This window comes from Rousettus aegyptiacus, unplaced genomic scaffold (assembly GCF_014176215.1).
Source record: "Rousettus aegyptiacus isolate mRouAeg1 unplaced genomic scaffold, mRouAeg1.p scaffold_m13_p_13, whole genome shotgun sequence".
Taxonomy (NCBI): Eukaryota; Metazoa; Chordata; class Mammalia; order Chiroptera; family Pteropodidae; genus Rousettus; species Rousettus aegyptiacus.
The window spans coordinates 70,449,125-70,737,482 of record NW_023416288.1 but is presented as its reverse complement, the minus strand read 5'-3'; the positions used below and the strand labels follow the sequence as shown (position 1 = coordinate 70,737,482).

At 35.5% G+C, this 288,358-nt stretch overlaps 2 protein-coding genes, 1 long non-coding RNA gene and 4 pseudogenes across 3 annotated transcripts; 5 read left to right on the top strand and 2 right to left on the bottom strand.

Annotated features, from left to right (window-relative positions):
- Window positions 1-129,764: 129,764 nt before the first annotated feature.
- Window positions 129,765-197,224, bottom strand: LOC107519979. Its single transcript, XR_001599206.2, has 3 exons — window positions 196,996-197,224; window positions 187,732-187,791; window positions 129,765-130,053 (listed from the first exon to the last, which is right to left on the bottom strand). It is a non-coding gene; the product is annotated as an uncharacterized LOC107519979 (long non-coding RNA).
- LOC107519978 lies at window positions 133,835-134,580 on the top strand (annotated as a pseudogene).
- On the top strand, window positions 192,123-192,241 carry LOC118610815 (annotated as a pseudogene).
- Window positions 197,225-197,231: 7 nt separating the features above from the next.
- On the top strand, window positions 197,232-204,411 carry LSM8 (LSM8 homolog, U6 small nuclear RNA associated). Its single transcript, XM_016163267.2, has 4 exons — window positions 197,232-197,344; window positions 198,405-198,445; window positions 201,309-201,436; window positions 203,664-204,411. The coding sequence occupies exons 1-4, from the start codon at window positions 197,314-197,316 to the stop codon at window positions 203,752-203,754; spliced, it is 291 nt and encodes a 96-aa protein (XP_016018753.1). The 5' UTR covers window positions 197,232-197,313; the 3' UTR covers window positions 203,755-204,411.
- Window positions 204,412-207,470: 3,059 nt separating this feature from the next.
- Window positions 207,471-207,589, top strand: LOC118610967 (annotated as a pseudogene).
- Window positions 207,590-216,572: 8,983 nt separating this feature from the next.
- On the top strand, window positions 216,573-226,454 carry ANKRD7 (ankyrin repeat domain 7). Its single transcript, XM_016163265.2, has 7 exons — window positions 216,573-216,802; window positions 222,226-222,340; window positions 222,501-222,674; window positions 223,324-223,430; window positions 224,015-224,152; window positions 225,720-225,826; window positions 226,431-226,454. Exons 1-6 carry the CDS (start codon window positions 216,573-216,575, stop codon window positions 225,790-225,792), a joined length of 837 nt encoding a protein of 278 aa, XP_016018751.1. The 3' UTR covers window positions 225,793-225,826; window positions 226,431-226,454.
- On the bottom strand, window positions 218,527-218,645 carry LOC118611046 (annotated as a pseudogene).
- Window positions 226,455-288,358: the final 61,904 nt, after the last annotated feature.

Below are 288,358 nucleotides of genomic sequence, written 5' to 3'. Positions count from 1 at the left end.
GAAAGTCCAACAACCCTCTTTCACTTAGCCTTCTCTCCATTGCTTTCCATCCAAGCTGGCAGTGGTTCTGCTTATACAATGATTTCAAAAACTTTGTGGATTTTTGTAGATGTAATTAACATGTACAAAACATCAGTTGACTTTAAGACAAGGAGTTTATCCTCAGCAACCTAGGTGGGTTCAATCCCATCAGTTGCCTTAGGAGCAGAGCTGCGGCTTCCCTGAAGAAGAAATCCTGCCGCTAGAAGCAGCATCAGCCCCTGATTAACAATTTCTCATCTGCCCTCCTGATAGCCTGCCGGATGGACTTGACTTTGTTTCTTGCTCACCAACATAGTAGCTGCCACCATTTGCTCTCTCTTTCAGGCTTTTCTATAGCCTTCTACCTTCTTTTATGCCTCCTACCTAGTTTTAAGAGTTTTACTACAATTCACAATAAAAAACAGGAGCTAACAAATGTAATCAACATAGAGATTTTATAAACCCTCTCAAAGGGCTGCAAAACCTTAACAGTCATGGTTCAGTTCCTAGTTCTTTCTGAAACAAGAAATAGGATTCTTTGGGGCTTTTATTTCTTTGACAGAGGGGCTCACTAACCACCCCATCTATTAATCTTTCCTTTCTCTAAGGCCTTGTATTCTATTTTGAAGGTTGACCAGAGGTAAAGCAGTGGATCCCCCTTTGTCCTGTGTGGCCAGTCTTCTTCCCTGCTAAGAGATGGCTAAATCTCTGACTATCATCTTTCATGTCTTTAGCTTACAGGCAAAATTACATAGATTTTAAATCATAACCGGTTTAATAGTGCTAATAAGCAACATTTTTCTAGTCCAATAATAGAATGTTTTTTAAACCATCAAGATACAAAGTATGACTCTTTATAATACCCAAGCTCATCGTTACTGATTGAATTTCTAATGATTTATTTATTTAGAGTGACTGATAGGAACTTTTCAAAATGAAAGCTATTAGTATCATGAATGCTAAGTCAGTAGGTTGATTAAAATGACCCTAGAGAGAATAGTCAAAATCCGCTTTATTTCTTATCTGTGTATCAGAAAGATAATTTTATTGCAAAGAAATGGATACCAAGAAGACATTGTTAAACAGATATGTACAGTGTTCTACCTTTTCATGATATCTTCATTAATGAAACTCAAAATTTTACTGATACTTTTAGTATCAAAGTGTTTCAGACCAACAGGAATTACTATTTTCAGATTTGTCTTTCCTCATTCAAGCTCAACGAGCAAGAGCACATAAGAAGCTGGTGAATCCTGAGATTTTGTAACACAGACAAGTTGATAAGTCACCCAAATATGAATATTTTTGTCCTAGCTTTTCTGTTAACTATGAAAATAAGCTACTGTGTTATGGTGATTTTCGAAGATTCAATGAGTGTCAGCTGTGTGGTCAAAGACATTATATATACTATGCCATGGAAGGAAAAGAGACACTGTATGATGAAAAAAATGCAATTTTCTATTTTTAAGTCTCATGACTGCCCCTAAAGCCCTTGCCTCATTTCCTTTTAACAGCTGCCTTTGAAATTGGAGAAAATATATGTCCAAAAGAAAATAAAGGTCAAGGCTTTCAAAGGTTCCTCTGGGAATGGTCTACATCAGAGTTCCTTTGTGTAGATAATTTATTCTTTAGTTTAAAATCACTTACCTTGTTCAAGTTCACAAAATTTGATATGCAGCTGAATTTTTCTGCTACGATGATGATAGTAATCACTATCTCTCAAGTTTTTAAAAAAGTTTCAAGCAGATGCTTATGCCTTTTGAATATCTGAATTTTAAGGATGACTCCACGTGCACAGAGTTCTTTGTCATAATAAAATAAAAATAAATGTATGTATTCATCATGATATCCTTTTCTAGTCATTTGACTTTGGGTAAATCATGTAACTGCTTTGGGTCTCTCAGTTTTCTCATTTAGAAAATGGAGATAATAATAAAATATATACCTCAAAAGATTGTTTGAAATTCATTCACTTAGCAGAGTACCTGGCACATGGTTGGAACTTTTAGCTTGTGTCATTGTTAACATTGTGGTTGAAAACGTTGTTATAGTTCATCTACATGTGTGGGTGACCTCCTAGGCACTGGGCATGGAAAGAAGAAATAAGGCATGGTCTCTTCTTTTGAGTAACTCTTTGTCTAATGGGAGAAAAGGCAAATAAACATTTAATTGCATTTCAGTGTTACATCTGCAGAAATTGAGGCCTAGTGTATAAAAATTCAGAGGAGAGAACATCAACATTTTCTGGAATTTGCAGGAGAGATTTGGAAGGAGAGCTGACTTTTGAGTTGAGCCTTGAAAGATGGGAAGGAACCTTCCAAATCAGACCAGAAAGTTGAAGAAATTTTTGTAAGTAAGGAAATACCGTCTGAGAGATATGAATAAAAATGTATAGACTAATTGATAGTTCAGGAGGAATACAACATGAAGAATATATTAGGGTTGGTTAGGAAATAAGGTATGTAATAACATTCCCTTATTTAGTTATTACCTATTTCTCCAACTAAAATTTAAATTTCATCAGGGCAAGGACTTACCTTGTTTTATCTTCTTCTGTATCTCCAGCAACTACCAAAGTTTCAGAAACATGGGAGAAATTTATATTTGTCGAACAAAGAAATTAATCATTTATCTATTATTTACACAATTTATTTGTCTCTAACGTCTTTTTTGTCCATTTCTTTTGTGCTGTGTGCTACTATGTTAGCAGCTTAGAAACTCTACTTTTCTGTGTTGGTCTCCTATTTCTCTTACAGATTGGAAGCTCTTAATAAAATGTGGTCAGCGTTATGGCTGCTGGCACATAGTACATATGCATAAATGTTTGCTAAATTTAAAAACTAAGGTATAAAATACGCATATCAGATTATTTCCTATATTATTTTAGGACATGAAAGTGGAAGATGCTAGAAATAGGACAGATGAAAAAAGATGCAGAAGGCAAGCTAGCCCTCCCTAATAATAGTGCACCAGGAGGGTGTTTGCTGTCTGTTTGGAGAGAAACAAAAGCTGCACTCCACACGCAGCTATTTTATAACAGGTATAGCCACAGTGCAGCACATGGGTATCTTTGGGTATTAGCTGCCAGATAGCTATGACTTTCCCTACATAGAATGAGTAACTCACATGTTTTGTTCAAGCAGTTTTGAAGGACCCAAACACATTTTGGATGCTCAACTCCCCAACATTTCTGTGCATGGACCTTTTTACATAAAGAAAACATATGACTCCAGTGGGGCCTGGTGGAGTGATTTAGGGAGGTTAAAACTAACAGAACAGCCAATGGCCATCAACTCCCTTCACAAAGAGCTGTCCCTGAAATATTTCACACGTTGTCTTTCCTCCCCTTCCTTTGAGTTGTAACACGGTGGTTATAAAAATGTGCAATCTTTGCCCTCTAAGATTTGTAGCCAGCTAAGGAAGAAAATTTTAATAAAAACAATTACAGCATAAAGCAATCATAAGCAACCATGTGCCTAAACATTAGCTGCTAAAATGATCAAATGTTCTTATTTTCTTAATGGTTAGATTAGCTTCAGGAGGGCCAGCCCCCTATCAAGCCCATGTGCTGTTGTACCCCACCCCAGCCCAGTGCCGAGCATATAGTAAGTAGGTCTTCAGTACACATTTGTGAGATGAAAGGTGAAATCCTTCCCTACCTAGTGAAAAAGTTCTGTTGTCTTAGCAACCCATTATGATGCTTTTGCAGCTCCTTATAAATGTATTCCTTGTACAAGGGTTAGTTCAGTGTTCATCAACCTCTTGTGTGTTTGTGTGTATATGTTTGTGTGTATGCACATGTATGTATGCATGTTTCCCATGGCAGATTCATGATGAGAGTGGGACGTGGTAGAAAGAGTGCTAAATCTATAATAATTTTGAGTCCCTTCTCTAGCATTCCTGGTTGTGTCACCTAAGTAATTCCCTTAACTCTGAGACCCATCTACCAAGTAGAAACAACATCTCTTCTGCTGCTCTTCTAAAGCTTCCTTATATTAAAGTTTTTGCAAATTATCAGGCAATAAACAAATGTAAATAACCATTATTCCCAACCTAGAGTTACAATGGATGAAGTGGCTATGCTTTGGAAACTGTTTGGTGAGCCTACTAGACCACTTAACTTAATGTTCCATGGACTTTATCAATGACAGCTATCGAATTACTCAGGAAGGCAAATACTCCTTGCAGCAGGTTCAGTTGCTACAGGGGGCAGATAATATCACAATGATAGTGCATCCTGTTTGTGTACAAGAACAGCATGGCATGTAGACATTATAACAATTTCTCAGACTTGATATCATACTTTTATTTTTTAAGTCCTTGGTACTTCTTGCACATCTTGCTTAGCAAGAAGGCCTCAGAAACTGACTTTCAGCTCTTCTGTGCTGAAGAATGCCTGTAAATGTACACCTGGCTCTAAGGTAAATACAGGCAGGGCCAATCTGGCTGGGAGTGGTATCAGCAGTTTCACAAGGGATATAAATCTAGAGATGACAAGAAAGCCAGAGGCAGACTCTCATATCAATCCATCCTTAGACTTGAGTTGAAATGCAAATACCCGATCAGAGAGTTAGTGGTTAAACATTATCAATCACTTGTATGCATGAATACATCTACTCTTCTTCTGATGTAGGACTAATGTAGTGAAGGATAAAACATTCATTGAGTGCTGGAAAGTGGGACAGGATGAGTAGAGCAAGGAAGTCCCTGGAGGGGAGAAGAAACACAGAAAGACCACCATGGAGGCAATAGGAGATAAAATCTCTGAAAAGCTGAGGTCACGTTAATTCCAATTATTATGCTAACTAATTTAGTTACTAATTTAGTTTAAATATTCTGAGAAAAACCTGCATGTTCAAGACATCTTCTTCTATTTCTAAACATAATGCTATCACACACTTAAATAGCTAATTACTTTTAACAGTTTCTTTGTTGGTCAACATTTCTTCTGCTTCATGAAGTGAGGACTCTAGGTTAATTTCTTTATAAATTATTCTCCTCTTTTTTGTTAAATGTACATTGTAGAAATTACAATGATGAAAACTGCCAAATGATGGAAACATTCAATATTCTTCCAAGTACCTTTGGCAGAATCTTCATGTTGGATCATGGGTGTTTTGACTAGGCGTCCTGAATGCACAAGAGAATGGTATAATTCTTACCAGAGTTCCTCTTTCCATTAAAGAGAGGAAACAGAAGTACTTTATCCTTAAGGATATACTTTTGATTTATATTCCTCTGGTGCCCCTTGAAAAATATTCAATCTTTGCCAAATTGAGGTCTTGTGGGATTCACAAGGCTCTTTAGAACTGTGTCAGGAATAAACTAGGAAAAGCATTTTATCTATCAGTTGATTGAATATAAGCATGCAAAATCAGAATTCTGAAAATTTAGCACTTTGGAAAATGAGCGAGTTCTGGAATGTTTGGGAAGGTACATTTGGGATTTTTACTACAAAAATCAGGATACAATAGAAAATATATCACCTGGGGTTCTTAGGTGAAAACAACAGAACTTTATCATGCTAGTGTACACAGGACAAAAAATATTGAAGGATATTAGGCAGGTTACAAACTCTCTGGGAGATCAGAGGATGGAACTTGGAAGGTATGGAACTGAAAACAAGGCCTAAAACATACACTAAGTTTAATCCAAAGGAGACCTTACTGCCACTGCTACTCAGCATAGATACACAACTTGCCTCAGTGCTGCTTGACCCTTGATTCTGTCATTGCTCTCTGTAGGTCAGATGTCTCTGTGGTTATTCTTTCGAGGTAATGAATTCCCTTTGGTACCTGTTTCCTCATATTGACTTATTTCTATATAGTAATCTCATGTAGTATATCTGACTTTTTACATTAGCTTTAAGAAAGACCGAGAAAAAATTTCTGACTTCTACCTTAGTGACATGGAACACAATAAGGGAAATATTCCAAACAATAGAATGAGAATTAAAAAGATACTGATAATAACCATGACAAAAGTCCATAACAAATAAAATATTTTGACTTAGTCTTTCCCCTCAGCTAACGCAGGATTTCATGCCCCAGCAAAGACACTTTTAATGTTATGTGAGACTTCCAGATGAGTCTCATCCATGCTCATAAACAAATATAAATCATTATCGGATGGGGGCAAATTTGAATATAATTTCACTCAACATTTCTGGTGTTATATGCGTTAAAAGAGTGTCAACGTGGTCTTGATTACTCCCCCAAATCTCATAAAATTTTTAGAAAAACATACCTTTCAGTTTTTAAGTCTGTGTTTTTATCACTGGCCTCAGATACAAATTCTATGGACACTAGGTCCTGTATAAAATCTAAATGATGGCATGCTACACTTGACATCAGTGCTGTTCCCACACTCATTAACACTGAACTTTACTGCCAGGTCAATCTATTTCCCCTTTTTAAAAAGATGCCTTTTTCTATCAAAAGATGCCTCAGTCCTTTCTGCAAATAGGCTTCTGAATGACTTGCCCCTAAATTTGCTAAACTCATTAGGACATTTATGAATCTTCCCTAGACACTAGGATCCTTTTTCAGTCTTTATTTTACTTCATTTTTTGAAAGAAATTTTGACTGGGTATAGAAATCTAGATTAATAGTTTATTTCTTTTGGTAATTTAAAGATGTCACCCTATTTTCTTACGGCTTGCAACATTTCTGATGAGAAGTCTACTCTCATTTTTACATTTGTCCTCTGTGCACAATACATCTTTTTTCTTTGGGAGCATTTAAGATTTTCTTTGATCATTAGTTTTTAGTAACCTGAATATGAGGTACAGCGATATTATTTTATTTATATTTATCCTTTTAGGGGTCATAAGCTTTTTTAAAAAAGTTAAGATGAATTAAAGACTTTTTCGGACATGTAAAAGCTGAGTTTATTGCCAATCAGGCTAACGGTAAGTTGTTATGGCAAGTGTTTACAAGTAGCTTTCCAGGAAAACAAGTCTAGATTAGTTACATTTTTTTGATTTTCATGGTAAGTAATCCTCGTATGCCCAATTTCAAAGTATTGACCAGTCATCTCTGAATACAGAGTAGGGAAGAGATGCACATAATTAACTCTTGCAGTGTGAGTGAGTTCCAGCACACCATTGCCTGCACTATAACAAATGTTAAAGGAAATCCTTCAGGTAGAAGAAAAATGATACCAGATGGAAATTTGGATCTACATAAAGAAAAAAAAAAGCCCTAGAAATTAAAAATATATAGGTAAATATGATTTTTTTTTTCTAATTGACTGCCTTTTTAAAAAGATAATTAACTGCCTAAAGCAAAAATAATAAGAACATGTACCAGAAACCCTAGAGAAACCACTGGAAAACCACAACAGCAACAACAACAAAGAGACACAGCTAATCAAATAATAATGGAGAAAAATAGAATTATATATAAATGAATTAATCTTCTTGATCTCTCCCACAAAAGGCAGGAAGAAGAAAAAAACAAATAATGCAAATAGAACATCTAAGCCCAACCACATGATTATTACATAAAATTTAAATAATCTAATCACTCCAATTTTAAAGATATCAGATTGCGACAAAAGGAAGACTGAACTGTATACTGTTTTTAAGAAACACATACATATGTAACCCTCTCATAGTAGGTCAAAAGAGATACCTGTACAAATCCCACTGAGGAAAACCACTGATGATTCTGTTTTCAAACTAACAGTCAATTAATTCCACCTGAAAGGAATCCAGCTAGGCACTGAGGTGAAGGAATACACAGGATTATAGCATATGATGGCTAAATTTAACAATGGATTGGTCATATTCTAAAAAATATGAAGTAAATTTATAATGTTCTGAATTTGGAATTGGAACATCTGGGTAGGTAGTGCCTGTCCTATTTTTTATTAGCTCTGTGGCTTTTGCTAAATTATGTTTAAATTTACCTCTCTGAGACTCAATTTCTTTTTCTGCAAAACAGTGTGTTCCCTAGGGAGGTGTGAGTCATTTATAAGAAAATAAAAATGTTTGTGAAACCACCTCACAATCCTCCCAGTTTCCAATACATTCTCAGGCTAAGTTGGGAGGTTAGCCCAAATATAACCTGTGTATATATTTTGAAAAAGTTCCCCAATACTTCCAATGAGCAGCCCCTCTCCCAACCTTATAGCCTACCCACCAGCTGCAGATCATTGAACTAGATTGTTCCTATGGCCTCTTCCATCTATGACATTATGTGATTCTCTATTTGGTGCAGAATTAATATTTTGGTGTTCTTCAAATTACCCCAAATTTGCAGTCAATTATTAGGCCAGCACTGACAAGCTTCAAGCTAGGCTCCTTGGCATCTTGCCATGTCCCTTCAACTGAGGGATTGGAAATGTCACTCTAATTTTGCTGATTTACCTATAGATATTTTATTTCAGAGTGAATACATAGATCCAGTAAAGAATATATATACACATATTTAGTTGTCTATACAACTCAGTTCACCATAGCAGAACTGCTCAGGGACTGTTCAACATTGCCTTGGTCTAGGGTGGATGGAATTGATCTGTTGAAAAATCAATGAAGTCTGTGCTTTGGAAGAGAGAGCACTAAATTAGTTTTACTGGTTCACAAAACTGGAAAGTAGGTCATTGCCCGACATTCCAGTAATTGCTGCTGGCTCTGCAGCAGGCTCAGCGGCAGATATTGAGGTGCAGGACAGCCACCCAGAGCCCTGAAATCAGAAGAAATGAGGCCCTGTGGTTCCAAGAGGGGCTAGCCAAAGCACATTCTTCAAAAAGGAGAGGAGGACAATGCAGGGTGACAGGAAATAATTTTCTGCTACAGCATATGGTTTGTTTTAGTTTTAATATGTCAGAGATGTTTCCTTTAATTATTTTCTCAATACTTTTTGCCTTTTTAAAAATGACTTTTACCCATCCCTCCCCTGAGAGTGTTTCAGGATTCTGTATTATTTAATTTTTAACATGTTACATTTCAAAAGACTTCCAGAATAATTTTTGGCAGAAAAAGTGGGGGCTGCTTAAGTAAGAGTGGGTCATGTTCTAATTTCCCATTCTTAGTCAAAATTAAAATTGTTTTAATTGTAAGGCTTACGCTAAAGACTGAATATTTTATTCTAATAATTATGAATGTTACCCTCTCATATATAGGTCAAAAGAGAAACTTGTACAAATCCCACTAAGGGAAGCCATTGATGATTTCAGAAGGAAGGAGTTGGAAGGAAAAGTAGAATAGCAAGAGGACATAGACAGGCATAGTAGAGCTCTGGCTAGCTACCCGATGACATGCAGTATTACTCTTGTGGCCCTTGGCGGAAACTTAGACTATATACTTAACCAGGGCTAGACCTTATCGAGATCAAGAAGTAGGACAAATTTTTCCCCCCCTGACTCCACATTTCAGTTCCTCTTTTCATTGTCCTGAAATGTCCCAATGTCTCCCCTCCCATTTGTCTCTTCTCCCTAAAGAGAAGTGCCTATTTTGCTTGCAGGTACCTGTCGATGGGTACCTGACATAGCATAACCCTAGGAGACCCCATTTAGAGATTTAACTGGCCATGATGCCTGGAGTTGGGCAATACCTTGGCCCTGTTGCTTTTACTGAAAGATTAAAAGGGGTTTAAGGCAGAAGAACCTCACTCTTCAGTGGTGGGGCACCAGAAAACTTGGCAGGAATGAGAGAGGCATTTGAACTGGTAGCTTCCTGGTGTTCTAGCATCACTGTATTTGTAAGGAATTGTGCACCATATGGCCCTGGCATAGACTCTTGAAGGATGGTATCACTAATTTATTGTTCGATACATTTTCTAGGGAATATGATGGTGAAGGATAAGAATTTGTTACTGGAGATCTTGTGATATTTGAAAAGGTCTCTGACATACATTACATTCTTTCAGACTCTCAATATCATTAGGGAGCTGAAAATCAAACATTATGTCCACTATATCAAATTGGAAACTAAATCTGAGAAATCAAGTTACATTCTTAATATTCACAAGTGAATAGTTGAGCTCCTCTAGAAGTCAAGTGTCCTGCCCCTTCTCCATCTTGTTCTAAGCCTTTTAATTATTTTTTTAATATTAATTCTATACATTTGTTTTTATAGTAGAGAGTCCCATTTTGGAGCAGGTTCACTTAGGGCTATGAAATAGAAGCTAAAACAAACATTATAGATTTGGGGAGTTTAATCCAGATTCTCTAGAAAAGAGATGCTGAGGCAAAGTTTACATGCAAATACTTTACCATGGGTGCATCCCAGGAAATTAAGAGTAAGAGACAAAGGCAATGAGGCAGGGGAGGAAGAAAAGTTTAGTGGATGTTGTGATACACCACCGAGATCTCACTTCAATGATAATGAGATTATTCTTTCTCCTCCCTTCCCCCCCCCCCCAACCAGAACTGATGCTGGGGACAGTCTTTAGCTGTCATTCCTCTTCAAGAATTGCCTTGGCTGAAGAGAGATGCCTCATTCTAGCAAAGCCCTCTTCCCAGAGTAGATCAGAGCCAGTGACTGGTCAATGCAGCAGCATAAAGGCCTGGCCCTCTTGCCTCAATTTGAGATAACTTTGAAGGGCCATCTCAGCTCCAGAATTCACCGTGGAGTCAGATGTGGCCTTTGTTGTGGCTCTTCGTAGCCCAACTTTTTCATTTGCTCATCTCTGTTTCCATCCTTTCCCAAGATCACTCCCTAATAAATTTCTTACATGTCAATCCCTATCTTAGTCTGCTTCCCAGGGAATAGAACTTGCAAAAATACACATTATGTTTTGCACTAAGGCTCTGTTAATTCTCATGCCCTCTGTCTGAGACCTCCTTGTCTACTTCCAATTTTTCTCCTTCAGAAGGCGTGTGGATGAATATGTGGGAGTGGGCACAATGTATGAAGAATTTTGTATCATATTCAATATCACAGAAGTGGTAATAAATGACACTGCACACAAAACAACTCAGACAGTTGACATCAACTGCACTCTGTCCTTGGCCACTTAAAACTGACATATTGTATTGGATCAAGGGACCTACTATACACACAAATGCATGCACACACACACACACAACCAAAACAATCCCACAAGAATGGGCACATGACCTTATGTACTTCACCACTCAGAAGGTATTGACCTGACAGAGCAATGGATTGGCCTGATGAAGGTACGGTGGAAGTACCAGCTCAGAGGTGATACTGTGCTGGGATGGGATCTACCGTAAATCAACCATTGTTTATGATATTGTGTCCCCAATAAGTAGAATACATGGGTTGAGGACCCAAGGAGTGGAAGCAGGAGTAGCCTGCTCACTGTCACTCCCAAAGACCCAAGGGAGGAATGTTGTTTCCCAGCCTCGCAACTTTGAACCCTGTGTCTAGAGTTCAAAGAAACACTTCCACCAGAGGACACATCAAGAGTCATATTGAATTGTAAGCTATGACTACTGCTTGGGCACTTCTGAGTCACCACCTTATCAGGATTAATTGAAACTGAGGTTGGGCTAATGTTATACAGGAAGTACAGGAAGAAATAAGTTTGTCTTCCAGATGATCTACTTTGCCTGTCTCTTTAAACAGTAATCAGAGTCTGCAAAGGGCATGGTGCTAAAAGGGCTCAGATTCCTCAGGGATGAGGATTATGCCTTTGAGAGCAGCAAAGATGTGAGCTGAGTGTGAGGGAACCTAGAATGGACACTAGAAGAGGAAGATGAATAATATCAATTGAGGCTCTGATAGCAGCTGCAGTAGTGATGGCTATAATTAACCCCATTAACCTTCCTCTTATAAGTTTCTCCCAGACAGGGGCCCACCAGAGTTCTAAAGGAGCTGCCCCCGGTACTTACATAAAGAAGTGGATCTTTGTAGTATAGGAGTACATTGCAGCAGATGCTGTGATACATCCCCCAGAGCCCTCTTCAAGAAAGGTGAACTTATTCCCTTAATTGCTGAGACTCCTATCAGAAGAGACCCCTCAACTGTCAACTCCCTTCAGCATTTGCCTTCCTGAAGGTCATGCTGCCTTCCCAGGACAGCTCACATTCCCTTGCCCCAATTTGGGATAATTCTGGAGGGCCATCAAAGCTTCAAAGTATAGCTGATGTCTTCATTGGGACTATATCATAACTCAACTTCTTTCTATGCTCACATTGCTTTTTCCTTCCCTTCTACTGGCATTGATCTTGAGAGAATCCCCTAATACAGCATGTCAAACTGTCTGAGAGTCTGCTTCCTAGAAAACCTGTGTCAGAGAGTAAATACAAGTGTGTGCATCACCAAGGTGATTTTTATCAATCACCAAAAATGTCTGGTTGCTCAATTTTGTATGAAGAGACTGCATCTCAGGACTGTCCATGGGGGAGGGAGAGAGGCGAGGAAGACAGAACACTTTTTCTGCTTACTCCCTCTCTCTTCCATAGGTCAAAGTCTGCCACATCAGGTGACAACATCTCCCTGTCTCTAAGTTGGGTCACTCAGCTACTTATGGTAAGTACTGGAGAAGCTAAATCCTTCTCTTGTCCTGTGCCTAGGTACAGAGAGTTCTCCTGGTCAGTCAAGAGTTCATAGGAGCTCACAGTCCATAGTGGTGGCAGCAACAGCAGTCTGAATTTTTGACCACAGGCATGGCATGTGCCATCAATAGTGCCCCTTCAGTCAGAAGGGAGAGTGAGTGACTAAGTAGACAGGACCAAATGGAGTTGCAATGGAACATGAACTATGATCAATACAAGTAGTAGGATGTACATACACATATATCTTTTATTCTGATGGACCTACCTAAGAATTTAAACTATTATGATATATTTACTTTTCTCATATAATTTTGGGAGGGGGAAGAAAGAAAATAGTGAGAGTAATATTAATAGTAATATTAATAATAAATTATATGCTTACATAGTTCTCTACAGCTAACAAAAATGGGAAAATACGCTTTTATAGAGGAGAAATTGTGAGACCTTTTTTTCTAGTCACCTACAAGATTTTTGAACTTTCTCTTTCAGCAAAGGGGAGAATTGGATGGCTGAGATAAACTGGGTTTTCCTAGGCCAAAGGAAAGTGAGGAAGAAGCCATAGAAACACAGATATTAAAGGACATTGGAGGTGAAACAATCTAACCAACTCACTTTACAAATGAAGAATCAGATCTAGAGAGGGGAAATGAGCTCATGTCAGCTTTTGATTTAGGAGGAAATGATTAGGAAAAAAGTGATTGTATTCACGTTAAAATTAAATGGTGTCCTCATTAAACTCTGTCTCCTAGGAGAGAACAGACATGGGCAGAGATGTGCGTTTACTAAATCCCTATTATCTTCCATGGGTTTCCCATTTATTACTTCTCATTAACTGACTAATCTTCACAAAATCCTAGGAGGTAGATATCATTATACCTATTAATTAAGAAGTTTAGTAGCCTGTACGAGGCCAGATTAAAAATAACTAGCTCCTGGATTCAAACCTTGATTTCTGACCCTAAATATGTTCATACAACACCACCACACTGACTCTGGAAATAAAATAGTTAAAGATTATTGAAGCCAGGGACAATGAAGTCATATTATCATTTTAATATGCTATTTCTACTTCCTTTTCATTTTGAGTTAAAACATCAAAGATTATAAAACAATGGCCTGCCCCAAGTTAATAAAAGCTAGACTTTCTGTTTGAATCAATAAGACACTAACATAAATATACACAAAAGCATTGAGGAAAGACACATGTCCAAATCTCTTCACCACTGCCTACAATGTATTAGGCAGACCAAAGCTCTCGATCTGTGTGAAATGAGGGCATTCTGGTCCTAGGTCTTCAATGTGCCTTCTAGCTCTAAAACAAACAAAACAAAACACGACCATTACAGGGCTGCATAGTTCTTTTGCTTTGTTTTAATATGTCTTTAAAACTACTATGAATAAGAACTCCAATGGGAAGGGGGCAGACTCACTGAGATACTAACCTAGTACAGACCCAGTGCAGACATAGGAAGTGTAGTTGCTTCAGGAGATTGGAGCAAGTCACAGTGAGCATTCTGACCTCTGACTGTGGTAGGTTAGATTAGTTGGTTTATGCTGCCTGGTTGCACAGTTCATGGGGAACCTGGATGCTCTTATTCTAGTATAGTCATAACTCAGGTGTTACTTGGCAAAAGAATGAAGCGAGCCCTTTAGACCCAACTGTCTGATCGCTCACAGGGGATATTTAATTTTCTCTTAACTAAATCATTGGCTTTTCCCTACATCTCCCCCCCGCCCCCCCCCCATGCATACCAGGCACAGATCTAACTACTTTACATGTATTAACTTATTTAATCCTTATAACAAGCCTAAGAAAGGTATATTTGCTATTCTCATTTTATAGATGAACAGACCGATTCGCAAAAAAGTTAAGGAAATAGTTTGGGTCACACAGCAAGTACATTTGCGGGCCGTGGCTTATACCCAGGTAGCTGGACTCAGGAGTCCACGCCCAGAGCCACAACGCTATTCAGGTATCAGTTGAAGTCACAAACAACACGTGCTTCTTACTTTCCAGTCTTGGTTAACCACTCGTATATTTGTTTACAAAGATCACTGAAAGTCCTTGGCTCAACCCAAAGCACCTTAATCAGCTTTTAGCTTATTTATAAGTCTGAAGACAGTTGCAGTGAAATTGTTAGTTCCTAAAGGCGCCTTATTTGGGACAGCTCGGGGTTGTACTTGTTACCTATTTTATCGACTCATTTATTTTTCATCTCCAGCTTCAAGGCCATCTGCAGCCTCCCAACACTTCATGTTCCAGCCACGCGCGATGTCCTACTGTACTTTCCTGCCTCCGTGCTTTGCCATGCTCTTCTTCCCACCCTCCTGCCCTTCCTTCCCTTCCGTGCCTGGGAAACTTATTCCATCCCGGTAGCCCTACCATTCTAGTTTGAAAGTGGAGACATCATAATGACTTATTTACATGTCCTTTGTTTCTTCTTGATGAACTTCCCCTGAGGGATATAACAATGTTTTATTCTTCTATGTGCCATTTTTCGTAAGACTTAATACAATAAAGACACCGTTAATTTATAAATATTTTACCAAGAAAAATTTAAATATGAAGAAAACTCTTAAATGTATCTGGTTCTTAAAACATTAATAATTCTTTTTAGGGAAGAGTTGTCCTGAGCTGAGTTCACAATGCTCTTACTTTTTCTCTAGGACCTTCAACCAGCAAGGCAAAAAATATAGAGAAAGGTAATATAATGAAAAAAAAAAATGCACAATAAAAATAATCTTCTGCTATTGTGTACAACGCAGTACGATTTGTCACAAACTGCTAAGTGCCTAAGGGTCTTTCCCCTCTGTTAGTATGATGCCTGGCTGGACAAGATGCACATTTCCTGCTATAAGAGTTCTGAAATTTAAGGGTGCTCATTATACAAGGTCGTATGCATTTATCTAGGACCTGAGTGCCACAGAGAGATTACTCAACACTTATACCCAGAAAGAAGGACTCACTTGACGTTATGCTCTTCTTGGAAAGAAAAGATTGGGCTGTGGGAGATCCTTCCATGACAGGTAGCACTGGACTAAGGATGGTCTGGCTGGCTAGGGTACTTGCACTATCTTGTGACCTAGGAGCAGAGACCTGCACATGTATGTGCTGTAGCCATGCTTGTCTGATGCTTGGTTGTGCCCAGAGGAACATGTGCTGAGGATCCAGTGGAATCTGTCTACAGTGGGCGTCTCCTTGATGTCCTCCCCCTCGGGTAGGAGAGGGAAACCAACACAGGGAGCAGGCTGGAAGAGCACACGTCAAATAACGTGGACAACTGAATCTATCACTTAGTGGAAGAGGCAGGTCGATTCCAACATTTATTTTGTTGTATTTTATTTATTAAAATCGGTGAGAATAAAACTAACGTGATTTGTAGCTAATAATCATAATAGACAAAAATCAGCATCATTAAACTATTGATTGACATTTAGACTTCCATTAAGACACCCCTCAGAATACATTTAGAGCCTATTTTAGGAAAAGAAGTGAATTAATATGTTATGCTGGGAAATTCAATGACTAATTTTGCTCAAAATGAAGAATGTAGGAACTCTATTCAGCCTCCTATTTCCATGAAGGTAGTATAGGTTCATGATTCTTTATTCATTGTTGAAAACAAAAGTTTTTCATAACTTATTTGGTGGCAATATCTGATCTGAACTAGGCAGCAAAACCAGATCTGAACGGATGTAAAACTTTTGAGTCCTTACTTATCCCACTCAGGTGAATTATTTATATATTCCTTGGCAGAAATAGGAATGTGTTTAATTTGGGGGTGCTGCCCTGGATTTGGAAGAGGGTTTGTATTATCCCATTTTGCCTTTCTAATATTGACAAACTTTGGAATCCAAAACACTTCAGGTTCCAAGGGCTTCAGGTAATAGAATGTGAACTTGTAAATGGATAACAATCCCTCCTGGGATGCCAGTCTTTTTATCACCCCACAGAGACCAAAATGCATTTTAAGTGGCAACCAACCATCAGCTTAATGCTTTATCTCCTACTGTCTGCACATAGGGAAAAAAAACACACACACGCACTATTAAATTTCTTGTTGGATTCCAAAATGAATCAGGGGAGATTATCATTGTTCCCCCCCCACATAGATAAAGATTTGATTTTCATTTTTTAATTGCTAAAGTCATCTTGCTTTATAAAAAAAAAAAATTCTCTTTTATACTGGGGATGATGCCCATTCTGTCCAATGAAGATTAAAAGAGAGCAATGTATATTTTGCATTTTTCCACTCCAACTAATCAATTCTAGGGATGGGGAATGTGGTTCTTAAAGATAGGAAATTCTAGGCTCTGGTCAGACTTAGTTCTCTTTGATAGACAATCCAAGACAAAGGATAGATTTTCCTTCCTAGAAGTTAATGGTGATCAAGTTACACTGCAGAGGATCACAGTTGTATTTCTTTTTATTTTTTCTATTACTTCCTCCTACTCGGTTATTTAGTCCAGTTCTCTGCATATAGTAGGTAAGCTGTAGAATATCAGTTATAAATCACAAGTTGGTTAAAGAAATTGCTTTAGGTAGGGGTGAAGGTAGGTGAGCAGCGAGCCATTTGGAACAAAGTAAGGTTAAAAGGAAAAGGGCAGTTATAATTTCTTGGGATGCAAACGAGTTTCTGAAAAGGTCAGTTTCCCTTCTGTTAGGAGTGACATGATGATAGAAGACAATCGCTCTGCCTCTTCAGCAATGTCCTGGGGACTTCCACATACGCCTATTTTGATAGGCTTTTTCTTTTTCCTAGAACAACTTTCTCTGCCCAAGTCTAGCTTCTGCTTTTCTATATGGTTCAATAGTAGGTTCAAATGTCAACAACTAGGAAGCTTTCCTAGAGTTTTTGTCATCATAACATTCTTTATATTCTTAGCAACATTGAGCATTATAATAATTTACAAGGCAAAACTTTCATAAAGCATATTTGTTTTTTTTTTCAAATTTGTGTAAATAAATCATTGTTAACTCATTTTTACATTTAGAAATATTTTTCAATAGCAGTTTGGTGATTAATCCATATATATCCTGATTGGATAATTTCTGTTTAATATTTGGAGACAGATCATTTAATAAACACTAAAAGCATGACACCATTCGGTGAACCTGGAAAATTTAGAAAAAAATCGAACAATGACGTATTCAGTGTGCATGCCTCAACAGATACCTTATTTTTCGTAGATTAACTGTTTCTTCACTTGGAAAAAGATTACTATATTCTACAGGAAGAAATAAAGACACTTTTAGAAATGAGTGTACAAAAAATTCCTTCTTTAAATCAAGTATTTACAAGTTATGTGAGTGTAATGCAAGATACTACCTTTTTTTTTTATAAAATAGCCTAAAGTTAGAAACAATTTCTGTCACCAAGGACTTCTAGTGTCCTTCAAAACTATCATTTAACAACCTCCGTGAGGGTAACCTAGAATTTTAATTCAGGCCTATTTTCACCCCTCAGAAATGATTACTGTCAGTAATTTTTTTTTCCAGGTAATACTTTTCTGAATTTACATCTTTAAACAATTTCTTTCTACATAGTTGCTTTTTGCATTTCTTTTTAAATTCATTTTGTTGTTCTGTTACTTTTGTTACTACTTCTTTCATTGAGAGGTCTTAATCTTTCTATGCCTGAAAATGTATTTATTTCACTCTCTGTCTTGACTAATAGTCTCCTTTAACGCTTTTAATATATTTTTTCATTATCTGTAGGTTTTTATTTATTTCTGCTAATCAGCAGCCTGTGTTCAATCTAGTGTCACTGCATTGTAGATAATCTATAATTTCTCTCCAGTAGCTTTTCATATTTATATTTTATCCTTGATAGTTTGAAATTTCACTATGGTGTATCTAGCAGTATGTTTTAAAACTTTTATTTACCCTGTTCAATATTTGGCAAGCTTTTTTCAATTCGAGGATTCATACCTTTCTTAAATTCTTGAAAAAATTTCAGATATTATTTTTGCAAATATTTTCTCACTCCATTAATTCTACTCTTCTATTCTCACTTACATTTTGGAACTTGTGAATCTTCCATTTTCCTTAATGTTTCTTTCACAGTTTGCATATCCTTCTCTTCCTACATTGTATTGTGTTTTTTTTTCTGTTGTAACTTTCTATAACTTTTAATCGTCTATGTCTAGTTTACTCTTTATTTCATCTAAGATCCTTTTTACTTTTAGCAACTGTTTTTTTCATTTTTATGATTTACAGTTAATCTTTAAAAAAATATATTCCCGCTCTCGTTTGCTAACTTTATGTTCTTGTTTCTAGGATGCTATGCACTCCTAAATCTCTGAGAAATTTAAACATGTATATTTTAAATGAGGAATGCTATCTTGTTTATATTTCATCATTCGTGAATTTTTCCTACATATGATTATTTTGACTGTGTCAAATGAGAGGGATTTCCTTGTGTGTTCTATGATTTTCCTTTATGAATTTATCTTCCAAGGGACCTTATTTTTACTGACACCTTTCCCAATAGAGTGTGTTTTTGGTTGTCTCATTCAGCTCCTTGTGTTGTTTGGCCTCATTAGGTTATTAGTTAGAGTGGGTTCTCAATCTTTTTTGTTTGTGCTGCTGTTTTTGTTAAATGACTTCATTGAAAACTTGATGATATTTTTGTTTCCTTTCTCCAAGAAATACATAAATAGGCATCTATATACTATTTTATTTATAACTCAGGAAGTCTGTAGGAAACTCAAAGCCTAGTCATTGATTCTAAATTGAGTATTTAGAGTTCTGGTTAAGAACTATGGGTTAGAGGTTTGAAACTTTTGTCTCGTGTGGGTAGAAAACTCTAAATATTTAGTCTTTTTATGGTGTACCACCAATGACAATTATCTTGAAAGGTTTTGCTTGGGCCACAGATAAATGTTACATTTTAATTTTAGCCTTCCTAACAGGTATGTAGTAGTAACTTATTGTGTTTTTAATTTGTATTTACTATGACTGATGATGTTGAACATCTTTTCATGGGCTCATTTGCATTCTGTACCCTTTTTTTTTTTTTTTGATAAAGTGTCTGCTCAATTCTTTTGCCATTATTTATAAATTGTTTTTTGTTGTTGCTATTGAGATTGTAGAGTTCTTTATATATTCTAGATGCTAGTCTATTATCAACTATTTGATGTGTAAATATTTTCTCCTGATCTATGGCTTGTTTTTCATTCTTGTAATAATGTCTTTCAAAAACCAAAATTTAAAAATTCTGACAAAGTCCAATTTTTAAATTTTTTCTTTTATAGATTTGGTTTTTGATGTATCCACGAAATCTTTGACTAACCCATAGTCGCTAAGATTTTTTTTCTCATGTTTTTAAATAAAGTTTTGTAGTTTAGGCCTACAATATATTTTAATTTTTAGATGTGGTGTAGGTTACTATGTATCTTAAATTATATTTAAAAAAATATTTTATCTCTTCTTTTTATTTAGAGCTAGAGTGGGGTTGGTTATGAGCTTATTTACTCCAGCAGATTGACCCTTAATTGATACTACATTATATAGTGTTTTCATTCAGTAGCTCATTTGCTTGATATGCAACCTAATTATATATAGGCTAATTGGCTAGTTTCCAATTAAGAGAAGGAAATGACTGGTCATGCACGAAGTACTGGTTAGTGCAGAACAGTATGTAAATCATTCTTTGTAACTCTCCACAGATTGCCTGACTCTCTGAAATTACCACAGGGGAATTATTTGCATAATGAGATCAAGCCCATACATTAGCAAATGCATATTTGTAATTAAGTAGTATGTATCAATATAATCTAAATAAATCAGTGCAAAGGTCATCAGTAAATTGAAAATATACTGTTAGCTCATGAAAGCACTTCGATATATAGTATATATGAAAAATATTTAATAAATATACATGTTATGATGGAAACTGATGGGTTAAAGTTTTTTTATATTGTTTTGAACTTTAATATCTTTTTTCACCAAGCTTCTAATATTGAAAATTGCAGAAATTCATTTATACTTTTCTTAAGAAAAAATAAAATAAGTTTCTCTGAGACCAAGAAAAAAGTTTTTCTCATAATTAACAAATATTTTTAGAGGGGAAAGAAAAAAATGAAAAACAAAAAATTTTAGAATAAGCCAGTAATATCTGGAATACATAGTCATGCCCAGTTTGAAAAATATAGGTCATTTTGAATCTACTTTATCTTTTGTATAAAAATTCCAAATATTGTAAAATGTGAATCATAAGAAAGAGTGTCTGCATTTTCACCTTTCTTGGAAAACTACTGCTAACAATTTAAACTGTTATTATAAAATATTTTAAGCAACATTTCTCTTAGGATGAGGAGGACTATGTTTGACTGGGAAAGTGCTTCAGGTGGAATGTAAGACCTTAACAGAGTAGTGACACTGATAAAACTTTTTATATAAAACAAGAGCAAAGATTTACTGGTTACTTTAGAGAAAGAAGAGGAATGACCGAAATCAGCTAGATTGTAGACAACTGTCCAGCCCTGTCAAGAATTTCTCCCCTCTTCCCTAATCCCCTCAAATCTTCAATAAAATGCACATACAAACTACAGAATGAATATTACTGGATATCTTGTGAAAGTGATGAAGAAACCAGACTCTCATTCTGGACAAATATAGCACAAAGGCATCACATGCAGATGAGTCCTAAAGAAGCATGTATGGGAACTAGCAGAAATCATGGGGTTTCTCTCACAGGACTGTGGAATTGGAGTTTGAACCAAGTTTAACAAGATCTGTAGGAGGTAGGGAGCCCTCAGCTGGAATATCATCTGGGCTACATGTAAATTTTAGTGGTATAATAAAGAACAGGGCAGATGTATTTACTGATATAAAAACTCGTCCTTGAAATATTATTAAGTAGAAAAAGCAATTGTAGAACAGTGTTCCATTTTTCCACAGGAGTCTACTGAAAATTTAATTCCAGAGGCAGAACTTGTTATGCAAATCTGATCTGCATTCAGGATGAGTTTAAACACAAAAACCAGGTCCTGGCAGTGGAACTCATGTGGAAAGAGAGCAGGAGAGTGTGAGGAAAGTCAGAACTGTGAAGGAGCGAGGCAGAACAGAACCTTCAACGAGAAGTAGGAGCAGGAAAGGCTACGTAGCTTGCTGGGTCAAGTGAAAAATGGAACTCTGGGACCTCCTAATGACAAATTATTAAGAATTCCAAGATGGCCACTGCAGAGCATTAACTCACGTGCTTCTAAATGCTGGGTCCTGTGCAACTGCATAGGTCAGATGTCCATGAAGCTGATCCTGGCTAGGAGGGCACAATCTACAATTCCTGTGCCTCATTGTACATTTTTCTTTTTATTTTAATTGCCAACTTTTTAAGAAAAAAAATTTCTTTTCCCCAAAGAAAACAAGGAGTGAGACAGTAAAGGTTTACTCACCCCAGATCTTGCTTACCATCTATCTTGCCTCGTTTCATCCAGGACCCTTGAAAGGCAGCTCCTGAGAATCCTTTCCTATCAATCACCATTAATGAGTCTCCAACACTGAAAAAGACCTGAAATCTCTCATACGCTGGGTTCATATTACACCTTTTGCTTATTATTTCACATTTCCAATAAAACTATAGTTCTCTAATTGCTGTAGGAGCAGTGTGGTGAAAAGAGCAAAAAATTCTGGCATGAAATATGTTTCTAATACCTCTTTATGAATCAATGAACTAATAAAAATTTCATTCTAGTTCCAGTTCTGAATGTTCCTGGAGAAGTCATTTAACACTGAGGAGCCTCAGCTTCTCTTCTAAAAAATAATGGGTCGAGATAATTATGAACTCTAAAAATGTCTGTGTGGTTCTATGTGTAGAAAGATATATTTAAAAAGAGAAACTGTTGAGAGGATAATAAAAGCTTTTAGCAGGTGTTCTCTCTGCTTTGGAAAAGCAACGTGCAAGCTATTGGAATAGGAAAAATTTCATGAATGCAATTTTTTAATTTCCAACACATAGTCAATTCATATGTATATTTATAAATTCCACATTATACATTCACGACTGCATCATTTATTTATTCTTCATGTCCAAATTTTCCACTGTGCTATTTCCTATGTGGGAGATAATGCTAAGGAGGTTAGGGTGTGACATTACCTAGTTTCAAACCCAGACTATTAATTGGATAATAATTGAAGTCAAGGTTTATAACTCTGTATATTGGTCTTTGGGCACACCAAAATTAGTGGTCCTCATGGGCCATCTCTTTATTTACAATGTGTACCTCCAAGTATACAAGGTGCTGTTATTTCTAAGAGAAATAGTAATGGAAATAGTCAAATGACCAAGAAAGCAAATGGCATTGCATGGAATTCAATATAGAGCTTAAACACAAAGTTCCCTTTGAAATGAGGCTTTACGTATCAACAGAAAAGAATCAAGATGTTAATCACCATTGCTCATATCAGCTGATGCAAAGTCTCTTGGAAACTTTAAAATTCATTATTGGGCCAGAGCCGAGGAGGGGAAATAGTGAACCCTTATTCAAAGTTAAATGTCTACTTTACCCCTCTCTCTTCAGAAGTAGAGGTTTAACCAATAAAACTTATTTCCAGTAAAGTCTCAAACACCTAAAGTAGCCTAACAGCAAATTTAGAATGCTAATTTGTGGTGAGTCAAATTAAATCTAATTAAAAGACTTTTTTTGCCTTTTCTCGTCTAAATTATTAATGAATGGATGATTTGAAGATAAATTTGTCTGGGAAAATCAATAGTAGTGAAAAAACTTGCAAAATTCAGTGATGTAAAAAAAGTTTACTTTAGCAATAAAGTAAAATAGATACAGAGCCCATTATGAGCTAGAAAGACAACTGGACTTGAAGTTTTAAAGACTTGTGACTTTGCTACTTACTATCTTTGGGGCTTTAGACAAGTTTGAAAACTGCTACAAGACTTATTTTCCTCCATATAGGCATATAATAATCTGTAGCTTGCAAAGGAAATTCATACGGGGAGCAGCATTATGTTTGTATTTATATTATACAAAGAACATGCATTCTCCCACAAAATTAAACTGTATAATGATGTACCCTATTTTATACAATTAATACTTTCAGAAAAAAATTTTGTATATTATTCTTTATTGTATACTTTATGCTATAAATACTATCTTCATACATATGTGTAAACCCATGCATACTATTCCTATAGGCTGAGGGATTTTTATGGGTAATTTTATCCATATGTGATTTTCACCTTAGGAAATGACTTCAAAACATAATCCCCACATAACATGTAACTCCACTGCTTGTGGAAGTACTTTGCAAATCATAAAGACCATGCAAGTATTAGATGTTATTAATATTTTTGTTTTCATTGAAGACAACAAAAATACAACAACAACCCAAAAAAAGGAAAACAAACCAACACTTTACATAAAGGTTTTCTCATTTTATTTTTCATAACTACCTTAATTTTATATTTATATATTGCAGGGAAGATTGTGCTGTCTTTAATACTTATAAAGTAAATTTGCATTCGGGTAAATATCTATGGGTTTAACAATAGTAGTTTAATTTTAACATAATATTATGTTATTATGTGAGTTTTTAAATAATAAATCAAGTTCTTGATACTAGATGAATAAGCCATTCGAGAGTCTTCATTGTTGTTCCATGGTTGCAGGAATTTCACTAATAATTTTCAAAATAACTGGTTATTCAAACAAAATAATACACAAATATTCATTTTTTAAAAATAAAGAGTACTTTAAGTTATAGTTTACCAAAAGTTAGAGGTGCAGATATTTTAAAGATGATTTCCATTCTCTTTTCTAATTTAGAAACAAATTGTAAAAGGTTAAGTAATTTGTGTAAAGTCAAGCACTTATCCTGGAGAAAATGGAACCTAAGGCAGAAAAATTAAAAGCAAACAAGAACGAGTCAGCACAGCAAGGACAGCTGAAATGCAACCTGCTCCTGACCTCTAGCCTCGTAAACTCCTCAGAAATATCAGAGCTTTTTGTCTGGTCCCGAATGGGCTCCAGAATAAATACATGAGGCCACAGGAAAACATAGGAGGATGTGAACTCTATACTTCAACCTTTTCAGCAGTGTTTAGGAAAATGCTATAAAATATATTTTAAAATTACTATCAAAGTAAAATTGTATGCTAGCAAGTCATTCTCTTTGTTTTATTTCCCTTTTTGGTAGAGTGGAATACTTTGCCTTGATCCTTTAATTTATGTTTCTCTATTATCACATCTCACTTCCAAGTATTTAGGTCTGGCCATTATCCTGAAGGGTTTCTGTGGTGTTATGGCCTACAAGAATATGTGCAAGTTTCAACTGAAACAGTCTTGAATGTGAATCCTTTCTCTAGCATTTATTAGTCAATTACCCTGAATCAAGACACTTATCCTCTGAGCCTCTATTTCCTTTCCTTCCCCATAAGTGGGACAATACTGTACAGTAGATGGAAGGGCTAAATAAAGTATATTACATGCTCAGTATAAAGCAGGCATTCCTTACACAATAAATAGTCCTTTACCTTCAAGACTTCAAAATTTTCTCATTTTCCTCAAAGAGAAGGAAAACCAGCTTCAGAAAGAAGAGAAATGGCTCTTCCATAGAAACAAATTTCTTTTTAAATAGTTACAGTGATTAGCCTTGTTCTATAATTTTCTCTGACTTTCTGGCATTTTTGCAGTACCTTTCAGATCAAATTGTATATATATTTTTTCCAGCTTTATTGAGGTATGATTTGTAAATAAAATTTTTATATGTTTAGGTTGTACAATGTCTTTTTAAAGGCGTACAACATGAGATGATTACCACAATTAATTAGCACATCTATGACCTTATATAGTTACCATTTTGTGTGTGTGTGTGTGTGTGTGTGTGGTGAGAACACAAACTTTAGTCTCACGAAATTTCAAGTATAAAATACAGTATTATTAACTATAACTACCTTGCTGTACATTAGATTCTCAAAACTTATTTATCTTATAACTGAAAGTTTGTACCTTTTAACCAACATCTCTTCACTTCCGTTTCGTGCCTCCCCCACCCCCGACCCTCACCATCCCCAGCCCTTGGTAATCACTATTCTACTCTCTGGTTCTACAAGTTCGACTTTTTTAGATTCCACATACAAGTGAGATCATACAGTACTTATCTTTTTGTGTCTGGCTTATTTCACTTAGCATAATGTCCTCTGAGTTCATCTATGTTGTTATAAATGGCAGGGTTTACTTTCTTTCTATGGTTGAATTATATTCTAGTATATATAAGTATGTATATATTTCATTTTCTTTATCCATTCATCTGTCAGTGGACACTTAGGTTATTTCCATGTCTTGGCTACTGTGAACAATGCTGCAGTCAATATAGAACTGCAGATATCTCTTCAACATAGTAATTTCATTTCCCTCTTATATATACTAGAAGTGGGATTGCTGGATAATATAGTTGATCTATTTTGAATTTTTTGAGGAATCTCTATAATGTTTAATGTTAGCCATCTTAATAGGTATTAAGTGATATCGAATTGAAGTTTAGATTTTCATTTTCCCAATGATTAATGATGTTGAGCACATTTTCATATGTCTATTTATCTTTTTTGGAAAAATGTCCATTTAGGTATTTTGTCCATTTTTCCATTTTTAAATTGGATTATTTGTTTTTCTGCTACTGAGTTGAGTTCCTTTTGTATTTTAGATTAGATATTAATTCCTTATCAGATATATGATTTGCAAATATTTTCTTCCATTGCATAGGTTGCCTTTTTAATTTTTTTTGATTGTTCCTTTTGGTGTGCAGAAGCTTTTTAGTTTGATATAGTCCTACTTGTTAATTTTTATTTTTTGTTAACTGCACTTTTGGTGTCATATCTAAACAATTCATTGCCAAGACCAATATCAAGAAAGTTTTTCTCTATGTTTTCTTCTAGGATCTTCACCATTTCAGGTTTACCCTTATGGTTTAATCTTTTTCAAGTTAATATTTGTGTATTGTGTAAGATAAGGGGCCAATTTCATTCTTTTGCATGTAGATATCCAGTTTTTCCAACACCATTTATTGAAGAAATTATTCTTTTCCCATTGCGTATTCTTGGCACCCCTGTCAAAATTAGTTGGCTGTGTATGTGTGGGCTTATTTGGGGGCAAATTGTATAATTTTGGGGGAGGAAGACTTTGTCTTTCCGTTTACTGATGTGAGCATTCATTGAGAACAAGGACATGGTCCAAAGATACCATATCCTGTTTTTTGGAAAAATCATTGTGTTGAATTATTTCTCTTGACATTTTTTTCCAGTTAAAAGGAGTAAGAAAGACCTTTCATTAAAGGAAAAAAAATTGCAATCACTAGATGCTTGATGTGCAGTCTGAGTCACCATCTTTTGGAGGTCTTTGTTTTTTTAAATCTTACCCTCATCCAGGTTCTTGGTGGCTAAATAATTTCATTAGTTCCTGACATGATTACAGGTAAAATTTAACTTGGTCATTTAGGCTTCCAGTACAACCCTGAGTAATGATAAACGCAGATGGCAAGCAACATTAACCTTCTACATTAGTTTCCAAATAAGTAGGGAGCAAGAAGTCATTAAAATATCCAGATCTAAAAGAGTAGAAACCTAATCCAGTGTGCCAGAAGTGACAGTTGTTTACTAAAGACATGTCTAAGGGAGCTGAAGAGTGACTTCACAAAACACAGACTAGCCAAGAGGACAGAATGTTTTTGCTGCTTGGAAGAAGTAGAGATAATCTGAGAGTTGGTGTTGTCATGCCAATTTATCTTAATTTCAGCATTACTCAATTTATCTGTAGAAGAAGTAATGAGTTTTTCAGTAGTGATGGGAAATAGCATGAGTCAGATGGAAGCAGCTCTCTTCAAAAGGCTTCTCTGATTACACTAGCTGGAAATGGACCGTTTTCCTTTACTTTCTCTTGTATTAGTTTTAATCATACCTCCTTAAACAGAAGTGATTTGTGTCTATGTCTTATCTTTCCTATTGAAACATGTATTCTTTGAGAACAGGTGACTATGTCATGTGTATTTTTCTCTCACTCACACATCTAGTTTTTTTATATACAGGAGATAATAAAAATGTATGAAACGAGTGCGTAAATGGATAAGAGGAAACAGTGGTTTGGGCCTATTCAAAAGAGTGAACATGAGATGAAAGTTACCAACAGAAAACTAGCCCAGAATTGTTTAACTTTTCCCCAAAGCATGGAATCATTATAAGCCTGCAAACCATTATTACTAGTAAGGTCTCAATTCTCCACTTTTCCTGTCAAATATTTTATTCTTTAACTTTTTCTCATGCATACATTTTTTACTCCTTTAACATCTTTACATTCCATTTTTGATTGCTGTATAATTTAGCTCTTTGAAGTTAAAAATTTCAGTGAAATTGAGCAATTGTTACTTTCTTTAAATTAGATCATGAGATTATTACAGAAAATGAATGTTTTTTTCTGAATTCTGTGTAGACATCTGGCTCTCTGTCAACCCTCAGCCATCATTAACATCGACAATGCTAATTGCACTTCCTTGTGGAATCCTGGTTGACAATACAGATACAATTAATCAAAAGCAAATTGTGGACAGGCTAATTCTTTTTCATAATGTAATATACAGTGATAGATGATTTTTGTTAATAAGAAGTCCAATTACTTTATAAATCTGATCTTCCCTTCCTTGTAAGCAGCTGGTAAGGATTAGTTTCCCTATCTTTGGAGAATTTGAGGCTCAAAATTACACAGGGGTAGTCAGGACAGGGCCAAGCTTGCAGACTCCTAAATTAATATCATCTATTTCCCTGGTCATTTGCCATCCTATAGAAACCTGTTAAGTGCCTCTGGTATGAAGAAAGACATACATCAACCACATTACAAATGTGATAACAAGCTTACAGTGTAGTTATGGAAAAATAGAGGAACTAAATGAAACCATAGCTTTGACTCTCTAACTGTAAGGTCGACTCATGTGTCCTTCAGAAAGACCCAGAGGCTACTTCTTATTCCCCATCCCCTTATATTTTTCCAGGACTGTAAAGCTTACAAAAAGGACAACTATCAAAAGGATTCCATCTGGCTTCAAGTACCACTTGAGACTTAAATTCATTGGGGACTACAAAGACCATTGACTCCTTTTTAATAATTTTCTGCTCAAAATATAAAAAAGAGAGTATGATATTTATTGTTAAGAGCATAACAGGGAATTAGGAAGATTTTATCATTTAAAAAGTGGTATTATAACTTCTCTTTTGTGCTTTAGGCAGTAATCTGAACAATGTCACAAGGGAGTTATAAACAAGATGAATGATAGCTAAACAATGAAATTTCAAAACAGAGCATTGTTTCTGATAAATATTCCAGAAGTATCTGAAACAAAATTATGTCTTTGGACAAGAGCCTTCATGGTTTTCATTTGGTTGTTAGGATTTTCATTATTTGTTTGTTTTAAAAATCGAGACCTTTTTCAACAAAAATTAGAAATTGCACTGTTTCCTGTTCGAGAAGAATGTCCACTGCTTATTTGTTCCAGACATGTATTTGTAAAATGGTTGATTCTGCAAGTGGCTACCTAATAATTTTTGTTTTTCTAGGAAACAATTTAATCTGAAACCATGTTTATCTAGCTTCCCTCGGGACTGACATGTGTTATTACCCTTCTCAGTCTTTGTGGAACCTACAAAGATCCTGAAAGAAAATTTATAGTGTCTGAAAACTACCACTATCTGACGAAAGAATTGTCATTTATTTGGCAAGCTGACTACAGTGCAATCTCTATTGATTTCTGAAGTCATATTCAGGTTTTAACATTGAGTTTTTTTTTTTTCTTAAGTCAATAAATGAAAAATGAAGTAACCCACAACCAATTTTGTGTTCCTGTAATAACAGGATTGCTGCTTTCTGTTGGCATTGCATAGGCGTTTGCTAAGAAGGCTAACTCCCTAAGTTCTGCTGTCAGAAGAGGAGGTTATACAAGCACAGAAACAAATCTGTTCTGTCAGCCAAAATACCAGTTAAGCTATGTTTGCTATGGCATAAATAAATGTTCCCTTCAGACGCAGTCAACGTGAGAAAAACAAGGAAATTACAAAGGGTGGTTTCAATGTTAAGAAGACAGGAGGTTAGGCACATGAAGAAAGTTTTAATTGTTTTACAAACATTTCTAGCAAATGATTCAAAACAACTGGGCCTACATTATCACCACCAGGATGTTTCAGAGGACAGTATCTTAGACTTAGAACAAGAGAAACAGGCTGCACGGTCCTCCAAGAATGCATTTAGAGAAATTGTCAAAATAATGCAGACTCTAACAAAGCATACAAACTCTCCTTTTTTCCAGCAGCTGAATTTATACAAACAAGGTATTATTCTTAAAATGAACATTTCTTGGTAAAATGGAATTTTGACTAAACACAGAATTATAAGTAAGTCTTCAATGCAAAGGGTGACATAATCCTCCTATGAATCTAGAAACAATACTTGTAGAAACAGAAAATCCATAAATCCTATAAATTTTTAACCTTGCTCTAAAAACTATAGTTGTATTAGTATATCACTGAATAAGGGACACTTTTTAAAATCTTTTTGAATAATATTGAATAATATAAATATTTATGTAATAGCTTATGGTTTGTCTTTTTCAGGAGAGAGTATTTCATACTGGCACAAAGGCCTCGGGTTCAGGCATCTCCATTTGGTCTATAAGTTAAATTTCTACATTTATAGACAGCTATGCATCTGTCTTTATATTATGTATATTTATCATTTTTGTATCTACGTATGTGCTTATATTTCTGCTTATTCCATGAAGACTTTGGGTGCTAATAGTAAATACATGCAATACATTTGCAAAGCAAAAATTTAAAGATAAAACAGGAACATCTAAAAATATAAGAAATGTAAATGCACTTGGGGAAAGTGTTAGGGATAATAGTATGCCTAAGAGACTACAGATCTATTTAGTTGCTAAAGCTGAGCCATGAATAGTTCTGAGCTTTAAGACTGACAGCATAATAATGTAAACAGAGACAGTTAAATTGTCTATGTTATATACAAAGATCAAAAAAAGACATAGAAGGTCCTCAGGAAGATCACAGCTTCTGCTTAACGGTTACCTCCTAAAGTGTTCTCTCATATATCTTTGTGTTGGGGACACCGGTGGAAGTTGCGGAGAATGTCCTCAAAAACAAACACAACAAAGCCATGCCAAGTAGTGCTTCCGAGGAAAGCCGACAGTATAAACTTTCATTTCGATTTAGAGAAAACAGTTCTCCCTGACAGGTAAAACAGTCCATGCACATAGAGTTCTGATGGGTAGTTTGAACCAAGGATAAAATATACTGAGCCTGCGGCCGAATAGAAGGCCTGCATGAACATACCTTAGATAATTCTAGTGTTAAAAGTGACCTTATAGCAAGTAATAGCTATGGTCTATTGAGCAGTTACTATATACCAGGTAATTTCTTTATATGTATTTTTCATTTATTTGTCCTAAGATTTTTAAAAAAATCTTTCCTATTTCAGATTCTGAGTTTTACAAAATGAAGACATAGACATTGAAGAGAATTTAATGTACTTACCAAAGGGTCATTGTGTGTGTGTAGCATAATTTATTTAAAATTGACAAAATTAAAAAAAAATGAAAAATCCACCATTGTCCTGGAATATTTAAACACAACTCTCTCAATGAGGGATAGAGCAAATGGACATAAATCGGTATAAATAGGGAAGATTCAAATGGAACAAAAAATTGTTTTGTTTATAGCAAGATATCCCAAACCTTCCTGACACCCTAGTACCAGGTTTATAAAGGAGAATCTCCAGGAGATAGACTCAGAAAGCTAAATTTTTAAAAACTGCCTCAGATGGTTCTGATCATATAGGATAGGATACTTGATTAACACTGATCTAATGAATACATGGAAACTCCTGGACCCAGTTCTGTTTAAATTACAAGAAACTTTACCAAAAATTTGAAACATTTACTAAACGTGATAATACATTGACAGAGTATATTCCAAATAATTGATTTTACATGGAATTCCATTTCTAACCAAAATTGAACTAAATTGAAATAGAAATACAAAATTAAATTTAAATTTCACACTCATGCACAAACATGCAGAGCAAAACAAAAATTTTTAGAAACTTACAAATACATTTTAAATAACTTATAGTTTAAAGACAAATAAATTGGAAACTCAAAAATACTTAGAATTGCACAATAAATATTATAATTCAAAATTTTGGGAATGTTGGAGAATGATATATAGTGGGAAATTTTTAGATTGAAATGCTTTATAAGAAAAGAAGAAGGTCTGAAATTTAACTATTAATTGAAATAGAAATAACTAGGCATCTGTCTTAAAAAGCTGGTAAAAAATAATGGAATTAACTCAAAGAAAGTAGAAGATGAGAAAAAATAAAGGCAGAAAATAATGAACTAGAAAACAAAGACATGAGAGGATCATCAAAGCTAAAAACTAGTTTCTGAAGAGACTAAAAAAGTTGACAACTCTCTGGAAAGTTTGATCAAGAAAACAAGAGATAAGTTTCAAAGATATAGTTTAAATAATGAAAAATTACAGATACTTTAAAGATAAAGAAAAAACCACACTCTGCTAACAGAAATGTTGAAAACTTTGAAAAAATAGGTAATTTCATAAAGTAATATGATTCATCAAAATTTACTCAACAAAAAGAAAAAATACCAGTAGCTCTTAAAGACATTAAACATGTATTTTAAAAAATCTTCTGCAAAGGAAGACGTAATGCACAGATGGTTTTAGATATGAATTCTACTAAATATTTGAGGGCGATAATTCTAATTGTAACATAGAAAAAGGGAGAACACTCCACAACTCATCTTATGAGGCTAAATAACTTTGAGGATAAGGGCAATGTAGGAAAAGGCATCTGAGTGCCAATCTCAGTTATGAATATTGATCCATTGATATTTTTGAGTAATAACTTTTATGTAATTTTATACCCTTAGTGATATGATAAATTATTTCATTAATAGCATAATACAATTCAAGTTCCATTATTGGTGCCTAAAATCTTAGCACTGTTACATCTTTCTGATGGGTTGGAAGTTTATTATGTAGCGAAGTTCTTTATCTCTTGTAATGCTTTTTGCCTTAAATTATATTTGCATATTCTAATTTAATTCATCAACTTTCTTTTAATTAGTACTTTCAGTTATATCTTTTTCCCATCATGTCCAATTTTTCCGTGACTTTAAGTTTGAGGTATGGCTCTTCTACACAGCATCTAGGGATTTTTTGTTTGTTTGTTTGTTTGTTTTTTAATCCAGTCTGAGAATCTATGAATTTTAACAGGAGAGAAATTGGTCCACTTACATATATTTTGGTTAATCAGTACCAACAGCTTGGGCTTTCTGTCTTGCTTTTTTTTCTTCTTTCTTGTCTTCTTGAAATTTTACCATTCTTGTATATATAATACCTAAGTTAATACATGTATTTACCTTCCTCCCCAATAGCTCCAGGACCTTTGAATATTTAACTCCATCAACCATATATACTGCCTTTTAGGTTTCATGCTATTTTGTTGATTACTTCATAGTTCTTTGCAACTTTCAATTATTTTTATTCTTCAAATTGAACATAGTTATTATTGCTTTGTTCAATATTTGTTTAGATTTCTTCTCATCTTTAACATTTCTTTAATTCACTGGTTCTTGCATCTGAAATGTTTTTTCTGGAAATTTTTTTTTTTATCTTTCTCAAATCTATCTTCAGATTTTTTTTACTGAGAATCTATCGATAGTAAACTGTAGTTTTTGTTTTTCTAAAAATGTCTTCTACTCTCTTTTTTGTGCTTGATTATACAACTCTAAATTGAGAGTTATTTTATCAGCAGATTGATGCTACCAAGTCCCTTGTCTTCTGCATTTCATTTTTGCTATTGAGAAAGCAAGCCATTAGATTAATTTTTTTTTTTTGTTTCAGCTAACATTTTCTCTCTGGTTGCTTTTAAGATCTTTTGTTTTCTCCTTGGATTTTACTGCAATATGTATTTTAATGTGGGATTTCTTTTTATTTGTCCTGTTTCAAATTCAGTTGGTATACTCAATCTGAAGACAGATGCATTTTTAATTCTGGAAAGTGCTCAACCATACTCCTAAAATATTTTCTCTTCCTCCTCTTTTTTTATTCTCTTTCCAGAGCTCCAGTGGGATATATTTCAAGCATGTATCATCCATGTCTCAACTTCTTCATAGTTTCTATCCTTTTTCTCTCTGTGCTGCATTTTAGAAAAAATTTTAGGCTCTATTTTCTAGTTTATTTTCCTTTTCGTCTGTCTAATTTGCTGTAATTGTCCATCAAGTTTTATAATTACCATTATTTTACAATTCATTTGAAAAGTTCTATTTGATTTTTTCCAAATATGATTGTTTAAAAAAATAATCTGTTGCTTCTTACTCATGGTCTCAATTCTCTATTAAATGTCTTAAGCATATTAAATATGCTTTATGTGTTTTGTCCAATAATTTCAATATCTGGTGTCTAAAAATGTCTAGTTCTATGTTCTTTTACTGCTGATTTTAAAGCATGGTGCTGTTACCTGACATGCTTTAGAATTTTGTTTTTTTACTAAGCTATATTCATACAGCATACATGGAAATAATTTGAGGTCTAGATTGAGGGGTAATTCTTACAGAAAGGATTTGCTTTGCTTATACCAAGCACATAGAGATGTTGCAAACTCTTGTATACTTTGTTATAATTATTAAATTCAGGTTGGAGAAGACAAGTAGTGTATTTTCGGGCCCAAACCTGCAAGTGCTGGCCCTTGGCTATGAATCCTCAGAGGAGATATGTTTCCCTTTTCTCTAAAGCCAATACTAGTAAGTCCCCATGGGCAGATTTTTTTTTGTGGTATTTCATTCTTGCCTCACTCTTTTGTGGAGAACATAGCCTTTCTTGAGTCTCTGCTCTATATCATGGGCTTCCAATGTGACAGGTCTTGCCCCTGGTCCCCATGCATGACCATTAGTCTGGAGGTCCAGCTGTTCTCCTCCTCCTCCTCAGGGCTGCCTGGCCTCAGGGCTCCTTACCTCTTTTGTCTTATGCTCCTACTTCACAATCCTGTCTCAGAGGAATGTTTTCACTTGCTTGCAAATTCATATATGATTTTTAAAAGATGTTTACAAAATAGTTTAGGCAGCATATCAGTGCTTGGCAGGTTTTCAAGATCTTTAGTTCATCCTAACATTGAAAATAAACACTCAGGTACATTTTCTTAATGGTACCTAATGGGGGAGTCTTTCGACTCAGAATTTCATAAATATAAAAGATTGGTTAAGAAAGATAAAGAATTTTCTAAACGTTTAGATTAAATATAAACAAATATACTACAATGTTTAAGGGCAGATAAAGCCAAAGAGTAATCTCACAGTGCCATAATAGGTTGAACTCTTACCCAGGATAGGCTCACGGATTCTTCAGATGTCATGATGATTCTATAGTACCCACTGATTTTTCCCTTTTTATAATGCGGTCTACACTAGTGGATATTCTAGTTGATGAGGACTTGTAGTTCTATGTCTGTAATGGATCTAATTTTAGTCTCCATTGATTACAGGGCAAAGCTGTTCTGTTGCTTTGGTTACTTCACATATTGTGCATGGGCTTGAGGTATACTAACTTGCTTCTGCCTCACACTCATGAATCGCTTTACTATCACTTGATTTGAAATACTTTCTATGAATTGTTTTAGTGCAAAGAATTCTAATGGCTTCTTTTGTTTTGATGGGAAAGAATCAAGGCAGTGATCTGATTCCAGGGCAATGTAATAAAGATGTTGTAGATAAATTTTAGATTAAAAGCCCAGGGCTTTTTCCTCTATCTTCTCTCTGTCTTAGAAATATGACATCTGTATTAGTGAAGATACAGGTTTAATTGCTATAATTGGAAGAATGTTGGGAGGTGCCAGCTAGAACTCAAGTTTCTATTTCTAATGGAGAAAAGGAGGATGAACATGGAGAATGACTAACAATCTCTGTAGAGGGAAATGGCATGAGTCCCTGCTAGATATGAAGTTGAGGACAGACTGTGAAGAAACTAAAGTTAAATATTTTAGCCTTTGTCTGATAGGTAAGAGGAAACCATGGAGGCATTTATGCAATGAAGTAGAATGTTGATTTCATATGAAAAAACAAGTTTTCAGAGAAGCCAAACATGGAAGCAATACCAAAAAACATTTTAATTTGTCAGAATTAAAGACTTCTTTCAGGGATCATTTCTATAGTTTGAAATTGTCAGAATTACATTTAAGCCAATGTTTCATACTCATATATATTCACAGTCTTTATATAATATATAATGTATATATATAATTTCTGAATCAAAATAGGTCTGTTTTAATTAAACATATTAATCACTAAAACTTTCAGTCTGGAAAATATTTTTAAAGCATTTAGTGAGTGGGGCAAAAAGGCCTTTGGTGACATAATGGCTTTCATTATTTGTCTGTTGACATTCTATAAAAGGGAATACCTGACATTTATCACAAAATGATAGCTTAAATTTAATTGAATACTCATTTTTATTCTTACTATTCCCATGAGTCATTTCTCAAACAATAGATTTAGTTTTTCGGGTTAACACAAGAAGTTAGGAGTAATTTTATATGCATATTTCTTTTTATGAAATGAACAAATTGTTATTCCTTAGCTCCTCAATTCCCTAGAAGAAAATTTTGACCTAAGCACAAAGTGTTACTATTGAAGACTTTGAAAAAGAATCAAAATTTTGTTTCTCCTAAATATTTTCAGTTTTTTTACATAGGCTTTTTACAAAATGACTTTAAAGGAATTTACTGATGTTTTGACAAAGTGTCAGTTCACTTATTTAATGACAAGGAAATTAAGATGTAGGTTGAATGTATATAACATTCAACATGACTGAGTTAGCTATTTTCCTGTCTGCTTTGGTTTTGTTTTTAATAAATATTAGCCAATTAGTGACATGGCAGTCACTAGTTTTTGTCATCAATTAGCTAAAATAATAAGATTAAATTACATTGCTTTATTTCCATGAAGACTAAGCTGGCTGGGCACAGTTCCATTATTTGCTGGAAAGGAAATGATCATCCAGTCATGTCCTATTGTAATAATTGGCACAACTTTGTGAAGAATTCATACCCAACCAATTTATTTCTTGCTACAATTGAGTGATGAGCTATTGAGCCTGCAAATAATTTAATTCCATTCCTGTGACATTCAAATCAATCAGTTAGAAGACATGATTTAGCCAAGTGTTTCTCAAACTGTGAGGCTGTGAGTACTCGTCATGCATCTCTTATTTCACATCTGATTTCTTTTTCACTGATTTGTTTCCACTCTATTACCATGTTGGCACATTATTCTTTATCCTTTGTTTTTAGGCATCACGCTATTGCCCTCTCCTAAATGAAATTTGGTTTTTTGAAAAAAAGACAAACATATTTTAGGTTGAGTACCTGCATAATAACTAATAATATAAAAATATGTTTCACTTGTTTACAAAATGAAAATCAAAATTGTTTGGGTTTTGTAGTTCAGTGATATGAAACATTGTACCAAGAATTTTAGAAGAACCATTTAAGGATTGAAATACTTAAAAAAATTGAATCAAAATAGATGCAAAGCTAACTGAAGGACTTAAACTAAAGCTGATAAATTCCCTAAAAAGATTACGAGTGGAGGCTTTATAAGGATAAAATAACTTATGTTATTCTATGAAAAGATGATAAATTTGATCCACCACAAATCCATGCATCTTATGTCAATGGTCAGGTTTTTGCCAACTGTCATGTCTTTGCTTTTCTGACCAGAGGAAAGTCATCAAGTCTAAATTATTTTACTCCTGCTCTGATTTCATCAATCTTCCCCTCTTTGCTTCTGAAGGGTCACATAATCTCAGCTTAGCCCTACCTGAGGCTCTGGAATAGATCCCACTTCAAGTCAGAGGCTTGAGGCAACAGTGCACCAAGGCAAATGTGCTGCTAATCCCACTCTGACTTTATGTCCGGCTTTACTAATTGAGCTTCTGCTTTGTTCTTTCAGTTTATGGTAGACATTGTCCTACTCAGCAATCTCTTCTCCTCTCTACTAGAATCAATTATTAAAGTTCTGTCTAAACCACCATTTCATTGTTAAAACCTTGTGCTTTCCTTCTAGATGCCCCAATACTGGTAAGTACATTTTCATTCAGCACCTGCCTCCAGACTGTCCACTAGTGTTCTCTTTATAGCTGAACTCCAATATTCTCTCCGTTGCTACATCCCTGATAGTGGCCATATGCTAGGTGCCATGCTCTACTGTTCTGTGAAGACTCCCTCCCTCTACTTGTACCTGGTTCTGACCCACAATCTTGCCATACCCTGATCATTATGTCCAGTCTCCAATCTCTTAATAAGGCCAAGTCTCACCAAAGTGATGAGCTCTCTTCTGAAGCATTATATGCTATAAGCTTATTTTTTTTTTCCTTTTCATCATGTATCAGAAGAAAAAGTGGTTTTATACCTTTCCAAGGCCAACTCTTAGAAGCCTTGAAATCCGCACTTTTAACCTTCTTCAATTCTACCTCTTTTAGCTTATTCAAGGCTTCGATTTCTCAATTATTTACTCATTATTTACTCTCTTTCTTATTTTGTCTGTGGGATCTTTCAACTCTGCCTTCAAATATTAACTGGTTTTCCAGTCTTGAGAGAAAATAATAAGGTCTCTTAATCTTGCTGCTAGCACTTGAGTACTGTTCTGCATTCTCCTTCCTTACTCAAAGAAATTTTTAGAACAAATGGCCTACAGCAGCTGTCTATCATTTCTTACCATCTATTTCCTCCTTTCAGTCTTAGATCGTGGCCTAGTCCTCTTCCCTGTACAGGCTGCTAAAGTGTTTGGCGTCATCAATAAAATTGGTGTTATATTATCAACTCTCATTATTTTTTATCTCACTAAAATATATTAATGACCATCATTTATTGAGTAGCTATTGTGTGCTAAACAATGCCCTGGTTTAATGAACATTTGCAGAATAGTTTTTCCTAATTGTGTAAACTTTCACCATCTCAGGGACAAGTGAATACTTTTAGTGTGGAATTTCTCATGGAAAAGTGTCCAAAAAGAGATTAAAATTTGGCTTTAGCTTCTGCTCTGTTCTTTTTTCTCCCAACTGTATGCTATTTTGTATATTGGGAATCGACTTCTGTGGCACTTGGGCCTTCCTGCTCAACATCACATCCTCATTTGGACTTTTTCTGATAATCTGTGCAGAAGAGTTAAAGGCATGAACAGACCTTTGTACGCTTGAATTACAGAGGCCCCCTTTCTTATGTGAAGTCTCAAATCTCATACATACTAGGCTCTCTTCTCTCCACTATAAAATGGAAAAGTACTTAGCAAGATTTTCTTTTCAGGATTTCATGTATTATTGATGATTAATGAAAACAGGATTAAAAATAATTTTATCAAAAAACCACACATATCAAATTCTTCATATTTCCCTAGACTTTCACATTTGCCTTGTTTTTGAAAGCCAGTTGTATTACAACCCCCAACACCCCACCCTTGGCACACATGGACATACACAAACTCAGAGGAAAAAAACATTCTAAACCTCCTATGTAGAAGTGGCCAGAGGATAAAAGATCAAGAGATATATTTTTAAATGAAAGTAATGGCCTATACTAAACCAAACACATGCCAAACATTCCTCTATGCAAAGATGTATTACTTCCAAGGTCATTGTACTTTACCTAAAAATGACTGTATTTCTGTTTGTTTTTTTTTTTCCCCTTATAATTTTAAGATATGTCTTTGTGATGCCATATAAAAATAGGGGGAAACTATTGGTTGATGGTTCTGCCTTTGATCCTCTGAGAAATAAGAAATAAAGTAAATTAATAAATAATTAAATAAGTAGTTAAGAATTCAGAGAGATTTTCTGCCTGAAAAAACTGATATGTCGGTTCAAGGCCTATTTTTGCCCCACCATTTCTTGCTCAGTTCTGTGTCACAGTTACGGAAACGGTAGCAAGGTTCCTGTGTCTGCTGGCTTGCAGATGGGTTTGGGCAATGGGAAACATTAGCAAGCAGTTGGTGGGCAAGAGAAAGGAAGAAGCTGTCCTATCCACTCTGCTTTGAGCACAGGTTGGACAGATGCCACTTTCATTTCATGGCTCCAGTTCTCACTGACAGGCCCCCATGGTCTCAGCAGCCCCTGGAAGGCCCCAGCCCCTGGGCTCTGCTACCACTGTGGCTCCCCGTGTCCCTTTAGCCTAGAGGCGAGAGATGTTGTTAATTCTCACTGGTCTCTTTTGGTCTTATCCTCTGTGTAACCAATTTCCTATATTAAATTTCATCTGTTCTAAATATTCAAAGTGGCTTCTGTTTTCCCAGTTGGATCCCTGCAGACACATCCTGGATATTCAGAAAAACTCATATTGTGCAACAACTTTTTCTATTTCTTACAGATATACTTTTTATGGACAGAGGAAAAAGTATAAGTATAGCACTTAAAAAATATGCCGAAACCACTCATTTGCTTAATCTCTTGAATTTGAAATTAAAATCACCTCAAAACATTTCCATATTTTTATCTATAGTTTAATGTTTCTGATATCGCTCTCTCTCTCAACAGCACGTCCACAACATTGACATTTTATACCAGCCTTTTTATTATGCTTTAGGAGGTACAAAAGTTGACATTGCATTTTTCCAATGTTTCAACAAAGCGTCATGCTTTTACTCATGGCCATCTCATCTTTGATCTAAACATCTCTTTCACATTTGGCAATATGGCCTCTTTTTCTATGTCAGCCACAGATGTTTAAATCATTCAAGACAGGGCATACTTTTGATTCAATAAACGAGTCATTACTCTTAGGAGCTCAGCAATATTTATTTGGTACCTACAATCTACAGCTCTACAGTAGATGTTAGGGGAAGATAAACACGAAGGAGCACAAACATCCCCTCCCTGGTGGTTGGGGAGAGGTGTACTATTTGGCTTTCAAGGGGCAAAGAAACAGAAAGACAGGAGTAATAACTGTAAGAGAAAATGCAGTCACATAGAGGGCTTTACACTTAAATGCTGTGCTGGGACATTACATTCAGAGATGAGTATGTAAACAGACCAATCTCATAACCAAGCGAGAATGGTTAAGAAACATTTCATGCAAAAAGTGAACTTTAAGTAGAAGAAAAAGACCATGCAGCTTTAGTGAAGGAGGAGGGGAAAAAGGTATTTCAACATAGGGAAAAGCATGTACAGAGTCTTAAAGTTCCAGGAAGGAAAGGGCAAATGGACTTCCTGGACAGGAGCAATGAGGAGAGAATCAATTCTGAAGCAGAGGAGGAAGACAGGTAGAAACAGGCACTTGGTGTAGAGTCCCACAAAGGCCAGGAAGAGATTTGGAAAACAAAGAGGATTCTGAGTGTGAAGATAAACAACTTTCTTCTAGCTTACTCTCATTTGTGCATTTAGACCAGGAAACGATGTGTTAGGAGCTTTGGGAAACTCCTAACATTTGAGCATAGAATAGAAACCTGCGTAGAAGCCTGTGTATACTGAGGCTGCTCAGACGCCGGGAGGTTAAATGGCTGGTGAGAGTTCAAACAGCCTCCGTAAAGGCTGAAAGCTACGTCTTCAGATTTAAGACCAATGTTTTTCTTACCGTGTCATTTTTTTTTTTTTTTATTAAAGCATCGTTTTTATTAAAGCATTGTCTCTCTACTGGTGGAGAGAGCATGAACCGAATAGATGACTGGTCTGATACGGGATCTCTTTTGGTTTATATCTTCATGTCCTTACTCCCTTTACCCTACCCCTGCCCCTCTCCTTTAGTATGGGTTTCATACTTCTCTGATCCACTTCCATCCTGGTGACAGATTTGATCCAAATATACCCACGTTTAAAATGCAGTGATGTTTCTCCACAACCTGAAGGATGGTTTTATTCCCTTAACATGGCATATGGATAGGGCTGCTAGATTTAGCAAATAAAAACACAGGACTCCTGATTAGATTTGAATTATAAACAATGAACTTTTCAAAAATATAAATATGTTCTGTCTGATATAATTATACTTAAATTATTCATTGTTTCTCTAAAATCAAACTTAATTGTATGTCTGTCAACCCTCCACATGGACCTGACCCCTGTAGTCCTCTCTAGGCTCTTCTTGTACCGTGACTCCCTGGTGCCCAATATTCTAGAATCTACAGGACCCCCGGTGTTACCTGCCACTAAGATTTTACTCTCATTCTGCTTTCTGCCTGAACTAGAGCTCCTGTATTTAAACCCAGACCTTGAAGATTGTGGAACTCCAGGTGGGGGAAATCTAATAGAGTATAACTTGCCATTGCTCTTGGAAGCCCTCACCCCTGCCAGTGGGGCAAAGTGTCCTAGGTAGAGGTTGAAGCTATGTTGTCGGGGACAACAGTTGACATCGCAAACCTGCTGTTTCAGTCTGAGGAGGCCCTGCCTGTTTCCAAATAACCAAGTTATGCTTGCTCCTAAAATAACCTCCCTGACAGCTTTATGAGCCCAAATTTGACTCGGGTTCCCTCGCAAAGCCCAGTCCTTCTTGAGGCTGTTCATCCCTTTTTCCAGACTGGCTGTTCCCAGTGTCATCTCTGCTTGATTCATGTGGATCCTCCATAGAAACTTCTATCCACGTGTTTATAGGGGTTCAGCTTCTATCCACACCAGACGCAGATCCCCAGCAAAGCCTCTTTCTTAAATTATGCCCCAAATGATGTTAAACTGGTTTCCTTCACTTCTTAATAGTGTCTATGTTTTAACCTCAGGAAACTTGACTCTTAAATAAACTACTCTTGAACTAAAAATCTACAGATAGCACTAAAATTTTTTGAACTTACACATGTAAACTCTAAATCAAGAATTAGGTATATTTTCTATCATGTTCTGAAGGATAAAAATAAAGAGTTTAATCAAGTTACAATTTGTGAGAATATTCTGACCTTGAATCTAAGATACTCCCCTTAGCTGGAGAAAAGCTCATTCTTGCCATCAAAGGGAATGTTTCTCTACAATTTGAGATGACTTACAAATGATGATGAGAGTGTGAGTTTCTAGTAGTTTTCTTCTGGATAAATAAGTGTTACAAAGTTTTTACCAGTATACTACTAGAAGCATCAAAAATTATAAAAAACAAATGTGCATGTTTGCTTAGATCCTGCTTAGCAGTACATTTCATAATGAAATATAGATGCGTATTCATTCACATCTTTGAAACTGAAACTTTTCTTTTTGGTTTATAAGTTAAGTAATAATAATCTAGAACAAATATGTATAAGGACAGCGACAGCAGACTAATTGGCACTGGTGTTATGTAAAACTCCTTAGAGAAATCTAAATTTGACATTAAAATAAAAGGAAAAAAGGAAAGCCTCATTTTTGAAAAAGGAGGACAACTGACTATAGAAAATGCTCCTCATCCCCTTTTAGCACTTCATGCCTCATTCTTGCATGAAATAGCTGAATATATTTCCTATGAGCTATCTAACTACTTTCCACAGCTTGTAAAAATTAAATGATATTATTGGACTAAAAACAAGCAAACAGTGTACTGATTCTGTCAAACAGCCATGATGTACCATACTCATAAAATAGGCTGTGCTTGTTTTTATTGATTTATTTAGAAAATTCTCTCAAAGGGTCCTTGGAGGTTTAATAACTTTCTGCTATAGAATGTAGCACATATATTAGTCAGGATTGCTGAACTATAGCCATTAACATATCAATCTGATGCCTGATCAAGAATATATCTTGAAGTTGATGAAAGGACCTAAAACGCATTTAATACTATTACTTTCGGCAGCTTTTTCATTTGACATGGGTGCTTTAGTGATTTAGTGCCATGACTGTAAAGTGTCAGAAGGACTTATTGGCGTGAAGCAGATCAATTCATATTAGAAAATAGAAACAGGAACTAAAACATTCCTTTTCTGACCTCAATATTCTCCTGTTCTAAGTGGGAATTGAAGCAACATCTAATTAGCACCCTCAATGTTAACATTAGGATTACTTTTTCTTAACTTACATTCTAAAAAATAGCAATTTTGTCTAGAGTCATGGCAGAAAATGAAGCAATTCTATCCATGGATAGCAATAGTTTCCAGTTCCATCAAGAGCAAGGAACAATTCTATTAATTATCATGTAAGGAGTAGATTTCTAAGTGAATCCTTCATCTTTTCAGAGAAAGAAATAAGAAAGAAATACTAATTTATTAAACTATATCAAATACAGTCATGAGAATCCCTCCTGCTATGTTAATGGTCATTTCCATGGTAACAAGGCTTCCAAAAATAGTTAATACTCTGTTTGGCTTAAAAAGTCAAGTTTACATGTTTCCTCCAGCATAATAACTGTAATTGGTTATGAGATTTATCACTGGAGTTAATAGTGCTCCTAAGCAAGTATGATAAGTACTGTGGTAGAGGTATATACTCTCAGTGGACGGAGACCACAGAGGAGGGTCATCTAGCTCACACTGTCCACGAAGGTTTCCTGGGACAGGTGCCTGAGCTGTCCTGAAGGCAAGTAGGAGTTAATCACAGAATAAGGGAAAGTTCGTCCAAGCAGAGAAAACAAAAGAGGAATAAGAAAATAGTAGAGAAAAAAGTAAGAACCAGATTTTAGGTATCATTATTGTTCCACTGAAAATCTTTACCTGGAAGACAATGAGGATTTTAGAGGACGTTGTTACCTTTACGTACCAGGTATCTGTTATCTAAGAAAGTAATCATCTCAAACTTTCCTCAGAGAACCATACCAATTACTACTATCTGGGCATTTAATTCTATACTAAGAACATATTGAAAAAGTTTGCCACCAATGATGAACCTACTGTAAAAGTTTATGTAGAATAATTTAACCATACACAAATTAACTTTTATTATGTGCTATCCTGGCTTGCTTATTTATTTACTTATTGTTATATTTGCATATATAGTATATACCAGGTTGTAAATATGTAAAAGTGAATAATCTATAGTACCTGCCCTCAAAGAGTATATAGTCTAGGAGCAGATAAGAAAAATAATATCATTACAGTGAAATGATATTACAGAGAAATAAATGTGATCATAGACATAGGTATGAGATATTATAGAAATACAACAGAGAATCTGAGAAGTAAACCATCTAACTGGAAGGGGTATATGAGAACGAGTAAGAATCTGAGCCATGAATCATGTTTAAAGGACAAATAAGAGTGATCAAGGAAGGCGGTAGCAGAGGGCAGGGTAGGGAGCTAGGGAGGTATCTCTTTCATGTCCTTCTCTCTTTACTGTTTAGAAAATAGCCACTGTTTTAGTACGGCTGGAATATGGGGTTTATGTGAGAATGTGGATAAAGACATGTGAGTATTGGAGTCATTTGTGGAGCTTTATTCCTTGGAGGTCAAGCGACTGATTACAACTAACAGCTGGAATCAAATTTAGGATTTAACTCCAAATCTGAAAAGGATATTCATCATACCAGTAGAGTAGAGTAGCACAAGGCTCAGATGGGAAAAAAATTGGAGATTTTCCAGCAGTAGAAAATTTTAGATACTGCATTGCCAGCAAAGGGAAAGCAATTATTGAGTTTCCCTTTTCCCTTCCCTACTCTCTGTATCCCTGAAATGATCTGTTGTTTGAAGAGACTGAACAGGCAAGTACTCAGGTATTAAATAATTTGTTTGCCTGTTTCACTTAGTATATTTATGATTGGCTTTGCTTGGATGACCAAGAGAGAATATGGATTAGACCCATTTATATCATTGATTTGAGTGTGACTTCTTAGTGATTAACATTCTGAGCTCCTTTGCTTTTCTCCTTGTAAGTCTCCTATTCTAATGACTATCATTTCTATTCTCTGAGGCTTCTGCAATAAGCCTAATATGAGAGGTTAGAAATCCCACAAAACAAAATGCAGTTTTTTGGGTAATAGTGCTTCTTTCAGGACTTGGGAGAAATTTCACTGGCTTTAAAGATGTAGGTAGAAGAGGTGCTCCACTTTGGATTTCAGAGATCAGAGGTAAGAAAGAAGATTGAAAGCACACACTCTCAAATTTTCTCCAGTCTGAGGGCCTTTGAAAATGCTGGTTCCTCCACCTGAAACATTCATTCTATGGTTCATTGCATTTTTGCTTTCTTCAGGTCATCAGAATGGTCTTAGGCTCCCATTCTCATTCTCTACCACTGCTTTCTCTTTGATTCTTCTATAACTTCTAGTTAATTACCTGGTTTGTTTGTCTTTACCATGAGAATATTGGATTGTAGAGCCTTTATAATTGAACAGCTAGGTATTTTGATTTGTGGAGTTGGGAGTAAAGACTGGGTATCAAGATTTTTAATAGGCCCCTGGCTGATTTTAATGGGCAGCCAAGCCTGAGAACCACTGCTGTGGACCAGTGCTTCTCAAAGTGTGGTCTGCAATCAGTAGTATCAGCATCATCTACAAACCTGTTAGAATTGCAGATTCTCAGGCCCCACCAGAGGCTACTGAACTAGAATCTCTTTATGTGATGCTAATGGGTGCTAAAGTTTAAGAATTGCTAGTCTAGAATAAATTCCATAAGTGTTATTCCTTGTATCCAAATATTGTGTAGTATCTTTGGCTTAGTAGGCATAAAAGATATTTGAATCAAAAAATGAATAATCAACGATAAACATAATCAATAAATTTTAAAAATTACATAATAAATAATATGTATGACTGGTTTGCTCCTGAAGAATTAAATGCAGGTGATCTGATACAAACATATTTTCTTCTACTAAGATAAGGATACATTTATTCTGCTAGCCCTTACAAAGAAAATGTGTTGTCAGAGACAGAGAGCAGCAAATAGTGTGATTTTCTGAACTGCTGCCCCAGAAACTTCTTCTCTCAGCCTCATTTATATTGTTCCAAACATGATAAGCACTAAGTGTTTTGACAAGTGTGCTATTTTTACTTCTGTGACTTCCACCCCTAATTCAAAGGTGGTAAAGTAAAGAGGCTATTTATTAGATCTCATTGGTAACAGATTAGTACACGCACTCATTTTCCTTTAATTTCCCACTGAGTGGGTCACTAATGGCCCGCCCAATCAAATTGGGGGGTGCCTGCCTCTTCCTGGATGAGCTTCCATGTATTGCATGTGAACAGTCTTCTGTTAGAAGCCGGATGTTGCTATTATCTGCACCTCCTCCCTGGCACCATCTGGAATCCTCACCATTCTCAGAATGCAAGATGCATCCACTCCACTCTTAGACATTTTATCATGCTGAAAATGTTCAGGCACTGGGAAGATTGTTGTGATTGGTTTGCTAGAGAAAAAAAAAGAAAAGAAAAGATTATCTACTCTAATTCTAGTGTGAAGTTGATATATAAGCTAGAGAGAAACAATAATATTAGTTCAAGCTGCTCAGAACTGAATTATACCTCCCCTTGGATAGCATCTCTAACAAATAAACCTAAAGCTGCTACAGAAGGTGGATTCTAATTCTGTAGCTCAGACTTGTTTCTAGCATTATTCTCTGATGCATCCACCTCCCAGACCCCAGGGAAAAATGATGCTACAGCTATGTACTGGCTAAAAGGGCTGCACCTGCAATCTCCTCCCCTGCTAAGGTGCCCTGGAGAGCTTTCCTCCAAGACCACAGGGGGCTAATTGGAACACAGTTAAGTGGATTCCCTGAGGGGCAGCAAAAGCCTTGAAGGGCGCTGCAAGGACTTGCTTAACAGATGCCCTCCCTTCTCCCACCTGGTCATTGGTGGCTGAAATTCTCAGTCTTCATTACTCCTTTAAAAGACAGAGGTATGGTGCTGCTGGAATATATTTTTTCCTGACCATTTCCTTCTCTGATTCCTTAGTTTTGTTTTTTGTTTTTGTTTTTTTCATCTTTCTCAGGTTACTGAGGATTAGACTAACTAATATAAATAAATCATTACAAAATCTTCAAGAAAAAAAAAAAGACTGAGAAAACAAGACCACAAATAAAATCATGGGCTCTGCTCACCTCATTTTGGGAAACAGATACCCTTATGCTGTATGACAAATGGAATTTGTAGTTGCTCTGAAAGGTACCACATGCCTTGGATGTGGTAAAAAGAGTGGGTAGCCAGCTGCGTAATGAGAATCCACTGTGGAAACTGATCCTGCTACTACTAGAACCTTCCCGAAATGGTAAACAGAGAAACATATCCCAGAACCATAGTATGCAGTTTAATGATTCATTTGTTTATTTTGATAGACTATATGGCATGATGAACATTCTGACCACTGTATTCAAAATATCTTTTCATCTAGAATGACCTAGATGACTAAAGCTTCTGATTTCTTCATTCCTTTGAGACAAGAAAGTTAGTATTGTATTTGAGGCAGAGGAGAGGGAGAGGGAGTAGTGGCAACACCTTAATCTACTTTCTGCCATTAGAGACTTAGCTTAAACCTGTTTATTACTTTAGGTCACTTCACCTGGACAAGCTCTGATGCAGAAGAATCAGATGTCTGGAAGGGCGAGTCTGGTAGGTGGGCTGGGGCAGCATGAAGGTAATGGGTACCTAGTTTTGGGTGTGGTAGAAGGTGACGATGAAAATGCAATGTCCAGAAAAAATGAAAATTCACCTCCTAGTTTTTTGCTCTGCAGTCAGAGTATACTTTTAAAAGTCCAACTCTAATCATGCCATTCTTCTGGTTACTTCATTGGCTTCTCATTACGTGAGGGTAAAGACAAGCACGCTCAAACCGATTCCTGCCCACCCCTCAGCTCTTATTTCACAGTCTCGTTACGTGCTCTTGTAACACCTTATACTTCATAGAGGCCATTACGATTTTATTTTATAAGTGTAATTAGTTGCTTAATGTCTATTTGCATTAAATTGCAAGCACCGCAATGGAAGAGATTTAATCTTGCATCAATGCTTTACTTTTCAGGTTGTTCTACAGAGCCTGACGCATAGTAGATGCTTAAAAATTGCTTGTGGAATGAAGGGTAAAAGGACCAGTTTGGTTGGAAAATATAGGGTGTCTATAGACAAAATGTAAGAAAAGATATAAACAGATAAATATTTTTAGTTAAAAACACTATATTTTACTCTCCTTTGGCGGGTGGGGGAGGGGTGGTAGTGGCGGTACTGCCTTCTTAAAAGCCTGACTGGGAAAAAGTTCCCATGTTAGCTAAATTCAAATCTGACACCTTCTGTTTTCCTAGTGCATGAACATTATAAAATTTAGGTAAAGTAATGGATAGTTATTGGTTATTGGGATAAGGGCAATGGTAATCAACTTTCATATATGTACATACATGTATGTGTCTGTATATATATTATTCTTTCATATACATACATGTATGTGTGTATATATATTATATATTTTATATATATATGTATATATTATTCTTGACAAATTTTGAACTTGGACCAACTTTTGTTCATATTAAATAAAATACAAGTTGATATTCAACTGATTTCCTCCAGGCATGGGTATGGTTAGAGAACACAAACACAATGAGAAAATTTCAAATTCAAATGTAGAATTTTTTTGGCTGCTTTGGACAATATACACTACTCTTTGATGTATATAAGCAAGTCTATTGGCACCATTTTTCCAATAACATTTGCTCACTTCATATCTCTGTGTCACATTTTGATAATTATCACAATATTTCAAACTTTTCCACTCTTATTGTATTTGTGCTAAGTAATCTTTGATGTTTCTATTGTAATTGTCTTGGAGCACCATGAACAGTGTCCATATAACTTAATAAGTGCTGCGTGTGTTCTGACTGCTCCACTGACTAGCTGTTTCCCCATCTCTCTCTCTATCTTTGGGCTTCTCTATCCCGAGACACAACATTATAAAAATTAGACCAATTAATAACATTAAAATAGAAACTGAGTGTTCAAGTGAAAGGAAGAGTCACATATCTCTCACTTTAAGTCGGAAGCTAGAAATGATTAAGCTTAGTGAGGAAGGCATATTGAAAGACAAGATAGCCCAAAAGCTAGGCCTCTTCCAAACAGTTAGCCAAGTTGTGAATGAGAAGAAAAAATTCTTGAAGGTAATTAGAAGTGCTACTCCAGTGAACGCACGAATGATAAAGATAAACAAGAGAAACAGCCTTATTGTTAATATGGGGAAAGTTTTAGAGGTCTCAATAGATGATCAAATCAACCATAACATTCCCTTAAGTCTAATATGGACCAACGTCCTAACTTTCTTCAATTCTATGAAGATTGAGAGAGGTGAGGAAACTATAGAAGAAAAATTGGAAGCTCGCAGAAGTTAGTTTATGAAGTTTAAGAAAAGAAGCCATCACCATAACATCAAGGTGCAAGGTGAAGCAGCAAGTTTTGATGTACAAGCTGCAGCAAGTTATCCAGGAGATCTAGCTAATATAGTTAATAAAGGTGGTTGCTTTACAAAACAGATTTTCAATGTAGATGAAAGAGCTATCTAGGACTTCCATAGCTAGAGAGGAGTCAATGCTTGGCTTCAAAGGGCAAGTTGACTTTTTCTTGAGGCACTAATGCAGCTGATGACTTTAAGTTGAAGCTAATGCTCACTTACCATTCCAAAAATCCTAGGAAGTATGCTAATGTACTTTGCCTGTTCTCTAAAATGGAACAACGAACCCTTAATGACAACACATCTGTTTATAACATGGTCTACTGAATATTTTAAGTTCACTGTTTACACCCACCACTCAGAAAAAAAGAAAAAAGATTCCTTTAAATATATCACTACTTTTGACAATGCGCCTGGTCACCCAAGAGGTTTGATGGAGTTGTATAATTAAATTAATGTTGTTTTCATGTTTGCCAACACAGCATCCATTCTGCGACCCATGGATCAAGGAGTAATTTGAACTTCAAGTCTTATTATTTAAGAAATACATTTTATAAAGCTGTAGCTGCCATAGATGGTGACTGCTCTGATGGATCTGGGCAAAGTCAATTGAAAACTTTTTGGAAAGGTTCACCATTCTAGCTGCTATTAAGAATATTTGTGATTTATGGGAAGAGGTCACAATATCAATATTAACAGGAATTTGAAAGAAGTTTATTACAGCTCTTGTGGATAATTTTGAGGGGTTCTAGACTTCAGTGGAGGAAGTAACTACAGATATGGTAAAAAATAGCAAGAGAACTAAAATTAGAAATGGAATGTGAAGATGTGATTAAATTGCTGCAATCTCATGACAAAACTTGAACTGATAAGGAGTTGCTTCTCATGAATGAGCAAAGGAAGCAGTTCTGTGAGGTTGAACATACTCCTGGCGAAGACTGACTCCAATTTAGAGAAAAGTTCTACTGTGGGTCAAATGCTATCAAACAGTATTACATGCTATAGAGAAATGAAACATGCATGAAAGAGTCAACAGCGAACTTCATTTTTGACTTATTTTTAAAAATTGCCACAGCCACCTCAACCTTCAGCAACAACCACACTGATCAGTCAGCAGCCATCAATGTCAAGGCAAGACCTTGCACCAGCAAAAAGATTATAACTCGCCGAATTCTCAGATGATAATATTAACATTTTTTAGCAATAAAGTATTTTTTAATTAAGGTATGTACAATGTTTTTTTTAAACATAATGTTGTTGCACACTCAGTTGACTACAATATAGTGTAAACACAAGTTTTATGTGCGCTGGAACACCAATAATATTCTGTGACTAGCTTTATTGTGATACTTTTTGATTGCAATGGTCTGGAACTAAACCAAAACATCTCCACATATCCCTGTGTAACAAACCTGATGTGTGCTAATCAACATGTCTACCTTTGAGTCCAATGGTGAAATACAAAGCTCTATAGGGGTAGGGATTTTGTCTTATTTATATTTGTGTTCTGGGCATCCAGCTCAGTGCTGGAACCAACTTACCTTGAAGTATTTTCATGATTTCGAAGAAGCGTTAACTTTTCAAGCCTGTTTCTTCACCAGTATGATGGCAATAATATCTAACTCCCTTAAGTGTGTTCTATAACCAACATAATAGACCAAAAATACTTTTGAAGTAGTTAAAGCTCCTATCTAATCCAAATGAAAGATAATTTAATTATTTTCAGTAGATGGTTTTATGTTTCAGTTCTTCCTTTTTTTCCATAAACTGATGTAGATAAGATAATGACTCCAGAACTCTAATCCACCAATAATTATGTAGTCAAGCTTTCAAGACTTAGCTCAAGGAATAATCATCCATAGAGACTTTGTAGCACTACACCACCCCCAACACATGCACATACACACACACACTGAAGTAAAATTGGCCACACATTCTTTGGCGCCATAAGGACAAGGATTTGTTTTATTAATCTTTGTATCTCCAGTATTGAGAGAAGTAGTCCTCGCATGATAGCTAATAATTTTTAAGTAACTGAATAGGCTTCAATTTAATAAAATAGTCCAGCAATAGAGTGATTTGATTTTCCAGGGAGCATAGAATGTGTGCTACATATGAGTAAGTTTTATTTATAAACTCTATATGGAGAAGAAAATTGAGCCTCATAGAGATTAAGTACTTGTTCAAGGTCATTCAGCTAGAAGGTAGCTGGTGTGGGATTTAATTTTACATTCATCTCCTCCTGATGGTTATGAGCATTATGTCACACTGCAGTATTACTGGGTCACTTTTCTAACATGCATTAGATTTTAGATCTAACCTAATTAAAGCCTAGCTGATATAAAATTATTTTCCTAAAGATGGGAAGATTCTTCCCTTAATGATTAAACTTTCTTTTCTGGCTGGAGGACCAGGATAGAAATAAAAAAGTTTTACGTTATAAGATCAGATAAGGCTCTTTTGAACTTTGTGAGCTGAGGAAACCCATTGGAGATTTCTGAGCCTTCATTTTCTTATCTTTAATAGAGAAAATACTGTCTACCTTATTTTACCTCACAGGATAGAAAGGATTATATAAAACTATGTGAAAGCATTCTATAAAGTGCCATAAAAATATTTTTTAAAAAGAGATATTTCAAGAATCATTGCACTATGAGAGATTGGGTTAAAGTTGAACAGACAAGTGTTTGAATTGCTCTTCTGAATTTTCAAGTGTATACATATATACGTGCTCTTTTCTTAAGAATCTCCTTAAAATGAAGATGACTTTTGGGTAATTTATGAGGTCTTTTTAGTTGAGGCTTTTCTATTAATTACAACCAAGAAGACCCAATGGATTGGTTTGCAAGCCTGAAATGAGAAGGTTTGTGACCATGTGGCCTACTCTTTTAAGCAGATGGAATAACACATTCAGTGCTAATTAAAATCTTCAAAGGGTCTTCAAAGGGTAGCAGTAAATACTACGTATTTCCCTTATTTAAAACACTAACAGATGAAGGGTTCTTTTTTTCTGCTTAATGAATATAGGATTCCCATCTGTTATCTTAACAAAAATGCACCATGTAATGCAGAAGAAAAAATAGAATTGAAAAAAGTGAGTTATTCTCTTTATTTCACAGTAAGACATTTTTCTAAAACCAGACGATACTGTTTTTTCTTTCAATCAAATCTCCCTTCAAAGCCATAGGAAAATATTGGTCCGTCAGTGACCAGATTACCCCATCTCTCCCCTGTTTCAAAAACAGAGATATATATCAGAGGCTGTCTCACTTTACATCCATCCCAACCCCTTGCTGGTTTGTCTTCCTCTGCTAGAGAGGCTCAATAGCTTGGTCTGACATTTCCTGGATGCTCAGCAATGGGACACAGTGGTGTAACCACACAGATCTCCCCACAGTCCTATGTATGAGAAGCTTGGCTGTGCATGCGAGCAACGTGAGGAGAGAGCGTCTCTTTAACCAGGCAGGTACGAGTGTCTCTGGTTCTTTTGTGGCAGCCATGGGAGAATTTCTGATGCATGATCCTAGCCTGTTAGGTGGCAAGGAGTGGACAGAGGGGACAGAAGTGGCCTTTTAGCCATAAAAATCCTGTGAGGCAATTGGGCATTTTTCATACTTATATACAATCTTGTTTTTCTGGCCCTCCCAGAGAAGTTTGTGAGCTACTTAACATCCTTTCAAACTCCCTTTTAGTTCAGACTAGCCAGGACTAATTCTGTTGCCTGTAAGCGTCCTCACGTTTATAATTAACATACATGGGGTTTTAACCAAGGAGAACATTGATCTGTTGAAACACTTTGGCAAACACTGCTAGTTGCTTAGCCAATTGCCTTTCCCCTTCTTTCTTATTAACAGAATTTTATTTTGTAGGGGGTAACAATGTTCCAGCTAAAAAATGATATTTCCTAGCTTCTCCTGAAATTAAGCATGGCTATGGACATAATTCTGGCCAAAAGAATGTCACCAAGGACATCCGAGTAAGCTGTGCTCCCGTAATATAAGCACCGGTCCCCTCCTGCTTCTCTTCTGCCTGAAATATAGAAGGAGCAGTTATAGCTCCAGCATCCATCTTGGGAAAGGCCAAGAGAGTGGCAGAGATCCTGCCCTGAAGTCTGTGAGCCTCAGTACCAGCAACAAACACCACATTAACTCCAGACTTCTTGGTTAATGAGTGAAACCCATCACCATTATCATTCCGTTTGGGTCAGAGTTCCGACATATGAATTTGGGAGGACACAAACATCCATAGCAGCAGCAGTTTTAATAACACGAGCCAATGGTAATAGGTAGCCCACACCTGTCCTATATTAGCCTGGGCTAGGTTACAAAGAACTCCTCAGTTCCTTTCCTAACAAGTTGGTCCTTATTTATTTTTTCCAAAAAAAGGCTCTGATTCTTATGCCCTTTTAGGAAGTAAAGGGAGCTTGTCTCTTCCTAGGATCCTACATGCGACTCTCGAAGGCAAAAAAAAATAGAAGCCACAGGAGACAAATTTCATCTCTCTCTATAAAAGACAGTTCAGCCAGAGATCTCAAATATCACATATGCTTAATTAAAGGTAACAAGTTCTCAGTCACTTAGGTTGTTTAAACACAAGATAAATGATCTTTGGGAGGGAATGTTCAAAGATTAGTATTCAAATATTAGGCTGTGGTCAGAAAAAATTTTGAGTTTCTTCAATTTTACAGTTCTTAGGTTCTGAGAATTCTCACACATACTACCAAGAGCTCATTTGTTCCACTCCCCGCTGCCACCTTTGCAATAAACATCCCAGCCCTCAAATACTGTGTGTGCTATGGGCGCCCTGTTTATTATCAGTCGCAAAGAACTAGGAAGGAACTGAAACCATGAGGCCAAAGATGAAACGGATTAAAAGAAAGAGTGAATAATGAAAGACTAGTGAGGGCAAAAGGAAGGGTATTGTGATAATTAAAGCAGAAGTTAGGAGTAGATTAAAAAGTTGAATTAGATTCACTTCCTAGAAAAGAAACTGTATCTACAGACTTGAAAGCATGAGGACCACATGAGCATCCAGCTTAGGTGCTGGAGAAGGACCCGGAGAATAATTTCAGCCAGCAGCAGCTGGGAAGAATATGCTAGGCAGAAAGTCTGCTTTCCTCACACTCTCCAACTAAAAATGATTACTTAAGGACACAGAAGCACAATGGGATAAAAATAGACAACACTTAACGTCTAACAGTGCCAAACATGAACCTGTGATATGCTGACCTGTTTGCACTCTGATTCCTTGGGGTTTCTCACCTGTACAAAATCACTTTTTTATACTCTAAATAGTTCGGCTGAGTGTGACATTTACTGACTCATTACAAAGACAGGGTCCTGAGGGATCGGGGGCAGTGCTGTGCTCCTGTGCCATCTGGTCAGACAAGTGAGGTCAGTGACTACCATAGAGATCCTCCCTGGTGAAAAGACCCTTGCTGTCTGCCACCTGTTCTTCTTTACCTGATAAGTTCTGTGTCTCCAGCAACAGCCCCGTTAGCCCGGAGAGCCGCACCATGTTTGCTCAGTCCAGGTATTGTTCAAGGTGAAAGCTGCCTTGATTTCATCTCATGCTCCTTAGCCCCTGATCCTGAAGCTCTTGGCATTTGCTGACTAATATTTCCGGTGGTTGCAAGAGGCATCATTCCTCAGCAATGCACATGATACTTCCCTACTAACAAAATCGCAAATCTTCCAAATGGGGTCTGCAGCCAGGCTTGCCTTCAACAAAGAAGGTGATGACAAGGAAACAGAAAAACATACCCTGCTTTTCTTAGCTTCCTCTTGGCTGGCTTTGAGCCTTCACAAGCTCTGCTTCCTGCCCCCACAAAGTTCCCTATCACGGCTCAAGCTGCTGAGGAAGTCACTGGCAGAGGCTCAGCCTGGAGCACCCCTTAGTCTGCATTCTGTCTCCACCAAGAGACGTCCTTCCTTCTGTGGCAGATGTTGCAGGGAAATGCTCTCCAAAACATTTGCATAAGGCATTCTCAGATACAAAATGCCTCTTCACTTCTTCAGTCCTGTTCTTAAGTCCCAGCTCTTCAAGCATCTAATGCCAAGCAGCCCCACGACCCAGAGGAAAGTGTGTAGCTACACATCAAACTGGCTGTCAGAAAGGTCAGATTGCACTTCCCAAGATCTTTAGGAATATTCAGCTGTTTTCTACTGGTGGCTAAATTCTTGTGAAAATTATCCTGGTCTTCACCTTCTAAATAACATGTAGATGTTTTCTTCAGATAAAATTGTTATATTAGGTAGCTAGGCATATGGGGGGAACGAAGGAATAGGGGCCCAGCCTAGACATCACCCAAAGAACACCGTATTAGTAGTTAGAGAATTCCTCCTGCATCCCCAGATACAAAGGGCAGGAGGATCATAGTCTTAGCTGGTTTAATCCAGCACAGAGACCTGCTCAGAAGGTACTACCTTAATTTGCCCACAAGTTAAGCCTCGGTATGATGAGAGCCGTCACTTGCAAAATTCTTGATCTTTTTAAAAAACCTAGTTAAGTCTTTCCTTTTTCCTTTCTTTGGAGAAAGACCTTCTCCCTCAAATTTAGATAACTATTTTGAAACTGGTGACTCAGGTCCTTTGGCTACTGATAAAGATCATTGAAACTCAGCATTCTCCTTGGCCTATTATGAGGCAGGAATGGCTTTAGGCCAAAAAAAAAGCCTTTGGAATCTGAGAAGGGAGGGGACCTTCTACCCAAAGTTTTTTTTTCCTTTCTTTTATGAAATATATTAAATCAGCCTGCTTTTTCTTTACTTGCTTGATAGGCAAATCAATAATAGAAATATAACTAGATATGATTCAAGTAACAAGTTTGTATCTTTTCCCTTGTCTAGGGACTGAGGTGGCACTTTGGCAGGAAACCCAAGATCCTGTGCTGACTAAGTCAGAAAGGGAAGGAGCTCCCTGAAACCCCAGTAGGGAGAGACTAGGACCCTCCTCAGCTAAAAGCAGATACAGAAAAAGACCTCCTGTCCCTCAACATCCATACTAATAATAAGGGGGTTCATGGCTCTCAGAAGAAAGGGTTAGGCAGGAAAGTTACATAGGAGGTTTAGGGTCTGCCTGAAAAAACACTGAGTTCATCGTTTTCTAGAAAGAGTCTGCCCTAGTCCATCTACAATTGAGCAAGACAGAAAGGCATTTTGGGGCTAAAAGTAAATCAATCAAGGAAACGAGTGAGCAGAAAAATGGGTACTAGTTTCAGTCAGTCACTCAAAATGACCTCACTTGCCAATCACCTAGGAAAGCCTTTGGAACCATTCATCATGGCCCCAAATATAATGCAGACATTCCCACTTCTGGGATCCTTTTGGGGTTTTCGTTGTTGTGGTGGTTGTTGTTGTTACAGCTCTCATTGCTAAAACCATGTGACTCCTTGGGGCATGCTTTGTCTTTCTAAAATATACCTTTAGTGAATCTTATCTAAATCTTACTGACCTGTGCTTTCTTCACCGTATCCTTGAGGAAGAATAGGAAAAATGCTAATTATACTTCTGTACGGAGTTGCCCCAGAGGCGACAGTTATTTGTAGTGAGAAGAATAAAAAAGGCATAGATTTTTTATTTGTATTGACAACCCAACTTTTTTTTTAAACTGAAAATGGGCTAAACATCCCAAAGTTGAGAATGGATCAGTCTGATCCTTCTATTCCACTCCGTTGTCACCTCCCCCAAACTTTCCTATCGTGAATGTTCCTTTTTCCTTCAGGTATAGCTTTAAGTTCCATTTCATCTTGGTCCCTCATTGATTATAAAAAAGGGAAGTGATATTACTGAATGCTTAAATAAGACAAACTTCACGAATCTTTATGATTCAGGGCTATGGAAACACACTCAGTGTTAAATTCATACATAATGTAGCTGTTGCTATTATTTAGAATTTCCTCAATTTATACTAGGCCTCTAGAAGGCACAGATGAATAGGGCAAGGTAACAAGATTTAATTCAATTAAATCTTAAGATTTAATTCAAGGTAACAAGATTTAATAAATATTTATCAAGGGCTATATGTATGATAATATCTCATAGAATCATGCAAAAATAATAGGCAATAAGTGTTTTTTTGATAAGAACTATATTTTATATTATGCTGGGGAGACCTTTAATTTTTGCTATGAGGTTTTTTGAAAGGAGAAAAAATTATGAACTACTTTTTTCATAAAAATTCAGAATTCTATTGAAATTTCAAATTCATATTTCAAAGAACTTCTAGACACCCTTATATAAAGTTTTTTCTTTTTGAATTGGAAAAGAAATCATGGAAGAAAGCAGTACTTGTGGAATGCCGTATTTCATGCTAACATTGCTTTTTAAAATTTTAAGAAATTAAACAGAATGACCAAATAGCATCCAGGCAAATGATTATTTCAAATCCTATCTGTACTGTAAACAGTTTGTTCTAAACGCCTGCAATGACTGGAAATGTGCTCAGTTTGTTCTTAATCTGTCATTCTCAGTCATGACTGTGATCATTTAGCACATCATGCAGGGTGGGTGATTTTCTAGTAAAATAGGCCAACATGAAGAACATACTGCCTATAATTATGTATCTTTATGTTCCAAAGTAGTACAAAAAAGCTTTCGAATTGTACCTAAGGGAGAAAAAGCTGTGTCTATGGAGGCTTTAGCGCTTCTTGTGCTTCTTTAAAACAAAGCTTGACCTTGAGGCAGACGTCAAAAATAGCATGAATACAGTGTGTGCAACCCTCTCTTAATATGTCACAACTCAGCGACCTTGTGAGTCTTGGGGAGGCAATGATAAGAGTAACCCTGTCCTCATCTTGCTCAGAGGCAGAGCAGATTATTGCCTCCATGTGTAATATGAGCCATGCTGAGAAAAGCCACACGCTACAGAGAAATTCTCCTTCCTGGTGTCAGAGTTCTTGCTGAGGAATGGACTTTAGATTTTGGTTACGCTTCTTAGTAACTACATGATTTTGGTAACAACAATGATGACAATTATCACCAAATTTTACTGTGTACCAGGCACTTTAGTTATAAATGCGTTTCCTTTATTCACCTGTTTAATTCTCACTTCTCACTTTAATAATTCTCGCTTTAATAATCAACTTCTGAGAGTTGCATGGTGGTACTGTCCCCATTTTAGAGGTGAAGGATACAGGGGACAAGGAGATCAGGAAACTTGTCTAACATCACAAAAGCAGTAAGTTGTGTAGTTCTGAGTATCAGTTTCTTTTTCCATAAAATGGGGATCATTTAACATAAATTGCAGGACTATTGTGAGGACTAAAGAAATAATAAAAGTAAAGAATCTGGCACATAACCATTGCTCATTCAGTAGAGGTATTATTACTATTCCTTTACATTAAAAATTCTTCTCTTAACATCCTCTGGATAGGAACCCATAATGACTTCTTTTATTTACAGGTTGCTTATCTATCAAACTCAGAAACCACTAACTCAGAATAAGAAAAGAAGCACAAAGCAATCAAAATAGTCTAATCAAAATAAGCAATCAAACAACCCTCTTGCCCATTATCGTAGCAGAGCCCTGGGAGCCTTGCTAAGAGCCTATTTACTCCAAGGGAGTCCTGATTCTAAGGAACTTGGTTATAAGGCTTTCCAACTCACAGATGATTAGAAATGCAAATTACAAGGGGAAGAAATCCACTTGGAGAGACAGGACAGCTGACAGTCTGGCTGAGGTAGGGAACCTGAAGCTCTTAACAGCCAGACAGAACTCAAAATGCAGACCAGTTTGGACTCTCTGAAGAGTGCAGGGTCTGTAATAATAGATTACAAGCGCTCTGAAAAGCCTATTCGGGCACCTTGCCACCCATTTTGGTAGAGTCGCTGCTCCTCCTATGTGTCCCCTCCATATCCCAGCCATGTCCTGTCCACAGCCCTAACACAATCTCTATTGCCCAGGACTGTAATAATTTGTCTTCCATATCCTCATGCTAATTTGACTTTAAGCCTTTAAATGGCAAGGACATTATCGCATTCATCTTTGTATCTCTGAATCTCTCACATAATGGAAATTCGATATGTGCTTGTTGAATGAGTGGTTATTGATTCAAAAAATTACAAAAGAGACAAGAATTTGAATTTATGTTTTTAAAGATAGGAAACAATGTAAGCAATGTTGAGAAACTTTCTATTCAAAGCTATGACAGCTTTTAAAAGTTTTCACTTAAACAGGCAAACTTCAATAGGAAAATTAATGTCAGTGTGGAGCACATACTACCTGAGAGTTCTGGTTCAAGTAGGCATTGCCCTGTCCACTAACACACTGGTCAGAAAAGGAGAGGAACCACTAGAGCACTTTGAATGGTCTTAATGGGCACTTGGGAAATGTAGTGGAGAGAGGAGAGGGGACAGGGGACAGATTATGAATATGAGATGAATGGGATCGATATCACAATTATACTGAAGCCCAGCCCTGTTCTGCCCTTTACCCAGAAAATGGAGTGGCATTTGGAGGAAACTTGGAAATTTTATTTGAGTTATTTTGGGAGGTGGCATTAACTTTATCCATGTGAAAGAATGAACATAAGGCAGGATAATAAAGTGAGACAATAATTCATCAGCTAAACTCTGAGGTGTCTGTGCTTTAGAAAAGGATGCGCTTACGATATAAAAGAAAAACCATTAAATGACAAAGAGAACTGGAACCTGAAGAGACTAAGGGAATGGAGAACACATCAGTATCAAGACTACTTGTTTTCCAGAGCCAAGGGGAAGGAGGATAGTCAGAGAGGAAGCAGATAATGAGTGTGTATGGGAGTTGGTGGGACTGAGAGTTAGGGGTGAGGTAATGAGTTGCAGGCCCGGAGATGGGGCAGAGGAAGAAGACCTATCAGGCATCTGGATTCAGAGGGGCCCCAGGCCCATTTGCCAGATCAGAGAAGCAGCAAGACATCCCAGTAGAAAATCCCTGATGATGTGCCTTGCCACACAGTCCTGAGTAGCCCCATGAGCACCATCCCCAACCCAGGAGCAGGGCGATGATTCTTCTGTGCCTAGGCATGACAGGGAAGGGATGAAGGGCTATAAGGAGCCACCACATTTTGCAGGGCCCATGCATTACAGACATCGCAACAGGATCCTGAGAGGGTCATTATAGCTCAGGGAAATCGAGATCCCAAACAGCCTCCAAATGGGTTCCTGAGTGGACCTTACTGAAAATCAGATGGGAAAGAGAAACCTGAACACTATAAAGACAGAAAACCAGTATCAGATAGAAGCCACTCAGATTATGCTTTTGATGAAGGACGAGACAAATCCTTCTGAGTACCATCCCAAAAGAGGGAGGTTGAGGGTCCTTGATTGTGTGCAGGAAAGAATTTAAGTTCACGCCAGAATCAGAGACAAGTGAAAAGTTTATTAGAGTAAGAAATAATGCTCCATAGACAGAGCGTGGTCTCCTCTCAGAGAAAGAGAATGAGAGATACAGAGAGGGACTACGAGGGACCATGAGGGAGGCCGAGAGAAAGACTGAGAGGGACCCCAAGTATTTGAGGAATTCAGTTCATACAACATTCTTGGTGTCTATGCATTACAGTTTAAAGACTTTTTTAACCTATTTTTCTTGGCGGTGTGGGTATGCAGCACGACAGGCGTGGTAGCGGCTCCACCTTTGTTCTGTAGGTTCCCTATGGCATGGCTGCAGGAAATGCATAGTTGGGTTTATCTGTGTAGGGTGTGACTTAAAGACTGTTTCCTCTTCACGTATGGGTAAATGGTTGTTAGTAATCCCAGCAGGCGTCTTCCTTTGTCCTGTAGGTTTCTGGAAGCACATCGCAGGCTCTGAATACAATGTGGTTTAAATCCAGTTCTCATACCTCCCTCCTCTCTACATCACTTTAGCACTAAATAAGGTCCCCACATTAGAGTAGAACCTCGTAGTACAATGGACACTTAACTGATAGACTGTTTCATACCTATAAGGGCACCCACATTTTGCCATATCCTGATCGACTCTAGCCTAAAACTCACCATCAGGAGCACCGGACTGGGAGCCAAAGACCTCTCGCCTTGCTTTGCTTTAAGAGGATATAAATAGCATGCCATCGGCCTGTTATAAAGTTCAGAAACAATCTGAATCCAAATTTGAAAAATTACCCTGTATAAATTGCATTGTGTGCAATGAAGTGAATTGATATGTGTTAGAGGTGAGAGTGGACATAGCATCTGGTCTGTGCAGCATCAGAGCTGTGTGCCTTCTCTCCTCCACAAGGTCCCTGTGGTTTCTCAACTGAAGTCACCTCCTCTGATAGCTCTCTGATAGCTCTGTGACAGTCTACGGCAGGAGAAAAGGTCAGTGCAACCTGTGACAACTACTCGCTGAAAGCACACAGAAAAGCTTGTCCCACACTTGCATTCTTCCCATTTCCATAACCATGAATTTCATTCTATTTTTCAGCAGATGCCTGAGAATGTAATAAGGAGAGTTTAAATGAGCCAAAGGCTCTGGTTTAGCTCTGGTTTAGTTCTTTTATTTTATAAAGATGGTTTCTGCTGCTGTTCATTCACATTTCATATCATTGAGAGACTATATTTAGTCTCTGTATTTTATAGTTTTTAGAGGCATGAATTAAGTTTCACATGCAAAATAAAACCTGTGAAATTTCCCTTCTCTCTGGGTGAAAGAACTCTCCTGACACCTGGGGCAATCTTGCAAATTTTGCCAGAAACAAGAATCAGATTTCACCAGTGAATATAGGATTATGCAGCCTAGAAACTGTACTGCAGATAACATTGTAGAGGTCAATTGAAATGGAGCTTGTTGCCTTCATAAAACAATTTGAAGTAAAACTAAACCAGACAAAATTGTCATACCATCATCCATGTTCTCAACTGAGAGTTCTTGTTACTATACAAAAGTGTGTATGTGTCAAAGAAAATGAAAATAAGTAATTTTGTTTAACGTTGGATTAGTCAGCTTGGACTGCCACACAAAATATCGCAGCCTTGGTGGCTTAAACAACAGACACTTATTTCTCACAGTTCTGGAGGCTAGAAGTCCAAGATCGGAGTGCCGGCATAATTGGGTCCCAGCGAAGGCTCACTTCCTGGCTTGCAGATGGCCACCTTCTTGTAGTGTTTTCCCATGCTGGGGGAGAGGTAGAGAGAGATCATTCTTTTCTCATAAAGCCACCAATCCTATCAGTTTAGAGCCCTGACCTCATGATCTTCTTTTTCCCTAAATATCTCCTAAAGACTCTATCTCCAGATACAGTCACATTGGGGGTTCAACATAGGAATCGGGGGTGTTTTATTGGTTTTTAAACTTTCAGCATATGTTAGAAAAGTGGGAAATCAGTATAGTGAAGGGCCACTGGGACCTACAATCTGAAAGCATTCTCTCATTTGGTCAATAGCAAGGACATTTAAAGCTAGTGAGTCTAATAAACACTAAATCTTTCTCATCACAACAGAAATATTCCCTTTAACAGAGGGTTTTCTCTAAAATGAGCTGTTTATGAACCAGCCAGAGCCATTGCCTAAAAGTACCACAGGTGAGAAAATCTAAATCTTTTATACACTTTACTAAGATATCTTTCAATAAATCTAATTCTTCCCCAACACCACATTGCTCCGTATTCACTTTCTTTACTCTCTCATATAAATTCTGCATGCTCTTTACAAAATGCACAGATGAAGGATTAAGAGCTTTCTTTAGGTAAGACCCCATCTTTATCATCTACTTACCTGCCTCCAAGACCATGACTAAATGTATCTTATACAATAATAATAAATAGATTCCAAGATCCTGTCTCTTCCATAGACTCTACCTCATTCATCATCTGAACACAAAATGACCTATCCTCTGAGTTCCTGTACCACTTACATTTCCTGTTTGTAAAGTTGATTTGGCAAATAACTGTTTACTGTAGTCTTTCTCAACCTCGGACCTATTCTCAAGTACCCGATTTCTCTATGAGAACTTATGTGTGACTATGTATGTGTGTGTGTGTGTATTTCAACGCAATGATAATCTAAAAAATATAGGCGTGCTCTGGATCATCTGAAGAACACCTTATAACAGAACTGCCTTGTATCTTCAGTGCCCACTTGAGTTTGTGACTGTTTTGGCCCCAAGAAGTACCACTTTAATCATAGCAAACTAATAAGACAAGGACATAGGCATACAATATGCAAATGATTCTTTTGCATTAAGTGAAAGCTAAATGAAAACAACGTGTTCTACCTGCAGAAAAAATCACTGTTAGTTAAAAAAAAGTGCTTGGAGAATTATGTCATCACTCAGCACACAGTCTTAGAATCATGTCACACTCAAAAGAATCTGTGCCAATTTAGTAAGTAAAATATTACTTACCACATAAAAATAATGATTGTTAATTAGAGTATGACGCTTTGGTTATTTTTTCCTATTCAATGTATAAATTTGTTTTTATTTTATAGTTATCTAATAGCTATAAGCATATGGAGTATATCTGGTTTATGTTTGTACATATTTAAGTTAAATTACAATATAAATAATTTAACTCAGTACTCATATTCCACAGAATTTATTAAAGTTACAACTTTTATAATATTTTATATACTAATACATTTTAATTATTTATTTTAATATAATACTATATTGTGACATTTCTTTTATTGTGGCCTTAAATGGTTGTTTCAGTCTTTTACTATTTAATTATTTTCATCTATTATTACCTTGTTGCACACAAAATGTAAATTTCTGTAGGAAGGAAATGAGTTTTTAGGCCATCCGCATCCTCCTTAGTGTCTAGCACAGTGTCGAGGGCATAATGGATGCCTGGTAATATTTGTGGATTTTAACTCTTTGATCAAACATCCTGGAATTGACTTCCCATTCTCAAATATTGTCTATTTGTTTGTTTTGTTAAATCTACTTCAAAGAAAGGTATTTTTAAAAGTCTATTTAGTCTTACGTTTCTGGTATCTCCTGTGATTACTGGTAAATAATAATTTGCTTATACTGAATATTCCCTAGATGCCAAGAACTGCTCTGAGCATTTTACATAGATCATCTCACTTCATCATAATAATGATAGGAAGGCAGGCGGGATAATAAACAGATGATTTCTGCTTATTAATGAGGAAACTAAGTCATAGAAAGCTTAAGTACATTGCCCAAAGTTTATAAAACTAGTTATTAGTGGAACTAGGGTTCTAAGCAAGGCATATGGAGCCTTTGGTCCACCCTCGGCCCGCCTGAAACTTCAGTTTGCACTGGGAATGTGGAGGTCACTGTTTAATTGCTGCACTGGTGCCTCTGATCCTTTATCAGAAAAGTGCAGAATGACAGGGGAAATGTTCTCTTCACTCTTCACAGGGATCTGTGGCTACCACATCATTTATTGAACACCTACCAAATAATGTGTATGGAAAGGACATAAAGGACAAAGTAAAAGTTGTTCATGCTTCAAATGTTTTAAATGGACATATTATTAAAAAGCAAATACTTTAATATCTATTTGATCTATTAGTCATATTTTCTTTTGCTCTTTATTTTGCTTGGAACAGTGCTTAGCATTAAATAGCATTAAAATATTTGTTGAATGGATGAAATCCTCTCTCTTTCAAGTTTAGGAATAGTAGTTTAGGTTTAACTTTCAGTGAAAAACTCAGTTTATTTTCATTGGCAATTCATTCTTTACCAGTCTTAAAAAATCCACTAATTCTGAGACCACGTCTGGTTGGATAATAAAAATGACCTAATATTTTTATGATCTTAATGATGCAATCTATTTGAGCATATGGGTTACTTGGAATAATAACACGGGTTGACTGCAGGAGGCTCAGTCAGCAGACAGAGCCTTCGAAGCACATTATTTTCACTGTATTTTTTTCTCTCCCCTTTTGTCTTAGCTGCCAGAAGAGTGGATGGTCTCTGACAGGGTCATTCCTCCCAGTGAGTTTGCAGTACACACACTTCTTTAATGTAACATAGTTCCCTCAGTTATTACATAGATATTTGATTTCCCAGGAGACTCTTGTTTCTGCCCAGTGACAAGATTTGTTTTCTTGTAACTCCGCAGCCTAGTGTTATCTCCTCACAGTAATGATAAGCTCTATCCCAGGTAAGCCATGAGGGTAATCCCAGGGTCATTATCAGGTGCTATGTGTATGAGGGTATGAGACTCATTCATGCATTCATTCATTAACCCATTCCTTCAATACATATTTATTAAATACTTACTCTGTGGCAGGCACTGGGAGTTGTGATATAGAAATGATTAGAAAAAATAAAGCCTGCTTTCAAGGCACTCATACTTTACAGAGACATACAAATAATTAAGTGGTAAGATAAGCACTGTGATTTTATAGGTACCCAGATCCTGGGATGAGAGTATGGTAGAGTGAAGTGGTGAACCTAGAAAGAAACACTACTTTGGACTCTTTGACATCTCTCCTACCCCCCACACCCAGTTTTAATTAAAGATAATTGATATATAACAATGTATAAGTCTAAGGTATATAACATAATGATTTGACAAATGTATACATTGTGAAATGATTATCACAAGTAATAATTAACATCAATTACTTCGTGGTTGGTTACAGACTTCTTTTTTTCTTTGTGATGAGAACTTTCAAGATCCACTCTTAGCAACTTGCAAAAATACAATGTTATAACCACAGTCATCATGCTGTACATCGCATCTCCAAAACTTATTTATGTTATAACTGGAAGTTATTACCTTTTGACCACTTTTATGCATTTCTCCTGCTCCCACCCCATCTCTAACAAATAGGAATCTGATCTCTGTTTCTGAGTTTGGTTTTTTAAGATTACAGTGTGTATCTTTTTCTGTCTGACTTATTACACTTAACATAATGCTATCAAAGTCCATTCCTGTAGAATTTTTTTTTTTTTTTTTAGGCTGGATAATATTTTACATATACATGCCACAATCTCTTTATCTGTTCATCCACCAGTGAACACTTAGATTGTTTCCATGTGTTGGCTACTATAAATACTGCTACAGTAAATATAGGGGGGCAGATATCTCTTTGATATCACTTTGAATGCCCGGAAGTAGAATTTCTGGGTTACATAGTAGTTCTAGTGTTAATTTTCTCAAGGAACCTCTATACTGTTTTCCATTGTGGCTACATCAATTTACAATTCCCACCTACTGTGCACACGGGTTTCCTTTTCTCCACTTTCTCATCAACAGTTGTTACCTATTGTCATTTCAATAACAGCCATTATAACAGGTGTAAAGTGATATATCATTGTGGTTTATATTTGCATTTCTCTAATGACTAGTAAAATTTAGCACCTTTTCATGGTAACTGTTGGCCACTTGAATATTCTGTTTGGAAAACTGCCTATTCATGTTTTTTGCCCATTTTCGAATTGGATTATCCTGAGGTTTTTTGCTATTGAGTTGTAAAAGTTTCTTATATATTTTGCATATTAATGCCTTATCAGATACATGTTTTGCAAATATTTTCTCCCATTTCACAATGCTTTTTTGATTGTTTCTTTTGTGTGCAGAGGCTTTTAAGTTTGATGCGGTCCCACTCATCTATTTTTTACTTTGTTTTTTTGTGCTTTAGGTGTCAGATCCAAAAAATTACTGCCAAGACCTTTGTCTAGAAGATTTCCCCTGTTTTCTTCTAGGAGTTTTATGGCTTCCGATTTTTCATTTAAGTGTTTAGTACATTTCAAGTTATTTTTTGTGAATGGCATAAGATAGGGGTCAAGTATCATTCTTTTACATGTGAATATTCAATTTTCCCAGTATCATACATTGAAGAGACTGTCTTTTCTTTATCAAGTATTCTTGGCTCCCTCGTCAAATATTAGCTGACTATATCTGCATGGGTTTATAGCTGGGCTCTCGATTCCGTTATGACATCTTCTTGAAGTCTGTTTAGAACAATACCCAGAGTGATAGGTATAAATGCCCCACGTGCAAGACCATTTTTAGAAAGCATGATACCTCACACGGAGATTGAGTGAGAATCTGAAAATGCTGGCAGCCTACTTATTAGCTACTTGAAGTCTAATGCGTTTTCTTTTATAATATGTATAAATTCATGTGAATTTTTATTCTAGCATAATATAGCATATTTATTTTAATATAGAGATGTGTTAAATTAATTAGCCTCCTCTATGTTGCAACTGACAAGTTCCTCAAATAAGATATATACTCTAGGAAAAAATGCCAAATTCTTTCTGAGACTTTTCATACTCTTTGGCACGAGAATGAGTACTCCTATTTTAAGCTGAGAAAAAAAAACCATTTTAAGAAAAAAGGAAATAGAATAACATAATATTTCATTCAGTACAAGTAAAGTATGGTAAGCTCCAAATATCTTTGACTAAAATAATTTAAAAAATAGCAAAATATCCAATTTAAATCCATAGACCACAATTATTTTGGCAAAAAATTTAAGAGAAAGTTTACAAAGTTGTTGATGCAAATAATTTCAAAAACTCGAAACACTGGCTTAACAATAAGTCTTTTTTTTTTTTTTGGATAGATAAGAGAGAAGATTAAAGAATATTTACATATCAATTACCATAAAATGTATCTTAAATGTAAGCTTACTCTATAACTAGTCATTATAAAATTAAATTTTAATTCAAGCCTATTTCCTTTCTTCTTATACAGAATATTTTGTGTAGGTTTTCCCAAGTTCTGCTGATTTACAATCTCAAGACTATAAATTTTTATTGTAAGAAGCTACAGGGAAAATACTTGTAATAGAAAAAAACAGTTTACTTTACTGTTTAAACCATTTCCCCTTGGAGGCTGATCTTACTAACCTTAAGACGCTTAACCCACCAACCAAACCTCTCCAATCTGGTTTTAATAAATTAAACTGATGTAAAAAGATTGAACAAACTCTCAGAATTAGAAACACATCTACATATTCCTGCTCATAAGAAGGTACTTTTACAAGTAAAATAAAGTGATTTTCACAGATTAACTTTAAGACACAATGTAAAATCTTGATTTTCCTCTAAGTTCCTCAAATGGAACTCCACAAAATCCATTTATCATCTGCCACCTGTTCCTCCCTCCCCCTGCTGCACATTCTGATTGCAACTCTAGCCCACTGCTAGGGCACCTCCTCTTCCTTACCTGTTAATGGTTCATCACTCGCCAGTCTTCCCAAAGCAAAGTCTTTTTTGATTTCTCCCTTTTCTCTCCACCCACCAATCATTAACCACCCTTAACTTCAAGCTGCATCCAATAAATAAATATTCACGGTGGCTGCATGCCACTCAGCACAAATTCTTTCCCGGTCCTTAGTCCCTGACCTTGCTTTTCTTATGCCTCTGGTCCATGTTCTGGAACTCAGTAACCTAGATTCAGAGGCCCACTGGGTGACTAATTTAGCAATTCTATAAGATATTACTGCTCAGAATCTATCCCTTCCTGGCCCTCCCAAGCCCTTGGCCAAGCTGGAGGTTGGTGCACTCTAATCTCTATCCACTGCATCTACCCCACTCTGAAAGGGACATCAGGGACATGTCTCCCAGCTGCCAGACATTCTAATTCACATTTCACCTGCTACCAGTGGCACCTTATCATTCCACCACTCAAAGCAATGAATCCCTGTTGCCAAATACATGACATCTGTCCCCTTGTTTGGAAGCACATTTCAGGCCCACTGCAACCTAGATCAGACTATTGTGTCCCTCACATTCATGTCATCCTATCATCCTAGCTTACCCTAAATATTCATTATTTTATTTAATATTCTCTGAGTGGCTGCTACATGCCAGGCATTGGGCTAGCAGTTCTACAATGACTAATTCTGAAACTCTTAGAAAAGTAATATCTGGAGGGGAGATAGAAAAGTCAATAACTAAAGAGGATTGATGAGAACTACGAGCGATGTTTAAGAGAGAGCCTAGGACTGCACCCAATCCGGCTTGAAAGCCTCAGGTAGGGAAGGTTTTCCAGAAGACAGCTGAGAAAGGCAAGATCTGAGGACGAACATATACCATGCCAAAAATTTACCAGTTAGTTTCTCTTTTTGAAAGAGCTTTTCTCTTTTCCAAGAGAATTTGTATTCAGCCTTCAAGGTTATTCCCTGAAGCTTTCCCTGACCTTCTCAGGCAGAGCTAAATGTTCCCTCACCGATGGTTTCATAGCACATCTTTTATACTCATATTAATGCTCTCACTCTATTACAATACAGTGATTGTTTAGGCGACTGGCCTTATTCTCATGTGGAAGCTCCTTCAAGGCAGAGAACGTGTCTTTATCCATCTTTGTACCCGTTACACCCGGCACATAGTATGTATTCAATAGAGTTTGATGAATAATTGAATTTAATAAATATAAGTCAACTTTAACACTTGAAAGTTATTTTCCAGCAAATAAGAAGTCTGTGTGAACATAAGACACTGAGGAGTATTCTTAATTATATAGAGTTAAAAATATATATATATACATGTATGTATATATACACATATATACATGCATATATATATGTATATATATATTTTTTAGAAAACAATACATGAGGAAATTAGAAAAGAAATATTCCATATGGAAATGAGCAAGGGAACAAATGCTTTCATATGCTTGGACACATTTTCTAGCACTTGGGTGATTCAAGCAGTGTTTATAATCATTGATAAATCTGGGCCAGTGAAACTGCAGTGATCTTCATTTGCCCAGGGCCACTGGGGCCACAGTGTATGACCTTTGCACGTGGCAAGAAAGACAATAGGATTTGATAAGTTCGCATGCACGCACACAGGCACACACACTAGCTAAGTAAAAAACAGCTATTATACCAAAAACTTAGCATCTATTTTGTCATCTGTAAAGGTCATTCTCAATTAAATTGCTGGCAAACTTCTCTACAATTTCTGATTTCACATCTCCTAGTGGTATATAATACATGGGCTATTTTGGTCACTAACAAGCTCTGAGTAGCTAAAAATATATTACCCACATACCTCGCCACCATGTGTTGTTTTATAATCTCTTCTAAAATATTTAGAAGTCGTTTCTTATAGAGACTAGAAGGCTATTGTTTTGCTTTTCCGTTGATATTCAATTAATATACTAATACCAACTCTAATTTCTCTTGCTATGATATTGACCTTATTTCTCCCTGTGGCATATTTATTTTCCTGTGGGAGCTGAAAGTACTGCGAATTGAAAGCCATATTTCATTTACAGCTACTACATGTAATGTAAGTCAAATGCTTTTAATGTTCTGTAATGGGGCACGGCTAAACCGAACTCATCTCTCCATGCGTTTAGCAATCTCTTGGAATATGTGTCCAATAACTTTATATAATTGATTTTGTGTTTATAAAATTATGTTAATAAGAACAATATTGTAAAGCACCAATAGAATAAGTCAGAGAGATGGATTATAAAACGCCTGCAGAGAAAAGTATGTCTTGTGTAGTATGTTTTTTCCCTTTCCCACTTTTCATCTTTCCTGTTTGTTCAGTTGGCCCCTATGGAGGTCACTGAGCTTTGTTTGCCCTGAAGCTGAGTATTTAAGGACAACTGAGTAAGAGGATAGGAATGTTCAGAGAAATGTCATTTCAACTACAGGTAAGTAGGCTAGAAATATCTTCATTGTGCTTGACAAAAAGCCTGTCAGTGGGGAGAAAGTACAACAACTTAATAGAGAAAATAATAAAGGTAAAAAACTGTCACATTGTTAAAGGCGATGGCCATGAGTTATACTTCTTTTCTATCTCTCATGGGCAGTTAGTAGGTGCTCAATAAAATCTTCGCGGCCTGATAAAGATGTTAGCTCGATTCATGGTTCAAATGATGCCAACTCTCAGAGTTCATTCCTCCTTTAAGCCCACCCGTAATATATATTCAAAACTTCTCACATGGCCAGCCCATCCCAGATCCGAGCCATTGTCACAGGAAATTCTGAAATTCATGCCCACCACTAGGTGCATATCTAGAAGGTAGGCTCTGCTGCAATAGGTCAGAGATATTGTTCTTTTGTTCCAGTTTTATCACCCCAGCAAAATCTCTGAGTAATTGCTGGTGCTTTCTCTTTCTGTCTGAATGGAAAAATACCTTTAAATCAAGTCCTTAAGTTTTCTCCTTCATACTGCCTAAATGTTGGAGATGAAATGCTGAAAAAGACCTGGGCCCCACTTTGCAGGATATTTGCACACTCCTATTAGTTTGGGTACCTGTCCAAAATACAGAGGCACAGTGAATGTCTAAAGGATTAAATTAGTTGAAGGAGACATCTATTTCCTGCTTTCTGAATCTCACAATCTATTTTTTCTTAAAACTGCTTAGACTTGAGAGCATTTGAGATCTTGCTTCCTGACATTGTCCTCAGTTTGGCTCAAATAAACTCATAAAAGTTCTCTAAAAAAATAAATGCTTAGAGTTGAAGAATGTGTTTAAGTCATTCCTTAAAATGTCTCTGTTGAATTTACCATTAAACTTTACAACATTTTTTCCTATGTTTTTTAATGTAAGGAAATAGTTGCCATTAGGAGTAAATTTGTTTTTCATAGTCAAAAGTCATTTAGATATAAGTCTCATAAATAAAGTGGCTGATAAGTCTGGGGAATAGCATTATAAGACCAAAGTAAAATATGGTTATGAAGTAACGAGGTCACTTTCTTGTTCATAAACTGATCTGGAATGATGTAATAATAATAGGAACTAACACTTAATCAGCACCAAGTGCTTTGCATGCATTATTTCACTTAATCATCACAACCATCAAATAATTTATGTACCATTTTTATTTTCATTTTAAAAATGTAAGTAGAAAAGCTAAGAAACTTGCTGAAAATGACTTAAGAGAAGTGTTAGGATTTGAAACCAGGTGTACCTGGGACCAGACCTGTGTGTGAAATCATGAGACTAACTTCCATAAAATGAGGTTAGGAGATGTTCTAAGTATTCCAGATTATGAAGGCATTTGCAGGAATGACTCAGATGCTTCAAATCCAGATACATTGGCTATGGTATCTTGGGTAAAGTTACTCTGTAATATGTAATGAAAGATACTGACTTTCCATTAAATGGCTACATGACGTCAAGGTGACAATCTGTAACTATAAGTTGAGAGTGTGCACTTAGTAAATAAGCATGGATGTTTTAATGTATTATCTTAGAGCCATTGAGGAAAGCAGCTTAAGATGACCTCTTATTTTATCAAAGAAGATAAACATTTTATCTTCATTTTAACAGCGTAAGAAAGAATAGGGAGAACATAACAAACCTCAAAGTAAAAGATGTTCAGTATCAGGATTAGAGGATTAATCTGCCATATTTTCAATTGTCCCCTAATTTTCATAAAACCTGACAAGGTAAAGCAAGAATACAGTCAGTGCCCAGAGTTGTGTTTTAGTTTTGGTTTTGGTTTGCCATATGATTATCCTGAGGATTGCCAGAAGTTAGAAACTCACAAGTTCATGTTCTGTCAATAGTCTGGTGTAGACCACTTATATCATGCCCATCTTTAAAGGAATCAAATCCTAAGACCAATGTAAAGTCAAAAAAAAAAAAAATCAACCAAGCTCAACAGATTTTGGAATACAGATGTAGCATGGCAAAGTTTAAGTTGCTTCTCACTGTCACTAAATGATATAAACACAACACATAATTCTTTGAAAGGTACTTGTGAATGTAAGCTTGGAAAATATTCCAGGGATGACTTTGAAATATACCCTGTTTTGTTTTCTTTCTCTCTCCCTCTCCCCCTAACCAACCCCCACTGTGTGTGAAAGAGGGAGAGAAAAAGAGAGAGACAGAGACAGAGACAGAGAGAGACAGAGACAGAGAGAGACAGAGACAGAGAGAGAGAGAGAGAGAGAGAGAGAGAGAGAGAGAATGAATCAGTATTTATGGGACTGATATTACTTGTTTCTATTTTATCAGTCATAGGAATTCTTCTTTGAATATAGATTTGTCATCTGTAGTTATACAATTAGAATATAGACACTAAATTCACAATGAATTCAGGTGCTTTTTAAATATTTTTAAATTACTAGATTTTTACTGACAGGCAAAATATTAGTGCTAGAATAAATAATCATACACTGTTTGATCTTTGAAAATAAAAAACTTAAAGGGGGAAAATGAAGGGCATTTAGTTACTAAATGTGTTACTCCAGGCACATCAAACAAAAAATCTTGGGGAATCAAAATACTCCTGGGTTTTTCTGACCCTTTCAGATTCAGAAACTTTAATTTCAACAGCTTCGAGATGTTATTTTGCATGTTTTTGCAACTCGTTAAGGAAGATGAAAATCTTTTCTTCAAACTAAACCTTTTATTTAAAAAAGCAAAGTCCCTGTTCTTTACTAAACAATGTACAAAAGAATCCAAAACAGCCCTATATTTATTAAAATAGTATCTATAACTTTAAATCCTAAGCCCTGGCTCTGATTATGCATCAGCAGCATGACAATTGGTTACTGGATTTAATTTAGCATTAGACGATGAGCAGATTAATCTGCTGTTTGTCTTTCATAACTCTGAGTAGATCACTCTAAATTCTCTTCTCCCAAATTGCCTGCTTTTGACAGAATTGTATAATTGTGTCACTGCATACCTTTAGACTTCATTGTTTGCTTCTGAATTAACTTGTCGAATTGGGAAATGCTCTTACTTAAATTTTGAAAGAAAAATAGTAAGTTGTAATCAGTGTCTGTAATATGCTCATAATATATTTTAAAAGTTATATGTATATGTTCAAAGAAAAATATAAAGAAATATTAAACTGTGTATTAACTATAGTTATATTTTGTAAGAGGGATTATAGGAAATGTTTATTTTCTCCTTTGTGGTTTTCAAATTATTTTTAAGGTTCCTGAAAGAAGTGCTACTTTCATAAACCGGAAATAAAAAGCCAAGCACTACATATGATTTCAAAATTTCGGCATCAAGTATAAAAGTTCAAATAAAATATGTTCAAAATATGTGTTCAAGTCTCCTTTGTGTAGTTTTTCTTCTATTATACACCTAAAGAATCTGCTTAAGTAATTAATAGACTTATGGAGAGAATATGGCAATTTGATACAAATGATCTGGTTTTATGTTTTTGAATTTAGGTTGTAAATAACAGAATGACAAGGTTTTTTAAAGATATAGTTCACCACATCAAACTATAGGCATATGGGTGCCAAATAAGTGTAGCTGATATGTTATGATACGAAGAGTTGAAAAATGAGAGTAATGACATTATATTTGCCCCCACCAATGGCCAAGTGCCTTCAAGCCCTTCCCTGAAGCTGAACTATGTCTCTCTACCAAGAGACTCCTCAATTCTTCTTTGAAGGGTTGGCTTAAAAAAGGTGAAGAATCAAAAAGACTTATTTTCCTTTGCTCCAAGGGAGAGAGCAAGGGTGGGGCCACGTCTAAGCTGAGTTTACGGAAGAATGCACTGAGAGTCATGATCAAAATCTCTTTTCCCTGGGGGAGGAAATAAGGTGTCAGCGAGGACTTGTTTGAACTGGGGAGACTGAGGGATTCATTCACTCAAGAGGCCACAAAGAGCAAGAGTCAGTCAGGCACCAAATCAGGTAAGAAAGAGAGTGGAGTTGCCCCAGTGGAATAAGAAGAAGCAGGTCTTAGGAGGTGGGGATGTAATTCAGGGATAGACAATGAAGGTGAAGACTTGTAATAAAAAGATTGTCTGCACAATTTGTGGAGCCCAGTGTAAAATGTAAATGCAGAGTCACTTCTTTAAAAAAAATTCTTAAGAATTTTAAGACAGCACCAGCAAAGTAGCAAGTCAAACACGAGGCCCTTCTGAGCACAAGGCTCTGTGAAGCCTGCCCTGCACAGGGATGGTTCACCAGGAAGGGGAGGAACGTTCCTGGGTTAATCACTGTGACTTGCTAACTCACCCAGGAGTAGTGTGGAGACAGAGGATGCATTGAAATGACAAGGACAAGGGAGATGGAGCTTTCCGAAAGGGATTTGGAAAGTATGGTCAGGAAATGTTCCAAGGTTGCACGTTACAGAGAACTGAAGCATGGGGTGCGTATTTAGACTTGAAGATTTCTTTTCACTCGGAGTCTAGAATTCTATGCTGGATTGGTGGGGCTAAATAAATATCACTTAGAAGTATTTTTCAGAATATGGATTCTGTAAGTCCTGAGTTTTCCATGTGTTCCGATTCCAATTGTTTTCATTCTCATAAATAGCATTGTCACTTGAAAGCAGTTCTAGATGCTCTCACCCAGTATTCCTTGTTGATCTGCTTAGCCTTAAAATCACGGCCCAGACAATAGATTTGCAGGTGATAGTCTCAGAGACCTTCTGGACCGTCTCTCTCATCTTTAAGAATTAGAGATACAACTATTTCTCTACTCTATCAAGTTTATTTTCTTTCTTTTTCTCCTATACAAACATTTGCACAATACAGAGAGCTCATTTTCTTGACAACTTCTCTCTTCATGGTAAAGTATATAGGTCATTTTTTATTTCTTATTCTTCCCTGTCTCCCTGTGTCCACACTCTTTGCCATGCGATGCTGCAGTTCTTTCCACTAAAAGTGGAGTATATTTCCCCCATCTCATTGGTGGTAGGCTATACTACGTGGAAACTTTTTGCCCGTGGAACATGACTGGAAATGACAATGTGCCAGCTCTAAGTCTAGACCTTAAGGGGCACTGTGTGTTTCCATTTGCCCCTTCTCCACATCTGTTAGTGCCATGAAAAGAATATGTTTCAGGTAGCCCATTGGTCAAGGTAGATAGGACGAAAGACTTGTGGAAAGACTTGTGGGCCCGAGCTGCAGTTTGAGACTACACCCACCCAAGCCAAACTTCGATCAGCTAAACTTAAGCCAACACACAAGTGTGTGAACAAGAATAAATGATTATCGTTGTTTTAAGCCACTGGTTTGTTATGTAGCATTATTGCAATAAAAACTGACTTATATCCTTCTTAATTCCTTAGCTCTTCCATACTTCTAACCAGAAAAGTATTGGTGAATGTTAAATTCATTCATCAGCTGTGAAGAGTGTGATGATTAAGAGTTTAGGTTTTGGAGTAAGTGGCCCTGAAATAAAACCCTAGCACTGGCACACCGATCCACTTTACCTCAGGGTCTTCCTCTATTAGATGGGGATAATAAGGTGCCTGACTTTTTGAGATAATTATGGGGATGAAATGAGATCATGCGCGTCAAGTTCTCAGCACAATGCCTAGTATACAGTAAGAGCACAGTAATTTTCAACTGCTATCGAAGTCCATCTTGAATAAACACAGAATGGCCGAACACATAATGCCTGGAGGGGTGTGGATATTTGAAATAGGCATTACTTTATAAGGCTCAAACAATACCTGCTGTCACCTCAAACATAATCAAACGAATCAACAATGGGGGAAAAGAAAGGTAGTATCAGGTGAGAGAGATTAAAGGAGAATGAACTCCAGTATTTTCTGAGACCAGTACTATGCTATAGCTGCTACAGCGATAGCTAAATCCTATCAATCTATAAGATTTACCTGAAATGAGAGATAAAAGATAAACTTGTTCTAGGATCCATTATTATTTACCATGACGCAATAAGTTAAATGAACAGATGGCCAATTATTTCTGCAACTGCAATAAATTAAATGTTTTCATTGGGGAAGAGTGGGTTTAGATCAGCTGTCCTGCTTCTATACTGATGGGAAAGTCAAATGAAAACTTTGACATGGTAGAGGTTAGCAATAACCAATATCCACAATCTGTTCCTGGTTCACATAAATATTGTAATTTTTCTTTCGTAAGAATTTCTGTTTACTGATTTATCAAGGGCATCTGTGCTTTAAATAAAGGTTTAATATTTTTCTGTCAATCATTTTGTCCTAATTGACAGTTAAATGAGATAATGCATGTGAAAAAGAGCTTTGCAAAGTGTAAAGGGCTGTACCTTCTGGCTAATTTAATTTAAATTGAGTTGCGCAAGAAATTAAACATGCTTTGCTTCTCTGTTCCATGATGGCGAGTTGCGAGCTGTCAAACTTGGGATTAGAACTTGATGACAAAATTAAGGAAAATGAGCAGCTGGCTGGGGAGCTGGGAGCAGGGGAAGAGACTTTCCTTCCAGAACAACGCAGAGGGGACAGAGATGCGAATAAAGAAGAGCAGAAAAGGAAAACTGAGTGTTGGAAGTGTTTTTTCTCCCCTCTGTTTTTGTCTGAAAGAGTGACCAACTGCCACTTTATTTTAGTTGAATGAAAAGAAAATATAACTTGCCACTTGGACCAAATGTTTCTCATTGTTTGGGCAGTTTCCATTTCTCTGCAGAGCTCTAGGTCTTAAAACAGTCTTAAGGATTTTAGTCACTACCAAATGACCTAAGATCAGGACACAGTCTCTCCTCAGTTTTCTGGTCCCTCACTGGCACTTTGAACACTCTCATAGATGATGTGAAGTCCCCAGAGAAGTACCATGAAAGGAGAAAAATCACCTTGGAAACTTTTCTCCCTCTCATGGCACCCCTAGGGGATGGTAAAGAGTAAAAGGCAGGGCTATTGGCTCTACCTCTTATTGGCTCTATGATCATGAACAGTTCAAATTTCCAATCCACTAAAAATGGGATAACAATGGTACCCACTTCATGGGGCTATTATGAGAATTAAGGAAGATAATTCAAGAAAAGAAACTGGCCCTGTGCTTAATTGATTGTGTTCACTTAACATTAGCCATTATTACAGTCCCTTAGTGGTAAAGAAGGAAGCAGGGTGTTTGGGATCGATGGGGTAAGGGGGAGAGATGGCAGAAATAATTGTGAGCTGATACAAAGAAAAGACCAAAAAAACTCAATTTAAACTAATTCTAGTTTTGTAAAAATGAATATCAGGTAGGTCTACATTCTTTTGTGTTATAAAGAAAGCAAATGCTAAATAAGTTGATAGCATGAGAAAATTGTAGGGAGAATGATTAAGCCATCTTGGGGTAGGGTGGGGATACTGTTATAAAGACATTAGAAGAATTTACCATCGTGGAACTAGCATATTCATTATATGCTACTGATATCTATTTGATAATGTAACCTAAGGCCTCTATTTAGCAAATCAACCAGGTTAACTTCACCGTATAAATAGGAGAGAAAAATCTCTTTTTTAATATTTCGGCCTATGATATTTTTTTGACCAATTCACAGATTTTAGTGATATTTTCCTGTAAATGTGGCATCTTGTATGACTGAATTACAGAAAACAGAGTTTTTGAGACCTTTCAATGCAAAAAAACTTGGCACCGATCCAAATAAATCATTTTCAAATAAAACTGCCATTGACTACACTGTATGAACCCTTGTGAAGTAATTTTGACAAATTATATCCTACCATATTTGTGCAAATGATTTTCATATATATTTAGTATCGTGGGTATTTGTTGGGCCCACAAAGCAAATTAACTCCACCCCCATTCTTTACAAGAAAATGAGCGTCCATCTTCGGTGTCAGATTACTCATGTCGCATGCCAGAAACAACACAGTCAGAGCTGGCTTGGCTTTTTGTTTCATCTTCTGCCCGTGTGAACAAAGCCTAAAGGAATCATGGAGAGGTGCCACGCTGAAATGTGTTCATTAGCCTGTCTGCCCAGGGTGAGTTCTCTGAATTGGTGCCTGTGTCTTGCTGCTGCGTATATTCCTAAAACAACAGTAACGCACAGTGAAATCAGCCCCAGACAGAGATTCCAGTTGCCCCGGCTGGGGAGGAAGATTACTCAGGCCTTGGTCACAATCTTGATCACTCTTTGGTTCCTCGTTGAGTCAGAAGCAAAAAGCCAGAAATGTCACCATCTCTTGGCCAGGGCTCCACGTCTATGGAGCATAATTGTCACAGTATTCTGTTTGGGCAATCTCTTCACTCCTGTTGTGAAAATATGGCCTTTTTTTTTTTTTTCTGCCAGAAAGATTTGTTCGGGGATTTCCAAAGTAGGGTTGAGGATTACAAAGGTTTTTTTCATAGGGATCTTTTATCCCTTAGACAATTCCTTTGAACTAGAGGATAAATTTGAAATAGGATAAAGAAGGAGGCAGATAAAATAGAACTAGAAAAGATAGCAAGGATTAGGCAGCCAAATAATCAGTGCTCAAATACGATTTTAAACTCTTTGATGTTGGATATTAAGTTCAAAAGTACATTATCTGGCTTTTTTTCCCCCTCCTCCTCCTCCTCCTAAATTTAGCTCTTCCTCTTCCTCTTCTTAATTGTAGCTCTCCCTTGCAAGACATAATTTTTGTCTAGATTATTTCATAAGGAAAAAAATCTCCATAGAGCCAATTTAGAAATAGAATGTGTGGGCAAGTTGGGGAGAAGACCAGAAATAAGGCTCTAGGGATGAAGCTTTGAGTCTTCTGGCCTAGCTTATGGCACATATATTGTGCTACATGCAGTGACTGTACCATTTACATGGAAATGCAGTTCCTCAGCAGATTTGAAGGTGACCTTTAATAATTTTATGAACTTACATATGGTGTACTTATGTTAGGTAGCTAGTCAGACATGAGCGACAGGGGAACAGAGGAATGGAGACCCTGCTTAGAGACCGCCTAAGGAACACCCCAAAGAATCCCTCCTGCATTCTGAGAGAAAAAGGGCAAGAGGGTCATAACCTATAGCTCGTTTAATCTGCCCACAGACAGGTGCACAGAAGGTACTACCCTATCCTGCCCACAACCTCAGCCTCATTATAGCATCATTATAATACCATGTTTATGCCCAGAAGTGCATGAATCTAATTCTAACAGACTGAATTCTGGGGAAGAGCATGCTCACTAGGCAAAGAGTTATATAGCAGCCAAGTGTCAATCAAAATGATCTCACGTGCCAATCACCTAGGAATACCTTTGTAACCACCCACCTCAGCCCTAATATAATACAGACATTCCCACTTCTCCATTGTTACACCTCTCGTGGCTGAAAACCCACCCCTCCCATGGAGTATACTCTGTCTTTTATTTCTTTTCTTTTCACCTCCCAAATTTCTCAGGGCTGCACCCTTCCTTAGAGTGGTCTGTCTCCTTCTAAAATATACCTTTAATAAATCTCTTTCTAAATCTCGCTGACTTGTAATTCCTTGCTGCATCAGCGGGGAAGAACTGAGGAAAAATGCTAATTGTACTTCTGCATCGTTACCCGCGCTCCCCTCCCCCATGCTGCTGGGGCAGCACTGGAGTTCAAGTCTCCTCTGAATGGTAACGCTTAGACTATTCTAATAATTAAATATAACAAAAACAAGAAGACTAAGCTGCAGATCAATTGTAGAAAAAGACGTAGGGAAAGTTATTCCTGGAATGATTCCTTCTGTTTCAGTGGATTTGAGTTGACAAACTTTACCAACTTGTCAAAAATACATTGTGACAATAGCAGGGGTCACTTTCACAGTCAGAGCCCTGCATATTAAGTGAGATACATCAATTTATTTCCAAACTTGAAAATGACTGTGAATGTTTAGTCTTGTGAGGATAAGAAGACTTTATGCCAACCAAGAGACTGGAATCAACCTACAAATGTATTTTGTTCAGCCCATTACATTGTTAAAAATTTTTTAAAGAAGAATTTAAAAATTGGGAGATCTCACAGAAAAATCCATATTTCTGGATTCTCCTGAAAATCTGTCAATTCTGGGGCTACAGTACTATAAAAAATCTGAAGGAATATACTCTTTTGGTACACTGCGGCCCCACTGGTTCCTATTCTATTACATCTAGCCCAAAGCGTTTATTATTATTACCTACTAGGCCACAGGAACATTTGGATTTATGACTTCTAATGTAAATGCTCCATAAATAGCCTAAAAATTAACTTCTCAGTGAAGTTATTTGATAGATAGTAAAAATTATTTTCTTCATTTCTTAGCCTGATTTAATAGCCATATAAAGTGTGAGAGTGTGCATGTGTATGCAAGCACACACACACACACACACACACCATAGTTTAAAGGGCACTAAAATAAGAACTAAAAGATATATTTTTCTTCTAGTCCTGGCTCTGTCAGTAAACTAGTTGCATGACTAGTTGAATAACTTTCTGTATTCTCTCTAGGCCTAAGAGACTCAGCTGTAATGTAAACCCAAGCGGCTTCTTAACTTCCCTCCTAATCTAATTTTTTTCCCCCTTAAAATTATTTAGGAAAATTTATTTTGGACTTCAATGATCCAGTTTGATTTCCTTCCCTATTAAAATTCATGGGATCATAGAACTAAATTGAAAAAGTTAGAGCCCCGCACTTTCATTCTATAGCTAAAAAAAACTAATACTTGGAGAGATGATACAAATAAATAACAAAAAAAAAAATGTGATAAGCTCAGAAGAGTTCAAAATGCTATGTCAACACAGATGTTATCTATTTAGTTAAAAGCATCTTGTTTTCTGCTTGCTGTTTTACCTCTGGGAGGATATTCTGTGAGCCATGTGGCTGGAATAAGATTTAAGTGACCCCTACCCAGGTCATTGACCCAATGATCCAATCTGGAATTTTAGAGAGTCTAGATTTAAAATTAATATTTCGCCAACTTTTATTGTACTAATCCTTGTATTATTTGGGTCCCTATCAGTCTCTCCTATTAGGCAGGAGTGAATCTTTAAGAGTAAGCACCACTAATATTTTTATTTCCCACCTGATTCTACATTCTGAGCATGTTGCTTTGCACAAACTGTGTTTTCAGCACAGGTTTGCTAAATCCAAAGAGAAATTTCCAAATCTATGAACCATAGGGATGCTTTTTGACTGGGCCTAACAATCAATCATGATACCATAAATGGGCTTGACAACCAAAAAAAAAGATCAGCCTTGTCCTGAGTATTATTTCTTATCTCACTGCATAGTGTTGTGATTCACTCAAATCTAAGACCCACAGAGCCAATTGAGATGAATTGTAAGCCTTTATTAGCCGGCCGGCGACTGACTCTCTACCATGCAGGGTCAGAGGAGAGGAGATCAGCCCTGAGCTCCCAAAAGAGGCAGTTTATAAAACGTAGAGCCACACCCTTATTAACAAGTAAGCAGATTACCACACCCTGGTTAACATCAAAACAAGTAAGCAGATTACAGAATCAGAAATAGACCATTAGCATATCTTTGAGCAGATTACCACACCCTGGTTAACAGAATCAGAGTCAATCCTTAATGGCAACTTACTGGAAAATTTCCCACCCTTAACACATAGCAGTTGAGTTCAGTAAATCTGTACTATGTATCTAGTATGTGTAAAATATATACTAAATCTATAGGGCAAAATTTCATAAACCTGGGTGATTATCAGTGTTACCTGAAGATGTTTAAAAATATAATAAATCCTGAAGCTGTATCCCCAGAGATTCTGATAAAATATATCTGGGCTTGGGAGTCTACATGTTTTTAAAGTTCTCCAACTGATTCTGATCATTACTCAGGTTTGGGAAATATTACTTAATTAGTAAATAGGTGAAAAATTGCTTAACTAATAAATAACTGCTAATTACACACTTCGTTTTGAGTTCTGTGAGCTAAATTTCAGGACCTCAGTTACTTCCATTCAGGAGGAATAAACAGAAGTTAATAATTTCTTAAAACGAATCATAAAGTTATTAATGTCTATGAAGTTTAGAATGAGTTAAGTAAAAAATACAGGAATATTAAATTGCATGAAATGTTAAATATTACCTTTCTATATAGGGAGTGATAACCTACAATTTCTTTTTCTTATCAAGATAATTCAGGAATATTAGTAGCAATAGAGGACTGCTTTCTTATCTCTCAACAAAAAATACATGGTTACCATGGTAACCACTGAGATGGGACAAGATGTCTCCCCAGAGGCAAAGAATAGAACCAAACACCAGTTGTGGGAGAAGAGTCCTGACTACCCACAAGTGATACTTTAAACTATATTTGTATAAACTCAGGTCATTTTAGCTAAGACTTCTAAATTAAGTAATTTTGAACACTTGGCATAGTAGCTGCCCACATCAACTACCCATATGTGGGTTTTGTATATTCATGTTAACTTATTTGAATAGTTCTATTAAATCCCTTAGTCAAGAAAGTCAAACCAGTTTTAGCATGTAAAACAACAAAAACATAGAAGTGAAAGCAGACAGAATACTCTTTCTTTATAATGATAATGACAACTTTCATTTAATGGGGATTTATCATAACAAATACTTTATATTATATTATGTAATTTATTCCTGAGAAAAGCACCACAGAGTATGTATTATTGTCCCATCTTAAGGATAAAGAAAGTTGGTTTTAGAGAGGTTAAATAATTTATCTACCATCACACAGCTAGCAAATAGTGGCATTAAGATGAAATCATTCTGACTGCATCGTCCTCCAAAATAAAAACATAATAGATGTAAAATGTGGTCTTTTTAGACGAGTATTCTCTCAAAGTTCACAAGACTCTCTTTGTGAAAAAGATGGTTGTTCCTCTGCATAGCACTGCATTGCCCTCAAAGGTTAGCAATGTATAATTGTATCAATTCTTGAACTCATTCTGCCATTTCTTTAATTTATTGATATTTTCAGCTATGAGTCACATAACAAACATTAGGATGTACCTACCAAGTTCTGAGTACTATACTTATTACTGAAGACATAAAGGCCTAAGGCAGAGGCTCATAAGTAAGATTGAAATGCTTGGTCTCTCTGACTCTATCTTAATTTTAGCCTACATTTTCCCCATGGCCTTCAGGCAAATAGTTCCTGCTAGAGATATACTAATCATTAGAGGAATTCTGCCTTCTTTTAGAACAGCCCTTTGCCAGAGGGTGCTCCTCCTAAGGAGGTCAGAAAATATGTACAAAATAATGATTATTTATCAAATACTTGCAGGAGCCTCGAGACCAGACTTCGATCACCAAGGGTCAACACACTGGGAACAAAAAGATTTAGTGATTTTGGGCTCTTCCTTGGATTCTTGTTGGAGCCCAGGTGTCTGCCCTTGTCACTTACCTTTTACTCCACCCAGTTCTCCCTTCCCTTGACATGGGAGAAACCTGAATTCTGGGCTCTCTTAAGATAAATTTGAGGAACCTCTAAGGCTCCGATCTTCTTGATTGGGCACCTTCTCAATCGATAAGCCTTTCCTTAATCCAAACTACGATGTTTTGAATATGAGCACATGAACTTTTGGTCCCATAACAATAATCTGTGATAAAAATAGAAAAATAGATAGATAATCTCAATATAATATATAGGAGTTGCATAAAAGAAAGAGTTGTTTGCAAAGGTAGGGGTGATTGGGGAAGCCTTCGCAGAAGCAATGCTTTGAACTGGATATAGGAGTGAGTAGGATTGGCCAGGGAGATGGGAGGATGGCACTTTAAACTGAGAGAATTATACTTACACGAGAATGCAGTCATGAAATGGCTCAATGCTGGAGTCTGTAACAGATCTTTTGGGTTAGAGTTTAGTGGACTACGAGAAGAGAGAAAAAGATTAGATTGAAGGACTAGGTAGAGCCCAGAGGCTTGTACATTACTATTGCTACAACCATTTTTTAACTACTCAACTTTATGTGCCTGGCACTGGGTCAAGTACTTCACGTACATTATTTTATAAGGGAGTTTGCAGTTGAAGAAGATGCAGCTTAGAAAGACAAAGTGATTTGCCTAGATTACATAGCTTAGATGGAGGTAGAATTTGAGCTCAGATAGGATGTGTGTCCAAGCATGCTTTTCTCTGCTATGTACCATACGCAGGTATTTGGAGATTATTCCTCTATAAGCAATGAGAAGCCTCTTAAGGATTTCAAATTACCATATAATATGATCAGATTTGCATTTTGGAAAAATCTCTGGCAGCTATGTATAGAAAGAATTGAGTCATACTGAACTAGAAGACCAATTAGGAAGTTCGTACAGGGATCCAAGTGAGAAAAAAATGAGAGCTTAGGCCAGTAGTTCTTGCAGTTGGTTGTCCATTCCAATTACATAAGAAATTTTTAAAAATATATAATGTTTGGATCCTTGGATCCCATACTCAGAAATTCTGTTTAATTGGTCTGAGATGCAGCCAAAGCAGTGGCATTTTTAAAGCTCCCCAGATGATTCTATTATGTATCCAGAGAAACATTGGCATTGGTCAAGTCAATGAGAATGAGGACAGGAATCAAGAGATGGGTTTAAGTGTTAGGAATTAGGGTCAACAGGACTTAATGGTTGATTAGATGTGTGTGTGGTCATGATGGGGCAAAAGCACGTGACTGACAGAGAACATTAGGATGACTTCTAGGTTTATAATTATATAAAATAAGAATTTAGAAGTATTTGTTATAGATTCTAGCATAAAACTATAAATATAAGTACCTGCTTTTGGTCAAAGAGAAAATATAGCTTTTGAGTTTTTGAAACTAAACCCTACCCTACTATCTCCTATCTCTGGTGTTGACAACTCCATTGTTTCTTCTCTCCAGGGAGTCTCAGCACTCTCTGCAGCTGTAAGGTCAGTGAGAGTATTACAATGGCACTGGGCTATTACTACTGCTACAACCTGACAATGTCAATTCTACTCACAACCACTGGCAAGAGATGGTCTCCAGTGGGCTCCTCAACTCAGAACCAGTCCTAGCAATAACACTGACAGGCAGATGAGAAGAGGAAGCAACTATCTATGTAGCTAACACTAACTTACTTACATCCACCAGAGAATGGGTCAGTGGGAGAAACAACAGGCAGTTCTCACCCTGGCTGCTCATTGATATCACCTAAGAAACTTTCAAAAGTACTGATGCCTGGTCTCTACTCCCAGGGACTCTCATATTAATTGGTCTGTGAATCCTGTATATTTGGATTATTTTAAAATTTTATTTATTTATTTACTTATTTTAAAATTACAGTTGACATACAATATTATATTAGTTTAAGATATACATCATAGCGATTTGATGTTTACAGACCTTACAAGGTGATCACCATGATCAGTCTAATAACCATCTGTCACTGTACAAGGTTATTACAATTTTATTGACTATATTTTCTATGTTGTACATTACATTCCTATGGCTTATTTTCAAACTGGAAGTTATGGACTTGAGTGATTATAATGTATCAGTGTGAGTTCATCTATTGCAGCAAATGGACCAATTCGGTGCAGGATGTTGATAATGGGGGAGATTGTATAAGTGGAGATCCCCTGTACTTTTCACTCAATTTTGCTGTAAACCTAAAATTGTTCTAAAAAATAAAGTCTATTTAAAAAAGTTAATTATAAACTCTATAGAACACAAAAATTATCCAAAAAAGGAAGAGCATTCACAGTTCACTATAGGGCTCAACCAGGGCCATGTCTAGATTTTGTGGGACCTGAAACTTAAACAATTGATGTAGTGAGGCTGGGGGTGGGAGGACTCTTGAATAAAAGAAAAATATTAAATCAGAAATAAATCTGATTTAGTGTATATATCTTTGACATGCATACACAAAGAGGAAACTTTGGATAGGTGCAGTCTCAACATGCAGGATTTTACTGATACTGAACATTTAGTGGGAGTGGTAGTCTAACAGCTGCATTGAGAGTGCTATTTTCAGTTACATGGTAAGTCTCATTTCCACAAGCCAATTTGCAGAAGTAAAATTTAGAAGAATCTACCTTGGCTGCACATACTGAAAAACAAGAGTGGAGTTGTTTATGCAAATCTGCCATTGAAGAGGACATATGGGCTTCAACTCCAGGACTAACTTTCTACCTGTTGGTCATGTTATACTGTTTAGAAAGGTCTTGCTTATTTCAAAAAGAGAAATGAATCTGGCCCCAGATGGGCCATCTGACTGAAACATTGATGAGAGGCACTAATTTGGGGCTAAGATGCAAATCTAGCAACTGTATCATTTTCCTAAGGAAGCATTAATTTGAGTCAGGTGAAAAAGCAGATTATTTTCCAATCCTCTTTTGAACTGTAAGAAGATTGGAAAGAACAAAGCATCTCTGGGCCAATTGTAATTTAGTCTTAGTTGTCTTCATGATCTATTCTGATTGAGATGACTGTTACGCTGGATTAAACCCAATGGTTTTACAATGCTTTTCTTTTATTTTCAAAATGATATTTCTCTAGAACTTGGTGGTTTGCCTTCCTGAAGGCCCACCTTGTAAGGACTGGGGAACCCTCTCAAGTGGGCAGCAGAAGACTGGGTTCCAACTGCAGAGTGAGCAGGATAACACGTTAGGCAGTAGTCAGTTCTGAAAAGACATAGTATAGAACAACACTTGCTCTGGAAAAACCCAGTGACCATGACCATAACTTCATTTGTGATTCAGTGCCATTTGCAGCTGAGGCAATACTTCCTTATTGGGAGCAACGATTCATGGAGGACCTGGTATTAGATGATCTATTAATAGCGTAGGGTACTACAAGTAAGTACAGTCAAGGATGAACATGGTCTTCTTCCAGCCCATTCCACATACAGCATCAGGATGAACATGGTCTTCTTCCAGCCCATTCCACATACAGCATTTATTTGGCCTGCACCTCCGTGTAGTTCTTCGAGAATGCATTTTCTACTGCTCATTCAGTTTCAAACACTTAAGCTTTAAATGATTCCATTAGTCTGAAAATGTCAGTCCTTTCTCAGCATCCCATGGAGGCACATAGTATATCCTTCAAATCTTGGCTTCCAAGAAGAGATGGGGTTCTTATCTTGACAAGTTGACTTTCTTTGCCTAAGCTCAACCAATAGTGATGATGGGTAGAGACACTAGTTACACTGTTGTATTGGCAGGATTATTATGTCCACTGAAAACTTGAAGGATGTGTGTTAGTAGGAACCTCCCTGCATAGGGTTTGTGTCTAGGTTTTGTATCCTAAACACTGTTTGGTGTATGAATTGCCAGGAATACCTTATATAGTCCAACCTAGCAAATATCCAACAGGGTTTTTTTTTCTTTTTGTTCTTCTTTGTTGTGGTCAACATTTTCATTAAAGCAAAGGTAGGTTTTAGAATATTTAAATTTTATGTTGTTAAATATTTTAGTTAAATTATTTTCAATAAAATCATTGATATGGATAGTGCCAGAGTTATTGCATGTCAAAGAATTTACTGATTTATTTTACAGCATGGGCCTCTCTATCATAGGCAATGGAAACAGGCAATTCCCCACTGAGAAATGAGATTATTTAAAAGTTTCTCTGTAACTAAATACAATCAACTTTCCCTCAAGGATACATTTTCCTTCATCCAGAAATTTATGTATGCATAAAATATTCAGACATTTTTATCTTTATTCTCTCTTTTGAGTCTATGCAAGTTTCCAGTGAAATAGTCCCTAATTCAGTGTGAAAATTAAGCTTTTATACATGCTTCCTGCTATAAATGTGACATTGTAATAAAAAGTGTTATTTTAATTTTAATTTTTATTTTTTTGTCCTCTGTAATGTCATTTGGCTTCAGCACAGTTCTTTAAAATAATTCCCTTGCTACCTGGGTGTATTCCAATATGTGTAAACCATGTTATGCTTCCGTGATCTAAACTATGCAAAGAACCAGGCCTTTACTTTCTACTATCTTGTAGAAACTAGTTTTATTAAATTGACATCAATATTTAATCATCCTTACCCTTTTGATTTTGTTCTCAGATTTTAAAATCTACTTTTTCCTAAAACATTATTTAAACTCGAACATATTAATACATTGTATGATCTACTTTGCCTGCATTATTTTACCCTTCATTCTCCACCAGTCTCTCATTATTTCTTATGCTTTATTTTTTTAACTTTATTTTCATAGTAGTTTAGGTGATTCAGCCATAGAGTAACATCTCAAAACCTGGGAAATTTTTAATTACAGAATTTTTTCTAACCAGTTTAATGACTAAGAAACTATTTAGACCAATTTATCTTTTAGTTATTCACAGTAGAACAGTAAATCAGATAGCTGTAGGCAGTCGCTGATACAATTTACACAAAAAGGTATTGGGAATCTATTAAACATTAATAGATATTCTTAAAAAAAGAAATCGTTTCAAAATTACTATCCTCTCAGAACCTCGGACAGCTACATTGATGCTTTGTGTTGATCTGTAAAGATGAGATTGCAAAAAAAAAAAAAACAACAACAAAAAAAAAAAAACAAAAAACCATATGTCTTACTGTTGAATTGTACACCTGAACTTAATGGATTTTGTTAACCAGTGTCACCATAATAATAATAATAACAAAATCCAAAGACCCTTGATTATGCAGTCTTGCTTAATGCTTTAAAGTTTTCAACATTTTAGTGCTCCTTATAGGAAGATTATGCAGGGCACTGGAGTCTGAACTAATCCTTCAGAAAGCTTACCTAGGAACCTAATGTGGGAGTTTACTAACATTGGTAGACTGGCCTGGCACACTACTATCCTCTAGCTTTCATGGTGGAGGAAACTTCTGAGGGCTTCTTATATAACTGTGTCTGTTTCATAGAGCCTACTATCCTGGGAAAGTTTAATGACCCTTGGCTTTAGCCCAGCGACAGTACATTTTGAGGATTAGTGATTTGGCTTAAGAGAATAGAATGTTATAATTCTATGCAATTATGTGTGACTACATTAGAAAAGCTGAAGAGAGTGGAAGATAAAAGAGAAAAAGGTGAAAAAATGCAAATAATCTCAAAAGGTGGTAAGAAATTTGTGGTCAGTTTGATCTAGTATATCATGGGAGCCAGTGAAAGCAAAGAAGAAAAAAGAAAAATGTAGTCACAGTAATATGCAAAGAAAGGTTGTTTTACCTTTGTCACTAGACATATGAATAGTTTACTTTTAGGTAAAAATCATCCTATAAGGCATTTATTATATCTTTTATAGTTTCCTAATGAACTTTTATCACCCAAGATAAAATGTGAGGACAAGGGACTTAAATTAGGTTCTTGGCATATTCCCTCCAACTCTTTGTGCTAGATTTCTGTTATCCATTATCCTTCCCCTAAATATTCACCTCTCTTTCTCTGCCCAACCTCCCCACTGTATTATATTCCTGTAGATATTTTTTGTAACTTGGAATGTTCCCCTTCATGTGAAAATGTAGCTGTTGCCTCTTGGAAATGAGATGAGACTAATTGGCTACTTTGGCAATCGCTTAGTACTGAGTCTAGCAGGAAGGGGTGGTTTTTGGCAGAGAAGAGAATTAAGTGCTCAAATTTCCAAGCTGTCAGATAGCAGATGTATGTTCAAACAGGAGAACAAAGAACCTTCTGGAACAAAGTTGAGAGTTCTGGGTGTGTTATCATCAGTTGGAAGGGGAATCTGACTGTTGTGGCTCAGAAGCAAACGCTCAACTTCGTGTGTTCTGACTTCCTGCATCAGTGCCTTGGCCTCGCCTCTCCAGCCCCATGCCTCCGGCCTGCTGAAGAAATATCACTCTAAAGGGGATACATATGGCTAAAAATTCAAATTTTCACCCATGCCACATGTCTGTGCATCTTTATCATTGATCTGATTAGATTAGGCAGAGTCAGGTGCTTTCCACCTGGCCTTTCTTTGTGGCTGTGTTACACGCCTATCTCCCTGTTTCTAACAAGGTCAGGCTCAGGTAGGTCAGAAGACTGACTGTCTTCTGGCTCCAGTCAATGGCAAGAGGCCAATATTGCCTACACAAAGAGCCAAAAAGCTGTTTCTTGGCATTTGGTTTCTGCTAGAATAACTGCCTTTTTTAGTATCTTTTGCCTTTATGGTATGGGTGAGGGATCTAAGAGACTGGTATGGCTTATAAGATCTCTAGATATTATTGATAACATGCTATTTTTAGCAAACTAAACTGTGTCACTCCTGTCATCTAAATTGCCATTAAATCTTATCCATATCAGTGTCTTTACCCCTAATTAGCCTTTGGAATCTTCCTAGTTTCACTTCAGTCTAGTATCAAGCCAGCATCCGGGGTGATTCTGTCATATCACGTCACATCTCTGCTGAAAGCCCAACAACTGTGGCTTCCCAGAACACTCAGAATAAAAACTGAAGTCCTTACAGTCGTTCATAATGCTCTGTGACCTGGTATACCACCCACCTCTGACCTCGAGTCCAAATTTTTTTTCCTTCAGTCACTGAGCTCCAGCCATGCTGTCCTCATTGATGTGTATTTGGCTCGCATTGCAGGATCTTTGGCTGTTTCTTCAGCTTGAATTGTTCTTCCCTGAGTCACATGGCTCACTTCCTCCCTTCCTACCCTGAGAATTTTTTCTTTTCTGCTTTTCTTCTCTTTAGCATTCATTATTATATATTTTACTTATTTATATTTTTATTGTTTTTCTTGCTATAATGTGACCTTCATTTCTACCTAATTTTCATATGTTTTCCCTGTGAATTTTCCTCTTTACTAGCATTTGACATTCGTTGAGGAATTCAACTTATTATCTTTGCATCAAAGCTATCACTTTGTTTTGGGTTTTTTACCCCCAGCTTTATTGACATCTAATATTGTATAAGTTTAAGGTGCACGATGTGTTGATTTGACACACGTGTATATTGCAATGTGATGACCATCACAGCATAGCTATGTGAGCTCCATCACATCAATAATTACCATTTCTTTTTTGTGGTGAGGACGTTTAATATCTACTATCCTAGCAACTTTCAGGTGATATATATTACAGTATTAGCTAAAATAACTAGGCTGTACATGAGATCCCCAGAAATTATTCATCTTATAACTGAAAGTTTATATTCTTTGACCAACAACTCCCCATTTAAAGCTATCACTTTGGTTCTTCTCTACCCAGGTCCAACTTCAATAGTCCAAATGAGTATTAAAATCACAAAAATCATCCATACTACTGAGTGGCAGGGGAGATATTCTAAACCAATGAGAGAATAGGTTTTCACCAGGCAGGTCTGTTTACTAGGTAAAGAAATGCAGGATAACAGAAGGCAGAAATATTACTCAATGCAGAAGAAGGATGGGAAAGACAGTCTAACTAAAACAATTTAACTCTAGATCTTTGCTGTGAAAGCAAGGAAAACAGATCAGTTCCTCCCGATTCCGATCAAACCTTCTACAGTGGCATAACTCTTAGAAAATCTCAGGCTTCCTGGTCTTTGGATACTTCCTGCTTGATTGGGTCTACTTTTATGCAGACTCCTGCATTCTTAACTATCCAGACATGTGTCTGGGTGGGAGTCATTTTAAGTCAACATAAGAAGGACTGCTTTTAGTTAGGTCTACAGACCCTTAGAGATTAAATGAACCCTTACTGGGCCAAGTTATATAATTGATCATTTTTCTACCTGTACTTTTGGGGGTCGCAGCCTTTTTTTCTGAGGCTACTTCTGGTAAATGAACATTAGACTTTTTCCTTATAATTTTGTCTTACTAGACTTTTTCCACATTAGGGCATAACCGCATGCTCAACAATCCATGAAAATATGCAGTCTCAACTCTTACTTACAAATTAATTTGTCAAAAACTTTTACTTCAGTTAAGAGCTCTAAGTAGCTAAGTTAGAGAAGTGTACCACAAACACTACTAACCTGGTTTATTTTTGTTCACATACCCTTTCCAATAATTAAAAAAAAATTATTTATTGCCTCAAAAATTTTTGTTTTCAGGAAAACAAATTACCATAATATTAAATAGTTGCAAAGCATTTACTTCTGGCATATTACAAGAATTGACATTTAAAAATAAAATTATTACAACATTCTTCTAAATGTTTCATGAGAAATCAAATGCTATATTTGATAACTAGTGTAATTTATTTAAAATATATTAATATCTCTTCCTTGACATTTAGAAGTTTTTCCATCTTTCTTTTTTCCTTAATTACTCATATTTCTATTCTACTATTCTCCCACAAATATTTATCCTTGAATAATATATTTTATGCTTGAAAAATATTTTATTGATCAGCACATCATGCTTATTGGTAACAAAAACACATATAAGGTTTCAATTTTAATTTTTAATTTTCTTTAATCATGACACTTTAAATGTTAGGATTTTTTTCTGGATTGTTATCATTATAATTTTTAGTAATGCATTCTCGATGGAAGAAACATAAGTATATTAAAACTATTGGAGAATTAAACCTAAAAAGTAAAATTTAATTGAAAAATCTTTCAATGAAATGAATAATTATCAAACTTTCCTTAGGTTTTTAGTGAAAAGGAACTGTATTTACTGCTAAAAACTAATTACATGTTAGAATATTATATGAAATTTTATGAGGATTGACTAATTGAAATACTTACATTATACACACACACACACACACACACACACACACACACACAAATTTCCAAGCCTTACCCAAGAGATTCTAATTTAGTTGTTCGTCCCCTTACACTTTGAGAGTGTAGACTCTACTACGGACTTGGGTCCTAACTCTAAGAATAAAGGATAGCCCCTGAAAGATTCTAAGTTAAGGGCTGATGTAATCAGATATGTGAAAATTGCATATGAAGAGTGGACTGTTGAGGACTAAAGAGGCAATTGAGATACTAATTAGAAATTATTACAGTAGTCCAGGCAGGAAATGATAGTGGCTTAGGACAGGGCAAGTGGTATTCATGATGGAGAGAAATAGATAGGTACAAAATACATTCTAGATGCAGAATTAAACACAGTGTGGTGATTAATTGAATGTAGAAAGTGAGGTAGAAACAACTGTCAAGGGTGATTCTCAGATTTGTGATTTAAGAAACTGAAAAATGATATCATTTACTGAAATATGGAATACCAAAAGTAGAATAGTTTGAGAGGTCAAAGAAGATCATGGTTTCCATTTGGACATGTCTGTAAGACATTCATGAAATTGTAGGTGGTCAGCTCCACCAGCAAGGAGCTCAGAAAAATAGTGTGCACTAGAACAGGACAGCAGCTCTCAAATTATAGCTAGCATTGGAATCACATGTGGAGCCTGTTATAACGTAGATTACTAGACCTCACCCTCAAAGTTTCTGATTTTATAGGTCTGGAGGGAGATGAGGCAGAAATTTAATTTCAAACAAGGACCCAGGTGTGTTGTTTCTGCTGGTTCAGGGATTATATTTGAGAACCACCAAGGTATAGCTTTATATTTGAGAGTCACTGGTACAGGAATGGCATCTGAAGTGATAGGAATGAATGAGATTACTGAGGGAAGAGAGAGAGTATAAGAAGGCCAAAAATGGACCTTTAGTGAGCTTCAAATTTAAATAACCAGTGGGAGATTTAGAGTACCCAAAAGACTGAGAATTATGAAGAAAGCTAGGTGAGCAGTGTTATTCCATTCAGGTGACCTCTTATAGGTCTCTGCAGCCTTATAGAATTTGCCACAGCTAGTACTAAAAATTTTCATTAAAATAATGACTAAACTTACTCTAAAAGCAGATACTACCATCTGGGAATGAAAAACTTCAACTATTGACTTTCTGCTTTTCTCGGCTGAAAATTATCAAGCCAAATTTTGTCATAAGAGCTGAAGAATTTAGGTTTTGTTAGGACACATGTCTTAGAAGGAGCACAACATCTAGCCAGATCACTGAAGATCATCAATATGCAGACACTCTTTAATGCATGAATTACTCAGAATCTCATCTGGTGCCCATATTTAATGGTGAGCTACCTCTGCATCTTCAGAACGTTAAGGATGGTACTTGGTCCCAGAAGGGAAAGAAATCACTCAGGCCTCCTCTCTGCTCCATTACAAGAGCCCAACACCCTTCCTGACATCTTCTGCTCTTTTCACTGTTTCCAGTTCAATCAATTCTTTTCTCATAAACTCAAAATTATTTGCCACAGGATTTATTTACTATTGTTTAACTGAGGGATGTCCAAGCAAGAATTTCAAGAGAAACTGATATCCACCACCATCGGTGTCTTCTGTGACATCAAGGAAGGCCATCTGGCCTCTCGAGCCATGTATTTGCTTCAATGTCCAGTGACATCTGTTGCGTGACTGAAAATCAGAGAATGCAGTTTTTTTCTGCTATCAGCAACTCCCAGAGACACAGGGAGAGAGCTCTGTTAGTGATCCTCCCCTTCACATCCACAAGACTAGTTTGGGTTAATTTTAGCATCTCTAATCATAGGTAGAATTCACTTAAGCTCCTGACTTTGTCTGGCTCTTTGCAACCCTGTGCGCCAGGACTGCCCACATGTAGCATGTGCTGTGCTCACACAGAGAAAGCACAAAGCAAAGAGCCTCTGCCTTAATACTGAAATGCTCCAGCCATATTTTCTGATGCTTCTCTCATTGCCAATCTGACTTGCCATTCTCCAGACTCTGTCTATAAATCTTCCCCTTTCCATTGATGGACTAACCTGCCAAATCACCCACCCACCTTTCCACTCTTAGGTCCACCCATCTTATATGTCACATGACTTTTTTGTCTGTTTGTTTTTCTTTGTTGGTAGTTTTTTTGTTTTGCAATTGAAACCTTGCCAATTTGACCCACAACAGTTTTCCCTTGCCTCATTTTCTAGTTTCAGTTATAAGTAGTAAGTGTGAAATCAATGTTCTCCTGCAATTCATGTTATACAATAAATACAAAAACTATTTTTGGTAAATTGGGAAATTTTAAAATGCAGTTTGAATATTTAAAGTTGAATATTTAAAGGATTTCCTTTCCATACTGTAAAGGATTCATTTATGTTATGAATAATCTCTGACTAATGTATGTTTTTCATACATTTAGACTGGATCTTCTTAAAGTGGAGCACTCCAGCAACCTGAGAATAACTTTTGTCATTCATAATCCTTCTTGTCTATGGAAGAAGAATAATTCCAACCTAACTGAGCATTACCATAGCATTTGCCACTATAGAACCTAGAGTGGAAAAGCCTTCTCTACAGCTTCCCAGCATACAGTGTGGCTAATCCTGAGCTGGTGTCTTCTGGATGATATAAATGTCAAGAGTGATAAACTTCTGTGTTTATGATTTTTTCTGCCTGAAGGCCCAAAGTATCTAAGTAACACCAAGACTCTCTATATAAAGTAACCAGAATGTGGCACAATGAAACCAATCATTTCTGTCAAACTAATAAATGTGCCAACTAATAAATGAAAAGTCCATCTGCAGCAATTGGTACTGTTGAAATGAGTGGCTCAGCTGTGCCCCAGTTTAATGCAGAGGCTGAATATAGAAATGGCCTATATACTGCTAACATTTTCTTCCACACAAAGAAGACTTTGATTACATTTATATGACAGCAAAAGGAGGGTATTCTTCCTTTTCGTAGTCATCAAAGTGCCCCATATTCTCCCACATTTGCCAATGATCTTTTATGATGAAATTCTTTGAATCCACTATTTTTTAAAAGATATGTTACTAAAGTAAAACTAAGCAGTTATTTCCTACTTTGAACTAGATTTCTGGGAGGCAAAAATTGCTCGACCCTGGAGTTTACTGATGATGGGACAGGGTCAGAGCAAACATGGGGTTAACCCTCCAGGGCAGTTGCATATGAGTAAAACTAAAAGATGAATAAGTATCAAGTTTCATTAACTACTAAAGTTTTAGTACATTTATATTCTAAACTTACTCATAAAAGATTCTGAATTATAATCATCCCGGGGTCAGAGGATATGTCAAACATATCTTTGTAAGTTTCATAGCACCTCTTATAGAAAACTGCACACAACAGGTACACAATTAATCCTTAAGAGAACCATGGAAAGTCAGAGTTGAACCCTAGGAAACTCAAAAATGTTCTAGTTCAATATTTTTCTGAAGTATAAATTCTTTTAAATATCTCATACAAAGCATCTGCTCAGTCTCTGCATGGACACTTCTAAAACTAGGAAAGTCACTGCCTTTGGGACAAGCCTATTTAAATGTTGAGAATTTTTAATTTATTAAATAAAACAAGGAATAAAACAAACACTGAAAAAACTTTTAAAAGCCACAAGCATGAAAGTATAGCATTTTGAGATGGATGCTATTTTAGTCATCAAAGTCAGTATCTTAAACTCCATGATCTATTTTTTTAATCACCCCCTTGTGTGTACCTATCTATAATTCACTCACCTCTCTCTAGGTTTATCATACTCCCTTGGCTAAACTACAACCCCGTTTCAATCCATCTCTCCTACTAGCCCATGCCTGCACTGTTCTGCTGAACATGCATGAATAACATACGGATCTCTACTGAAGGGCATCCTTTAAATTCCTGAACCTCAGAAGTCTCCTAAGGTTATATCACAACTGTTCCATTCCCTAGTCAATTCATTCTTCCATCCTTCTGAACGACTTTATGTCTCTCCTTTCTCTTCAAAACTTCAAGGATCCTTCCCATCGCTATTCACAGTGGAATACTTTGCTTCTTATTTCATTGAGGAGTAATCGGAAGAGAAATTCCTCAGTTCCCCAGTTATGTATCCAACAGTATCTATCCAACTGTTTATAACTGTGCTCATAAGTTGTCCTTACACCAAGGCCAACCCTTCCACTTATACGTTAATTCCATCTTCTTTCACCTGCTTAAGGAAATTATTCAGCAATGTTTCCTTTTTCTCCTTATCACCATTTTTTTCCTTCTCTAATAGGTCATTACCATGATAATACTTGTCATTTAAAATAACCCTTTTCTGACCCCTCTTCCTGCTTCTGCTATTGTTTCATTTTTCTCCTTGGAAAAAAAGTATCTATACTAGATAGCTCAATTTCTTCTCCTTCCATGCTTTTCTCAATCGTTTTAGTTAACACTCTCACTGAAGCCACTGCAGGGAATATTTTCTTAACAAGATTTCATCGTTAAGTATATCTCATCCTCATTTTCATGACCTTTCAATAGCATTTGATATAGTCAATTACTTTTGTCAAATATTTTCTTCATTTAGTGAGGTAGTTTATAGTCAAAGAAGCTGTGTTCGATTCTTTTCCTTCCCATAAGTGCATGCCACTCCCTTACTGAGAAATGATGTCTGTTCCTCCACCCCCTGAATCTGGGCTGGACTGTCATTGCTTTGACTAATAGAATATGCTCTGGAACTTAAAGTTCTAGATCTAGCATTTAAGGGGACTGGCAGATCTTGTTTGCTGTCTTTTGGAACTCTGAGTTGCCATGTAAGATGCTGAGGAGGCCACACGGATGTGTGGGTGAAGAAGCCACTTTGACCATTCAGCCTAGTCAAGCCTTCGGTGACTCCAGATATAGCTAAGATCTGTTTGCAACTAATTGAGAGACATCAAGTAAGAACCACCTAGCTGAGACCAGTCAATTCACACAGCCTGGACAGGTAATAATTGTTTGTTTAAGGCATAACATTTTAGGTTGGTTTATTACATAGCAATGAATAACTGAGTCACCATATTTTGCCGGCATGAAAATGTGTCCTCCAGCTGGAGGGAGCTCAGTTGAACAAGGGCCCCAGCCTATGTATCTGAAATCTGTCGTGATGTTGGCATATCATAGAAAGTCAAACTTCCCAGTAGCCGCATGTGGTAGGGCTATTGAGGCAGGCCCACTGCTGAGAAGTCACCCATCCTCAGATGAGTGACTTTGGCTTGAGAATTTCCCAGTAGACTTGCTGAACTCTCTTTAAACTTCATCCGCTCAACCTTTTCCTTGACCTTTCTTCTTCACTCATGATCAGACTTTCATTGCAGTCTGTCTGCTGTCCCAGTCTTGGTCGGCTTCCTCTTCCACTCACAGGCATCTCTCTTAATAAAATATTTACATGTTATGTCTATCTTGGCTTCTGCCAGAGGACCCAAGTTAACCTACCACACTCACCTACCTATTCTCTTACCTCTTTAGTCACTGCTTTTTGGTATCTTTCATTGGTGCCTCTCTAGGTCCCTAAGTCAAAGTGTTAATATGCCCTAGGACCCAGGCCTTGGACTTTTCTATTCATACTCATTCCTTTGTTTAGTCTTATGGCTCTATACATCATCTATATACATATATATATATATATATCTCCATATATATATATCTATATAGATATATATAGATATATATATATATATATATCTCCAACCTACAACCTAGACCTCTATTCTGAACTCCAGACTTGATATCTCACTCAGATTTATCAACAGGACTTCTTAAATTTAATATGTCCAAAACTGCACTACTGACATTCCCCCAAAACTTTTCCTCTCACATTTTTTACCATCTCAATAAATGGAAATCCCATTTTACTGGTTGCTGTGGCCACACTTGACTCTCAGATATACCATTTCTGGTTATGTATATACTCCATCAACTATAACTCCAAAATATATCCAAAGTCTCACCACATCTCACCACTCACTTTGATACTATTCTGGTCCAATGCATAGCATCCCTCACCTGGATTACTGCCACAATCTGTAATCCGGTTCCCTGCTTCTCTTCTTGTCGCGCCTTCACTTCATTCTCAGAAAAAACTGCAAGAGCATTCTTGTTAAAACTTGTCAGATCATGTCATTTCTCTGCCTCAAACCTTCATTTATTCAAAATTCTTACCTTTCTCTGAACAAAAGACAAAGTACTCATAAAACTCTTCAAGATCAAACTCCCAGTACCTCCTGACTCATCCTCTCTCCTCTCTTCTTTGCTCACTCTGCTCTAGTCAAATTGATTTTCTCAACATGTCTCAAATCTGCTTGGATTGCCTGAACTTCGGAGGGCCTCTGCATTGCTCTTCTACCTGGAACATTCTTTTTAATATCAGCTCCTCTCTTCTTTCCAGTTTTGATGCAAATGTCCACTCCTCAACTAGACCGTCTCTAAAATTATGATTCCCTAGGATGCTTCATATTACACTTTCTCTATTTTATTTTTCTCCTCGGCACTTGTCACTATCTAAAGTAATGTACATTTGTTTACTTATTTTGTTGTTTATCTCCACAACTATAATGTGCACTCTCTGAAGGAACAGATCTTTGTGTCATTCTCTGCTTTTTCTCAGCATCCAGAACATTGTCTATTACACATAGAAGATGCTCATTAGTATTCATTGAATGAACAAATAAATTATTTTTCTAAAAGAAAATAAAAATACATAAACTAAATTTCACTGTCTGGTACATATAAAATGTTCAATAAATAGTCATTGAATTAATGAATTACTTTTCTAAGACAAATTTTAAAAAATACATGAGACAAATTTCATGGCAGACAAATTTTATTCCGAAACAAATGCTATTTTGTTTCACTGCAATTTCACAGAGTATATCATTTTGTAAGTAAATTATAACTGGGTTTTGGGAATCTTTTCCTTATGTAAGTATTTTCAAAATAATGGAATATTCCTTGACCTCCTTCCTTCTGTTTCTTGTCACTGAGCTGTTGGACTTTCTGTTCTTGACTGCTAATCATAGAAGAATTTAATAAAAGCAAAATCAATGGGAAAAATTCTTGGAAGAAGAATGCACTCTACCTGGATTTATTTTGCAGTGAAATTTCTCTGTTCAGGTAAAATATACAGACTTAAAGAAGAGAAAGAAAAATGGAGAAAGAATGAACCTAGACATTTTAAATTTTTTCTTCTCTTAACTCCCATGGATGGGGAAGGCACATCTTTAGTTACTCGAGCCCTAAAGTTTTTGGTGCCCCAAATTCCACTTTTCCTTCTTTCCACTCTTTTTGACATGTATTTAAAACAGCCAAGTGCAAAAGGAACTCACCCACCATGTTTTCACAAGGGGAGGAAACTGTGCATTGCCTTTACTGTATCCTGGGATATTTTTAGCAGATTTAAAGAACAGTTTTTGACACTAGTAAAATAGGACTCTTTGAGAGCTAGTTATTTAAACCCTGGCTGAATGTATCCTGACAAAAAGTAGAGAGTTTTATTAATTAGGTAGCCTGAAGAGAATTAAATCTTGAGTCACCACCCTATGTGCCAAAATAAGTTGAGATCTTCAAACTTAGCCTTGTAATTAGAGGGCCCCAGGAGGCAAGCTAGAGTAGTCACTTTTCATATTGAAGAACCTGCCTGGCAGCACGTGTGAGGGAGAGAAAATTGCAGCAGTAAGTTCAGAAGGACAAAATAAAAATGAGTGTCATTGAAATACATGTGCCTGACTTCAATCTTCAAGAAACGAGGGCAGTGATTGAAATTTACTGCTTTGAAAATTAGGAGACTGTGACATTGTCTTTACAATATACACTGAAATGTGTGTGCCATTATCTGCACAAAGGGTGAAAAAGGAAAAGTTTATTTACTCCACCACATTCTTAAGGATAAAAATATAGAGGTGAGAAATCAATGAAATTCTTTCCCAAGCTCCAGCAGGCAATATTTTTATCTAATAATTTGTTCTGGAGCTCTAGTGAATTTCATGTAACTTTGAATATTCTCTAGAAGAAAGTACCATGTTGTAACTTCCATGTATGAGAATATTTGCTTTTCACAAATGTGACATTTTTTGAATCATTTGCATTTTAAAGGTCTAAGGAATTTTAATCACCGATCAGTTTTAACCCACGTTTCCTGCGTGCATGCATAAGCATACACCCTCGACTTTGCCATCCTCATAAAAATTCTCTCTTAAGCTCTTACTTTCATGTGTTTTTAAAACGCCTCAGCTCCCCCGCAGCTCTCATTGGCCTGCCTTCTCCAGTAGTCCTCTGCCTGGGAAGATGAAAGGCCCTTTCCCCTTAGCTAGGGCTCTTGTTTCTGCTTTCGCACGCATGGAAAATAGCTTAAATATGGGAAAGGAACTGAGTATCACAGCTGCCCTTGAGCTAGTGCAATGCACTTCCTCACAGGGGCTTTTTCAGCTCTCATGTCATCTCCATTCCCATTTGAAAAAGCCACCTAATACTCAAATTTCTTTAATTAAAATAAATTTTTACTCATTTATATCTAACATCTATCTACTATAGAATATATTAGAGAGTTTTATTCATTAGGTAGCCTGAAAAATAATTAAATATTTTAAATATATAAAATATTAATATGTATTTATATTTTATTATATTATCATATATTATATATTAATATATAAAATATAGTGAATATATCTAATCAACAAACTTATTTCATGGCCTGTTAGTTTTAGACAATGGTTCAAATCCCATCTCTCTGCCTTATTAGCTATGCAATCTTGAGCAAATTACTTAACCCTTCTGTGTCCTGTTTTTACATCTATAAAATGAGAAATAATATTATTATCTATTTAAAGGATTGTTATAAATACTAAAGAAGTAAATACCTGTAAAATAGTCTATAAGTGTAAGATATCATTAGTCTTTTACTCATATAGTGACATATACACAGTTAATGACACTTAATGCCTCCAGGATTAAAAATCACATAAAAGTTCAGGGATAACTACTAGCTTATTAGTATCAACTATGACTGTGGTCTGAATATTAAGTGTCCCCTGAAAATTTATATGTTGAGATCCTAACTCCCAAAGCTGATGGTATTAGGAAGTTGTGCCTTTGGGAGGTGGTTAGGTTATAAGGATGGAGTCCTCATGGATGGAATTAGTGTCTTATTAAGGAGACCCCACAAAGATGCCTAGACCCTTTCGCCATGTGAGGACAGAGAGAAAGGTCAGCAGTCTGAACCTTGGAAGAGAGCCCTCATCAGACCATGCTGACCCTCTGATCTTTGACTTACAGGCTCCAGAACTGTGAAAAATAAATTTCTGTTGTTTATAAGCTACCCAGTCTGTGATATTTTGGTATAGCAGATTGAAAGAATTAAGACAATCATTTTGACAGTTACTAAATGCTTTTCATGTCCACAACTAATGTTCAATTGACTCAGCTTCAGGCCATATATTACCTGGTGTTTAGGGTCCATAAGGCTCGTTTCCTTATGAATGAAGACATGGTGTTCTTGACAAATGAGAGTCAGACAACACATTTCTCAAGTAATATGCAGTCAATAATATTGAAGAGATTCTCATGGAATTATGTGCTATTACCACTTATAAACTTTTACTGAGTGATGATTGTGCGCTGGGCTTTGAGCCAGATGCTGAGGACAGATAGTGGTTTTACAATAAGCTTAAAATCTAGTTGGGAAGACAGGGTATATTCATCAAGAGATAAATAAAAACAAGTGGCAACATAAGGTCAATACAAACTAAGTGGAACAGATCATTGTGCTCTAGCAATTCAAAGGAGCAAGAGGTTATTCTGGGTTTGGCAGCTGGAAAAATCTTTCTACAGAAACTAACAAACAAACAAACAAACAAAAAACAAAACAAAACTATAACTCAAGCGAGGTCTTGAAGATGAAGCAGAAATTTAAACAAGTAGAAAAAAGAGAAGGCATTTCAGTAGTCAAAAATTAGAAATAAATGCTTATGGCACAACTGAGGAATGAGCTGGCTAGTTTAGCTGGATCAGGGTGTCATAACCCATCTTCAAGGGTCATTTCCCAGTTTCATAGAATATGCGTTTTTTAAACTTAATCTAAATTTAAATTCACCCCAAAATACGACATTTTCTCATGCATGGCACTATCTCTCACATCATAATTAATCAATATCATGGAGCAATACCTTTACACGTTACACTTTAACTAATTTTCTCCTTTGTGACTATTTTGTCATTTGTTAGTACATCAAACAGATGCCTGTTGGAAGGTTGGAAGAGAGACTTAATTCAGCCACTACAGCTACATTAAAGCTCTCTTAAAAAGGGTTGAGAAAGTTAAAAGGCTGAGAGGAAATTAATAGAATATACGTCTCTTTTGTTGCTGCTACTGCCATTTAGTCTACCTTGTACCTAACCAAAAAAGCAGAACATTTAGAGCTAAAGTAAAGTATAAAAACTAGTTTGTATAGCTCTCTTACTTTACTTGAAGAGACAGTGATATATTCATGAGGGCATAAGTAAAATCTCATAGTACTTATTGGCAAAATTAGGACTAGAACTCAGGGATGGAAGTCAGATTCTGGTCCCTTGACTGTCTCTATACCAGATTGATAGGAAAAACTTGATGGTTGAAAACTGGCCACAGAGACTAGGAGGAAGTCAATGAGTAGGATCAGTGTTATATGGGCTGAGTGAGTGAATGGCCTGCTGTGAGAGAAGTACAGAGAGTATGGGGGCCTGGAAGAGTCAACAAGCCATAATGTTGGGGCCAGGAAAAAAAAAACCAAACACTAAGATTGGGATCTTAGAGAAGTCGAAATCAGTGAGTCTGAGGTCTTTTCTTGTGACTTAGGAATTTGTGATTAAAGTAGAATGAGAGGTACGATGACACTTCCTAAATTTCCAATTCAACTTGTGAACTCAATTATACTCCTGAGTATCAGAAAAGGATTTTAAAAAATATATCTTTGAATATCAAAAATTCTACTATACTTCTTCGAACTTTAAGTTTCTTTTTTCCCCCTGCCAACTGATTCCACAATTATTGCTGAGAGGGGCTCTGATTGATAAAATGTAGAAAGTTTCCAGCATGCAAAATGCAATGATAGATCATATAAAGACATGATAGATATGATATTCAAGATATGATATTTCTCTTGATAATCAGTAAATCAATGCTTAATGTAATGGCCATTTTAAGTTGAAAGGTGACTTTTGCAACCTTAACTCTACTCGCTAGTTTAACTGGAACCTTAAACAATTTTTTCCGAATGTATATTGCTCCAAAGAATATTTTCCCCTTCATAGAAAATTTTAATGCCCACTCAGCAAAAGTGACAAAGAACTATTGGTACCAAGATCTGTCTTATTGAGTAATTTTATACATGGTAATGATGAGAATGTGAAAACAGTGCCATTTGTAAGCCCAAATATAAAAGCCATGTTGTAGATAACTGAATTCCATGCAGGCAGAAATAAATCCCAACAAGATTTAACAAGATTTACCTATGTCAGTAGATAAAGTGATAAAATAGTTTTAAGATGAGACGATGTAAGAACGTTTATTAAGGAGCAAATAAAAATTAAAATGGGAAGATTTATAAATTATCATTTGCAAAAAGGTAGTTTTGACCTGTTAATTTCTTAGAAGAAAATTATCTGATGAGCACTGAAGGCTATTTATTGAAGCCATACAACTTGACAACTAAGAAGGCTGAGAAATGGTTATGGTAAGGATAAATATTGAACATACAACCTTACCAATGCTTTACACACAAAATGTGATAGCCTCACTTGAACTGCTACATGTCCTTCCTGTCCTTGCACCTCCAGAAAAAAAAAGGTTAATTTAGAAAAGTCTTAAAGTCTTAGCGATCTTTGTATCACCAAGTTCTTGGCACATAACAGGTTCTCATTAAATGTTTTATAAAATAAAGATGACCCAATATGATAAATTAGAATAATGGGATAGTAAGCAAAGGTATAGCTGAAGATTTAAAAAGATCAGTCTGACAATTAGGGGATATAAAGAAATAGGAATAAAACCAACAAAATGAATGGACCTTCCCCCTCTCAGAAAATTTATTATATAATAAATATGAGGTATCCTTTGAAATTTAAGAGATGTCAAATAAAAAGGATTTGCAAAGCGCAAAGTAAATTTACATATCTCATTACTTTACAAAGTACATGTGTTGAAAATATATATGAAACATTTTTAAAGAGTTTAATAAAATCTAAAAAATATATTAAAGGAAACAGGAATATTTAAGTGTCCTAAATTTCCGAGATCAATATAACAAAAAGAAATCGTGCTTCAACTCTTTCAAAGCATAAAATATGTGTAGTGTGAAGAACACTAAACTTGGAATCAGAATATCTATACTCAAATTTTATTCTGTCACCTACTAGCACTATGAGCTTATAAAAGTCAAAATCCCTTTAAATTTCATTTTCCTCATCTGCGAAAAGGGGATAATAAGACCTACTTTGTGAAATTGATGGATAAGAAATATGATAACTTATTATCATGTTTTAGTAATATTAAGCAGAAATTGATCTTCACAGATAGGGTATAAAATAATTCATTTATGCCACTAAGATACCAAATATTGGAATGACCCAATAAGACACTGATGGTTCTAGAATTCGGTATCTAAAGTTTCCATTTATCAAATTTCCAAGTGATAGTATGTTAGAAATATACTTTTTTTAATGACAGTAGGTATCTCTGCAATGGGTACTTTAGTATAAACACATAACTTTTATTCTTAGAATGCAGAGCTAGATGGGAAGGGAGGTGGCGATCCAATGACCATTTAAAAAATGCCTGAGGAGAAGATAAATTGTAAAGCCTGGTAACCCTTGCCATTTCCCTGACGTGAGTGGTATAAAGATTACTGAATAAGAATGTTTTCAGAGCTAAGGCAGATTTGCCAGGATCCTGGTGCCTCAGTGGCAGCTGCTCAGAAGTCCAGCTTCTAGAGAGAGGCAATGCAACAGGTTTTTTTTTTTTTCTTAAATATTTTGTTAAAACTATAGAGTCAAATGGTAAAAAGGAGAAGCCCACATTTTAATGAATTCAGGAATACTGACCTCCATGGCATCCTATTCAGACAGGCATGAGGGTTTTCAGGGCTCTGACTTTATAAAACACAAACAAAGGAAAACAGATCTGCTGTGAACTATTTACTGGCTTTGCAGAGAAAGCGCAAGCTGAACTCCACATCACTTCTATCCTCTAACTCCTTTAGTGCACTGGTTCTCAACCTTGGTTGACATTAGAATCACCTGGGAAGCTTTCAAAAGTCCTGATGCTTAGACTACATTCCAGAACAACTAAATTAGAATATTTGGGGGTACGATCCAGGGATTGGTATTTTTAAGGCTCCTCAGAAAATTCCAATGGCAGCTGAAGTTGAAAACCACAACTGTAATAGTTTTCTACTCCTGGCTAAATCAAATCCATGCTCCTTAGTTTGGCATTTAAGTCCTGCATCACCTTGATCTCTATTTATGTTTTCAGCCTCTATCCTATACTCCCAATGCCCTAGCTTAACCGGTTGTTCTGTTCACACACTCTTTACCTGCTGAGGATATAGATCCTTGTGTTTACTTCCACTTATCTTACCTCTGCTTATTTAAATTACATTTATCTTTCCTTATCCAGCTCAAATGGTAATACTTCCATGAAGTTTTCCCTGATCCCCCAGTGTGACGGTCTTAAAACATACCTACAAATTCCTTGACACTACTCTTGTAACATATGGAGGCTAATTTCCTTCCTTTTAAATACAGGTCGATCTTATCGAATGGTCAATCTTATGGAATCTTGTCTGATTCCAAATTCCTGGCTATAATTGTCAACTGTGTTCACCTGGTTTAATTAAATTAAAGGTCTTGCATTCCATCAAAAAAAAAGACAACGAAAGTAATGTTTAGAATAATTGAATTTACAAGACCGAATGATAGCAACATGTGGATACGTAACTAATAAAATACAACAATATGTTTATGAATATAAATGCAAATAATATGCATTACGGGTCTGGTATTAACTTTCCTGATCATTGCTCTCTAGGGAGCTGATGAATTCTTAGCTCTGTGGCTAAGGGGATGTTTCTGACCTCGTCTGATCTCTATCCTCTTCTTGGGCTTTATATCTCTGTGCATGGTGTTTACCTTCCACTGTTTTACAAGGCAATATGACATGGTAGGAAAAACCTGGATAGCATGGGTTGAAATCCTGGGTTGAAATTCCATTTGGTTGATCTGCCTTGGGAAAATACCTTCACATCCATGATCCTCAATCTCCTTAACTGTTAGAGGAGAAGATAAATACCTTACAGGATTGTTAAAAGAATGTAGTAAGCTTAACTACTTTCTGTGAATAGGCGGTGACTGGCACATATTAGGTATTCAAAATCATTAGATGTCTTATCAATTCCCTTAAGTTTTTAAGGAAAATTTACTTAGGTTTAGAAGTTTTGTAAACTTTATATATAAGGAAGTTTGCTTTTCTCCAACATGCTCTACCAAATGGTGGCTGCGGCTGTGACCTGGGAAAGGCTTTGGGTCTCTCTTTGACTCTCTCTCTCTCTGATCCTTCTCTTTGTCTCACTCCTTCTGTTTCTCTCTCTCTCTCTCTCTCTCTCTCTCTCTCTCTCTCTCTCTCTCTCTCTCTCCTTCCCCGTAACCTTTTTTGGCATTCTTCCTCTCTGGCCTGCTAGACTTGTGCTAAGCTGAACTAAGACAAAGTGTTATTTCAGTCTCTGATCTGTTATCATAAAGAGAGAAGTTTTGAGGTAGGATGTAATCTAAAAAGCACTAACCTATTCGGACTTTTGACTGTGATATTTCCTATGTTATAATTCTAAGCATTCCCTTGGCTACAGTTTTCAGAGTAGAGATTAGCTATACAACAACTTTATTATTTCTATGAATAGATTTCAAATCAATTTTTTAAAGTTCAGGCCCAAGAGATCAGTACCAGCTCTCACTGCAACCCCTTTTCTTCATTTAGAGGCACCACGGTTACCTGGCCATCTTCCCTTCCCATCCATTAATTCACAAGGTCTGGTCAATTGTTCTAGTGAAATACCTCTTAGCCCAGCTACCACTAGATCAGTACATCTTAAATATTAACATGAATTTGAATCACTGGATAAACTTATTAAACTTATTAAAATGTAGAATCTAAGTCACTAGGTCTGGCGTGGCTGAAGATTCTGCATTTCTAATAAGCTCCTGGATGATGTAGATGATGCTGTTGGTTCAGGACCACATTCTGGGTTACTACGAACTAGATTACACCAATATCCTCTTTCCTGGACTCCCTGCCTACACTCTTGCTTGTATCATTTTTGATGATAATATCAAAATAAGAAATTTAAAATAGGAGCTTGATCACACCCCTTTCCTACTCCCACTCCTGGGCTCACTCATCCTACCCTTCTTTTCAATGGACTCCCATAATTGGCAAAATGAAGTCCAAATTCCTTAGTATGATTTAAAAGCCTTCTTAAGATTTCATTCCTCTTTGCCTCTCCAGTCTCGAAATACTCTTTCATTTGACATGTATTTTGTAGGTGTTGCTATGACAGGCTCTAATCTCGGTCCTTAGTTTTCTAAGGGCCAGCCATAGCTAAGAACTTACAATGCCCGTGGAAGATTTTTCTTGCTTTTACAATTTATTCCTGGTGCTGCTCCCTCTGCTTTGAACATGATTATCCTTCCCTCTTCCTCCTTCCTCCAACTTCCCTAGTTAAAGACTCCTCATCATTCAGGACCAGACTTGGGATCATTTCTTCTGGAAGACTTCCCATTCTCCCATTCTTCCCATTCTCCCTTTCTATACAGCAATTTATCTATAACTTCTCCTTAGCACAGTGCTAAGACAGAGTAGGAGCCCAGAAAGCACTTGAATTAATAAATAACACTTATGGCACTTAATTGTAATGCACTATTTATTTGACTATTTCCCCACAGTAAATTTCTTGAGGGTTTAGAAATCATTGCTTATTTATCTTTTATTTCTAGTGGTGCCAAGGCAACTGAGTAAATATTTGTCGAACACATGAATGAATGAATGAATGAATGAATAAAAGAATGAATTAAAAGGTGATCCAAAATCCCCAAATCACAAATACAAGCAAAGTTATGGATAGATTAAAATGTTATAGCAGAAGAAACTAATAAATACCAGGAGTCGGAAATGGGGAAGACAAGCAAGAAAAAAATCCATGTTTAGATTTCTGGGGAGGCATATGTAAGACTGCTATGGGTAAAATCTGTTGATATTCAGGTTTGGTAGAAGTTAGATAAAAATTTATGGTATGGGAACAAACACTCTTGAACAAAGCAAAGAAAATCTACAGTTAGAAATTCAGCCAAAATCACAATTTTCACAGCTATCCAGATGTTCTGATAATTCTTTAAAAGTTTTCCAGCTTTTAAGTATTAACTACCTAGTAGAATGCCTAAGCAAATGTGTTATCAATTAGGGAGTGTTTCAAAGGGAGGTAAAAGGAGAGATAATTTGAACACATCTTTTATTGAGCTACAATTATATCCAAATGTTCAAAAGAAGTAGAATTGTCATATAAGAAACTGGACATATACTTTTTGTACTTTCCTCTCTTGACATATTGTGTCTTGAGAATTTCCATGTGCAGGGTTCCATATTATAGAAAAGGTTATTTTCTGGTGAATGTATGCCATTGAAAACAGAACAAAATAGACCAGTCCTCGTCCTCCTGACAGTTTAAAGTGACAATAGATATGGTAAAACAAACAAACCACAAAGTCCTAAGTGCTATGGCCAAGGTAAGGTAAAGAAGTAGTGGAGCACAGGTGAAGACTTCTCATCAGATGAGGCACCAGGGAATTCCTGAAATTCTGGCAATAAAACAACTCTCAAAAATTTTAAATCAAACAAAATAAACCAACAAACAAACATTCGAACTTACCAACCAATAAGAGAAATGCAAAGTTAAAAAAAAAATAATTCTCAAATGCATCAAACAAAAGGCAGGCTCTTTTGAAGAAATCTGGGGGAAATGTTTGGATGTAGCTTATTTCTAAGTCCTTCTTTCTTTTCCCCTCTACTTCCTTTTTACCACTTTTCACATATTTCTTTCCTCCTATCCCTTCAGCTTCTGTCTTCTCTGTTTACTCTTTCTCTCCCACCACCCCAGCCATCTCCGGCCCTCCAGTTTCTAATTCCCACTAGTAACTAATATGGGGTGGGGATATGAATAACGTCAGGCTAAATCCTGACTGGAGACTGAGGTAGGTGAGAGGAAAATCCAGAAAGAGGAGATAAAAGTTTGGGCTCCAAGTCCCTGGGAGCCTGGTGGAGACAGGACATTTAACCTGTTCCTGGCAGCCAGCCAGCTGCCAGTCCTTCTCTCCTCAGCTCAGAATCAGAGCCCCTGGTACTGGAATGATAAGCAGATGCAGTGTTTTGACAGGGATTCCACAGAGTATTGAAGGTGGCCAGATCTAGAAGTATCCTGTCTTATGGCCCAGGCACCAAACCATCATCTCAGCCATGTATGTGAGCAGATTGAAAAGCTCAGACCCTCCTGGTTTATTTCCCGAGCTTCTGTTTTTATGTATTTACCTTTTTATATGTTTTATAAAAGTTTTACAAATTTTAGAATTTTAAGTGTGTTAAACCTTTAGTTTCAGTGATAAAAAAATAAGCTGTATTGTGAATTTAAAAAATAATAATAGATTTGCAACTAAATAAAGACTAAAATGACATTGACATGTGTTTCTGCCATGGAATACCTCTGAGAATAACTTTGTATACTGAATGTCAGCAGGTCATCATCCATTATGATGGAGAGATTTTACAGGTTCTCCATTCTCTCCGAACCCATTTATAGCAGAGTCAAACACAAAATAAGTAAAGTGCTTTCTGGACCAATATAAATATAAATAAAAACTACTGTAGAAGGATATTTCATTTTCAGTTACTCTCATAACTGGGGATTGTTAGAGTAAGGAATATTCTTTGGAAGTTCTTTTTCCTTTTCATATAGAATTCTTATAGAATATGGTTAATACTTCAATCCATGAAATAAGGCTGAAGCCCCAAGACAGAGTATTTAGGGTGAAAAGAGAAGAGTTGCCAAGGATATAACCATAGGAAATATGCTGAGGTGTTTTCTGAGAAAGAACAAATGAACAAAACTAGTAGGTAGGGGTAGTCAGGGAGATAGACAAGAACCAGAAATTAACTGGGCCATGCAAATCAGGGAGAAGAAATGTTTAAGAAAAGTATATGCAAAAGTAGCCTCGAATTCTGCATTTTCAAAATATTAATCCTTACCTCTCAAAACTTACCACTTGGAATTCAAGAATTGTCTACACAAGAATGACTCTCTAAGATTTAAAAATCTTAGAAGCTTAGCCTTTTATTTATGAAGATGTCTCAGGTAAATGTCAGGGCCGATAGCCTTACCAATGCATATTTGTCTCTTGTTAATATAACTGTGTCGTAGTGTTTAATCCAGTCCGTGCTTTCGTCGAGGTTTTATCTTGGACCACCAGACATCCTCTTTTCAAGTTTCTTTGAATCTCCTTCAAATAAAGGCGCTCTCTGGGGCCTTAGAAAGCAGGCTGAAGGATTGGATTCGTCCACTGGTCATGCAAGCCAGAGAAGAGAGCAAAAATAGATAAGGGCCAGAAGCACCACGCCATTTCTCTTTGGATTTGTTTCCTTTCCTCACCTACAGTCACTCTCCCTTGAGACTTTGAGACTCTGCTGGTTTTTACCATACTAATGTTAAGAAAAATTATTTTTTAAGCTTTGTTTTTGGTCAATTTTATTTTTAAATCTCTCAGGCTATTTCTTCGTGAGTAACTAATTCGATCACTTTTATTTTGCCTGACTCAGTCAATCCTGAGTAAAGTTCATTCAAACATGATGGTTGGTTGGGACTAAATTGATTGTAACCTTTCTATTGATAATACAGGCAAAACAGACATACTCATTATAAAAGGTAATCTGTGGACTCAGGCTATGTCTCTATACCCTACTCCTATCCATATCACCCACTCATCTTCAACAAATTAGTCTTGTTTGATTCTTGATCCCAAGGCCCTCTATGGTGACTATCAATTCTCCTGCTTTATTTTTCATTCAATGAAGCTTAGGTATTGGATTAATGGGAACTGACTTTATCCTAATGGTTTATTATCTCTTCAAGCAATGTTCTTCCTGACTAAGTACTTAGCCTGAACACAATTGTACTGGCTACATAACATTGCTCAATGACTGAGTCAACTTGTCTACATATATAGATATAAGTGAACCTCTGTATACATTTAGTTTTCATCACCGCCACTCAGAGAATTAGTTACAGCTTTCATTGCAGCACGTGCTGACCAGTGTTAAAGCTACTGGTGATATTGGATTATATTTTTTCAGCCTTGGAAATGTAAACCAACAACCTTTAACTTTATCATTTCAGATTCACTCATACCATATATCATTGCTTAAGATGAACGAAGTCTATATTTTGTCTCATGAGAACTTTGAACACCATGCCTCTATTTGCATGTTATAGCTCCTGCTATTATTAAAGCCAGATACTATTCTGGATCCTCATAGAAGTAAATCTGTACGAATAGCTAAATTTTCTAGTTAGATGGAGCTTTATTACTTTAAGCAAAGAACTAACCATATTAGTTGGAAATTTTGAAAAATAAGATTCATATTTCCTACCTTCCTAATTCTGTTTCTCTGAAGAACCCAGACTAATCAATCCCCTTGAGAGCAGACTGTGTTTAATCATCTTGTGCTATAGACTAAATCCCTAATGTAATATTCAGAGGTAGGACCTTCGGGAGGTGATTATATCATGAGGCTAGAACTTTCATGAATGGGATTAATGCCCTTATGAAAGAGACCTTGGAAAGCTCTTTCACCCTTCTGCAATCTGAGGACACAGAGAGACGATGGCCATCTATGAATCAAGAAACGGGTCCTCACCAGACACTCAATTTGCCAGTCCTTAATCTTGGACTTCCCAATACCCTAAACTGTGAGAAATAAATTTCTGTTGCTTATAAGCTACCCAGTCAGTAATATTTTGTTATAGTAGCCCAAAGAAACTAAGTATTTTGGCATCTATAAGATGCCAGGCATAGTAATAGTGAAAAACATCAATAAACTCTCATAATATGCTAAGCATTTTATAAGTGTTACATCATTTAATACGACAGGTATTGAAATGGGTATTATTACTTCATTTTCAAATGCGGAAACTGAGGCACTGAGAGTTTAAGTGACTTATCCAAATTCACAGAATTAGCTATAGAACTAGCTAGAACATGGTTACAGAAGTCTTCAAACTCATTTCTTTAAAGACAGAGACATCACTTTTAACTTGCAACTCTGCCACAATAAATTTTTTGTTCTTGAACTTTGGAGAGAGAGCCCAACTTAGTTAATGATTGAAATTAGGTTGAATTAAATTATAAACATCTTGTTCTATCTCTAGTTCCTCTAGAGATAGAACACATCCTGGTGCCTCTATGTTATAGTTTTTCTGGTGTATGAGGTACTGGTTTCGGCTAAAATTTTCTGAAGTTGGCTATCATAGGAGTACACTTCTGGGGTTTGTGAAGAGCATGATAGTTGGGTATGTCAGCCTCAATGAGCTTTCATAATCCTTTGTAACACAGCACACTGTTGATAATTTTTAACTAATATTGTTCAGCTTTGATTTGGTCAAGATGACAAAGAAGCTAGACACTATGCTCACCTCCTCTTGCAACCACACCAAAATTATAACAAAACTACAGAACAACCATCACTGGGAATTGCCTGAGGTCTGGCTGAACAGATGTCCTACAACTGGAGACATACATAAGAGGTCACTTCAAGACTGATAGAAGGGGCAGAGACATAAAATGGTCTGGTCCCACAACTGCATATGTCAGTCGAGAACTGAGAAAGTTGTCTTGGTTACACAGTCCCCTCCCCCCACAAAGGAGTGAGGGGTCCCAGCCCCATACTGGGCTCCCTAGCCCTGGGTTCTAGTGCTGAGAAGTCTCCCACTGGTTCTAGTGCTAAGAAGTCTCTGGCTGTGAAAACCAGTGGAGATTATAGATGAGTGAGACAGAGGGCTGAGGGAATTGCAGACATTTCTCTTAAAAGGCTATATGTAGACTTACTCACTGAGGGACTAAACTAGATCTGAGCTCCAGTTCTGGGGCAGCTGCTCAAGGAGTGCCAGGGACATTCTGGGAGGAACTAAGTTTTGGGGCTTCAGGGTGAGGGCTGGAGGGGAAGCTATTTCCCAGACAGAAGTGCCAGCAATATCCATTGTTCTTTTGTTGAGCCCTCCCCACTCCCAGCATGCAGATACAGGTATCTACCATATCTGAGTCTCCATCAATTTGATTAACACTGGTCACCCCACCCAGGAGATTTCCTGAGACCCTGCCTCTCCCAGCTTGCTGGCTCAAGCTGCCTCCGATGGTTTATTCCACATGAATGGCCTATCTTGGCTCATGCTGTGGACTTTCCTAAAATCTCTCAAAGGCTCACAAAAACCCATAAAGGAACATCTGGCCTCAGCATGCCTCATACCTCTTGCTAGGCAGCCCCAAGTCCAGCATTAGCAGGAGCTGGCCTTGGTTTCTGGCTTGGTCTCTCAAGGCACCGATAAGCCCAGCATGGGTGGCAACTACCTGGGGATTGCTTGGTAACTTTTACCAGGAAGTGAACAGGCTGCATATAAATCTGGCCTGCAGTTGGGCCCCTCCAGGAGGCCCTTAGGCCAGCACACCCAGTGGCCTGTTTCCACCAGAGTCAGAACCAGAGACCACCCAGGGCTGTATCTGAGATGGACACACCCAAAGGGCAGACTGGGCAGGCACCAGAGCCCTGCTAAAGTGAAACCTGCTCCATGTGGTCAGCTCCTCACTGGCTACTCCTCACAAACAATTAGCCCAAGCATCAATCCCTCCCATCAAAGTGCAAACAGCAACCAAAGCTCAACCACAGTAGGAGGGCACAGACAACCTACACAAAGGACACAACTTAAGAGCCTCCCTCAGGTGACCAAGGAAGATTGTGCCACTGGGGCCACTGAACACCCACTACATAAAGCCACTCTACTAAGACCGGAAGACTTAGGAACCCCAAGTAATATATGGGTAGGCAGCCAAAATGGGGAGACAAACATGTCCCACATAAAAGAACAGAACAAAGCTCCAGAAAATAACTAAACAAAATGGAGACAGGCAATCTACCAGATGCAGAGTTCAAAATATTGGTTATAAGGATGCTCAATGAACTTAGTGAAAGAGTAAATGAACTCAAGAAGAATTTTAACAAAGAAATAGAACACATAAAAGAGATTCAGTCATAAATGAAGAATATAATATCTGAAATGAAGAGTACATTAGAAGGAATCAAGAGATTGAATGAAGTAGAGGATCAAATCAGTGACATAGAGGATAAGGTAGTAGAGGACACCCAATCAGGATAGCAACAAGAAAAAAGAATTAAAAAAAAATGAGACTAGTTTAAGGCTTCTCTGGGACAACATGAAGCGCAATAACATTCACATCACAGGGGTATGGAAGGAGAAGAGAGCAAAAAATTGAGAACACATTTGAAGAAATAATGACTAAAAACTTTCTTAATCTGGTGAAAGAAATAGACATACAACCCCAGGAAGCTCAGAGAGTCCCAAACAAGTTGAACCTTAAGAGACCTACACCAAGACACATCATAATTAAAATGCCAAAGGTTAAATACAAAGATAAGATCTTAAAAATAGCAAGAGAAAAGCAATTAGTTACATACAAGGGAGCTCCAATAAGCTGTCAGTTGATTTTTTAACAGAAACTTTGCAGACCAGAAGGGTTTGGCACAAAATATTTAAAGTGTTGAAAAGCAAGGACCTACAACCAAGATTAATCTACCAGCAAAACTATCACATAAAATTGAAGGACAGATAAAGAGCTTCCCAGACAAGAAAGAGATAGAGGATGTCATCACTACCAAGCCAGTGTTACATGAAATATTGTAAGGACTTCTTTAAGAATAAAAAGATATGTATCAAAAATTTAAATAAAGAATGACAATAACTACATATCTATTAAGAAGTACTTCAAATGAAAAAGAATTCAATGCACCAATCAAAAGATAGTGTAACTGAACAATAAGAAGACAAAACCCTTACATATTCTGCCTACGAGAGACTAACTTCAGATTAAAAGACACACACAGACTGAAAGTAAAGGGATGGAAAAAGATATCTCATGATGGACCAAGAAGGCATCGTACTGAGTGGAGTAGGTGAAATAGAGAATGACAAATGCCATATGATTTCACGTACATGTAGAATCTAAAGAACAAAATTAAAAAATAAAACAGAAACAAACACATAGATACAGAAAACTCATAAATACATTTTGAGGGTTACCAGATGGAAGATGGATTGGTGGGGTGGGGGGAGGGGGTCAGTGAAAGGGAGAAGGGGTTAAGAAGTTCAAATTGGTAATTATAAAATAGTCATGGAGACATAAAGTATAGCATAAGGAATATAGTCAATAATATTGTAATAACTACGTATGGCATTAGATTTATTGGGGTGATCTCTTTGTGAGGTATATAGATGTCTAACCACCATATTGTATACCTGAAACTAATATAACATTGTATGCCAACTATAATTGAAAAATTAAAAAAAAAATTTTTTAAATGTTCAGTTTTCATCTATTGCAGAAACTGGTACAGATTGATTGTTAGTTAATTAAAAAGCATTATGGCTTATTTTCCAAGTTATAGTGATAAATCTATACTCCTCTATTCACTTGTGCTTTCAATAACTGACTAAATATGATCTAGGCACAAAGCACAATGAACTGCTGGACACAGCCACCTCAAAGCATTTTTAGAACACAGCCAAACAAGTGTAAATGAATAAACAATCAAGTAACCGACATACACCTATAACTTTAGTTTAACTATCACAATGTCCTGACTAAGCTTAGCAACCACCAAAGTGAAAATACTTTCCCAAAGAGATCCGGAAGAGCCTGCACTGCCAAGTATGTTAAGTGAAGAGGATCTTGATGATTTTCTAAGTAGATAGCCTCTCTGCCGGGCTGAGAGAATATAGTCAAAATTATTTAGCATAGGTTTATCTTCATTCCTTTCTACCATGAAAGTCATGGGTGTTTCTTGTTTTCATTCCTTTGTTTTTTCCTTTGCTGACACTGGATGTTGGGTTGCTGTAGAAAACTGGGCCGAAGAGGCACATCGTTTTTCTCTTTTGACTTACACTATGTTACATAGTCTTGTTCTCATCACCTTCTTTCTCTCACCCACTCCTCACTTGTGATCTCAGAAAGCCTGCTTTCTTTATATAAATCTAATTAAGCTTCATTGAATTATTCCCCAGCACTGTGGCAAACATTAAAAATACAAAATATTAGCAAGGAGGCTGTGACTTTTAGTTCTTCAGAATCAGTGGGATCTTTTTCTTTGTCATTTTTTTCGACACACACCAAAGAGGTCCCTGGTTTCAAAGAGAATGCTGTGTTTGCAGGTCAGCTGTGGAAGTTCACAGAGTTATTCTAGAAACAAAGGAAAGTGCCACAGCTTTTTATAGTGTTGCTCTGACAATTGGGAACTTGTTACACTTACAATTTGTAACTTTTTTTTTTTATTGGTCGGTGTATATTTGGCCAAGGAGATCAACAAAAGGCAAGGGGACAAAAAAAGGAACAGAACCTGAGCTGGAAAGATACCTATTACTGGAGGGCTGGTCCTGGGCAATGTTGGGAAGTTGCTGAAAGAAGTCCTCAGCTCCACCAGCTTCTTGTTTTAAAAGGCATCTTCCTTTATCCTCCCCATCTGCAAGTAGCTCCTTCCCATTCCCCAGGCCTTCTCTAGTTTTCTTTACAGATTTATTAGAAAATATGACAATGTAGAATATTGGAAACAGCGCTCGATGTACAATCAGCTGAGTCCTGGTCCCATCCTCACCATTTACTATGGTTTGACTTAGGGCAAATGGTTCAACCCTGACGCCCTATCTCCTCATCTATAAAATGGGGATCTCTTCCCTTCACTTCACAAACCTACTTTTAGGGTCAAGTAAGAAAAGGCACAGGTGTTTTCTATAAAATCTAAGCATTGTGCAAATACAAAGCATGATCAATTTCTATTTGATCATCTTGCACATAGTGCTAAATGGATACTCTGAATAATTGCCAAATGACTGCATTGTCTTATTTGACAAATGGTATCATTCTGAGACATATTTGCAATTACAAAGGGGTGAATTTGACATAATTGGAAAAGGCACTTAACCACTAAAGTCTTTCTTTGTTCATTGGTTGAATAATCAAATTGCATCATTTAAATCAATTATTAGATTCTATAGGGCTGTTATACTGTCAGTAATCTCAAACCATAGACCAATCTGGTCACCCTAATGGGGACGATGTTATAGCCATTTATGTCTTCATTGCCAAGTAGTTCCAATCCCTTATGAGTTCCATTACATATCAGAGAGTCTGGAAAGTAAAAACAGCAAATTACATTTCTAACATTCCCTTGAAACCATGACAGGCATGTGACATATTTGCCAATCAGTTGAAGCCACAGTGAGGTTTGGACACAGAGTTGGACATATGCCTTGTGGCAAGTGCAATGACAAAGGCGGTTGGTTTATTAGCGTCAGTCATGGCAGCACCCAGTACATCGATTTGCTTCAGTCTAAACATTGGAATAACTAAGAAATCACTACATTTGACAGTCTACCTAGAAATGACTAGATATATCTTCTTCCATTAGAAATAATGAAAAATAAAAGTCAAATATTACAGCAAGTAAGGACTTGTAAAATTATATATTTACATAACAAAACTTGTGACTGTAAAAAATCCTGCTTGCTATATCATCTATTTTTAAGATGGTTTCATTATCAATACATATAGACTGATCACATTTTTTCATCTTGCTATTAAGGCATACTGTGTTTTTTCTCTACCTAAGGGCCTCCATATAGCATTGAAAACTTGGAAGAAATCATTTTTGGTAGCTGCACAAGATTTTATTGTATGTATACACCATAATTTATGGATCCATGGCTTCATTTTTACACATTTCTGTAATACATTTTTGTTATACTCAAAACTCTGTACTAAAAAATTCTTTTGACATTTTGAATTATTTCCTATGAAATATCTATAACCAAGCTTTATGTTAATACTTTTGGTCATTTCCATAATCTATAAGATTTCAATTTAAAAAAGAAAAGGTTTCCAAAGAACATTCCTAATACTAACAAAACTCACAAGAGAAACTGGAAATGAAGTTTCTTTATAGCACTCTACGGTATGGAAATTCTTCAGTAGTTTTTATTTATATTTATATTTGTCCAGAAAAAATTTTTTTTTTCCTTTGTTCAGCTCTGCTGTAAACGAGTTCAAAGACCACAGAGACCTATAAACTCTCCATGCTGGCTGCCAGGACCTGGGCAGGGGGACTGTCCCCTCCTCTGAGCTTTAGCTCCTGCTTCTGGGGTTGCCTCTCCCTGCCACTCCACCCTCCCACCAGGGCCCAACTTACCTTAACCCTCACCCTCCCACCCTTTAAGAGACTGGTCCCTTAGGTCCATACCATGTCTGGAAGGCCAGTGTCACAGGCTGAGGTGCCAAGTCAGTGAATGCATTTCTGGAGAACTATACTGAGGAAGCTATGGAAGTGGATAATCTGATCATCAAGTTGGTCTTCTGACCTCAAGGTCCTTCTTGGAGTGGCTCAGCCGGCTAGCAAAGCCATCATGAAGCGAAGTCAACCCTTTAAGATTTAAATCCTGAAGAAACTCAGAAATCTATTGCTGAAATTGAACAAAGGAAAGAAGACATTAAAAGTAGAAACAAAAGAATGCATCACAATGAATAAAACCTTGCTTGTAGTGATTTTTAAATTCAAATCACAAATGATTCTCAAAATGATCTACAGGCATTCCCATTCTGTTTAACCATACTGTCCTGATGTCCTATAACAAATTTACATATTTTTTAATCTTTAAAAAATGAGAATTAGAGACTAGAGGATAGGAGCAGTCTGTGGGGCAGGAAGGGAGAGGAGCAGTGAGAACAGAAGAAGAATGAGGAGGAAGGCAGGAGAGAAAATAATGGAGAAGGGTAAAGAAATAGGAGAGAGGGGAGAAGGAAAGGAGTTAGAAATAAGCTATAGCCAGATATATTCCTCAGACCGCTTCAAATAACACAATGTGTTGTTTGAAAAGTTTTCTTTTTTTTTTTTTTTAAACAACTATTGAGAGCTTTTGTTTGATTGTTTGATTGGTTAGCTTCATTTTTATTTGTTGTTTGGGTTTGCGTTTTAATTTTAAGGGTTGTTTTATTTCCTTTTGTTTCAAGGACTACATGTTTCCCATCAAAAGCAAACTATAGATTTTCTTTCAGATAGAGCATTTCTGCTTCACTTCACTTTGTTTCCTGCAGCAGGTGGAGCGGCCACACAGTGCTGGTCTTGTTAATGTCAAGGCCGTCACGTTCGCAGTCCATGCTGTTAATGTCAAGGCTGTCACGTTAGCAGTCCACTTGATGGCAAGTGTCTGGCTCACGGAGAGGGGCTCTGGTGTAGTGCTCTGCTATGATACAGAACAGAGGCTAACTGGCTCTCAGAAAAAAAGAAGGCCTGGACCTGCCGACCGGCCTTGGTTTCCTCTTTTTGTGTTCATGAAATAATTGAGTCAATGCTCTTTGAAGTCAAGTTATAAATGGTTCAGAATTTGGGTTGCTTAAATAATGAATTTTTTTTTTTTATCATTTCAAAAACAAGAATACTGATGTTTGACTTTAAAATAGCATGAAATCTCAAAAGCCAAATAACAATCAGTAAATTGAGGCCAGGAGGAATTTTTATACTGGGAACAGCATAGTGATTTGCTACAAGCTGTGGGGGAAAAGGGTGTACATTGTGATCGTTTCAAAGGGAATTTCTTGTCACACGGGAGGTGATACTGGAGAGTGATGAGAGGAGAAATATGGAAAATGGAGGACTTTTTCTTTTCTGAGCATTCGAACCACCCCAGCTGCAATGGTCTTCTCAGTCTCTTTCTCTTTGAATGGCAGCAAGTCTGCTTTGCCTTCAACTGTGTAAACATTTTAACAAAGTCACTTTCATTTGAGTTGTCACAACTGTACCCACTTCTCTCAAGCAGATGAGTCCAGTTAACAGTGTTGACAGCCTTCTCCATTCTATTATACCTGATAGGGGGCAAAAGAATATATCGGCTGATTGAAACTGCCTCTTTTTTCTCCTCTTCTTCCGATTTCCACTCCAAATGTATTACATCAGCATCTCAATTCGTATCTGAATATTTAATCTCCATGAACACAGAACACTTCAGAGACAGAGCGCTCCAAGACCTCCCTGATGGTGCTCTCCAAGCAATTAACTTATGCTACCTCTGGCTTTAGACGATCAGATTCTCCCTGACTGCGGATAAAGGATACCTATGGTACTCTGCAGCAGAAGCTCTCAGAAAGTGGGAGTCACGACAGTTCCCTGTACAGCCAGACAACAGAAACACTGCAGAGAAACCTTAGAGTGACTGTGCCGTTATTTAAGAGAAAAGTCGCATAAGTCTAAGAGGCATTATGATTTTCTTCATCATGAACATCAATTAACACTTGTTCCATAGCTTATGGAGTTTTCAGTTTGGCTAGTTATATTCACATGATATAAAGCAAGGTTCTTAGATCTGTTGGTAAGTAAAATACAGTCTTCATGCTCTGTGTTATAATTATCACTGTTTTTCAGATCTCTGTAAAGGGGATATTTGAATACTCAAAAGAGAATGATCAAGGAGGGCAAGTCTTTTCATAAAGAGTGCTGATAAAAGTTAAAAATTGAAGTTCTAGTAGCAAATTATCTCTGACATATCTCAAACATAAAGACAGAGTCAAATGAAAAAGATAATTGGGTGACAAGCAAGGAAGTTCCCACTGTATGAATAATGCCAAATCGGTCACATAACCTCTGAAACAGCTCTTTTTATTATGTTCATGATCATTATGTTCCAATGCCTTCCCCAGTATTTTTGTAAATTGTACATGTATTGCAAACCACTGGTCAGGCATACTAGTATTTTCCTTTTTTTGCTGGAGATGAATATTTAGAAACAGTCCTTCCACAAGAGCATGACACTAGGAAGCTTGGGTCCATAGGAAAGGCAGAATCAAGGCCAGCATTTATGTGTGCACAGCATTTAGTGGCACTTGGAGACTGGCCACTCTTTTGTTCTCTGTACTTTTGCCAGTCTTTTAATAATTTTATTTTGAGGAAAACAGAGTGCACATGTTTCTGACTAATCTATACTTAAATGTTAATAATATTCTGCAAGAGTTAGTTGATATCCAAAAATAATTGTAGTATTAATGTCTTTGAATGAGGGACTTAAATTTAGTCTATTATAAATTATTCTGAGCACTCTCATCCACTCTTCTTGCAATGTACAGGGTTTGAGTCACTTAAACACAGAAAAACATTGGCATAACCCTAATTTTACTTTTTAATATATTAATCTGGTGTCAAAGCTTTTAAAATCGAACTGACTATAATGTAATTTGTTTAGTCTTTCTTTAATCTTTCCACGTGCCCAACCAAAATATATTCTGAATTTAGACTATGATTTTAGAAACAAAATAGCAACCACAATGTGGAAAACTAACATTTCATAAAAAGAATGTTTTACAATTTCAAGTTTTGAACTGACATCTAAACTGTATGTTAGTGAAATAGCCAGTTACTTAATAATCTTTGGTCGCAATTGCTAGGCAACGTGATGGTTTAAAATAAAGGTTATTTTAATTTATTGTTGTATTGCTGAAAGCTATCTTTATTTCATGAAAGATTGGACTTGTGGCCACTTAAGAACTAGATGACTCAACAATTATTCATAAGTTAAAGACTGTGCATCCACTTTAAACTGTATTCAGATTCTGAGCTACTAGAATTCCTAGCTGTTTTATCTTTCCTGGAAAACACAGAAAATGCCATTGGGAGTTTTCATATCACTCACAATGATGTAGCAGTTTAGGACATGTCTTTATGCATTGATAACTTTAGTGTCATCAATTTTTCCCAGGAATTCTATGTGGGAATTGAGATGATTAAATGTCAGATCCCTCTAGTATTTCCATGTTGCTATTCTCTGAAGAAACCATATGCTAAACATAGTAATAATACTTATATTCACATAAAGAAGATTATGCAAGTTATTTAGCATCGTAACCCTATGTAATCTGGAAAAATAAATCAAATTTATACCAAAGTGAAATTAAAAAAAAAAAATAAGGAACTAGACAGAAAGAAAATAGAACCTTTGCAACAGTAACTGGCACTTTATATTAAAATGTGCAATTTCCAACAATACCAGTGTTGTAAATATTAAATCTGAGCCTCTAGGACTGGGTCCCAGACATCAGTATTGTTTTAAAACATCTCAGATAATTCTTATGTGACGGCATATTTGAAAATCACTGATTTACAAGATTAGAACTTCAAAATTAAACACAGGCTCTTTCTAAATTCATAGAAAATATACACTGTATAATAGTTCAGCAAAGCTGTGACCATAGTCTTGGGAACTTGGGGGAAAGTGTGTCAAAATTAGTTTTAATACCTACGGTACTAAATGCTAACTGAGTCTTTCCTTGGAGCAGATAACTTGAAAAATAGTTTCCCTATTTCTTATTAGGCCCTATTAGATCTTAGGCTTGACAAAACCACTATTTATTTCACAAATATTTATTGAGTTCCAGGCAGTCTGCTAGGTGCAAAATAACTGAGGGCAGAGAGAGCCTAACCAGAGGCCCATAAGCCATTTGTGCCAGCCATTGTAATTTCTAGGTAATTAACCTTTATGGTGGTAACATTGCTACTATTCTTACAATGCCAATTTTTGCCATTTATATATATGATTAGTATCAATGTGATTTTTAAAAGACAGGAGTCTATCCCCAGGAGGAAAAGTCTCAATTTGAGAGCTATAAGTGCAATACTAAAATCATAAGAAACTTCACATCGCCAGTGATATAGATAAATATCTTAGAGATGAAGCTAACTACTGCAGGACAAAACAGCAAGGCTAAAATAAATGAACCCTTTATGCTCTTTAGGATGGCACATTGAATTCTGTTTTCTAAATTGTTAGTTTTGTCCAGGAATGGTTTAGTCCACCAGAAAGTGTTTGAGTGTTCTCTGGTGGTCATAATTGTGGAAAAGCTTTCATTTTTTTTTTTTTCTTCCTTCTGGAGACAATTGATAAAAGAACTCACTGCCATAGGTGGGGGCTGTGGGTATGGAATTTTTGTCAGAGAAGGTACTACTTGAGCTATTTTGAATAGAAAAATAGTTGAGTAAAAAAGAACATGTGAGAGGTGAAGGAGGAGCATATTTAGGACTAAGGGAATGGCATACGTAAGGGCTCAGGAGCAAAAACCGACAGGGTTGCTTAGAAACTCCCAAGTAGTTCAATATGACTGAAGCACAGGAAGTATGAACGAATGGCTGGGAGTTGAAGCAGCAAAGTGGGCTGGAGAGACGCTAGAAAGGTTTTTGTGATTTATTTTGTAAACACTGAATAATCCTTGAAGAATCTTTAGTAGTAGAGAAACACCAAAGATTTATATTTTAACCGTAAAAATTTTTGGAGGAGCTTTAGTGGTTAAAGACTGAGTGCGGGGAGAGGAGATGTAGAAAAGGAGATGTAGACAGACTGGAGACCGGCAGGAGGCTATCAGAAGGGAGCCTGACCTCAGCAATGGATGGTGGTGGGGATGGAGAAGAGCAAAGGGCTGCAAAAAAAAAAAAAAAAAAAAAAAAAAAAAAATGCGTTTATAAGGTATCATCTTGATCAAGGGGGCTGGATAAGAAGGAGGAGGGCGACTCCTAGGTTTCTGGATTGAAAAACTCATAAATGATGATACCTTTTATGGAAATAGGATGTAGAAAAGAATTTGGTCTGGTGGAAGAAAATGCGTGCAATATTAGATGCAGTATAAAATTAGTTTGAGAAACATAAAGAAAATTATCTCTAAAATCTTAAAATAAAATTTCAGAACCCGAATTAAGGACATTCTACAAAAATAGCTGATCTGCACTCATCAATAATGCCAAAGTCATTACAGGCAAGGGAAAACTGAAGAATGCCTTTATATTAAAGGAGACCGAGGAGGCTTGACAGCCAAATGCATTCAAGTTTAGGATTTCCTTCTAAGAATTCTTTCTAATCTTGATTTTTTTTTCTTTTTTTTTTTTGTAAATCTGAAATTAGGTCAAAATTTAAAAAGTATTTCGATGTAAAGTTCTATTAAAATACTTACATTTTTAGAAAAGCATAAAGAATAGCATAGCAAACACTTCTTTCCCTATAACTAGAATTAATAATAGCTAATATTGTCCTATTTACTTTCAGGCACTTTCTAAAGCAAAATATTACCTTAAAACATTTTATGTCAAAAAATTATCGTGTGTAAGCATGTTATAGAAAAGGAGAACAAAAGCAATGATTGTGGACTAAAGTAGGTTTAATCATCCCTTAAATTAAGAAGTAATCAAGCCCAGAGTGTACGATTGCATTCTGAGATACCCTCAGAATATATAAAACCTGCAGTAAAGCTAAATCTTAGAGCATAATTTAGCTATTCTGCAAAGTCCAAGGAGTTACATTTTTATTTTAGCTTCTATAGAAAAGCAAAAACTTCAGATTTCCTATATATCAGCATATGAAAAGAAAGTATTTTGTTTGACCATAATCTACATAGAAAAGCCACTTTCAAGGTGCTGTTTAATTGAAACTATAATATTAAAAAAGGCTGGCTATTCACAAAAACCTTTCAAGAGTCTCTTTTAAAAAACAGTAAATAATACAGATGGGTAATGTTACTGTTGCTGCAATTGGAGTTCTGGTAAAACACAGGTCTCAGTCCTTACCACTGATGAAGAAATGAATTTCCACTCAGTGACGGTTATGAAAAGTATTTATTTATTAAAGACACGTTTTGAGGTAGTAGACAGGTCAATCTTGAAGCTGGCTGACCACGTGGAAATGAAGATATGTACCCTAGTGTGGGGGGAGGGAGGGCGCAGGTTATAGCAAGGAAAGATAAAGAGCTTGGGGGACGGGAGGGAGAGATCTGCGTTAAATTAGGGACATGATGGGTGGTTACAAAGGTGTTCTTGGTGATGGGCCAGCGAAGTCATTTCGATTGACACTTGGCTGTTGTATAACTTTGCCTAGTGCGCATATACTTACCCAGAATTCAGTCTGTTATAATTAGATTAATGAACTTCCAGGCATAAACATGATATTATAATGATAGTGTAATGAGGCTGAGGTTGTAGGCAGGTTTGGGTAGTACATTCTATGCAGGCATCTGTGGCTGGATTAAACCAGCTACAGATTATGGCCATCCTTCTCTTTGTCTCTGAGGATGCAGGGGGCATCTCTAATTACCAATAGGGTGTTCTTTGTTGGGGGTCTCTAGGCTGGGCCTCTATTCCTTTGTTCCCCTGTTGCTCATGTCTGGCTAGCTACCTAACAGGTAAGTATTTACAGAACATGTGATACTAAATGCTAAAACCAGTGATAAAAGTTATATTCTAGGTTTGTAATCAAGATTTAATTTTGCACTTATCTTTTTCTTCCTGGCCACCTTCCTTTCTGGGAGGGGTAAGAGTTACTGCCTTGTGCTCATTTGGCTCAAGGTGGAAGTTAGGAGACTTGATATGAAAGGAAATTTGAGATAAACACATGACACTATCCTGGCCATTCAGGATATTTGGTCTCTTTAGGTATCTTTATCTAGATACTTGCCATTAAGGTGTTACATCTTACTTTCCCTGATAAACAGAATGCCGATGGAAGGACGGGAATCCTAAAGCAGCCAACACATCAAAACAACATAAATGCAAGAATAAATAGAACGAATCTATGTGGTCCTGTGTGAGGAACCGATTGTCTTCAAGGGTGAGTTCTAGAGCAAGGGGATGGGCCCCTGTGGGCAGAGAACGAGGGGCCCCAGGAGTGGGAGATGCTGGCTCACCTACACCCACCTCGGCTTGCTTTTCTCTCTCTGACTCCTTCCTTTTATTTCTCCCTTCTCTCACTTTTCACTATTTTCCTGTTCCCTTTTAAAATGTAAATTATCAGATGCTCCTGCTTCATTCTGTATAAGTCTCCTCACAGTATCTCTTCAAGTTATAACTAAGACTTCTCAGCCTAATTGAATAAAATTATTTTCTTCATAATTTTTATGTCCCTGCATGGAAAAAAACAAAACTATCATTGTTGAGTGCTATGCCTTCCCCTCTTTTAACTGAGGAAAATCATGGCTAGTAGGAAAGGGAAGGTATAAAGATTTACATTATAAAAAGAGTGGGGGGAAAATCACTTAGAAACACAAAAGAACTGCTAACTGGTCTCTTTCTACCAAGAAGCAATGGCTACTAACATGAATCACCATAAAATATCCTTACCTGCCAAATGAATCTGTTTATCTATGTTTCAGTGTAGACCGTAACACAAAGGACGTTTAGAAGCCATGGTGTCAGTCCCCTGGAAATTTAAATTTCAAAATGTTTTATGACCATTAAAAGTTAAAAAATCATTTAGTAAAATTATAATAAGTGTGTGTATGTGCTTTTATAGATATATATCAGAGAAGATATTCACCTAAATAAGAGCAAGATTTATCTCTAGGCAGTAGATTTTTATATAATTTTTTAAAACTTTTTTCTTTATGTATTTTGTTCAGGGGGGAAATTTTTCAAATGGCCAACTTCTGCTTGCTTGTTTAATGTTTAACCAGGGTGTAGTTCTAGGAGATATTCTGTGCAAAGATATGCTAATGTTAAGGGTGTAGTTATCCTGTGCAAAGAAATGCTAATGGATAACTCCTGCTTCTGTAAACCTGCTTGCTTGTTTAATGTAGTTTTGGGCTTTATAAACTGCCTCTTCTGGAAGTTCAGGGCTGATACTCTAGTGGGGAGAGTCAGCCGGCCGGCTAATAAAGGCTCAGAATTAATCTCAGCTGTCTCTGTGGGTCACAGATTTAAACGCGCCACAACATTTTAATGTTTTAATTGTGGTATGCATTTTTTATAATCGAGAAAAATAAATATATTTTCTTTTCAGATTGAAAAGCAGCTCATAAACTGTTTCAAACACCAATGATTTCTCAGAGTTGAAAGCTAGTTTAGAAAAAGTACATGTTTTCAATGTAAATCCATTTTTAAATAAACACTGAAATTTTTTATTACTGTCTAATTATTTAGATTTTTAAAATATTGAGCATTTGTGAAATTTCTAATATTTAATATAGCTTCCTGTGCGCAAGAAGAGGTGCTACAATGCCATCATTTTGTACTTGCATCTGAAACTTCTATATTATATATTTATAACTCCATAGTATTTCATTCCAATTGAACTTTTTAAAAAGTGCTTCTTCTTATCTGCTGTGGGGCCCCAAGGACTCTTGCACCAGTTCGTCAGCAGACAGACCACCATTTATAAGCAGTGAAAATAAATCCTCAGTGCAGAGGATTATGCTCAGAATCCTGACGGCTCTCAGTCTCCACCCCTCCCACCTGCCATCTGGTCCTCCCTGCAGCAATGGGAGCAGCAGCAGAAAGCACAAAGGATCACCCCTGTTTAACCACTGAAACCGCTAGAAACAGGATCCAGAAATAGATGCCCCAAAGTCATGAATGATTGTCCTCTGTTTTCTGCACCTTGATGACCCGATAGGAACTTTAAGAGAACCTTTAAATTCTTTTTATACTTAAACTCTTATGATTCTAGAAAAAATTAATAAGAAAATATAGGCTTTCACACTGAGTGTTCTAATCCCTGTCACCAAGATTCAGGGATTCAATTTAGATCTTTTTAATGACAGATATATGAATAAGTGACCAGTAGATTCTCTACCCCTCTTTCATTTTAGATACTTTTAAAGCTCTGAGGTTCTTTTTATAGAAACATCTTTCAACCAATTTAGTGGTACTCCATTGCTTGAGGACTTCTCTGGGACTGGATCTATCAATTATTCTCTCCATCTCTGTTTCTCTTCTTCAGTTCTTCATTGATGCAGTTTATAAACAAGTTTAGCTCTTCCTGTGCTAAAAAAAAAAAAAAAATGTTTAACCCTATCTTCTACTTCAGCTACAATCCTATCTTTCTCTTCCCTCCACGACCACGCTCACCTTTTATTCCTACCCTCTTCAACACAGGCTGGTTCCTTCTGCTGTCATGGCCATTTCACAAGACTCTTTGCTGGTGTCTTTTCTTTTGCTTACCCCTAAATATTGGTGTTTTCTAGAACCCCGTCCTATGTTTTCTTATTCTTCCTAAGGACCTCATCTAACTGATATTGCTAGCCACCCCTATATATGTCCATTTCTTTTGAGTCCCACATCTATATTTTTAATTTCTCAGTGGATATTTATTCTTTCTTCAAACATTCACTGAGTCTGTCCATTGCATCAAATAATAAGCAAAAATAATTAACTCGACTCTTGGTCTCTTGTTATCTATTTTCTCTTTCCAGTCTACTTTTCATTTATAGATACAGATGTTATCATGTTAATCTTCAGCATTAGAAAACTCAGGGTCTTTTTAGGGTCCAAGTGAAAAATCCAAAATGCCAGTCCTTGCTCGCAGAGTCCTTCTTCTCAAGCCTACTTTTCCAGTTTCATTTTCTTCTCCTCTCTCTCTCTCTTTGTGCCCCCAGACCTGCCAAGCTACCATATATACGAGGTTCTCCAAACCACATCACCTTCATGCATATCGCTGAATTTTAGCACATAGTTTTCTTGAACTGGAATACTCTCCCCCTCCCCTTTCTTCTTCATCAAATTAAATGTTTCTTCTTAAGTTAAATTTTCCTTGTTTCCTTTCCATCCCCCACATGTTTGTTGATCTTTAACACAGCATTTTTATTGTATTGCAAATCTTGAGGTAACTAGGAATCCCCATTGATCACGTCTAGCGAAATTCCTGAATCACAGAAAGATTCTTCGAATGTATGAATGAATTAACAAATAAATTAACTACAAAGTCACACAATGTGTGAAATTTGAGTGGACAAAAAAATGAGAAAGTTTAGAATTCAAGTGAATAAATAGAGGTTTCATTCTTTTGGGTACTTCATATTTCCATGAATTATTCAACAACTATGATTAATATATAACATTATATGACTTCCTACTCTCTCTCCAATCCAAAAATTTTCAGCAGGGGAAGTATGACTTTGGCATCCCCTTCCAACATTCCCTAGCTTTGGCTCCATTTCTCTTTCCAAGAGCCCTTCCCTCTTCTTGACATTCTTTTCACCACTAAGCACTTACCTTGTCCCCTAAACTTAACTGAGTGCAGAGCTAATTCAGATGATTAAATTTAAATAAACTTGTTTCACATTTTTTTTTTTTTTGCAGGCTAAAGGTAGTTGAATAGATAAATAATTGTGACCAACAGTTATTTACTCATTCTTTTACCTCTCCTCGGTGATCATAAAACAATGCTTGCAAAATGTATTGGAATAAAAGAGGTACAGGAAGGCATTTATGATATGAAGACAAGCAAATCTCTATGTTGATGTAGCCTTAGCAAAAATATTTGAAATCAGATCTTTTTGGTTTCTCTCATGATCAATACTGGAATTCTATCTAAGTCTAGGAGTAGAGGAAAACATGTATAACACACCACTTATTTTAGGCTGTGGTACTCAGCTTCTGGAATTTAGAGAAAAATAGAACCTGTAAGCTGAAAAGACTCAGGAAGTTCTTAATTTTCGGAATGCTAGTCCAATAGTGAGATAGCAGCCTATTTATTACCTTTTAATTAAATATCAAAGTCATAGAATTTTGGTGGAATATGGCTATCAGTAGACTCCATATTAAGAGTGACTGTTCATCATCATTTATAGGGGAGACTGATACTCAAATGGTAACAAATTGATTAAGTAATTGTTAAATATCAATAAATACATTTTAGAAAATTGTTTATAAACTGAATGTCACATAAGGGGAAGAGAAGGTAATTTAAACCTTCTTAAATAAATGTCAATGTCCTATTTCACATGAAACAAGTATATTACATCTTTAATAAAATTTAATTACAAAATATTGAAATTATTTTTAATAATTTGCCTGTTTCCAATACATGGGTCTAGAAGAGATAAAATTTTGATTTTTTAAAATTCAACTACATTCTTAAAGACAGAGGTATATGAGATGTTACTAAACAGCTATGATGTGTTTCCATCATTTTTTGCTTTTTTTTTCCATCCAAAAGAGAACATCCAAGGCCGAAGCCACTGAATCAGCCTTTAACATCTATTATTAATGGTAGCACTGACTCAATGACAGAGCTGAGGGAGAGCCCTAGCAACCTGGGAAAGTGTGACATCATGCTCCATGTCCATGTCAAAAACTGAACTAGATACCCTGCATACTATTATATATTTTGTGTTAGAGTTTGAGAGACAGGAGAGGGTAAATTGTAAGACTATAATTTTGAGGCTATGCCTAAGGGATGCTAATACAGGAAATGCTAAATACTCAATGCTAACATTAGGCTTTGCATACAGAGAAAACAGGTTTAAAGGAAGATAAATGCAGGCTTGAAGAAAATAAAAGACATACCCAGAGATCATTCTAAGGGCCTTATGGAAGGGCAATTAAGAAAAAATCTCATCTATGGTAGATGAATATCACGAGTTGCTTTAATGCACATGAAACTTGGGTCTTTTTAACTCAGCTGATGGAATCACCTCACTCTCTTCTAGTACCTACTGAATCACTGTCTACTTGCCAGCAGAAAGAAAGAGAAAATGACCTTATTTCATGGAGAATGACCTTATATCTCTCTACTCAAATAGCTAGAGAATCTTACTAGGAGAATAAACTTAGATATTATTTATTAACTGTATCTCTGTTGAGGACGACATACTTGCTTAACTTGTATATGACATAAAAAGCTCAACATTCATATCTTCTCTTGCAGATTTTTTCCCCATACTATTAAGATGAAGTAAATGGGAAGAATAATGAACAAATGTGGTGGTTCAAAATATTTATTTTTTCTACATGTGCCATGATTTTTCTTTCAAATGGCAGCTGCTGTAAATATAGGCTGGCTACTGTGTATTTGTTTTTATTACCCATACTGAAAAATTTCTGAGAAATAAATAATTCACATAGCTGAACTTGGTTGTGGTTGCTGTTGCTTTGGAAACAAGTTCTACTGTGTATGTCTAGGGAATCAGCTGATACCAAGCCATTATTTTTTAAATATCAAAAATAATTCCGAATTTTCCAAGGATTTTTGTTTCTCTCTTTATTGATTGAATAAAGGCTAACTACATAGAAAAGGATCTGATCAATAGTAACACTAACTTACACTTTCTACTCCAGGAATGAGAGAAAGGATATAGAACTAGGTCTTTCTAGTTCTGTAGAAAGCTTGTGATCAAATCCTGAATTCCTCTCTAAGTATTATGAATCCAGCGCTTTCTCAATATGAGAGAGATTGCTTTGCGATTTTCTAAAGAATTCATTTAGAAAAATTCAATTATATATTTATATGTACAGATGCTAATAATAGATAGTAGCACTTTGTTTAAAATATTTTACAAGCTATTACTGCAGGTACAACTCTTCTGCCCCATCATAATTATATAATTAAAAATGATTGCTATTGGTCCTAGGCCTTTACCTTCACTCACTCACTCTCTCGCTCACTCACTCACTCACTCACTCACTCACAGCAACTTGCAGTCCTGCAAGCTCCATTCATGCAAATATGCCTGTGCCAAAAATTGTTCTTTGATTTTGGGAAACAAAGGTGTCTAGGATGTGTTTCCTGACCTCGAGAACTCCACAAAGAGCTGCACTGGAATTAATGACCAAACTAATAACAAACACACCTGAGAAGCCAATTCCATTTCTCATTGACCATTTCCAGTCTAAACAAGGAAACTGTGGACAACTTCAAAAACCCTACCCGGATCTGCAACTCTTTGGGCAAAAAGCGAAATATCAGAACATAAAAGAACCAGAAGAGATTTCAGAAGCTATGATAAGCCTCAGCGATTAAATGCAAAGACACCAAAAAGTCAAAAAGTGACCTGGCTGTGTCTAATATTTCTCCACCATCATCAGAATCCAAAACATTGCCAAGGTCATCCTAAGTGGAACTGGCAGACTAAACCAGAAAGACAGGATTTTGGTGAATCAAACCACATCATTCAAGAGAGCAAGAAGCTGAAGAAAATCTTTGAGAATCTCTCAAAATATTGCAATTTCAGATGAACTTGATAAGGAAACAGCGGTGTTTAATTCTCTTCTGAGGCCCCATGTGATGGGAGAAGGGACTGGTCAAGAAGAGAATGATGCTGATCTACTAGCTGCTGAAATGATACAGCCCCCAATTCCAAGAAGTAAAAATTAACACCAGGAAGATGAAGATAGCAGCTTTAGCCCTACTGGAAGCTTAAGGATAGAACCCAAGACCAAGGATTAAAACAACCCTAACATATGAAACTTCTGGCAGCAGCCCTCAGGACTCACAGCCCTACTCCATCTGTAACAGAAGATATTAATAATGAACATGATACAATGGACTTGCTAGGTAATTTTAAAAATTAATAATTTCTCTTTTTCTTCCTTGGTATTAGAAAAATGTGTAGTGATTAAAGGATTTTAGAAGTTTTAAAGTTTTGTCTTAGGGGAAAGAAAGAGTTTAACACATACTAAGTTGAAGTCATCTAAGCATATAAAATATTAAGCTGTATTTTGTGCTTTGTACATACATCCCTTTACCTTCTCACTATTTTATCAAGCTTTATTCTGTGTACAATTGTGATAAAGATTCAAGTCTGTTGTTATTGAAGTAAATAACTACTATTGTTTAAGAAAAAAATCATAAATAAACATCAAAGCTATCTATTCAGGACATCTTCCCTACCTATAGACTCTTAATTGTAGAAGACAGAAATTATAGAATCTTGGTGCTGAAACAAACTTTGGATGTTCTCGAAGAAAAGAGGTATAAGGACCACATCCTGATGAGAATAAAAATAAATGCGATACTAAGGCGCTAGAGCTCTGGACTAGAGCTAGAGCTATGGAAGGTGTAGCAGGCTCTGTTCTTCGATTTGTCCAAAGGCAAATCGCAAAGCTATCCTAGACACATAAGATACACATAATGGAAAATCAGAACTGCCCATCCATCTTTTAAAGCTACATTCTGCTAAAAATCAGTGAATCTAGTAAATATTTGCCTTGTCTTCCAGACAAGATCATTTTTTCCCCAGATTTTAGAGACAACGATAAAGGCAATTGCTAATCTAAACTTGATTATTAAGACTGCAGAGGGTTAATGAAGAGAAACGAATGTGAACTTTGGTACCATGCCATTTAGAATTTATAAGAGCCAAGGGAGTATGTATTGGGCATAGGCAATAAGGTCACAAGTCTTTGTAAAAGAAAATAGTCCCACTAAACACTTATTAGAATGGCCAAAAAATGGAACACAGATAACATCAAACGCTGGTGGGAATGTGAAGCAACGGGAATTTTTATTCACCGCTGGTGGGAATGCAAACGGTACAGTCACTTTGAAAAATAATCGGGTGCTTTCTTATAAAACTAAGCAAACTCTTATCATACAATCCAGAGATCATTAAATATAAAAAACCTCGGTATTTACTTATGTAAATTAAAAACTCATGTCCACACAAAAACCTGCTCACAATGTTTATAGCAGCTTTTGTTATAATTTTTAAAAGTTGGAGGCAAACAAGATGTCCTACAGTAGATGAATAAATGAATAAACTGTAGTACATCCAGACAATGACTATTAATCAGAACCTGCCCCCGCCCCCAAAAAACAAGAAATGAGCTATCAAGCTGAAAAAATATGAAGGAACTCCAAATTCATGTTACTAAGTGAAAGAAGCCAATCTGAAAAGGCTACATATGGTATAATTCCAACTATATGAAATTCTGGAAAAGACAAAACTATGGAGACAATGAAAAGACCCAGTGGTTGCCAGGGACTGGCTGGGAGGTGAGGGTTGAATAGGTAGAACATAGAAGATTTTTAGGATAGTATAAATACTCTGTATTTTACCATAATGATGAATGGATACATATTATTATATGTTTGTCAAAACCCATACAATATACTACATCAAGAATTAACTGTGTTATAAACTGAAACTTTGGGTGATTATGATGCATCAACATAGATTTATCAACTCTAATAAATGTACCACTCTGCTGGGGGATCTTGATAAATGAGGGAAGCTATGCATTTGTGGGACCTGGGGACATATGGGAAATCTCTGTACCTTCTGTTCGATTTTGCTGTGAATCTAAAAATGATCTCAAAAAGTTAAGTCTTTTAGAAAAGTAAATAGTCAAAAACTTTAAAGAAACTAGACTAACTTCATTGTCATTCGTGATGGATTAAGGAGAGTAGGAGTGAGTAGAAATAAATTACGAAAGTATATCCTGAGAGAGAAACATGGCTAAAATGTTCCATGTGTCTGCATAGAGAGTTCTGTGGTGAATCTAATCTTTTTGTTTTTCATTTTAAAGGTTGAGGAGGCTCAGATATGTAAACATGGTGCACACATAGCAGAAACCTTTCAGAACGAGTTAAGGAGTGGGCAATCACTGGGAAATCAAAGAGAACTTCCTAGGTATACTCAGATACAAAGAGGTTGAAGAAAAAACAGGACAGGTTCTATGGTCAGATTGCACTTGGAATTCCGACTGCTCCTCACTAGGTTGTTATCTAACCAATTGGAATCTTTATTTCCTTATCTATGACACTGTTGCCTTATCCTAAAATTTTGGTGAAGGCTAAATAAAATTGGCAAAATATTTAGCACAATAGTTGATACATAATCAGTTCTCTTTTAAAAGCATTAATTGTCATCAATATTATTATCAATAATGTAGACACAACTCCTGGGGCTTATACTATGATAATGGGAGTAGAATTAAATTCTAGTTTTTATCATCTGTGATATTTCTTATCATCTACAATTTTGTTTCATCTGCACATCTGCACATTTGATGAGCATCACTTCTTTCAACATTGAAGACTGATAATTTGGGATTGGGCCCCAAAATAGAAATTTTAGCATCCCTTCAGGCTGATACAAAATCAGGTAACCACAACTTTTAGGTGTGATTTAACAAATTAGAAATTAATTTGGCTATACTATCATTAAATTCATAATTTATTACCTTATCTACGTGGATATCTGTAAAGCCAGAAAAACTATTAAAGTTCAAATATTATATATGAAATATAGAGTATAGAGGTGTTCACCAAATGTTTACTGACTAAGTAAATGAAAGAAAAATGACTAGAGGGAATTTGGAAATATAGAATGATTGTTAGATGGTAATAGTTGTTTCTCTTCTATTTTTTATTGCTGTTACAATATCATTTTTATAGAACATAAATAACACTTTTAAACAACTAACAAAAGAAATCAAGATATGTTTGATACATAATGTTTCCCTGATTTTCCATATGATAACCGTATCAAAAGGAGAAGCAAATTTAATTTGTTCTAACTTGTATTTTATGACATTTAAAGTATTCACAAGTTATGAATTCAATTATTTGGTGTGAATGCTGTTCAAATTGATGTTAATCAGGTTTGTCCTAACTTAAAATACCCATCTTTTTTCTTTTATGACTGCTGTGAAATATATCTGTCAATTTAAACTATCACACTGAAAGAATGGTCTGACTAATAAAGATACACTGTGATGATAAAATATATGGGGTTTGTAACGTTTTTTTTTTTTTTTTTGCTGTTGTTATTTTTGAAACAGATGTTAAACTGATTCTGAATTAGTTTGTGAATTATTCATGTAGTATCAAGTAGCAATGTCATTTACTTCCTATCGTCTGGTACTAGATTCAAACTGGAAGTAAAAAATTAGAGCCCATGTTTCTTCATTTCTAATGATAAAAGTTTGCTTCCAAAGGGCCCCAACTTATAGGCAAAACATTATGCTATTCATTCACTCAATAAATATTTACTTTATGTACTATATCTACTAAGTGCTGCAGGGTGAATTAAAATTAAATAAAACTTATTTAACAAATACATGATAAGATAGGAGAATATGAGCTGTACAAACTCCTTATAACACAACCCATAGTAATCAGTTTAAGAAAAATATTGGTGCTGGGCCAGGGCTTCATGGAGAGGTAGCATTTCCTAAATCCTTAAAGAATAATAAAGTATGGAGAAGAAAAAAGTGTGTAAGTGGTGGGGCGGGGTGTGTGTGAGGGGAGGTGTAGGGAGGTACTTGATCCAAGCAGACAAAACTTCATAAGCAAAGTTAGAGAGGAGTAAAACTATTAGGCATTTATGAGACGTAGAGAATATTTCCACTAAGGATATTACAAAGCGTATAATGGAAGACGAACCTAAAGATTAAGGTTTGCATAATATTGTGGGAAGTAGTAAATGCCAGGCTAAGAAATTTGAATTTATTCTATAGGAAAAGGGGAACTCATTAAGGCTCACTTTAAAAAATAATTTCAGCAATGATATTTTCAATACATTTAAGGGAAAGTATTTGAGACAGGCGATTCAGAGTCCAAATGAATAATAATGAGGGATTGATCTAAGTGGTGGCATAATATACTTTATTTTATTAATCAATGTATATGATATTTAATACAAGGCTTTGTATTATAAACAAATCAAATCAAAGAAAATAGGTATTCATTATATTTCTACTTAAAACTCAGGTAAGATGTCATATTACAGATTGATTATGATGAAAATAAAATTTTAAAAACAATTCCATCATTACTGACATTTATGATATTCAATTACATAGGTATAAATAAATATATAAAAAGAGACTTAAAAATCAAAGTATTTCATAAACAAGGAGATATGAATAAAACATAAATCTAAGGAAAATAGACCTCTGCTGAAATGTAAAATGCAAAGTTGTGGTAGACACTACTGATTTTGGATATTCACCTCAATATTCTTTCTCCCTTTCTTCCTTAGTAATAGAACTCACAAATTTATTAAGGAATGTGTTCACCCGGAATAAATATATTTCCCAGCCTCCCTTACAGTTAGCTGGTGTCATGTTTTTAAATCTGGCCATGGAGTTTAGTAAAACTGTTTTTATGACTTCTGGAAAATGTCTTTAAAAAGAAACCTGTGTTCTGTCTTTATCATTCCTTCTTGTGGACCTCATGTCTAGAACTTGAGCAGCCACCTGGAAAAGATGAAGAAACCACGTATTGAGGATGGCAAGGCAATTATCCAGAAGGAGCCTGGCTCCTCTACGACCATGGAGTCACCACCATACTCGTTCTGGACAACTCGTATAAGATAAATAAAATTCTATCTCGTGTAAAACACTATTGTTTTGTTCCCCCATTACTTGCAACCAAACCTATTTTTTAGAATGTTTTTCTAGATCTTAAAAGTTCTCATCACAAGAAAAGTAGTTTTTTTTTTTTTGTAACTATGTACAGTAGTGGATGTTAATTAGGCTTACTGTGGTGATCATTTTCCAATATACACAAATATTGAATCATGTATACTTGAGACTAACATAATGTTATGTTAATTAAACTTCGATTAAAAAATACAACTAATAAGGTAAAGGGCTAGTATAATGGGAAAAAATGCTGGGCTGGGAGTCAGGAAAGTGGGGGCTTACCCTACTTTACCAAGAATTTAACATTGGTCGAATTTCTTAACTTTTTCATGTCACTGATATTCTTATAAAATGGCACTGTTGCTCCCTACTCCTGCTTTAAATCTGAGTATAATTGTAAGGATTAAGTGAAATTATAGCTATAAAAATTATGCTTTCTTAAAAAAAAGAATTAATATTTTTCTAGCAATTTATACTAAAATGATATCACAATCAAAGGAACTGGGAGTGCAGGATGTTGGTTCCAGTACAGGCTTCACAGTACAACTACCACAAGGGAGAGACTGGATGAGAATCTGAACAGACCAGAAAGAGGGAACAAAGAAAGGAAAGGAATCTGCTTTGTATAAATGTGTAAATCCAAACCCACATTCTTGACATCTACAGATCTGTTGCCTTTTGCTGATCGAACTGGTGTAGATAATAAATCATGAATCCGGGTTTCCACAAATCAAAGCACACAATAAAACTTAGACACCTCTTTATACCTGTCCTACAAGGGGCACTGTTGCATGGGAGTAGCCATGGACTTGGAAGAGGCTGACTTTCCTGGTAAGTTGACTTGGGATGGCAGCAAAAGCTTCTCCATGCTGTAAGTGTTACCTAGGAAGTTTGGGTGGGAAAGGAATAGAAAAGTCTAAGAGCAATTAATGCAGAAGTGAGTTTTTAAAAATATATCAAACTTTCTTTTGATCAGTTTAATCATTGTATAGATGGATCTTCTTCACGTAATGCACTTGCAGATTTGTTTGTTTGTTTGTATTTTGTTACTTCAAACACCAAGACCAGAGATTAACTTAAAAAGAATTCTTAAATTGAGTAATGTGTCCTGTATGGCCTTAACCAAAGTCTAGAAAACTGAAGGGGCCTGGGCCTGGTTATTAAAGATTCTTAGGCCAGGAGATGAGATAAGCCCATTGGCATAGGACAGCAACTAGGAGTCTCCTTGGTGGCAAGAAAATAGTTCTGAGAGGCTCAAGACAGGCCAAAGTCATCTATTTCCACAAGGGTATGGAACACAGAGCCAGGGCAGGGAGAAGTCTGGGCAGGAATTCTGAATCGGGGACGTCTGTGAGTGAGCAAGTAGAATGTCCCAACAGGCAAGCTCTACACAGCTTGAGGGAGTCTGGAAACAAGCCACAAGGAAGGCCAGCTGACGGGAGGATTGCCAACGTGTGGTGAGATTCCAGTCAGGCGACTGGCGTTCAGGCTCCTGGAAGAACAGCTGAAGTACATTAGGTGCAAATGAAAAACTGAACTCAGAGTTAGAAAACAAGGTGGGGCTTGGTGATAAGAAAGGATGTAAAAGGCTGACTATTAAAGTTCAAAGTACAAGGACAGGAGGGGCCAGCAATGAGGTAAGTGGATCCAAAGCCACTGAAATATGTAGGGGTGAAAGGGTCTTTTTATTCTTGGGACCGGACTAAAATTAACAATGGAAGCAAAGTGGGCTTATACCAGAACCTAGAGGGCTTTGGGGGAGAGGTAGGCCGCTTATTACATTACACTGAACAAGAAAGATTCAAGTGTGAAGTCAGGAAACAGCTATTCATTTAAACCCAATTTGTAGGCCCCGTTCTTCCCTTGCTTTAGACGGTACTGTTGACATTTTTGGTCATCCTCACAGTATGCTCTGGTCACTTTAGTCTTCCAAATCACAGTTCTAATGCGAAAATGACCAGTTCCACTTACTTGCAAGGACTTGCACTACACTTTCCATTCTCCCTAGCTTGAACACACCCAAAGTAGGGTCAGCTTCATCTCTATTTCCATCTTATTCTTCCACCTCTCTTCCCTCAGCTGGCTAATCCATGGTTTCTGACTTCTCCCAAGGTGGAGCTGGAGGGGACTGGGGAGAAGATGAGAGAGCAGGAATAATTTTACTCATATACTCTCATGGACAACTGGAGATGATGTTCTTTGGGCTTGGTAGGTGTTTAAAGCTCTATTTCTCTGTTGGGATACTTTTCAAGGTTCTTTGGAGAGAAGCTGGTTGCTGGGGACTACTTATCCAAAGTTCCTGTGGTGCAGGGTAATGAAATGCATCACCTCTGACTGATCACCCGTGATCCCTACTTCAGCCTGAGACATCAAGAGTACACCTCCAGCTTCTCTTTTCTGAGAGTGATAATCTCTCTATGCAATCTTCTTTGAGAGAAACAAAGCTACTCTCCTGTCCCACTCTATCTTTCCTTTCCTTCATCCTTTCTCTGGGAAAAGTTCATGCAATCTTTGCCCCTGACAAATTCTAGAAAAACAGACTGCCTCAACGTATCAGTTTCTCTTAGTTCTACCATCAGGGCAGCCAGCCAGCCACAGTCAGCCTCCTACCCTTTCATTTATGTAGCCTGAGACCGAGTCCACAGTGTCTTCCAAGTAGCAACGGACGCATGCCAAACTCTCTGAACGGTTCTTTTGATGCCTATTTTTCTGGGCATAATAAGGGGGCAGAGGATAAGAGACTCATAGTTCTCTGATAACTCTTTAAACTCTCTCTTTTAATTTCCATGTTTGCCCTTTTATAGCTTCAATATCAATGAAGACCTACACAAAACTAGCTTTTGACCATCTCCTTTACAAGCCCTGTACGCACTCTCACACCTCATCTTTAAGTATGGAAATAGTCTGCACGTACCCATAAGGTCTCACCCAAAGCTAAGAGTTTCATTAAATACTTTCATTTTGGTATCCAATAATAATCACAGACATTTATGTTCTTTCTAAAATTTAGATTTCATCAAGTTTAGGTATATTTTGTTAGATTTTTTGTTTTTATTATATCTAAAATAATCATTTGCTTATTTAACAAGACACATTATCAAAAATAATGCTGCCCACTGATATTATAGGGCAGCATGTTGAGATGTTCACCAAAAGACACTTCCCCAAACCCACACACTCACACGGTATCCTTTATAAACAGGTACAGGTGACTTTAAATATCAAGGAGCCATCTCTTGCTATGGAAGACTTACTAAATATTCCCATGGTATGTCTTTTCTTACTAATTTCTCATAAGAGGACTCTTTTCCCTTCAAATTATTCTTTTTTAAAAAAATAAATTTATTGGGGTGACATCGGTCAATAATATAAGTTTCAACTGTACAATTCTATAATACATCATCTGTATATTGCATTGCACGTTCACCACCCTAAGTCTAGTCTCCATCTGTCACCATATATTTGACCCTCTTAACTTTCATCAATCTCTCTCCACCCTCTTTCCCCTCTGGCAACCGTCATTCTTCAAATTCTTTTTGAGGCAGATATTTCAGTATAAGGTCACTTTAACAGAATCTAATACGCTACATTTTACCTCTGAACAGAAATTGTGGACTTAGGTAATTAGACAATGTTCCAAATTTCCATTGGCTAGCTTTCAGGAAATTTCTTTAAACTATCTGGGGTGTGTTTGCTATTACTCCACCTTTTTTTTTTTTTTTTTTGTATCATAATTAGCTATTGTTTTTTTTTTTTTTCCTACTTAAGTTAGTACAACTTCAAAGGTTGTTATATGGCATTCCAAGCTAACAATAACACCATTAAAGATACTCATTAAAGATACTGGGAATGGCTGAAGACAATTTAAGCGATATCATAAGTAGGAAACACTTACTCTGATTTTTTTCTATTTTAGTTTAATGAAAGTGTGGCAATGGTTTAGCCCTATTGTAAGAGCAGCTTTAAGATAACAGAGAAATAAAATACTAAAAGGTTCCAAATAAATTATCCTTTCTCAGTCAGGTAAAAAATAATTTTGGAATTTTACAAGTTAATATCTAATTGACAGGCTCTAGATTGAGAGCTTACCTGTCCCTTAATTTGATTTTTGAGTATCACCTTATTTCAGACATATATTATGTTGCTATTTTGTTGGAGAGAGAGAGAGAACAAGAGGTCTGCATCATCACTAACAAATGGAAATTTGTTGTTGATACTAGCAATTAATAACTTTATTCATCAAATAATAATTAATAGTCTGTTCAGTAAATAAGACAATTCTGTTATTTTATCTGTTTGGGGAAGTATTTTGTGTGTGATAGAAAGAGAGAAAATAAAAAAGAAGGAATTGGGTGACGGGTTAAAGAAGTATAAATTGGTAGTTGATAGTTGGGCATGGGGAGCATGGCAGAGGGAATGCAGTTAGCATTAATATGATGGCTAAGTGGAGGGCCAGGAGAAGGAGGGAGCAATTGGGGGGGGGGTCATTTTATGAACATTATAGATGTCTAATCAACGTACTGTATACTTGAAATTAATTTAAATAAATAAATTTATTTTTTAAAAAAAGAAAACCTGGGAATGATTTACTAAGAGCAAAAAAAAAGTTCAAGGCTCAAAAATAGAACTAGTGGAAATAAAAATGTTATAGTCAGTAATTTTAATTAGGCAAAAGGTGAAATTAAAATATATCACAAATTTAAAAAAAAAGAAAAAATGATGAAGCCTATGTTTCTCAGGTTTTATACATGAGAAAGCAGCATTTTAAAAATGTGAAAGAAAACCAAATAAAGTATATTTAGTAACTGCTACTTATAAACTAAAGTATGTTCATAGGAGAGCAATAAAAAATGATAAAATTGAACCATATTATATGAGGAGAGAAAGAAGAAGATGGCATATTCGTTTGCAGGAAACAAGCTCAAGAAAAATACGTTAGCTATATCATGTGTTGGAAGTAGAAAGAATAGATTCTGATGGCTCCAGGTTTCTTAAAGAACCTATAGATTTCAGTTTGGCATACAAAATCTTGCACAATTTGATTCCAAACAACCTTTCCAACTTTATGTCTTCTAATTGCAGCCAAACCAGTTCCAGACAATTTTTTTCTTCTACATCTTCTGTGTTATCATTGCTCTACCTAGAATGCCTCATTCCTCTTTTCTGGGACATTTACTCACCCTTTAAAGATCATTATGGATTTCTAGGTAAACATCTAACTTCCTATTCTACGACCATATCCTCATTAAAAGGACAAAAAGAATACAAAAAGATGGGAAAACCCTTAGCAATAGAGAACAGGGATGAATACCATATACATGCTAGAAAATCTAGGGGTGTCTGCTAGATTTAGTACAGGGTCCAAGTACAGAAAAGATCAAAATCAACTTGCCACTTTCTTCATTTAAGTAGCTGGTATCTCAGGAAGTAGTAAGTGAAAAGATTCAAGATGCTCCTTATGGGACAGTCAAGGAATTATCTCCAAGGATCTCTTTTGTTATAAAGGTTAAAGAATATTCAAAATACGCTGTGATTGGATCTCTCACAGTCCTTAAGCTACTATTTCAACTACAAAGACAGAAGTGAACACAAATACAAGGGACTAAAACAAGGCTAAATTGTGTATGGAGAATATATGAAACAGAAACTCATATTGAGAAAGCTGGTCCATTCTTCTATTTGACATGAAAATGATAAAGCTAAAATAATTAAAGCAGTATGTTTCAATGTGACAATAATTAGAAAGCACTATTTCAAAAATGAACTCAAATATATACGCATTTTATTAACTTCTCTTAGCCCCAGTTTTCTCATTTGTAAAGAAGAGATGATGATAATAACAAAGATAATAGGGTTGATGTGATTTTTAGGTAATATAATGCATATTAAATGATTAATACAATAATTCCTAGTTTGAGGATTATTATTGTTATAATTTTCCATTATCATTTTCATATAATAAACTTGGAATTTAAAATCACATGGAAAATAATTCCACAACAATATTGATTAAGAATTTGAGAGGAAATTGAGTTTGACCATTATTACAACCTGAAATACTGCCTGTGACTACTGATGGATAATTACATAATCTTGGAATGGAGAAAGCTTTATTCAGGTAACATCATAATACAAATATATATATTTATATTTATATTACTCACTTTGCTACACAGAAATAAAAACAAAATTTTTAATTAACAAAAACATATTAAACAAAATTAAATGAAAAACAACAATGCGGAAAAAATAGTCCCAATATAAATTGGGAAGTTAAACATATTTAAAATATACAGAGCATGTATTAGTCAATAAGAAACACAAACATATTGAAAAAAATGGAAAAATAAATTAAATAATGTCTGAAAGCATACATTTTTATTGAGTAAGTACTATATGTCCACTACTGTACTAGGAACTAGGATATAGCAGTAAAATGAGAGATACAGTATTTACCTTTATGGAGCTTTTCTTTTGCAAAATTCACAAAAGCAAAAATACAAATGACCATTGTTATACAAAAATATTTTTTCCTCCATCAGTAAAAACCAAAGACATGATAATTAATTCAAGATATAAATTTTCACCAAGCAAATGTCCAAGTTTTAAAAGAATATGCAATGTTGGTGACAAGAGAAATTAGTTTTCTACTGGTGAAAGTGAAAATTAAAGGTACTTTTCTGAAAGGCAATTTGGCAATATTTATCTAAATACTTTAAATTATATTATCCAATCATTCAACTCCTAGAAGTTTATCTACAGGAAATAATCGATAGTACATGAAAAATGTTTCTTATGATGATCAAAATCATATCATCATTTTAAAAATAAAAATTTTTAAAATATTCACAGTTCTGTAAAATTTTTTTAAAAGTGCTCCACCTGCAAAAAGGGCTATTATATAACTAAAAAAACATTTCAGAAGAATATCCTCTGAAGTGAAAAAATATGCCCGAGGTCCTATTAAGTGAAAAAAAAAGGAATGTTTGCAGAACATTATACCAAACTTGTCCTTTTTGTATGAAAGTTTTTATATATGCATAGATAAAATATTGAAAAATTAGAAAGAACTTTCCTAGAGCCAAAGAGGCTCACAGATGGGATGACTACATCAGGAGGTACTGCCTTCCTCTTTGTGGCAAGTAATATAAACCTCTGCTGAACATCCAATGAGGTTGTACAAAGAAAATTCAAACCATAGGTGGTTATTGAGACACTGTTCTAAAATCCACAATTCTCAAATATGATTTATATTTCGAATTAACAACATAGCTAATAACTACTTGGAAGTCTAATCTTTGTAATCTGAGATCCACTGAAATGAAAAAGAAGTTGTACTGATTTTAATAGGGTCAGGTGATATTAGCACCATCTGGTGGTATATGAACAATGCTATGACTGTGATACTATTTATGCAAGTTGCCTGGGACAGCAGCACATAACACATATTCGATAAAAAAGATTATTTTTCTTTTCCCTTTTTTAGGAGGTAAAAAAACAAAAACAAACACCTGGTGTCTTGAAATTTCCGAATTTAATTTATTTAAAATAAATCCCTATGTCTGATAACAGTAATTTATGTAACACATAAAGTTTATTCTAAACACTGCTTTAGACTCAGTGGATCTTATTAGAGTAGAAAAGATTGCAATTTGGGTACAACTGTGAGGAAATACAAGATTACATTCAAATACAAGTCCTTAATATGAGTAAAAAATAATGCAAAATGGAAATACAAATATAAATTATTTTTTACAACACATATCAATTATTGAAATAAATATACTTTATTGTGCTTGTATAGAAGAAAATATATCAATATATATTTAGTTGTAAATGTTTGATGATTACATAGGTTAAAACACCTCTCAAAAACTACAATGATTATAGCTCATGTTCAATGCTTTTTGTGGACTATTATTTTCTGAAAACAAACTTAAATCAAAATCTCACTAATTTTATCTTTACATGTGAATAAATGCATATGTGTATATTATATACTGTGTATATGTATGTTTATATATAAGTATCCATATATTTATAAAGGCTCTAAATTGTTGCAGTTTAGTCTATAGGACAAGCACATATACATACAAACAAATTTTTTACCAGCTGTGATCCATCTCTGTTAGAACTGATTTTTCATAAAATCTTCCCTATCTACCACAACTATTTTCTTCCTGCACTGCCCCCTCCAGGAAATACTCATAAACAAACATCATATTATATAATGTTAATGTTTTTTAATATAAATCATATGAAGTAATAGACAATGAAATTATATCTAATCCCCAGCCCAAATAACTCCTGGGAAAGATTATGTATGTGTTCTGTACAAAAGTTAGGTAATTGTTTCAACATTTTAAGAAACTACAGTCACAGTTAGAAAAGATTAGTGTCTGATAACTGATTATTTAAAATATGCCCCCAAACTGGGCTGAGAATCTAAAATGTTAGGTCTCCTTCAGAAGTGTTTGCCCAAATTCACAAATCTTTCAGACTGTGTCTGTACAAAGTTGCTGACTCAGTAATTTGTTCAAATAGGTTTCTGTGGAACCTTTCTGTGTTGCTCCAACAAAAATATTTTCAAGAGCAAGAAGTTTTTTTTCTTGAGAGAACATTTCTACACAGTGGAAAGTTTATTTCAATAATTCTGCTTTTTGGAACTAAAAAAGCTGTGAAGCTGAAGAAAGAAAATAGATACTTGAACACTTCTATAGTTTTTAGCTACGTGTTGTTAATTCCCTTTTGAAAATTTCCCTTAGTGGCACGTTCCACACTCAGCTCTCTCTGTTAAAAAGTCTGACAATGGCAGAGTAATTAAAATACAGCTGAGAAAAAAAGATGGTTGAACTGATTTAAGATCTCTATTAGAGTTGTGTGAATTCCAATGTGCATTTATTGCGTTTAGATGTTGGGGATACAGCACAGGTTTTAGAATCAAATGGGTAATTAAAATCCTAGCTCTGGTATTCACTAGCCATGTGCCCTTGGACAATTCACTTATTTGCCAGTAGTCTCATGTGCAAGTTAGGGTAAGTAAACCTACATTCTATGTTATAAAAGGTAAATTAGATCCTAAACATATAGCATCTGTCACATGAGGACACTTAACATATTGACATTCTCCCTTTCCTTTTTGTGTTAAATAATTAGGATAGGATTGATGAGAGGCATCAAAACAACCTTAGTAATACTAATTATATGATTTGGGTTTTTTTTCTTTCTTACCACAATAATATTAGACAATTTACAGAGATGGTTTCAGAGAAGGCAGAATACCACCTGTGTCTTTCATGTTTTATTTTTGGTAGATATCATGTGACTATAAAATAGCATTTTCTGAGACAGATCTGCAATTCAGTGAAAAATGGGTGAATGTGATTATGATAAAATAGTTCATATTTCAAAAATTTCAAGAACATGTTCACACACAATCGCACTCACATCGTTATATGTCTGCAGTAACACATGAATATTTGAGGTAGAGCCAGATGTATTGCTGGGTGTGGCATAAATATATGTGACGAACGTAGCTTGGGTAATTTAAGCTTCCATGTTTCCCAGTTACCTGATAGGCCTTCTGATAGAATGCTGTGAGTGAATGGTATCAACATCATCCACATGCTAAGGAAAAAAAAGACCAACCTCAGGGTATCGTCATCGTTGGTTTCTCATCAGTGCACAGCAGCCACCTCAAGTTCGATATTCATTCATTCAACAAATATTGATTAAGTACCATCTTTGTGTCAGACACTCTAATGGTTGCTAGAATATAGCAGCAAAAACAACTGGTACTGTTCATGCCACCATGAAACAAGAAGACCATTCAGTCTATTATCAGAAAGAAGATGTATCTGGAAGTACTTGTAAAGATGATTAGAACATTAATAAAAAAGGAAGACCATAAACAGCTTCATGAACACAGAACGATTTAGTAGACATCAACGGAAGATATCTAAAATATCTGTTCGCAATGATGCTTTTGCAATAAGATGATGCATAAATACATAGTCACAACTATCATTTAGAACAAATAGGTAAAATAAACTGCAAAAAGTTAGAACTGTTGAAAGCTTTTCTGAATACAAAACATTCCACGTAATAAGTTTCTTATTTGGGTGATTCTTAAAAGTCTGATGAGCACCATTTGTTTAGAATTCACCTTTTCTAGAGACCTATTTCAAGAATCTTTCAGAGGAGTCTAAGCATATCTCTTTAAGTTGCCCTTTTAAAGACAAAATATCTAGATAATTTATCAAGGTATGATATATCTGATATCTCAGCTTTCTGATTTTGGTCATAATTGTCAAGCCTGTTAACTGACTTCGAGACACATGACCTCAAACTCAAAATGACAAAACTACAGCTTATAAAATTAAGAAAGATGACATGAAGAATATTAAGATATATTAACAACCACTATTGTGTCTTCTGGGCAGAATAGGTTCTATAAATATTGATGGAATTTTCTCTGGCCGTAATTCACAGTCTTACCTAACTGCTTTCTGCCAATCATTGCAAGGGTCTTAGTTGGCTTTTGAGCAATTCTAGGCATTTCTCAGAGTTCTAAAACATTTATTTTTTCCTTCCACACTGCCTAAGAAAAAATTGTATTTCTGCATATTTAGCTGCATTCCTATTGTCAGCATGAAGTTTTTACAGATATTTTTTCAATCACAAATAAGTAATTTTCTATATTATTTCTAAAATCAAGAACTCTCCTTTTCCTAATGTAAGATTTTTATTTCTAAAGGTTTTTTTCGGGCGGTAGGGAGTGTGAAGAGAGGGCTCAAACTTAATTTCATTTTTTTTTCTCCCTACCTTTCTATCCCCAGTCCCTTATACACCTATTTTGGCTAATATATTTTTTTTCACATGTAACTTCTGAGAAAAACTGTAACTATAGTTTCTGTGTTTGAAGTCCAGTTTTCAGATTCAGCATCTAAATCCTCTTATTCTGATCCTCACCTTTACCAAGTTTTCTAGATAATGAATATTTTGCTTTAAAAGTACAGATCATTGAACCTTAGTATAATCAATTTTGCTTTTCACTTTTTTAAAGTTTATTTTTTTATGAACTCGTGGCTTTTTTTTTTTAGCAACTCCTGTGAACTTTCTAATTTTGAGATTTATATAGAAATGTATCTATTTTTACCTTCTGTCTGTCTCATGTTATATTATTGGGAAAGAACTTTTCAGCACGAACTTTATGAGCTAAAGTGGATGACTAATTCCTGTCACATGGTTGCAAGCTAGTTTCTTAACTCTTCCTCTCCTGATTTCTGAAGCTATTCCTTAGTCCATGGTCCATTGTTCTACATCATTTGATATGCAGAAAAATTTTAATATAAATACAGAGTTAATTTTTAAAATAATTACTTTGGGGAGAGAGTGTTTCTTGAGTGCAGGTAATGTTCTGATTCTTGATCTAGATGCTATTTACATAGATGTGTTTTGTTCAGTTTGAGAAAATTCATCCAGTTGTATACTTGATTTGTGACCTTTTCTTTAATATAAGGTTTACTAAAAAAAAAAAAAATCCTTAAAAAATTGCTTTTTTTAAGTTCAGTTATATTGTGGCCCATTTTTTCCAATGAATTATTCATTGTTTTTAGTTGATCATAAGAGCTCTTTTGGTAACTCAGGCCAAAATCCTCAGAGTCATCCTTGGCTCCTCGCTTTCTCACACCTACACCTGTGTTCAGTCTGTAAGTAAATGCTGCCAGCTGCACTCTCAAAATAGATCCATAGTCCTACCACTTCTCTCCAGTCCACAGCTACCACCTTAGCCAAGTGAACATCATCTTTTACATAGATATTGCAATGGCTATGTAAATGGTCTCTGTGCCCCCACCTCACATTCTGTATATAGATCACACAGTTGTCAGACAGATCTTATCCACTATAAGACAAATTTTGTGATTCCTGTGCTCCCAACCCTCCAGCAGTTTTACATTTTGCTCCAAGTAAAAGCCAAAATCATTACTGTGAGTCACGGAGTCCTGTACAATTGTCCCAGGGTAAACACTCCAGTGTCACAGCTCTGGGTGGCTGCCTTACTGCTTCTCTAACACACTAGACAATCTCCAGCATCAAATTCTTTGTACTCACAGTTCCTTCCGCCTGGAAAACTCTTCCTCAAGATACCTATCCATATGGCTTGCTCTCCAAACCTTTAGATCTTAACACAAATGTCACTTCTCATTGAGACTTTCCCTGACTATTCTATTTACAGTTGCAAGTGTCTCCTCCAGCATTTCTTATCCCTTTTCCTTGCTTTACTTTTAGACCCATCATTATTTTTTTATGCTAAGTAGATAAGTATATACAGATAAACATAAATATCAATACAGATATGTTTAGACATGGTTGGCAAAAGATTGCTTTATATATTCTCTGAAATCTTTTGACAACCATGAGAATTACATTCCTGGGAGAAAAAAATTATTAGTATTAAAACCACTGTTAGCAATAACAAGATTGCAGAAAAATGGGTGACACATTTTAAAACAATCAGAATAACATTACATGTGTATTTGCCACGTGAAACATGGCAAATTGAATTTATAGATGGTATCTGCTTCCAAAACAACCTAGATTAATCAGCCATAAAATCCCACCCTCAGGCACTCCTTCCGAGTTTCCTTCAATTGGTCACAAAATATTGCGAGGCTTTCTGTTCCACTAAGCATGTTCTCTCACAAGTTTCGTTTCTGTAGACAATTGTACCTGTTTATATTTTTGAATCAGCTTTATGGGCCCCATGCCTGGCTGGTCCCAGGTCTGGCTGTGATCCAAGCTCGCAGCTAGGAATGGGACCCCGGCTTAATAATGTTACATTAATGTAGTAGGGCATCTGCACTCAGCTTATGTAAGTATGATTCAGCTTACTGTATCACACGTGTGTAGCAGATTGCCGCTACTATACTCTGATATATGTGGAGCCCATGCGGTCCCCTAGCGCAGAAGTGTGCTTCCTGTAAAAGTTGGTGCCTGCCATTTTGTTCTCATGGCAGGCCCTCTTGCATTCTTCCAACTGGGTGTCTTACTACTGAAACCTTCTCTTCTCAATCAGCTTGGCGCTAACAAGCTTTTACTGAAATAAAGATCTTTATACATTTACATATGAATTATTTCTTGTTTTCCACTTGCAGGCGGGGATCTACTGGTGCATCAGGAAATCAATTTAGTGGGTTGTGGCAATTTTAGAAATAATAAAATGGAATAAAAAATAAAAACATTAGTGTGAATCCTGAAATTCAAAGGTAAATATTACCTTTGGAGACTTCTGTTTTAAGTGTGTGTGTGTATGTGTGTGTGGGTCATGATGCACAATGAATATCCTAGTGAGGTCTGAAGTTTAAAAAAATGTCTCTAGGGAGGTGGAAAAAAAATGGCATAGATGATAGAAGCTTTGTTTATCCCTCTGGAGACTAAATCAAAGTTGTGACAGAAACAAGGAGCAAGCAGCAAAGAAAATCACCTGAGATCTAAATGAACAAGCCATACAACTAGGGAGAAATCTATGAAATCACTCTGCAACAGCAGAAGGTAGGAGGGGGTGAGGATGCGGGATGCCCAGTCTCGAGTGTCTGAGTGAGACACAGGCTGCGGCAGCGGCAGAAGCCTCTTAAAGGGGCCACTCTTGTGAGCAGATTTTCGTGGTGATGGACCTGCGCGCTCTGAGCACCAGTGCTGGTTCGACTGTGCACAGTGGGCACCGAGGACTTACAGGGAGACACTGAGTTGTCAAAGTGAGGGCCAAGGTATGACTCGCTTGGTACTGAAGTGTCGGAAGTATCCATTGTTCCTCTGTTGAGCCCTCCCTACTCCCAGTGTGCTGACTCAGTGCCGCCATAGCCCTGACGTCATCAAACTCGAAAACAGAGGTCGCTCCTCCCAGAAGATTTCCTGAAACCCTGCCTTCCCCAACTCACGGCCCCACCCAAGCCACATCCAGGTGTGTCCTCACTTAGTCAGGTGCTCCTTGCTGAGCAGCACCTAGATTCACACTGGCGGCAGCTGGCCTCAGTTTCTGGTGTGGCCTTTTGAGAAAACTGTAAGCACAGCATCTGTGAATTGCTTGCTGAATCTTAACAGGTGACCCCACAGGGTCACAGGCTGGGGCTAAATTTGACCTGCAGCTAAACTCCTCTCAGGACTGTGCCACTGGACACCTACTACACAAATCCACACTAATAAGACCTGGAGATTTAGGAGTTTTGCTTAGTACATAGAAACAAATACAGAAAGGCAGCCAAAATGTGATGGCAAGGAGCCAGAAACCATATGAGAGAACAGAACAGAGATCCAGAAATAATGGAATCAAGCAATCTAACAGATGCAGAGTTCAAAACACTGGTTATAAAGATGCTCAATGAACTTAAGGGAAGTGTAGATGAATTCAGTGAGAACTTCAGCAAAGATAAAAAACTTAAAAATAGAAATGGAAATTATAAAAGGGAACCAGTCAGAAATGAAGAATACATTATCTGAAATGATACATATATTAAATGAAGTAAACAAAGGAATAAACAAAATGAATAAAGAAGAGTCTCAAATGACATATATAGAGGATGGGAAAGCCAAGGACACTCAATAAAAATGGCAAGACAAAAAAGCCAAGACTATAATAATAGTTTCAGGACCCTATGGTACACTATTAAAGGTAAAAATATCTGTGTCATAGGGATACCTGAAGAGGGAAAACAAGAAGCTGAATATATATTTCAAGAAATAATGATGGAAAGCTTCCCTAACTCGGTGAAGGAAATAGACATATAACCTCATGAAGCTCTGAGAATCCCCCAGATCAGGAATCCAAAGAGGCCCACACCAAGACACATCATCATTAAAATGCCTAAGGTTAAACACAAAGAAAGAATCTTAAAAGCAACAAGAGAAAAGTAGTTAGTTAACTACAAAGGCCCACCATAAGATTGGCAGCTGATTTCTCAAAAGAAACTATGCAGGACAGAAGGGCTTGGCACAAAATATTTTATGCGACAAAGACCCAGGATCTACAACCAAGAACACTTTATTCAGCAAAGCTATCATTTAGAGTCAAAGGACAGATAAAGAGCTTCCAAGACAAAAAAAAAGCTAAAGGAATTTATCAACACTAAGCTAGTATTACAGGAAATGGAGGGACTTCTTTAAGAAGAAAAAACATGTAGCAAAAGCAGGAATAAAGAATTGTAATTACTACAGTCCTACCAACAAATACCTCAAATGGAAAAAAATTACGTGCTCCAACCGAAAATTAGAATGGATGAATGGATAAGAAAACAAGACCCCTACATATGCTGCCTATGAGAGACTCATTTCAGATTAAAAGACACACACGGACTAAAAGAAAGTGGATGGAAGAAAGATATTGCCTTGATGGACCTAGAAGGTATTGTGCTGAATGCAATGGGTCAGGTAGAGAAAGACAAATATTGTATGATTTCACATACATGTGAAAACTAAAGAACAAAATCAACAACAACAACAACAACAACAACAACAACAGCAAAAACAAAAGCAGAGATAAACTCATAAATACAGAGAATATTTAGAGGGCTACTATATGGGAGGGGAGTTGGGGGACAACAAAAATAAAGGCAAAGGGATTAAGAGGTACAAATGGATAGTTGCAGAATAGACGTTGAGATGTAGAGGGTAGCATAGGGAAGATGATTAATAATTGTTGTAATAAATATGTAAGGAGGAAGAGGGGTAATAGTTTTAGTAGAGTGATCACTTTGCGAGTTATGTGGATCTCCGATCACTATGCTATACAACAAACTGGTAATATTATTGCATGCCAACTATAAGTAGAAAAAAACTCATTAAATTGTACAATGTAAATACAAGCATCTAATTGTCTATTTCAATAAAGACAAAAAAAAATAGGTGAAAAAAGTCTTTAAAACATAATATCCTAGACACATCTGCTGCCCGAGCCACCCAGAAACTTGCATTACTTGCATCTGGTATTTGCTTTAACCTATAAAATATTCCAATGTTTGTTTATTTGGGAATAAGAATGAAGAGAATCAGACATTTATAAGAGTCAAAAGGCTGTCAGCCATAAAACATATTACTGTATTTCCAGAAAGAAAGATTTCAATGGAATAATCAAAACAGAGTTTGGCCAGCACCACTGAAGTGCTGTTGACCAGAATAGTTATCGGTGATTCAGTTAGTGCTTTCTTCTTTCTAATTACATCTTCCATTATAAATGGGGCTAAATAATATCTTTTAAAACTCCAAATACAAAATGAAATATTGTGCACCTATCTGTTTAAGTTTTCAGAGAAGATTACATAACTCTACATTATTCTGTGGTTGTTTCAGAACTCCGGTCTGAATTCATACTCTCCTCCCTTCAGACCACCACTGACATGAGTGGTTCAGAAAGAAAATATATCTGATTAGGGCTTACTAGTCCACCCACGAACATTTCCTATATCTCTAACATATCACAGTACCACTCCCAACACACTGAATCCAACCCCTCCTCTGCAATATAAAAGCATGATAATGTTTCATTTGAGGGACTACCTGTTTTCTTTGCCTTATTTTACCCCTACCAAATTATACATAACAAAAAAATTTACATTGACCTAGTTTTATTTAGGACAATTCACATAAAATAGCCATTACTTGATCATTCTACAAAAATAGGAATTTTATGTGGTTCAGACAAATAGTTTGGATACATTCAGTTATGATGGAAATCTATTGAGAAATTTCCTTCAGGGATTTGGAATTTTGAATAGGGAAGGTCAAATAATCTAGTGAGAAGATAATCCCATAGGGATGTCTTATGATTTCTATAAAGTTAGCACTTAATCATTTTTTATTCTTGGTCATTTAGGGAAACACTTATTGAGCACCTACAGTATGCTCAGACACTGTCTTAGGTGTTCAGGATAGAAAGATGAATAAGATGTAATTCCTGACCTTAGAGAACCTGCAGTTTAATGGCTTGTATTTCTTTTGAATTTGAATGAAAGCATCCAGTCTGCTGCCAACTAATCATTATATTTAAAAATCCATTTTCCTGTATTTTTATAATTAAATGGTTTTTTGTTATATTTTGTTTTTAAAAAGTAATGCCTGATCCTTTTTTAAAAATGTGTCACAGAAACATGCAAGTTAGAAAGTAAACTTCTTAGATTGGTGTTATCTATTGTTTGGAATTATAAAATATTTCAATTTATAGTGCTAAGAAATCATTAAGTGACTAATTTGTAATAAAACCGGGAAATGAATGTGTCTTGAGAAAATGCAAATAAGAAAGGAAGCCAAGATAACCCAGAGGCCGTGTGCTATCAAAACATAAACATGGTCAAGAAATCCTGTGAGATATACATATATATCTCACGGGATATATATAGATATATATCTCACATATTTACATATAAATATATGTAATATAAGTGTGTATAACAAGGAAAACTCAAAGATTCCTGTTGGGCAAACTTTAAAGGAAAGATTTATTGAATAAATATGAAAAACAAAGGAATATTAAAGAAAAACAGAAAAACAAAAGACCATTCAGAGGATTTCTAATAAAAGAGAACTGAAAAATCAGCTAATGGTTTATATCACAGTCAGCCAAGATTCAGAACAGACTGTTTCCATCCTGACATCGAGTAGAAAAGATAAAAAGCCAAAAGACCCTCTGCAAAATTTGGCCAGCAGGGCCTTGCATGGAATGTCTCAACTCTCAGAATCATCTGGGTTAAAAACCACCTAATTCTTCCAGTCTTCTTAGGAACAGAGAGTGTAGTGGAGACCAGCAGAGGTGAAGTATCAAGGGAATATTTAAAAGAGCTTAGTCCAGAGCCTGCACTGCATAAACCTTTTGGCAATTCTTGGTAGAATAAACAAACAAACAAACAAATAAGCAAGTAAACAAACAAACAAATAAATCATCTCTAGGACTAAGGTAAAGGGGAAGAATTAAGAGCACTATAATGATGAGAAGTGAAACTACAAGCGTTTTCAAATTTGCTCTCAGGACATCTTTCTAATCTTAAAAAATTACTGAGGACCCCAAAGAACAGGTTAAGATGGGTTATAACTAATGCTATTTACTAATTACAAATTGACATGGAGAAAAAAATTACATATTATTTAATTCATTTAAGAATTTATTATTTATGTTAACATAAATAATATATTTTTGTAAAAAATACCTGTTGAGTAATATGTCTCCATAAATATCTCCTGCTCCTAGACATCTTGCTGTGTATGTCAATAATGCAAGACTCTGAGACATCTTTATCCAGGTTTTCTCAGGGGTGTGCAGGCAGCAAGCAGCCTTGATGGATGAAGAAAGGCCTCCCTCCAGGACAAAGAGGAGGCTTACTTACTGCCAGTTTTAAATGACAGGTATCCCAAGCTCATCTTCCTCTCCTGTCATGTAACTCGCTGTGTGTACAGGCATCCATCTAGGCCCAACTGTATTGACCCCGGGGAATTGTGCGCACTGCAGAAAACTGATATAAATATATCACTCTGGATAAATATAAACACTCTGGATGTTTATTTCACTGTGAATAATAAAGTATTTTGACTCTGACACAGGAGTCTCATGTCTTGTCAGCTTCCATTAAACTGTGGTAAGGTAACTTGTTAACTAAAAATTAAAGTAAAACCTCAGACTCTTTACAATTCTTGAAAATAACAACAACTATACATATACATATATATGTATATATAATGAAAACAACAGCATTAACAATTTTACAAATCTCTAATGCCTGACTTAATAGAAAAGAGGTTCTTGTTTGATTCAATTTCTTGCAGTATGTTGTTTGATTGAAATGAATGAAGAAAATCTGGCCTCACATAGACATGTAGTTGGAAAAGAAACAATTTTTGTTCTCTTAAAAGGATCTCTGGATCCCACTGGCCCATGGATTACAGAGAGAACCACTGATCTACAGCTACACGGCTTACTGCTCACATTAAGACGACTTTACTATTGGATATTCTACATTTACATAACTTACCTAGTCCACAAAAATCTTTGCTGTCATTGTTACTTTTGTTATTTGTTGTTTATTTGTTACAAGAACTTTTGGAAAATTCACTTAACCAAATAACGACTAAACTTGCTCTCATTAGAGTAACAAATCATTCATCAGTCTCATCAAAGGCTCCTTATTCTTCAAAGCTAACTTCAAACTCCATGCCTTGCTAGGCCCACCAACCTTAAACTAGTACTTTATAAACTTTGCCCAGTCCCAAACGGCCCTCCTACCACACTGAAAGAGCCACCTTAAATTAGATTCCAAGCCCTTAAAAACACTCTGCCTTTAACCTCCCCTTCCCAAGACACTACTTCAAGCACTATTACAAAGTGATCTCCCTCCATATGATAAGCAATAAACTCTGTTTTCCTTTATAAACAGGTTAATTTGGTAATTTTTATAAAGTGTTCCAATTGGTAATTTATTTCCTATTTAGAACACTGCCTTTCCAATAAATGGGTATCCATTTTGAGAAACTAAGCATTAAATATATTGAATACAAACTTTTCTGCACACTTTAGGAGGAGAAAGTTCTGGGGTCCTTCATTACATGAAGAAATCGTGGTATTCAATCTATCATTAAATTAGATAAAATTAGAGTTGTCAGATTTAGCAAATAAAAATACAGGACACCCAATTAAATTCCAATTTCAGTAAAACAATGAATAATTTTTAAATATCCCAAATATTGCAAAGGATGCCCAATGACTTATCTGGCAACTGCATAAAACCTGTGCTGCAGGATGTGGCTCTACTTTAACAATAAGCATTTTCCATTTGCTTATTATTCTTGATCCTGAAAGATTCTAATCACTTTACAAAGCTGAATATAGTAATGATCTTACTTCAGGTTGGTAGACAAATTACAAATAAAAGATGAAAAGAGCAAAATTTCAAAGTAGATGAAATTCTCACTCTTTTAAAGAACCCTAAAACCTTTGTTTTCTTTACATTTTTGATCACCAAAATTTGTTTTCATCTATAACTTCATGCAGAAAGCAAAGTTATACTACTGTCACTGAGATCACTATATAGAAACAAAGTCATGGACTTGCAGACAATGCACATAGTACATAAAAAAGCGAGCTGAGAGATTGGGTGAGAGGTGCTGCCAAAGATGAGGTTATTGCAGATATAATAACAGTGTCAAAGTTTTTTCATGTCATGTAAGCCCCACATATTGAAATGGTACAATCCTTACTCTGGATTTCAGGGCATACATCTGTCACATTTTTAATGTTCAATCCCATTCTGATATCTAACATTTGTTGAGAACACACAAAGTTCAAAGCGAATGAAGAATAAGAACACTTTTCAAATTATTCTTTTATAGTACTATAATTTTGCATAACTAAAGTTTTTTTGAGAATTAATTTTTCATATATTAAGAGCATCATGATATAGAGAAAACTATACTAAAATGAGAGGCAGAAAACTTCGACTTTAAGCCCTGTTCTACAGCTAATTACCTCTTTGCCTTGGGCAACTTGGTTCCTGTGTTAGTTTGCCAGAGTTGCCATAACAAAGTGCCACAGGCTAAGTGGCTTAAATAACAGAAATTTATTTTTTGACATTTTTTGAGGCTAAAAGTCTGAGTCAAGGTGTAAGCAAGGGTGGTCTCTTCTGAGGCCTCTCACTTTTGCTTACAAATGGCTATCTTTTCTCTGTATCTTCACGTCATCTTCCTTCATACATGCCTGCTACAGACTGAATGTTCATGTCCCCTCAAAATTAGTATGTTGAAATTCTAATCCCCAATGTGATGGTATTAGGAAGTGGGCCCTTTGAGATATGATTAGGTCATGAGGATATTGCCCTCATGAATGAGATTAATGCCCTTATAAAAGAGACTCTAGAGGACTTTTGCCCCTTTCACCATTGAAGATGCATCAAAGACAGATGTCTACAACCAGGCACCTTGATCTTGGACATCCCAGTATCCAGAACTGTGAGAAATAAATTTCTATTGTTTATAAGCCACCCGTTCGGTGTGTTGTTAGAGCAGCCCCAAAAAACTAAGACAATGCCTGTGTCCAAATTTCCTTTTATAAGTAACACCAATCATATGGAATTACCCTAATAGCCTTATTTTAATTTAATTACCTCTTTAAAGACTCTATATCCAAACTCAGACACATTCCGAGTTCCTGGGAGTTAAGACTTCAACGTATGAATTTGGGACATAATTCAACCCATGAAAGTTTTTCTTTCTGAAAATTGGTTTCATCTCTTATAAAATAAGAATATTGAAATTAATAATTTCCCTATCCTCTTTTCATCCCCTGGTTTATATATATCAGATTACCTGTTATACTTTATGAACTACAAAATTAAATCTACTGGGTATAAGACTCAAGAAAACTAATATTCATCAACAGAAATATCTGAATCATGATGCCATTATAACATTAATGAAGACCACAGATGGTAAATGTTCATTTGAATTTCAAATACTTGTAGCTTTTCAAGTGTAGTGAAATGATTCAGCAAAATTTGCTTTGTAGGAAAAAATGTACCTAATTGTCTTTCTCTTATTCTAGTAGGACCCAGCAGGACGCTCTGCAAATATCTGTTGAAGCCTCCATTAATTGATGCTAAAAACAAAAGGCTTTTTGTTGAGGCTATGAAAATTAGAGAATTTTATAATACTATGGTCTATGGTTTGAGGATATAGGAAGAGATTTGTATTTGTATCTTTTGTTATTATGTTTCTTTTAAAAATCTCTAATGATTTTCTAGTTTATAGCATAATATGTACTTTCTCAAAGTTTAGCTTTTTAAAAATAATAACAGCAAGGGCAAACCTTTATTTCTTTATTCGCCTAGAGAAACTCAAAGGGAAAGCCGTCTATGGACTCTTCATGGCAGATTCAGAGGCCTCCATAAACTCTTCAGATTCATTTTTTTCATAGTCACTTAACTATTATTACTTTCAATGAGAAATCATGTAGACCACTGGATAACAAAATTGGCCACATAGAATTATCTGAGGAATACCTTAAAAATAAGATTATCCAAGTCTTACTTCAGCATATTTAGGTTCAGTATGTCTCAGAGAGCCTAAGAGTAAAAATTTTTGACAAGGAAATTACTCCACTTCCCCTTCATGCACACCAAGATGTTGATGTAGGTGGTCTACTTGTATTTGGCAATCCTTGACAGAACCCTGGATAGCATAAGCTTTGGACCTTGGAATCAATCTATAAGACTCTCACCCCTGAAGCATTGGGAGGATTTGGTTTTACTTTCTATTCCTAACCTTGTGAGATGCTGTCTCACAAGGTTAGGAACTATGTGTAAAGGGAACAGTAGCCTATCGTGTAGGCACAAAGATCTATCTGAGCTACTCTAACATATTTGGGAAATCCTATTCCCTTGTAATCAAGAACCATTAAGTTCCAAATTAAGGGTCCTAACTGCTAATATAAATATGAAAAGAAAAAAGCTAAGACTATTTTCGAGCTTGGCTTTTTTTCTAGGGTGCTTTTTCTTCCAGTCAGTACCATTGACTTGTAAGAAAAAATCTCAGAAGACTTTGGAATTTAGTGAGCATACAGTCTAGTTCATCAATCCAGGTTATCTCTGCCTGTACCTTTGACTATATTATTTTACAACACTGTAGAGATAGAAGTTAATTGTAGAAAACTATTCATAATTAGAATAGTTTTTGAAATTCAAATTGTGTCCAGTGGAATGCCATTGATTATTGCCCTGTGAATATTGACCAGTTCTGCCAGTTTGTACCCATTTGTAAAAATAATGTCATCATTCCTTATCTGAGAATAAATATTTGGTACCTTGAGTTTTCATTTTAGTTGTTTATAATATCTGATTTGTTCTCTCGATTAATGAGTTAAATAAAATATTTGACAAGTGTTTACTTGTATGAGAATCATGATCATAATTACTATTAAAATGTATCCTTTCATCTGTTTATTAAACAAACATTTATTAACTATGTTAGGTACCACATTTGTTAGAATACTAAACAACACAGACCCAGTCCTTGTTTTTATAGAACACAGTTTAAAGGGAGAAACAAAGAAGTGAACAGGTTCTAAGTAAGCAGGCAATTATAGTGCAGTGCCTCTATGGTAAGCATCCTCTAACTTGGCCCCCAAGGAACCCAGTATACGGCTACTCATATCCTTATGTCACTCCCTCCCCTTGAGTATGGGTTAGATTTATTGACTTGTCTGTAAAGAATATAATAGTATAGGAAAGAACAGAACGGAAGTGATGAAATGTCACTTCCAAGATTGGATTTTAAAAAATTATTAACTCTGTGTTGAGCACCCTTTCTTGTTCTCTTGCTTGCTCTGAGGGAAGTCAGTTGCCACATGAGCTACCCTATGAAGAGGCTCATGTGGCAAAGAACTTATGTCTCCAGCCAGCAGCTACATAAACAAGTTTGAATGTAGATGTTCAGTTAAGCCTTGAAATTACTACAGCCCCACCCAAGCTTTTACCTGGAAATTTGCAAGAGCCCCTGAACCAGAGAGGTACCTGAATTCCTTATCTACCCTAACTGTTAGATAACAAATGTAGCTGTTTTAAGCCATTATGCTTTAAGGTGAGTAGTTATGCAATACCTACTCCAGTCTTCCTTGTAAAACCACTAAAATAGTCTATCATAGGGGCCCCACCAGTAACCACAAAGTTTAGGATCAGTGTGGGTATCTTGTATCTAATATTGTTCTTTGTCAGCCTAATTGTCCAGGAATCAGTTTCAGAGGATCTGGTTTTAGGTGAACCACACTGGAAACTGCAAACACAACAACAAAATATCCAGACAGAAAAAAACAAAACAAACGAAAAACCCACACTTCTCCCAGAGAGGATTTGTGTGACTACAGAACTTTTATAAGCACTACAGACAATGACAAGAGCAAAAGGGAAATATCAGTTTCTGATGCTATATAAATCATGGAATAGCTCTTTTTAACAAAGCCTAAGACTTTGAATGACCCAACCCCTGTGGTTTCTTCTCACATGTTTTCCTACATTGGCCTTTTTTTATTTTTCTTTTGATCTCAGCAGTTCCGTATGCCATCCCCTTTTAAAAGATGTCATGGACCAGTGTGAGAGACTGGTAATAGAGAAAGCCCACTGATTTTGGAACTGAGAACATCCAGGTTTAAGTTCTGGCTCTCACTAACTGTAGAGTTTTGGGTAAGTCACTGAATCTTTAAACAGGCATGCTAATGCGCTCCTGTTAGAGTTGCTATGAATATTTCAGCTTAAAAATTTGAAGCAATGCATTGAAGAGTCCTTAGTACACCATAGGTGCTAGATAAATAATAGTCATCATTGTCATTATTACTCTCTAATGTTGTTTTTTCTTAAGGCTCATCTAATGAAATCCTCCAAACCATTTCATTAAAAATCCCTCTGTTAAGTTGTATTTAACAGCAAAACACATTCTGAATTCAACCCACAGGTCTATCCCAGAATCTAGAAAATTCTATTTCAGAGTAAAAGTACATATATTTCATGGAAATACTGATTCTTCAATACTTATTGAATGCAGAAGAAAAGCTGTTTGTTGGCATTTGCCAGGTAAAGCAGAGGCTAAATGCAAAGCAAATTTACCTTAAGACAATCCATAATGCACTCCCACTCTGAAAATAAAATGAAATATAAAATAACTGATACACAACTTAAAACATTTAAAAATCTCTGAACTAAATTTAACAACTTGTATTTGGTTGCCTCCTGGCTGGGAAAACCTAGAGAACCAGAAACAGTAGTGAGAGGGAGAATTCATCTTAATGGTATATTTGTTGGTAGTTTAAAATTTTTTACTATATGTAGATATTACCTAATCAAAATGTTACATTAATTAAAATGTATCTACTCTGAATCATATTAATATTGCACAATTAATCTTTCTCTTTCAGTTTTATTAGTCACAGCATTTTCTTTTCTTTTAGGAGAACAGAGCACTCATTTGAAATGTTTTGTAAAAAGTAGTACAAATATTAGTTTTTTATTTTTATTTATTTATTTGTTTATTTATTTTTTATTATTTTTGTTTATTGGAGTAACATTGGTTAATACAATTATATAATTTCTATGTGTACATTATAATTTGATATCTATATATTATATTGTGTGATACCCACACAGAGTCCAGTTTCCTTCAACTACGATATATTTGATCCCTTTTACCCACCTCATCCTACCCTTCCCCTCTATATTAGACTCCCTTTATCCTGTTTAAATCTTCCCTCCTCCCCCATCCTCTACCCTTTGGTAACCACTAGTTCATTGTCCATGTCCCTGAGTCTTTGTCCTGTTCATTTGTTGCTTTTAGGTTTATATCCCACATAAAAGTGATATCACATGATTTTAAATTTTTTCTATCTGGCTTATTTCATTTAGCATGATTATCTTGAGGTCCATCCAGGTTGTCACAAATGGCAGTATTTCATCTCTTCTTATGGCTTAGTAATATTCCATTGCATATATGTACCACTGTTTCTTTAGCCAATCATCTATCATAGGACATTTCGGTTGCTTCCATGTCCTGGCCACTATAAATAGTGCTGCTATGAATATCGGTGTAAATCTTTACAAATATGGGTTTTGAAGTCTTTGGGGTAAATACCAGCGGAGGGATCACCAGGTCATATGGTAGATTAATTCTCAGTTTTTTGAGGAGTCTCCGTACTGTTTTCCATAATGGCTGTACCAATTTGCAGTCCCACCAGAGGTGTATGAGAGTTCCTTTTTCTCCAAATCCTCTCTAACATTTGTTATTACTTGTCCTGTTGATTATAGCTATTCTAACAGGTGTGAGATGGTATCTCATTGTGGTTTTGATTTGCATTTTCCTAACAGCTAGCAATGTTAAGCATCTTTTCATACATTTGTTGGCCATTTGTATGTCCTCTAGGGAAAAGTAACTGTTCAGGTCCGTTGCCCATTTTTTGATTGGATTGTTTTTTTGTTGTTATTGAATTGTATGAGTTCTTTGTATATTTTGGATATTAGGCCTTCCTTGGAGGCGTTGCTTGCAAATATATTTTCCCATTTGGATGGTTGTCCCTTTACCTTGTTGACAATATTTTTGCTGAGCAGAAGCTTTTTAGTTTGATGTAGTCCCATTCATTTATTTTTGTTCTTCCCTTGCCTTTGAGGTCAAATTCATAAAATCCTCTTTAAGTCCAAGGTCCTTGAGTTTAGTTTCTATGTTTTCTTCTATGCATTTTATTGATTTTGGTCTTATATTTAAGTCCTTAATCCATTTTGAGTTAATTTTGGTGTGTGATGATAGAAAACAGTCTAGTTTCATTCTTTTGCAGATGGCCTTCCAGTTTTCTCAGCACCATTTATTGAAGAGGTTTTCATTTCTTTACTATGTGTTTTTGGCTTTTTTGTCAAAAATTATTTTCCCATATAAATATGGGTTTACTTATGGACTCTCAATTCTGTTCCACTGGTCCGTGTGTCTATTTTTCTGCCAATATCATGCTGTTTTGATTACTGTCACTTTGTAGTATAATTTGAAGTCGGGCAGAGTGATGCCTCCAACCTCATTCTTTTTTCTCAGGATGACTTGGGCAATTTGGGGTCTTTTGTATTTCCATACAAATATAAATATCGGTTTTTTAAAACATAGAGATAGCCACTCTCAGTTGTAGTCTTATCTCCAACTTAATGGAGCATTTCACCCAACTTTAATCATCCATGATTAGGGAGGAATGCACCTCTCTTCTGGGCCTCTCCTGGAGCAGAGAAAGAAATGAAACTTTCCACCAGCTTTCAAGCCAATTTTTTCTTATTAGCCACAGCTTTAGGCAGTTCATCCTTGGCCTGCACCCAGAATATATCTGGATGTATCAAGCTATAGCCCTGTTCTCTCTTCATTTCTGAGATTGGTGGATTGCTGGGGTATGAGCTGCCCTGGTGTTCTGTCCTTGTCCTTAGAACATCATAATAATGCCACTTCACTGAAGAGTCAGAAAAAACTGAGAGAGAAACAACACTGAACAAAATTTAAAATAAAAAAGCCATTTATTTATCCTTAAACACAGGTGATAGTATTAGTTATTTTAATGGGTTCAGGTTTCTTATTTCTGCTAAATGATTCATGGAAAATTTTCAAAGAATTTGAAGCCATCATGTCCAAGATTCAGAGAAAACAAAATAAAAACCTTGAATTGATTCAAAGTAAATTAAATTCTAATTAACTAGAACAAATCAAGTTTTCTACTTTTTGTAGAAAATAACCAAATGAAGTCCCATTGCTATAGCAGGTATGGTCTTTGTGATGTAGGGTTACTTGGTCTAAGAAGATCTGCTTCGGCTTCTGTGGAGAGTTGAAAGGTCCTCAGAGGGGGATAAGTGAAAGGAAAGGCCATGAAGATACACCAGGCTCTCTACCCTTTGCTTCTTCACCAGAAGCAGTAGGGTCTACCTGCCTCCAGACTCCATTAGGGACCTGGTTCTTTTTAGTGTCTTCTCTGTTTCTCACTCCACCCATGTAGTTTTCCACTCTTAATTTGTGACCTAACATTTTAAACTAATTAACTTCGTAGGCTTTTTGCTTTTTTTAAATTTTTTTTTTTTAACATGACCTCTCTTAATAGGTATGTTTTTCATTGGTTTCCTAGCTGGATTTCTCTCCCCTATTATCTACCAAGCTGTGGAACAAATTACCCACTCTTTCTATGCCTTCCTCATCATGGAGATGGTAATGATCTTGCCTCATGTGGTTACTGGGAGAATTAAATGAATTAAAAGAGGCACTGTCCTTAGAACAGATATAAAAGAAGCACTTTTATGGGGCAGATGTTATTATTTTTATGGAAAATTTCACAATTTCTCCTTATTTATTTTTAACTTTTAGCTCATTTTATTAAATTTTAATTTTAGCATTACCTGAGTTCTTTTTCTTATTTTTAGATGTCTCTATCATCTTAAATCATGTTTAATTTGGTCTACTCTATTGTTATCATTTTCTATTAGTTTACTTTAGTTACTAGTTTAAGCCCGCCCTTCACTTGAATTTTGTTGTCTCTCTTCTCCCATTTTTTCTTTTTGGTTGGATTAGATGAGGGCAGCAATGGGGATGGTAGTTTTTAGTGACTCGTCTTCATTATAGGCAACAAAAAGTGAGTCTAGAGAAGCAATCACTAATTTTCATTATCTTTTTTTCTATTTTTGGTCTTTTGGGATTTTTAATTTTCTAGCCATCAGGAGGAAAAATCTCTTATAGAGATGTGGATGTATCCATCATCCTTCCCTCTGGTAGTTTAAGAGCTGCTTTTGAAAAATTGCCTAACTTATTAGGAAAGAAATGTTCTTTCTGATTTAAGATCTTTTTCTTCAGATCTTAAGATCTTGGCAAGCTGAATATGACATGTCTCCATATTAAAACAAACATAAGATCTATCATCTAAACTGAGACTTTATTTTTTGGAAGTGACAAATGTTAAATGATTCGGGATGCTAGTACAATAGGAGAGCACTAGACAGTCCAAACAAACCAAATGCATGGTCATGGTCACCCTATTTAATGTACACATTTCCTCTCCAAGAGGAAGCTTTCGGAGGAAGCATTCAGCAAACAGGCTGTGGTGTCACCCCTTCCAGGACCATCTGCTTATGTTTGCAGCTCTAAGAAGCCTTGAGATGGGCTAAGTCACGCGAAATATATTTGGACACATGTGGGATATGTGTCCAACTGCCTGTGTTCCGCCGGTAGAGAAATATGTCTAAGTCCATGTTATAAATAGAAACTTCATTATCTGTGCACTATGTGTTTCTGTCTTGGCTCAAAATATAGGCACTTCCAACAACATTTCCTTTCTCTAAGAAAAGTGTTGGAGACTTTGACAAACAATTCTGCGCTCTTGGAAGAACCAAAGAAAACTTTTCCATTCTTAGCAGCTCAATTACTAGCAACTCCTCACACAAGAAGGTGTGACTTAACTGATTGGGCAGAACAGGCGAAACAAGTAGCCATTCAACCACATTTCTCTATTGGTCAGTGGTAATAATAATAACACCTGATACTTATCAAGTGTTCGCTATATGCCAGCAACTTTATATGGTTTTGTATGGTGTATTAGTTCCCTTGGCTGTCATAACAAATTGCCACTAACATGGTGGCTTAAAACAACAGAAATTTATTCTCTCACAGTTTTGAAGGCCAGAAGTTTGTAATTAAGGTGTCGATAAGAGTATGCTCCCTCTGGAAGATCTAGTTGAGAATCAGCTCTTTTCCTTGTCCAGCTTCTTGGGTCTATTAGCATCCCTTTACTTATGGCCAAATCACTCCAATTTCTGCTTCCATGTCTGCATTGCCTCCTCCTCTTCTGTCTGTCTAAATTTCTGCCTCACTATCCTAAAAGTGGATATAGGGTTTACCCAGATAATCCAAGATGATCTCATCTCAAGATCTTTAACTTAATTATATCTACAATTTTTTTTTTCTTTCTGAATAAGGTAACATTTCTACATTCTGGGGATCAGAACATGGACATGTCTTTTGAGGGCCCAGCCTTTAACCTTCAACATATGAATCTCTCTCCAAATTCTCACCACATCAGTTTAGAAGATGAATACTAGTAATACCACATCTATTTTTTCTAGTGGGGAAATAGAAATTCTTTCTCTAGGTCACTGAAGTAGTCAATGGAAGAGTCAGGATTTGAACCTAGGAAACTGCACTATAGAGTTCACATTCCTAACCATGTCATAGTTTGTAATTAGGCAAGGCCTTTCTTCTGGGTCTCTCATTCTGTCTTATACTTCTTTTCTCACAAACTAAGAAGGGCCAGAGTTCTTTGTTACTTCTGGCTTTTATATGATAAATAGACCACATAGGTCAACCTTACGTACAGACCAAATAAGTCAGACCAAGCAGGGGAGCTCTATTCTACACATTCTCTTGGTATCCTGCAGTTTTGTCACTCGAGATATATATCTATATAATGAAATATATAGATATATATAATGAAATATATAGATATATAATGAAATATATATAATGAAATATGAAATATAATAAATATATATATATAAAATGAAATATATGTGTTGCTCAAAAAGGGTTGCTCAGTAACGTTACCTGAGCTTATGGAAAAATAGGGTATTCAAAATCCATGTGACTTGATACATAAGCAAACTAAAAACACACAAGTAAACAAAAACAAAACTATAATTAGCATCTCAGAGAAAACTTGGGCTGTCCAGGCAGGCAGCCTATCATGGCTAGAGAATGCTACAGAGACATTAAAAATACATGAATAATGACAAAAAACAAAATGAAACAAAACAAAACAAAGAAAACCAGCAGAGTGAAAATTATGGACCTATGGTTTACGTGTGCGTGTGTGTGTGTGTGTGTGTGTGTGTGTATCCATGAACCCATGGGAAAGCTGATCATCTGTGTGTGCCCACACCCTTCTGTTGTCGATGAGCCTGCAGAACCCCACCTGAGTTCCTGGGGCCTGCCTCCACTTGCCTTGTACCAGCTGGAATAGATAATTGGAATTCAGATTTAATCTTAAAATGAAAGAGGAAACATGAGTCATATTTTCATAGGACAGTTCTGCAACACACATTTCTGTAATGTGATTTTGATGACGGACAAGGCAAATTTCTTCAAGTTGGGGCGGGGGTCGGGGGTGGGGAGATCAAGCCCTGTACCCAGAGAAGAAGAGGGTCCTTTGGTGGAGACCGTAGAAAGAATTCAACACACATGTTCGAGTTAGAGTCAAAAGGAAAGTTTATCAGAAAAAGGGTAACATTGCACAGAGTGTGGTCTCCTCTCAGAGGCAGAGAGATGTACCAGGAAAGAGACAATGAGAGGGACCCTGAGTGTTCAAGGAATTCAGTGTATATATCACTCTTTAGTTCCTGTGAGTTATAGTTTGAAAGACTTTGTTAACTTCCTTTGATATGAACATACAATGAGAAAGGGGAAGAGTATGCAGCATGAAAAGGTAAGAATATGTAGAGTGGGAAACCTGCTGGGAGTTTTCGGCCTTTGATCCTTAGGTCTCCCATGGTTTTAGGTTGGGAATGAGTCTGTTGGTTCCTGTTTCCCCTTCACAGGTGTGGGGAATGGGTTGTCAATAATCCCAGTAGAAATCTTTCCTTGTTCCGAAGTTGTCCTCCTGTCCTGGATGCAGGGCTGATAAGCATATTGCAGTCTCTGAAGGTGGCTTGATTAACATTTTTAATTCTCTTGCCTCCTCCCTACATTAATTTAGCTCATACACAATTAGTAAATAGGGGAGTGATGTCAGGTTAACACAGAAGTCAAATCAGTTTATACTCAATTTTTCCTTAGCCAAAGGAAAGTAGAATTATATAAGTTTCGCAGCAAAGAACAAAGCCAGCTTTTATAGTAGTAGGAGTACCTCAGCTTTAATTTTTAAAATATGAAGAAACATCTGCACTCTCAGAGAAGCACCTAGACCTTGCATGATTCCTGGCTCATGACAGGTTGTACTGCCTCAATGCCCACCTTACAGGCAGCTTCAGCGGGGTTCAGAGGTCCATTTCTATCCATACTGTCTGCGCCTTCCAGTACTACTGCCTTCTTATGTCTGTTCTCAATTGGTTCAGAATCTAGCAGGAAGGAGAGGTGAGGGATTGGGGTCTCTCTCCCCTTTAACTGTAAACACAGGCTTGGGCATCAGCGAATCTCAACCCAGACCTCTGTTGTGGATGTACATATGGAATCCCACTGTTACCATTGGAGCTATCAGAGTTCTGGTAACACACAAACCTCTAGGTCATTTTCACTGCCAAAGAAATGAATTTCAACTTCGTGAATAAGAGCAATATTTGTTTATTAAAAGCATGTTATGAGGTAGAACACGGGTCAAGCCTAATACCGGCTAATCACTTGGCAACAAGATTATGTACCCGTTGTGGGTAGGGGGATATGGGTTACATCTAGGGGAAATGGAGAGCTATAAACCTGGGGAGGGGTGGTTCCAAAGTCATTTTGATTGACACCCAGCTGCTATATAACTCTTTGCCTAGTGTGTATGTGCTTACCCAGAATACAGTCTGTCATAATTAGATTCATGTACTTCCAGGCATAAACATAGTATTATAATGACCTCCCACCCTGGCATCTGTAGCCAGATTAGGCCAGCTAAGACTATGACTGTCTTGTCTTTTGTCTCTGGGGATGCAGGAGGAATTCTCCAACTACCAATAGGGTGTTCTTCGGGCAGTCTCTAGGCTGGACCACTAGTCCTTTGTTCTCCTGTTGCTCATGTCTGACCAGCTACCTAACACCACCATAGCAATCACTGCAACAACAGCAACGAGCACTCAGAGAGTGCCTGCTATTTGTCAGGATTGTTCTAAGAATATTACATGGTTACATTAAAGGGGGTCAGGATACACCTCCTCGAAATGTGCCACTTTGACATAAGGATTATTTTGAGCAGAAGACATCTGAGTTCCTGAAATCCCTTATCTGTCTAAAAGCACAGCCTCCCCAAAGAATTCAATTGTCATAAATCCTCTCCCAGGAGTGACTCTAATCTCTTCTGGGAGACAGAAGTTGGCACCATACCCAGACATACACTGTCACAAACTATCATATCTACCATACAGATACACTTATCTTTCCAAAGTCATTTGCTTTTCTATAAGTGCCCTTTCTCTCCTGCCTTTCCCCTCACTAAGTTAGGTATATAGACCCCAAATTTTATCTACCCCTTTGAGATACTCATCTCTGGGTGCTTCCATGATGCACATGCTAATACCTTTCTGTTTTTCTCTAGTTATTCTATCTTTTGTCAGTCCAATTTACAGGGACCCAGCCAGAGATCCTAGGAGAGTAGAAGAAAAAATAATTTTTTCCTCCCTTACAGTATTTATAAAGTTAACTTATTTAATCACCCCAACCCTATGAGGCAGTAACTTTCAGCTGAGGAATCAGAGATGTGAAAAGTGTAAGTGGTTTAGCTAAAGCCATCACTATTACAGTAGCACAGCCTGGATAAAAAGTAAAGTTCTAGTTGGAATGACAGTTGTGGGGATGGGGAGGAAGGGTAAATGAATTAAAGGGGAAAAAAGAGCTAATACTAAGCTTCTTAAATTGGTGTCAAAGTGAAATTGTGGGATTATCCTAGATAAATTAACTTTAGAAAAGTCCTGTGGTTTATAAGTTATCCTGGGGCTGCCCAAAAAATAGATAGCAGATTAAACATACTAATTTTTTCTTAAAAATCGTATAACAAAATGAATTTAAACTATTCTTCCATTAGAATAGCAGCCTAGAACAATCTTTAAATTGATTAAAAATGGACTTCTGATAGAAGAGCTAAACTTTTCCACTAAGGCAAAGCAAAATTATCACTTCCAGCATTCTTTATAACTTGTTTCTTAATGATCAGATGCCACTGGCAGGTGACCATAGAGAATAGAAAGGGGAACATTGTTTTACATACAGACTTATGATGACATTATTACCTCGAATTTTGAGTGATCTCAATAAACAGCATGCGCTGTAAGCTCATTATATTGCCTGAAAAGAGAGTTACTAGACCAACTTTTAAAATGTGAAAACAGTTACTTTTAGAAGATGTTCCAGAACTTCTAACTAGTGTATAAACAGCAAGGGAATAATACAAGTTGTCTCAGTTAGTTATCTTGGTGAACATCATAAACTTGGGCATCTTAAAGGATGTGTGAGGAAGTAGCTCTCCTCAAAGGCAGGTATTCTGTGGGTGCTAAAAGGAGGGTTTTTAAAAGTTTTTGTCTTTGTGTTTGTTTATCTGAAGCAAGCATCTGGTTATAGCTGCTTTAAATTGTTTTCAAGCTAAATCAACTGTTGCCATGCTACACAGAGCAGAACTTTTGGATTTTATTTTACATTCATCTGTGTACTAGAACAGATCCAAAATTATATTTTGTGGGGAACGTTCGCCCTCTGCAAGTATTTTTCTAGTTCATTTCAAGTGCAGTAGATATGACAAAGGCCGGCATAGAAGCACATATGATACTTAGACACCTATCTGCTCTCAGCCCCACATTTGTTACTCTTTCTTCTTTTATTTCAGTTCTAATATATCCTACCTTGTTGCATTGTACGTATCATTCATTATAAGTAGTTATATTTCATTTTTGAAGAGGGTAAGATATAAATTGCGAAAAATTAAGTATATTTTAAATATATTACTTCAAATATATATTTCTTTGAATATAAATTCACTATTATTGTAAATATACACACATACCATTAAAATAAATAAAATAAAAAATTAAAAAAACAAGACAACAGGACTAAAACAGAGTCATTTATTCTAAGCCCATGTCAACAAACTGAGACTTAACTTATAGTTTCAACTCTACCAGAAATGAAATCTTAAACCAGTCATTCAGAAATCACCTGATCAGCACTAGTTAGATAATCTATAGTCACCTTTCCAATCCAGTCACAATTCTAGATAATAATATAAGCACGTCATTAATCTACAAAACAATGTTCATCTTCTTGTTCTCTGTAGGACTGTTTCCAATGCATCAAGTGATACTTACTTTTCTAAAGGAGACAGCATGTCTTTCCAATAAGGCTTAATCTATCTTGGAATAGGAGTTGCATGCACATTTAAATGCACTATTTCTAAATTCAAAGACATCCAACTTCTTTGCAGAAATGGTCAAGACAGAATGAGTAATCCTTACCAGTTGGCCTTCCACTTGACAAAGCACTAAACTTTCCCTCTCACTTCCATGAGCTTAATACTCTGAAGCATATGTCCAGCCCTCAGCCTCTAAGCCATTTTACTGAAATAGAAAGACAAGAACTTCCAGTCACAAGTTCAACCATTTCCACAAATCCAAACTTTAGATTATGTTCTTTAATTCAAAAGTGAAAGAATTCTTCTCATTATCAAATAAAATATCTAAGTTTGTTTCCACTCAAGAGAAGAGTCAGAGAGAAGATCTTGGGTGAAGCTGGTTTATTGGGTGGTGATCCTAGGACACAGGAATGAGGGACGAGGGAAAGTAAATTCAGAAAGTATGAAAAGCCAGTGTAAGTGTTCATTTGTTACCAAAGTTCTCACTTTGGAGGTGGGTCGGGGGAGAAAGTTCAATTCACTGGGATATACTGAGAAACATCCATTATGCTCCTTAGAATCATCTTCCTGAAGGGTAAGAGGCTGGAATATCTATCCACCAGCTTTTATCTCCCACTGGCAGTTCACTCACCTCTACTTTCAGATTTTCTGGCATCAGAGAAGGACAGAAAGCTAAAAAGTCTGGCTTTTACTTGAAATGAGAAGTATAAAGACAGCCTGAGCTTGCACAGAAGTATATACCATAGCTTCAGCTAAAATCGGAGGTAGGCCCAAGGAATGAGATTTGATGTTCTAGAGATGTCTAATAAAGTGCCCAAATGTGCTAGATGGTTAATGCGGCAGTCCCCAATGAACCATACCTCTTGTGTAGTCCCCCTTCCATGGTCTCTGGACTGGGCTTGTGACTGCTCTAATAAAACAAAACAGAACTGATACTGTGCCTGTCCTAGAGCTAACTGACCTGGCAGCTTTTGCTTCCTACTTCTGAGAATGCTTGCTCTTGGAACATTTCTTCTTAGAACTCAGTCACCATGACTTGAAGCTAGCTCAATGTGAAGAGGCCCACATGGAAGAGAGAATTAAGATCCCTTGCTGAGAGGTCTGGACAAACTCTTGGTCAAGCCCCCAGATGACCAATGTTGTCCCAGTGACTCTGGGCAATTCTGTGTGGAGCAGGAGAAACACCCAGTCAAGCCTTGGAATTATAAGCCAAATAAAACATTATTTTATGCCATTAAGTTTCGAGGTATTTATATTATCAGCAATCAATAACTAAAATAGCAATCAAGATACATTGGAACAAATAGGATTGTGCAAGTCCCTAAGAGGAGCAGACTTGTCTTCCAAGACATGTCTGTAGCAGATTGAATTTTCTAGTTTACCTATTCCTCACTAAGCCATATGGCAACCCTTGTCATATCCCTGCCCATCAGTCATAGCTCTGGAGGATTTTTAAAAATTTTAATAATTCTGAAAGAATATACTTTTTTTTGAAATTTTTATTTTTCAATTAGACTTGACATTCAAATTATTTTATATTAGTTTCAGGAGTACAGCATAGTGGTTGGACAAATAATTTACGAAGTGAATCTTTAGGGTTCTCTCTATATAGTATCATGTCATCTACAAATAATGACAATTTTACTTATTCCTTTCCAATTTGGATAACTTCTACTTCTTTATCTTGTATGATTGGTGTGGCTATGACTTCCAATCTATGTTGAACACAAGTGGCAAAAGTGGACATCCTTGTCTAGTTTCTAATTTTAAGGAAAACTCTTTTAGCTTTTCCCCATTATGATGTTAGCTGTGGGTTTGTCATATATGGCCTTTATTATGTTGAGGTATGTTACCTCTATTCCCATTTTGCTGAAAGGTTTTATCATAACTAAATGATGACTTTTATCAAATGCTTTTTTTGCATTTATTAATATGATCATATGGTTTTTGTCTTTCAATTTATTAACATGGTATATCACATTAATTGATTTGCAGATATTGAACTAAACTTGCATCCCAGGAATAAATCCAACTAGGTCATGGTATATGATCTTTTTAATAAATTGCTGAATTTGGTTTGCTAATATTTTGTTGAGAATTTTTGCACCTATGCTCATTAGGGATATTGGTGCATCTCATCATCATCATCATCATCATCATCTTCATCATTATTTGTAACATCTTTGTATGGTTTTGGAATGAGGGTAATGGTGGCCTCATAGAATGAGCTTAGGAGCTTTCCTCCTCTTGAATTTTTCAGAATAGATTGAGAACAGGTGTCCATTTTTTGAATGTTTGATAAAATTCACCCGTGAAGCCACTCAGTCCAGAACTTCTGTTTCTTGGAAGGTTTTTGAGTACTAATTTGATTTTGTTACTAGTAATCAGTCTGTTCAGATTTTCTATTTCTTCTTGACTCAGTCTTGAAGGATTATGTTTCTAGGAATTTATCCATTTCTTTCAGTTTGTCCAATTTGTTGGTATACAATTGCTTGTAGTTTTTTCTTAGTATCCTTTCTTTATATTTCTGTGGAGTGAGTTGTTATTCTCTTTCGTTTCTGATTTTGTTTATTTAAGTTTTTTCTCTTTTTTTCTTCATGAGTCTGGTTAAAGGTTTATCAATTTTGTTTATCTTTTCAAAGAAACAGCTCTTGGTTTTATTGATCTTTTGTATTTTTTTCAGACTATTTCATTTATTTTCTCTCAGATTTTTATTATTTCCATCCTTCTACTCATTTTGGGCTTTGTTTGCTATTTTTTTTCTAATTCCTTTAGGTTAGATTGTTTATTTGAGATTATTTTATGTTTCTTGAGGTAGACCTGTATTGCCAAGAATTGAAAGAAAATGCTTTTTATATTTTTGCTAAATTACATTGTGTTATTGTGAAAGAAATGTTCGTGTATACCTTAACTTTCCTCCCCAGTGAGGATTTATATAGGACTACTAGATTCATTTATGTTTATTCTAAAAATATTCATTTAAAATTTATTGAACAAATATTTATTGAGTACTTGCAATGTGGCAGGTCCTGTTCTAGGCACTGCTATTATAATGATGAAAAAGATAGACAAAAATCTCTGTCCCCTTGGAGAGATTGACAAAAAGCAGAATAAATATATAAAATATATGGTATCTAGAGAGTGGTAAGTGCTAAAGAGGAAAACTAAAGCAGTGAAGAGGAACGGATAAATGTTAAAGGTGGGTGTTAAAATTTTAGTTTGAGTGACCAAAATTGTCCTCACTGAGAAGATGACATTTAAATAAAGGTCACTGGGAAAATAGGAAGGGAATCAAAAGGGAATCTAGGGGAAAAGGCAGAGAACGACAAATACAAAGAAATTGAAGCAAGACTTCTAGAGGTATTCAAGACAGAGTGAGGAGGCCGTTGTGGCCGGAGCTGGGTGAGCAAGGAAATAGTAATGAAGAATAAGATCTGAGAGTTACTGGGGAATAGATCACACAGGATATTTTAGTCATAGTTGGAACTCTGGCTTTTATTCTGATTGACATTGGAAGTCAATAAAGAATTTGAGCAGAGGGGCGATAGGATCTGACTAAGCATTTAAGAGGATTATTGAAGCTTCTGTGTTAAAAACAGACTGGGAGAAGAGGACAAATGAAGACTCAGGAAAACCAAACAAGAGTTCATCATGATATAAGGTAAGAGGAGAATGATTCATACCAGATTGGTAACAGTACAGGTGGTGAGAAGTGGACAGATTAGACAGACTTGTCTGACTATATTTATTTTATTTTATTTTATTATTTTATTTTATATTATTTATGCCTACAGCACCTGGTCTTCCTGGGTAGTCTCCCATCGAAGTACTAACCAGTCTGACCCTGATTAGCTTCTGAGATCAGATATTGGGCTTATTCAGGATGGCATGGCCATAGACCACAGACTGTGGCTCCACTGGGGCACAAACCCAGGACCTTCTGCACATAAAGCAGACGTGCTAACTGCTACACTATGAAACCATATCCATGTATTTTATTACTGAAAATAGAGTCAATGAAATTTGTTAACACTTCAGATGTGAGATGTGGTCAACAAAAGAGAGAGATGTGCAGCATTATTCCAAAGTTTTGGCCTGAACATCTGGGGAATAATTTCCATTAACTAAGATGGGAAAGTTTGAGGGTTTGTATATAAAGAGTTTAGTGTTAGACATATTAATTTTGAGATGGCTAATACACCTCCAGCTGAACATGTTGAGGAGGATATTTTAGCAGGAACCTGGAATCCAGGATATAGATTTAAGTCAGAGATATAAATATGGAAGTCATCAGCATATGACATTTAAAGCCATGAATTAGATAAAATTATTAACTGACTGAGTATAGATAGAAAAGAGAAGAGGTTCAAAGACTAAGGACAGGGCATTCCACAGTGTAGAGGATGGGAGAGGGAGAGTGTAGAGGGAAAGCAAGGAATTGAGGAAAGAACAAAGGAAAAAGCAAACCAGCAAATTGTGGTATCCAGAAAACCAAATAAAAAAAAAGTTTTAAGGAGGAGACTGTAACCAACCATGTCAAATGCTGTTGATAGTTCAAGGAAGATGAGGGTTGAGAGCTGGTCATCAAACTTAATAATACAAATTACATTGGTGATCTTCATAAGAACAGTTTTTGTGGAGCAGAGGTGGTAAAAGCCTAATGGATTGAGCTCAAGCGAGAATGGAAGTAGAGAAAGGGGCCAGTCAATAAAGATAATTCTTTTAAAGAGTTTTGTTTCTTAAAAAGCAGCAAAATAAAGCTGGCACAGTAATCTTTTTTGTTTGTTTGTTTTAATGGGAAAAATAGCATCCATTGGTGTGCTGTTGGGAATGATCCAAAAGAGAGGGAATAATTATAATCTCAGAATGTGTGAGAATTACTAGAGTCATGGCTTTTATAGGTAGAGATGGAATATAGTGCATCAGTGAGTGGTTGGCCTTAGCTAAGAGTAGAGATAGTACAAATTCATTCTTAGTAACAGGAAAGAAGGTAGAGAGAACAGACACAGGTGCAAGAGGTAAGTAGATGAGGTGGGGGAGTTCATGGAAATTCTCTGAAGGCTTCTATTTTGCCAGCGAAACAGAAACCAAGGTCATCAGCAGAGAGTAATTATGATGGAAGGAGGCATTGGAGGTTTGAAGAGAGGTTCGGAAAGTATGAAGTCATCAACAAAAATTGGGGGTATATATGGTATCACTGCAGAGCAACATCACCTATTTAGAGACAGTGGTCATGAGGACAAGTGAAAGCAGTCCGCATCATTATGGGCTGCATTCTGTTCAGCTGTGTGGGTGCAAAAGCAGCAGGGAGTTGGATTTAACCAGACTGCTAATTCTAGCAGCATCCTCCCTGCCACCCCCTCGCCCTCCTCACAGAAATATCAGCTATCTCCTTCCTAATAGATAGGAATATTGTTCAGAGATCTTGGTGATTCTGATTCAGCTTTCAATACTTCTCCCAATGAGCCTTAGAAAAGTTTCGTTTGTGTTTTGTCATTTACTTTTCTTCTTCTCATCCCACAATTCATATGTTCTTCTATTTTCAATATTATGTATGTATCCTGACTAACCAATTTTCCAAAATGGGTAAAGACAGCTCGAGCAGAAAAAGTATAATTAGGGTTTTTAACAATATCTCAATAACTTTAAATATCATTTATGAAGCACTTTTTATGTGCTAGGCACTTAACATACATTTCTAATTCTTTCAACAGGTGTCCCCATTTTAAAGGAATGAAAACTTGGAAAGTAAAATGAGCCCCCCAGCTAATAAATGCCAAAGCTGAGATCTCAACCCTGGTCTGCATGTACTACAGTGCAGACTCTGGCCGCTGCTCCACCCTCTCTAGCCCTTATTTGCCAAGGCAAAATTAAGCTTGTGTTGTCTGAGCTACAATTGTCCATATTCAAATGCTGTGGAGTGGGCTTGCCCAAATATCTTTAATCCAAGGTATTATTTTTAGCCTTTCTTTAAAAACACCAGACCTCATCTACTCCTGATTTTGATAACCCCCCCCCAAAAAAATCTAGTTTTCATGTTCTAAACAGAACCCATTTCTAAATGCTGAACTTTTACTGCTGTTCTCCTGCCCATTTTTAAACCTCTGTATTTACAATACTTTGGTACTATTGATATATTGAACCGAATAATTTTTTTCTTGTAAAGCCCTGTCCTAGATAAGAATTAGATTTTTTTAATTTAAAATTTTATGTTGCCACTTTATTACAATTAGTTATCTTTTTGTTGTAGAATGTTTTTTGTTTGTTTGTTTGTTTTAGAATTGTTTTTTTTTTTTTTTTTTTTAGGTAATGAGCTATTCTTAGACTCGTAATTTCTCTAAAATTTTCTAAGAATACCTTGCCTTAACATCATCATCATAGGCTAAATTACTATTAGTAATAGTTCCTATGTTCTCATTATACTTTCGAATAAAAAAAAAAAACCTATAATAGTATTTCACATTCTATTACAGTGCTATTACAGTGCTTGAAAATACACACACGAAAAACAAAAGCAAACAACAATAAACAACAAACAAACAAACAAAAAAACCCATACATATTTCTTGCTAAAAGACTCATTTCTTTGGTGATGGAGATCATGTAATATTTGGCCCCAAAAAATCTAATACATAAATATGTGCTTAACTTGTGGTTTTAAGCTGTATTGCAAAGAATTCCATGTGTTGGCTCTTTCAATTGCCTATACCTAGGGAACGTCCACTTATTATGTCTTGTGACATTTACTCAAATCACAGCCCTGCCATCTAGTGGGCAATTACCCAAACTATAGGTACAATACCAAAAAAAAAAAAAAAAAAAAAAAAAAAAAAGCTAATATGCCATTCCTCAAATACAAAAACTTAAAATTAATTAAATATTGCAAAATAAATAAACTTCTGTATCGATTTCATCATATGCAAATACATTTTCCATCTACTTCAATTTATAACTTTTTGCCTAATCAAGTGAAATTAATTCACACATATAAGGTTTTTAGTTCTAATATATAGAAATTTTATTTGCAAATAAGGAATATTTAATGAATATATAATGTTCACATTACTCCCTTTGATTTTATGCAATATCCTTTCCCTGCCATCCATAAGCTTTGTTGCTTTTTTCCTTAGAGACTTCTTTCCTTGAAGAGTCTAGCCATTCGACAGAATACCTACGGGAATGCCTAACTTGGCTAAACAGGAAGACCTCAGCATAAGCTTCTCAGCTACAGGATTCATCTTCTGATTGGACCCAAAGTTATTCCACAGTTTAGATTGAAATAAGCAATTTTTAAACAGTAGGTTATTAGTGGGATTACAGGATTGACTGAATTAAGCTATTAATTCAACCAAGTTGGTTAGTAGGTGTTGGGGCTTGCGAAATGTTCCCCTTACTCCTTTAGTTCTTTTGGCTGGTCGAATAATTCAAACGACATACGGCAGGCTAACAGCAGAACATCAAATATTTTATGTATACCCACAAGGAATTCATACAAGCATGGAAATTCCAAAGACAGTGAGGCAACATTAGATATATTGGACAAAGAAGAAAAAGGGTGGGGTGGGGTATTAGATTTCAGAAATGAGTACGAGCGGTTTACAGATAGTTGAGGAAGAGTGGAACACACGACAGGCAAATTCTTGCTAGGCAACTTGGAAACAATGGAACACAGGAGGTAATCCAGTAAACATGCTTGGAGTCTTCCTGAATCATTTAAGGTGAAAATGATTAAGGTGCTTATGCCAAGGTCCCCTTTCTAAAGCATGTCTTTTTCTATCTGAATCTCTTTAAGAAAAATGGGAAGGTAAAAATTCTTCCTGAGTTTGTTGTTGGGCTTTAATTAATTTCAATTTGAAATAATCTGTCAGGGTGGCACATTCCAGGGACACTCGCTCCTGACGCCCACATAGGAAATATTTAAATTATTTAAAAAATTGTGAAAAAAGCATTTTTATTATTGATTGAATGTACCTCCTCACTAACTTATTGCCTTCACCAATTATGATGTATGCTTTGAAAAGTCTCACTCATACATTATCCCACTGTTATAACAATAATATAGTTAACTAATAATACAGATTCGATGGAGGGGCAAAAGAAAGAAAGAAGGGTGAGAGATAAGAATTGGAAATTCAGTTTCAATTTTAATTACTAATTAACATTTGAGATATCATAAATCTATTACCAATTCATACTTATGAATTACAAAGTGTATTTGCTTTAGCAGGAAGGCATAGCCAAATGTCTCTAAATTATGCTGCATTGTTCTGTCATTTATCTGTTTTGTTAAAATCATTAACATGTTTTGAAGCCAAATGTAGCAGATGTATAAACTTGCAGATATTTCTCATTTTTCCTAATAATAGCTCTTGATAGATCATTGATTTACAAGATGGATATTTATTTCTAATACTGCAAACTTACCAGTGGCATGACCCCATTTCTTTACACTAGATATTTAAAATGCCTGAAAAAGTTAGAGATGATTTAGACCAATTCCTCATTGCATAGATGGAGAAATTGAGATTTGACAGGGTCAGCACCTTGTCCAAGGTAACAGAGCTAATTGTGGAAGATGATTTTAGAACTCTCAGCTGCTCAGAAAATAACTGTTAGTCCTAAAGCCACACCATAAGTTAGTGCCTGAGACTGAAACACCACCAAGAATATTACAAGGTGACCTCTCAGGACCAATCCCATCACATGTCACACCGTGTACCTCATTAATCTGCAATCCCAACCTAAGTCATTCTTTTTCTCATAAACTCTTAACTCATGAGCTCTGTTTATCCTACATCCTTCCCTTCATAAACAACAACCAAAAAAAAAAAAACCCCTTCAAGTGTCTCTTGTGACCACAATGTGTGAGCAGCAACTCCCTTTTTTCCCTTGCCTTCACTTCTCTTCACTTCCTTGCCTTACTTGAAACCTATCTGGGCCCTGAGCAAACATTGAATGTCAGGGCCAAGAGTCGAGGTGAGTGCCTTTCTTGCTCCCCATTGCTACTTCCAAATTATCTCACCCTTTCTCTCCTGCAAAATCACTCTTCTTTCAATGTTGACATCATCTGGATATACCACTGTTTCCTACATGTTCTAACGCTCTTCTGTCAACTTCCTACTCACACCTCCTCATTCACTAGTCTTCTGTTCCTGGCAAGTTTTCCATTCCACCCAGTCTCCTTCCTTTAACTTTGGCGATTTCAATACCTAAGAGGATGACCCATGAAAAAGCCCTAGATTCTCAGTTTCTTGATCTCCATATTCCATTGACATTTTCCTTTTCCCACTTCAGTCGCCCATTTTATGGTCACACCCTGGACCTTTACCTCTCTTAAAAAAATACAAACCTTTTCAAAGATTTCAAATAGAAAAATCTTTCAAGTTTTCTACTGTAGTTTCCTATGCATTCAGTTCATTGATGCAAGTAATTCCATATAACCTTGCAGTTCTTCGATGGTGTGGGGACATTTGATCCTTTCGTTCTATCACTTTATCCAAAAGTCTTGTTCTGTCTTCACTTCCCATCTTGTTCAGTACAGATTCCATTATCATGAACATAGTGCCCCCTTGCAAACACTTTTAACTTCCAGTTTCTTCTTTCCCTCAATTGAACTCACCTTACGAAACCCGAATCACTTTGCTTCAGGCTTTCTCCTGTCTACGCCTAAACAGGAAAGTGTTAGTAATCACTGAAGTTAAATAATCAGATGACTAAGTTGACTTCAAATTCACAATTTTAGTTCACAGTTTGAATCTTGATGTGGCCCAGAAATCTTGCAGCACTTCTCTAGTAAGTTTACTTTTCTACACCCCAGGATGATCGTGTTGATCTGGTTCCTCTCTCTTCATTTTCTACCCCACCTCTCCCACTTTTATCTCTCAGCAGGTATCCTTGTCCATAGTTTATTGAGAATATGGAACGATCATATGGAAGTGTTCTCATCCTCCCATGACCAAATCCCCAAGTCTACCTGCCAATGAGCCATCTTCCCATTTTCATCAAATAGCAGTAATCATCAGATAGCAGTAATATATCAGAATATAGATGAAAACTTCACAGATGGAGGCAATTGACCTTCAGTGTTAAATTAGGGATGATGCCAGATTTAGAAGGATGGTAAATATTGTTATATAGAGAATGGAAAGGCTTTGGTGGGGAGATACATGATCCAAGTTATGAGTAGGACAGGGGTTGGCAAACTACAGCCCTTGGGTCAAATCCAGCCTGTTGACTGTTTTTGTAAATAAGATTGTATTGGAACACAGCCACTTCTGTTCATTTATATACTGTCAATGGATACTAGCAGGTAACAATGGCAGGGTTAAGTAGCTGCAGTAGAGACCTATGATCCTTAAAGTCTAAAATGTTTACTATCTATCTATTTACAGAAAAGTTTACCAACTCATTTTAGAAAGATAACTCTAGAGCATGATGAAGGATAAATAATAATGGGGATAGATTAGATGCATGAAAAATATTTGAAGGGGAACTTTGATAATTCAGATAAGAATGATGAATGTCTGATCTAAACTAATTGTAGTAAACATGGAAAAGAGAAAAAAATGAATCATTTTGTGTACAGAATCAGAAGGACTCAATAAACAATTAGATATAAGAAAAAGATATAGAAATAGGTTTAAAAAAATGATTCAAAATTGTCTATTTTTGGTGACTGGAAAGTGGTAGTGCTCTCAATTATGGTAGAAAAGGAGTGGGAGAAGTGAAAGTCTCCAAGAATAATAATGATTCCCATTTTGGACAAGTTCAATACCTACAAGAAGTATATATGGAGCTTGCTCAACTTATAACCAAATTGCTCTCTAAGGCTAATGGACTCCTTTGTTCATTGGTCTATAATTGATAGCTGGTGCTATGGAAATAGACAAAATCACTTAAGCAAATGTAAAATTTAAAAAGTGTATTAAGTATTGAAAGCTTGTATTAAACCTGTATGAAAAGCCTGTGTCCACAAAACAATCTGCACAGATGTTTACAACAGCTTTATTAATAATTGCCAATACTTAGAAGCAACCAAGATGTCATTTAGTAAGTGAATGGATAAAAACAAAAACAAACTGTGGCACACACAGAAAATGGAATATTATTCAGCAATAAAATAGAATGAGCTATCATACCATGAAAAGACACAGAGGAACATTAAATATATATTACTAAGTGAAAGAAGTCAATCTGAAAAGGTCACACACTGTATAATTCCAACTATATGACTTTCTGGAAAAGACAAAAGTATGGAGAAGGTAAAAAGATCAGTGGCTGTGGGGGTTGGGAGGGAGTAAGGGATGAATAGGTAGAATAAACAGGATTTTAGGATAAAGAAACTATTTTATATGATATCATAATGATGGATACATGTCATATACATTGCCCAAACCCATACAACATACAACATCAAAAATGAACAGTAATGTGAACCATGGACTTAAGGTGATTACAATGTGTCAGTGTAGGTTCATTGGTTATAACAAATGTACACTCCAGTAGGGAATGTTTATAATGCATGTGTAGGGTTAGAGGGTATATGGGAAATCTCTGTACCTTTCTCTCAACTTTGCTGTGAACCTAAAACTGCCCTAAAAAATTTAAGTCTTAATAAAAAAGAAGTCTGTATTTAAACAGAAGATTACAGAGGAATTAAAATAAATTAAATCTAGATACATCAAAATAAATAAATCTCAAATACATAATGTTTGGTAAAAGCAAGCTACAAAGGATGCTATAACATACCACATATGTGAAATTTTAAAATATAAAATAATGTACATTAACATTTCTAAGGAATGGATTTGTACTTTAGAAGAAGTGTGTTTAGAAATAACGGTATAGAAAAAGGAAAATTTACAAGATGGCATGCCTTCACCTGAAGAGAGAATCTTCTGTTAGGCCAGTTCAAGAAGCCACTTGACAAAAATATGCTGTTGTCACACGAAAGCCAGTTTTCATGAAACATGCAGACACACAATGTAGAGAAGCATATTAATGATAATACAACTTCAGAATAGGAGGCAAGAGGAAAAGAATATCTGCCATATTATATTTCTTTCTTTCTTTCTTTCTTTCTTTCTTTCTTTCTTTCTTTCTTTCTTTCTTTCTTTCTTTCTTTTTCTTTCTTTTTTATTTTTTAAAAAACCTTCAGTAAAAGACATTAAAAGAGAGAGAGAGAGGGTATAAGCTATCAGGAAGAAAATTAAATGACAGCAGGTCCTGGGAATCAGGGTATGTTTTCCAAAGAAGGGAATAAAACAAACCATCCAACTCTGTAGACAAGTAAAGTAGAGTGACAATTAAGAACCCTATCTATTATCAGTCAGAACCTAGAAGAAAGTTTCAGCAGAATAATGGGGGTGGGAGCCAGATGGTGGGGGATGGAGAGGAACACTTGGCACTGAAGAAGTGGAGGCAGAGAGAGCAAATGGCTCATTCAAATATGTTGGCAATGAAGGAGAGAAAGATATAGAGTAGTTTGAAAAATATTTAAGTTGTCTGGTGCTTCAATTTCAGGCCAGGTGGGTACTCAAATAACTCAGTATTTTTGCAAAACAGTGAGTCTTTAGATTATCAAAATTAAATGACAGAAATAAATATCTTTTTTTTTAGGAGGATATCTGCAAAGTATCTCATATGTTAACATGGTATAAAAATAATATTAAGAGTTTGGTTTAAATCACAAATAGCATGAACGGTAGAATTAAAGAAGTTGAGAAAAGGTGACCATGAGACCTAGGTATTTTTCAGGTGTGCTGCTCACCCAGATAGATCCCCACAAAGTAAGCAAGCATGTATCTTGATCCAGTGACAAGGTCCAGATCTGTCCTTTAATCTTTCACACAGAAACTAATCTAATCAAAGTGAATAAATTAACAAAGCTCACCAGAGACTGCTATTTAAGCCTCTTTATCTACTTATAATAAGGAGTGTAATTGCCAATCAGTCTAGATATCTGTGAGCTCAATTATCACAAGGGTATTTGGAAAACAAGGAAGCAGAAAGGGGTTACATTACTGGAATGTGTCATGACAACTGGCTTCTGTGTGACAAAAGCATATCCTTGTCCAGTAGCTTCTTGAATTGGCCTAACAGAAGGTTCTCTCTTCAGGTGAAGGCATGCCATCTTGCAAATTTCCTGTTTCTACACCTTTATTTCTAACCATGCTTCTTTTAAAGTACAAATCCATTCTTCACAGATGTTAATACCTTTCTGCCTAGGAGCAGATAGCAGATACAGCTCAAAGATGACTGCACTTCTCTGCTGAGTGCATTACACTTGTTCCTGTTTAACTTCAGAGCTCTTTGGGGACATCTAAATCACTTCCATATAGAAAGTAACAGTTAATTCCTATTTACAAATCCATTAGCACATACTGAGGGGCAGAGACAAGCTTCCCCAAATTTTAGTTATACCTCTACCACTTTCAGGATTTTTACTGTATCCGAGGACAACTATGATGTTATCATTTATTTTTTCTTTAAATAAATTCACTTCTTTACCTAAATTTATTTTTAAAGGATACTTTACTTTATCTTACTACCATTAATTAGTAATCCACTTTATACTTGACATAAGTAAAAATAACCAATAAGAATGTTATTTAACAATTCATTTCACTACTATATACATGCCACCATTTATTACCATAGCTGCTAAAATAAGACATTGTTTTCTATCTTATGAAAGGTCTAATACAGCCCATGCAATCATGGCCTGTTACTGAAGATTGCAAAAGTATTACCTTGTTTTAACATCAGCATTGCTCTGATTCATCAAACCCTGATGTGGATGCTAGTTCAACCTTAAAAAGAAAGAAACAAAAAGACTATAGAAAATGTGAGTTGTTTATATGGAATATTCCTTAGGATAATATCTTTAAAATGAAACCAATTCTCTGTGAAAATAATCTAGTGTGTCTTTTATGAAATTGTATAAAAGAGTTCTGATGGTGCATTGAAGGGCTATCATTAAACCTTTTTTTTTTTTTTTTTTTTTTCCCCCGCTGTGTAGGTAGCAAGTTTTAAAACATTTTAAAACATTTTCTGAGGCATAAAAAGATATAGCTCTTTTGGACCTAAAACAAAATGTTTATTTTACACAGCTCATTCTATTCAATATGTATAACACTTTAAGATGTAGTAAAATGTTTGAAAGTAATTATTAAGAGAAAGAAAAGAATAAGGAATCATGAGGTTTCTTGGCAAAAGTACGAAGAGTATATTTTCAGGGGCTATTTGAAAATGCATAGGGGAGTTGATCTGCTACAGATAATGCTGTAAGAGAAGCCTCAAAAAAGATTCTGTCCTTTGAGCTGGCAGTGGTCCTGGGTATGATCTTTGTCCAAAAAGTTTGTGAGCACAAATCCCTAGAAAAAATAAATATTTTGAACCATAGATTTTTAGGATGTCTCACTTTAAAAACAGCAGTTGTAAATGCTGTTACTTCTAAATCTTTATTTTTAAACTTAGGTCCACAGTTATATAAACAACCTCAAACAAATTCAAAATGAAAAAAGGTCCTACAGATATTATATAAAGGGACTATGACTGACTCAACATAACTGGATCTATTAGCTACTTGGCATCCGGATATTGGAACTTCGTTGCATTACTTTTAAATATATCTTAAGGAAAAGTGGATATTTGTTGACCTCTTCCTTAGCTCCATTTTCACTTTTTTCCCAGTCTGAAAGACTTCATTTTCTATAGAACTCACCCATCCCCGGTATAAAGCAGCCATGTGTTTTGAAGGATAGATCTCATCCCCAGGTTAAGTTCAGCAGAGCATCTTATACCTGACCACAGTGACTGTTCAAGGATAGGCACGTATCACATTTTGACCAATGATATGCCAGAGATTTACTAAGGATTCCTATGAATGAGGCTTCCTTTTCTTTTTTGGGAGGTTTAGAGACTTGAGCTCACAGTGTGAGAAGAATACGAGGTCCATTAATGCTACCAAGAGAGAATCCAGCATGAAATCGAGTCCAGCACCTGAAGAACAAAGCTACAAGAATCGAAATGGAGCTGGTGTCCTTATGGCATCATGAACCTGTGAATTAAGACTCCCCAAAAGCCTAAAGTCAGACAATCTGTGGGCAATTCAGTTACATGACTCTATATATATACCTGCACTATTTTTTTTCTTAATCCATTTTGGTTCTGGTTTTCCGTCATTTGCAACCCAAAGCCTCCCAGTCAGTATAGAAAGATAATCTGGAACATCAGAGGAACTATTTTGTTTAGGTTGCCTGAGTTCTGGATTAGTTTTACCACTGAACATTTGTGTAATCTTAAACAAGTTCTTTAATCAAATCCTTTAGTTGTTTGATCCATGTGTAAAATGAGAGCATTAATTTTAGATGCTTTCTGAAACACAGCACAGAGAGGCTAGATGTCTACCAATTCCCTTCCTCTTCCAGGCATAAGGTTGACTACATTTTCTAGTCTCCTGTGCTATTTGGTTGAGTATTGTGACTTAGTTCTTCTAGACACTAAGATACAGGGCAAAGTAATGAAAACCACATCAAGGTGTAACATTTTAAAATAACTTATGTAGTTCCAAAGTCCTCTTTCCTTTCTGCAGTGACTATGAGGTCAAATGTTAAGAATGACAGAACCCCAGATTCTTGAGTCTTTATTAGGAGGGCACTACCTGGGAAGCTGCTCGATCCACATTGGACTCCAGGTGAGTAAGAAGTAGATTTTGTTTAACAACAGGGATTTGAGAGTTGCTTTTTTTTTGCACTTTGCTGGACACCAAATTTTTTTTCATTTTACAAACTAAGTATAAATTAGGATGGAAGTAATAAAACATGCACAATTTTGGTTTAAATTATTAGGCATGTATTTCTGAATCAAGTCTGTTTTATCAGTGCAATTAACAAACACTTCTTTTACTGTTTGTTTTTTTCAGGATAACTTTTAATAGAAGGAAAAAAACATGTTAGAAAGTATTCAGGTTTTACAATTTATGAAAATTAGGTTGAAAACTAGAGAAATAGGATTTTCAATGAATAGGTAGACTACAGTGTAATAATTTTTGGTGAAGATAGGCATCTGTGGACGAGCCTGAATTTGCCCCTCAGCAAGTGAGAAGCCACAGCAGAGTCTTGAGGGGAGTATGACATGATTAAGGGGACAGGCCAAGTGGTGAAATTACTGAGATATCAAGAATATTATCTATATTAAAGTTAGGCAACCCATCCCCGTCTCAGGCAAGAGGAGACATCAATTAGTAATTGATAACTAAAACAACCTGGAAATTTTAGATCAGTCTCCTAAATTGGATTTATTTTCTCAATCCCAACCAGTCTCAGACATTTGTCTATCTTTCCACCACTGGATAAAATGAATAATTCACTGGCGCTAAAACTGGATCCTTCCAAATTCCTTGTTTCCATCCAAGATCCTGCCCCCATTACAACATCAGCTAATTGTGTGTAATTCCATTCCTGTACCTGTCAACCCAAACCTACAGAGAGAATACCTCACCTACTTCTATTTATTTTAGATGTAATGTCTTTACAATGGAAACTCAAGAGAAGCAGCTCTGGATAACCGATGATCATCAAAGCGTCCGGCATTCTGCTCCACCAATGAACATTTGTAGAATTGAGAATGGTCAAGAAGTTAAGTTCTGTGTTTTCCTGATATTGTTACCTTGGCAACCTAAAGCAGCAAGAGATACTAACCACAATGGGACTAAAAAGGTTAGCTATATAGAGATCCTGTTTCTAGCAGTAACTGTGGTAACAAACACCATTGCATACTTTTCTTTTTGCCTTCCTATGGTGGTTTTATATGTATGTATGTATATATTTTCCCCCACAATGGTAAACTTCTTTTAAAAACTGTCTTATTCAGTTGATACTTTTTATCAAATAACTTTTTCAATGTCTTGGCATGTCAAAGTATCATTAAAATGTTTTGAATTAACAAGTAGAAAAGATTAAATCCCACTGCAACATTTATATTTATAGAGAGTTTTTCTGTTTGTGAAGATGTGTGTGTGTGGTGGGGGTAGGGGGTGGGGGTGGAGTTCCTTTGGAGGGATTCACAGGAAAGACAAATTTAAGATAGAGTAGTTGTTCAACTTCTGGAATTCAGGTAGGTCTGGGAATTTCTGATGTGTTTACAGTCATCTATTTGTATGAGCTCATTTGCATGAAGTGGAAAGAGATTATGAAGAGGAACTTTTTCTTCACCCATTTCAATGGTCTTATGTCTAAATTCTGGGTGCAAAGGGGCCAGCTACAGACAGAAGCAAGAAAGAGTTGTTTTTCACAAGCATTTTCTGAGACTGAGATATCCATGCAGCCCTCCTTCAGAACCCAATAACAAGCTCTGCTATAGAGACAAGGAGTCATCCTCATCAGTTAAGATCTGAATACTATAGCTTTAGCTCAGGAAAGATACTGAGAATAGACTATCATTTTGGCAACCTTGATAGCTTGAAGCTCTGGAAGTTTTGGGAGTTAGCACCCTGCTCCCTCATTTCTCCACACCCCCAGAGATATCTATTTGGTCACAGCAGGCACAAGTCATGGAGCTGGTGGAGAGGGCTATCCTTAAGAAAATCCTTAAGGGGTGGCTCCGTAGTGTAGTGGTTAGCACATCTGCTTTACACGCAGAAGGTCCTGCATTCGTGCCCCAGGTGGAGCCACAGACCATACCCTGGGTGCTCCAGGCCTCAGGTGTGCCAGGCCCAGGTGCACGCCAGGAGAGTGTGGGAGGAGATGCCCCGCCTTCAGAGATCCAGTACTTAAGGGGAAATGGCAACGCCCATAGGTCAGGGGTAGAAGTAGGGGGAGGGGGAGATAAAGAGGGGAAAAAAGAAAAAGAAAAAAAAAGAAAATTCTTAAAATTGTATGACCAATAATGAAATCTGGAATAGAAGAAATGAAAAGACTCTTGGTGAATTATTGTGAGACACCTCAAATGGACTCCCAGAAATGACCAGGAAGACTTTAAATGGGGGATGAAAATCCTCCATGAGACAGATATGGCATGAAACAGAGAAATCTGAGTTATTATTATTATATGACTTCCTTTGCGCCCTCAAGCTATGACAACTCCTACCCAAACTTGGATTACATATATAATAAAGAACAGTCCAACAATAAAGTATGCCATCTACAGCCATGCTACCCTGAACAAGCCCAATCCTGTCTGAGCTTGGAAGCTAAGCAGGGTCAGGCCTGGTTAGTACTTGGATGGGAGACCACCTAGGAAGACCAGGTGCTATAGGTGTAAAAAATAAAAAAAATAAGGGATTGTAAGCTGACAAGGTCCTTGCAATCTGTGAGGTCAACCAAGGGTTGCCTTGCCTAAAAAATAAATAATAATAATAAAGTGTGCCAACAAATGTTCAGATGATAGGTTCTGTTAATGCCACAAAAATTTTCTTTTATACAGTGCGTAATCCTCTACAGGTCCTTTTTTTTTTTTTTTTTTTTTTTTTGCCACTGCCAATGTAACAAAAGAATTGTCTTGATTACAAATGAATGTTTTTTGAAGTTGTATATCTTGTTGATCAGAAGTAGAAATACACTTTTTAAATCTTTTACCTAACTGGAATTATCTTCTGACCCACCTAACATTTTCCCACTCTCCTGGCTTCAGGTGCTTTTACTTCCTGAGGCAAACACCTGCTACTTTTCCAGAATCCTATCACCTTTAGGCCACTTGGACTTTGACCTCATTCCCAGCAAACTAGAAGTTTGCCTCCTCTACCCCAGACAGCCTTCCCCAAGACTGGAAATGTATGGGTTATAGAAGCCAGGTCCGTTGCCTTAGATGAGGACAAAACTACGCAGCAAAACTGTGCACCATCAACTCACATACCAGCATTTCCCTGGAGGTCAGCCTGGGTAAGACCTAGCCTGCAAATGCAGCCATGCTTGGTTTCCTCCCCTCCTGCTTCCCTTACTTCCTTAGTGATTTCTTTTGGGATCACTTCCTTAATAAATCACTGACATATAAATAAATCCTTCCTTCAAGGTGTGCTTCTGGAGCCTCCATCCTAAAACACTCTTCTAAACAGAAAGGTCTATAAAAAAAAACCCCAGGACTCAAAAAGGGAAATATGATAGGGACAGTCTCACAAAAACTTGGGGTAAGCCACTATCATTCCAACATGAGTTGAAGAAGATTGGAGGAGGAGTTTGCTTGAGTATCTGACTGCCACTGGTATTGGAAATGTTGACATTTCCAATGAATGACTTATTCTGTAGGCTCTAGAACCTTGCAGCTTCACCACCCCGTGGCCAGTTACTCTAAGAAAGGGGCATGGGCACCTCAAAGCCTTCGTTTTCATCACATCAGTCACCAAGCTGACTTGGGCCCAGACTTCTAAATGTCACTAGATCACTATAGTGTTGGGGAAGAAGGTGAGCTCAGACTTGTCAAAAGTTTATCTGAAGAGCCCAATATGTTTAGGGGATGCTTAAGTTTACTGCTGGCACCTACCAATGGCCAGACCACAGGCTGGCTAGTTTGGGAATGGGTCAGAATGGCAATTCAGACTCACCTACCTAATGGTGTTTTCACTTTGGCTTGCTTTTGAAACAGTTAACAAGCAAGACAAAGGATATACATGAGATTTGGACATAGACTAATCAGGAGGTACACCCAAAGCTGGATGACCTCATCCTCCCAGAGAGAGGAATCAGTGGGTTAAGAATGGCCCTGAACTATGGGGTCACTTTCTGCCGTTTACATCATTTCAGATTTAATGAAAGGATGTACAGGGAAGCTCAGGGCTCACGGTAGATTGACTTTACAATGGTTCCCACAGAATGCATTGTAACACATTTATTTAAGTGGAAAAATAAAATCAGCTGATGGGTTTGATAATGGGTATGGGTTTTGCCATAAACGTGTTAAATCTGCAGCTCCAGGGTTTTAATATAAATATATTTAAAGTACATAAAATACTGTGTGACAGAAATTACATTCATTGTAATAAACTTAGGATAAAAAATTTAGAATTTTAAAGTAGGCTTGTAAAAAGAGGTTTCAGTTAAACCTTTTTTTAGTTTAAAAAAACGTATAAGCTAAATGAGGAAAAAATGTTTTAAGATCACTGTAGCACATTGCTAACATTGCATTTCCAGAACATTTCTCGGTTAAAATTCTTAGTTGCCAGCTTGAAACTAAAAATCAACTCGAGCTTATTTAAGCAAGAAAGAACTTTATTAAAGCATACTGAGTAGCTTACATAATTACAGGACAGGCTGGGGAATAAGATTCAGAAGTTATACAGCCATTTAGCATGTCCCAGACACACAGCAAATCTGGGTCCCTGTGGATGTCATTGCTAAACAATACAGGCTAAAGCTTGCAGGCCCCAATACTTCTGGCAAGCCCATATGCCCTGGATGTCACCAGTAGCATCAATGGCAGGGCTCCATTATGAACTTGCTCTTGCTACAACTGTTCTGACCCACAGACTGTGTTCTCTGTGGCACACAATTAAGTCTGGGAGAGTCATAAGCAGAGCTGAGACCACTCTAGCTGCAAGAAAGTCCAGGATAGAGCACCTGATACATTGACACAACTCCCACTTAAACTCATAAAGTTGGGACTTCTCAAGAAAAAAAGAGTTCTGATGTTCAACAATTAAAAACAATGATTAATATTCCTGGTCAAGTTGTCTTTAATTTGAATTACCATTTTTTGTTTCCAAAAAAACTCTCTGCTAAGAATTTCTTTTAATCCACTGCATTATTATGACTCATCTGCGGTTTTTAATTTAGTTTCTGATGCGTATGTTAAACTTCAGATCATTATTTTCTACCATTATTTTTATGCATGAAAAATCCTATTACATGTGTTATTATCACATGGGGTAATGACTTGGGAAAAGTTCCAGCAGTCTAGACTAAAATTCCAATAGAAAGGGAGAGAGGAAGGAAACAACACATTTTTCTGAAGTCTAATATGATGGGTTTTGTTGTTATTCATGGCGCAACTTGTTAAGTTTAGAAAAATGGACCCCAATCATATTTCAAAGCTGGTCAAAAGGGGCATTATAGTAATACCTGAGGCTGAGATAATGGATTATCTCACCTTCCTGGTGGGAGAGTGTTTTGCATCTTTTTAGAGGAAAATTTGGTAATATTAAGAGCTTTAAAAATTTCACTTGTTGACATTAGAGAACAAAAATCTGCAAACTTTCTGTAAAGAGCCAGATAGTAAATATTTTAGGGCTTTGTGGGCCATATGAACTCAGACACAACTACTCAACTCTTCCATTGTCACCTAATATCAGCTATAAATAACATGTAAATTAATAAGTATGGCTGTGTTCTAATAAAATTTATTTTAAAAAATTGGCCAAAGTGTTAGTTTGCCAAACCCTGCTACAGAAGTTTAATATTAACATCACAGATGCTTAATATTGAAGAAAAAATGGAATAAATGCACCACAGGCAGACAAGTGTTTAATTTTGCCCCTTTGTAACTACCTAAGATGGGCTCTGAAGGAAGAACCCCAAGTGTCCACATCTGAATGACCTAAATGAGCTTTGTTTACATTGTGATCTTCTTTACTCTATTGGGCATTTCCCTTGGATAACAATAATGCAGTGGAGCCTAACTGTCTAGGTTCAGACTGGCTCTGTCATTTACCAGCAAATGACTTTGGAGAAAACAAAACCCAGAGAAGACACAAGCAGAACCATGGAGCATGTTCATTGGAGAGATGGAGGCTGGGAACCCCGTGAATGCTTGATCAAGAAGACAAGATTTCAGTAACCATCAAACATGTACCACTCCTCCTCACCCTGACAGTGGGGCCTTCACCTTATGATAAGGACAATATAATGAGTAAGAAACATACACATGAAGTAAACAGTAATTTTGGTTGAAGAAACCCATGTTTTCCTTAATTCCACAGAGGAAATTCTAGGAAGTTCAGAATTTAGAAGAACTTTGTGCCACAAAGAAAGATAGTCACAAACAATAGTATTTAAGTTGTTTATGGTCAAATATGTCGCAAATCTCCTAGGTACAGTACAATTGTTTTTCCCAAAGACTTTCAGAAAATACAGGGTTACTCACAACGACATTCTTGATTATATGTAGTTTCAAATAAGTATATAAAATAAGAATATAAAATTTCAATATATGAAATATTAACATTTAGGGGTGATCTGTATGTAGAGTTTTGTGGGAATGTTGTAATGAAAACATATGCAATCACTTTTAGGAAGAAAACTGCTGACATGCATGTTATTTCAAACCCACAATTCTTCAGTTAAATCACAAGCCTGACAAATAAGAGATCTTGGAGGAAAAAAAAGGAAATAGTTCCTGCTGGTATTTTGTATATAGATACTTTTTTAACTTTTGAAGTTACAGCACAACAGTAGAACGTTTCTAGTAACATTTGGAAATACCCGAAATGATAACTGTGACAGCATTTAAGGAAACTGAGGCCCAGATGAGTTGATGTTACTAGTTCAAGGGCACCCACACAATTCTTAGGAGAGCCAGGACTAGAGCCCAGCTTGGTGCTTATCTAGACTTTTCCTTAATCCTTTCTAGGGCTGTGCACCAGACCTTTTACTAATTTAACCCTGAGGACAGGGAGACCCTGTGGCGGTAAAATTAAGACTGCCTTCTGAAGCTCACACACCTTTTCCGGCTTGGATTGTTTCTTAAATAAGTGAATACTATGTTAGAGCACTTAGACAAATGCAGAATGTGCGAACGTGCTTTATTGGTGTTCTCCAGGCTCTTACGTCTTAAGATCACAACGTGCACCACTTTGCCCTGGGCCATTCAGCTTCTGAAAGATTACTTTTCGGCCCCTCTGGTCAAAAACTAGATTCCACTTCCCCTCACCTACATTTCATAGAACAGCACGCATCTTTACTTCACTGGTGACGAAAACACCTTATTCCGTTTCCCCTAACTTTCCTCAACATTTTCCCCTAATAACTTCTACCCATTCCCTTTGACTCTGCTAAGAATCTCGCTCCCTTTTCCCACTACCCCACCTTCAGAAACGTTTCTCTATTCTTCTGCCTCTCGCTCGCTTTTGTCTCTCTCGGCTTACCAAACCACCGCCGGGAAAAATCAGCGGAAACATACTGCGCACGCGCAATAAACTCGTCACCGCTTGGCCTCATGGGTATGGTCGGCCGGTTTCTTTTCATCTCCGACCCACGGAAGCTGTGGCGCTGTAATTCTCGCGATATTTGCTGCACCCAATCTGATAGGGTCGCAGTGAGTTGCTGGCGGCCGTTTTTTTTTTTTTTTTAGCTCCATTCGTCGCCTTCGCTGCTGTGTTCCCCGGAGTGTCCGGGCCGAGGATCATGACGTCCGCTTTGGAGAATTACATCAACCGTATCCTCTGGTGGCCGCCGCCGGCGCTAGCCGGAGCCACGGCGAGGCCCACGTCCACACTGGAGAGGGCCGGGTTGGGATCGGCGGGCGGTTGGGACTCCTCGCCGCTGCGTGGCGGGGATGTGGAGGTTAAGGATCTGGTACCCGCCAATCCCGGTCCCAGGGCTGGAACCGCCGCACTCCTACTGGCCCAGGCGCCTTTGAATTTTAACTTTGAAAAAGGTTCTCATTCTGAACTTTTCCCGGTTTCTGTAGAAATCAGGTATTCATCCTTAGTACTGCCGTAGGGCCTGTGCGTAGAAGTTTTGGAATAAAATGAACAGTCCCAGCGGCAACTGTGGTCTAATCCATGTACTTGTTTTATTCTTAGGTTTTGCTCATTGTTCGAGAATAGCAAAAGCTAAGGGTGGTGCACAAAATGAATTTCTGACCCTTTACCACTTAGTCTCAACTTCTTTGTTGATAAAACGAAAATAATTGCTGTTGTCATGTAACAGGGGGCAAATAACTAAAAAGCCTATGTCAGTCTTAAAGCATTCTACATTTGTTAACGTTTTAAAGTCTCAGGGCAGAAACACTACATTGTGCTCACATACAAATTCGGGGCAAAAGTGAAATACTACAGACTTAACGATACACTGATTATAGTTTTTCTTTTAAGTTCCAGAAGCCGAGTCCTGGAATACAGTGTCTTAAGCTTGAAATCACTCAACATTGATTAATTCATTTTTGTTTTAGAGATAGACACGTTTAAGAAAGGGGGAAATGTCTTGCTCAAAGTCAAGAGTGTCAATAGTCTTCAGTAAAAAGAGTACCAGATAGCCTAGCTGTTTGAGACAGGTTACACTGGTCACATACAGAAAATAATTTTCTTTTTCTATTTTTTTCCGTTTCTAATTGTGTAATTATCACAAGGGATTGAAGAAGTTCGAAATTTAAAATTTTTATTTTGTGAATGTAGTGGCTGTGTTAAATAGACGTATCTTAATTCTGTCATCTTTTCCCTAGTAATTCAAACCATTTCCTTACCATGAATTGCTTTCCTTGATTCAGTTATCAGGAACTGTTGCTGTCATTACTTCTGACGGGAGAATGATTGTGGTTAAGTATTTAACATACTCATTTTCTGCTTTCTTGGAGGCCTATAGGTTATAAATTTTAATGCAGAACCTCTGATCTCTAATGCCTAGGTACTGTAGTAAATTGTAATGCCTACATTACAATTTTCTTATGATTCAGCTCTTTATCTTTGATAAATGGCTGTCGATCCATATTTTCTTTATTAATAAATGTTCGAGTGTAAGTTACATGGCTCTAGGAGCTAGGATAAATATAATAGATTCTTCCCTAAGATAGTGTTGAGTTTAGTCTTCAGATATCTGGCTGTATTTTATATTTATCTTCCGATTCCATTTTTTATTTCCTTCCTCATTTAGTGCTCTGATAGTCACTACATAAATCATAATTTTCTTTGAAATTTTGTATATGTCTCTTAGAAACTTTTTTATGATTTAGATACATATATAGACTAATGAATATTTATGGCTTGTATTAATATTCTTTAACTATTTTTTGGTTATATGACTTCTGTAGGACAAATGATGATGGACTCTAAATTTATTTCATCTCATTTGTCCTTTTATCACAGTATCTACTTTAATTCCAGAAAAATCTTGGATTCTTTTCTTGACCTGTTTCTTGGTTGGAGGAATTTATCTTATGATTTTTGGCTACTTAATTGTTTCTTTATTTCTAATTCATATGGCTGTTTGCTTTCCAAAAAAAAAAATTAAGGCAGCTAAATTTTCTCTATTTTCTAATTACCTAATTCATATAATTTAATCTTTTCCCATTCTGCAGTTTTGTTGTTTGTTTTCTATTCAATCCTTGTGATTTTTCTCAGTCCTTAAGTGACTTTATTACCAAAGTGTTAGACTTTGTCATTTATTAAATTATATTATGTACCAGACACTTTACATGTATTATTATCACTTACTCTTCAGTATAGCTCTGAAGAATAATTGCTTCTGTATTCTGAGTAAGGAATAAAGCTTAGAAAATGGGCCATTTTCCCAAAGTCACGTGATAATATGTGGCACAACCATACTGGGATTTAAATTGGATTTGACTCCAAAGCTAAAGCCACTTACCTTGCTTCCTTCTTAATCAAGAGAACAATCATGTTTTCTTTTAGGCATTTCATTATATTTTGTCAAATAAGGACAGTTCAAAATATTTTAATCTCAACCCTTCAGGAAACCTATTGCTTTTAAATATTTGCAAGTATTTTTTTTATTTTATGAAAACAAGTTTACATTTTTTTCTACTCTTAACGAAGGAGCAATAATAAATTGGAAAATCATTTTAATTTTATAGAAGAAGAAAGTTATTTAAAAAACATTTTGAGGGGGTGGTTCCATAGAGTAGTGGTTAGCACGTCTGCTTTACAAGCAGTAGGTCCTGGGTTTGAGGCCCAGTGGAGCCACGGCCCATACCCCTGGTGCACCAGGCCATGGGTGTGCGCCTCAAGTGGGTGGGAGGAGACGTCCCACCTTCAAAGATCCAGTTCTTAAGGGGAGAAGGCCACATCTGAAGGTCAGGATGTGGAAGTGGTGGTGGTGGTGGGGATTAAAAAAAAGAAAGCATTTTGAATATTAAAGTTCAGTAGTTCTATATTTCTTTGGCACATGGATCATTTGATAGAATAACTATGTAAAATGAAGCCAAGAGGCCATGTATGGGTGTGATAGCTATTTGCTATCTAGTTTAGTATAGTACATATGCCATATTTTGATTCTCTTCCTAATTCTAGGTTATCGTTTTCTCGTTATTTCATTCTAATTTTATATATCTTGATTTTTAAAACACGAAACTGTTTGATAGTGAGCTTGAGAGATTTAACCAACCAGAAAACCATAAATGATGTTTCTTCAGAAACTTGAATAGCATTTGAGACAGGTTACACTAGGCCCATGTATTTCTTTATTCAAAATTAGGATTCTTCAATAAAATTTTATCTGAATATCTCCTTCAAGTTCTGGTTCTAATTATTAATATCTAATTATTATATCTAGCTGATGGCATTATTGGAAGGACTAAATCAGTAAATACATGAGAGGCCCATAGAACACTTTCTGGCAAATAGAAAGTACTTATTATTAGTTATTAATACCAATTGGAGTTTGCATATATTTTTAGTACTGATTTGAATCTCCGAAAAATGGTAAATTATATTTGCTTGTTCATATTAGTATATTATAGTCATACAGTGGTCCAGCTTTGAAGCCGTCTTTTCAGGGTTCAGATCTTAGCTCTAGCTCTACTACTTTCTACCTATGAACCCTGAGAGACTACTTAATCTCTGTGCCTCAATTTTTCTTCTCTGAAGTGGGATTATATTTACACATTATTGAGATAATGTGTGCAGTTTGTTTAGCACAGGGCCTAGTACTAGTATGTAGCATGGAGTGATACTGTTAAACATTGCTATAGCTATTATGTGTGGTTCCATGTAAATACATACATACATATATATGCATACATTATGTAATATATGTGTGTGTGTATATATATGTATACACATATATATGTGTAGTTTTTCCTTAAATTTTACTTGTTTTAATTTGTATCTTTAGAATGTTAGCTCCTAGACTGGACTTTGGGCTTTTATGCTACTTTGTTGGAAATACACTGGTACATAGATGTCCTTTGTAACTCAACAACTCTGCACACTAGTCAGATGTGTGGTATAATTGTTTTACCCCTTAAAAAATCAAGAGGTAAGTTTTGTGCCCAAGAATACTGTTGGTTATAAAGAGGTATTCTGTTTTACAGTGGACTTATATGTAAAAAAGGTACTTCTGTTGGCGTGCCCAGCAACAAAAATTGTATGGTTGAATTTATACATTCAGGTAAACCAGAATATTTGTCTTTTTCTCTTGATTTTTTTTTTTTTTTTTTATAGGGAACACTAAAAGGTTTTGACCAGACCATTAATTTGATTTTGGATGAGAGCCATGAGCGAGTGTTCAGCTCTTCACAGGGAGTAGAACAAGTGGTACTAGGGTTATACATCGTAAGAGGAGACAATGTGTAAGTAAAATGTCTTTTTTTTAATGTAGGTTACATATACTATAGGTGTACTGCTTTGCTAAATGGAGAAGAGGTTTTTATTTACTGAGATTTGCCCATGTTTCAAATAATTAAGTGGCCTGGATAGGGTCCAGAAAGGGCCCTGCCTTAAACTTAACACTATTAGAGAGGCTTCTTAGAGTGTTCTTCCATAACACTCCTAATTTCAGAGGAATGTAAATTTACTCGTAGGGTACCTAAGCTAGGGTTTGAAATCTCTATAATATAGCTGAATTTACAAATAAGTACTTATCCATTACTTTTTTTTTCTCCTTTTGTAGTATAGTTGGCATACTTAATATGTCCTTTGTTTATTCTGTGGCCTCAGTTAACTTGTTTGAGAAGATACATTTTAGTAGTAGTTTGAGAAGATACATTTTAGTGGTAGCAATTTAAAAAATGTCTGCAACCATGTAGAGCAGCTGTTCAGTAGAAATTTTTGGGACAGTAGAAATGTTATGTATCTGCATTAAACCCTATGGAAAAGCTATGTATGGCTACGGAGGACTTGGCAAGTGGCTGGTATGACTGAAGAACTGAATTTTAAATTTTATTTAATTGTAATTTTAATAGTTACATATGGCCAGGAGCTACTATAATAAACAGTGCCATTATAGCAGCTAGAAGATTGTTCAATCAATTTTCTAATGAGAACTGAATAGAATTAAAACATGGCTGGAAGGCAGCAAAAAATATATTAGCATTTCATTACTTTGGGGGACAGGTGGGATATAGAAGATAAAGGAATACTATTCATTTGAATTATTTATCTTAAAAATCATCTTTAGATAGATTTCATCTTTAATAAAAATCAAGTGTTTGTAAAATTATTTCTAGAGAAGATTTTAGGTGTGAAGTTATAAAGTGGGCTGTAAAGAATAAAAGGAAGGCAGAGCAGGTGGGGCCCAGGTTTCCTGACCAGAACAACACTGATGCTTTACATTGTGGCTCTGCATAATAGTTTATTTTAAGACATTTTCTCCTGCTCTAAGTTAAACAACATATTTTTAAATGTTAATTTTAAAAAATTTAAAACTTTGCCGTAGACCCAGGGTTGTGCTAAAGCCAGCTTGTACTGGCTTATGAAAGGAGATTGTTAAATTTTCAGGAATTTTGCAAGCTGGTTGATTGATGATTCTTTGGTAGCTTGAAGTTGGCCATAGTGATAGTATTTGCACTATGGGTGTCAGTAAACACTGCAGACTGGTCTCCCCATTTTTCTTTGAAGAGCTGGTTTTAAAACATTTACCAGTACTCTACTGTCTTCCATAAGGATTTCAAATGATACTAAGTTTTTAAGGGTGCAGTTAAGATCTTTATACTCTTAAGTTTTCTCCTGAGAAAACTTAATATATTCTCTCAGCTCGGTACTTTCCATCATTAGAAAACTAAAGGCTTTATGTAGTTTAAAGCAAAATTGGGCAAGTTCTGTATTCAAAATATCCATCTATAGAATACTCTATTAAAACCAAACATATATAAATAACCATTTTTTTGTGTGTGGTATGTTTCACACATGCCCTGTGGTCTGGATGTAACAAAGACTATATCCAGCCAGAGAGCCATGGCTTGGTTACCTAGCATGGTATTAGTAAAATTAATAATATAGAAATTATGTTTGTATTAAATCAAGGAAAAGTTTATTGGCTTTAACTCAAGCTAATCACATTAAAAAATCATTTGTTAGATGCCTAATTACCTGTTGCTATTATATCATTTTTGTATATAATCAACCGTAATTTTTGGTCTTTAAATTGAGTAAACAGAGAAATCATGAAAAGGAAATTTATAGATGTTATATACCATTGATGGATTTAGTTCATCGAAGTTACTTAACAGACACTTTTATTTGCTGAACTTCCCTCCTCCGTCCCCCCGATATAGTCCCTGGAGTTGAGATCATAGGATTGGAAGTTTTGGGTTTTCATACCATATCTATCCCATTTGTGTCTTCTTCCTTCCTAGACTCATGATCCTATAACACTGTATGAATTCTGTCTTTTCATATTGATCCCTGTAATAATGTTGCCTTCATAATATTTCTTGATTTTTCTGACTTAAATGCTTAATTCACTATTTCATGAAAAAGCTTGGTTTTCACCTTAAGTAGTTCTTTTTACTTTGTTCTCTCAGTTTTAGTCAGAAATTAGATTGTTTTAACATTTTTTTCCCCCTCAAATAATTGCAGTGCAGTCATTGGAGAAATTGATGAAGAAACAGATTCTGCACTTGATTTGGGGAATATTCGAGCAGAACCTCTAAATTCAGTTGCGCACTGAGGAAGAATTACATGCATTGGACATCTGTAAATCTTTGTACAGAGACTGATTATTCTGAAGATGATGTGTGGAATTTTAATGAATGTGTAATTGTGCAGTTTTGACTCCATATTGATTCATTGTAATATGGTATGTAAATTAAAATATTTTTACACTCTCGAATAAACAATTTTTGCCTAAATTATAGGTTTGGTAGCTTGATTTTTCTATTAAATAATATCTAGTGATTATTTTGATAACTTTTAGAAAAAAAATTTCTGATATTTTAATATTTATGAAAACTATTTGAAAAGAGAAGTTTGTGGGCTATATAAGTCAAGCATACAAATACCATCATTAGTACAGGATACATGTGTTGCTTTTATCTGTTCTTTAAGAGCATCACAGGAAGGTAAGTCTTGTCTTCTACAGTTACCTGAACCATTTCCATTTATTACACAGCCTGAGGTTGCTCCCTGACAGTTTAGAAGTGTGGGTAAAAATGCGGTTGAGAAAAGGAAAATTACTAATAAAGTTGTATGTTATCTGAAAAAATTTGTTCCATAAGTCTTAAGAGGCATTTTAGCTCTTAATTTTAAGAATTGTGGAATTACTAGAATTAGAAGAATATTGTTGTTATTTTAAATGTGAATAAATAAACCTTTTGTTTGTATCGAGGCAGTGCTTGCTATTATTGTCAACAACTTTCTATGACTCACTGATTACATACACCTGGTTTCAAAAAGAAATAAACATGGTTTCTCAGAGCATTTCAGGCCTTTTCCTTGATTATTTGGGTGAATCAATTAAGTAGATAATATCCCTCATCTACAAATAGGCTGTTTTCCAAAACTTTCTTAAAGTTGGTCGATTATACTTTTCAAAAAATCCATAGAAACAATGTTATAAGTAGTGTTGAGATATCCAGGATAGTCAAAAAATCTTAACAACTCATATATAGGCCCGAGTGTATCTTTGTGATAAGAAGAAAATGGAAACATATTTGTATCTTTATAATTCAAACAATTTTTTTCTTTTTAATGGAAGTGCCTAAAATAGGTATTGGCAAGCTTTTTCTGTAAAGATGAAGATAGTAAGTATTTTAAGCTCTGAGGGCCATATGGTCTGTGTCTCGGCTATGTGGCAGCATGAAAACAGCCATATTATATATAAATGAATGGCCATGGCTGTGTCCCAATAAAATTTCATTTACAATAAAAGGTGTAGGCTGGATTCCACCTGCAGGCCATAGTTTGCTGACCAATGAATTAAATAACAGTGGTGGATAAATTGTATAAATTGTGAGAAGGACTTCTAGAATGGATTCTTTCAGAGCCTAGAGGTGGATTTAATTTGTATTTTTCAATTAAAGCTATTAGACATCATAGATTTTGGTTCACAAAACATTTTCAGAAGAAAATATCTTCACTATTTCACAGAAACAAGACTTGTCAAGGAGAGAACCATTAAGATAGGTTTTCTTCATTGGTCATCAAGCACCATCGTCCAGAATAATTTGGTCAATGTTCTGATGTTCAGGGCTGTCTGGGAGGCTTAGAGGGAGATTAGCTAGTATTGGCTATTCACAAATATTTGGCTTTTGTAATATAAGGTTTTGTAATAAAATGAAAATAATGCAAAATAGGTAAAACAGGCAAGTTTAATCAGAGACTTTTAATAAATAATGATATTTTAAATGAGTAAACTAATTTCAAAAATCAAATAAGGAATAAAGACCACTCACTCAATTGCTAAGTAAACTAACTGTATTCTAAAAGTACAAAGAAAGTCCAGAATCATGTTTTTCCTACATGCTTGACAAATCAACACAAATTACACACACACCAGTAAACATAGTCCTCCTTGGAGTAATGAGTTTCTAATATGACAAAGCCTTTTGAAATCTAGAATGCCTCATGAAGATGTATTTTCCTGATGTCAGAAAAATATTCCCGAAATATGAATTGGTCATATTTATTAATGGTTGGCAGGGGAAGCGAACGAAAATACACCAAAGGTACATGAAATTCTTTATTCCTGGGTCCACATGGTAGTTTTTTATGCTCAACTAATTCAAGTTGGATTTCTTTGCAAGAGCATGGTAAGGGAATCACAACTGTGAGTGGTAACATGATTAATATGCAGCATCAAGTTTTCTATATTCTTTAATGAGACTTATTTTGGAATCGGTTTCTTATAAAGAAGCTCAAATCAATTTTAACCTATAATTGTCTTCATTCTTTGTGTCTCAGATACTATCTGAGCCACGCTTAATAATGAATCAAAGAAATAACTTTTTCTTGGCAAAATGTTTTCACCTAAGTTTTGTAAAAGGTAATTAACTGCAAAAAGGACAATTTTTTTTTTTAACTGAATAGTAGTTTAAAACATTGCTTTTAGGTTAGAGCACTTTGATAAGTTATATTGCCTTACATGCTGACAATTTAGGCTTAAATATTACAAATCTTGATGCCAGAAGAATGATGATAAATATTAATATTTACTTAAATATCCTGTATTAACTCTTATAAAATTTGAAATTTTAACCTCACGTGAGATACAAGTATGATTAAAACTTTTCAGTAGTAGTTAATGCTACTGAAAATATGGCTTGTGTCAACGTTTTTCTCAGACATGGAACACAACGCGTTCCCCATGTGGACAAGAACGTGTATAGTCCTTTCATAATGGCATGGGAAACTACTTGTGTAGTAGCCAGAGTTATAAGCGGTCCTTAACTGGCAGTAGAGTATATTCTGGATTTCACCTTCAAAATTAGCAGGTCATATTTACTGAGTGCATATCAGGTGCCAGACATGAAGCAAAGTGCTTTTAAGTTACCATTTTATGTATGTGAAAATTGAGGCTCAACAGATTACTGTGCCTTAAAAGAGATAACACTTGTGAGTAACAGGGCTCCAATTCGACTAGGGCTTTGTACTCCTTGCATAATACTGCCAATCACCAGAAATCTCAACATCTCTGCTCTCCAGTATGTCAGAAGCCTGATGGAAAGAAATACTTAGATGAGCTGAGGCAGTTCCCAAAGCTCCACTGTGGGCCAATTTTAGTATAATTACCTGCAATATTTTAAATACTTTTGGTCCCTACTCTCACTATTATATTTCAGTAGATCTGGAATGGGGCAAAAAGGAATACTTGCTAAACAGCTAAGTAAAGAAATTGTGAACTTATTAAGAGAGCTGGTGTTTGTTATATGCCTGGATAAATCCCTAATTATGCCTCAGAATCCTTACCGTTAAGATAGCAATAATAATACCTGTCTTACCAAGGTTGTTACAAATGAAATTTGACTGCATTTAAAACTTGGTATGATTTGATTTGGGGGATATAATAGTAAACAGCTATTACTCTAGGTGTTCAAAGGTCAATGTGAAAAAATTATAAAAGTGGGTATCGTTACCTTAGTTTTTCAGAGTCTCACTTGGCTGTCATCTCTATAAGAGACTGGAGTATATAATTATGAGGATTTCAGGTTAAGTGGAAGGTATGTATAATAAAGTGAAAATTTTAACAAATGTATAGTAAGAGATTAAATTTGTCTATGGCAATCATATACTCTTGACTCGAGTTATAAAATGAAAACTCAAAAAGTCTTTTATGTTAAAAACGGGACCTTATTCTGAATTTGCGTAGTTATATACCTCATTTTATAAATTTACTTTTACTAATTTTATATTTTATTTTACTAATTTGGGGCGCTTTAAAAAATTTGGGTCTATGGCCATGCCACCTTGAATGAGCCCGATCCTGTCTGATCTCGAAAGCTAAGCAGAGTCGGGCCTGGTTAGTAGTTAGATGGGAGACCACCTAGAAAGACCAGGTGCTGTAGGTATAAAAAATAAAAAACAAGGGATTATAAAATGGCAGGTCCTTGCAATCTGTGGGATCAACCAAGGGTTGCTTCCCCTAAAAATAAAATAAAATAAATAAACAAAATTTAAAAATTTGGTTTGTTTGCAGTTTTTAAGTCGAGCAAATTTGATAAAAATTACTGTTTGCATGTAAGACTGAAAAAATGTTACAAGGCAGAGTTCTCTCCTTCCAGATTGACACTGGTTCATTAAATAGCATAGTGTTTTCATTCAACCAGCTACAAATTCATTTAATTGCAAGATATTTAGTTCATATTCTCATCTTGTTTACAAGGATTATTCATGTGAAATTTAGTCAAACGCGTTGATGTGATCTTCCTCCTCTATAGAGGGGAAATCAGGTGACATGGGCATAGTTGGGATGGTCTTCATGAGCTGATGCTGTCTCCTAGTGATCGTTGCTTCCTTTTTCATCTGTCCACCAACTTAAAAAACGAAACAAAACAGACTTTGGAATTTTATCAGGGGCGTTTGTCAAGCCATTAATATATGTTAGGTACTGTGCTTGAAGCTGGATAAATCAGGGAACAATATTAACAAGTTCTTGTCCTTGAGAGGCTTGTATGTGTCTATAGTACATCAACCAAATCATCTTGATTCAAAAGATTTGCTATCCAAGGTCATGAGTTATTTCACCAAATCCTTTCAGAACTCTACAATATAACTTAATGGAGCTTGGCTTCATACAAAGCAACTAAAAACTGTCTTTTTAGGTAGATATAATTTGCATTGAATTTTCTCAGCCTTTTTTTCTGTTTTAAGATTGCAGAGTCTGTGTAGGTTGCATGACATGAAGGATAAAGGCAAAATAAGATTTCACCAGCAGTTCTCTATCATTAGCTAACATTGTACCATCTGTGCCTCGTGTCATCATTTGGTGAATTGAGGATTTGAGAACTATTCTCCAAGACATCTTTTCTTAGGTTTAGCATTAAAAAATAATAAAACATTTCATTTCTGTATCAATCTTTTTTTGTTATACCCTTTTACATTCATCTTTTTTGTACGTGTTTTTTATTTAAATATATATATTTTTAATTTTATAGATGTATTGACTGCCAGAGTGGCACAGATTAAGTATGCTAAAAAAGAGATCAAAATCCCATCCTATTCTACTCTAGTATTTTTTAAACTATGTGATATGGCTTCTTCTCTCTTCTCATTAGGGTAATTCAGTTATACTGTAAACAAATTTTGAAGTTTTACTTTTCCCACATACTGGCTTTACAAATACCATGTAATGGAAATTGTTATTACGTTTGAAATATATTGAAAGGAAAATAATCCAGGAGTCGGGGTGGGTGGAAGAGATCACTGGGGGAATACAATGCATTATGTCGTGTATAAAAAAACTAGAGTGTGTGTGTGTTGAGGGGAGCGGAGTGCAGGCAGGAACATAAAGTATTCCATTTGATCCCCAAAATGCGCACAAATATCTTACTTTTCATCTAATTTTCCTCATATTAGGAAAATCATAGATTATAATATATCGTTGTACTTTACCAAGAGGAAAACACATACAAGTTGCAGAGTGCTGCTATATGGCTTATGTAACATTTTAAAAAATGATCTGAAAGAGGTCATAATGATAACTAACATTTTTAAAATTAATTTTATTTATCTTTAAAGCTAAATTTTTATTTAAAAATGTCTAGATCTCTCAAGTTGACTTGTTTTTACATAGTTTCTAAGGTTTCAAAGTTCTTCAGTTTTCACAAAATATTTTAAATCCTAATGTCTATTAGGTGGTCTGTGGTTTGTAATTTCATGACTTGCTCAGCTACTACATCATTTGTAACTAAAATTGTATATATATTATAAATCATTAGATAACATTTATGATTACATGTAAAAAATTTAGTGTCTCTATTAGTAATGGCCATTCATACTAATAGGAGAGAGCTATCAGAGGTCAATTCTGATTTGAAAACTATTGCTTCTCTACCTATACACATTCCAAATGATGGTCTTTATGAGAATAATGCTCAGTCTTCATGCCGATACCAAACTGTCTTAGAAAATGGAAGCTAACTTTTATACTTGGATTCTGATACATGGATGGATTTCAATGAACCCTCACTGACAGACTCAGGCCATTTAGATTCAGAGAACCCTGTTGAACCTTGGAAAGCATGACAGCCTTTGCTAAATTTGTGGTGGAAACACAGGTCACATTGGGGATTGTTGTTATTAGGTGCAATTCTTTATTTGAATGGCCAACCTTACTAGTAGAAGCTTAAGGAAAACAGTCCCCTACTGTTCTGGGAAAAGATGACATGGAAATCTTCATAGCCTAATGCAGGTGACTACATGGGACATAGTTGTCGGGAGAGACCATCTGGGAGCAGAGAAAGGAGACCGATGCTTCCTTGCAATACTATTTGAATCTGATGGCTTAAGCTCATTTATATTAGCAATCCTTGATTTGTGTGTTCCACTTGCCTCACCCTAGTCCCAACGGAGCTCTCTAAGGGAATCTAGTATGAATGTCCAGGTTATGGTTTGGGCTCCACACCAAGTTCTGACTGAACTGGGTGAATGCTTTGGAAATAATGGCTGAACACTTCAGTGTAAACTAATGGCGTCCAAGTGTAGTTCACCACTAAAGGTCTGGGCCAGCTCTTATGAACAATTTAGTCTTTCCCTACTAATTCAAATTGTCACAATGATCAAATACTAATCCTCATATATATTTGGGTATGTTTCTAGACCTTTTATTCTATTTTATTCATTTGTCTGTTCTACCAGTAAAACAATAGTGGAAATTAATCTCTACTTTTTTTAAAAAAAACTTTTCTTATTATCATCATAACAGTTTATCAGAATAACCTCACAAATAGTTCTAATTTTTGAAATTGTGATTATTTTGATTTGGTTTACAGGAAATTATTAGAATAACAAGTGGAAAGTTCACATATTTTAAATAAATGCATCTTCTTGTTCAAGAACATGAATCACTCCACTCAAAAAGTTTTTCTAAGATTCCTTAGCAAAGCATCTATCTATCTATCTATCTATCTATCTATCTATCTATCTATCTTTCTACCTACCTACCTACCTACCTATCTATCATCTATCTATCTATCTATCATCTATCATCCATCTAAAAATGTGTTGATTAAAACAACAAGTAGGTTTATATATACCTATTAGATCAGCCACAATCCAGAACACTGACAACACCAAATGTTGGTGAGAATGTGGAGCAACAGGAACTCTCATTCATTGTTGATGGGAATGCAAAATGGTACAGCCAGTCTGAAAGACAGTTTGGAAGCTTCCTATAAAATTAAACATATATTCCTACAATACAATCCAGCAATCACTCTCCTTGGTCTTTACCCGAAGGAGTTGAAAACTTATGTTCACACAAAAACCTGAACATGGACGTTTATAGCAGCTTTATTCATAATTTCCAAAACTCTGATGCAACTAAAATGTCCTTTAGCATGTGAATGGATAAACTGTGGTACATCCAGACAACAGAATATTATTCAGCACTAAAAAGAAATTAGTTATTAAGACATGAAAAGACATGGAGAAACAAGAAAGATAAGTGTGTAAATGGACATGTGAACTATCGTTATAACCAAATATCATTTAAACTCAATAGAGAAAATTTTTCATGAAATATATGTACAACGGGCATTTCCGATGAATAAATTAATATTTAATAATCATTATTATAAATGAAACTTAGAGGGATCATCTAGTACAATTGCCATTATTCAGATGCTTTACTTTAAAGAGAAATAGGAAAGGCTTTAATTGGCATTAAGAACTAACATTTTAATTTTACTTTTCTCAACCTACACAGACCAGAAGTAGCCAGGAATTGCTTATAGCTAGAAAAGTTCTGAGAGATGGGAGTAAATGTCCCAATATAACTTAATTCTTTTGATGGATGAATGAAATAGATAAATAAACTTGGAGCACTCACTATTTTAAAAGGAAATGTAAGGAAAAGTAATAATTTTGATGCCAATAATTTAGAACATATATCATCTTGTAATTTTGCTTTTATTAATTTTCAGTGTTCACAATTAGGATCTAATTCTAGTCTCTGTAAAATTTATAAGACATAGTAAAAATATATTCCTTAATTTTGAAAGAGAATGATCTATTTTCGATTAATTCAAAGAAACTATTCCAACAAGAGAGAGATCATCCTTAGGTTTGTGAGTTTCTATTTCTGTACTTCCCTAGGATAGTTTTCTTATACTAAACTTTTATGAGAATTTTGCAAAAAAAAAAAAAAATTAATGCTAATTGTAGGAATAGAAAACTGATGAGAAAAGAGAAAGGGAAAATTAACCATAAATAAATGTGAAAAATGACCACTCATAAATTTAAACGCATACACTTGCTTATCACATTCATTTAGAGATATTTTTCTCCCCTTCATAAATCTTGCTTGTACTCTCTAAGAGTTGATGTTAATTACTATTCTTTCTAAATTTTTATTGTCTATTTTTTTTTATTTCTCAGAATAAGAATATTAAAGAATATTGAAAACAAGCCTTGATTTGTAGTTCTCGCCAATTTTCATCACGCAAATATTCCTATTTCTGATTTTAAGCCTTTAGTGGTCCCAGAATATTTATTAATGGGTCCTCAGGTATGATATGAATGAATTCCAGTCCACCACTGCATGGATGATGTTTTAAGTGAGGGCACAAAGACTATTTAGAAGACCATAGCTGTAATTTAGGCAAGTGATAAATAGACTGAATTAAGATAGTAGAAAGAAGAGAGACAGGTTCCAAGTAGAATAAGCAGAAGGGAGCTCATGAGGTAATAACCTTTCCACATGTCTTTATAGTCCTCATGTGGAGATTGGGCTCCTGTTCTGGTGGCTTGTTCTGTTGGGTAGAGGGCATACTACCTTAATTAGAGTGGATATTTCCTTTATTGATCCTCCAAATAAAAGATACATCTTGAAATAGGAAGTGAAGGGTTGAGTTGTAGGTCTTTATTAAGAGGTACAGGCAGCTTAGTGTTTGCTTGGGCCTGGTGTCAGGAGCTTGTAGATGTGCACCAGGGCAATATTCTCTAAATTAAGTTGATGGAATTGGCAAAACAAAATCACAAAGCAGAATACTAACCACTATATGATCACGGTGGCAAAACAAAATCAAACAAAATATCTCTGTGTATATTTTATTGATTGACATACTAAATATATGCGTGCATGTGTTAGTATACTAATATGTCATGTGTATTATAGAACATAAAGACATATACAGTCATTTTCACAGGAAGATATAATAATAGGTGCAAAGAGGTTCTGATACTTTCTTTCCTCACCCAGTGAATTGTTTTTTGTATGCCTTGAAGAGTTATGCACTGTTCTTTGGAGATCTCTGCTCTCAGGAGCACTCTGAGGGTAGAATATGGATTGACACTACCACATTGTGGTCCTCTCATGGCCAGAGTGCTGCCTACTGAAGGCTCCAATGGAGATGGGCTGGGGTCTGGGGTTTTGGAAAACAAACACTTCGTGGGCCAGTTTCACATTAAGTTCTGTATTTTCATTCCCATCTGCAACCCCCAAATTTCTCATTAAACATTACAACCCACTTTTCCCCTCTGCTCCATGGCGTTAATAAAAAGTTCTGTGTCCAAAATTGCATTCAAGAATTCAAAAGGTAGATAAAAGCAGAAGTTATTATTCACATATTTATCCATTCATTTGATAAACATTACCGATCACTTAATATACCAAGCCTGTTCTGGGAGTTGCAAATTATCCTGGAACTAAGTAATCAAAAATGCCTGTCTTGTGAGAGTTTACATTATGGTAGCAGAAAGAGAACTCCAGGAAAGGGGAGCAACAAGGCCAGAAGCTCTGAGACAGGAACATGCTAAGTGTGTTGGGTAAACAACAGAGACACCACTGTGACTAGAGCTCTGAGAGGTTAAGTATGCAGACTTGAAGTCAGAGATTAAAGGATGGGGATGCAGAAGAGTGGGGCCACAGATTGTGTAGGGCCATGTGGTTATTATAAAAATTTTAGCTTTTATTGTGAAGGATGTAGGAAATAATTGACAAATTTTTAGCAGAAAAGTGACACCATCTGAAAGCATTTTAACTGGACCATTTAGGCTACTGGGTTTAAAATAGAGTAGGGCAAGGGTGGTATATGAGGGCAAAAACATGAATACCAGTCAAGATTCTTCTATAAAACATTAAATTAAAATAATGCAAATGAAAGAGGTAATATTGGCCTGAGCCACACCGAGAACAGCGATCATATTTTGTGTGTATTTTGGAAACAGTTCACTCAGGTTTTACTGACTAAGTAAATGTGGACTTTGAGAAAGAAGGAAGTCAAGGATGACACAAAGACTTTTGACCTGAGCAACATGAAGAATGGAGTTACCTGTTCTTTAAGTAAGAAAGACAGCAAAGGTAGAATGTCAGGAGATTGGTTTAGACACATTAAGTGTGAGTGTGAGATGCTTATGTAGTCTCTAGGCAACTAGATACATCAGATTGCAACTTCCAATTTTGGAATTGATAGTATATAGATGGCATTTGAAGCCGTAGGACTAAATGAGATCACCCAGAAGGGATTATATAGATAGTGAAAAAAATCAAATGGTTGCTGGATATATTTTGTGGTTAGAGTTGACAGGATTTACTGGCAGTTTAAATGTAAGTGTAAAAGATAAGATTCAAGGATGATGTCAAGAAGTTCTGGGGAAAAAATGAAACTATTGATGGACTGATCCTGGGTCTCTCCACTGTTGGAGATAAAGAGAAATCAGCAAATGAGACTGAGAAGAAATGGTTAGAAAGGATAGAGTCAAGCCAGGGACATATGATGTCGTAGAATCTAAGCGAAGAAAATGTTTCATGGAGCAAGAAATAGTCCTTGAAAGCTACTAGATTAATGTGAAAACTGAGAAGTGACAATTGAATTCCACATGATGGAGACCATGATCAATTGTACTTGAAGCAGTGTTGATTGAGAGAGGTAGTAAGACAAGGGTAATGATGGGAGTTGCTTTAAGTGAGAACAGAGGAAGAAAAATTGTAGAGAGCATTTATAAGATTATGGATAACTACAAGGAGTCTTGCTGTAAAGAAATGAGGTAATGGGTGTAGGGAGGGGCAGTGTGATCGTTTTTTTTGTTTGTTTGTTTTTGGGATGGACAAATGCTAGTGTGGGCACCAGGCCTGGCCGAATCCAAGGACTGGCTGGTCCAAGCTCTGGCTGGTCCAAGGTCTGGCTGTGATTCAGGCCTGCAGCTAGGAATAAGACCCCGGATTTAGAATGTTAGGTAAACATAATTCAGCTTGTTGTACTGCGCATATGTGGCTGAATGCCACTATTGTACTTTGATCTGTGTGGAGCCATGTGGTTCCTTGGAGAGCAGAAGGGGAGCACAAGAAGAGAAGCAGAAGAAGTGTGCGCAATACCACGCCTCCCCCAATAGAATGCACTTCCCCTAATAGAACTGTGCTCCACACAATAAAGTTGGTGCCTGCTGTTTCATTCTCATGTTGGCCTCTTGAGCCTTCTTCTAACTGGACATCTCACCATCAAACCTTCCCTTCTCGATCAGCTCGGCGCTGGCAGCTAGCATGTATTTATGATAATAAGAATTGGTCAACAGAGAGGGAACTTTAAGCACACATAAGGAAGCAGGGAAGAGGGAGTTGCTGAAGCAAGTCCATGGGTAAGCTACAGAGGATGAGTTCTAGTACACAAGAGAAGTTCTGGCCTTTGCTAGAAACATAGACATATCATAAAATGAACAGGGAATATGGTAAAATATTTTTTGGTAAGGTGTAGGTAGGTAGGTTTTGGGATTCTGCAGAATTTCTCTTCGGATTAATTCTCTTTTCTCAATTAATTAGGAAGCTAGGTCATGAGCCAACAATGAGTTTGAAAAGAGAGACATGAAATGGTCAAGAAAAGTGTGAGTGTGAATGAATGAGAAAAATATCAAAGGATTGTTGGAAAGCATACCAATCCACTTCTGGCAAATTTTCATGAAATAAAAGTGAGACAAGACAGTATGCTTTTGTTTTTTTGTATTTTTCTTTAGTCACATTCAGTGGCTCAGGGCAGACGAGTTTAGGTGGAAGTTTTAGATTTAAGTAGAGCTGTAGTTTAAACAGATGAGAAAAGGAATGGGGAAAATGTATTGAAGGTCTATGCATGGGAGTGGTGATAATAACTAGTAGAGGAATTTAATCTAGGTAAGTAGGTTAGTGAGGTTAGAGTCCCACGGCGAAGGTCAGTGAAAGGTGCCAAAATGAATGGACTCTAGGCTCAGTGAACGGGAAGGATTTTTGGAGTTTTATGATGAGTGAAAATGAGCTGGAATATGAGAGGTGGTGTTAAAAAGTATGATTGAAATTGAGATTATGGAGGGATCTCGGTGATTTTTAGAGATGGGCTGTATCATGTGAATAATATTGGCAGAGGCTGAGAGTATGCCAGAGGGCAAGATTACTGGAGGAGATCCATTCACATCACAAGGACGGTAAATCTGTTTGCAAAGTTCAAGCCATTAGGTCTATTCTTGAAGGAGAAGGTGCTATTGGTAAGAAAGCTGTTAGGTTTCTACCCGAAGACTTGCAATCTAACAGGAAGACTGAGTGTGGCAGTCATTTTTAAGATCTTAAGTGAGAATCTGCGTCTGGGTGCCCCTGAGGCTGGGTCACAACCGAAGCGGTTCCAGGACCTGGGCGTTGCCAGGCAACCAAGTCTGGAGAGTTGTTTCAGGCAAGCGGCTCAGCGCATTTCTAGTCATTGGCCCACTTCCTGCCCCTGGCCTAGTTCCGTCTCCCGCTCCTTCATCTCAGAGACCGGGGCGGGAACCTGGCCCGGGTGTTTGTGAGCCTTGGGGCTAGCAGTGGGGGCGTTGGGACGGTTAAGAGTCCCAAGGAAATCCTGGTAGGACTCAGGGGTCGTGTCCTATGTTGCCATGAAGAAGCTTTTCACATTCTGGAAAAGGAAGAAAGAGCCCCACAGCCCCTCCTCACATCTGTCTGTAGGCCGGGCCAGTACTGGTCCGCCCACCCACCTGGGCTACAACCTCCAGGATAAAGATTTAAAGAAACTTCATAAAGCTGCTGCAGTCGGGGACTTGGAGAAGGTGAAGAAGTATCTCCAGCTCAAAAAACATGATGTCAACATTCGGGACAGAGAATACAGGTGACCAGAGTGACGAAGGGCAGCATGAAGGAAAAGCTGGGGCGGCTGGGCCACTGAGTCTTCCAACTAGACACAGGACTTGTCTGGGCTACTGGACTGGTTGTCACTCCAGATTTCCATAGAGGAGAGGTCTGGTGACCTTTGGCAGAGAATCGCACTCCCAGCTTACAGCTTATCTTTAAAATGTTTATCTGGATATTTGAGAGCATTTAAATGTGTTGGCTCTGATTCCCTCCATTCCTCCCGTTGCCTTAATCTCCACTGGGCCCTCCACCCTTTCCCCATCCTGCTATTTTCTTTCCTTCTCTGTAGAGTACATTGTCCCCAGCCACCTAAGATTTACCATGCTACTAATGTACTGATATGAAAAGACTAGAGGCGATATCCCAGAACAGTGGTTATTAAGATTTTGAGACTTTGAAACAGCAAAACAATGAACTTTTTAATGTGAGTCTTCTGAGAATTTTTTATTTCAACTGCAGGGTATTAAAAAAAAACACTACTTACTACAAAAAAAATAATTTTATATATTAAGAAACTAAGAAGTTATGTGTTTAGCATTAATAACAGAAAATATGTACTATCTGTGCCTACCTGAAAATCTTTCGGGGACTTTTTAAGTCATAGGGTATGAAAAGTATCATCTTTCATCACAATTGGGTAACTTAGAATAGGATTTGTGTCAGCTAGCTGATAGTTTCACCTTTTAACAAGAACAGAGTTACCTAATTTATCATTATTCTTACACCACTTCATTGAATTACTTTACAAGGTCATGGATAACCTTAATATGACTTTATACAGTGGTCATTTCTGTCTTACCTGGTTGGCATCTCAGCCAGGTATCTTACTTGCCCTATCAGTAGTATAGTAGTATATGAAATATTGTCTTGTCTTTTAGGACATTTGTTTTACCTGGCAGTTCTGCTTCTATGGATACTTCAGACTCCTTCACTGAGTTCTCCTCATCTTCCTGACTGATAAAAATTTGGGGGCTTGGACCGTGAACTGATATTCATTCTCTCTCCTTTCCTGGTGAAGAGAGATTACCTTTAAATATCTACATTCCAGTCTTTTCACCTTTTATTTCCAGCTATACCTTTTCCCTGAACTCTAGACTCACATACATAAATGCCTACCTTTCCACTAGGATAGCTAACAGGCTAGGGGCATGCGAACAGGCTCATGGAAGGGTAGGAGGGAAAAGGAGGAAAATCCCTGATTTTAAGCTACCAATGTGATGTTAACTGGTTCTAGTATTTCCTGAAAATTTAACAATTGGCTTGTAAAAGCCACTGGCTTCATTGCACCATTGATCAGGTATCTCAAACATCCCTAAACTGCACTCCTGTTATTCTTTCTCAGATTTGCTCTTCTTGTTCTATGAATGCCAAATTCTTTCTTACAGTCGTTTAGGCCAGAAACCCAAGTCATTTTTGACTCCTCTCATTCTTTTACATCCTGATTCAAACACAAATCTTGTTGGCTCTACCTTCAAAATATAACTAAAATCCAACCATTTCTTGCCAGTTTCACAATTATTAGCCTAATCAAAGCCATTGTCATGTCTTAACCAGAATTATAGGCCTTCCAGCTAGTTTTCTTTCTTTCTTTCTTTAAAAAAATTTTAATATTATTTTTTTTTTTAGGTGAGGCAACCCTTGGTTGACCTCACAGATTGCAAGGACCTTGTCAGCTTACAATCCCTTATTTTTTACTTTTTACGCTTACAGCACCTGGTCTTCCTAGGTGGTCTCCCATTCAAGTACTAACCAGGCCCGACCCTGTTTAGCTTCTGAGATCAGACAGGATTGGGCTTGTTCAAGGTGGAATGGCCATAGACTAGTTTTCTATCTTTTAAACTTTTTAGTTCATTCTAGACACAGCCCAAATGACCATGATTATATAAAACATATGTCAAATGATGTCATTTCTTGCCTTAACAACTTTCACTGGCTTTCCGTCTCTTTAGAAGTAAAAGCCCAAATCCCTCCTACTGTAGCCCTGCTCCTTGCTGACGTTTCCTACCCTTCTTCCCTGCCTGACTTTTCTCTTTAGCACTTAATACTGTCTGGTATACTTCATATTTAAATTTGTGTTTACCTCTTCCGTTAGCATGTATGATTCATAAGAGCAGGTGTTTTTTTGTCTGTCTCGTTTGCTGCTGTATCCTCCCTCATCACCTAGAACCCTGCCTAGCCAAAGTATGTGCTTAACATTTTTTGATAAATGAATACATACATCCATACATAGATAAATATAATTTAAATATACTATTCAGCAATAAAAGGATATCTTTTATTAATAAAAAGAAAAGAATGAATAACTGATACATGTAACAAAGTGGAGGAAATTTTAAAGTGTTATTGCTAAGTGAAAGAAGCCAGACACGCAAGATTATATGTTGAATGAATTTATTTATATAAAATTCTAGAAAAGGCAAAAGGATAGCCACAGAAAGCATATTAGTAATTACCTGGGGTTTTAGATGAGGAGGGGGAGAAGGAGATTGATTGTAAATAGCTTGATGAAACTTTCTAGAGTGGTGGAAATGTTTATTATGATTACAGTGATGCTCATATGACTGTATATTGGTCAAAACTCGTAAAACTGTACACTTAAATTTTTGTATATAAATAATACCTCAGTTAAGATGACTAACAAATCTCAAATGTATATTACATTTGAATATTTATATGTGTGTGGAGAAGGATTGAGAATGAGATAACATTTGAAAGGATACATACTAAAATTAAAATTACTTTTTCTGAGGAGATGAGATCTGGGCAGGATGAAGTAGGTGGAGTGAGCATAGTCATTGGAGACTTGTTTTCTGTTGCTTAAATTTTTCAAAAAGTAAATTATAGTGTTTTATAGAATGTTTCATAAACATTTTAGAAGTATCATGTTAAATGTCTTTGGTTACTCATATAAGTATATGTACATGTTAAAAATGGCTTTATGGAGATAGTATTCTAAATATGTTTTCTATTAAAAATAATGATACTAAAAGTGAGTGTCTCTGGTTAGGGGAGGATGGGGGAAACATCATGACAGTTTATGAGCGGGTTGTTCTGGCCTATAGTGGCCCAGTAGGAAGAAAACTATTTTGAGAATAAAGATCTGAATTTGAGGCCTGCTCTGCAGTTGTATAACTTTGACCCTAATTCTCTTCATTTGTAAAATCAGAGTTATTACTTGATTCTTTAAACCAAGCTCTGTTGCAAGCTACTTGTTTTTAAACCAAAGTAACTCTCTGTTAATATATTTTTCTTATTTGGCTTCTATTTATGTTTATATTTCAAGAGTATTGTGCTTAATAAGTTTGAAAATGAACAGGAGATGTTTATTTCTGCCAACTATAAAATGAAATTACCGTTATGGTTTTTAATAAAAAGTTTCTCACATCATATATATCTGGTAGGTGAAGGCTCAGTTTCAAACTAATACTTTTAGTTACACTACTCAGACCTAGATTTAAACTGCCCAGCCTAGTGTTGAAAATAATTTAATGATCTAGTGTGAAGTAGCTTCCTTGGTTCTTCTTCACCTACTGTGGATTCTAAGTTATGAAGAACCCAAGAAAGTCAGTTCATACAAAAGGATATTGTCATGATAAAATCTATTTGAAGATTGCAGCTGTGTTCTGGTCCTGCTCTGTTTAGTGGATAACACGTTTCATATCAGCTTCCATAGTAATAATCCACACTCCACTCGAGTCATGCCTTTGGCTAAAGTTCAGTTAGAGATTTCTAGACTCTGACAATTCTTCACCTGTCCACAATCTATGCTGACAGTTCTTTTACTGGTATTTGAGAGAACGAGAGACTGAGAGAAAACTGAAATTGAATGAAACAAAATGATACCAGCTAGTTTGAATCTCTAGAAATGAACACTAGGCCCCACAGGGATTTAGGTTTCTTGTAAGATAAGTACTATGAGTTAAAAAGCAACAATATAAACTAATTTACATTATAAAAATTAGATTGAAAATATAATACATTATATAATACAAGTTAAGGATTTTTGAGAAATGGAATTTTTTTGGTTTTAAAGTATTCCTCTAAGATATTTGTAAATATACATTTTTGCATTTGACCATTTCAAAAAATAGAATGGTTTTTGTTTTTGACATTAGATGAAAACACATTAATATTGCCTCAAAGCATTTACTTTATTTGTGTAAACATTTTGTAAATGGCCATAACAGAGATATCATTATCCGCATACCCCAATTGTGAGTTCTAGAATTTAAGAATCAGTTAAATCTAAAACTTGAAATGAAATGAAGGCAAATCTTAAATCTGTATGTTCTTAAGGTACTTCATCTTTTTAAACTGGGGTATCTCATTTAATAGGATGCCAAATATTTCAAATAAGGATCTTTATAAGACTGACTTGAAGGTTTGAGTGATATTGTAAGCTTTGTGCTTCAGGCATACTCAAGATAGAGTAGTCTTGTTTTTAGATTTTGTGTAAAAGACCACAGGACTGTATTACCCAATAATTCCTTAGAAAGCTAAACTTTTCATAGCTATTTTATTTTATTGAATTTGTGACTGATTTCCTATATCTCTTGGGGCATACAGATGGACTCAGATTTTTATAAAAGCTTTAATTGTCACAGTGGGGTTTTGACTTTAATTAGAAGAATGAAATTATACAGCAGTTATGTGGCAGCCACTTCGGCAAGACCTACTGAAAATGACCCAAATGCCATTTACTTTCTCTTGGAGCAGGATTTTTTCTTTTCCTTTTTTTTTTTTTTTAAAATGCCAGTTTATTTTTTTTTCATTCTATATATACATAATTTTTAAAAACATTTTATTTTTTATTTTCCCTCCTCCCCCCTCCCCTCTGGTAACTACTAGTCCATTGCCCATGTCCATGAATCTCCGTTTGTTTGTCCTGTTCATTTGTTGCTTTTAAGTTTATATCCCACATATAAGTATATAAGTGATATGATGTGATTTTTAACCATTTCTGTCTGGCTTATTTTGCCTTATTCTTTTTAAATTAATGAAAAAAGAGATCTGCAGTTGGAAGGAGAGGTCGATTTAAAGACCCAGTAAAAGTCACCTAAATTCCTTGGGACTAAATTCTTGAGATATATATAATAGTGGATGAAGAAGATGGATCAAAGTATTTACCAGGATTTGCTAAGCTACTGCAAGGAGTTATTTTAGATGGGCTTAAAGTTGTTTGGCCCTGTGTGTTTGGGTTGAGGGCTGGATAAACTTCCTGTTTTGAAAGTAATAATTTAGGAAAAAGCAATTATAATTAATGTGAATTTCGTTTCAATATAAATAAGTACCAGAAGCAAGTATCTTAATAATATATGATCTGGCACGTTTTTAAATAGAGTAAGTAACTTCTCAAACTAAGACTTACCGCTAAGTTTGTGTTTTGTTATATTGCTATAGAACACCTTTGCACCTGGCCTGTGCTTATGGATATTCGAATATTGTATCTCTCTTACTTGAGAAACAATGCAAAATAAATGTCTGGGATAGTGAAAACAAATCTCCATTGACTAAGGTATGCTAATTTTTCCTTTTCAGTTGGAATGCACTTGAGTTTTTTCCTTAGTTAATTTTCATTGAATTCCATATTTTAAAACATAATATTAAACATTAGTTTAATATAACATATCCTGAGTAGTAAGGTGGTTACTCATCTGTTGTTGTTGCACTGACAGGCAGTCCAGTGTGAAAAGGAGAGCTGTGCTACGCTTCTCCTAGACCAAGGCGCAGACCCGGACCTGGTGGACCTAGATGGCAACACCGCTCTTCACTATGCTGTCTGCGGTCACAGCACCTCCTTAGTCAGAATTCTGCTTCAGCACAAAGCTAATCTTGAAGCTCAAAATAAGGTAGTCTTCTGCTAACGGCAGCACATTATATTTTAGAAGGCAATGGAAGAAGGTATTCATTGCAGATAATTCATATCTGTTAAAACACATGCTATATAAAGTATGAATTTTCCAAAATCAAATTGGGGAGAAGAATGAGATTATCAAATACTGATAGTTTTCCTTTTTTAAAAGTCTTTTTCTGCTCTTACCATACTAAAACTAATCCAACTCTATTGAGACATATGAATAACTGATGAGCATTTTTTTAAGCTTCTTAACACTTTAGTTCATTGATATTTTGTCTATATGACAACCCAAGATTTAAATGAAACTGTATGGAAATTCAATTGTAACAGCATTATGAAATGCGAATGTATGGTTTGCAATACTTACATTAAATGGTGGCCTCTCGTCTCTTAAATAATCCAGTCTGCTTTTGCCCACAATTTGAGTTAAGCCTGAAGTTGAAACTTTAATTTTGTTTTTGACTGGTCCAACTCCAATCATTTTCTTGGTCTTTGTTATGTATCAAAATCTTTTAAAAATTAAAGTTTACATCAGAGGTTTATTATAAGCACACTTATCTTTTAAATTGAACTTAAATCTAAAAGGTATGTTAATAGTTGATACAATATTTTAAATAATCATTTTGAAATAATTTTTTCAGGATGGGTACACTCCACTTTTACTTGCCGTTTCTGAAAATAAAGCAGAAATGGTAGAATTTCTTCTGAAGAAAGGGGCAGATGTGAATGCTTCAGATAAAAATCAAAGGTATAATTAATGCTAAATAAGGGCATATAACTATAGCGACCTAATAGGAAATACATAAAAATATATGTTGCTGCTGTTGTTGCTGGAAAAAGTTCTGGCTATGTGATTTGGGGCAAATTACTTAGAGTCTTGAGATCTGTTTTTCTATAAAATCAAACAGTTGGACCATATTAATAGCTTATTACTATTATTATTTTTTATAACATTAAAATCTTACACAGAAACTCAATCTTTAAGTCCTAGATGCTGTCATTAAGGGGGAGTGGAGGGGACCCAGAGGGCCAGACACACCCCTCCAAAGCATTTTGAGACATCTCCTTGAAGACACCAGGGTCTCAAGGAGTAGGGATAGAATGTTGTTGAGCTAGCTGCTTCCTACGGGCTCTTTATCTTTAGACTCCCTGATGTGTTCTGGGATTGGCACATCTTTTTGGATAGATCTGCCCCACTTTTTACATTCTTTCCCTGACTCTTTTTCTGATAGAGATTATGCATTTGAACAGTAAGTTTCAAAGACTGACTTAAAAAACAAGTATAAGACATGTTTAAAATCCATAAATAAACATTTATATCTCTTGCTCCAGAACAGCCCTTATGATTGCTATAAGTGAGGAACCAACGAGTTTAGTCAGTCTTCTTCTTCAGCAAGAAGTGGACCTATCTTGCCGAGATATTTACGGATTCACAGCTGAGGAATATGCTTCTTTTAATGGTTTTACTATGTAAGTGATACTGCATCTCTTTTAACAAGTATGTGGAATTTGATCTTGAGAAAAGAAATGTGATCTCCAAAATACAAAGCTAGAATAGACACTGCAGTAGGGGTGACCACATTATAAACTCTGGTCCCACGAGCCAGGGATCCTTGCTTTCAGTTTATAGGGTCCAGTCAAGATGAGAACTACAGGTAGATGGAGTCTACAGATTAACTGGTGTTGCAGTTTAAATTATGCCAGAACAAGGATTCCAGCAACTCATGACATAGCCATTAACGAAATGTCTGGGCAGTAGGGTTGGACAAACTATGACTAATCTACACAAATTCCTTTCATTGTGTTTATTTATTAGTAATGTAGTAAGTATATTCTCATTAACCCAAAAGATAAAACTGTTCATGTATGAACATGTATTTTCTATTTTAACAGTCAATGAGAAAATAAGATGCAATGAATAGACAAAAAAAAATTTTCCCTGTTTTTGCTACTCTTTTGTGATGAGAACTAAGCTGCTTGTAATTGTGATTTTCGTTGCTCGAGCAGCCATTACCTCTGCTTCTCAGTGTCATTTGTTAGCTCTCTTCCTTGGTACATAGTTTCCATGCTTATAACAAGTGGAAACAGAAAATGTTTCTCAGATAGTTTTTAAAAAGTAAGTGAAACTGTGTCAAATTAGGACATTATATTTAGATATTTTACATTTAGCTTTAATCCATATATTGCCTCATTTCTTTTACTGACATTCTGAAACTATACCTGTTAATGAGTGACTAGAATGGGCTCTTTTCATGCATGAAGAACAGGTTTATTCTTTACAGGATATGTTTCAGTCTGAATTGTCTTTACTTGTCAATTTACTGTTCAGCCCAACTGTTATGAGCCTAATTGTATATTCCCCCTCCCCCACTCTAGCCTGCCCCTTCTCCACCCCACTGAATTTCATGTGTTCCCTCAGTACCTCAGAATTTGGTTTGGGGAAAGGGCTTTTAAAAGGTCTTAAGTTAAAATGTGCATCAGGGCCCTAATCCTATTTGACTGGCATCTTTATTAGAGGGGGGGATTAGGACATACAAAAGACACTAGAGGTGCTCATGCACAGAGGGACAACTTATGTGAAGAGGCAGCAAGAGGACAGTCATCTACTAGCCAAGGAAAGAAATTGGATCATTTCCTTTTGGCCTTAGAGGAAACCAGCTCTGTTGGCACCTTGACCTTGGACTTCCAGCCTCCAGAATTGTGAGAAAACAAGTTTCTGTAGTTTAAGTTACCCAGTCTGGTGTTTTGTTATGGCAGCCCTAACAAACTAGTACTCTAAAAATATCCCAAAGGCACTTTTTCTACCTTGCTAGTGGCTTATTTGTGATAGGAAGAAGTGCCAGAAAAAGAGAGCACATGACATAAAAATTGTGTCTGTTGATGGAGTTGGCTTGAGAGGAAACTTGAGTTCAGCTGCCAGCATGTGACATACTTGGAAAGGCGTTAACTAATATTTAAGGTTTTGATTTGATAATTAGGTATTGAATTAACTATTTATGAATGCTGTTGTTCATATATATCTATCTTTTATGGGTAGGTATCATCAATTAATTGCTAATTACAGAAAGGAGAAAAAATTGAAAAGCTATCTAACTGAAGATACAGCCTGAGATAGTACATTTGATACAGAAGAACTAAAAGAAGGTAAGAAGATAGAAACTGAACAAGTAGTTTTTCTTGTTGGTTTTTGTTTATCTTTTAGGAAGGAACACAGATTTCTTAAGTAATATTTACATTTGAAATTGAGATTTTCTATTTTGAAATGCTAAATATTTTTAAGAACTGTTTTTAAAAATGTTTGTGATTAAAATATTCTGGCACTGTGTTTACTAAAAATGTAATTAAAGAAAGATATACTGAGTGATTAAGGTAATTTTTATCCTTAGTCTCTTGACTACTTATAAAAAAAAGAAATTTTTTATTAAATAGAGATTTTAATAGATATAAAACTATCAGTAAAATTATCTGAAAACACTTCAGATAAGTGCATTTATTTGATAGATAATATAATAATAAACCTAAGCATTACATAAAACTTAAGTAATAATGTTTATGAAGAATTGAAAATATCATGAATCTATTAAAATAATTTTTGGTGCTTATTTTCAAAAATACATGTAAAATAAGCTTTTTTTGGGTGAATATGTCTTACATTGACTTTTTGTTATTATTGGATGAAGTAATATTTGTACAATTATTTTCTGCATTCACCGGCAACAACACTCCTACCCCTATCCCTCATTCACAGTGTAAAAAAGAAAATAAAGTGGGGGGCGGGGAGGAGAAGCGAAGGAAGCCCGAGAAGGTTGCAGGAGATCCTATAAATGTCGCAGCATTTAAACGTTCTCTATCTCCTCTAGTCTATAGTTATGATAATTAGAACAATGCTTGGCTCTATTGACTTGAGGTGAGTAAATTTAAGAGAGAATTTCCTTGAATTACTCTCTTTTTTTTTTGTACTGTATATGGATATAACACTTTTATTTCTCCTGGGAAAATATCAAGGAGTGGAATTGCTAAATCATATGTGTATGTTTAACTTTTTAAGAAACTGCCAAACTGTTTTGCATAGTGGTTGGCCCATTTCACATTCCCGTCACCAGTGTATGAGTCCTAGCTGCTCCATTCACTAATACATGGTGTGGGAGGTTTTTATTTAAGTGTAATAAGATATACATAACATACAATTGACCATTTTAACAATTTTTAAGTATAGGGTTCAGTGGCATTAAATATATTCACAATGTCATGCAACTATCACCAGTTTCCAGAACATTTTCATCATCCCAAACAGAAACTCTGTACCCGTTGAACAATAACTCTTCATTTTCTCTCCTCCCACTTTCCCCAGCCCTTGAAAGCCTCTATTATGGGAAATATTTTTTTAATTTTAGTCACCTGAATTCCTCTTTGTAACTGAATCTCACATTCTCTTTTAAGAAAGTTTGTTTTTCTGGACTCTTGATCTACATCCTTATATATTCCTCTCCTATCATCTCTCTCTCTCTCTCCCGTTCTCCCCCGCCCCCGCCACAGATATAAGAAATAAAGAATTTCTGTGGTTTATACTTTAAAACCACCCCCAATCCTTTACCCATGGTAATACATGTTTCGAATTTCTAGTGAAATGTTAACCTTTGTGTGTTTTAAAGTATAATAGAAATATTGGGTCAAGAAAATTACCAAAAGATGGTAAACTTAAAAAGCTATATTTCTGCCAGATTCAAAGGGGATAATTATTCATTTTTAAAAATTACTATAAAATCAGAAGTATCAATACTAAATTATAATTTGATATAGCTGAGGAATAGAATTTAAGAAATATACTTAGGACTAAAAATGTTTGAACATAAATGAAGACATTACAAATATCACCTGTTTTCTAGATGTGCGACCTCATTTCTGCAAATCCTGTTCTGCTGCCTTGAATTAGAAAAGTCCGTTTTGAAAGAACAGTTAAATGAATTATCAACATTTTTCACTGACTACTCGTTGGAAGAAAAGTTTGTTAAATTGAAAACAGTTTTCCTCATAGAACATGTTGAAGAAATTTCAAAGGACCAACGTCTACTTTATGAACTGTCAGTTGAAAATAAACACTTTTGTTCAATACATGGGCTGAAAAAACCTTTTTAGGCAAAATACTAAATGGAATATTAGTAAGAGTAAACTTTGCAACATATCGTGTTAGGAATGCACTAGAACATTTAAATAAAGTAAAAAATATTAACATTTCAGCTACATAATAGAGGGAAAATTATGAATAATCCTGTGTCATTAGAAATCCTCTTTTATTTGCAAGTACTTTCACTGATAATCCTTGTTGAGTTTTGAAAAAATACTATGTTACTACATATTTAGGAAGCCTCTTCCTTTAGCTGTCTCCTTGGACAGCTTCCTCGCCTCACATGGGACCTCAGTGCAGCCTTTTCCGGTTGCCTTGCTGCTCTATCATTCGCAGTGTTTTTATGATTTATTCCTCCCCTCTTTGCCTTTTGAATTACAATCTCCATGAGAGCCTGAATTTTTTATTCACAGTTAAATCCCCATCACTCATAAAATGCCTGGTGTAGAGTCAGTATTCAATTTCTTGACTACATAATAACTGACACTCGTCAGGCACTGCTCCAAAAACTTGACATATCTTAACTCACGTAATCTTCAGATAGTCTTGTTGAGGTAAGTACTTTTTGTATCCTCAATTTATGATGAAGATGTGAGGTACAGCAAGGTTTAACAACTTGCTCCAGGTTACAGTTTACTGTATTAGGAAGCTGAGAGCTGGGATATAAGCCATGCATTTTAGACTTGAACCTACACAGTCCAACTCCAAGATTTGGTCCATTAATCAATATATTATACCTTTTCTCATGAATTGATGAATATATATCATTCTTGTAACCTCAGTTTTTAATGAGTCAAAAGAAAGATTTTAGTGTTATTTCCAACTTATTTAAAACACTCATTTATTTTAATATATTTGTTGAACCCCTTTCTAGTGCTATGTGATGTGGAAGAGCTGAAGTGGAGGAGAGAATCCTGACAATTCTTGACATCAAGTCAACACACATTTAATTTTCACTATGGTTTAGATCAATGGTTCTCAACTAGGGGCAATTTTGTCCCCCAGGGAATATTTGGTCATGTCTAGAGAGATTTTTTGTTGTCAAGACTGAGGAGGAATAGCCCACAATACACAGGACAGCCTCTTACTTACCTAGCTCCAAATGTCAAGAGTGACCAGGCTTATAAATGCTGATCTAGGTTTCATAATATGTACTAGGGAGCAAAGATGAAACAGATATCTTATATCTTCTGTCCTCAGTGAAGGTCACAAATGTTTAGTATTTCTCAATGATATGAGTTAATGAGGGTCAGACTCTATGTTTAGCATAGAGGGAGTGACAAATTACCTAGAACAAGTTAGGGAGGGTCAGGGTGATTTCACTTAAAAGAGAACTTTGTCTGCGTTTGAAGGACAAGTAAGATTTTGCTGGGTCTTTCAATCCATACTTACTAATCATAATGAAAGCTAATTCATCTGAGAGGCACAAGTAAAACACCCAACAATCAGAGGGGGTAGAGCTCATTTGTGGAACATGACCAAGGTTAACCCTGGCGGAGAAGAAGGGATTTGAATCAGGTACTGAAGGCTGGGTGGGCTTTTGACATGGAATATCTAATAAAAAACTAGATGGGATAGAGAAAGAGCTTCATATGTTTTATAACTGAATTTGTGCTCACCACCCATTTGGGGAAATGCATACTCTAAAACAGCATGTTCTAGCGAAGGTAGTGCAACATTATTTGAGTTGAGTTCAATTGCCTGCTTGTTGTTGTTAATTCTTCTAAGTATTTAAAATCTTAGTGTTGTGGTTCGATCAAATCTAAGACTCACGGAGCCAATTGAGATGAATTGTGAGTCTTTATTAGCCGTATTAGCTGGCCAGCGACTGACTCTCTATCACGCAGGGTTAGAGATCAAAAGAGGCAGTTTATAAAGCCTAGAAACACACCCTGATTAACAAGTAAGAAGATTACCACACCCTGGTTAACATTAAAACAAGTAAACAGATTACAGAATCAGAAGTTGGTCATTAGCATATCTCTGAGCAGATTACCACACCCTGGTTAACAGAATCAGAGTAAATCATTAATGCCGCTTATTGGAAAATTTTCCACCCTTAACATTAGAATATTGTCAAATTATGAATTACTTTTTAGTGTGCCTGATAATATCTAAAGGAGAACATTTACTCCTCCTTTAGGAATCTAAACAGAAAACAGTATTTAATACATATCCAACTTTAGGCGAATATTTAAACTTCCTCTAGGCAGCCATATTAATAGACTTTTTCTCACTCATGTGGACAGCTTGGAGCAATACCCTTTGCGACTGATGTCTTCAGCCTTCAAACCCCTGCCCTTTTCATACCCCAACCAAAATAGGGTTATGGTATGAAGTTGTGCAGATTTACACTACTCTCTTAGAGGGAGCAAGTGGCAATGAGCAAACTGTGGGTCCTAACACTGGTCTGTGCCAAAGAAAGAGGACACATTTTTCTAATTTTTAAGGGTACTTCTATGAGTTTAGTGGTAGTCCTGCCTCAATTCCATCAGAAACCCTTCTGAATTTTTCCCCTTAGTTATCTCCCTAAAACTGCAGCATCTCCTGGATGCTGGTGCTGCAATGCTGTCTTCCAGAGACTCACGGACCATGCCTTTGCCTGGGCAACTGATCCAGCTTTTTTTAACCCTACTTCCATATAAAACAATCCCTTTCCATTTTGATGGGGCTTGACACCTTTTTGTATTTTTCTAGTCTTCTTCTATTGTTAGAGTTGCTTTCTATGCCCACTGATTTTACTCAGAGCCCCACACCCCCTTCCTTACTCCTTAGTTGTTCAATTTTCTTCAGTGATACTTTCCTGAATTATCATGGAACACAAACTGTAGGAACTTGGGTAAGAATCTTAACGTTTTTGAACTCGTTTTCTTACCTGAAAAACTTGCGAAAGTGAATGAGAATTATTGTGGTGCGATCAAATCCAAGACCCACGGAGCCAATCAAGATGAATTGTGAGCCTTTATTAGCCGGCCAGCGACTGACTCTCCACCACACAGGGTTAGAAGAGATCAGCCCCGAACTCCCAGAAGAGGCAGTTTATATAGCCACCAGCACATCCCTGAGCAGATCACCACACCCTGGATTCCTGGATTCCAACTGTTAACCTTGGTTAACAGTTGGCCGTTAGCATATCCTTGGTCAGATTACCCTGGTTAACAGCATCTCCTTGATCAGATTACCACACCCTGGTTAACTGCATCTCCTTGATCAGATTACCACACCCTGGTTAACAGAATCCTTGATCAGATTACCACACCCTGGTTAACAGAATCAGAAGTAAATATTTAATACTGGCTTACTGGAAAATTGTCCATCCATAACAGAATGAAATTATTCATCACAGTGCCTAATAAAGAAATGTTGCTTATCAAAATATTAGTTTACTTTCCTTTTATTTTGTGTTGAAGAAATAAAACTGTAACCCAATTTTTTTTTCTTTTGCTCTTTTTCTTACTCCTTGGGCCATTTCAGTTCTGTACAGACCTTAATGTAAAACTCACCATAAACTTGGCTTTCACCAGATTTCACATGATGCCAGGTATATTATTTTCCTAGCTTTACCGAAATGTTATGGTATTATAGTAGATTGGAATAGTGTTCAGCAAGTATTCACTTTCTTTTTCCCAACTATTTTCCCTTTCCCACTGACTTGGCTCGCCTCTGTGACTTCCATGGATGGAAGTGACATTTGGCTTTTTTTTTTTGTTAGCAGAAGCCCATCACCCTCTTGCACTCTTACACAATCCTCCTTGAGAACAGCATGCCTACTTAAATAGCAGCTAATTCTTCAGCCTGGGTCCCGGCATGACATAGTGCAGATCCGAACTCAAGCCTAGCTGATTCCAGGAATCCAGCCAGGCCCAGCAGAGCCATAGCCAACACTCATGAGTAAGAAATAATTGTTTATTGTTTAAACCGCTGAGACTCTGGGATTGTTTATTGTCCCAGCAAAGAGCTAATCAATAAAATAATCAAGGGTAAGAAGGTCACCACATGTAGCTCCTGGCTATTTCATTAACACAGTTCCCCAGGACATATATCTAGTGTCCTATTCCTGGATTCCATATCTTTTCCCTCCAGTAACAGCCCCATAGGAAGCAGCTCACTGGTTCCCTCTCATTGGTCTCTTTTATTATGCAGAATTGTTTTTCTCTTGCCAGTGAAACTTGCAAGAGACTCTCATTAGATCCAGAGTATGTATCTCACTTGCAATTGCTTACCTAAGTAAATTCTCAAGAAATTAGGCCTTTCTCCATGAATAATTACTTTACCAGCTGCAGGGAAAAAGTTTTCATCATGTGTTACATAAGATGAGTGCTTTTATCCTCTAGTCTTTTCTGAGATGTAAGTGAATCTTACTCAAGTTTAAGTAATCACTTTCTTGCTTTAAAAGAAATACCCAATATTTCTTTCCTAAGAAGTTGTATTAGTTTCCTTTTGTTGCTGTAATGAAATTACCACAAACACAGTGGCTTAAAACAACACAATTTTTTTTTTTTTTAAATCTTAGAGGTCTGAAGGTCATAAGTCCAAAAGGGGTCTCACAGGGTTAAAATCAAGATGTCAACAAAATGCAATTCCTTCTGGAGGCTCTAGGGAGGAATCTGTTTCCTTGTCTTTCCTAGCTTCTAGATGCTGCTTACATTCCTTGCCTCATGACTCTTGGAAATAAATTACTCTGACCTCTGCTTCTATCCTCACAGTTCTTTTTTTGACTCTCCTGCCTCCCTTTTGCACATATAACGACCCTTGTATTTACAGTGGGTCTACTCAGAATGATAGATAATATACCATATCAAGACCTTTTACCTAGTCATGTTTTTTTCTCCTTTGTACTTTTTCTATATATCTTGTGAATAGGTACCTTTTTCCTGTTTTGTTTGTTTATTTGTTTTTTTAGAGTCTTCATATAAATGAAATCACATGGTATTTATCTTTGTCTGTGAATAGGTACTTTTTGATGATAGCCATTCTAATAGATGCAAGGTGATATCTCATTATGGTTTTGATTTATATTTCCCTGATTCTTTAGTGATGTGATGTACCTTTTCGTGTACCTGTTGGTCATTTTGTATTTCTTCTTAAAACTGTCTGTTTAGTTCCTTAGCCCACTTTTTAATTGGGTTGTTATCTTTTTTTGCTCTGAGTTGTATGAGTTATTTATATGTTTTGGAAATTATTACCTTATCAGATATCTGATTTGCAAATGTATCACCCCATTTCATAGGTTGCCTTTTCATTACGATGATTTTCCTTTGCTATGCACAAGTTTTTAGTTTGATGCAATCTCACTTATTTACTTATTTGCATGAATACCTAAAATATCAACACTACTGACTTATTGTCATTTTTATTGCATGTCACTTTTATGGCATGTAACAGAGATGATTTTAATTTGGTTTAATGGAGTTTAGGTTGGTGATTCCCTGTAGTAATCAACTCTACCCCCAATAATAAACTTATCCTTCACTGAACTTTTATGTTATTTGAATATGCCCTTTTTATATGATCATTACTGTTTCCCCTCCAGACATAGTTATTACTTATAACTGATTACAGTGTTTTTAAATCTAGACAGCTTTATTCGCAGAACTATTTAGGCACATTTTCCATTTTATTTATTCCCATTTCATTGATGAATAATTGTGAACCATTTGTTTAATCTCTACAGCTAAGAAACACTTCCTCTACATTACCTTTCTTCTATTTATTTTTGCTTTGTTTTTGAATAATAATTAATTAAAAGGTAAGAGAAATTTGGAAGAATTTTTGTCCTGAATAGAAGTTTAAGGTGATTTTAAGACATTTTATTTATTTGGCTCATGCTTCATCTGTAGGGGAAAAAACACTGTATAACACAATCTATAATTCTATAAAATCTTTTTCATTGTCAGTCTCCTCGTGTAATTGTTTGCCATCTAGTGGACAGTCTAAGTACTGCTCAACTTTGTAAAATAGGGTTCTATGCAGGATATAGAGAGAGAGAGATGGAAACATTCTGAGATATTCTGGGGCAATGTTTGTTTTTCACTAATGTGTATCAGTTCAGGTTACATAGGATAAAAAAATGCTTAATCTTTCTTTTGTCTTTATAGGCCAATATTTTATAGATGTGTACCCTTATCCTAGAAAAAAAAAAGTGTTGTTCTTATTATGACAATACCCAGGAACTGTAGATGAAAAACTAATTTATATAAAAGTAAGCAACAATTGTTTAAATGAGCAAGTACTATTTAGGGGTAAAAGGTGAACCAGGAGATAGGACAGTAATGAGGAGAACAAGGGGTCTGATGAGAGGCAGAGAAGAGGAAAGAGGAGAAGGATACATGGAGAGAAAGAATAGGTGGGGATCAACCTAGGTAAGAGGAAATACTTGAATGGACAGAAAGAAGAAATGGTGAAGAAAAAAATGGGGAGGCTTAGGCAAAGAGAGAACTAGATAAAATCAAAATAGGAAAAGGCGTTAAAAATATGTCCAAGAGAAAAGAGAGAAGGGATTAAAAATGAATAGAGAAAGAATGGAAATGGTGCTTTATTTTGCAATGTATGTCAGATACCTAAAAGCATCACTTCTCTCAGTTTGTCAACAAGATTCCAAGAAAGTGCCCACCATATCTTACTTCCTGATTGCTATCATCAATATGTAGACCTAGATTACACATGAATGTGGATTGATTTTCTCTTTTTACATTTTTCATACTTAGAATTTTCATAATGCAAGGAAATAGTGAGTGGAGCTGTGCTTCTTTTACTAGGAACTATTACTTCACTTGGGATTTTGTTGGAGTATTCAACCAGTAGGGACATACAAGTGGAATCTAGGATACCCAATTGCCTTGAGCTATTAAGGCAATTGAGGGTGCTAGAGAATAATGTTAATCCATGTACGTGTTAGAAATCTGTTATTCACAAAGAGAAGTCAGGTGTTTCAGCCAGGTACTTATTAAGTTTTCATTATATGTCCAGTAATATTTTTAAGTTAACTAGAGAGGTTACAGAATGAAAATCTCTTATCCTTCTTTAAGAAATTATGTTTTAGTTTATATGAGTCTCCATGCCTTGTATGATAGGTGGAATTATAAAATGATCTCTAGTAAATCATGCCTTGAGTGTGGAAGGAACCTGTGAATATGATGAGCTATCATTCCTGTGATTATGTTATCTTAAGTAACAAAAGGAAGATTATCCTATTTGGGCCTGATCTGATCACATGAGTCTTTTAGTTATATTATTATTAGATTAGGAAGATTCAGGACTAGAAATATTACCAGGGATAAAGAGGGACATTGCATAAAGACATAGATTTCATATTTAATGAAGAATACATTCAACCCTAAATATGTATGTATATAACAGAGCTTCAAAATACATTAAGTAAAACTGATAAAACTAAAAGGAGAGACAAATCTACAATTACAGTTTCAATCGTCAATACTCTTTTTTCAGTAATTCATGTGATCAGTTTTGTATTCAGGCAAAAACATCAACAAGGATTTAGAAACACTATTACTCAATTTGACCTGATTTGCATTTATAGAACAGTCCACATGTAATAGCACTTTTTTTTCCCAAGTGCACATAGAACATTCACCCAGATAAACCATATTCTGGGCCATAACGCGAATCTCAACATATTTACAAAGATTAAACATTACAAGAATGTTCCATGACAACAGTGAAACTTGAAATCAATAAAACTATGTCTGAAAATCCCTCAATATTTGTAAATTGACACACTTCTAACTGATCATATATCAAAGAAATCACAGGCAAATTAGAAAACATAATGAGTTAAAAAAAGGAAACGAGAACATATCAAAATTTGTGGGATGCTTCTAAAGCAGCTTTAGTAGAACAACTAAGACTGCTTAAGGGGAAAGTTATGCTATCAATGCTTATATTGAAAGAATGATCTTGAACAAATAATTTGAGATTCTACCTTAACAAACTAGGGGGGAAGGAACAAAGGAAGCATGAAGAAAGAAAGAAAGAAATGAAGAGCAGAAATCAATAAAAGAGCAACAAAAATCAATGAAACTAAAAAAACTTATAGCCAGAATGTTCAAGAAAATAGAAGATGGAACTTACAAATATTAGAAATAAATAAGGAGACATTATTACACATTATACAGACATTAAATAGATTATAAGGGAATGATATTAATAATTTTATTTGCATAGATGAACTTTAATTGTATAGATGAAATGTGCAAATATCTTAAAATGTGTAAACTATTAAATCTCACTCAAGAAGAAATATATAACGGATATCTATCAAAGATATATAGCTAAATATCTTTCCACAAAGAAAATTTTAGATTCAGATGGCTTCACTTATTCAACATAGTGCTAAAAGTTCTAGCCAATGCAATAAAGTCAAGAAAAATAAATAAAAGGCATAAAATTAGAGAAAAGAATTAATTGTCCCTATTTTCAGATGGCATGATTATATGAAATCTGAAGAAATCTACAAAAATACTACAACTAATAAAGTGAGTATGTCAAGGTTGTAAGATACAAGGTAAATATACAAAAATCAATAGTATTTCAATATACTAGCAATGAGCATGTGGACATCAAGATTAAAAATTCAATTTTACAAATGAAATACTTTAAAAAAGCATATATAGAATTTATATACTAAAAAGTACAAAATGCAAATGAGAGAAATCAAAGAAAATCTCAGTAAATGAAGAGACATATGTGGAGTATAATCTTTGTAGATTACAAGACTCAGCATAGTAGAAATAACTGTTCTCTTGAAGTAGATGCAGATTTAATGCAATCTTACCAATACCCCAGCGAATTTTTTTGTAGATATAGGCAAGAGTCTAAAATTTATATGGAAAGGCAAGTGAACAATAATAGCTAAAATAATTTTGAAAAAGAAGAAAGTGGGAGAAATCACTCTACCTGTTTTAAAGACTAATTATATAGCTACAGAAATCAAAACAGTGTGGTATTGATGGAGGGATAGACATGTAGATTGTGGAATAGAAGGGAGAATGCAGAAGTAGGCTCGCACAAAAATATGCCTGACTTTTGACAAAGGTGTAAAAGCAATTCAACAGAGGAAAGATAACCTATTCAAAAAAGATGCTGGAACAATTGTATATTAGAGACAAAAACAAACAAACAAACAAACAAACAAACAAAACCCTTTGATTTAAGTTTCACACCTTTTATGAAAATGAGTTCAAAATGCATGGGATTCAATATAAGATACAAGACTATAAAGATTTCAGAAAAAAAAAAGACAGGAGAAAATCTTCGGGTTCTATGGCTAGGCAAAAAGTTTTTAGGTGTGACACCAAAAGCATGGTCTATAAAGGAAAATTTGATAAATTAGACTTCCTAAAAATTTAAAAATTTTGCTCTGTGAAAGACTCTGCTTTATCCTCTGTCAAAAGGATAAAAATATAAGCTACAACCTGAAGGAAAATATTTGCAAAATATATATCTGAAAAAACACTAGTAGTATCTAGAATATATACAGAAGTCTCAAAACAGTAAAAAAAAAAAGGGGAAAAAAAGCAATTCAGTTAGAAAAAAGACAAAACACATGAAAAGACATTTCAGCAAAAAGGGTAAAGAGATGGAAAATAGCACATGAGAAGATTTTCAACATCATTAGAGAAATGCAAACTAAAACTGCAATGAGATACCTCTAGACACCTATCTGATGGCTAAAATAAAAACAGGGTCAATGTCCAATGTTGGTTAAGACACAGAAACTGGATCACTCATACAATGCTGATGGGAGGGTAAAAGGGTACAACCACTCTGGAAAATAAGTTGATAATTTCTTTAAATACTGGATATGTAACTGCCATACAAACCAGCAATTGCACTCCTGGGCGTTTTCTCAGAGAAATAAAAACGTATATTTACATAAAAATCTGTGATTAATGTTAATTGTAGCTGTATTTGTAATACCCCCAAAGTAGAAACAATCTAGATGTTCTTCAAGGGGTGAACGGTTAAACAAATTCTGATATCTCCATATCGTGGAATACTAATCAACAATAAAGCAGAATGAAGTATTGATACACATCACAATCTGGGTGAATTTCTAGAGAATTATGCTGAGTGAAAAAGCCAGTGCCCAAAATTTACATACAATGTAATTCCATTTCTATCATATTCTTGAAATGAAACTATAGAAAAGAATAGATTAGTGGTTACAAGGGCTTGAGGAGGTGCTGGAAGATGGAAAGAAAATGGGTATGGCTATAAAAAGGCCACACAAGGTATCCTTGTGATGAAAATGTTCTATATTTTGACCCTGTCAATGCCAAATTCTAGTTATTGAAGTATAGCTTAACATGGGGATAAACCGGGGTAAAGAGGAAATAAGATTTCTCTTATATCTTACAATGGCAGTGAAATAACAATAATGTAAAAGTCAAAAATTTAATTAAAATTATATACATACAAAAATAATTACTAGGGCAAAATATACTCCTCAGAAGGTACAGGTACTTAAAGATAGTTAAGTACTATCTTGCCTATTATAAATTTCAGAGAGCTTCATTTAATTTTATGTCCTTGAGACTATCCTATACAGTTGGAGAGCCAGTCTCTGTTCTATGTGTACAGTATTCATATTTCTTGAGACATGCAAATTGTTAACAGAAATAGAATTCTAATAACAATGATGTATTTATTTTTCTAAACAATAGGTGGCATCTGAGTTTCACAAATACAATTCATGATTCTTGCTCTGTGTCAAGAAATGTAATTATATTTCTAAAATTAATTTAAATTTAGTTTACATACATAGTACTCCTCATAGTTTATAAGTATTAACATATTAACATATTAATAACCAAAATATACACATTTTTTCTAAAATTAACGTTGGGAATTTTGCTACTATTTTGGAAAAATATGAAAATAACTTGGAAATTTTATAATGCAATTTTATGTCCTTTTGAATACATTATAATTTATACATTGTATAAGAATACTTTTTCTATCAAATCATACTGGAAGTTTTAACTAAAATCTAGCAAAGTCTAATGCTTATCAAATGTTAACTTTTCTAATTTTAGTTAATATTTAGATATGCAGAAAAATCTAAGTATTCAATATATAAAAATAATTCATAACTTTATTTTCTAATAAAATTTATATTTGGAAATATTAGCCTTCCAAGTCTATGAATTTATATCTTAGGCACCAAATGTCTTCTTGGTCTCCTCCTTTAAAATTTGAAACTTATTTTGGGATTATTTTAAACTTGAGGAACCACCCTAGTTGAGACTAATCACTTCCTATCGCTTTCAGGTGTTCAGTATTTGTTGGCTACCTCTACACCAGTTTAACAACAAGAACAAAAGCCTAGAGCTTTCTGAATTATTTCTTTAGGTGTAAACTCACATACATACTTAGAGTTGTTGACTTTATTCTTTCCTAAGAACCACTAGGCTACGTTGATTTGAATATATTTATATTTTATGTTGTCATTCTTTTATGGTGCCTGTTAGCACATAACCATTTAAGAGAGGACATGAAGACAGCCACCTTCCAGTTTTGCAATAATTGTCTGGGTTCTGGCCTTCAGTCTCTAGCCCCAGCCTAACAGGATAAAAAACTAAATTGTGACTCCATAAGCTGTAGAAACAATCCCAGATTTTCTACTGAGAGATTGGGTTTGAATCCATGCCTTACCATTTTTGAGCTCTGACACCGTGGTTAAATTTCCAAACCTAAGATTCAGTTTCATCTACAACATGACCTGGTGTGAGAATTAAGTTAGATAATATATGTACATATAAGCTATTCTGTAACAGGGGCCATATACATATATTTTTGCTTTTCAGAGAAAATAAAACTTTAAAAATAAATTTAATTTATAAAGTCAAACTATTGTTAGAAGAGCATTAAATATATATTTTCAGTAATACCTAGCTAGCAGTTGCAGCTATAGGATTTTTTTTTTCTTTTTTTTTTAAAGAGAAGGAACAAAAAGATAGAAAAATTTTTTCATTACATTTTGGAAATTTTTTTATTACATTTTGGTAGAAATGTTCTGTATTGTCACGGTCTCACCCTGATTGATTAAAATATTGGTGTAAGACCTTCGAGCTGGGAGTTTTGAAACACAGAAGCTATCATGAAGAGTGTTTATTTTCACTAGAGAATTAAGGAGAGACTTCAGGAGAGATGAGCAGTGCTGGAAAGACTTTGACACTCTGGAAAGTGTGTTGGGGAAGAGAGAGTGTAAATATTGAATCAAGGGTGTGAATACATGGCTTAAAAACCTAAACCAAGATATCATATCACAGCAGTATACTATCGAATCATAGTTATATAATGTCAGATATTTAATAATTTTTGTGGGAATATAAGAATATAGCTATCTCTGTAAGGACAGCTTTTTGAGTGGTGGTGCTTTATATTTTTGTGTCCCTTACCTTCTTAGAGTGTCTAGCACTATAATATATAATCTGATTATATAATAGATAATAATGACAAATTAGCTTTTCCAGCTGTAAAAATAAATTTTTAAACTATTTAGATTACCAAATGATTTTTATTTAACTCTGAAGTTATAGTTTATGTCAGTTTTTACTTTTATGTTCTTTAAGGATTTACTATTGTTAAATCTCTTCAATCAAGAGCTATTTATTTTCTATAAGTTCAATGCATTGTAATAGAAAGATTGAAAAGCCTCTAACTATATTTTCTACTTCAGATAGCTGATATCTTTAAAATATATTTGTAGATGCCAGGTCTAGGTACTGAGGCAAATGTTTTGCCTAAAACTTTGCACACAATTAGCATGTAAGTGAAAAAAAATCTTTATAGCAGTGAAGGTAACGTAGTCGCTTATTTGAGCAGCCTCAGAATTTACTATGAATTTGACTTATATAAGATACACAGGATATATTTTAGGTGCCTCAAGGAATCATGTCTCAACATTTTCCCCTTTTACTCCTAAGTTTATGCTGCTATAAATTATCAAAGACATTTATAAATGATTTAATAATATCGGTTTTTTTTTTGTAGGCTACATTAAATCATTTTAAAATTGTATTCTGTATCAAAGGAGTTATGTAACTCTTCTAGTGCACCAAGTCTGTAACAAACTCTGCACTGGGGAGAACATGGTTGAATATTAAATAGTATACAGATTCCTTGCAGTGTGGTTCTTTTTTACTTGATTTACTTTTGCAAGTGCTATGTTTATAGTTAACTCATCAAATCAAATTAAACCTACCAATTTGCGTTCTGTGCTGAAACATTCATCCAAAAACTGTCAAAAACTTTTATCAATATTCAATTCCCCTGCCCAGTGGAATTCAATTCTCCCACCACACAAACACTCATGGGGAAGGGAGTTAAAGAGGAAGACAATGACATGGCCCATCGCTTTTTATTTATGAAAACATGGTTTCCATTTATTCTTCCGTCTATTCTTCCAATAGCACAATACAAATGCATTGACTGTTCACTTATTTGTGAACATAAGTTTATCTGTAAAAATGGCTTTCATGAGTAAATTTAAATGAGGGAGAAATATGCTTAGATGTTTTTGTATAGAACAAGTGCTGCCCTCATCCTATGTTTATATTTTTTCTTTTCTTTTTTTTTCTCAACAACACTGCTGAGATCAGCATAACCTGTTGGTGCTGTAAATGTGTAACAATAGAAACTTCTTTTTATTGAGCCTAGCATGGTAGTTATGCTATTGCAGGTCCTTGCTGTGAGAGAGATTGTAAGCCAAGGTGTTTACCAGGGGTGAGCAATTTATAAATAGGAGGCATTACACAAGTTAAAAATGAATAATAAACCTTAGCCCTGCTATGTATTGAAAATAACCCAGTGATATGACAAACACATGAGTTGTGGAAATGACTGTTCATGCTAAGTTCAGGAATTTAGAGACTAGCAATATAGAGATACCTTTATTAGCCCAATGAAAGTTAGAGTCTGTAGACAAGGAGTGTGGGACAGAAATTGCTGGAGAGGGATGCAAACACTGCCAAGAAACACATCTTAAAGAAGATAGGGAATGGGCAATACAGAAATTTCTTTCCCCTCACACCCTCTAATTTACTGATTGTAGATTGGCTGAATGCAAATGCAAACCAGTTGGTAAGACAAAGTCCACAGGGCTCAGCATCTTTTAGTATTAAACAGGGCACAAAGAAGGGCTAAGAATGAATCTGGGACAAGGTAGGTGGCAAAAGGTGAATAACTAGAAAACTCTGACAAAAACATACTTTATTAAAATAACCTTCTGTAATGGCTACTTCTTACATGAATTTTTCTACTTTGTGCATTAATTAGAGCCTTAATTATAAGGCATACCAATTTAACAGTACTTAAAGAAGTTTTTAAAATTAGAACTTAATGTGCTGTGGCTCAGTGGCTTCTGGTGGTACGCCAACCCCGAATATTCATTTTCATCTCTAATGTACACAGAGGTCATGGAGACCAGGGGGGAAAAAGTCATCAATGGGATTCAGACAATTTGATGGTTATGGGGGGGCTCCAATAAATGCTAGTTTGCAGGGAAATAGGGAAAACAGAGTCTGGTGATTTAATAGAGCCTCATTTAGTAGGGAAATATAAGTTATACTTATAACAACATAGCTGATTTTTGGCAATTTTACTATTTCTCACCTCTTTACCTGGGGAATCTTTGCTGCAACACTGTTGAAGTGTTGCTGGTACTGGAACAAGAGGAAATAGTCTGCCAGGCAGGGCAGTGCCTTTCCATAGGACCGTCCTGTCCTGAGTTTTGAAATCCCAGCTTGGTTTGCCATGGTGATCAATGAAAAATCTGTATCACTAGCCAACAGAATAGTTTATATCTCAAGCAACAGGATACTTTCTCTACCTCTATTGAATGTAACACAGGAGATTCATTCTTTTTTTCCCCCCTCCCCTCCCCCCCCCCCCCGAGCAATAATGTAGATTTTCTACTTAGTCGCAGTCACAATGATCTCAAAGATAGTGCTACTTTTGTCAACTTTGATGTAGATTTCCAGCTTCACTTGGCAACAGTTTCTGTAGAGCGAGAGCAAAGATGACAGTGAAATTCCAGATTCTGATGTAGAGCTCAGTTATCACTACTGTGGGACATTGAAATCTGTTCTGATTTGTCAGTATAGGCACACACACGATTGGGGTTCTATGATGAAGACTGAACTTTCTGTAGTCTTGCAGGTGGGTAATTGAACACTGAGATTTAAATATTGATGTGATATCTGCATATACCACCTGGTAGAGCTCATATATTAAAGTTATAAGTTAATAAACTATGTATAAAAGGACAATCTACTAAAATATTAATTTAAGTATGTGTTCTTCCTATAATTTTCCTTTCTCTCCCATTTAATAAGGCTGTTAGGCTTGGTGATATTTTGCTTCAGGAATTGACAAGACTGAAAGCAGAATCTCCTGAACTCAGAGGCTTTTCTCTTCTTTGACTAAAACAAAGGATAATCTCCAAAATCATTCCACAAAAGGCTAAGCCTTTTGAAAAGGAAATGCTAGAGGGAGAAGGCTATTGAGCACAGAGAGATAGGAAAACTCAGAGATTGGGGAGGGAGCATATATCTGTGGGTTCAGGAATGGTTCATGTTTCCATACTGGCATCACAGAGAGGCAATAGGTCTTTATGGCCATGGTTTCCATTATTCCTGAAGGTTACCATGCCTGAGTATGGCATGAATGTAGCAGAGGCCAGAGGAGCAAGCTAATTGAGAGAATGATTGTCAGTATAGAGCGATTTCTAATGACTGAGGGCCTACCTGGACCTCTGTACAACCTTGCAGTGAGAAAGGAGTTCCAAGTTTAATTGGGTTGAATTCCCTATCGGCATGGTCAACTGGAATCTGAGTTGTAATTAAATAGTTTACATAAAATATAATATAGTTCTTGCATAATTGAGTGTGTGGACTGAGATTCCTTGAAATAACCAATGATTCCTATTATTAAGGGCTTTCTACTAATTTCTACTAATTTCCAACATGTCTTTTTGATTAGAATCTGGTTAAAAGTTTTAGCTAGTGTGGCCAGGGGCGTCAATCGTCTTTGTTCTTGTCCAAGTTGGATTTTTCTTTTTCTTTTTTTCTACCTCAGGTCACAGGAATCCTCATGATTATTTAGAACGTTTGTTTTCAGTTTCTACATATGCACTTGTTCAAAAATATTTCTAAGCAAAGCCTTTGTCTAATGATACCTATGAAATCTTGACAAACAAATATGCTTTTGAAAAATGCTGGGTATCTTCCCTACTTGTTTACTTGGTGTTTAGTCCCAGCCTATATCCTAAAGTGTTCAAAAATTGTTTCCTTTTATGTCAGCGGAACCATGTAAAAAGTCATTAGTCACTTTTTCTTTGGCTCAGGGGACTCTTCCACACTGCGCTCCACATCTCTCCTGCCATTGCTATCCTGTCCTCCCCCATGACTCTTAACTGTGTTTGCTTTGCATCTTGTTTACATTTTTTGATTATTTACTCCCAATTCTAGATTTGTTTATGCCTAGAATTGGGACCAGATTTTAAACTTTATTGCAAAGCTATAGTAATCAGAGTAGTATGGTACTGGCATGAAAACAGACAGCTAGATTAATGGAACAGAATAGAAGGCCTAGAAATAAATCCACACATATATAGCCAAATTTTGATAAAGGCAACAAGAATATACAATGAAGAAAGGATAGTTTCTTCAATGAATGGTGCTGGAAAGGCTAGGTATTCATATGCAAAAGAACAAATTTAGACCCTTTATCTTATACCATACACACATACACACACACACACCAAAACAACTCAAAATAGATTGCCAAACCTAAGAGCTGAAACTGTAAAATTCCTAGAAGAAACAGAAGATAAGGTCCTTGACATTGGTCAGGGCATGATATTTTGGATTTAGCACCAAAAGCACAAGCGACAAAAGAAATAATAAACAAGTACGGCTCCCTCAAACTGAAAAGCTTCTGCACTGCAAAAGAAACTATCAACAAAACGAAAAGACAATCTATGAAATAGGAGAAAATATTTGCAAATCATACATTCGATAAGGGGTTAATATCCAAAATACATAAGGAACTGACACAATTCAATAGCAGAAAACAAATAACCCAATTAAAAAATGGACAAAGGAGCTGAATAGACATATTTCCAAAGAAAACATACAGATTGTCAATAGGTATATGAAAGGCTCAATATTATTAATCATCAGGAAAACTAATCATCAAAACCATAAGGAGTTAACACCTCACACCCTTTAGAATGTCTATTATCAAAAAGATAATAGATAAAAAATGCTGGCAAGAATATGGAGAAAAGGGAACACTTGTATACTGTTGGTGGGAATGTAAACCGGAAGTGGTACAATTTGAATCTGTAGATTGTTACATATGTTACTATTTTCATCAATTGTTTTATTATCTTTATTTAATAAATTGCATAGGATTTGGAATTTGACTTATTTTCTTCCTCTAGAACAGGATTTCTTAATTGTGATACTATTGACACTTTGGAACAGATAATTATTGTCTTTGGGAAACTGTCTTGGGCATCGTAAGATGTTAAGTCGCATCCTTGGCCTCTACCCATTAGATGCCAGTAAGCGTCCCCTCCTCCCACTTTGACAACAAAATTGTTTCTAGACACTGCTAAATGTCCCATGAGGCAAAAATCACCCCCAATTTAGAACTACTGTTCTAGAAGCAGCTGGTGCAATAACTCATAGTTTTTTTTGGATATGTTGTTAATATGTGTAACACATATTGAAAGTTTTGTATTCCTTTTTTTTTCTTTTGTTTTTGTGAAGAGTCATTGAGCAGTGGAAAAGGCATTTATAGTTTTCTATATTACAGCAATTTCTCTTAGCTCTACAGATATAAATCTTGGAGTGAATCTTTTAAGAGGGTGATGTTTAGATTAAACAGAAATGCATACAAATGTAGCTTATTCTCATATATATTTATGTGAATATGTTCACATATAAATTTAGTGTTTTATTATATCTGAGAACAGAAATTCAAATGAATAGTGGAGCTTAGCTTAAAGAACAAAACCGAAGAAATGGGGTTTAGTGTTTCGGTACTTCCTTTTGCCCCGCTCCAAAAAGGAGAGCTAAAAAACTGTAGTAAAACTCAAAATGTCAGCATTTTGAAGTAGTTTGTTTTAGATATTGAGAAATTACATTTCTTTAAAAGGTAACATTTTAAAAGTTGTAACCAAACAAAAATTTCCTGTTTTAAGACAATAAACTTTACATGCAACACATTTAATTTGCTAATAAAAACTACTAATTCTTAAGAAATTCCTAAAAGTTATACTATAAAAAAAAGTGCGTGGTTATTTCTCCAAAGGTTTTTATCAAAAGATAAGTAAGCTCAGATTGCAACCTTCTTTATGAAAGTGTTAAGTACATCTATTATACTACTTTTTTTTTTTTTGCTATAAAATCTCTTCAAATAGAAAGCACCAAAAATTAAACTTGTGTTATACATGCCAAATCTTCCCAGTATTTTTTAGCTGTATTGGCATTTCAAGTCAGATTCTTTCTCTTCAGAGTCAATATAATGACTTATGATCTATGGTGGCAATGGTGACGAGGAAACATAAAATGAGCTCATGTAAGCTCATTCAAGGAGTTGGTACAATCACTTGTGTGTCAGTCTTTTAAGTTTTTATAGTGAATGAATGAAAGCAGAAAACATCCCTCCAATTTGAACTTTTTTTTTCCTTTCTGATCCATGAATTTGAAAGTTTTTTTCTTGTTTTGAAAGTTTAAAATTGGATTCTTTTCCAGAGATTAAATTTCCTCCATTCTATCAATTTCTTCTTCAGAAAAAATTTCTTGAAAAGAAATTTTACAAATTAATATAAGATTAAGAAGTATACTTCCTATGTTCTTTTGGGGGAGCTGCTACAATTTTGCTGTGAATTTTCAAAGTACTGTGCAGCATGTTACATTATCAGAGATATCTATTATGAAAGAGGTATACAGCATTAAGTTCAATAATGTCCCGATGAGTAAATTGTGAACATATATAAAGAAAAATAAATATAGAGGCCTTTTATAAAAAATATTAAAAATTTAGTTAGGAATCACTGACTTGTCCAAACATGAGAATCCTAGAATTGAAAGAGACCAGTAGAGGTCCCCAAGTTCAAATATTCTAACTCGCTGCAAAAATCTTTTCCAGAAGCATGGCAATGCCTGGAATGATACTTGATGAGGAACTTTAAGAAATGATGAGGAATTTGAAGCTATGTAAGGGCTAGTATCCTTTTCTGGTCAAACACCTTTACAACCCTCTTGTTTAAGTGTTAATATCTTCATTTTATAAAATAAATAATCATAGCTGAAGAAGGAAAAGTAAATGCTTATGCGTTCACATGGAATGTAGTCGAGTTGGTGTTTAAACCTCACTTCTTCTGAATTTAAGGCCAAAGCTCCATCTTCTTAATCACATTTTTATCATTCCCCTTTTTTTACGCAAAATTTTTGGAAGAAATTTTCAAAGATTCAGAAAATTTGAAAGAATTTGTATATACCATCTACCTCCTAGATTCTTATGTTTTATACTTGCATTATCACATATCCATCCATCCATAATTCATTTTTTAACTGCTGCATTTCTAAGTACGTCAACAGACATTATATTAGTATACTTCCCCTAAATATTTCAGCATGTTTATTGTTAACTAGAGTATAATATTTATTTATATTTTAAGACAACATTTATATATAACGAAATGCTCAAGTCTCAAGTATACCAAGGGATGAGTACCCATCCAAATGCCTTTCAAGATACAGAACGTTATTCCTCCACCAAAATTGTTTTGACTCTTTCTGCCCTAGATTAGTTTTGCTTGTTTTAGAATTTAATATAAATAAGTCACACAGTATTCATTCTTTTGGGTCAAACTTCTTTCTCTCAGTTTTGAGATTCATCAAATTTATGAATATATTATTATGTTTTCCTTTTCTTGTTGAATAGTATTTCCTTATTGAATACACCACATTTCGTTTTTCCGTTTTCCTATTAATTGACATCTAAGCAGTTTCTAACTTTTAGTGTATCAAGAATAAACTACTAACTTCCGATTTCTGGTTTGTCATGTAAGGAGCTTAGAAGTCACTCCAAGTAAATAGCTGAGCAGACTGAAAAATCAACAGCTCTTCTTGGGCCCTTTAGATAAGGGAGAATACAGGGCAAACCTCTGCTTCCAAAATGGGAGAAACAGTCAAATTCAGAGTCACTATTTAGCAGAGTGGAGATTCACAAACAGAAACTGACACAGGAACTAGTCTCAGGGTAGGAAAATCTGAATTATAACTGACAAATTGCAGTGTAGACAATCTGAGAGTTAAAAACTCCAAGGAGATTCCAACTATAATGTGAGACTTACCTTCCAGAGCTCAATCAGGTTCTCACAGTAAATAGTGGAGAAAATCCTCCAGTCCTCCTGGCAGAAGGAGGAGAAAAGGAACCATTTTGAAATATACCAGAGAAATCTGATAAGGTCTGTCCACAGGGGAAACTAATTAACCTGAGCCAACCTGCTGGGATGTTATCAGAGCCTAACTGACCCAGGGAAAGGGAAAAAACCTATCTACAGCCTACTCTAGCCCTTTTGTCTCACCTACAGGAAGAGAACAATCCTAAAACAATTGTGAAGTTCACAGTCCAGAGGCACAGGCTCAGTAAAAGACCAAGACCCAGCCACCATGAATACTGCTGTAATTATTAAAAATAAGTAAATTAATTAAAAATAAAAATAAAAGGAGAGAAAAAAACCAAGATCTAATCATAGACTGCTTCCCCTCCCCCAACATCTTACCACTACGTTACAAAAAGCCTATTTACAGCTGTTCCTTTTACCTGGTACATCCTGTCCAGCTATAAGAAAAACTTACAAGGCACAGCAAACAGCAAGAAACACAACCGAAGAGACAGAGCAAGTATCAGAAAAACATGGCAGGGATGTCAGAATTATCAGACTGGAAATTTAAAATAGTTATGATTAATGTGCTAAGTGCTCCAATGGTTAAAAAAGACAGCCTGCAAGAATAAATGGACAATGTAAGCAGAGAATTGGAAACCCTAAGAAAGAACCAAAAGTAAATGCTAGACTTTTTTGTTATAAAGATAATTTCTTATAGTTGACAGAAGATATGGATATCAAAAAAAAATAACATAAGCAATAGCCTTTTTAAAATTAGGCTACTTGAGAAATAATTTAATATACAGAAGATAAATGGAGTTATATAAAGTTATTATCGGCATCTATTTTCTAACTTTGAAAGCATATTTATTATTTTTCTAAAGTTTGTAATGTCAATGTCCAGCACTTATTTTCAAATATCATAGTCTAAAACTTTATTCCTTTGGCTACAATCATCATTTTCTACAGGAAAAGTATAGCTAAGTCAGGACCCAACAATTAGGAAAAAAATCATCTTAAAAGTAGCCACCAGTTTTCTTGGAACTATGTAGCTTGTCTTATATGAACAAATTGCTTTCAATTTTTTTGTTAAGATGGTATACTAGATAGTCTCAATCATTGCCAGCCACCTTCATATTTATTCTGTTTTACACACTTCTACAGCAAAAAAACATTATGTAGGGGTGTGGCTGGAAAGATTCATTTATTTTTTTTTTAGAATAAAGTTAAACATGTAGAGTATGGAATCATAGAAAAAGAACATTTTTGGTTCAAGCACATGCAGTAGCTCTTAATGGCTAATATAATTCTAGGTAGAAATCTCAGTGGGTTTACTTTAATAAACAGATGGATGAACTACATTTTTAAATTGTTGCATCTACTTTGGTTTAAGAAATAAGTCTAAAATTCCATAAAATTTATTTATCTTAAAAAGATTGAACTAGATTTAGACTTTTAGTGTTAAAAATGACTTTGGACGTCACCTGTCAGTTGAGGAAATTGATCAATTTGTTTAGCAAATCTATTCTTTATAGAGAGTGAAGTGATACATTTCAGTTCAGCTCCATTTGAGTGATCAAACATCCAAGGTGTTGCTTTGTTACTCAAGATTCAAATATAGCAAATGTCTGATTTTGCCAAGGGTTATGTCTATATATTAATATTTTAATTCATGACATGAAAAATTCACTATATCAATGAAGAAGAAATTAAACTTACAGTTAAATTATAATTTCAGAGTAGCAAAGTATTATTTTTAACCAATATAAGAATGTATGGTTCCTCTCGTAACATTTAAGTATCCTTATTTACAGTGAAAACAAAGCATTTTTACATAATTATAAAGATTTATATTATTTTACATCAGTATATGGTATATGGTGACTGAAGAAATATACAATAAATAATCAAATAAAAAGTAGATACAAAAGGAATTTAAGATATCATTTATTTTCTAATAAGTTTTCAATTTAGTGAATAGAATAATATAAATAAAAATGATTGAATTTTGAAATATGCACATGGGAAATAACAATAAATCCAGATGAAACAGGCTGAGTAAGAGAAGTGAGTAAAAGGTACAGAGCTGTAAGTCTGCAGATAGAATGCTAAAGAGTTTAGAAAAAAAGAAAAGGATACCAACTTAAATCAGTCATATTGTTTCTATCTGAATATTATATGATTATTATTATATGATTATGAGCACTCGTTTTTCAATTGGAATGCCTTCTGATAATTAATTTAAGCATAATTGCAATTGTCTAAATTATTTAGCGGGTATACAGGGCAGTGCATTTTTTTTTCGGGGGGGATTTATTACTATGTGGAGGATGTGTGGCTAATGGATTACTGTGAGTAGAGTCAAAGTTAATTTCCTGTTAGCTTCTACTATCTTACTCTTTTTTAAAAAAATTATGATAGTATTGATTGTGTTTGGCATAAAGTTCTATTAGTTTTAACACATGCATAGATTTTTGTAACTACCATCTCACCTTAATATAGAGCAATTGCAATATACTAGATAATTCCCCATTGTCAACTAATTTAATCATATTCTTTCTCTATCCTTAACACCTGACAACCACTGGCTTTCTCTGTTCTAGCTTTTTTTTTCCAGAAAGTCATATGAATGGAATCATATGGTATGTAATCTTTTGAGACTTACTTCTTTCACTCAAAAAAATGTCTTTAAGGTTCAAGTTGTTGTGTATAGCAGTAGTTCATTCATTTTTATTTGATTGGATATGCCACCATTTATTAATCCATTCATTGAAGTATATTTGGGTAGTTTCCAATTTGGGGCAATTTTAAAAATGTTTGCTCTGAAAAGAACAGTTAAGACAGGACATGGAGTAAGAGAAAATTACTCAAAAATTAGTATATTTAAAAATAACATTGATTCAGAATATAGAAATCTGAAGGGTCCCAGTCAAGATGGCTAAGTAGGTAAATGCTGTGCTTGCTTCCTTTCATGACTACATTCAAATTACTAAATTACAGAACAATCAATCTGAAGAATCATCCAAAGACTAATTGAACAGAACTTTCAAACTAAGAACATAAGGAAGAAGCCACATGGAAACTGGAAGGAGCGCTGAGATGTGAAATAACTGGCCGCAAACCTACATGCAGTGGTTGAGCATTGAAAATAACATTGCATTCAGAATACAGAAATTTGAATTAACACCTATTCTTCTCACTCTATTCCAAAAAATTCAAGAGGAGGGAAGGCAATGAATCTCATTTTACAAGGCCACTGTTACTCTGATTCCAAAACCAAAGACATTTAAAAAAAGAAAATTATAGGTCGATATTCCTGATGAACACAGATGTAAAAATCCTCGACAAAATATTAACAAACCAAATTCAGCAACGTATTACTGGTACTCAAACTTGGTTCAGTATCCAAGAGTCAATTAATGTTATACACCACATTAACAAATAGAAAAATAAAAGTGATATGATTATATCGACAGATGCAGAAAAAGCATTTGAAAAAATCCAGCATCCATTTATGATTAAAAAGTCTCAGCAAGTGACATCAGAAGCACGGTTTTGTGGGGTCTTCCCTTGATCTCTCCCCTTGAAATTATAACAAATTGAAATTACAACAACCCAACAGAAAACACCCAGCCTAACATACAAACACGTCTGAGAGATCTGTACACCAGCATCTGAAGGTGGGTGAATCAGGTGAGCAAGGGAGGAAGTAGAGACTGGTGCTGAGGACATAGCCCAGAATTCCCTGCAGGATGCAAGGAGAGGGAGGCAATGAGGTGAAATTTGCATTCTCTATAGCCCCAAGTATTTCTGTCTGAGTGATAAGCATATACTATGTGGCAGAGCCCAGTGATCAGGGCAAAGACCAGGGCAGAGACAGAATACAGAGGATTGACAGCTCTGTGTTAGCAACTGCCATTGTAAGGCAGAAATTTGAATTATGAAGCCTGGCTTCCTCCCCTAAACATCCCAAAGCAGTGGGCCCAGGAGAAACTGCAGCAGCAAATACTCTAGAAACTGAGGAGAGACACACTGCAGCTGATCCCAGTGACAGGGGTAAAGATATAGAGGCAAGGCAATTGAAGCTTGGTAGACAGCATTATTGGAAGAACATAGCCACAGACCACTTGCAGCCTCTCCCAACACACCCCATCCCCACCCATCCAGGCAGATTTAGGAGGAGACAACACTACACTGCATATGGCTGCTGGAACAGTATTGGGGCATTAGAGGCTCTTTAGAAGCTCACATCTCTATTGCCTATCACACTGTTCCATGAGGCTGGAGCCCTGGGACCGAGGTGACCTGGTCACTGAGGAAACACACACCTCCCCAGGAATAAAGAGGTTTTTGTTTGTTTGTTTGTTTGTTTTTGCCATAAAGCAGAGATCTGGGATGTCTGGACAGTGCAGAAGGCTTGTGCTCCATGTACTGGAAAACAAAAGAAAAATCTTTTCTTATCAACTTGTTAGAGATCACTCTAAATAATAACAAAATTTTTTTAAAAAGTACATTCCCATAAATGCCTAGATGAAGAAATAATTCATCGAACAACCAAGGTGACAAGACAGCTCAGAAAGAAAATGAACTATCTCCAGAAAATAAACTTAAAGATACAGTAATATGCAATTTGCATGTCAGAGAATTCAAGATTACAATTCTGTAAATTCTCAATGAAATGCAAGAAAATTCTGATTGGCAGTTCAATGAACTCAGAAACAAAATCAGTGAACAACAGGAATACTTTACTAAAGAGATTTAAATTCTAAAGAGGAACCAAGCAGAACATCTGGAGATGAAGAACTCAAGAGAAGAGATGAAGAATAAAATAGCAAGCTTAGGAAATGGACTGACTAGATGGAGGAAAAGATTAATGATATTGAAGACAGAAATCTGCAATGATGCAGATGGAAGAAGAAAGAGACTTGAGAGTGAAAAATATTAAAGAACTCTAAAAGAACTATCTGACAACATCAGAAAAAGTAATATAAGAATTATGGATATACCAGAAGAAGAGAGGGGGAATGGAACAAAGAGCCCATTTAAACAAACAATCAATGAGAATTTCCCAAACCTATGCAAATAACTGGAACCTTGAATCCAAGAAGCAAACAGAACATCTAATTATCTCAGTCCAACAAGGCTGTCTCCAAGACACATTATATTAAAACTGTAAAAAATTAATGATAAAGAATTCTCAAGGCAGCCAAAGAAAAGAAGACAGTACCCTATAAAGGAAACCCATTAGATTATCATTGGACTTTTCAGAAGAAACTTTACAAGCTAGGAAAGAGTGGAATAAAGTATTTGAACTACTGAAAGAGAGAAATTATCAACCAAGAGTAATACACTAAGCAAAGTTCCCCTTTAGATGTGAAGGAAATATACAGATGCCGAGAGAATTTTCCACCACGAGGCCTTCATTACAGGAAATGTTGAAGAAGTCATTCTGCCTGAAACAAAAGGACAAAAAAATACACATAACTGTGAATAAGATGCAAACAGACAGACAGAAACAGGAAATTGCAACCTTTATTAAGAATAGGGTATTATAAACTTACGTATTATATAATGGTTAAAGGTCAAAAAACATTCTAAAAAAAGAATATAATAGCTACTGCAACTCAAAAATGAACTCACAGCATAAATAGGGATAATTTGAGACAACAAAAACAGAAAAGAGAAAAAGTAAATATCTGAATCTGCAAAGGGAAATGGAGATAAGATACATGCAGAAGAAAAAGAACTACCGTATATATGAAACTTTCTTTTACATAAACTTACTGGTAATCACACACACACACACACACACACACAAATCCAGAACTGAGACATATAACAGAAAATCAGAGGGAACTGTGGGAAAAATCATAGAATACCACCAAACTAATATAACAGACAGAAACACAAAGAAACAATGGAGACACCGAGCTATCAGAAAACAAAAGACAAAATGGCTACAGGAAAACCACATATTAATAATGACCTTAAATGTAAATGGACTGAATTCACCAATTAAAAAGGCACAGAGTAGCAGACTGAATCAAAAAACAAAACCCAACCATTTACTGCCTTCAAGAGACACTTCTCAGTAGCAAGAACAAATACAGATGCAAAGTGAAAGGATGGAAAATGATACTCCAAGCAAATGGCATCCAGACAAAAGCAGATGTAGCTGTACTTATAGCTGATGAAATAGACTTCAAGATAAAAAAGGTAACAAAAGACAAAGATGAACACTTCATAATGATAAAGGGGACAATACATCAGGAAGACATACACATCAATACATGTGCTTCTAATCAAAGAGCACCAAAATATATAAAGCAATAACTAATAGAACTAACTAAAGGTAGAAACTGATAAAAACACAGTTATAGTAGTAAACCTAAATACCCCATTGTCAGATATGGACAAATCATCCAAATTAGAACATCAATAAGAAAATAACATCCTTAAATGACACATCAGACCAATTGGACATAATTGATATTTACAGTCTTTCATCTCCAAATACCAGATTATTCATTTTTCTCTAGTGCACATGGAACATTCTCAATGATAGACCATATGTTGAGACACAAAACTATCCTAAACAAATACAAGATCATTGAATCACACCAAGCATATTTTCTGACCACAATTTTTTGAAACTGGAGATCAACTTCAAAAAGAAAATGAGAATAATCACAAATATATGGGGATTAAACAATGTGCTATTAAAAATAGATTGAGTCAAATAAGAAATGAAAGGCAAGATTAAAAGATATCTAGAAACAAATGAAGATGAAAATACAAAATATCAAAACTTTTGGGATGCAGCAAAAGCAGTAATAAGAGGAGAGTTCATATATTACAGGCCTATCACAAAACAAAAACAAAAACAAAAACCAAGAAAAATCCCAAATAAACACTCTAACATTACATCTTATAAAGTGAGAAAAGAACAAATAAAACCCAAGTCAGTAGAAGGAAGGAAATAATAAAAACTAGAGCAGAGTTAAATGAAATTGAGAGCAAAAAGGCAATAGAAAAAAATCACTGCAACAAAGAGCTGGTTCTTTGAGAAGGTTAATAAAATTGACAAATACTGAATAGACTCACTAAGGAAAAAAGAGAAAGGAAACAAACAAAATCAGAAATGAAAGAGTAGAACTCATGAAAGATATCAATGAAATACAAAGGATCATGCAAGAATACACGAAAGATTATATGCCACCAAATTCAATAACCTAGAAGAAATAGACATGTTTATAGAAATTACAACTTTCTTAGACTGAATCACAAAGAATTGGAAAGATTGATCAACAGTAAGGCAATTGAAATAATCATCAAAAACCTCCCAAAAGGTAAAAGTCCAGGACCAGATGGCTTTATTAGTGAATTCTACCAAACATTCAATAAAGATTTAATACTTGTTCTTAAACTGTTCCCAAAAATTATAGAAAAGGTAATACATTAAAAATATTATAGATTATTATCAAATGGGGTTCATTCCAGGAGCACAAAAATGGTTTAACATATGCAAATTGATTAATGTGATATACCACATAAACTAAATAAAGGATAAAAACCATATGATCATATCAATAGATGCAGAAAAAGCATTTGACAAGATATAGCATCCATTTGTGATTAAAACACTTAATAGAATAGTCATTGAAAGAAAGTACCTCAACATAATTAAGGCCATATACAACAAACCGTCAGGTAACATCACACTCAATGGTGAAAAACTAAAAACCTTCCAAGATCAGGAACAAGACAAGGCTGTTTGCTATTATTCTTATTCAATATAGTATTGGAAGTCTTGGCTAGAGCGATTAGGCAGAAGAAAGAAATAAAAGACATTCAAATTGTGAATGAAGAAGTCATATTGCCACTTTTTGCAGATGACTTGATTCTCTATATAGAAAATTCTAAAGACAGCACCAAAAAACTATTAGAAACAGTAAACAAATACAGTAAAATTTCTGGATACAAAATCAACAACGAAAATCCATAGTGTTTCTATATATTAACAATACATTTTCAGAAAAAAAATTTTTAATTTCTTTTGCAATTACAACAAAAAATTCCTAGAAGTAAACCTAAGAAGCATGTGAAGGGCCTATATAGTGAAAACTATTAGACATTATTAAAAGAAATCGAAGAAGACGCAATGAAATGAAAAGATATTCCATGTTCATGGATTAGAAAAATCAGCATAATTAAAATGGCCATATTACCCAAAGCAATATACAGATTTAATGTAATTCTCATCAAAATTTCAATGGCATTTTTTAAAAAGTAGAACAAAAAATCATTAGGTTTGTATGGAAGCACGAAGGACCCCGAATAGCTAAAGCAATTCTGAGAAAAAAGAACAAGGCTAGAGGTAGCACTCTGCCTGACTTCAAAATGTACTACAAAGCAACAATAATCAAAACAGTGTGGTATTAGCAGAAAAATAGACACCTAGAGTAATGGAACAGAATTGAGAACCCAGAAATAACCCACTTATATATGGACAAATAATTTTTGACAGAGGAGCCAAAAACAAAATGAAAGAAGAAAAGCTACTTCAATAAAAGATACTGGGCAAATTGGAAAGTCACATGCAAAAGAATAAAACTAGACTGCTGTCACCATACATTAAAATTAACTCAAAATGGATCAAAGACCTAAATATAAGATATGAAACAATAAATTGCATAGAAGAGAATTTAGGTAGTAAACTTATAGTCCTTGGATTTGAGAGTATTTTATGAATTTGACCTCGAAGGCAGGGGCAATAGAATAAAAAATAAATGAATGGGACTATATCAAACTAAAAAGCTTCTGCGCAGAAAAAGAAATCATCAAGAAGGCAAAGAAGCAATCATATGAATGGGAGAAGATATTTGCAAACAACGTCTATAAGGGGCTAATATCCAAAATATATAAAGAATTCATACAACTCAACAATAAAAAAAACAAATAATACAATTAAAAAATGGGCACAGGACCCGAACACTTTCCCCAGAAGATATTCAAATGGCCAACAGACATATGAAAAGATGCTCTACTTCGCTTGCTATTAGGAAAATGCAAATCAAAACCAAATGAGATATCATCTTACACCTGTTAGAATGGCTATCATCAACAGGACAAGTAGTAACAAGTGTTAGAGAGGTTGTGAAGAAAGGGGGTTCCTCCTATACTGCTGGTGGCAATGTAAATTGATATAGCTATTATGGAAAACAGTATGGATTTTCCTAAAAAAATTAAGAATAGAATTATCATATTACCCAGCAATCCTCCTTTTGGGTATCTATCCCCCAAATTTGAAAACATTTATCCATAAAGATATAGGCACCTGATATTCATTGCGGCATTATTCACATTGGCCAAGACATGGAAACAACTTAAGTGCCCTTAGATGATTGGATAAAAAAGATGTGGTACATATATACAATGGAATATTACTCAGTCATAGAAAAAGTTGAAATACTTACACTTGTGACATGGATGGATTTTGAGATTATTATGGTAAGTGAAAGCAGACAAAAAAAGTTGAGAACCATATGATTTCACTCATATGTGTGCTATAAAACCAAAAGCAACAAATAAAAAAGAAAAACGAACAGACTCACAGACACAGACAACAGTTTAGTGGTTACCAGAGAAGGGGTGAGGGAGGGTAGAGGTTGATAAGGGTAAAGGGGGTCAAATATATGGTGATGAAAAGAAATTGCACTTTTGGTGGTAAACACACAATGCAATATACAGTATTATTAATTATATTTTCTATGCTGTATACCTGAAACTAATTAAAATAACACTGAATATCAACTTTATTTGAAAAAAAAATAGAGAGTTGATTCTTGAAATATATTAGAAAGCATTTGCCCTGAAACAATGAAGATAATGTTAGGGAAATTGAATGGTAATGTTAAACCAACCAGGATTATATTTTGTTCTGAAATGAAACAATAGTAGGTACATTGTAATATAGCTATAACAGTAATGTAAAATAATATAAAAACTGGAAAGATGCCTAAATGCAGGAAGTCTAGATTTTGGTAGATGTTTATCTATGCAAAAATGAAAAAGAAATAAGATATTTAGTGAAAAAGAAATAAGATAATTTTAACAGGGAAGAAAGAAGTCATTCCATTTTTAGGGCTGCTGCACATAATTAAAATGCTAGAGCATGTAAGCATGAGCCCTGGCATTTGGAGAGTTTGAGATGTGGGAAGCCAGGTTACAGAAGTGATCAACCAAGATGCCATTCTTCAAAAAATATGTGAGAAGGAAGGACATGTGATTTCCTGGTTGTCTTAAGACTGAATATATTAATGGAGGCCGGAGAACAAAATGGAAATTTGAGCAGAATTAAATCATAATTCACCTGGAGCTTATAAGGGCAGGTAATGATAAAGGCTTTAGGAAACAAGCATAGAAGGATCTGTAGCGAGAACAGTGAATGAGAAGGCGTTTATGAAAGAAGTGGAAAGAAAAGACAACTAGGTGGTGAAAGAGAAAAATGCCCAAGTGATAGTTCGTGGCTGTGGGTTTTTCAGAGGTAGCAGTCCCGTTTCTGAGTGCTCTCCTTAGGACAAAGATATATACTTCAAGGATAGCAGCAGCATAGAGAAATAAAGAAACTTACATTATTTTCAGAAGAAATTGGTTATTACATTCCTTTTTCAGAGGTTTTCTGAAATTAAACTGTATTCAGTCCCTGCCTTTTTTACTCTGCTATACTCCTGCAAACCAGTGTGAAGCTGAGACTTCTAAAGAGAACAGCATTTCCCCTACGGATCTGTTTTATAATTAGTGATATCAAATGACTCATGTAAGACAAACAATATGTAGTTAAAACAAAACAATAGGTGATAAACAATAAAATTTAATAAAAATTTATTATATGCAGTTATGGAGCAAAGTGCTTTGTATACTTCATTAAAAATAGTAAAAAAAAAAAAAAATCCCCCTAGATGTTTGGTAAAAGAAGCAATAATCTGCAATCATCTGTACTTTAGATTATAGATCACTTACCTGTTTTTTTAATATGAGTAGGAAAAAGTAGAAAATTAATTTGTATTTATTTATCTATATCGATACTCATATATATGTTTATATATGTATATATCTATGTATGCAAAACAGGAAAAAATTTTGAATAAAGGGCTTTTAGAAACAAAAGGACTGGTGGCAAAAGCATTAGCAGTTTTGAAAGAGCATTTGAGTATTTGAGTCTAACCTTCACCTCTTGGACAAATTACATAATCTTACAGAGACCTGATTTTTTCATCTGTGAAATGAGGATGAAAATACCTACTTCTACCTTGTTCTGCGGGATTAAATGAAATAACAGTGTAAAGAGCCAGGCAGAGTGTCTTACATGTAGCAGTTTCTTGACGAACAGCTGATGATGTTCTGCTTGCCTTGTTTATGGAGCACCCCGCTTGCTAAACAATTAAAGCACTGCCTCTTGACCTCAGAAACTTAATATTCTAATCTTATATTTCTATTTATTGAACCGCATTATAAATAATCTAAACCCATAGTTTTAATTGGGGTCATTGGCGGATGTGCTTCTTTAAACTATCTATCTTCCACAAAGTATAAAACACTCTTCTTCATAGGGAGTCCTCATTAAGACCTCTCCCTCCCACCCCATTAAAAATCACTCATCTCAAGACACAGAAGCCTTGGAACTCTGAGGAGGATGTTAGAGTCCTGTGAAACTGCTCTGGTTATTCAGGCCTCTGAGGTTCTAGTTTCCTTGTTGAGTTCACCTAGAAAGCCTCACCCTTTTGTATATCCATATATTGTCTCATCTTCAGATCACATAACAAGGACCTTTTTTCCATGAAACATATCATTACCATGTAGGTATATCTTAGAACTTCTACCATATTTCTACTATACAGTCAGTATAACATAGTCCAGCACGTATGCACACCCGCATTATTCATTTGGGCAGTTGGATCTAATTGAAGTTTGCATAGACTTTAAAATTACCTGGGGCTCTTCTCAAGGGAAACTTATACAGGTCTCCAAGTAGATAAAGCAATAGTGGTTCATTTAATTATTGTATGGTCAGGTAGCTGGATAAAATAAAAGGAGTTGTTTATTTAACAGTCTTTGAGAAAAATACCTGAGCAATTTCAGATGCCAAAGTCGAAGGCAGCTAGAGCAACCCAGCCTTATCTGTCTAAACTTGCATTGTCTTGACAGCCTCTCTGGTGTCTAATTATATATCTTCATTTCACTAATAGGTTACTATCCTGAAGTATGTCCAGACTAGAACTGCATTTTACTCTCTCTGCTGCTGCCATCCTGTTCCAATTCTTTTCACCAATTAATGGGGTTGATGATAGCCTCTCAATAAGACTCGCTGCTTTCACTCCAGTTTATTCTCAACAGAAATCCAGAGAGATTTTTTTTTTTTTCAAGAAAAGCATATCTTATCACTCCTCTGCTTGGATATATCCTCTAATTCCCTACCTTGCTCCAAGTAAAAGCCTAGAAATTTTAGAATAAAAAGACTTTATTTTTATCCTTTTTTCTGTGTCTTCTGTTCACTGAGGCACTGGCTAACCAAATAAGAGCATGACCTAGCTATATAAGGAAATTCAAGAAGAAAAAATATTCAAAAATATTCTGCCATATAGCTTACACATGGAGTGCTATGGTATTACGTCTGCCACTGTGTTATGCTGAATAATAAGGTTGATCCAATAGGAGCTTAATTAGTAATGCTGGAAGCAGAAATCCTATACAAGTTTCCAGAAAGGATTACAGAAAATCCTTAGTCTAACTATAGTCAATGGATGAAGGAAACTTGTAGGAGATATAAAAAAAATTAGTTTCTGTTCTTTTCCTCATTGCTTTAGAATTCACAAAACTTTAACACTACATGCATGCTATAATTTGGCAAGGAAAAAAAGGATACATAGGACAGGGATATAGTTGGGGTTGGAGAAGGTCTGTAACCCTATAGTACAGTCCCCTATAAAACGATCATAGATTGAAATTATTGTATCCAGGCATGAATTGCCATCTGCGTTCAGGCTTGGATGATGTTAGTGTCATAGTGGAGCTACTTCAAGGCTATAGGGTCATAAGAGGCATCTTGAGGAAAAAAGGAGTGGTTATAGTCAGCCATATGATAATGGTTTAAATTTGGAAGACATCTGAGTTATAATAGTGTTCCATGTAGCAGAGATTGGGATATAAGCCTATGGAGCTGATAGAAGGGAGTTTAGACACTAGTATACCAGCCAAATGGACTACTAGGGTTTAAGTAGGCCTCCGGGTTTTTTGCTTGCTTGTTAACTTTGCTTTACTTTACAGGTGAAACTGGAGGGCAACCAAATCTGTGAAGGCAAAACTATCCTAAGGAAGGAGGGAACAAAATTGGGGCTAAAGATGCTGCTAGGATACTTACCATAAGTTAAGTAATTTACATATCGCAGCTTATTTTAACTTTTTGATAATGTTATTCAGAGGTTTTCCCTAGGCTTACCAGGCTCAGGACAGGAAATACGTTTTAAGCTTCAGAGAGGAGGTACTGCTGGATCGTTTTAGGCCTTGGAGGGTCCTGAACCTACATGTTTTTGACCTTATACACCCACAGCTGGGTGGGGCCCGGATGGCAGATTGGGAGTTTCCCAGGTTCACTGTTCCTCAGCTGTGACACGGACTCACTGCGTGTGCAGTATCTGCCTGTGCCTGCTCTTCATCACCCTGAAGACTTGGTAAGGGCAAAGGGAACCAATGCAAACATGAAGCTCATGCTGCTTGTGAATAAGCAATACACTGTTTAAATCCATTTGGACTAATTATTTTCTCGCCAGCCAAGTCAATGGAAATGTGGCAAGCCAGCCTAGCAGCAGCCCTTACACGGCTGCTCAGGGACCGCTGGATCGCTTGCCAGGCCAGAGGAAAAAGTATAAAATATCACTAACTGTGCCCTTTGCTGCCTCTCCCAAGTCTTTCAGCATGATAAGAGTTCTTTTCCAAATCTTGGGAAATTAAAATGCATAAATGTTCCAGGAAGTGCTCCTTAAGAAGATATAAAGTATTAATTGTCTTCAGTTATCTATATTTGGACGACTTGGTTATCCAAGTTGATTAAATTTGGCAGACTTCTATGTGAATGTTTTTCTGTTCTTGGTTATCCTTTTCCTTTTTCCAACCCTGCCACATTACCAAACAAAATTGGTTTCTGTTATTTAAAAATATTCTTAAAGTAGATATCGACTTTCCAGAGCTGTACATAATTAGAAAAGAACATATGTTGATAAATTTTCTAATTGTGTAAACTTGTGATTTGCTATTTTATTAGGTAAAGTAACATGAGGACTGAGGCTGCTATATAGGACACATCTCTGTAAGAGACTACTTTGGAAATTGGAAAAATAGTGTCTTCAAAAATCATGATCTGTAGTAGAAATAACTCATTTTACACTGAGGAGTTTAAGAGTCAGATTTACCTTTGAAGCATTGGAAAAGGTATGGAGCACAATTTACCTACCAACTTTCCTAACAGAGCTTTAATAAGGACAGAAAATAATTCCCAATTAATCCCCTTGGTAAAGATTTTAATAGGGATGAAATATAATGGATGTTACTATGTGGACAGAAATAATAAAATTAGTGTTCAAACTCAAAGAAAAGTTCACTAAAAGTAAATTATAGCAAATATTTCAGTTCCATGCATTCAACTGCATGCTTTCTTGTGGATATTTTCTAGTTTTCAATAGAACAATATGTGATAAATTTAAAAACAAGGCATAGCACATGAGGTAAGAACAACTTGTAAACTAATATAATTACATACACATTGAGAAGAAACTAGACTACTTAGAGGTTTGTTATAAAATAACATATGTTAAGAAAAATAGAAAGAAGGAAAATTATTATTCATGATGAATAGCTGTTAAAGTAATGTGAATACAAGTTGAGAGTAACTGTCAGTTAAATGTTAGTTTGTAGAGCCCTCTCAGTACCATGTGATAAGTAAGTGATATGATTCCACCCACAGCTAGTAAAAAATAGTAGTACCAAATTTATTTAGGGAGGAAAGCAACCATCATTTTCAAATTTGAAGGAAGACTTCAGTTCATTTGGGTTAATGGTAATTTTGCTTTGTTCTGCCTATTTACTGTATTGGGGCCCCGAGGGAAAACTTGCTAGCTGGACAGACCAGGATGATGACACATCAAAGTCTAGACTGGATGCACATCTCACAGCTCTCTTTATTCCACATTCCCTTTGGATTTCAGGCTCTTGGTCCCTCTTGCCAATATCAAAAGTGTTTATATTTGGAACTTTTAGCTGGCTTCTTTTTAATTTGAACTCAAGGAAGCATCCAGCTTACTGTGTGCCTTTTTAGTGAACTGGAAATCTTTAGTAGCTATATCACTTATTCCTCAAGAGAAAATCATTTTGTATTAATAATGAGAAAATGCCCCCTTCTATTGGCAATATATTTATTTTATAAACACATGAATGTCCTAAAAGATTTCTGAGTAAGTTCTTCCATTATGTAAATTTTACTCATGGAGGTCTTTAGTGGCCTTCTTAGCCCCATTAGATAGGTTACTCTTAACAGTAATGACTTCTCTGAGGACTGATAGGAGTGGACTCAGAATTAACCAATCTAGATTTTCCCATGGAAAAAAGATTTTCTTTACAACGTTATGGAAATACAAACATAAATATCTATATATCTACTCACAACCTTGTGGCTATATACCTCATAAGTATTTACCATCTTATTGCATGAGAGCTTTGTTAATTTAGAGCAGATTAAAATTAAAGTCACCCAACTTTTTTTCCACCAGTTCTCCTTAGTGGCATAATTTCAGGAAACCTTATCTTTTTTAAAAAAAGATAAAGTAGACATCTCTTGATATTAAGAATATTCTATTCCTGTATTTAAAATATACGGTCAATTCATCATCAAAAATTAGACCTGATTTATGTTACCATATATCCAATAAGAACTAATTATGGTAAGGATAATTAGTAAAGACAAAGGGGAAGGAGCAAGGGCCAAGAAAGTATGGTTTTTTTCCTAATTAAATTTCTGTTCTCTGTGACCTGTAGATGTAACTCTACACTTATGTCTTTGATTACCATGGATTTAGAGATTTTATTTTTCACTGATGGAATATAAAACATGGAGTTTTGAAAATAAATCTTCATTACTTTAAAAAAAAGTGTTGAAGATAATAATAATCCTGTGATTTTTCTTAATAATATTTTCAATATGCAAAGTGCCATTGTAGCAACATTTAATTTATTCATTAGAGATTTTATCATCTTCTGGTGCCATATTAGCTCTTACTTCCCTAGATAATAATTTTTGTTTTATGAACATCTACAATATAGTTGGAGCTCTGAGGACTTAAAAAGTCAATAACCTTAGCTGAGAATATTATATCTGTGGCTGGAGAATTCACACATTTTGGATACTTATTTGTTTTCACATGATTTGTTCAAATATATCATCACAATGACTCCAAAGTAGGTATGTTACCCCATCGTTGCCCCAGTAGCACTGAGGGGTCCTTGGTTCTTTTCACCAATGCAGTAAAGAATTACAGATCAGCGAGATTCAGAAAAAGTAAGATTTATTAAAGTATGTTTTAAGGGAGAAACAAACTACACCAAAGAGGGCTGTAGCTGCACGAAAACAAAAGTATGATTTAAGTATGCTCCAAGGGAGGGGTGGGCTACGGCAAAGATGGTGTAACAGCAAAAGTGGGGAGTTCTTTACTTTATTGGGGCTGTGATGGGAGGTTACAAGGGTGATGTTAAATGATTGGCACATAAGGTCATTTTGATTGACATTTGACTGTCATATGATACTGCCTACTGCACATGCGGTTACCCAGAATTCAGTTTGCTATAATTAGATTCATGAACTTCCAGGCATAGGCATGATATTATAATGATGTTATAATGAGACTAGGTCATGGAGAAGTTAGTGTAGGACTGATTGCGTATGTGCTCGTTCCAGGATTAAACTGGCTACTGCTTTATGGCTTTCCACTCCTTTGAACCTCATGATGTAGGGATAACTTATAATTATAAAATGGGGGTTTTAGGAGGGTCCTAAGAGAGGTTTTTGGGAGGGACCTTAATTCCTCTGTTCCTCTGTCACTCATGTCTACCTAAATACCTAACAGGTATTGTTTTCATGTCTAATAGTAAATACAAACTAGACTTAGACTTTATCAAGCTAAATGACTTTACCTAGTTAAGTAACAGAGACTGAATTCAAGGTCACATATTCTGATTTCAAGTCCAATGCTTTCCATGCTTTCATAATATTCTATAATAAAATGGAGGTTTGTGGTCGTTGGAAGCTATGTATTTTTAGAGGAAAGATGATTAAATCCTCCAGGGCGAAGAAGCTTCTGTCAATTGTTTTTGAGAGAATAAAACCATAAGAGACAATTTTCTTCTACAACATAATGAATATTTTATAGGAGAAAAATTTCCAGGTTGTGGAGTGTGATTCAAGGCTGAATAGAGAAAAACAAAACTCCTGAGAACAGGAGGCAAGAGGAATGCCATATCTTCAGATGGCATGGAAAGTTTCATTGTCTGGGAAGGCAAGAAAGAGGTTGAGCCATTGTAATTGAAAGTGTTACAAAATAAGGATCATTGTCTAAGCCTTGATGGTCACCTTGACATAACTGAAAAGGGTGCTCCCAATCTTGAGAGATAATTACTAGGTGAAAATTAATAGATTTTCACCTCATTTTCCCTAAAGGTATACCAGAACTGGGCATAGAAATCTCTATGAATTTGGGGGAAATGTGTTTTCTCTGTCAAATGAACTTTGTGATATCCCACAATATATAACAGCAATTAAAAAAATAGATCATTGTAAATGCACCTACATGTCTCTAAACTCATGAAAAAGATTTTTCTAGGACCATCGGGTGTTTTAAAAATCACACATATCAAGTTCTGGTTCTCCAGTTCAGGAACCCTCTTCTTCTCAGGCATCAGTCACAGTTTATTAGGCTGGATTCCACCTGAACTCTCTCTGCAGATAGAGATTATGGCTCTAATGGACTTGTCAATTCACTGCTGGAAAGAAACCGAAAAGCTAGTGAAAACTATATCATTTGCAATCTTTTAAGTGGCTTTTAGGTCTATGCTAATAAATTTTGAATCCATAGTTCATAATATTTGGTTCAAACACATAATTCTTATTTTGTTAACAGTCTCAGGAGTCAGCATAAGATGCTATTTTCATCATTCTAGACCTTGGAAAAACATAACCTGCTTATCTGAATAGAAGGTAGTTTCTGCTTAAAAATATTATAAGAAAAACCTCATCGTTTAGAAGTACTAAGCAAATCCTAAACTTTTTGTACCGATACTTAAAAAATGTACACAGAAGGATATAAAATAAACAAGAGAGTTCATGTTTAAACTATATCATATTTTAATTCTATGTTACTATATGAATAATTTTATTTGTTATAAATTATGCTATAGATAAATATCATGGAAAACATACAGGAAGGTAGCATGGCGCAGTGAAAAGTTCAGCACACTAGATTCAGATCATTCTAGACTCATTTCTGTTTTGTCTTAACTGTGGGGCTTTGACTGAGTTACTCAATCTCTGAGTTTAACATTTCTTATCTATGAATGGGGATTATAATATTTGCCTCCCACACATTATCGACTGATTGATAGCCCACATATTTCCAAAAGTAATATGTAGAAACCTCACGGCACTACTTACATAGCTCCTTGTCTTGATCAGGACCTCTGCTAGATAATGTAATGATTTATACTGAGCAGTGAAAGGTATTTTAGTTATAGTTGAAAGTATCAAGAGTTGAATATCCGTGGTGAAGGCAGGAATACAGCTTCTCAATTCCATGCTGAGCAGACTGTAGCAGAGCATTATGCTCTGAGGTCATTGCCTAACCATCTGCATTCTTCAGTTTAATTAAATGACCACCTTTAATTAATTTAAAGACCTCCCTTAATCAAATTAAGGAATGTACACAGCTAGACAATGAGCATGGTTTGGGGTCACTGTCTGGGGACAGATATAAAAGAACTGAAGATATTTTGTTCAGAGAATGACATAATTAGAGACTTGATAGCTGTCATTGATTATTTGCAAGATGGTCATGTGTAAGGAGCTTTAGACTAATTTAATAAAGTTCTGGATGACAGGACTAAGATGAATAGATGGAATTATGAGAAGGAAACATTTGCCTTTACATAAAATAATTTCTAACTACTAAGTCAGACCTCAAAATGAATTGAAGTAATGAATTTCTCAACACTGTCAGAGTTTAATCAGAGTCTAGACAGATGCTTTGGGAAATTTATGTAAAGAATTGACAGATTACATCTTAACTGCAAAATCCCTTCTCTCATTAATATCTTATAATTTTATCATTTTTATTACCATTTATTATTATTATTGGTTAATTATTAAATTAGAGTTAATTTTTAAATTATTGCCCATTTATTTGTAAGTATATAACTTCATTTCTGGAAAATAACAGGTGAAAATTAAATACATTAACATCACTACATTGTTCGAATTTATCACTTTTTTTAGATAAACATGAGGTTCATATTCTTGAAATATGTATATATGCATATATATGTATCTATAGAACTTAATGAATTTGTTGTAGTTTCTGCTTTATCTTTTCATGTTTTTTGGTGAGTTGTAAGAACACTTTCACCTTTGATATAATCTTATTTAGAAATCATTAAAAGAGGAAAGACTGCAGGTATCTTAAAAGTTTTAAGTCTGATATTTTATGATGTTCTTGTTTTTCCCTCTAACATTTGACTAGTGTTTGTCCATCTTGTCCTTGCACACCACAAAATGCAGGAACTACTTAGTTCTTAAGACATTTCTGGCATGTTTGGATAGGTCTTTCTTCTAGAAGATCCTTCTTTTATAGTGACTGAAATCTTGCTTCTTGTCTCTTGTTTTAGTCTTCCACATTGACACCATTCATAATGAATTTATCTCCTTTTCCCCATAGTCCTTACATGTTTAAAGACAGTGACCCTGATGGGGAACTTCTGTTTTCTGAGCTACCTGCAGGATTTTATGTATCATCATCTTGGTGGCTACTTTCCTCTGAATAACGTGGCTTTACACATAGTCTTTAAAGTATATTGTTCAGAACTGGACATGATACTAATAGAGTTGTGGTCTGGCTATGAAGAATGTAAATAGGACTGTTTCTTTCTTGTTCTATTGTCTGTTCATTTCTACTAGCGCAACCTAAGGTTGTAATGGCTTTTGTAGTAGTAATAACTTATACTTGACTCATTCATTCGAACGATATTTATTGAATGCCTACTGCATACTGCAGTCTCTTCTAAGCAACTAAAACAGTGAATCAAAACAAGCAAAGATATTAGGGAACTATATTTAATGAAAATCCTCATTCTTTTCTGTAAGATCTGCCTTCAAACCATTGTCTCTACCTTGAAATATTTTAATTATCATTTATCTAAGTGTAGGACTTTGTGTTTTTCTAATTAAGTTTCATCTTAAAATATATAGTGTATTATTTTAACATTCTGAGATTTTTATGAAACTTTGATGCCATTATATAATGGATTTATAATGATTTGGCTGTGTGAGTAGAAGTAATAAAATTTGTATCTTTATTCACATTAGGAATTAAAATGTTGAATGGGAGAAGGCTGAAAACAGAGTCAGGTGGCATTGACTACAAAACTCAAAATGATACATAGCACATTATTCAGTATGTTTTGGGTATGAACAATTAACTATGGATTTGTTCTCTTGATTGAATTTACATCCAACTTATGTTCTTGCTGTGTGTGTGCCTGTGTATGTGTATGTGTATGAGATAATGTCAGAAAATACTTTGCCAAATACCTTGCTGAAAACTTGTCGAATTTTGAAATAATTTCATGATGAGGCATGATGCTCTATGCTTGTTGCAGCTCAGAGCTAGTAGATCAAGGGAATAGAGGAAGTGAGAAGGTGGCTTTGTTCTCTGCCTCTAGAGCTGAACATAAGCTAATCTGACTGAAAAGAGCAAGACCTGACAACCTATCATCCAAGGGACTAATTTTCTCAGCCCTAATGCAGTTACAGCTGGTATCTAATGTTAAATGAAGTTGGTGTTTCACAGTGAGTAAGTTGAAACTCACAGTGAGTGAAATGAAACTCAAACAGTGGTCAGTTCTTGGGAATCAGGGGAGTGGCTGAGGTCGCTCTGATTTTCTAGCCTGGAGGAAGGGATAGGATGAGTGATAACATAAGCGGGACTTGTGTTTTCTAGTCTAGGTTGGTGCTCAGGTCAGGGGTATGGTCTTACAGGGGTGCCCAGAAGGTCACCAGTTAAAACTAAGGAGCTGTGCCACAGAAGGAAGCTTTTGGCTCAACTCAGAAACAAAGAGGAGAGATAAAGAGAAGGGCTGCTGCTAAGCGAGGGGGAAAGGGTTGGCATAAGGAGACTCAGGACACAATGTGACTTTGCTCTTTGGATCCAAAGTTTTAGAGTATGGAGCTAAGGATTTCAGTTTTATTCAATAATTATTAAGATAAAAACAAATAAATCATAGCCCCTGTTTTAGATGCAGTAGGGAAGACTTAAGTGTAAATGTATTATTATGATGTAAATGCTATAAAAATTATGTAGGGAGCACCTAATATTGTTACAGTAAGACTAGATCAGGAAAGAGGTGTCCTTGGGATTGGAAGGAGATGGTTAGATAATACTTGTTTTTGGTAGATAGGACCAGGGATAAAATTTGGAGGGATGAAGATGGAACATATCTTGACAGAATTTATTGAGCACCAGTGATATGTCAGGCACAGCACTGGGCCCTGAAAAGTACAGTGGTGATTGATACTATGCATTTTTACACAGGGAGTTTGTAATAAAGCAAAACAGTAACCCAGAAATGTTAGGGAAATGATGCATTTGGAAAGGGGCTGGAGTCAGGCCACTGAGGGACCTGGGTTTTTAATCTGAAGACAGTAGAGAGCTATTAAAAGATTTTAAGTAGGAATGAGACAAAATTTGTATTATAAAAACATAATTTCTGATAGTGTGGAAGATAAAGGGAAAAGGGTAATTTTGATGCATGTCTCAAATTTTTCTCTTCTCAACAACTTTTTATCAGTGATTTTTGGGAGAAACTGAGCATGTAAATGAGTAAGCCCCAATTAATTTGTAAGAATGGTGAACATGATTCACAAGAGATAAAAACTTAAATGTGATAGCTTAAAATAAACTAACAAAAAATCTATTATCTCACACAGTTTCTGAAGGTTAGGGACATGAGAGAAGCTCAACTGCAGTGGTCTGGCTCAGAGTTTTTTTTAAAGTTGCAGGAAAAATTTTGGCCAGAACTTCAGTCATTTTAAGGCTGACTGGGGCTGGAGAATCAGTTTAGTTAGATAGATAGATGATAGATAGATGATAGATAGGTAGATAAAGAGGAGGAAAGAAGGAAGAGAGGGAGAGAGGGGGAGGGGGGGAGAGAGAGAGAGAGAGAGAGAGAGAGAGACTGCATTGGTTTAAATAAATATAAATAGATGAGCACGCTTTTATTCCAATAACAGTTTGTACACAATTTGTATTAAGTGACCACAGGCTGGTGCCTGGGGATCTTGGATTCTTTTCCTAAACATTTACTCACCTTGTTTCCAATAATGTAGTCTAGCATTTTGTACAACACTGATGCTGAGTTCACTGGTCTACAGGTCTATCTTTGTTTGTCCTGTTAGGAAAATGGAAAAGATTTTTGCTATATTCCCTGATATACTGTCTTCAAGAAATGATGTCAGCAATATGGTATTTCACTAGTAAATTCTTTTGATACCCTGAAACATGGTGTACCTGTACCTGGGAGCTTACAGTCATCTAGAGAAGCTAGATTCTCTCATAATCTCCTTTCTCATCATCAACCTCATTTTTTTGTTTGTTTGGTTTTTTTTAGTATCCCTTTTCTTTCAGCTTCTCCCTTTCAAATTTATATTCAGAGTTGTGTTGGATAAAGCTCTGTGTTCTGTTTATCATCTCTTAGTATTCTACTCTTCTCCATAGGGTCAACAAGACTCAGGCTGCATATCCCCACAGGTTGCTGGCCCTTTCCTCTGCTCTCCTTAACAGCCCCATTTTCTTTCAGAGGCCTTTATACACAATGGCTCCACTTCCCCACCTCCCTTTACTTTTCCTTTTGTGCCAATCAACTAGAAGAGTATTCCATTAAGTAAATTTGCTCTCAGGTCTGCAATAAACATCTCACTCAAACCATGATCTTGTCATCGTTGCTCCGTTTCTGTTATTGTGGACAGAAAGGGTAATGTCACCTTCCCATATTCATAAGTCCAATGTCTTTAAGACATAAATGATTTAGTTATAGTTCCAGAGTTGTAAACAAGTCTTTACACCCTGGATAAAGGAAAAATTTCATTATAAGATATTTAAATTAACTATATCTAGTATTTGCCTCCTTGTTTTTAATTCTGGTAGTATTCTAGTTGTTATCTATTCTAAAATGAGCTGGCAACATATCAGGTCAAGAAGAAGGGATGAGGGCTGAGTATTAAAAAATTCAATGTCTTTTTTATATACAGGAATTATAAATATATATAAGAACATCATATTATTTTATATGAACACTGCACTTACAATAATATTAAAATTTGAAATACTGCCACTCTATGTGTTAAAAATGAAGCACATAAATGCTAGTCCAGTTTGAAAAACTCTGAGAAAGAGGTTCTGAGCAAAAGTGTTTTGGAATACTTTCTCCCAAACAGTTGCTCTGACTATTCCGATTAGATAAAGAAACTATTTATTCTGCCTTGGTGATATTTCGAATCTTGCAAGCATCTTGCAAGCACCTCACAATGATAATAGTAATTGCTACACATCAATTTGTATTTTGAAATGTTATTTACAAGAATATTAGAAAGACTTAAAAACAAATTATTCAATCGACATATTTTATTGATGTTTATTTGTTTCGGGTCGAACTATAAAATTCATTTTAAAAATATTGAGATATTGCTGCTTTTTTCTGCTATTGTGAAAATTATGTTTTATAATAGTATCATCTTGATTCGAAAATTGATATGTGATATGAAAAACTGATTTTTTTTAAAGATAATGAATAGTTAATAGACCTTTACATTTGCTTTTGAACTATAACTTCTGGAAACTAAGAAAAACAACCCATTATTATGAAATTAGTTGGAGAACCCAGAAAAATATAATCTTTGCTATAGTTTACTTAAGCTAATAAGAACCTGCTTTAGGGAGGGGTCCCCATAAATATTCCTATTATGGCTATTATATCTATCAGAATGGCAAAGGTAAAGGGGTGAAGATGGATATATCTAAATGTTGAAATAACTATAATAGAATGTGGTGTGCAATGACAAATGGACAGATTTTCTGCCAAAGAATATAATGGGCTCTTAAAACCAAATTTTCGGTAAACTGAGAATAGAAAATGATTGTGGATACAGTAGTGCCCCTTATTTACAGCTTTGCTTTCAATAGTTTCAGTTACTCCTGGTCCAACAGTCTTAAAATACTAAAAAGAAAATTCCAGAAAAAACAATTTGTAAATTTTAAATTGCACACTATTTGATCAGTCACTTAGTAGCTGGCTGAGTTATCAGATAGAGAGAGAGAGAGAGAGAGAGAGAGAGAGAGAGAGAGAAGAGACAAACTTTTATTACAGTGTATTGATAAAATTGTTTTATTTTATTATTAGTTATCATTGTTAATCTCTAAGTGTGCTTAAACTATAAACAAAACTTTATCATAAGTATATGAAAAAACATATGGGAATCTTGGAATGTACTCACTGGGGATCTTGGAAGGTATCTCCCATGGATAAGGGGAAGACTACTTTAATTTCTGAATACCAAAAACAAAACTGAATTCTGCAAATAAAAATATGTATGCTTATTGGGTGGGGCCTGTCCCCTTCAAAGAAAATAGAATGAGTGTAACATAATTTTCCTAGGGACTCTGGAGATATTAGGCTATTTGAATTGAAGGCTATTCATTGTGATTCTCCCCTTAAGTATCTCAATGCTCAATGAACAGAGAAATCTGCTCATAAGATGAAAGTGGGCAGAAAGAAAAAGATGAAAAAAATAAACCGACCCCTAATGAAGAGTATATTAAAACACAGTGTACTGGGGAACAGATGAGAGGACTGTTATCTATATAAATGAAGCATGACCTGGCTTTGGCTGGCTTATATTAAAATTTTGGCTAATATCACTTTTGAAGAGCCAGGTTTATGTAGAAATGGCTTTAGGTCAATTAGTCAAAAGTGAATTCACTAAATTCACTGTTTCTTTTAACTCTATTAGTTTTAGTTAAATCGTTTTCATTTTGTCTTCATAACAGCTTTTAAAGTAATGGCCAATTTGTTTCTCCTCTAATTCAATAAATAATATTCTTTTTGTTTCTATAAAGCTGGAGACCAAGGGCCAGGGGGAGGGAAAGACTGGTAGGCCATGAGAACGTGTTTTTGATTATAATGAATTTTTACCGATATAGTCTTCATGAATATATTATTTTTTTAAGTATATATTCTTCATGTATATTATAATTTACATTTGTATTTATAAATAGAATTTATCTTTAGGAGTAGGTTGTTATGAATATATTTTTCTTAGGAATAGGAATATATAACCATTTATGAATATTTTAGAATATCAAAATTTCATATCTTTAATTTTAATTTTATTCTTAAATTCATCTGTCTCTCTCTTATAACTCAGTTCCTCCTCCATTTCCATCAATTGCTAGCTCTTTAAAATGAATTCATGAAGGCAAAATAAGAAACAGTGCATAGAGTTGGAAGAAATAAGTAAATTAGGTGAATCAGCGAATTGGTTGACTTCAATGGGGATGAAAACGAATTGAGGGGATGTTGATTTCTACCATTTCCTAAAAGAAATATAAATATGGTAGAGCTTTGCTTGTAATAAGAAGAATGAATTAAATCATCTAGGCTTTATCACAAGTGCTTAGAATGAGCATTTTATAACTGTGTTGGTTCATTTTTATGTTGGTTACATTGTCAAAATTTATAATTTTGATGCAAGATTGATTTACAGTCTACATTACTATTACACAAGATTTGTAATACTACAATGGGTTTGCTACTTTGCTCTGCACCAAATGTGGAGAAAAATAAAGATCTTATTATATATTATGATTTTTTAAAAATATGTATGTATGCATTTTTTTCCTGAATGTGATGGAGCAGTAATCTAAAAGAGAAAAACTGGCAAAAGATTATATCAAGATATTTATATACGACATGCTACTAATAAATATTCAGATGATACTATTAAATAAATAAATGCTGAATTTAAGAAAGTAGGGAATTTACTTTTAGTTTAGTTATTTCCTTTGAAAAATTTAAATAAACCTATGGTAAATGCATACACAAAAAACAATGTGTTTCCTAAGACGTTGAATGGAATGGCCTAATTAGATCTTCCATCTATCAGGTGATTCATTGTATACTACTGTGCTGTCAATGGATTAGTTGCAGCCTTTTCTGGTTACCCCAGTGTGCTGTGTAAATAAAATTATTTTGTATGTGTGTCATGATATGAGAAAAGTAGAAAGTACTGACTAGATAACACTACACACACACACACACACACACACATATACATATATGTATATATATAAATTTTCTTTGACTTTAGTCTTCTGGAATTGTGTAATTGCCCCTTTTATCCTGATGGCCCTAGGAAAAGCATAAAAAGATCAAAAGTTAATGAATCATCTTTTTCTTTTTCCTTTTTAAATAATTGATTAAAAAATGCTCATTAGCAACACTTTTTAAATTTAGTAAAATTCACAGGGAAAGCAAGTGATTGAATACCATCAGGGTACAACCTGTTCACTCCCATGCCATATAGTTAGAGGTAATGAATAGAAAGCCTGAACAGGTATAAATGTTGTTATCCTGAGAGACTCATGTGATTACTGAAGAAGGGAATTAAAGGCAACTTTCATGACTAAGCCAAAAATGAAATAGTCTTAGAAAAATAAGTAGGCAATAGCCTCCTGCTTTCTTGATTTCTAGATCTCTATTACCTAAAATTTCATCTAACAATCAAGAGGCAAGAGTTGAAATGATAGGGGTCATTTCACTAGAAAAAAAAGGATGTCTTAAAGCTGAAAATATTAATAGAGCCTTACTAACACGGGTAATTGATAGAACACTGGTCTGAATGACTGGAAAAACTGAATTTTAATCTATTTAAATAAAGATTAGTTCATTTCAAATTTACATCATTATTCAAATAAGCTTAATAAAATATGCTGTTAATAAATGTCCTTATTTATTATCAGATAGAAATGACTCATGATCAATGTATAGTTTCCTATGTCTCCAGTAACAAAGTACCACAAACTAGATGGCTTAAACAACAGAAATTTATTCTCTCACAGTCTTAGAGGCTATTATAAGTCTGAAATCAAGGTGTTGGTAGGGTTATTTGCTTCTGGAGGCTCTGATGGAGGGTCTTCCCATGTCTCTCTCTTACTTAGCTTCTGGCGGTTGCCAGCAATCCTTGACATTCCTTGTCTTATAGATGTATCATCTCAATCTCTGCTTTTATTTAATATGGCACTCTTCTCTCTGTGTGTCTTTCCGTCTTCCTTCATCTTATAAAGACATGTCATTGGATTGGGACTCATCCTCATTATTATGATCTCAAATGAACTAAATACATGTGCAAAGACCCTATTTTCAACTAAGGTCACCTTCTGAGGATTTGAATGGACACAAATTTTGGAGGGACACTATTACTAACCCAGTAAAATTAGTATATTAAATTATTAGCTTCAATTTCCATTGCTAGTGACTCATTTTCATAGAGACACCCATAATGTTTGAAGTTAAGAAACAAAATTTACTAAGAATAGAATTATCATATGACCCAGCAATCCATCTTCTGGGTATCTACTTCAAAATTTGAAAGCACTTGTCAGTAGAGATATATGCATCTTGATATTTATGGCAGCATTATTCACGGTGGCCGAGACATGGAAACAACCAAAGTGCCCTTCAATAGATGATGGGATAAAGAGCATGTGGTACATATATACAATGAAATGTTACTCGGCCATAAGAAAAGATGAAATACTGCCATTTGGGACAATATGAATGAATCTTGAGATTATCATGCTAAGCAAAATAAATCAGACAGAAAAAGTTGAGAACTATATGATTTAACTCATATGTCAGATATAAAACTGAAAGAAACAAATGAACAAGACAAACAAAAACTCATAGACACAGAAAACAGTTTAGTGGTTATCAGAGGGAAAGCGGGATGGAGGGAGGTAGATAAAGGTAAAAGGGGTCAAATATATGGTGATGGAAGATTTGACTTTGGGTGGTGAACACACAATGTAATAAACATATGATATATTATTGGATCGTATGCTTGAAACCTATATAATTTTATTAACCAATGTCACCTCAATAAATTTCATTAAAAATAAATTTGTTTTCCACAGTTTCAAAGAAGTAATGGAATTTGCTATATGTAAATATTTTATTCCTCATTTCTTAGTGACTTTAATATTGTCATTTAAACGTAAAATATAGCTCATTCCCTCTTTTAATTATCACACATTCAAGGTTTATTAAATTAGAAGAAATGATTTTATGGTTACAATTATACTTAGGATTCATTAGTATAGCCATCATTACATAATGACCTAAATTTCTTTTGGAGAATGATAATCCCGCAAAAAAAAAAAAAGAAAGAAAGAAAGAAAGAAAGAAAGAAAGAAAGAAAGAAAGAAAGAAAGAAAGAAAAAAAGAAATCCAATGAAAGTATATTAATGTCAAAAGTGATTCTTTTCAGTTAAACAGCTGATGGACATGATTTGTTCATACCAACATATGTTGCTATACTAAAGCAGTCTATCAAAATGTTTTCTTGCATCCATGTGGATATTTGTAATAGCCACAGTTGCTGGAGAGACAAACCATTAACTATGGCTGAAAGGTATCACATTGGGTTCTCCTGTCTCCCTATCCTTTAGTCTTATCAGGCCACCTTTATTTTAAAATCCAAAAATAATACATTGACATCCTTAGTGCTTACCTGGGGTAGTCCACTGGTGCCCTCCCCATTATTACCTTTGATGATTCTCTGTTAATGGAGAGTAGGGTTATGTTTCATCTGTGTCAATCATTATAGTCCCCTTCTCTTAGCTGTCACTCTGAGTACCCACCACTGCCATCCATTTTTCTGGCTGGCTTCATCTCATACTGGACACCATCCTTTACTTTTTACTTTACTTCCCTTACTTTATCATAGAATCATCTCATGATCCTGGCAGTCTTCTATTGACATTTTAATGATTGTTCCTGGAAACTTCCTGCCATTACTAACACGTGATATTTTTTACTGGCTTTCTCCTTCTGGATGTCCCTTTCTTCCAACCATATTGATGGACCCAGTTTTGCTTTCCTACTATCTCCTTTCTCTTGGGGTATTCTCAACAACTTTGCATTTTTTCTCTCAGTTATGCAGAAAATTTTGGGTTATCCTTTGTTTTATCTTCTTTTTTCAAATCTCACCCTGGGCAATAGTGGAGGTATAAATACAACAGTTACCTTTCAGGCTCAAAGAGGTTCATCATTGTATTTTTATAGACAAAAAAAGCAAGAGAAAGCACTACCTTATATTTGTATTGACATTTCCTTTAAAACTAGTCTCTGCAGTCAGTGGACCTTGACCTTATCCTCAGATTCTACTCAGACAATAACACCTATTTGGCAACCTAAGAAAAAAAGTAAGGGCGCTTCTGAGTATTAATCCTAAGGAGTGTTCTAAGATGTCTCCCTATATCTTATGATCTGTGTGGTTGAAGGAAAGAAATTTATGTTATAGACAATAGGAATAAAATGGACATTCGATAATAACACAGGAACTTGGGGGTTAGATATAAGCTTCTTACGGCACCACATAAGACTTGTAGAGAGTTACTTTTGAATTTTATGAGGTCTATTACTTGGGATCACTCTATTTAATTATGTGGCTTCCATAACTATTCTCTTTCTTCCTTGAGGAACAATTTATGCAAAATCTGTCTGTAGTAAAAAAAAATCAAATCTTGTAAAAATATAAATAAAAATTGGTTTCCCATCATAATTGTGAGGTGTCATTGTTCATATTTTAAATAAATAAGAATTCAGAATAATAAAGTGACTCTCAACATATATATCATATGATTGGCGTGGTTGAAGAATGAATGCTGGTTTTTCATCCACTATTTTCATTTCTGGCAAAGTTCATTCTCTCAAGTATGCTGAAAACTTAAGGAGCTATTTTTATTTATTTATTTATTTAAAATCATAGCAAAGAAACTTCTGTAGTAAGGGAAGAATGTTCATTAAACTTAAATGGCTAAGGATAAGAGTCTTTTAACTTCACAAACAGGTTGTGTGATCTGGGTCACTTAACTGATGGGTGAAATGTCTCTGTATTTACATATTCTCTGTGGTCTGAAGTCTTGCAAATCATACATTGTTAACTCCCTGCTCATTTTGAAACTGTTTAAGTTATCAGTTCTTATCAGCTAAGTGTAAAATAATCAGGAACATGTACATAATAAATTAGTTTAGGTTGAAGTAACTGGTCATGAATGGAGATTTATAGTGTTGCTTAGTTTTGCATCATCTTGTCAAAACCGTGGGGAGTAATACAGTTCAACACAGTAAGAGAATAAGTTGTGACTGAAACAGATAATAAATATAAGTTGTCCTAAACCAAATAAAAGTGTCTATGGTAATTATGACCTCGAGTTTTCTTGCACTATAAACTGCTGCAAAATATCTTCTCCCTGCTTTAATGGAGTGAGAGATAGTCTTCTCTTACTTATAAGGGCTCTTAAATGGAACAAAACACCTTGAACAGTTTCTGGCATTTAACAGGGGCAAAATAAACTTGAATTGTTCTTTACCATTGCTTATGAGGTTTTTAAACAGGTAACAAAAGAAAACTTTCATGAGAGCTGTAGAGAAAATAATAATACTTGTCAAATTTTAAATTGATTTTCAGGATATTTTCAGCCTTTTTAATGAACATGTTTTGCTAAATTAGTTGGTGTTACTATGTTTTTATATTATTACTCAGCTAAGATGACACTAAATGAGTTACCTTTTGAGTTATTATTTTGCATCTTTTAGACATCAATATGGATAAAATATTAAATTTGGAATGCATTTACCTATACCCAATACTTCTCTGAAAAGGCAAGGGCAGGAAATCAAAAGTCTAGCCCTCGAAATGTTTTTCCCCAGGCGCCACCAAAATGATTAAGCATTTGTCTCTAAATAGCATTGCCCTTGGTAGTAGGTCTGACATTTTTCATCTTCCAATCTGCCTGACTCTTTCCAGTTGTTCTATGTACCCTTGTTTCTGGGTGGTTTTCCAGATATTTGATCACTTTCCTGACTTCCATCTTGCTCTTCTTCTTGGTAAATAACTCAGTTCTTTCTCTAGACTTTTAGTTGCTCCATTTGCTGGGGATTAATTAGTTTGCTTTGTTTCCGATTCAGATTCACTCTTAAGTCATATTTAGTGGTTTTAGATTTTGAAATCTGGTCTCCCCCCCTCCCACCCCACTCTGGAATTCCCATAATTTTATCAGAGTGCTGTATATGTTGGGTGTTTGATAAATAATTATAGATTTGAATTTCTAACACTTCAGGTTCTTGATTCTTATCATTTTCTTACAGCTGCTTTCGGGATTTAACAAGTTATATTTATGTTATCAGCAATAATTACACCAAAAGAAGACAGGAAGATTTAGCAACTGCTCCCCAGTCTCAGCCTATTCTTTGGTAATTACTCGACGAGACCATCCCCATCCTTGATTTAGCTATAGTGAGTATGTTGTGCATACAGCATGGAGTAACATTTTAACTAGAGAATGAAAACTCAGCTTATCAATGGGATGTTTCATTTTAGAAACAAAATAGCTATTATTATAAGCTATATTGTTAATCATGTGGAAACATTAAACTAGTAGATATTTTATTTGGCATAGTTATTATCCAGTGACATAAAATATTAAAGAACTTTAGTAGGAGTTATACATAAAAAATGGGAATAATTTAAGGCAAACAATAAAGATATACATTAAAGTATCCATTTATCTAAAATAAAATAATTGTGGTAGTTACCTTTTTCTATTAAAGCCATGAATAACCTATCAATACTTAGGTAGATTATATTTATAAAATTAATAAACTCAAATAATTTTTATTCTGTCATAAAAACAGAAGTGAAAAAATTATACTTACTCTAAACAAAGCTGATGTGTTTTAAATCAAAGCTATTTGGAAAGAATTCACTTGAGTATGCATTCTTATATTGCTAATGGAAACTTGGCTGTCATAAGTGAAAGGAAACAAATAATGTATAAAAGGTAACTTTTCTTGACAAGTTTTATTTTAACTTTAATAGAGTCTTGAGATGCTATTAATTTCTAAGCAGGCTTAGAATTTCAACAATAAAGGGATACTCTTTGCAGCATTTTTGTGTTTTTAATTTCAGGGCCTCTGTTATGGCATTCACATACTGATTAAAGACATTATTTTTTTCATTTTTCTACTAATCTTTTAAGCCACAACTTGAGTGATCAAATAAAGATGGTGAATATAAATATTTAATGTGCAGAATTTTATGTATTTGTATTAATCTAGCACTTTATGTTTCCAGCTCACTTTCATGTTGTTAGTCATTCATCTTGTCTCACTGTGCATATAAATTTTGAATTTTGTTTTTGTGCAGAGGAGGAAGGAACTAACATTGAGATAACAGATTAGGATGTTGGGTATGTGGACTTTCTTCTTTTCTCCTTGATCTTGAAATATGATACAAGAAAAACATAATATATTTTGCTTATTTAAAAGAATCACCTAATTCCTATGCTAGATTTAGGTTATGTTAACTGGGGATGGGAATAAGAAATACACAAAATTTAGATTAATGGGATATTTATTAAGGGCTCAGTTATTTGGGAGGAGTGTAACAGTTTAACAAATTCTTAGCACTTGTTATGTGTTAGGCTACAAACACAAAAGTTAATAACACTGTCTTCCAATACTGGCCCAGGTCCACTCTCATATTACCTTTTCAGTCTCACTCTCTTCAAATCGTTCCCCCACGCTCTAACACACAGCTGCTGAGCAGATTTCTCGTAATGAAAATCTGTTTTTTACTTCCTCTTAGAAATCTTTAGAAGGCTCTTGGTAGTCCACAAGAAGGAGGTCAAGTATCCAAACTACCCACTTACTCACCAGGGCTCCCATCCTCACTCAGCAACACCAGCCACTTCACAGTACATGTAACGAGTAATGAGGAATGAGATACCTCTGGGACTATTTCATACCTTCACACTCTGTTTCTACTTTCTGGAATATCTTCCTACCAGAAAACCTTTCTCGAACCCTTGTGAGACTAAGTGAACCTGCTATAGGTTTGGACAGGACTCTGAACATCCCTTTGGTTGCCATGACAACAATGCGGTTGATAGTCCTGGCCTAAGACTGGGTTTGATCTTACTATCTGGCCTTTACTATCTGGGTAACCTGAACCTTCCCAAGCCCCACTGTTCCTCATCAGTAAAACAGGGTATTCATCATACTAATAGTATTTATCTTATAGGGGATTCAGTGAGGTAATACTTATAAATCACATTAGCATAGTAATAAATGCTACAGTTACAGTGATCATATTTTTATACTATTTACCATTTTCAACAATTGTCATGGTTATAGCATCTTCTACATTACTCTGATATGATTTCACCTTTGTGTCTGTCTCCTAGGTTACCTCCTGTAATCAGACAACAATCATCCTGTAGTCATCTCTGATTCCTCTGGGCTGTGCATTGGGCCTGTTCATAACAGAAAATCAATAAATGTTAGATACTTAACAGATTCCCAGTTTAAAGTCTAAGCTAATATTAAAGTACTACATTCTGGACTTTGTAGAATGACTAAGGAAAGTGTTTCTCCATAAACTGGGGGTAAGAGGATATGTTCATGTACATTTTCAGTTTCTTCAGTGCAGCTTCTGATGAGTATTCTCAAGTTTCTGACAGCTATTCTTTATTCTTTCTGTGGGGACAGAATCAGACTCTTGGGTTCCTTATATTCTTTAGCATTTAAAAGATACTTACACATTTAACTCCTATTTTTAAGTTTAGAATTAAATAATACTATTATTCTATTGTGTGCAGATTTGATGTTGCTATTTATCTTATATTTTTGTTTAAACTCTGAAAGTAAAATAGCAGATGATAGCTTTAACCAAATAAGTTTCTATGGCGACTTCTTAATTTCAAATGCCAATAGAAGTGATTTTTTCCTGAATTTTCACTTTTGAAGATTTCAAAATTTGTGTATATTTTATTCATTCAAAAGCAATATTATTAGCATAAATAGATTCTTTAAATATAACTTTTAGTAGTTTGTTTTGGATATTGCCCGGTTTTTGTAGCCAAATTGAAAGTGATTTTGTATGGCAAGTAATTTCTTCTTTTAATCTTGATTGGACTTGTCAGTTCTACTGACATAAACACAGGATTTTAAATTTAAAACCAAAATTGTTACTAGATATGAATGAAGATTTACTATAAAATTCTATTACCTGAGACTTCTAGGAGATAGATATATTTTTGGTTATTATTAATTCAACCATGTCTCTTCTTGCAGTTTTTTTTTTCATTGCTTAACGCTTCATTTTTTTTCCCTCCTTTTCTCTGAAAGAGCATTTAGTATCTAACATTGAGTTATACAACCTTATAAGACATATTTATACCATCTCATTTTTCATGATCATTTATAACGGGTTCACCCTTCTTGTTTTATGCAATATCTGAAGTATACTTTAGAGGTATAGATCCTTTGAAGTTATTTAGAGAGGATGTTTGTTTGAAAATGAACATGTTTATTATCTTTTATCCCTATTCTAGTTTTTTCTCTAGCTTAGACATATAAACCCTCTCTTTTTTTTCAAGATTTATAGAGACTTCAAAAGGAAGTGTGAACATATGAGAAGTTGCTCTCTTGGAGATTTTATTTATATTGAATAGTGTCAATAAATGGCACATATTTTAGAATACACCTCTGTGTATGTGTGTGTGTGTGTGTGTGTGTGTGTGTGTGTGTGTGTGTGTGTGTAAAACAAAGCAGGGCATCCAGATCAATCCCAATACTTTAAAGTCAAGAAGAGCATCCTACAAAGAGTTAGGTGAAATTATAGGAGGAAGTAGAAATTTGTTCCCTCTCTACAGTCTCACTATGGTTATAGCTGACTCTGTAGTACTGAAGCTCAACAGTGGGTTAGAGCAGAAACTTTGGAATTAAGTTGCCAAGGGCTTAATGTTCTCTTTCTTGCCATTTACTAAGAATGTCATGTTACACAAGTTATTTCGGTCTTTTCATCGGCTAATCTGCCATATAGGATGGTTGTGAGTGATGTTTCATACGTTTTTGCTCTATATGGTCCCTGATATTTGGTCCAAGATTGAAGAGCCTTGGGAAAAATTTTATTTTAACCAATCCTACCTCATTACATGGATTGTTTAAAAAGCTGGGAAGGGGACTCATTGGATGCTATGGAGAGAAAAAGACTTGCAGTAATCTATTGTTCCAACAGTTTCTCATCAAAATTAAAAGCAGGATTCATAGCCTTATAACTTGCTGTTGTAGGAGCGGGTGGTGTATTATTGACTCTTCCTGGGATTATGACTTTACCGGGCTTGCTACCGCTCTAGAACTGAACACTAGAACACTGAATGGCTTGGTCTGTATGACCTCAGGATTTTATCTAAATAAAAGGGTGTGTCAACAGCTGTCATCTCAATTCCTGACCAGACTCCTACAATATCCCTTACCCCTTGCTCTTGTGTATGTGAAAGAGAGTCTATTTTCCTCAAAGTTTTGTTAGAAGTAGAGCCTTTTATTGAAAAATTCTTCCTTAAAGGAAAAGAAATCTATTATTGGATCAAATTTTTATTCTTATTTATGCAGACTAAATTTAATAATATTCTAAGTTGATACTTTTTTTTGTGGCTAGGTCTTGTGAACCAGTATAGATTTATCTTTAATTTACTCACCTTGAGTATTAGCAAAATATAACATCTAAACTTAAGTAGATTACATAAGACTCTCATTTTCTCTCCAAGGAAAGACATCACAATATTATTTTGGAAATTTCCCACAAAAATTGTGAAAAAAACCTATCAAATGTATGCCATGTAAGCTGTTCAGTCAATGTCCTTTCCACTTTTTCTTGGGGAATGTTCTTTTTTCATAGTGAATTGCTCTCAATTTCAAAGTCTAAGAAAAAACAGTCATTTTCTTAGAGAATAAATCATGTTATAGTCAAACTATCATTATTAAAATAAGTTGTTGAAACAGCTGAAAATTTATATTAATTTAAATTTATAAATATATATTAAATACTATATTTTTTATCTCAATAATAGTGGAAGTAAAGATGGTTTATATACTACATGACCTCATTGAAGAAACAGATGGGGTCTATTTATTAGTGGATCGTAAAAAAAAAGAAATTCTCACTAACCTCTTTGGAAACTAAAATTCAGTCCTGATTTCTAAATAAAAATATGAATAAAATGTGATATTCATTAAGAATTTTTAAATTTGAAACTACGTAGAGTGTATGTGACTTTCTTATTACACGTATGGGACATTGAGAAAAGAAGCAAAACTTATGACTATATTTACATGTTTTCACTGTGACTAATAATAAAACTGTTTTAATATATGAAATATTCATTTATTAAAGTAAAATAGACTTGGATATATATATAACCCAGTTTCACTGGCACTAGTAATACATTTTGAAGTAATATTAAATTTAAACTTTTATGTTTAAGACAAATATAAAATGTTATAGTTTTTTATTATAAATATTATGACAACACATAAGTTTTCTTTTCTCATTACCCTTGTTTTTCTAGTCTAAATATTTTCTTTCCTATTTTTTTGTATAAGAAACCTTCAAGTCTGAAGGTTACTCTTAGCAGATATAACCTAACAACAACAAAAAAAACGTTATGAATGAAATGCATGGTGGCCTCAGGTTGCAATCTGTCTTGCATTATTGTCCTCACAAATCCAAGTATCTTAACTAGATTTTTAGATTTTTGTTGATTTACTATAGGGATATTTTAGAATGTCTTAGAGTAGATGGTGGTTTTGTGATAACTAATGGAAGACATTATGGCCTGTCAGAGTTTGTAATTACTCTTGTAGTGTGTATATCAAGAGTAATCTCCAATTACTCTTGCAGTGTGTATATCAAGAGTAAATGTTTGATACTTGACAGTAATATCAAAAAGTACAGGTAGGTTCACCGTTTCTCTAATATTTAGATTGGTGTATCAAAGTTCCTCCAGTCTTTGGAACCCTTGAAAGACCATGTCAAGAAGCTGCGGTATTTATATTTCACATATGGTACACTGTTGGACATTTGAGGGGCTTATGGTCTACTTGGGAAATGTGCTAGGTTATTTTGGTGGCTAGAAACAGAGACTTACTCAGGTTATCTTTAATAGTAAGATTGTGGTTATATTGAAATGAAAATGAGGACAAGAATAGTCTAAAGAATTCAGAAATAGGCCAGCGGTCACAGAGACTAGAAAGTAGTTTAGGATCTAGGAAAACCCAGTTAAGATTTAGTCCTTATCAATAGAAGATTCTCTATCATCTGCCACTGAAATATATACTCGTCCTTGTTTCTACTTCTACTGTAATCATTTGCTTCACTTTCTATTATGAACAACTTTTATCTATCTCAGTTTTGATTTACTTTTAACATAAACATAATCACATTTTTACTTGTGGCCTACTCTGAATCCTGATACTTCCTGACCTACCCTCGTGCATGTTTTCAGTTCCTGCTACCAACTCTTCATTCCCTCTATAGCTCCTATTTAGATCCCTAAGATAGGAATTTTAATAAATTGTCTAGTTACTGTCATGAACATTTGGTTAGAGTTTTATTATTGGCCAACTTACAGATTTGCTTTCCTTTGGTCACTGCTATTCCTTGGTCCATTTCCTAGGTGGCAGGATCCTGCAGTACAGAACATGGCCTCCTAGGGGTAATAAACTACCTGAAGTTGCTCTCTCATCTGGCCTTAAATTTTTATGTACATGGAAAATTCTTTCAGAAAAAGACTTTGAAAATAGAATACATTATGGTTATGCTGTCCAGTATAGGAGGAAGTATATAAGGCTCAAAAAGTTTACATTTTGTTTGCTCAGTAAGTTAGGTGGCCAAAAACAAAAACTTTGACCAATGAAGCTGAATTAATAACTTCAAAGATCCAGAACATCATTGAAGACAACAAAATAAATATTTTAAAAGCTTAGAATAATAAATTGAAAATTGAAGAAGATCTTAATAATTATCATGGTAAACTACCTAATATATGCAGACTCAGATATAGATTGAGGTAGATATTAGAATATAGGTCTATTGACTCCGGGTCCATTGCTCTTTCTATCCTACTACCTACTTATGCAAGCTCATGAAAAGAAAAAAAAGTATTTGTAATATAACAGTTTCCAAAGGAAACTTTATGGCTTGCTTTATATTTCAAAGTCCTTCCTGCATATCTGTTTCTAATGACTCTATTCATGGTAAGGCCAAAAAGAAGAGAAAAGATTAAGAACTTATAAAACCTATTATTTGATGAGGAATAAAATTTTATATTTATGATTAAAATTTATCTTTGAAAATATAAGTAAATCAGGAATTAATTTTTTAGCTTTTGTTCAAGATGACTGACTGATTGCTTGTATTTAACGCCTTTGTTAAGAAATCCTAAAAAATCATAAAAGATATTTAAGAAGACACACAACCTACAAAAAATATACATGGAGCAATCAGCAGATAAGAGATTTAAATACACTTCTGAAATGAAAAATTGATTGAAGAGTGCTGACAGATTAAATACCAAGAAAGCCATAGACTAGGATATGTTCAGGGGTATGTTAATTAAAAAGGAACTGATCTGCCTGGTAGAATCTCAGGGAAGCTCTGAATTCTAGAGGTGATAGACTGGAGGTGGAAAACAGAGAGATTAAAGTCTACATGAAGAACAGTCATCATCCCAACTCTTAGTCTAGTAAATGGAAGACAAAACTCATTTCATTTTGTAGCACTCCATCAGTATAAAGTTATGGTCTGGTGTCCCACATGTTCATGCTGAAGTGGGACCTGCCATCTACAAGCCCCTTCTCCACAAAGAGAGCTTTCAAAAAACATTTTTATCTCTTTATTCTTAAATATATACGATCGGACATTTGAATACAAGTGAATAAATTTGAGTGAGCCTAAAAATAATGAAAATAAATGTCAGAACTAGAGAACAAATCACAGGAGAAATGAAATCTGCATCTTATTGCATGTTTTTTCTCCATGAATCCTGGAAGGCACTCAGTAAAGATCTGGAGTTGCCTAAGAAGAGTCTCATGGTAAAAAACTAGATAGGAAGAGCTTGAAACAGGGGACTTGATCTGGGAGGATGGGAGAAATGAACACTTTTGCTCTTAGAACACTAGTGAAAACAGATTATAGCTGGAGAAGAGAACCAGAAAAAACTTTTCTTGGTTGAAGGGCAGAGAAGTACTTGAATTATAAGAGGACCAACACATTGAGTTGAAGGATGTGGTGTGTGGATAAGATTTAAAAAAAAAAAATCAGGGGGGCAAAAATTTAGGGAGATATAGGATATTTGCATGGTCTCAAAGTGCATAGTCTCATGGTTGCCAGTAAATATTATTTATCAAGGAGAAAAAAGTAACTTTATAATGAAAAAACATGGCAGACATCACCTTAATCGAACATCCAAGTTTAATATAACCAGTAATAATATGTATTTACATCATGTATTTCCTGAAATTGTGCAATGAGATGGGCATATCACTTCCCTGATATTTATCTTAAAAAAACCCATAACTTTATTCTAACTTTCAAGATATATAAGACAAAATCAAAATCGAACTTTACATAAACTAC

Excerpts from the sequence above, each read along its gene's own strand:
- LSM8 (XM_016163267.2), top strand. The coding sequence starts at position 197,314 with ATGACGTCCGCTTTGGAGAATTACATCAACC. Across the intron at positions 197,345-198,404 it reads TTTGGAGAATTACATCAACC|GAACTGTTGCTGTCATTACT; the intron begins GTATCCTCTGGT and ends TTCAGTTATCAG. Across the intron at positions 198,446-201,308 it reads CTGACGGGAGAATGATTGTG|GGAACACTAAAAGGTTTTGA; the intron begins GTTAAGTATTTA and ends TTTTTTTTATAG.
- ANKRD7 (XM_016163265.2), top strand. The coding sequence starts at position 216,573 with ATGAAGAAGCTTTTCACATTCTGGAAAAGGAAGAAAGAGCCCCACAGC. Across the intron at positions 222,341-222,500 it reads ACAAATCTCCATTGACTAAG|GCAGTCCAGTGTGAAAAGGA; the intron begins GTATGCTAATTT and ends TTGCACTGACAG. Across the intron at positions 222,675-223,323 it reads ATCTTGAAGCTCAAAATAAG|GATGGGTACACTCCACTTTT; the intron begins GTAGTCTTCTGC and ends TAATTTTTTCAG.